At 39.5% G+C, this 288,358-nt stretch overlaps 3 protein-coding genes and 1 long non-coding RNA gene across 4 annotated transcripts; 1 reads left to right on the top strand and 3 right to left on the bottom strand.

Moving 5' to 3' along the window:
• Window positions 1-19,161: 19,161 nt before the first annotated feature.
• LOC137291946 (carcinoembryonic antigen-related cell adhesion molecule 5-like) lies at window positions 19,162-84,378 on the bottom strand. The gene is made up of 12 exons (XM_067823530.1): window positions 84,249-84,378; window positions 83,530-83,793; window positions 68,579-68,848; window positions 64,045-64,323; window positions 39,593-39,874; window positions 38,735-39,040; window positions 23,407-23,715; window positions 22,311-22,332; window positions 22,157-22,200; window positions 21,725-21,823; window positions 20,932-21,027; window positions 19,162-20,122 (listed from the first exon to the last, which is right to left on the bottom strand). The coding sequence occupies exons 1-12, from the start codon at window positions 84,376-84,378 to the stop codon at window positions 20,100-20,102; spliced, it is 2,124 nt and encodes a 707-aa protein (XP_067679631.1). The 3' UTR covers window positions 19,162-20,099.
• Window positions 84,379-148,063: 63,685 nt separating this feature from the next.
• On the bottom strand, window positions 148,064-277,431 carry LOC137287174 (B-cell receptor CD22-like). The gene is made up of 18 exons (XM_067819347.1): window positions 277,322-277,431; window positions 250,088-250,154; window positions 249,324-249,659; window positions 230,463-230,744; window positions 227,612-227,875; window positions 197,115-197,384; window positions 192,238-192,516; window positions 188,661-188,930; window positions 168,563-168,841; window positions 159,612-159,893; window positions 158,752-159,057; window positions 151,970-152,278; window positions 151,156-151,284; window positions 150,896-150,917; window positions 150,742-150,785; window positions 150,310-150,408; window positions 149,517-149,612; window positions 148,064-148,707 (listed from the first exon to the last, which is right to left on the bottom strand). Exons 2-18 carry the CDS (start codon window positions 250,146-250,148, stop codon window positions 148,685-148,687), a joined length of 3,351 nt encoding a protein of 1,116 aa, XP_067675448.1. The 5' UTR covers window positions 250,149-250,154; window positions 277,322-277,431; the 3' UTR covers window positions 148,064-148,684.
• On the top strand, window positions 253,357-255,293 carry LOC137283487 (uncharacterized). The gene is made up of 3 exons (XR_010956859.1): window positions 253,357-253,402; window positions 254,817-254,860; window positions 255,253-255,293. It is a non-coding gene; the product is annotated as an uncharacterized lncRNA (long non-coding RNA).
• LOC137291765 (tigger transposable element-derived protein 4-like) lies at window positions 262,746-263,150 on the bottom strand. Its single transcript, XM_067823321.1, has one exon. It carries the CDS (start codon window positions 263,148-263,150, stop codon window positions 262,746-262,748), a length of 405 nt encoding a protein of 134 aa, XP_067679422.1.
• Window positions 277,432-288,358: the final 10,927 nt, after the last annotated feature.

Here is a 288,358-nt window from a genome sequence, read left to right as displayed (position 1 = left end):
TTTTCTATAGTAAATGTATGGCGCGTCTCCCTGCAGTGAACGCCGCCATGCGGCAGTGGTTGCCTGGGTCAGTGTCGGAGCGTTAGCGCAGGCGCATCAGACCCAGGGAACCAGGCTGATCTACATGCTGGTGATGTGTTAGTAATCGAATGTGGACCAGGCAATACAGCGCTCAACAACATGAGCAACGATGTAAACAATTGGGACATGACGATATGTATTAACCAAGTCAGTCTGACCTTTTTATCCCGTTTGTTGCCTCTTACGGCATGCATGGGTTACGGAAGACTGATTCTAACCCGGCTTATTCACAGGGAGGTGAATAAAGCTACATGTTTACTGCACTTGAAGAAAATGTTGTTATTGGGTCGCTCAGTGCATGTCCGTGCGCGTACGTGCGTGCGTGCGATTGTTTCAGATGATGCTGTCCACAGCTAATTCACTCACAAGTTTCAAGGCAATCCCTAAAGTCTTATCTGTCAGAGGCGGCCATCAGTGTAGTGTCTATAGTGATGACAAGACATGGAGTGGATAGCGAAGAAAGCGTCTCCTGGGGTGAACAATTTGTGGCAAATTCTTTATGTTTATGGAGACCAACATAACACTGGCACCATAACATAGAATCGATTGAGAAATCATAACATATTGATGTATTGATGTTTCTCAAACTTTCCACTTTATTCTGTGAGATAATCTACACGGGCCAGTATTATGTACGTTGGGCTTACTTCCCTCGAAACGAAGCCCTCGTGAGCCAGTCATTGCGGGTTGGCGTGCACTCAAGTGTGACGACGGCTTCCGATTGGCTGGTTCATTTGCTGATACGCTGAAGGCTCATTGTGTGTACAGAGAGATGATCTGTTTGATCAGGAATACTCTGCAACAAGGATAGGTCACTCGCTTGCTTTCTTTACCATTTGTACTAATTAACGTGTGCCTCGTCATGCTCCAACGCACACAGTGACTCGGCTCATTCACAGCGCAACTTCAGAACTTCAGCCAGTTTATTGCATGAGTCAGAATTTTACAATAAATAAATTAATGAATGAATTACAGTAAGAATTAACAGGAAGAATTATGTGAATGAAAGAATGAAGGAAGGAAGGAAGGAAAGGAAAAGAATGAAAGAAAGAAGTGCATATGTGAATGAATGAATGAATAAATGATACACCGCGGCCTTCCCTCCCAAAACATGTTAAAGAACGCAAAAGTATCGCGAGAATGTTAACATCAGCTCTCCTTTTAAGAAATCTACCTTGAGACATTTTTGTTCACAATAATAATTAATTCAGATATCTTATTGCATGTGTGGAATGGAATGAACATTAACAAAACGTTTACTGACACTGTCACACTGCCCTCAAAAATAAAGTGTATAACTGTCACAGAGCGTTCTAAAACACCTTTCCAGTTTCGTCAAATAATAAGATCAACAAGAGTGAGTGAGTTAATATTTAACGTCACATCGGCAATATCTCAGCCATATCGTGACGAGAACTTTAAATACAGAAGTGAAATATATGGATACTATAAAAACCTGTCAACGAAGGACAGTAAAACAACTAGAATATCACAATAAGAAATAAAACTAGCGTGAAAAGTTAAAACTAATATTCCTATTCAGACAAAACAATATAAAAACAGGCTATATAGATCACCAACAACTGAAGGTAGATCACCATACTAGGGGCCATGGGGACTTACAGTACTTCTGCTACCTGCATGGTCCCTAGCTGGATTTACATCATCCCCTCAGCTGCTGGTGATTGTATGCAAGATTAGCCACAAATTAAAATGACACATATTCTACGGCTAAGACAAAATGGAAGATCAAATTTGACTTCAAATGTTTTGGGACTTACGTACCCTCTCAGGAGGACAATAATTTTACAGTGCTTTAACCCCCCTCGAGGATACAGCCACTAACACTCTAAGTTACTAATTCAAACTTCCAAGCATAAAATATTTTTCTATTTACAATTCATTTAGCAAATCTAATTCTTTTAAAAATGCAATAATTAAATGAGATCTAACAGAATTAAAAAGATCCTTCAAAGTTCGTGAATTAAAATATTTATCCCTTGTGATGGAATATTCAACACAGTCAAGCAGGACATGCTTGACTGTGATTCTTTCATCACAAGGGATACAAAACGGAGGATCTTCACCTTTTAATAGATACTCGTGAGTATACCTCGTATGGCCAATGCGACATCGTCGCATAATGACCTCCTCAAATCTGGACTGACAACCCAAGTAAGTATAACCGATATAAGGTTTTATTTCATGTAATTTATTTATACCTACTTGAGTGTCCCACCTCTTCTGCACCAGATCGCGGATATACGTTCTAATGCTAGCTTTGTAATCTGAATATGGAAGAAGAAGTGGTGTCACAGATTTGGTGAGTGCTGCCTTGGCAGCAAGATCGGCCATCACATTCCCAGAAATACCTACGTGACTGGGTAACCAACAAAAGACGATGTCGTATTGGCCAGTAGCAAGAGTATTGTACAGTTCCATAATTTCTATTAAAAGTGGATGTTTACAGGAAATATTTTTAATAGCTTGAAGGCAAGAAAGAGAGTCGGAATATATTATATACTGTTTACGTTTCTTGTGTCTTTGAATATATTTAAGAGCTGTTAATATGGCGTTAGCTTCTGCTGTAAAAATAGAACTATTGTCTGGTAATCTAGAAGATATTGTTCTGGATCCAGTGACAGTGGCACAAGCAACTGCGCCACCGTCCTTGGACCCATCTGTAAATAAGGAGATCAACAAGAAAGAAAGAAGTTATGGACCTATAACCCTCAAGCATCAATGGCAAATCAGATCAGATCGACAATATGTCATATTTTTCACACTCCCTAACATTTTGTTTTAGATTATGAAACCACCACTGTTACTTGCAAACACATGCCACCTGATAGTGTATTCCCCTCATACGAATTAAAGGTGTAAGTGAAAGATGTTTTTGAGGAAGTAATTAGGAATACTCAAACAACGGCGTATGACATTTTAATGGCGGATCAGAACGGATTGGCGAAATGTCATATTTTTCACACAACTTAATTACACACAATTTTTCAAGTCATAAAAGTGTCACTATTACTTGCAAATACCTTTCACCTAAAGGTATGTTTTCCTTCTAAAAATTAAACGAATGTGTTTATCGGTACAATTTAGTCTTACTTCGAGGTGAATCGAGAATAGAAGCCAGTGAGCTATAACATACCGACTTGAAACTTTCTGCAAAAAAAATGTCAAAATACGGATACTAATACCAATGTTTTGACTTAAACTGAAGTGACAAAATAGTTAACCTATCTTCTACATGTAGGCTTTCAGTTGTTACAACACTCAGCGAACTTACTCACCTGTTGAAAATATACTGGGCTCAATCCACCATTTTGATTACACTGGTTACGTAATGACCCGAGACATATGTTCAGCGGCTTATCGAGGAGTTTCTTCTCCCCTTCTGTATAGGTTCCCTGCTACATCGTAAATGGCACATGCTTGCTTATCATGATTTTACCCCTTTTATTCCTTATATTTGCGAAAAGGGAACACTCTCCATACTTATATGTATTTGTAAACAAAGGTAAACAGTGTTAAACGGTGTCAGAATCCACCCTGTAAAACCTCAGATAAAAGTGACAGAAAATTGTTCATCCGTGCTATTTAACACCGTCTTATTACACCTGTAGTATCAGATACCTACAGTACATTTGCTTCCTGCATGGACCCTAGTTGGATTTACATCATCCCTTCAGCTGTTAGCAATTTAGACAAATCTAGCCATAAAGTAAAAACACACTTATTCTACGATTAAAAAGCTGGAAAACTGAAATTTACTTCAAATGTTTTTGGACTTACGTACCCTCTCAGGAGGACAATTATTTTACGGTACTCAAAGGGGGTTGAAGTACCGTAAAATAATTGTCCTCCTGAGAGGGTACGTAAGTCCAAAAACATTTGAAGTAAATTTCAGTTTTCCAGCTTTTTAATCGTAGAATAAGTGTGTTTTTACTTTATGGCTAGATTTGTCTAAATTGCTAACAGCTGAAGGGATGATGTAAATCCAACTAGGGTCCATGCAGGAAGCAAATGTACTGTAGGTATCTGATACTACAGGTGTAATAAGACGGTGTTAAATAGCACGGATGAACAATTTTCTGTCACTTTTATCTGAGGTTTTACAGGGTGGATTCTGACACCGTTTAACACTGTTTACCTTTGTTTACAAATACATATAAGTATGGAGAGTGTTCCCTTTTCGCAAATATAAGGAATAAAAGGGGTAAAATCATGATAAGCAAGCATGTGCCATTTACGATGTAGCAGGGAACCTATATAGAAGGGGAGAAGAAACTCCTCGATAAGCCGCTGAACATATGTCTCGGGTCATTACGTAACCAGTGTAATCAAAATGGTGGATTGAGTCCAGTATATTTTCAACAGGTGAGTAAGTTCGCTGAGTGTTGTAACAACTGAAAGCCTACATGTAGAAGATAGGTTAACTATTTTGTCACTTCAGTTTAAGTCAAAACATTGGTATTAGTATCCGTATTTTGACATTTTTTTTGCAGAAAGTTTCAAGTCGGTATGTTATAGCTCACTGGCTTCTATTCTCGATTCACCTCGAAGTAAGACTAAATTGTACCGATAAACACATTCGTTTAATTTTTAGAAGGAAAACATACCTTTAGGTGAAAGGTATTTGCAAGTAATAGTGACACTTTTATGACTTGAAAAATTGTGTGTAATTAAGTTGTGTGAAAAATATGACATTTCGCCAATCCGTTCTGATCCGCCATTAAAATGTCATACGCCGTTGTTTGAGTATTCCTAATTACTTCCTCAAAAACATCTTTCACTTACACCTTTAATTCGTATGAGGGGAATACACTATCAGGTGGCATGTGTTTGCAAGTAACAGTGGTGGTTTCATAATCTAAAACAAAATGTTAGGGAGTGTGAAAAATATGACATATTGTCGATCTGATCTGATTTGCCATTGATGCTTGAGGGTTATAGGTCCATAACTTCTTTCTTTCTTGTTGATCTTATTATTTGACGAAACTGGAAAGGTGTTTTAGAACGCTCTGTGACAGTTATACACTTTATTTTTTAGGGCAGTGTGACAGTGTCAGTAAACGTTTTGTTAATGTTCATTCCATTCCACACATGCAATAAGATATCTGAATTAATTATCATTGTGAACAAAAATGTCTCAAGGTAGATTTCTTAAAAGGAGAGCTGATGTTAACATTCTCGCGATACTTTTGCGTTCTTTAACATGTTTTGGGAGGGAAGGCCGCGGTGTATCATTTATTCATTCATTCATTCACATATGCACTTCTTTCTTTCATTCTTTTCCTTTCCTTCCTTCCTTCCTTCCTTCATTCATTCTTTCATTCACATAATTCTTCCTGTTAATTCTTACTGTAATTCATTCATTAATTTATTTATTGTAAAATTCTGACTCATGCAATAAACTGGCTGAAGTTCTGAAGTTGCGCTGTGAATGAGCCGAGTCACTGTGTGCGTTGGAGCATGACGAGGCACACGTTAATTAGTACAAATGGTAAAGAAAGCAAGCGAGTGACCTATCCTTGTTGCAGAGTATTCCTGATCAAACAGATCATCTCTCTGTACACACAATGAGCCTTCAGCGTATCAGCAAATGAACCAGCCAATCGGAAGCCGTCGTCACACTTGAGTGCACGCCAACCCGCAATGACTGGCTCACGAGGGCTTCGTTTCGAGGGAAGTAAGCCCAACGTACATAATACTGGCCCGTGTAGATTATCTCACAGAATAAAGTGGAAAGTTTGAGAAACATCAATACATCAATATGTTATGATTTCTCAATCGATTCTATGTTATGGTGCCAGTGTTATGTTGGTCTCCATAAACATAAAGAATTTGCCACAAATTGTTCACCCCAGGAGACGCTTTCTTCGCTATCCACTCCATGTCTTGTCATCACTATAGACACTACACTGATGGCCGCCTCTGACAGATAAGACTTTAGGGATTGCCTTGAAACTTGTGAGTGAATTAGCTGTGGACAGCATCATCTGAAACAATCGCACGCACGCACGTACGCGCACGGACATGCACTGAGCGACCCAATAACAACATTTTCTTCAAGTGCAGTAAACATGTAGCTTTATTCACCTCCCTGTGAATAAGCCGGGTTAGAATCAGTCTTCCGTAACCCATGCATGCCGTAAGAGGCAACAAACGGGATAAAAAGGTCAGACTGACTTGGTTAATACATATCGTCATGTCCCAATTGTTTACATCGTTGCTCATGTTGTTGAGCGCTGTATTGCCTGGTCCACATTCGATTACTAACACATCACCAGCATGTAGATCAGCCTGGTTCCCTGGGTCTGATGCGCCTGCGCTAACGCTCCGACACTGACCCAGGCAACCACTGCCGCATGGCGGCGTTCACTGCAGGGAGACGCGCCATACATTTACTATAGAAAAAACCGAGGACGGGTGGTTAGAAGTTTTTCATAGCATTTTCATCGATACTATGGCAAGGTGTACGTCACCAGAACAACGACCATCTGTACTTTCAGTGTTGGGAAACGTTATTTAAGCAGTTTCGAGACACGAAAATCGTCGTTACATAGGCGATATGTAAACAATGACACACCTCCTACTTTCATCACCGACATGTGCTTTGATATTTCATGTCAGCTCGCTATTACCACGAAATCGTACACCAGAGACCATATATATGGTCTCTGCGTACACATAAAACATAGATCTGAACGACCACACTGATTGGAAATAGTTAGCATCTTCATTTTGGGGAAATTTGATGGCGTGTAATTCGTTGATTTGGCCCTATTTTCTCCTGTTATGTGTGTTGGAAACAAACTGAAATTCCAGTCATTGTAACTAGAAAATGGTTCTTACGTTACATTATTATAAGTAATAATAATTAGATCTAACACTTTTGAAACACATAAATGATGTTTTTGCATTTATTATATGTATCTGTATTTGTATTCATTTGGTATATTGTTGGTATTCATTTGGTATATATCATTTCAATATAACACTGGGCTACATCATAGTTGCATTGATCTTCAAAAGGTTAACAGTACTCATGGTTTGGCAATATCTGGGTGATTCTAGTGGGAAGTTGATTAGATATTGGAGCATTATATATAACGTTGAATAAACCCAGTTCCCCAACCCATATATAGCTGCAGTTTTGTATACAATATGAAAACAGATACATCATGAAATATTCTTAACTGTGTGTGTATTAGATTGTTTTGAAAGAGCCCATTCATAAAAGGAAAGTGTGATTGTCTAAAAGACACTGATACACACCACTCCAAGATGGGGCTCATGTTTGTTGAAGACATGTTAAGTAAAGAAACAGTCATTGATATTTCATAATGTGTCCATTTCCTATTACATAAAACACTGTAGCTATATCTGGGGTTGGAGAGGGGTGGGGAGAGGGATACATTCAATTTTGATACCTCTTGTTATTGAAATCACAATAAACAGTTTAATACAGACAATGCTGGATTGCATGACACAAGCATGTCAGTGAAGCAATCTATTACAATTCCTTTGGCTTTTTAACATAAATATAGACATGAGTTATATACAGCATCAGAGGTCTGTCTGTCAAAGTTTTCAGATAAAAGATGTTGGTTGGTTTGTTGTTTAAGGCTGCACTCAGCTCTAAAAAATGTTATAATGCAGGACTGTACATATCATTGTTTAAGATACATACAAAATTCTAATGGTTGAGTAGTGGTCACATACAAGCAATACATGCATATGAAACTCATATTCAACAAAATATCTTCCCCTTAATATACAAAATTTACAGTCATTAAGCGTTTGGGACATTTGTGTATCTTCCAAAATCGACTGGAAGTTTAAACCTAATACACCTGAAAAGAACTGTGGGTGGTCTAAAGTGTATAGGGATAGGGAATGTAAGATTCCTTTCCACATTTAACAGTGATTTAAAATGCTGTTAATAGAAGGAATCAGACAAACTATTGATAGAACTGCATCGTTGTTGTAGGTTTTAAAATGATCTTTGTTTCGAAAAGTGAATAATTATCTTCACACCTTGTGCCAATCACGTATGTTAACATTCAAATCTAAACAGAATATTTTAATGAGCAGCCCATCCTGGCGAGACAGTTTGCGTTCATCCAGTTACAGTAGTCTCCACCAATACCTTATAGCCCTTGTGGTGTGCACAAGCTTTTTAACTTGAAGAGGGATTCTGCCACATTCTCCTCAAACAATAGCATTGTTTGCAGTTTTGAGAAACCTTTCACACATTGTTGCAGTACATCTTCAATAATTTTACAGCATCTGTACATCTTCAATAATTTTACAGCATGAGGTCCCCTATACTTCTGCACACTTACACACCATAGGAACAATCATAGCATTAAATATCATATGAATCTTGAGGTTATTTTATTTTCAACTTTCTTTTGACATGTGTACAATACCATAATATCCTTTTCACTGTGTGCACCAAGAGTAGTTAGTGCTTTAGTACAAATAAGTTTAGGTTTTAACATACTACGTACATACTACATATCTACATCAAGACATAATTTCTAGATACACACTGTAAAATTAAGATGTAAAAAAATATAATCACAATAATGAACTGGTTAACAAGTACTGAGCAAATTACTCAAAATTCAAAAGCAAAACCACTGATGATGAGTTAATTTATGTATGCATGCACTGATGTAAAGTATAATAAAGTAAAGCAAAAAGTGAAGAGCAGCCTTTAACTTTTTTATTTTATTTATTAAATGATATCTGTCTGAATAATTGCTCATGTCAGATGATTTGTATCAGATGTACTCTGAGAACAGCAGTGTTATCATGCTCAAAATAATCAAAGTACACTGATGCTGGCTTCAAGCCACAAAAAATACAGTTCTCATGACAGGTTTCATAGGTAAAAATCACCCTTAACTCAACAGTTCAGAAACATTGGAATGTTTATCTATCTTATAAGTTCTTAAGAATGAAGATTTTTATGGATATCAACTTCTTTATGAGAGAGCACAACGTTTCGGAGTTAATGCTTACTCCTTCATCAGGTGATTGAGAAAGGGATACAGAGGAGTATTTATATGTACAGGTAAAACAATAACAAAGTAACAAGTGGAATGAGTTAACGAAAGCTAGTATAAACAAGCACTGATAGGAAGCCGATAGTTAAGATAACAATGATGGAAGCCAATGGTAATGCATTACAGTTGATTGGATATGTTTACATAACACAGATACGGGGTAAGGACGATGTACATGACTGGGGATAAGGATGGAAGCCAATGGTGATACATTACGCATGATAGGATGATGTACATAACACACGATAGGGGGTGAGCATGTTTACATGAGGGTTGATGATGTACAAACACAAGTAGGTAAGGATGTACTCGGGTAGATTGGCTATACATGAATTACATAGATAGAATGTACACAGATAGATGAGATTAATTTATCAATAAGTCCCAGGCACTTGGTAGGTACACTCCTTGGTCACGGTTGATGGCTGGTTTCTGTCTCCGGATCTCAATGGCCTCTTGCAGTTTCCTTTGGCGCCAGTTGTTGTTGTTGGTAGATAGTATCCTAGTGTCCTCCCATCGAATTGAGTGTTCAGGGTTCTTGAGAATGTGTTCAGAGATGGCCGATTTCTGGTCGAGTTTCCTGACTGAGGTCTGATGTTCCTTCATTCTGGTGTTGATTGGTCTCAGCGTTTCTCCAATGTATAGGTCGCCACAGTTGCAAGGGATCTGGTAGATGCATCCTCTCGGGTTAGGGTGTTCACAGCTGGGTCCTTTACCGTTGGCTTTTAGGTAGGTCTTGATGGTCTTGCCACTGGAGAAGGTGACATCGATGCTGGCTTTGGTCTTGATTAGGCGTGATATTTGATGACTGATGGGGCCAAGGTAGGGTATGGTTACTCTGACGGGTGATGGAGAAGGTTTGGGGCGGGGTTCTCGGTCCTTGAGGGTCTTGTTGATGGTGGCTGTGACGAGCTGGGGAGGGTAACCGTTGAGTGTGGTGAATGTCTTTCTGAGGTGGTCCAGTTCATTGTTTAGGGCATCGGGGTGGCAGAGGGCTTTGGCACGTCTGGTAAGGGTGGCGATGATAGCTTGCTTGATCTGAGGATGGTGGCAGGAGTTGTAGTAGATGTACTGGTCGGTGTGCGTCGGCTTGCGGTAAATTGAGGTTCTAAGTCCATCGTCTGTGGTGTGGAGGGATACATCGAGGAAGGGCAGGTGTTGGTTGGTCTCAGTCTCCATGGTGAACTTGATTCTTGGATGTTGGTCGTTGAGGTGGTTGAGGAGCTCATTGGGGTCGTTGTCATAGGCGATGGTGGTGAAGGTGTCGTCGACTTTGCGGTACCAACAGTGTGAGTGAGTGAGTGAGTTAATATTTAACGTCACATCGGCAATATCTCAGCCATATCGTGACGAGAACATTCAATACTAAAATGAAATATATGTCTATTATAAAATCTGTCAGCGAAGGACAGTAAAACAACTAGGATATCACAGATTATAATATAAAACTAGTAACTATGGCTAAAACAATTTATCTATACAGGACAATACAATGTAAAAATGGGCTATAGATTGCTAACAACTGAAGGTAGATCACCATACTAGGGACCATGGGGACTTACAGTACCTTTGCTACCTGCATGGACCCTAGCTGGATTTACATCATTCCCTCAGCCGTCAGCAATTTGTGAAATCTAGCCATACAATAAAAAGACATTTATTCTACGATTAAAAACCTGGAAATTTAGAATTTACTTTCACTGTTTGTGGACTTACGTACCCTCTCAGGAGGACAATAATTTTACAATACTTCAACCCCCTTTGAGGGTACAGCCACTAACAATTCTAGTTACAAGTCTAAACAACCAAGAATTAAAATACATCTATTTACAGAACATGTTGTTCAAAATTCAATCAAAAAATCAATTTCTTTTAAAAAACCTATAATTAAATGAGAATTAATGTTTGTAAAAAGATCCTTTACAGTTTTGACATTGAAATATTTATCCCTTGTGATGGAGAATTCAACACAGTCAAGCAGAATATGCTTGACCGTGACTCTCTCATCACAAGGGATACAAAAAGGAGGATCCTCACCTTTTAAAAGATATGACTGAGTATATCTAGTATGGCCAATACGACATCGTCGTAAAATAACCTCTTCAAATCTGGACTGACAACCCAAGTGGGTATAACCAATGTAAGGTTTTATCTCATGTAATTTATTTATACCCACTTGGGTGTCCCACTTCTTCTGCATCAGATCACGGATATAAGATCTAATGCTCGCTTTGTAATCACTGTAAGGAATAAGCAATGCTGTCACAGATTTGTTGAGTGCTGCCTTAGCAGCAAGGTCAGCCAATGTGTTACCAGAGATCCCTACATGGCTGGGTAACCAACAGAAGACGATGTCGTATTGGCCAGTAGCAAGATCATTATGCAATTCAATAATTTCTATTAAAAGTGGATGTTTGCAAGAAATATTTTTAATAGCCTGAAGGCAAGAAAGAGAGTCTGAATAGATTATATATTGTTTACGTTTAGGGTGTCTTTGAATATATTTAAGAGCCGTTAGTATGGCGTTTGCTTCAGCTGTGAAAATAGAACTGTTGTCTGGCAATCTAGAAGATATTGTTCGGGATCCAATGACAGTGGCACAAGCTACTGCGCCACCATCCTTGGACCCATCTGTAAATAAGGGTTTGTAATTGCTATATTTAGTTTTTAATTGGTTATATTCTTGTTTATACTGTAACTCATTAGTTTCTGATTTTTTAAATGTAGTTAATGTTAGGTCGACTTGAGGCCTAACCAACTGCCAGGGAGGAGAAGAAAGAAGACGAGAGGGAGCTATGTTTTTCAGCTCAATGCCGGCCGAAGAAAGAAAGGGTTTAATTCTGTGCCCTAGAGGTGGAACCAGAGAAGACTTCTTGTCATACAAATCCCCATAAAGTGGATTGAACACACAGTTATATGCAGGGTTAGATTCATTAGAGTATAATTTAGTAATGTATTGTAAGGATAATTTTATACGACGTTGTGTAAGAGATGGTTCATCAGCCTCAACGTAGAGACTGTCAATAGGTGAAGTGTTGAAGGACCCAAGACAAAGTCTTAGACCTAGGTGATGAACAGAATCTAATAGTTTCAGGTTGCTTTTGCAGGCTCCACCATATACAATGGAACCATAATCAAGTTTGGATTGCACCAATGATCTGTATAAATGAAGGAGGGTAGTTTGATCCCCTCCCCACTTAGAATTGGAAACAACCTTCAGCAAATCTAGTGCCTTCAGGCATTTAACTTTAAGAGATTTAATGTGTGGTAAGAAGGTTAAATGAGAATCGAAAATTACACCCAAGAATTTAGCCTCCTTTACAACTTTGATTGGAGTGCCATTTAAAGATAGTTCTGGGTCTTTATGCGGTTTATATTTTCTACAAAAGTGTATACAATTAGTTTTTGTTTGAGAAAATTTAAAGCCGTTTTCAAGGCACCATTTATTTATTTTATTTAAACACAACTGTAATTGCCGTTCAATGGTGCGCATATTTTTACCACGACAAGAAATATTAAAATCATCCACAAAAAGTGATCCATCGATTGAATCAGTTAAAACCTTTGAGAGACTGTTGATCTTAATACTAAACAGAGTGACAGACAAAATACTGCCTTGCGGGACACCCTGATCCTGAGTATAATGGTCAGACAGGGTTGAACCCACTCTGACTTGAAATTGCCTGTCATTTAAAAAGTTGGATATAAATTGAGGGAGGCGGCCTCGTAATCCAAAGTCATGTAAATCTTTTAAAATCCCATGTTTCCATGTCGTGTCGTATGCTTTTTCTAGATCGAAAAAGATTGACACAGCGTGTTGTTTATTAATTATGGCATTCTTAACAAAAGATTCTAAACGCACGAGATGATCGATGGTACTTCTGTTTTTACGGAAACCACATTGTATATCTGTTATTAGGTTATTAGTCTCCAAGTACCAAACAAGTCGATTATTTATCATGCGTTCCATGGTTTTGCAAACGCAGCTCGTTAGTGAAATTGGTCTATAATTCGATGGATCAGTATGATCACGTCCAGGTTTAGGGATGGGCACAATTATGGCATCTCGCCACGAGGGAGGAAATTTTGCGGTTGTCCAAATGTCATCAAATATATGTAAAAGTGTCTCTAAACAGGATTCTGGCAAGTGCTTCAGAAGTTGATAATGAATACCATCAGCTCCGGAAGCAGTATCGTGAGCTTGGTCAAGGGCAGTATGAAGTTCATGTATTGAAAAGGTTTCATTGTAGTCTTCCCCATTCTCTGAAGTAAAATTAATATATTGCTTTTCCTGCTGTTTTTGATATTTTTGGAATTCAGGTACATAATTTGATAAGGAAGAATGTTTCGCCAAAGTCTCGCCAAGTTTATTCGCAATATCTGATTTATTAGTCAATAACTGATTCCCATCTTTAAGATGGTGAATACTAGGTTTAGAGCCCTTACCTTTTATTTTCTGGACCATGTTCCATACCTTTGAAATTGGCGTACGTGAATTTATTTTTGAAACGTAATTTTGCCATGACTGGCGTTTATTTTGTTTAAAAGTACGCCTTGCTTTAGCATTTAAAATTTTAAATTTGTTTAAATTATGGCGACGGAAATACTGTTCAGCTTTCTTCCGGGCCTTCCTAGCTTGTTTGCAGTCAGCAGTAAACCATGGTTTACGTATGTGTGGATTTGAAGAGGACTTCGGGATACATTCATCAGCTATTTGAAGAAGTTCTTTAGAGAAGATTTTTATCGGATCAGAAACATCAACAAAAGCATCAGGTGTTAGTTTTGCAGAGCAGCGAATTTCATACAAATCCCAGTCAGCTTAGGCAAAATTCCATCGTGATAATGGAGGGACATCAGAAGGTGTCACAGATTTTAGAATGGTAGGAAAATGATCACTTCCACAGAGGTCATCGTGGACTGACCATTCGAATTCTGTAAGCAAATTAGAATCAACTAGTGATAAGTCAAGGCACGAATACGTGCCAGTGGCAGGATGTAAATACGTGTGAGAACCATCATTAAAAATGCACAAATCATTATTCAAGGAAAACTCTTCAAGTACTTTGCCCTTGGTATTTGTATCATGAGAACCCCAAATTGGGTTATGACCATTTAAATCACCCATGATAACACATGGCTTAGGGAGCTGGTCATATAGAGCCTGGAGTTCAGACTGTTGAAGTGAATAGGAGGGTGGTACATACAAAGAACAAAGAGTAAACACTATGTTTAATGTAACTCGGACTGCAACAGCTTGAAGGGGCGTAGCTAGAGGAACAGGACTGTGAATCACACCCTGTCGCACTAGTACTGATGATCCACCAGTAGCTTTAACTCCCGCGGGAGAATAGTGATGATATGAATTGTAAAGCCGTAAATCAAATTTATCTGTTGTCTTAAGGAAAGTTTCTTGTAAACAAATTACCGATGGTTTGTAATCTTGAATTAATAACTGCAGATCATTGAAATTATTCTGAAGTCCCCTACAATTCCACTGTATAATGTGACTTGCACTCATGGTGGGTTAATGGGTGAACGAGAACGTGAAGGAAGAACATTCCTCTTGGTTTGAAACGGAGTAGTAACCTCCATTTCCAGCGGTTCAAAAGAATTTTGAACCTCTACAGGTGGTTGCGAAGAAGGTGGCGCCTCCAAGTGTTGAAGCACCTTCGTCTTTTTTTTCTTGTGTTTTTTTTCTTTCCTTGTTTGACGAAGAACATTGTTCTCAGTGTCAGAAAGTTCTGGAGATTCTGGCTCTGTGATCTTCAATGGTGGGCTTTCGGTTTGAGAGGCCGAAGTATTTGTCATTTGACTTGATAGGATTCTTTCACTTACAGATATTTGTTTATCTTGAATCCATGAAATTTCAGTCTGGCACGATGTAGTCACTGTAGTAACTTTTTTCATAGGGGCAGGAGAAGATGCTACAGCTGAAAAGGATAATGTACTTGGAACTGAAAACGGATCTGGCACCAACTTTTTGGCTTCAAAATAAGAAAGATTGTTTGTGCATTTCACTTTCATAATTTTTGACTGATAAACGAAGACGGGACAGGACCTGGACGAGGCCAAATGCTCACCATCACAGTTTGCACACTTTATTGCATTGTTGCAATCAGAATTGGCATGAGTACCACCGCAGTGAGAACATATCTGAGTGCGAGTACAAGTTCTGGCACCATGACCAAATTTTTGGCAATGGTAACACCGGAGAGGATTTGGAACATAAACATCAACTCCGATGTTGAAGTATCCGGCTTTTATTGATTTTGGGGTAGTTGGCAGGGCAAACATGAAAAGATAAGTGTTGGTTTTTATCACAGTGTCATTTTGTTTCCTTGTAAATCGCTTAACAGCAATTACTCCTTGGTTTTTGAATTCGACCAGAAGCTCCTCCTCGCTCATGTCAGAAAGACAACGAGCACGATCTCGAATTATTCCACGGCAGGAATTAAGTGTATTGTGTGCTGAGACAACAACCGGGACATTTACAAACTGCTTTAATCCAAGCAGATTGACGGACTGTTGTCTTCGTATACATTCCACAAGAAGTGAGCCAGAGCGGAGTCGAGTGACGTTTTTAACTTCTCCTAAGGCACCTTTGATGCCCAAGGATATGGCAAACGGATTCAACTTGATCGCATTACCATCGGAAGATGAAATGACAATAAATCTCGGCCAGTAATCATTAACTTCAGGTGTAACTTCCTCATCAGATGATACACAATCAACATGACGGCGTTTGTTCTTCGACGAACCAGAGCATTGGTTGAGAGACATGGTGAGAGAATTATATTCGGCAAACTTGCTCCCCACCCGCCATCGAGTGTCAACAAAGGACGATGTTGCAGAGGAATCCAGTCTGCGTCATCAGGGCTACAAGTCTGCTATACTCCAGCAAATGTAACACGAATAGCTATATTTGTCTACCAAAGTGACTGTCCAGCTGGTTCTGCACATGACAGAAATTTGGAGACCTACAGAATTCGGAGGTTGACATTAACCAGATTGGCCCATGAGCCACCGCCTTCTGACGTAGGACTCTAGGCAAAAACTGTAGATATTTTTTACAAATGTGAAGCCCAAGCACAAATGAGTAGGATAGTAGACTCAAAACATGGTATGTCCAACACAGGGCTTGACATGACCAGCCGATTGATAGAATCGGGCCCATTCTACCACCCGTCTAGGTGAAGTCAGGGCCAAAGTGGTGTGTTGAGCAGTAGGAACACGGTTCCAAGAACCCACTGCCCTCAACCACCAGGATCCCCTCCTCCACCGACACAGGGCCGCAACCCACGGCAAACGGGTTGGTGGACCAAATATCCCCCCGGGTCCACTACGGGGGTGTCGGCGAGCTCTTAGCGTTACCCAGCACCCACCACGAGGAGGTGGCTCGCCACGGATGCCGGTACCAACAGAGGGGCTGGAACGGAGCTGTGGAGAGGGCTGCTTCCTCGAAGGAGGTCATGAAGATTTCTGTAATGAGAGGAGAAAGAGGTGAGCCCATGGGGAGACCGTGGATCTGCTTGTATATCTTACCATTGAATGTGAAGTAGGAGGTGTCAAAGCAGCTGCGGGTGAGGTTGGTGATGCTGTCTATGGTGAGCTGGGTGTCCAAGTCTTCTATCCGGTTGGCTAACTTGCTGCGAAGGATGTCCAGGGCTTCTTCTAGTGGGATGTTGGTGAAGAGGTCCACGACGTCGTAGCTGACCATGGTGCCTGTGGGGTTGGATTCTTTCAGCTGGTTAACAAAGGATGAAGAGTCGCTGATGTAGGACTTGCCATCTTTGCCAAGTGGAGCGAGGAGACGTGTGAGGAACTGGGCGGTGTTGTAGAAAACTGAACCTCTTGAGCAGACTAGGATCCGGGCTTTGGGCGGGTTCTTGTGGATCTTGATGGTGGCTCTTCCGTATGGGGCTTGGGAGTTGATAGGGTTCAGCTGGTTGAAGATGATCTCGTTGATTTCTCTCTTTTCATGGAGGTCCTTCAGGGTTTTCTTGTGTTGTCTTTCCAGTCTGGCCGTCGGATCTTTCTTGATGTTGAGGTAGGTGGTGGTGTCTGAGAGGCTGTTGTTGACGAGCTGGAGGAATTCCGGGGTGTCCATGATGACTGTTGCTTTGCCCTTGTCAGCTTCGGTGATGGTGATGCTGTCATCCTTCTTGAGTTCGGTGATGGCCTGTCTCTCTTGGTGCGTGAGGTTGGGGCGGGGCTTGGGAGCTTGCTTGACGGTGTCTATAATGTGGTGTCGGAGGTAGTGCACTCAATTCGATGGGAGGACACTAGGATACTATCTACCAACAACAACAACTGGCGCCAAAGGAAACTGCAAGAGGCCATTGAGATCCGGAGACAGAAACCAGCCATCAACCGTGACCAAGGAGTGTACCTACCAAGTGCCTGGGACTTATTGATAAATTAATCTCATCTATCTGTGTACATTCTATCTATGTAATTCATGTATAGCTAATCTACCCGAGTACATCCTTACCTACTTGTGTTTGTACATCATCAACCCTCATGTAAACATGCTCACCCCCAATCGTGTCTTATGTACATCATCCTATCATGCGTAATGTATCACCATTGGCTTCCATCCTTATCCCCAGTCATGTACATCGTCCTTACCCCGTATCTGTGTTATGTAAACATATCCAATCAACTGTAATGCATTACCATTGGCTTCCATCATTGTTATCTTAACTATCGGCTTCCTATCAGTGCTTGTTTATACTAGCTTTCGTTAACTCATTCCACTTGTTACTTTGTTATTGTCTTACCTGTACATATAAATACTCCTCTGTATCCCTTTCTCAATCACCTGATGAAGGAGTAAGCATTAACTCCGAAACGTTGTGTTCTCTCATAAAGAAGTTGATATCCATAAAAATCTTCATTCTTATGTATTTTCACTTCTAAATGACATTCAAAGACTTATAAGTTCTTCCCTTATATGTATGCCAATGTATTAACATACTAATCATACCATTATTTTTGTGTATTCAGTTTAGGAATATAAAGTACCAAATTCATTTTTTGAGCTGTATATGTGTGTGTATTTTTGTAGATTGATAATTTGATTCACTATGTTTATTATAATCATAAACATTTCTCAATGATACTGGCATATACGTTAACTGTTTCAATTTCTTTTGTAGAGGCTAAATATCAGAATGCCAAACCCTACCTGTCATTAACCTCATTCCTATCAATCTAAGCGCTTTACCTTGTAATTTCGCAAGGCCGTCGAAAAATATATCCGCTAAACCTACCCTGACGCGATGGATGACACGGGACGTAAAAATGGGCGATATTTTCGTTATCAAACGTGCTAAAATGAAGATGCTAACTATTTCCAATCAGTGTGGTCGTTCAGATCTATGTTTTATGTGTACGCAGAGACCATATATATGGTCTCTGGTGTACGATTTCATGGTAATAGCGAGCTGACATGAAATATCAAAGCACATGTCGGTGATGAAAGTAGGAGGTGTGTCATTGTTTACATATCGCCTATGTAACGACGATTTTCGTGTCTCGAAACTGCTTAAATAACGTTTTCCAACACTGAAAGTACAGATGGTCGTTGTTCTGGTGACGTACACCTTGCCATAGTATCGATGAAAATGCTATGAAAAACTTCTAACCACCCGTCCTCGGATTTTTCTATAGTAAATGTATGGCGCGTCTCCCTGCAGTGAACGCCGCCATGCGGCAGTGGTTGCCTGGGTCAGTGTCGGAGCGTTAGCGCAGGCGCATCAGACCCAGGGAACCAGGCTGCATGTAGATGTAATCTATCAGTTCTAAGCCGGGTCTTCTCTGGTTCACACAGATCGAATAAAGATGGGTGCAGTGCCAAACAACAAAAACAAATACGCAGTCAGTACAGTCAAACTTTAATACCATGCAAGTGCAAACACAATCAATTGGTTGTGCACATGTCAAAATATCCATAGACTGGATCTCCATTTTACGAATATTCCAAAATGAGCAATGTCACACATCCACCACCATACGACCCGTGAAGGTCCCGGGGTAGAATAGGCTCATGTTGTTGGTCACTGGATTGTCTGGTCCAGACTCGACTGTTTACAGACCGCCGCCATATAGCTGGGATATTGCTGAGTGTGGCGTAAAACTAAACTCACTCACTCACTCCACCAACACACGGTGGGCGTTGTCCCTATGAAATATTCATGAAATCCCACAGGGTTGTATAGTAATTGTGTCATGTATGATGTGCTAATGTATACTGGGTTTTGCCAAGGTTATGTGCCACATTACAATTAAAGTGCATAAATTAGAGTTAAAACAACTTTAGAAGAAGGAAAGAAAATCTTTAATATAAAAAGCACCCGAATAGCAAAACGCACCTGTTCAGCACTTATGCACTCAGATATAGCAATCAAATGAGCCATATGAGTATATTAGCTATGCTCTGGAAATCTCACTTAGCATCGGAATCAATTGGTTGACTAAAAAATTAAAAGGAAATAAAATTATACAATAGACTATAATGAATACATAATAAAAGTGACCAGCAAAACGTACTAGTATATAGTGTTCAGTGTTATGCAAGCATCTGATGCATGTTGCATAATGAGTGAAGAATCGAATACTAAAGTAGTGATGTTACTGAAAAGTATCTCTCTTTTTACACCACCACCACCAACAACAACAAAATTCTTTTTCAGATCAAACATTACACATAGCACGATTGTAGCAATAATTCTGTGAGCAATACCAGTGTTGACATAAGAATCAGTACAGAAAGGTGTGACTGAAAAAGAGGACATTCGATCATGTTTACAAATGATCACTGATAGGCAAGATCTCATGGTTCAGTTTGATCACAGAAAGCAAGATAAACCATATTTCGACTATTAAAAATATCCATTCTTTGTCAAATACATGGAGTGCTATTGGGCCTGGTCATGTGTTCATGTAGGTAGCATCTGAAACGAAACAGAAACTGGTGATGAATCGTGTCTGAATATATTTAGCAGGTAACAATTATTCTTATCCATTAGATTTCACTGTAAAGTTCAAATCATGATAAAGATGTAGCGTGAGGTAATCACAAGGCCACAAGAAATATATGATCATCGCTTCTTCCAGCTTCTTTTCGTAAACTAAAACATATTTTAAAACTGTTCAAGACAGGACTGCCAGTTGATGTGATTTCAACTTCTCATTCATTGTTAAAGACTCGCACAACATCTGAATAAAGAGACTGGTGATTACGAATTCTGATTATATATACTGTTCTGGAATAATTGATAGTTACGCCAATGGTGGCAAATTTACCTGTGGGTCAGACTGATCTGTTTGAAGATGATTGTCTTCCTTATCAAATTCGAACTTACCTTTACATTCTAGACAGAAAATAACTTCATTTTTCATGCCAAAGGAATTAACCATGTCTCTGGCATTTTAATCTTTTCCCAACCGACCCTATGCTCACTTAAAAGTCCATATATTGAAAACTATTTGATTGAGTTTAGTCAAATTTTGCAAGCATGTAGGTAGCAGTATATGCAATAGCGGTTTCATTTTTTAAATTGGGCCCTTTGGAAGGACTTCGTCCGAAAAACCGCTATTGTATATATTACTACACATGACAAGATTCAACGCCATATTTTGCACAATGTCCGCTTCTGACTCGACTATGTACAGACCATCACCATGAAAGGAGTTTTTGTTAAAATTTAATCTCATCATCATCAGTATATCATATTGTGATCGTGATAATTAGAACATTTACCTTTGCCAGTATTTCCATACATGGCTAATTTGATAGCTTCATAGTGTTGTTGATCTTTCCTTTCAAGACCTTCATACTCATTCGTTGAATCTGTTCCTACAAGAAAATAGCTTAGTCAACACAGAGGCTGGTTTAGGTTGACTGCAGAAATGAGTGAGTTCCAATTCTATCTGACAAAACTATTGGTTTACTGTCCCTCGGCAAATTGAACCTACCTGAACCAATTTTTCTACTGGTCAACACATAATATTTTGTGCATCTTTTATTTCCCATGACCGAACACTTCACTGGAAACATTAAATAGTGAATCAACCAGACAGTGAATTATTGGATCGTGCCTTGACACATCACAACATACATATTTTGGGCAGTTTCAATGTCAGGCATTGTTTGAGGATATGAGAAAGGTACATCAAAAGTGTAAAGACAGAAGCATCATACATTCAGCTGGGTTGTGTTTTGCTAGGGGGCAAAGAGCAGTGCCATTTTCTTATGAGTACTTCTAAAGTGAGGGCACAAAAATTCTGAGTGTTTTTAAATCATCAATGATATATTCTACAAGCATTACATCACACATTTTCGGCATGACTAATTCAATTGATAACTCTCAACTAGCTGCAAAAGCAGTCCAGTGAAAACAGGCTTCAGCATGGAAACCAGGGGTATACATAGTCCACATTGATGTACATGTGATATATAATGACACAGGCAGGACTGTATCCTTGTAAATGTGTGATATATGTGACCAACATATATCAGGCTCGCTAATATTAGTCTTTGTCAGGAAGAATACCTGTTGAGGCAGCAACTCCAGCATTTTCATAAGTCTTCAAATAGGTGTAAGTCTGTTTGTCATTCTCCCTGTCTTGTAGGCCACTGTATAGGTTGACATCTTTGTGAAAAAACACAATGAAAAAGGAGTAACAACTGAGGTAAAATGATATATGATATATGATATGACATTTGAAGGATAAATATAAATCATAATGTAAAACTGATCAAGATGAAAGAGACTGACTGTTTTACCATGTAAATGTTCCCTCTGCCACATGAATGTTATTGTGACAATGCTTTACCTCAACAAAAACTTGATACCATGTTTTATAGCAATATATTACGGTGTTTATTATGAGACGTACTGGCGAGATTTGAAATATGTGTGATCATATCATCTACTTCTACATCATGATACCTGCTTTGAATCAATTGTTGATACATTACTTACCTCCTGCTTCCACATGTTCCCTCTGAGTGGCATGGCCCTCAGGTCTATTAGAAAGATAAATGACGTTTGAATCATAAATATCTGGATGTACTGAACCCCAGTTGTTCTCTTATAATAATAAGCAGTAACATTAAACTAAAGGTGAAACACTTACCTATTCTGTAAAACTTTTGAGCCTGTTGATGGAATGAAGATAACTTGTCAAGACAATACATATTGTATTATATGTTGATATATCATAGAGATTTATTTTGTTTAAAAAAGTTAAGATCAATTAATAGAAATAATCATACGGGACAATTATGGTGAGTTTTCTAATAGAATGCATTTGATTTCAGCTCCCCATTTGCGCAAAATTAACACCCATATACAAATAGAGACATAGAGCAAATAGTCAACCAATTACAATAATAGAAGTGTACATGCCTGGTTTCAGGAGCACACATCTGAATCCTTTTCTATGCATGATGACAACAACAACAACAACAACTGCCAGAACAAGCAGCCCAACAGCAACCCCTGCAATCAGTCCGCCTTGTGGAGAAGTTAAACCACCTGCAGGAAGATAAAGATGGAGTAGTGTCACAACTTCCTATATTAGTGTTGGCTTTACTATGGACCATGCAAGCCTCAAGTAGTTTATGTAATAGATAAAACAAAATCAGGGACACCAGAAACAGAGCTTCACACACTGACCCAAATCTTAAGCATAATGAGTCAATGCTGTAACCATTAGGCTACCCTACAGTTTATCTAATGTTTGAAAATTAGAGCTTTGCGACAGGTCATTTCCACCCCTCATTCAAATTAACAAGACAAAGTGCATAGCTAACTTTAAAAACAGTATTTTGTGAGTGCATGTGTATTTAGGTTGTAAATAACATCAGGGATTAGAAACTGATGTGAGTTTGATTATTTTACATTCATTCCTCAGAACTTTACATATATTTCCTAAAGAAAGGGTGAGGTCCCAGTTGCATTGTTCCAGTTACATTCCACTGTGTCCCTTCTTATTTCAGTTGCAGATTTAATTAAACATTTTGGTGTTATGAATGTGACAGCACCAGGAAGTCAGTATCAAATCAAGATCACATCTACATCTGACAGGTTGGTGTGCAAACACTGAAGCAACAGGTTCAACCAGTACTTTTCAAAATGATCTGCCTTTCATTTTTGACTGAGTGTTCCAGATCCATTCTATTAACATTTCACAAAAGTTGAGCTTTGGAAAAAGCCACAGCGACGCTTACCAGTAGCTTTCACCTCTTTTCTAGTCAGTCCTGCCACACTGTTTGTACCAAAACGTCTTCCATTGACGTTGTCTGCAGTCACTCTGACATAATAAACAGTCTGTGGCTGGAGACCTGTGATATTTGTCTGGTATTCCTCCAGTCCATTCTCTACATACTTTCCAGCTTCTCTCCAAGATGCATCATCTGTGCTGTATTCTACGATGAATGTTTGAGTATCACCGCCATTAAAGCCTTTGATCCAAGACACTTGAAGGGAAGATGGACCAAGAGGAATGACTGTGACCTCTGTAGGTGAACTTGGTGGACCTAAATGTTCAAGCTTTATTTCAGTTGTATGTGGTTGTCCAATATTCAGTTTAAAACAATATTGTTTTCAAACTGTTTCAAATATACAGTTGCATTTGTGAAATGGGTGAGATGAGGTAAGCTGAAATGGTGTTAAATGTCGTGCTTAAGAATATTTCGCATGTGAGTGTATGTGTGGTTGCTTGTACTAACCCTGACTTAACCTGGATAAGTAAGAGCACGAATAGCCTACTCAGGCACATTATACTCACTCCGGGCCGAGCAAGCTTGTTGTGCCTATTAATGTTAAGCGCAAGAAAGGGAACAAAGAGTACGATATTTTATCATGTCTTTTAGTATGATGTGACTGGGGTTCAAACCCGCAATAAAAATGTAATTGCCAAATAGTCAGATCCTCTGACACTGCATCGTCCATTTTCCAAATATATTAAATAGTAATGTTTCCTTTTCTTAAATGTATATCATTTATTTCAACATCACTTACTCTTCATAAAATTCAGACTATCAAAAGTCAAATGTCAAGGAAAAACCGAACGTCACTAATCATACTGGGTACTCATGAATGGATAAACAAATTTGCATAAACTGGTCACTTTCATAACTTGATTGCTATACACTTTTTAAAACTAAGTGTTACTAGAAACAAAATATCACATATGTTGTATCTGTATTGCGGTAACAACAAAACTTTGCCATTATACAACTTGAAAGCAAATCTTGTAATCTACCTTGCCATAATACTACCATATTTACAAAACATACTGGTGAAATGTTGCTATTCTGTGGAAGTGAAGAAGGGCAACCGTCAAAGTTCTTCAACATCTCTCTCCTACGAAGGAGATATTAAGACCTAGGTTCGACAGATTATCTGCTGTGTAGGACTTCCCGTCTCCTATGTAGGACTCGGTATTTCCTATGTACCACTTCCTATCTCCTATGTAGGACTTACTATCTCCTACGCAGGTCATTAAAATTTATAAAATAGATTAACTGTTTCTTCCTTCATTCATTATTATCTCCTACGTAGGAGATACTAAGTCCTACATAGGAAATATTAAGTCCTATGTGGGAGATATTAAGTACTATGTAGGAGTCCTACGTAGGAAAAACTACATCCTACGGTTGATATACGGTTGACCTGCATAGGAGACATTAAGTTCTATGTAGGCGATACTATGTCATTATACTATCTCCTGCTAGCTTCTCTACTATTCTGTTACACAGTTACATTACAAAATACAATATAGATTAACTGTTTCTTCTTTCATTCATATTCAAAGAACAGACAATTCATAAGCACAGTGCAAATTCATCCAAATAGTAATCATGTCACCTGTTTACTTTGATATAGATTATCAAGAATTATAGGTCAATAAAAGTAAATAAGTATGAAAAGTAAATTAAAAGTAATTATTTAAAGTTCAGAAGAGGTCATGTCAGAAAAAAAACTTAAAACAGATCCATAGAACTGTCTTACCTGAGTAGCCCTGATAGAGTAAAGCGTCAAAGGTTAGCTCTAAACTGTCACTAGACAATCGTGTCAGTTTAAATCAATTTACAGAATAAAATGTTCATGATTCAATGTGCGTTTGATGCTTGGATGGCTACTCAGCCAATATTACTACTGGAGCCGCTGGATGGTCATGGCCACTGTGTGCAATCCGAGCAAAAGATGATACCCTTTTGGAAATATGGTCATGTAGATTACACAGACATCCTTCACCATCCACCAAATGTTAAAAAGGTAAAGGAAGAGCATTTCTTTTATGTATTACTACATAATACGTCTGTTCACTTTTAGTAGTAACTGGGTGTACTGTTTTGATGTTATTGTGGTCATGTAGATTACATCCTGAAAAAAATTATTACAAATAAATTACAAATGGGGCACATTTCATGAGAACAGGTTTTTCACAACAACAATCTGTTCCATCCAGTCACATGAAATCACCCATACCTGTTGCACCCGTATCCTGACGGTTTGTCAAACCAGTTGCCAGAGATGAATCAGTGTCAGGGCAATGTGATCACCAGAAATTGTCCATCACTTCATTCACCAGAGATACATGTATGTAGAAAGTATGAGGATCCAGGAGTGCAGACGTTGGTTTTCCGAGTTGCTTCATTACCTTAGGTACACTTTTCAGGCAATGTCGGGACTGAATATGCTGATCATGTATCAAAACTGTTACAGCCAGATTAAGGTGAGATATGCTATGAGTAATGCACTACTTAGTTATCAAAACATTAAGTGATGATGTTCATGAAATGAGGTCATAACAGAAAAAAAGACAGTTCATACTAACAATGTCATAAACTCAAAGAAAATGCAATCATTCATGCTTGTTATGTAAACCTGAAATATTATCAAAACATGTTAGTGATAAAGGGCATGAAATAAGGTCATGAATTCATAAAGAAAATGTCACAAGGTTAAGATAAAATATGATCAAAACGTACTTTACAAATTCTTACACATGAGCATTTATCAAGTAACAGCTACATTTGTACAAACTATCGACTTCAGCGTGAGTCTAAAAACATAAAATAACTCCCCAGAGATTTTAAGCTTTTTGCCAAGAAACTGGCTTCATCTATGTGTCTTAAGGTAATGATAATCGTTTGTGGTAGATCATGTGGTGACATGTTGGTTAATTGGATAAACTCTTTAGACAAGCTCACTGTTTGGACAGTTAGGCGAGTCATCAACAAGTAACTAATTGAAGTCTGGAAAAATGTGCCTAGTAAAGTGTCCAACTCCTATTACATGCTAAACTAGCGTCCAAAAGAAACGCCACCAAATATTTCTTTTCTGGTCTACAACAAAACTTAAGCTAAATATGGTAACGTTAAATGTTTTATTGGAAAGTCAATCATTCAGCAAAAGTTTTTCATGGATAACCAGAAGAAAAATGACGCAGCCCAGGATGTAAGGTCACATGAATGACACTAAGGTGCATTATTCAATATCCAACATTTGATCACCAATGCAGAACCGACTGGGAGCTCTTACAACTTTCTGGATTGCACATATTGGTCAATGCAAGGTGTGCCCATCTCCATCTCTGATGCAGGCCAAAATCCGGCTTTGAACTGAGTAGCTCAGTAGCTCTTCTAAGGTCTTGATTAGGGATCTGACGTCATTCCTGTAGCAGGGCTACCGCCAAGGCATTCCTCGTCTATGGCTGTTTTTGGGCATTTCCAAATACGATGAACTAGTTATTACCAAAGCTGCTCAATTGGGGACAGATATAACCAAGACATTTAGATTGATGGTACCGATAAAGTCTCGGAAAGGGACTAATGAAAGTAACTAATTATTAAGATTGGGTATGAGTCATTTTTGTATGACATAGGACATTATTTTTTGGGGTGGGGAGGAGCCTAAATTGTCACGACTTCTATTTTGTTATTTGTCCGGTGAGTGGTGCATGATTCTGGGCCCCACCGTTGACTTGAGAGGTTCTCTCTGTATATTGACAGAATTGCTCAGATGAACTTATAGTATCAGAAGTTGTGCAAGAAACCAACAAGTTCTTCCAGGACATTGTAAACTAATGCTGTGCTTAGACCAGAAACTAGGAAATATTTGAGGACCTTTGTTTGTGAAAAACTATTCCAAAAATAAAAGGACTTGAACGCCAAACTGGACTTATCCTTGAGTATACCATCTAGCTACATCATCCCCAGTCAAAGAGTGGAGGAAATACAGATTGCCTAGAGAGAAGGGTATAACACCCCGACACCCTCAGGGAACACAGATCTTAAAGAGCTGGAACTTGCTTTTGTCACCAAAGTTCACTCTCTGCCAGTTTTGCTGCTGCAAGCATGGCACAGTCCTGGTACATCTCAATCTGGCACATCAGTGTTGCCTCGTCAACGTCATGCCATTGAAAGGTTAATTGCCAAAGATGCCATGAATACGGAGTCATCTAGTCACACTGTCTGCAGACTGGATGAAGAATATTGTTGGCGGTTGATGGCATCACAGTGACTGATTGGTTCTTCAAGCACAACATCCGCAAGTACCAGTCTTTCTGTTGGGTAGACACCTACAGTCTGTCACTCTTTGGCCTGTCTCCAGTACTGCCAGTCTTTGCAGCACTTCATGGTCCTAGCCACATGCTCTTGTGTCTGTTCCATCTGTAGCATACTGATTGCTCTCTCCCTCTGCTCTGCTGTTAAACGAGGCATGTTCCTGGTTGCCAGTCAATCAAAATGATGTAAGAGAATAAACCTGATGAAGGAATTGTGAGGCTTCAACGCTGTCTGTAACTTTCAAGGGAAGGACATGCCAAATTTGGAAACAGACATAATTGTAAATGTACTGGATTGAGGACATTGAATGAAAGACATAATAAAGTTTGGACCACTGATTTAGCATTTAATGGTTCATAGGGGTCCTTGATTATATATTATGGCCACATGATATGTTCTGTATGTTCCCATATGTTAGGAACTTCGGTCAGTTTTCTGACCATGCTCCAATCTATGTTGAAATGTCAGCATGGTGTCCACAAAATGTTGAAATCAACAACTGTGGGCACCAGAGTGAAGGTCAGACGGACACACAGGCCATGTCTTCATGAAACACAGAATATCTTCAGCAAAGCCATAAAATCACAGCAGTAAATGAACAACCTAATTGATTTACTCACTAATTCGATGACTAATATAATAGCACCATACCTTAAAGTAAAAGGATCAATGAAAGAACCTGTAAACACTGGCACTTACATGCTGAAGGTAAGAACCTTGCTCAACGTAAAAGAAATATCCCTTAACAGTTTTATTCTAAATTTGTAATGTGGTCAACAATAGACATTCTATTGGATGCCTTCTGAGAACATTTATAAGGAGGTGACTTCTTCCGAGCAGGACAATATTTTTCAATCTACAGCCACTTACAGTGACATGATATATGAGGAGCCTGACTCAGCTATACATATAACGGTTACTGTATCAAGAATCAAGAAACAACGCATCAAAAACTGAATCAAGAAAAAACCCATGGACCAGACTCTTGCTTCTACTGTATAAGGTTTGTGTTTGTGTACAAAAGGTGACTCAAACTATTGCAGTATCAGCCTTATGTGTGTGTGTGTGTGTGTGAGTGTTTTGGTTTTGGGGGATTTGTTTTAATTTTGTTTGTTTGTTTGTTTGTTTTTTTTGTTTTCTGGTTTTGTTTTTAACTTTTGTCATGGTAAGTGAAAATAATATATTAACTGACACGCAGTTTGGTCTCTGTTCGGACCTAAGCACAGTTGACCGTCATTTGCTCCTCAGGTTTAAAGGGGCACTGATGCGGAGTGAATAATGTTTCTCGCCAACGGTCTAATTACGAAACCAAACTGCAAATTGGTCAGCGCCCGCTCCTTCGACCGTGACGGACAAAGGAACTGGACTCCTGTCCATATTAGCAGAATTTCTTCACCTAAACAGTCAGGAGGCCGGATGCCCATCATATGCCATTTGTTTAAAAATATCCATGGTATTCGTTGTCTGATCGCAACCAAATATCCCAGCAGTGTAGTTCTTTTCGGATGCTTGGATGGTATAGTTACTGATCCAATTTGATCCTATTTTTGTGTTTCTAACCTCGATGTTTAATCATGTTACATGAAAATCTGATGTCTACAGGCACGTAGCAAGCCATTTGTTTCAGTACGGAAGATTGCAAAGCTTTATTTTTAGGTAGTTTGGAGTGTTGGTTCAGCTGTGATAGCAAATATCATACGTAACGTTTGGTAGCTATGGTAGCTACAATGGTTTATTATATTTGATAATAAAAACGCACAGTTGATTTATTTGAATTCGTAAACAAAAAATGACGGCTTTGCCTTTGGTAGAGAAATCTGAAAATTTTCTGACGTAAAAAAAACCCTTATTTCACCTATTTACCAAAGTACACAGCAAATGCCTGTGTGTATTCCTCATGTAACGAAATTCCGTTGGTATCCTCAAAACAGTTTCTGCCCATAAGTGTTTTCAGGCTGCATGCGACACAGAGATTGCATCTTCCTTTCTGTAACTTGCGTTTGATGGTGTAAACCTACACGTGTTATTTGGCATCATTCTCTGGATGGTCAATTCATGAATTTATAACAGGTATAATTAGTAGTAACACCACTTCGGTTACTCAACAAAGGTTCCCATTTGGCATTTCTCCTGTCTGGAGTAAATACTCAACATTATAAATTAAGGTCTGTAATGGCAAATGTATTGTGTGTTATGTAATATGTGCATGTAAGTGATGCAAGAGTGTTTAACAGCTGTGTTACAAAAACAAACATCGATCAAAGGATTAACCGATAACACACTGATTGATTAATTACTTTTATCTTCTGTCGGATTTGTCAAAAGGCAGTGTGTGTAGATGACTACGCCCTGTCGTAAAGTGTGAGTGCAAAAACAACATCCTCCCTTCAAAGAATTAACCACCCTTGCGTTGATTGATTGATTGCTCATTATTGGTTAACTAAATAACTTAGAATAGTAGACATCATACAATTAGTTGCCAGGTGTGCTATCTTGGGAGACCAATGAGAGGTTTATCTGGTTTTCACCAACGAAAGACGTGAAACGATGTGTTACTTTTTCGCAAATGAGACAGGTGTAAGACACGCGACACTGAGCAGGATTATTTACCAGCTGCAGATGAATGGAATACGATTTCTTTTACGTGGATATTGATGGATACATTCCTGAACAAGGTAGTAGCCTGACATTGTTGCTATACAATTAGTATGTTTTACATTCATTATTTGCATTTTGTTTTAATTTATTTGTTGTAGCATTCAGCAGAATCTGTATGACAGAAAACACACACTAGATCGCGTATGTGTGTGAAATAGGATCCACATTGGCAATCTAGTGTATAAATGTTGCTGTTATGTTAGAAATTTACTACGAGTATAAGCAGATCGTGTGTTCTTTTATTAATTTTCAAAATCATACAAATATGACAATAAACTATTTAGGGTTATGAGACAAAATATAGAGACGTACATTGGCTTCGTTATTTTTCCGTCCTAATAGTTTTTTACCATTTCTACCACTGGCAGATGACTAACCTTCAAAGTGTTTCATTTGTTTTCATAATACATTTGTAATGAAGTAAAAATGACTTCACCTAACTTGATCTGTCTATAATTAAACTATCAGTTGCGCTTACGGACTGCGCAGCAGAGGTCACGAACCAGTCACGAATTCTGGGATATCATCCGGGTACTCACGGGAGAAAAACAATGACAAAAGTTTACACCAGTCCATGGAAATTGCTCTGCATCAGTGCCCTTTTAAATGTTAGGTCATCTATGCCATTGATAGTTAGTATATTAAGAATACGATCGGAGTATTGCAAAGTGAATTGTTATCACCTGTTGTCTTTTCTTTATACACCAATGATTTTGAAGTGTATTTTCAGGATATCCACCCACCACATGAATATAAGCAGGTGGGTCTATTTTCACCTGTGTATGCTGATTATCTTGTAAGATTTTCTGAAAGCAACGATGCACTTGAAATTTTGGTAAACTCTTGATAAGGTTATTCTTTAACGTAAGTGTTGGAAGTTAACACAAAGAAACCTAAGACAGTTGTTGTCGGCTATGGAGGAAACGTTAAAAGTTCTGAAAGCTGGTGCTAGCTTTGTGTATTTGGGAACTGGTTTTAATTACGGTAGAAGGTTTAATGATGCTAAAAAGAAATGATCTGACCAGTGAAGGAAGACTATGTCTGCTTTGTTACAGAATATTAAGGCTTTTTATCTTAATCTTGAAACTACGCTCTCAGTATTTGTTAGCTACACTGGTAGCATTTTATGCCCTGAATTACAAGTACGTGGTTCTCACAATTAAAACAATAATGAAATACTACATTTCGATTTTTCTATCAAGCTTCTGAGTGTAAAACATACAACCTGCAGAGTGATGATTTATGACAAGCACTAAAATGCAAAAGATATTGGTTAAAACTGTTGGGAACTGATGTACCTGTATTCTAACTGGTTGCTGCGAATAGTTTAATAATGTTGTCGAATTGCTTTCTGTAAAATCACTTGGATTATGAGATTAAATCAAGTTTGACAGTGGTTTTGCTAAAATACGGAACGGAATTATGGCATGAAAAACTATATATTAAGCCATATGACATCCATCTATTCTGAAATCAATCTTGTTATTTCATGTAAAGAATGTTAAACAGTTGTGTATAATCTTGGTAGACAGTTCTTTAATTCATGCAATATAAAAATAAATTGTATCTAACATTGTGTGCATTCTCACACTACCATAATCATCAAATCCAGTCTTCTATATCCACGTATTAATTTATAGTATCATGAACGGCTTCCTAAACCCCTCAGTACAACTCTAAGCGCACATTACTCTAGGCGTTTCTGTTAACTTACAACAGGATCATTCTTTTACAGTTAGCATCAAGTATGATAGAATACTCTACTATCTGGTACCTTACAACAGGACACTTCTCTAATCTTTAGGATCAAGAATGATGGAATACACGACTCTCTGATGACTTACAACGGGATAATTCTCTGACCTTCAGGATCAAATGTGATGAAATACTCCACTATCTGATACCTTACAACAGGATAATTCTCTGACCTTCAGGATCAAATGTGATGAAATACTCCACTATCTGATACCTTACAACAGGATAATTCTCTAACTTTTAGGATCAAGTGTGATGGAATACTCAACTGTCTGATAACTTACACACAACAGGATAGGCACCCGTGGCGAGCCACCTCCTCGTGGTGGGTGCTGGGTAACGCCAAGAGCTCGCCGACACCCCCGTTGTGGACCCGGGGGGGATATTTGGTCCACCAACCCGTTTGCCGTGGGTTGCGGCCCGTGTCGGTGGAGGAAGGGATCCTGGTGGTTGAGGGCAATAGGTCCCTGCAACTGTGTTCCTGTTGCCTAATACACCACTTTGGCCCTGACTTCACCTAGACGGGAGGTTGAATAGGCCCGGTTCAACCAATCGGCTGGTCATGCCAAGCCCTGAGCATTGTCATTGTTTTTGCTCAAATTTGACTTTTTCAAATCTTTGTAAATGGGCCTTTGTCATATAGCTTGTAGACCAGTAATATCTATTGATATATTGATGCCACATTAACCAAACCGTTATTACCTAGAGTCTAATGCCCAGAAGGCGATGGCTCATGGGTCAATCTGGTGGATTTATTGATCTTGAATTGATACTTCTGCTGGAGTATATCATCCCAGTATCCTTGGTGCTGTCAGTAGGAAACCCACTGGCATATAGCATTGTCTTTATGATACTCCGTGGTGGGTGTGGAGCTGGGATGATGAAGTTCTATGACTTTACCATGATACCCCCAAAACAACTCAAACGTACTTTAGAGGATAGTTCATCTTCTGATGATGACACAGTCTCCAAAGGCAAATCTGACCATTGGTCTCGTTATTTAGTGATTTCTTCTTCAGATGATGGTCCGTTGAAACTGAATCCGTTTGCCCTGTCAAAAGCGATTTATGGCATTGCTGGTGACGTTGTGTCAATGAAAAAGATGCGATCTGGTCTTATATTACTTGAATGCAAATCAGCGTTTCAGTCATCTACACTCTTAGCTGTTAAGCATCTCGTGTCCGTACCTGTTACTGTGTCTCCACACAAAACTCTCAACAGTTCTAAAGGCATTGTCAGAGACCGAGAACGTTGTCTGCTAGACATGTCTGAAGATGAGATAGCGTTTGAACTAAAAGACCAGGGTGTAACAGGTGTAAAACGTTTTACAAGTCGGCAAAATGGTCAGATTGTAAACTTAAATACGTATCTGCTCAACTTTTCTGTTCCTGTTCCACCGTCATCCATCAAAGCAGGGTACTGCAATATCAATGTTGATAAGTACATACCGAACCCGCTTCGGTGTTACTCATGTCAAAAGTTTGGTCATGGTGCTAAATCTTGTACCAACAGCAAGAAATGTCATCGCTGTGGAGAACTTGCTCATGACACGTTAGATTGTCCAAACAACCCTAAATGCGTTAATTGCTCTGGCGATCATGCTGCCTCATCAAAATCTTGCCCTGTCTGGCAACAACAACATCAGATAGTAAAACTTAAACATGAAAGAAACATTACTTTCGCAGAGGCTAAACGTTTGGTTGCACAAGACAACACTCCAGTTGCAACTGTGTCATACTCTGCAGCTGTTACCCGTCAACGTACTAAGACTGTTAAATCAGTTGAATGCCAGACTGAAATCACTTGGGTGAATACTGAGACGTATTCTACGTGTGAAATGCAAACTGTTGCTTCCACGCAAACAGCATCACAATCCCGTCCACAATCTCGTTCACCATCACCTGTTATCGTGAATGCTAGCAAGACAGTGAACTATTCAAAAAAGTCAGATCGGGTTCCAAAGAGTCAACGGAATCCGGTACAAATATTTAATAGATATCAACTTCTGGAAGATATGGATGTCACTCCTCATCACCGTGTGCGCCAAAAAAGTCATTCGCCACGGTCCAGGAACAGATCGCCTGTGTTACCACCTAATGTAACATGAATAATACACTTATCCAGTGGAACTGCAGGGGCCTTAGGACCAACTTAAATGAAATACAATTATTAGTACAAGATGTTCAACCATCAGTTTTCTGTCTCCAGGAAACATATCTTAAGCAGACTGATAAATTTGACTTACGTCAGTACAGCTCTCACCATTCCTTTTCTCCTCCGGGTGACAAAGCCACTGGAGGCTCCTCTATCCTGGTGAGGCAGGGTATAATACACAGCCCTGTTGATCTCACTACTAACCTTCAAGCTGTTGCAGTTCGGATTTCGTTACACATTGCGTTTACTTTATGCTCTTTGTATATCCCTCCATCTTCAAACCTCCAGAAATCTGACCTTCAAGCTCTGTATGATCAGCTTCCTCATCCCTGCATACTCATGGGTGATTTGAATGGACATAATCCTTTATGGGGGAGTAATGTTATCAATACCAAGGGGAAAATAATAGAAGATTTTATTTCTGACAACAGTCTCTGCATATTTAATGATGGTACACACACATATTTACACCCTGCTACAGGTAGCTACTCTGCCTTGGACGTTACACTCACAGATGCAGATCTTCTGAATGAATTTTCATGGTCAGTTCATGATGATTTATGTGGAAGTGACCATTTCCCAACACTTCTCTCAGTCAATAACCCGTCTGATGTTCCACCCTCATCAAGGTGGAATTTTTCAAAGGCTAACTGGTCTAAATTCACATCATTGTGTACTGAGAAACTCAAACATGAAACGTTCCAAAATATTGCTGACCCCATTCAATTGTTTTCAGATACACTGCATACTATAGCTACCGAAACAATTCCTAAGTCCTCTGTGCATCCACATATTCGTAAGCCATGGTTTGATGGCGATTGCAAACAGGTTAGGAAAAACAGGAAGAAGGCGGAAAAATATTTTCGCAAACATCCAACTGTACATAATTTGAACAATGTTAAAGTAACCAGAGCTAAAGCTCGACGTACATTCAAGCAAAATAAACGGAAGTCATGGAGAGCCTATGTCTCCAAGATTAACTCCCGCACACCTATATCAAAGGTGTGGAATATGGTACAAAGGATCAAGGGCAAGGGTTCCAAAACAAGCGTTAAACACCTTAAAGACGGAGATCACATTTTGGAAGATGCTTCAGATATTGCAAACAAACTTGGTGAAACATTAGCTACACATTCGTCTTCTTTAAACTATCTTCCTGAATTCCAGAGGTACCAGAAGTTAGAAGAAAAGAAAATCATTAATTTCACCTCTGACAATGGTGAAGACTACAACGAAGTATTTTCCTTACATGAACTACAAACTGCTCTAGTGCAAGCTCATGATACAGCAACAGGGGCTGATAATATTCACTATCAGCTCTTGAAGCATTTGCCTGATTCATGTCTTGAGGTACTTTTAGACATATTTGATGAAATTTGGACTTCAGGAACATTCCCTCCCTCTTGGCGGAATGCTATTGTGGTTCCTATACCTAAGCCTGGTAAAGACCATTCAGATGCATCTAATTATCGACCTATATCATTAACTAGCTGCGTTTGCAAGACTATGGAACGAATGGTAAATAATCGTTTAGTGTGGTATTTGGAGACCAATAATCTGATTTCTAACATTCAGTGTGGTTTCCGTAAAAACAGAAGCACTATTGACCATTTGGTTCGATTGGAATCTTTCATTAAGAATTCTATTGTTAATAACCAGCATGCTGTATCTATATTTTTCGACCTTGAAAAGGCTTATGATACTACATGGAAACATGGTATTTTAAAAGATTTACATGAATTTGGTTTACGAGGTCGTTTGCCTCATTTCATATCACAGTTTTTAACGGGCAGACAGTTTCAAGTCCGAGTAGGGTCTACCCTCTCTGATCATTACCAACAGGACCAGGGTGTTCCACAAGGCAGTATTTTGTCTGTGACTTTATTTAGTATTAAAATAAATAGTCTTTCAAAGGTTTTAACAGATTCAATCAATGGTTCTCTTTTCGTGGATGACTTTAATATTTCTTGTCGTGGCAAAAACATGCGAACCATTGAGAGACAGTTACAAATCTGTCTCAACAAAATTCATAAATGGTGCCTTGAGAACGGGTTTAAATTTTCTCAATCTAAAACCAACTGCATTCACTTCTGCAGAAAATACAAACCTCATAAAGACCCTGACTTATTTTTAAATGGTGTACCCATCAAAGTTGTCAAGGAAGCTAAGTTCCTTGGTCTCATCTTTGACTCACACCTATCTTTTCTGCCACATATAAAATACCTAAAAACCAAATGCCTGAAGGCGCTCGATTTGTTGAAAGTCGTTTCAAATACAAAGTGGGGAGGAGACCAAACAACCCTCCTACATTTATACAGGTCACTCATCAGATCTAAACTGGATTACGGCTCCATTGTCTATGGTGGAGCCTGTAAAAGTAACCTCAAAATACTTGATTCTATCCATCACCAAGGTCTAAGACTTTGTCTTGGATCATTCCGAACTTCTCCTGTTGACAGTCTATACGTTGAAGCAGATGAACCTTCTCTTGGCCACCGTCGTATTAAATTATCTTTACAGTATCTCACTAAACTGTATTCAAATAAGTCCAATCCTGCATATAACTGTGTCTTCAATCCCCCGTATGGGGATTTGTACAATAAGATGTCTTCTCTTGTTCCGCCTCTTGGACTGAGAGTTAAACCTTTTCTTTCTGCTGCTGGCATTGAGCTGGATAATATAGCTCCTTCTCGCTTGTTTTCTTCTCCCCCTTGGCAACTGGTTAGGCCACAAGTTGACCTTACATTAAGTAAATATAAAAAATCAGAAACTAATGACTTACAATACAAACAGGAATATAATCAATTAAAAAGTAAGTATAGTACATATAAATCCTTATTTACAGATGGGTCCAAGGATGGTGGCGCAGTTGCTTGTGCTACTGTCATTGGATCCAGAACAATATCTTCTAGATTACCAAATAGCAGTTCCATTTTTACAGCAGAAGCACATGCCATATTAACAGCCCTAAACTATATTAAAAAACACTCTAAATATAAACAATATATCATTTATTCAGACTCTCTTTCATGCCTCCAGGCTATTAAAAATGTATCTTCTCAGCATCCACTTTTAGCTGACATTGTTGAATTGTATAATGAACTTGCTACTGGCCAATATGACATCGTCTTCTGTTGGTTACCCAGCCATGTTGGAATCTCTGGTAACACAATGGCCGATCGTGCTGCCAAGGTAGCACTCAACAAATCTGTGACACCACTTCTCATACCCTATTCTGATTATAAGGCTGTCATAAGATCATATATCCGTGATCTAATGCAAAAGAAGTGGGACACCCAAGTAGGTATCAATAAATTACATGGAATAAAGCCCTATATCGGTTATACCCACTTGGGTTGTCAGTCCAGATTTGAAGAGGTTGTTATACGACGATGTCGCATTGGCCATACGCGATATACTCACGAACACTTGTTAAAAGGTGAGGATCCTCCGTTTTGTATCCCTTGTGATGAGAGAATCACTGTTAAGCATATCCTGCTTGATTGTGTTGATTTTGCCATCACAAGGGATAAATATTTCAATGAGAAAACTGTAAAGGATCTTTTTTATAACGTTAATCATCATTTAATACTTGAATTTTTAAAGGAAATAGAATTGCTACATAAATTCTGAATATGTTTTGTACATAGATAATATATCTTTTATGCATGGTATTGTAAATTAGCAACTGCGATCGTTAGTGGCTGTGCCCTCGAGGGAGGTTGAAGTAGCGTAAAATTATTGTCCTCCCAAGAGGGTACGTAAGTCCCAAAAACTTTCAAAGTCGATTTTGCTCAACCATACTTTTTAGTCGTAGTGTGTTTGTTGTTTTAAATTCTGGCTAAATCGTCCTATCATCGCCAGTGTCTGAAGCGCTGGTGTAAATCCAGCTAGGGTCCATGCAGGTAGCAAAGGTACTGTAAGTCCCCATGGACCCTGGCATGGTGATCTACCTTCAGCTGCTGGTGATGTGTATAGCCCGTGTTTTATCTTGTCTTGTCCAAATAGTTCTATCAGTTTTACCGTTCCACACTAGTTTTATCCGTAGCTGTGATATTCTAGTTCTTTTACTGTCCTTTGAAGACAGTTTTTTTTATATAGTATGCACATTTCCCATTTCAATTTCCAATCTGTTCTCGTCACGATATGGCTGAAATATTGCCGATGTGACGTTAAATATTAACTCACTCACTCACTCACAACAGGATAATTCTCTGACCTTTAAGATCAAGTGTGATGGAATACTTCACTGTCTGATAACTTACAACAGGATAATTCTCTGACCTTTAAGATCAAGTGTGATGGAATACTCCACTGTCTGATAACTTACAACAGGATGCGTCTCTAACCTTTAGGATCAAGAGTGATGGAATACTCCACCATCTGATAACTTACAACAGGATAATTCTCTGACCTTTAGGATCAAGTGTGATGGAATACTCCACTGGCTGTCCCACTCCATTGTTGACATACACATGGTATTCTCCGAAGTCGTCCTGCTGCACGTTTGTCAGGGTCAGACTGGACATCATTGTCAGGTCTGAGATGCGGGTCAAGCTGGTGGAGGAGGTAAGGTTCCTCTGGGAGGTGATGCTGGTGCTGCTCCAGGTGACGTTGGGACTGGGATATGACAGGATATGAACTGACAGACTGACGTCACTGTTGGTGGCTGAAGCATATCTGTCCTGTACAGGGTAGGATTCATCGTATCTTGGTGAACCTGTTATGCAGAATAGCTCAGTAAGTGAATTGGATGAGTTTAGTTTTATGCATATTTATGCAATATTCCATTTGTATGCCGGTGGTCTGTAAATGATCAAGTCTGGACCAGACAATCCAGTGATCAACAGCACGAACAGCAACATTGCTTAGCAAACAGACAGAGATGGATGAAACAATGCAATGAAAGCACTGATGTTTGACACTTCTGGTGGTCGTACATGCTGTTAACTTGAAACAATGTACAGCAAATGTAAGTTGGCATGCTGAACAACGAATCTACAGATTAGAAAAAACAATACTCCATCTTACATATACACTGCCACTGATGTCACTATATCAACATAAGTGGTAGAACTACATTGTCATATGTCTTTAATTAAGTTTTTGATGTTTCATTTTTATTTTTCTAATATTATATTGTGCTATGATTTGAGTGTTGCCGAAGCTTTTCATCTTCATGTTCATCAACATCTTCATTGTCAGCTGCATCCTAGGACAATAAATGGAAGATACAAGACAGACTGAATGACTGACATTGTAAGATTCTTACAGCGAATAAGCAGTTCCACTACTCTCCTCTGTTCACCAGATCCAATGTTGTTGTCAGCAGTACAAGAGTAGTTCCCCCTTTGTCTACATTCTGCATGTGGCCATCCTTTCTGGTCTGACTCAGAGTTGTCTGCCCTTGATATCTCAACACTTCCATTATACAATACGATGGATGACCTTGGATTGCCATCCACCAGACATGTTATGGTCACAGGGTCATGTTCATTGACTGTCACTCTGTTCTGTTTAGAGTTGATGGAGAAAGACGTGATGTTGGCTGAATCTGAAACAGTGGGACAATGAGTGTCAGCTGTTACTCTGTTCTGTTTAGTGTTAAAGGAGAAAAGACGTCTTGTTGGCTGGACACTAAATGCCGGCTGTCACTCCAAACAAATGTATAAACCACAGCATTATTGTGGAAAAGATTCTTCAATAACAGAACAGTATGCATTATAATGGCATCATATCTTGTTTGGGAGGACATATGTACAACAGAAAGTTATATGCCTCAAGCTACTTTAATAAAAAATGCAAAGGAAATTGAGTGAGTGAGTGCTGCACTCAGCAATATTCCAACCATATGGTGGCAGTCTGTAAATAATCGAATCTGGAAACGACAATCCAGTGACCAACAACCTGAGCATAGATCTGCACACTTGGGAACTGATGACATGTGTCAACCAAGTCAGCGAGTCTGACCACCCGATCATGTTAGTTGGCTAAAGAAATGGACTCTCAACAGTGAGCTACCAGAAGATTAGTGTAAAACATAAATGTTTGGGAGATATGGTGGTATTTATTTGATAGCTTGTCATTCTCATGTATACTTATTCATTGGTGTTTGCATACACATTTCATCCAAAGGTTTAGACAAATATATAACATTAGACACATGCTACTGACAACAAAGATATGATTACTGTGTGCAAAGTACAGATCTTCTGACCTACATTGAATTATCCCAGGATCATGGAAACAAACAAGCTATAAAGTTACCGAAGATCTCTTCTAAATCATTCAGTTAAGCTTCATGTTGCTCTAAACAAAACATCAGTTATATCCTGTACATCTCCCATCATGTGGGAAAAACAGGCAGGTCTTTGATATTTAGTATGTCAAATTCAAGGATCAGCATGTGATTTCTAACATTCCATAAGAACTCAACTTGGTTGTGTGAAATGTGTCATTCTGATTCCATTCCTGTAAATGACATGACGATATTTGCGCATAGACGTCATCTCAGTGACCCAGATCATGTTTGACATTATGGGCACATCAAAATATATACTGACAAGCAAAAGAAAGTACACAGGTGTAATTGTTGCTGCAATCCCAAATATGCATTCTAACTAGTAAAACTATTGAAGAACACTGATTGTATAGAACGCAACCATCTTTTGTCAAAATGGAACCAAAAACATTTGAATGTGTTTTGCACGAAGTTTTGAAAAATTGTGATTATTGTTCCATGCAAAAGCAATTTTTGTACAGAGGGCATAAAGACTCGTAAAGACTCAACAATCATTTGACAAAAAATTCATGAGCAAATTCCAATACTGACGTTGACGCCATGAGAATGGACGACAGGAATGTCACAAATGGGGTGATAATTTAATTACTGACAAATCTCAAATTGCAAATAAAATTGGTGAAACACTTGCAAAAAAATTCTTTATTGGCAAATTATGTCCCTGAGTTTCAGAAATATCAAAAAACAACTGGAAAAGAAAAGGACTTTTGAATCAAATAATGGTGAAGATTATAATGAAGTGTTATCATTACCAGAGTTATATTCAGCTTTTGAGCAAGCCCAAGACACTGCAGCAGGTGATGACGATATTCATTATCAGCTACTGAAACATTTGCCTGAACCATATCTGGTCACACTTTTAGATATATTCAACAAAATATGTGCTTCTGGAAAATTTCCTCCTTCGTAGTGTAATGCCATTGCAGCTCCAATAACAAAACCTGGCAGGGATCATACAGATACGTCGAATTACAGACCGATATCTCTCACTAGCTGTATCTGTAAAACAATGGAACGTATGGTGAATAATAGATTAGTTTGGTATCTTGAAACCAATAACCTCATCACAAATATTCAATGTGGTTTCAGCAAAAATCGAAGTACAACTTATCATTTGGTACGTTTAGAATCCATCATTAAAAATGCAATAAAACTAAAAGTGCTTTATGGTTCAACTTCTTTATTATACAAGTTCACAACGTTTCGAGACAGATTCTAGTCTCTTCTTCAGGTGAGGTGAACTAGAATCTGTCTCGAAACGTTGTGACCTTGTATAATAAAGACGTTGAACCATAAAGCACTTTTAGTTTGATTCCTCCAACTTCTAAATGCCTTTGAAACAAAAAATGCAATAGTAAACAAACAACACGCTGTATCAATTCTCTTTGATCTTGAGAAAGCTTATGATATGACCTGGAAGCATGGTATTTGGAAGGATTTACATGACCTTGGATTGAGAGGCCGTTTGCCTCTTTTTATATCAGAGTTTTTGAAAGACAGGCAGTTTCATGTCCGAGTGGATTTAACCCTGTCTGATCACTACAATCAGGATCAGGGTGTCCCTCAAGGTAATATGTTGTCCGTCAAGATCAACAGTTTATCCAACATTTTGAATGATTCAATTGATGGATAATTATTTGTGGATGATTTGAATATTTCTTGTCGTCGTAAAAATATGCACACTATTGAAAGACAACTGCAGTTGTGTTTAAACAAAATCAATAAATGGTGTCTTGAAAACGGCATTAAATTTTCTAAATCCAAAACTAACTGCATACATTTTTGTAGAAAATATATGCCACACAAGGACCCTGAACTATCTTTAAATGGCACTCCCATCAAAGTTGTTAAGGAGGCCAAGTTCTTGGGTTTAATTTTCGATTCTCATTTAACCTACCTACCACACATTTAATCCGTTAAAGCTAAATGAATGAAGGCTCTAGATTTGTTAAAGGTTGTTTCAAATTCAAAGTGGGGAGTGGATCAAGCTACCCTCCATCACTTATACAGATCATACGATACGAACTAACTTGATTCCATTGGTTCCATTGTATATGGTGGAGCCTGTAAAAGCACCCTTAAACTTCTTGATTCTGTCCACCACCAAGGCCTAAGACTTTGTCTTGGGTCCTTCAGAATCTCATCTGTTGCCAGTCTCTATGTTGAGGCCGATGAACCATCCCTTACACAACACCGTATAAAATTGTCTTTACAACACATAACCAAATTATACACTAATTAATCCTACCCTGTCTGCAACTGTGTGTTCAATACCCTTCATGAGGATTCATAGAACAAGAAATCTTCTCTTGTTCTGTCTCTCGAACACAGAAATAAACCACTGATTTCAGCTGTCGGTATTGAGCTGGAAAACATAGCTCATTTCCGTCTTCTTTCCTCTCCCTCTTGGCAGTTGGTTAGGCCACAAGTTGACCTAACATTAACTTCATTTAAAAAAGCAGAAACTAATGAATTTCAATATAATCAAGAATATAATCAATTAAAACATAAATATAGCAATTATAAATCCTTATTTACCGATGGATCCAAGGACGGTGGCGCAGAACAATATCTTCTAGATTACCGGATAACCGCTCTACTTTCACAGCTGAAGCTAACGCCATATTAACGGCTCTTAAATATTTTCAAAGACACCCTAAACATAAGCAGTATATAATCTTTCCACACTGTCTTTCTTGCCTTCAGGCTATAAAGACAGTTCTTGCAAACATCCACTTTTAATTGAAATCACTGAATTGTATAATGATCTTGCTACTAGCCAGTACAACATCATCTTTTCTTTTGTTGGTTACCCAGCCACGTAGGCATTTCTGGTTACACGATGGCTATTCTTGCTGCCAAATCAGCACTCAACAAATCTGTGACTCCACTTCTTATTCCATACTCTGATTACAAAGCTAGCATTAGAAACTACACCCATGATCTGATGCAGAAGAAGTGGGACACCCAAGTAGGTACAAATAAAATTACATCAAATAAAACCGTATATTGGTTACACCTACTTGGGCTTTGAGTTCAGATCTGAAGAGGTCATTTTACGACGATGTCATATTGGCCATACAAGATACAGTGGACTCTGTCAATACCGGCACCACTCAGGACGAAATAAAATGCCCGTTTTGACAAAGTGCCGGTATAGGCAGTTTGCCTCATGACGCCGACACACAACGGAAGTTGTACTATCTCGTTAGCTTTAACACGATGTTTGAATAAGGAACAAGGCAGTGTCAGAATGCAGTCATATTACACATTCAAATAATAACAAGGTTGTTCACACTGTAAAAAAGTCACTGATCTTGCTTTGTATTTTCTGTGCTGATGCCTCGAGAGTAATGTCCTCAGCTGCACTTTACAAGTTCTGCACATGATGTAGAAGTCGTACTTCCTGGCTTGATGCGAAGTGTTTGATCTGAGTGCACATCCTCAAAACATCACTTACAGACTGAAAAACAATGCCGATATCCGGAGTAGACAGAAGCCGATGTTTACAGATGTTTCTACATGATAATTAAGTGCATTTCTGCCGGGACTGAAACTTTGTGCCGTTGTAGACAGCATGCCGATGTTTACAGAGGTCGATATTGCCAGAGTCCACTGTATACTCATACATACCTGTCAGAAGGATCCTCCGTTTTGTATCCCTTGTGATGAGAGAGTCACGATTGAGCATATCCTGCTCGAATGTGTTGAATTCTCCATCACAAGGGATACATATTTCAATGTCAAAACTGTTAAGGATATATTTACCAACGTTAGTTCTCGTTTAATTATTGTTTTTTTAAAAGAAATTGATTTCATAACTGAATTTTGATTATTATGTTCCGCAGATAGTTGCACTTCAATTATTGGTAGTTTAGATTAGTAACTTTTAGTGGATGTACCTTCAAAGGGGGTTAAAGTATCGTAAAATTATTGTCCTCCTAAGAGGGTACGTAGGTCCAAAACCTTTCAAGTCTATGTGAACTTACCAGACTTTTTAAAGATAGTATTCTTGTTGTTTTGGGCTAACTTTTCCTCCAGTCGCCAGCAACTGAAGGGATGGTATAAATCCAACTGGGGTCCATGCAGGTAGCAAAGGTACTGTAAGTCCCAATGGTCCCTAGTATGGTGATCTACCTTCTATTGGTGGCGATCTATAGCCTGTTTTTATATTGTATTGTCTAAATAGTGATATTAGTTTTAACTTTCCATGCTAGTTTTAATTCAAGGCACCCGTGGCGAGCCACCTCCTCGTGGTGGGTGCTGGGTAACGCTAAGTGCTCGCCAACCCCCCGTGTGGATCCGGGGGCATATTTGGTCCACCAACCCGTTTGCCGTGGGTTGCGGCCCTGTGTCGGTGGAGGACGGGAGTCTGGGGGTTGAGGGCACTGGGGGCCTGTGACCGCGTTCCCTTTGCTCAACACACCCCTTCGACCCTTACTTCACCTAGACGGGAGGTTGAATGGGCCCGGTTCAACCAATCGGCTGGTCATGCCAAGCCCTGTGCATAGATTATAAATTTATTTATCATTGCACAAGTGTGATTTGGAACTGATTTTGATTGATTTTGGTCTTGGCTCTAATGTCTAAAACATGTTTGATGTTGAATTATGTTGCTTTGAACTTTGCCTAGAGTCTTATGCCAGAAGGCGATGGCTCATGGGCCAATCTGGTAGACTAATTATTTCTAATTCTTCTACTGGAGTATATCATCCGGGTATCCTTGGTGCTGCAAGCTGGAGGCCGGCTTGCTTTAGCATCGTTCTTGTGATACTCCGTGGTGGGTGGGGAGCTCGGATGATGAAATCTACATAACTAACCATGGCTTACGAAACCCCCACTAAGAAGAGCAAACGTCCTCTCGAAAATGATCCCGTTGACGACCTCAGACCGTCCAAACAAATTGATTATTGGCCACGTTTCCTTGTCATTGAGACCAAAGATAACACACCTTTGAAGCTGAACCCGTTTGCTGTGTCTAAAGGTATCCAAGGCATTGCTGGCAAAGTAAAGAACATTCGACGATTACGTTCTGGTGCGCTGTTGATTGAGTGTGCCAGAAAGCAACAATCAACCAACCTTTTGAATATTGACACTTTTGTTGGTACTCCGGTTACTGTCACGGCCCACAAAACACTCAACACCAGTAAGGGAATAGTGCGAGATCGTGATCGATTGCTTGCAGACATGTCTGACCTAGATATAGTTTCCGAGATGAGAGATCAGGGTGTACTATATGTCAAACGTTTCTCAACCCGTATAAACAACACAACCATAAAAACCAACACATATCTGTTTTCCTTCTCATCGCCTACTGCTCCAAAGTCACTTAAGGCAGGGTACTGTAATCTCAATGTTGATACATACATTCCGAATCCGCTGAGGTGCTTCAAGTGCCAAAAATTCGGCCATGGTGTAAATACGTGCACATTGTCTGTTGTGTGTGCTCATTGTAGTGAAAAAACACACACAACAGAAGATTGTGACAGCCATGTTAAAAAGTGCACAAACTGCGCAGGGGATCACCCATCTTTCTCTAAAGAATGTCCTGTGTGGAAACAACAAATGGCCATTAACAGAATAAAGTTTACACAAAACATCAGTTTTGCAGATGCAAAGAAATTGGTCCAGAGCTCAGTACAAACGGAAAGCTATGCTTCCGTTGCCAGACCAAACCCAGACGCAACATCCACAATTATGAAATTATCTGCAAGCTGTCAGACAAACTTGACTTGGGTGAACACGGATTCCCCTCAACCTTTGTCACCTGCCATATCTACTCAAACTGCAGAATCACTTCCTGGTACATCTCAGATTCAATCAGCAACATCCCCTGATCATAACATATCTTCTCAGTCATCAACAAGGTCTCAACCCAGTAAAACAAAAACTAAGAAGCCTGATTCTTTGAAAAAGCTAAGTGGCAGAACCCCAAAAGGTTCAGAGAATAAAATCCAAATTTACAACAAATATGGATCACTCGAAGACATGGACGTGTCTGAAAACGTCCGCTCTAGGGCACACAGCCTGTCGCCGACCAAAAAGGTGCGGGGTAGATCCCCAGTAAATCCCCCCAAAAGATAGGTTATCAGAATAATATTATTCAGTGGAATTGCAGAGGACTAAGGACTAATTTTAATGAATTGCAGCTTTTAATCCAGGATTTTACACCGTCAGCAATGTGTCTACAGGAAACATATTTAAAACACACTGATACTCTCGACCTCCGTCATTTCAATGCATACCATTATTTTTCACCTCCGGGTGATAGGGCAGTGGGGGATCATCAATCTTGGTACGGCAAAATGTTATACATAGTTCAATAGCGCTTAAAACAAATCTCCAAGCTGTAGCTGTGCGACTTACATTACAAGTTGCATTTACGCTTTGTTCATTGTATATTCCACCTTCATCCACTGTCCAGTTAACTGATCTACAAGCTCTTTATAATGAACTTCCTAAACCCTGTATAATCATGGGCGATTTCAATGGCCATAACCCACTCTGGGGTGGTCCTACTGCGAACACCAAAGGTAAATTACTTGAGGATTTTCTTTCAAATAATGATCTCTGTATTTACAATGACGGATCACATACATATTTACATCCTGGCACAGGGACATATTCAGCTCTTGATTTATCAGTTACTGACTCTAATCTCTTAAATGAATTTGAATGGTCGGTTCACGATGACTTGTGTGGGAGCGACCATTTCCCTACAATACTAAGACCTGTGAGCCCCTCTGATGTACCTCCATCATCACGATGGAATTTTAAAACGACCAACTGGGCTCTATATGAATCTCTCTGTACTGGCAAACTTAATCCCGAACGTTTTATTACTGCTCCTGATGCTATTAAATGTTTTTCAGATGTACTCATTGACATTGCTGATGAGTGTATCCCAAAGTCTTCTGCAGTTCCACATATTCGAAAACCATGGTTCAACGATGAATGCAAACAGGCTAGAAAGGCAAGGAAAAAAGCAGAACATTATTTCCGTCGCCACCCTATGGTGCATAATTTAAATAGATTTAAAATTTTAAATGCTAAAGCACGGCGTACCTTTAAACAGAACAAACGCCAATCTTGGCAAAATTATGTATCTAAAATACATTCTCGGACACCAATGTCCAAGGTATGGAACATGGTCCAGAAAATTAAAGGTAAAGGTACTAAATCTACTGTCCATCATCTTAAACATGGAGATCAATTGCTTACTGATAAATCAGATATTGCTAATAAACTAGGCGAAACCCTTGCTAAACACTCTTCCTCTTCCAATTATGTACCAAAATTCCAGCAATATCAAAAACAAGAAGAAAAGAAAACTATTAATTTCAAATCTGATAATGGGGAAGATTATAATGAACTATTATAATTACTATCTATTCATGAACTCCATACTGCTCTTGATCAAGCTCATGACACTGCTACAGGAGCTGATAACATACATTATCAACTCCTGAAGCACTTACCAGAATCCTGCCTAGAAACTCTTCTCAATATTTTTGATGATATTTGGACATCGGGTAACTTTCCTCCTTCATGGCGTGACGCCATAGTAGTACCAATACCTAAACCTGGACGTGATCATACCGATCCATCCAATTATCGACCTATTTCACTAACTAGCTGTGTTTGCAAGACCATGGAACGCATGATAAATAATCGACTTGTTTGGTACTTGGAAACAAATAACCTTATAACTGATATACAGTGTGGTTTCCGCAAAAACAGAAGTACTGTCGGTCACTTAGTGCGTTTAGAATCATTTGTTAAAAACGCACTAATTAATAAACAACATGCTGCGTCTATCTTTTTTGATCTCGAAAAAGCATATGACACAACCTGGAAATATGGTATTTTACGAGACTTACATGACTTCGGCTTGCGAGGTCGTTTACCTCAATTTATAGCCAACTTTTTAAATGACAGACAGTTTCAAGTTCGAGTGGGTTCTACCCTGTCTGTAAGTTTTAAACGATTCAATTGATGGATCGTTATTTGTGGATGATTTTAATATTTCTTGTCGTGGTAAAAATATGCATACCATTGAACGGCAACTGCAGCTTTGTTTAAACAAAATAAATAAATGGTGTCTTGAAAACGGCTTTAAATTTTCTAAATCCAAAACTAATTGTATACATTTTTGCAGAAAATATAAGCCACATAAGGACCCTGAACTATCTCTAGATGGCACTCCCATCAAAGTTGTTAAGGAGGCCAAGTTCTTGGGCCTAATCTTTGACTCCCACTTAACATTTCTTCCTCATATTAAATCTCTTAAAACTAAATGCCTGAAGGCTCTTGACTTGTTGAAAGTTGTTTCCAACTCAAAGTGGGGAGGGGATCAGGCTACCCTCTTACACCTATATCGATCACTGGTCCGTTCGAAACTCGATTATGGCTCCATCGTATATGGTGGAGCCTGCAAAAGCAACCTTAAACTTCTTGATTCTGTCCACCATCAAGGTCTAAGACTTTGTCTTGGGTCTTTCAGAACGTCACCTATTGATAGTCTTTACGTTGAGGCCGATGAACCATCTCTTACTCAACGTCGTATAAAATTGTCTTTACAATACATTACTAAATTATATTCTAACGAATCTAACCCTGCCTATAACTGTGTGTACAACCCGCTTTATGAGGATTTGTATAACAAGAAGTCGTCTCTTGTCCCCCCTCTTGGGCACAGAATTAAACCATTTATTTCTTCTGCTGGCATTGAGCTGGAAAGTATATCGCCTTCCCGTCTTCTTTCGTCTCCTCCTTGGCAATTGGTTAGGCCACAAGTTGACCTAACCTTAACATCATTTAAAAAATCAGAAACAAATGACTTACAATATAAACAAGAATATCATCAATTAAAACATCAATATAGCAATTACAAACCCTTATTTACAGATGGATCCAAGGACGGTGGCGCAGTGGCTTGTGCCACTGTCATTGGATCCAGAACAATATCTTCTAGATTACCAGATAATAGTTCTATTTTTACTGCTGAAGCTAACGCCATATTAACAGCTCTTAAATATATTCAAAGACACCCGAAACGTAAACTGTATATAATCTATTCCGACTCTCTTTCTTGCCTTCAGGCGATTAAAAATCTTTCTTGTAAACATCCACTTTTAATTGAAATTATTGAATTATATAATGATCTTGCTACTGCCCAGTGCGACATCGTCTTCTGTTGGTTACCCAGCCACGTTGGCATTTCTGGTAACGCAACGGCCGATCTTGCTGCCAAGGCAGCACTCAACAAATCTGTGACACCACTTCTTATTCCCTACACTGATTATAAAGCTACCATTAGATCTTATATCCGTGATCTGATGCAGAAGAAGTGGGACACCCAAGTTGGTATAAATAAATTACATGAGATAAAACCTTACATTGGTTATACCCACTTGGGTTGTCAGTCCAGATTTGAAGAGGTCATACTACGACGATGTCGTATTGGTCATACAAGGTATACCCATGCATACCTGTTAAAAGGTGAGGATCCTCCATTTTGTATCCCTTGTGATGAGAGAGTCACGGTCAAGCATATTCTGCTTGACTGTGTCGAATTCTCCATCACAAGGGATATGTATTTTACAGTTAAAACGATGAAGGATCTTTTTACCAGCGTTAGTTTTCATTTAATTATTGGTTTTTTAAAAGAAATTGATTTTTTGATTGAATTGTGAGCAATATGTTTCTGTAAAAAGATGTATGTTAATAATTGGTAGTTTGGATTCGTAACTAGAATTGTTAGTGGCTGTACCCTCAAAGGGGGTTGAAGTATTGTAAAATTATTGTCCTCCTGAGAGGGTACGTAAGTCCAAAAACATTCATAGTAAATTTAAGTCTACCAGGCTTTTAATCGTAGTATTCCTGTTGTTTTAATTTTGGCTAGCATATTGTACACTCGCCAGCGGCTGAAGGGATGGTGTAAATCCAACTAGGGTCCATGCAGGTAGCAAAGGTACTGTAAGTCCCCATGGTTCCTAGTATGGTGATCTACCTTCTGTTGCTGGCGATCTATAACCTGTTTTTATATTGTATTGTCTGAATATTGATATTAGTTTTAACTTTCCAAGCTAGTTTTAATTCAAATTGTGATACTGTAGTTGTTTTACTGTCCTTTGTCGACAGGTTTTATAACACACATATATTCCTTTTCAGTGGTTTGTTCCCGTCACGATATGGCTGAAATATTGCCGATGTGACGTTAAATATTAACTCACTCACTCACTCATTTAATTCAAATTGTGAAATTCTAGTTGTGTTACTGTCCTTCATTGACAGATTTTTACAATATGCATATACTCCATTTAAATGTTAAACGTGCTCGTCACGACATGGCTGAGATATTGCTGATGTGACGTTAAATATCAACTCACTCCCTCACAAATGGGTACTCCCAACAGCCATATTGCAAGTACATTGGGTTGCACATGACAAACCATAATTTGGCTGTCTCACTGTGTCAGTATGACAGGCCAGACATGTGATCGACCCAGAAGTGGATGTCCCAGAGTCACAACACCCCATTAGAGTCGCTATCCGCGGGCTATTCACCTATGAAATCGGATGGTGATCGACAGCGACGTCATCAGCTGGGTCATCGCGTGAGCCGATTCAGTGACCAGACAACTTTGTGCTACTGGTGTATGGGCGAACCAACCGCTGTGTGGATTGGCCTTGACCTTCCACAATTGTATGTACCGTCCGCAGTGGTTACCACTACGTCACTGTTTATTGTTACAATGTCATTTTGCTCACAAAACACGTGTATTGCAGTCTGCTTCATGATACATTTTCCATTTCATCAAAAGGTTTTGTTATTTATATCTCATTGGAAGAAACTCAACCTGTGTACTTCCTTTTGCTCATCAGTTTACTTGGTGACATCTGACTTTTGCAATAGTACCACTGTGCCAATCTTAACTTGAGCAACTGATTACTCTCTGCAATGTGTACAGCATTATCTGATGATTTAGGTGTTTGTGTCAAGAGATTTGCTTCTGTCAGTTCTTGTTTAGACATGGCGTGTGTATTGAGGTGTCTGTGTTTGTCACCGACAATTCATGTCAAGATTTATACTGTCAACATTTCAATTTAACTTAATTTTTTTTTCTCATGTAATTGAGCCCATAATAACTAGTTTTCAGGCATTATAGTCTAACTTATGTTAACTGGTTTATTTTGGAAGGGATACAGTATTTCTTTCTATAAAACTCAGTGGAAGACTATTGTTATCATCTTTATTTCAACTATATCTTCATTATTAGTTACTCCAGGACAATTAAAATCATAGACGAAGGTAGCCAGTAGTGTCTGCTATCGTCTGTTCAGTTATCAAATCATAAGATTAATTAATAGTTTTACTATGGATTAAAACCTGATGTTTGAGTAACACAATTACTGAGTTTCAAGTACCAGTTTTAATAATTCTTATTTTTTGGTAGATGAAAGGTTTCTAATAGAACAACGGATATGACAGAATTTCATTATCTTACACTTACACTGTACATCCACTGTCATCTCCATTGACTGGGACTGTGGTACAGCTGTCCCCACACAAGGACTGAGGGTGTTGGTAGCTGTACACACATATGTCAAGTATTCTAACAATGATACTTACACTGCACATCCACTGTCATCTCCCTAGATTCAGACTGTGGTAAAGCTGTACCCCCACAAGGACTCAGGGTGTTGGTAGCTGTACAAACATATGTCCCGGTCTGTGATCTCTGTATGTTACTGATGGTCAGAGTAGATCCAGGCTGAGAAGTAAAGCTGCTGTCATCTTTCTTTGTCCATGTGACGGCTGCTGCAGGGTTGGCATCCACAGAGCAGGATATGTGTAGAGTCTGTGACTCCCTGACAGGCGTGGACTGGGGAACTGACAGTGAAGGTTTGTCTGGAATGAATAATCCACTCCATAAATCTGAGGCAATAGTTTGTGTCACTGAGAGAATGGGTAGAGTACAAATTAATGCTATTTGAAAAAGGAAATATACTCCAAGAAGGATGTTTCTTGTCATACTGATATATTTTAACGTCATTTGAACTAATTATTCCAACTTTACAAATATAAGCATTCATCTCTATGTTTACTGTACTCATCTTCCACAACTGCTGGTGAACTTCAGTCACTCCTCTCCTACTCAGTTGTGTCAAACACGAGAGGGAAACTATGGTCTGAAAAAAGTCTAAGTGGCCACAAGTGTAGATGCAGTGCAATTAATGTCATATAAATGACAGCTACAAAGATGGCATCCATCCACTGCCTTAGACATGAAAGTCTATGATGCAAAGACTCTGATCCAGAGAACCTTCCAGTAGGAGAACATGTCCTTTATTTTATAGAAAAGCAGACGTAAGTCACCATGCCACTGTAAAGTCAGTGTTGCCCTTGCCAAAATGGGATTATGTATGCAGTCTTTTCGATAACCCTGATGGGCATCTGTAGTGATGAGGGAATATTCGTAAGTGTTAATGGTCAGGACATATACGTACGAAATCTTAACGCAGTGAGTTTGTTCTTGGCCAAGAATCAGTTCAAGAACATATCATGAAAACCATCCAGTATTTATCACATGTAAGGTTAGAGTATGCCAGGGTGTGCAGACAAGAACCATGTGAAGGTCAAAATATTGATTTCCTGATTTCCATTTATTTCACCTACCTATAATGGTTAAGAAGGAAAAGAAGTTAGTTAAGAATATTTCTACATCTTGACCATTTCATATTGCACCAGTATTCTGTGATAATTATAAGTGGTAATGTTTAAAAAGTTTATTTCTATGTCATAGTTTTGAAAGCTTATTTCATTTTTGAAAGGTGCTCGTGCAACCATACTGAGAAGGCAGATAAATTCGAACTGCGGTGTTCAGTATCACCTTGTGGTTTGAAAGGTGCTCGTGCAACCATACTGAGAAGGCAGATAAATTCGAACTGCGGTGTTCATTATCACCTTGTGGTTTGAAAGGTGCTCGTGCAACCATACTGAGAAGGCAGATAAATTCGAACTGCGGTGTTCAGTATCACCTTGTGGTTTGTGCTGCATGCACATGTTGACTCAGGGATATGGGCCAAATCTACTCACCTTGTTGACAATTCATTTTCAAGAATTTGCTTGTAAATGCATTTGCGTAACTTACATCATACACAGATAATTTTAAGTTTTGTGGCTGTTTTGGACTTGTGGAAATTGGCTTTGACTTCAAATTTGTTCACAAATATTCCTTGGCTTGAAGTTGGTACGAAAGATATTTGAAATATTTAGCTTCATTGAAATTAAATATCACATATACTCTAGGGGGCGCAAATGCATAAATCACTCACTGACATTGTTATAAACGAAACCCTGTCATTAAAACTGCTCATTTCGATCTTTAATTACCTTGAATCAACCTTTTTGAAAACAGTGCACAATTCTCCGCCGCAAACGAAAATTCAACCAATCAGAGCGACGTAATAGTAGGTCTATAAAAGAGGGTCTGTGCAGAATTCATCTACATTTCAGGTGGTAACTTTATGGGTTTGTACAAACCTTAAATCACGACAGCTGTTGTGAAAGTTGAAAGCCATATTGTTCTCACGATCTACTATCATTTAGTTTTGTCTAGTGCTTTGCGTAGTTTCTGAGTTACAACCCTTGTTTTCATAGACGATTCTGTCAAAATCTCGGTGTCGCTTGGTTGTAATCTGAGTTAGGTGGTATATACGAGGGAATATCAAAAGGTTTTGAGCCTTGCTCTGAAAAAGCAAGATTTTGGAATTCATACTGCTTTATTTTTCAACATAGTACCCTTCCAACTTCACACACTTCTCTCATCTGGTTTGCCAATTGCTGATTTCTGATCTGAAGAACTCCACATCTTGTTCCCCTAAAAACCCTCCACAGCAGCAATAAGCTCATCATCATCCTGAAATTTCCGGCCCTGGACATGGTTTTTCAGTCGAGGAAAGAGGTTGAAGTCGCTAGGGTCTAGGTCTGGTGAAAGGGAGGGTAAGGTAAGATTTTGTACCTGCACTCGCGCGTAGTTTAAATTGCAGCTCGAATGGTGTGGACTGGCGCATTGTCCTGGTGAAGAAGAATCCCTCGCCGGATCTTTCCTCACCACTTCTCTTTAATGGACTGGCGTACATGCTTCAGAAGGTTAGCATAGTACTTTCCATCCATTGTCATGCCATGAAGCAAGTAGTCGATGTGGATAACACCTTTACTGTCCCAAAAATAGTTGCCATAACTTTCTTTAGGGACCTGGTCGATTTGAACGTCTTTGTCCTTGGAGAGGTGACATGTTTCCATTCTACTGACTCCTGCTTGCTCTCATGGTTATAATGATGAAGCCAGGTTTCATCACAGGTTACAATTCTCAAGTGAAAATCTTCTGGGTTGGCATGGTAACGAGTCAGCAACGCGCCACAGAAGCATTCTTGGGACCCATCTAGCACACACCTTGGACATGTGGAGATTGTCATGGAGTATGCTGTGAATGGATCCATATGAGAGCCCAGTTGCATCTTCTAACTCGTGATACGACAATTTCCCATCACTAGTTGATGCACAGTGTCAATGTTTGCTTGGGTGGTACTGGTTTAGGGTCGTCCTGGACGGGGGTCATCATCTTCGCTTTCTCTTCCTCGCTGAAACTCTTTCACCCAACGTTTGATGGTTGCAGCAGAAGGGGAAGACTCCTTGTAAACAGCAGTGAGTCGCTCTTCAACCTGCTTGGCCGTGTTGCCCTCCAGGACAGAAACTTTATTACTGCTCTATATTCAACCTTGTCCATTTTTCACATTCACTAGGGGTTTATATCTCCTACTGGGAATATGTAGCTGGGACACTTATGTATGTTAGGTGCCCTGCCCATTACTATTTGCAAAGCTCAAAACTTTTTGATATCCCCTCGTATCTACACGTTATTTGTCATCATTCTCTTGATGCTCAGTTAATGAATTTATAACAGGTATAATTAGTGATAACGCCACTTAGATTACCCGACAAAGGTCCCTATTTGGCATTTCTTGTGTCTGGATCAATCAAAGGATTAAGCGATAAAACGCTGATTGATTAATTACTTTTATGCGGATTTAAATGGGGAGTTGTCAAATGGTAGTGTTTATGTATGTACATTTACTAATCTATACTGAATACACTCTGTCGTGTCTGTGCCCATGTAACAACAACATCCTTCTTCCAAAGGATTAACTGCCAATACAGTGATTAATTGCTCATTATTGGCTAACTAACTTACTTTTTTAAAAGAATGACGAAAATTATGCAATTAGTTGCCAGGTGTGCTATCTTCGGTGACCAATGAGACTATACAGCAATGTGAAAAACCTGAAACGATTCATCACATTTATGTATATTAGACTGTAAAAAGACACATCACTTGGGAAATCTGCAGATGAATTATATATCACTCGTTTTTGTGGATATTGATGGATGCATTCCTCAAACAAGGTAATAGCCTGACATTGCACCTATAACTTAAATTTGTTTTAATTTTAATATTTGCATTTTGTTTTTATTAAGTTCTCTAAGCTTTCAACGGAATCATTGTTTTCATCATGAAGTGTAATGATACAGACAACATACACTAGGGCGAGTGTGCGAATTATGATTCATATAGGCAAACTATAAAATGTGCAGATATTACATTCCTTTTATACATTCGCAGATTGCTTCTTTTTATTAAGTTTCTAAATGCATACAAGTATGATTATAAAGTAATAAGGATTATGAAACCAAGTATAAAGACGTATATTCACAAGTGTCTACATACTGGTGAGAGAACTTTACAAACTAAGTAAATTTAGCAAGTGAAGAAATTTATCGCGCAGTATTTTCATTTCGACCCTGACCTCGCTTAGGTTATGTTACAGGTTGTGTCATGCAAACTCCTTTTGGTCATGATTCAAATGCATATTTAACTACTAGTAGAAAGTAGTTTTGATTTTCTAACTTGATGAAAACAAACCACAATCTCATTAATGCAAATGGACTTTAGATCGTGACTTCACGATTTTCAAAAATGGTGGCGCCCTGTCTGAGGATGAATGCTATTTAAGTTTGTTTTCACAGACTTACAAAAGCAAAATTACTTTCTGTTGGTATTAAAATATGTATTTTATTGATGGACAATAGGATTTTGCATGACATTGCTTATAACATAACAATTTCACTTTTGGAAGCGAGGCCGGGGTCAATATTCTATAATTACTTATGATAATATTGTCACTTCGACCACAACCTCACGTTATAATCATGCAAAATACTTTTGGTCAGGAATGTGTAGTAAGTAGTCTTGATTTTATAAACTTGATGAATCATAAATCTATTTTCTGTCCTGGAACCGTGGTAGCGGGCGAACCATCTGATTTAGTATATACCACAGGTTACCACAGTGCTCGCTTCGCACACACAAACAACCAATTTACGCACAAACTGCGGGGTCCAGTTGAAATCTGAGCATAGTGACACCATCACCCAACCCCATGGAGCAATTGACGGCAACACAACAATTCGGCATGTCTTTGGTGACGTCGAAAATTCAGCAAAATGACGAGCTTCCTACACATTTTCTATACAACTAACTGATTAGTTCCTTCTATGACGGCACTGCAGGACTCTGGCGACAGAGTTACGTAACTGTGGTTTCGTTTGCGGGTGAGAGAGAAGCAGACGGCTTTTTAGCAACTTTAAAGTGCTTGGTATTAATTAACCACAAGGGTTCTATTTTTAAAATATGGTGTTCCGTTTATGATTAACCAGAAGTCTTTCATATGCAGTGGTAGAAAGAGTGCCAAAAATTGAGTTTATTCGTTCTATAAGATAGTAGCAGGTTTTGCACTTAGTATTTGCGACGGTTTTCAAGCTGAAATTTATATTGTCTAGAATGTATGCCACTATGTTTCAAACGTGTAAATTTAGGGAGCATGATATCATGTAGTAAATGTATAGCTTCCCCAACACACACACATCCTTGTCTTTCAGTAGTGTAGTCATGTTACTTACACTGCACCTCCACTGTGACAGCTGATACACTAGATGTCCCCACAGAGTTCCTCCCAGCACATGTATAGCTTCCCCAACACACACACATCCTTGTCTTTCAGTAGCGTAGTCATGTTACTTACACTGCACCTCCACTGTGACAGCTGACACACTAGATGTCCCCACAGAGTTCCTCCCAGCACCTGTATAGCTTCCCCAACACACACACATCCTTGTCTTTCAGTAGTGTAGTCATGTTACTTACACTGCACCTCCACTATGACAGCTGATACACTAGACGTCCCCACGGAGTTCCTCCCAGCACATGTATAGCCTCCCCAACACACACACATCCTTGTCTTTCAGTAGTGTAGTCATGTTACTTACACTGCACCTCCACTATGACAGCTGATACACTAGACGTCCCCACGGAGTTCCTCCCAGCACACGTGTAGCTTCCCCAACACACACACACGTCTTTGTCTTTCAGTAGTGTAGTCATGTTACTTACACTGCACCTCCACTGTGACAGCTGACACACTAGAAGTCCCCACGGAGTTCCTCCCAGCACATGTATAGCTTCCCCAACACACACACACACGTCTTTGTCTTTCAGTAGTGTAGTCATGTTACTTACACTGCACCTCCACTGTGACAGCTGACACACTAGATGTCCCCACAGAGTTCCTCCCAGCACATGTATAGCTCCCCCAACACACACACACATTCTTGTCTTTCAGTAGTGTAGTCATGTTACTTACACTGCACATCCACTGTGACAGCTGACACACTAGATGTCCCCACGGAGTTCCTCCCAGCACATGTATGGCTTCCCCAACACACACACATCCTTGTCTTTCAGTAGTGTAGTCATGTTACTTACACTGCACATCCACTGTGACAGCTGACACACTAGACGTCCCCACGGAGTTCCTCCCAGCACATGTGTAGCTTCCTCCACTGCTCCTGGAGACAGGACTCAGACTGTACTCTCTGCTTGTTGCTGATGAGATAGGAGAACCGTTGTGTGTCCAGATGTAAGATGTCACTGATGGGTTGGCCGCTGTCACTTGACAGATCAGTTGAGCATTGGGCTGCCCTACATAGACTCTGTGTGGTTGACACGTGGGGCTCAGTGTTACCGCGGGTACATCTGAATGGACAAATACAATAGAAATATGATTTTTTTACACAATTGTTGTTATGATTAGAATAATTGCCATGGTTTGGTCATCTAAACAGTATTAATATTAGATTCAAGTATACCTCTTTCAGATTGTCATTGTCAAAAGAAAAACAGTTTATTTTTCAAAATTTACTAAGATGTAACTTGCTTAGATTTAATGAAGGACATCATATGCATGCCAAAATGTTTCGACAAGATTTTACTACATTAAATGCAAGTGATTGTTGGGATGATATAACTTTCGGTTCACCGAATCTGACAGGGTTTGTGAGGGATTACCACTGTGGATGTGTGTGGGAAAAGGGAAACAATGTCTGGGAATTTATATGCTGTTCATATGCAGTACTGTTGTTGAACTGTGTCCTATCCGGCTGAAAGCATTAATTACACAATGCTTTTTAGAAAGTGGTCCAATGTAGCATATGTTATATTTGATCACTTTCTAAACAGTACTGTATAATCATGGCGGTGGGAGCCATGCCACTTTGCACTTTTCTGAATACACAACGACTGCAGTCAGTTGTCCCACTTCCATTTTTATGGAAGTTGCAGTGGCTGAGCTGGTTAGGAGGTTGACTCTTTATGCTGGCAGTTTTGTGCCAGACTCTGAGCATTTGTGTTCTGACTTAACGGAGTGATAAAGCATGTATATCTTCTGATCTTAGAATGGATGTCAGAGGTGGGATATGGAGATGCCTTTTAGACTGTCATGGAAGCAGATCTTTTAGATCTTTTGCCATGACATCTCAACGTAGTCCTAGATGCACTATGTGTAGCAGGGCGTGGAGTCATCCCATAGATGACATCCTTACCTTGTCGGCTTGTTGACGGGGTTAACCTCTTTGGTCATGTGGACAAGGCGTCCGACTTCGGATCGGAAGGTCCGTCCTTCGAAATCCCAGCACGGGACTCGGAAATTTTGTGGCCGCTACATTGGCGCTCAACATGGGACTGAGGACATTCATATCAAATTTGAATAAAATAAGCCTCAGTACCCAACTATGCGGCCCGGGACGTGCCTTCTGTTGACGGGTGAATATGTAGCAGGGCGTGGAGTCATCCCACAGATGACATCCTTACCTTGTCAGCTCATTGGTCATGTGGATAAGGCATCCAACTTCGGATCGGAAGGTCCGTCGTTCGAATAACGGGACTCGGAATTGTTGTGGCCGTAACATATGTGCCAGTTAAGACTTGTTCTATGGTGAAACAGCATTATCAGTGATTCGAGTTGCGAGGGGAGCTAACTCTAAATACATCTTGGAGCTATGACGTTTAGTTTCGTATCTGAGAAAAACATGGCTATGGGAAGCGATGTACGGTATAGCCCGTCAGGTATGATAACACGATGCCATTTAGAAAGTGGTCAAATGCAACATATGTCATGTTTGGGATTTCACTTTCTCAGTAAAGTACAAATTCTAGAGTTCTCTTTTGTTTGAGTCCCATTCGGGATTCGAACCCCTACCCTCAGAGTCAGGCACCTAATCGCTAGCACACAACGTCAGCCGCCTAACCCGCTCAGCCCGCGACTTCATGTATAGATAGAGGTATTTTCTTAGTAATCCTACTCAAAATATAGAATCAAAGAGTACCCCATGAAGTGGAAGTAACTGATGTCTTAGCCAGGAAAGGTAGGCCATTCCATTGTCCTTACTAACAGTTGGATATCAAGCAGTACTACATCGATGTCAACTACAAAACTATGATACTGCATGGACATGAAAACACATATGGGCCCACTTATGTTTTATCCCTATAGAGCAATTAGTGGTGGGCCCACAATTTAAGAAGATAAATAAATCTGTATACTGTGATTATGCACCGAGCCCACCTTCTAAACTGAAGTTCTTAAAGTGGACAGATACACTGGTCAACTTACATGTTTTTCTTCAGAGATTTTTAGGTGGGCCCACATTTTGAAAACCTACTAAATCTACTTACCATTCAGATATTACAAAAATAAATCACTCTCACAATGAAAAAATGACACATTCTGAAGAATCTATATTTTTTCATTGCAGGAACTATATTATACACACATACTTTCAGCACCATATGTTTGAAATATTAATTTATGGGCGTCATGGACATTTAGAAGAGTAACAACATGAATCCTTTAACAAGAACTCATGCTAGCTATAGTCACAAAAATTGGATGGAAACATTTCAGTACTGTCATACAAAATGTGTGAAGCATAACTGATGAATTGATTCACAATGGTGAAAACAACAAACAATATACTATTATCCCTGTCAATGCATTTCATGATAAGGAAGAATGTATCAAATTTCACACTGAATGTGACAAGAAAACTTCAGTCACCAGAACAGATGCTAATTAAATATCTTTGTAGTACTATCCGAGGTAGTTTTGTCAAATTGTTCATAGGAACTATATTATACATACATGCTTTCAGCATCATATGTTTGAAATGTTAAGGTCATCATTTGAGGAGTAACAACATGAACAGTTTAACGAGAACTGATGCTAGCTATAGTCACTATGGTTAATGGAAATCTTTCAGTATTTTCATACAGACTGTATGAAGCATACCCCATGAATTGCTTCACAATGTGTGATATTTGGCAATAAGACGAAGGATGATTGTGAACATAGAGCCATCTTTGTTGTTCCATCTAAACATGAGCTCATGAAGGTGAGCAGCCAGCTGTCTTTTGGGACACCATGGATTGTCTTGAACTTTGCTTTGGCACTGCCCCAAAATCCTTCAATTGAATTGGTGTGGGCCGTAGTATTTTAATCTACATAACCATCTTTGTGTTTAACAGTGTCATGTTCATACCCTGCATTTTGCAGACAAGTATATTTTCGAATTCATCTGTTCAGTTGTTCTGTTATATACATTAAACAGAAGAACCTGTTTACTTTGTCTGTCAATCAGACCAAAGATCCAAAAGTTTTTAATACCTTGACTAGAACCCATGTTGTATTTTCGCTTTCTCCCCATTTGCTCTCATTCATTTCCACCAACTCCACCATGTACAACAGGGTATCAAGGAGAGAACAAGACATTAAATCACGGTATAGATTATACCAGTTATAGGCAGTATTCGCACACATGCTCAACATCTTCACAGTGATGTGACCTGGAATGTCATGGCAAAAAAGGTACAAGATCATTAACAATGTACCAAGTTCCCAGAAACTTCCAAATCTTACAGATTTACATTTCCTACATTTTGTGCAACGCCATACATGACCATCAGATTTGATCTTTCTGTCTTTTTGCCATGACATGGACATTTTACATGTTTCACAGTTCATTGTAGAGGCAAGCAGGTTATATTCTTTCATAAATTTAGGTCTTTTCAGTGTCATTGCATATTACACCCAGCTGAATTAAGTCACATTCACTGTTGTGGCTGTGTGTCAATACATGCAATATCCAGTAAAATACTTAAATGCCTCCAAAGCCAACCAACAAGTGTATGATTTAGCATGAACACCAGTGCACAGTAGTGGCTCTTATAACCCACCAGAACAATCTTCCAACAAAGGTAAGTCCATCAAATCGTCTCATCAGTAGAATTTTAAATCCTCCATGGGATACGATTGCAAAGTCATACATCATATAGGTATCCCCAAAGATACATTGAACTGCCTCATCTTCAAATGTCATAACTTGTAAAGATTCCTGAGTTGAAATATAGTTCACAGCAAGATTGTTCACAATATTGGTGCGATTAAACATGGTAATAAGACTAATGTATGATTGTTTCTTCTTTGACCACCAAACCAGTAACTGTTTTATTCTTCCTTCCTTGGCAGGCAAGCCATAAACAACTCTCCTCAGTTCATTCAAATATCATTTAAATGTCACGAATAACACACACAAAAACAAGCCCCAAGTTCATACTTTTCACGGAAGCCACTGAGATATTTGGTCTGAAGGGTCCTGATGGTATAGTCAGTGGTGTTTTTAATATACCTGAATGTTTGATGTATATACAATTTAAAATCTCAATCTGTTCATAAAAACACTGAATTCATAGTGTTTCCTTTGTACCTTTGGTTGTGGAATGTCGCCTTCTGTCTAAGTCGATATTTGTAGTAACACAACACATCCAAATCATGTTCAGCAAAAGGTGGTTTACATCCATGAGAATATAGATGTTCATTTACCTCCTCTTGAAAATCTTCATTTGGGAAATAGTTGTCTTTGGATGTGAATCCACAGAAGTTACAAAATCTGTTCTTGTCCTCTAAAACATGGTAACTTTCGACAAGGCCAAAACTCTGTTTTGCAAACATGAAGGCTTTTACGGCAGGTTAAATTTACACAGCATTCTCGGAACTCGTCTATGATCCATAATTATGAAGCTATTATATCGTCGTGTAGACCTGTTGTTGTAAACATTCGGCAGACGTAGTAAAGCAATTACCGTATGACCCTTATCTATGACGTCAAAGTTCATAATCTCAACCAATGGCATCCTAGACAGCGTGAGAGCCTTTCCACAAAAGGAAACACCTCATGAACATTAATGAGTCCACGGCCTAGTTTCGCCGGGCGCGCACTAATGTCTTTTGGTGTTGTTTAACTTTATAGGAATTATTTCATACATTGTAAGTCAATACGTCACACTTATATTGAATTTTTGAGCATTTATTTGTGAGACATAATTTATTTGATGTTTACAAGGTACATTAGTTTCGAATGTGGGCCTACATTTGCCTGAACGAGGCAAAGAGAGACTAATCTCCATGAACTACTGGTAATGGGTTTCTCCTGTCCTACTGAAGTTAATGGCCTTATTTTGTGCCATCCTTGCTGTTGGAGCTAATGTCAGAAGAAATGGGATCTTTTGTGTTCTGAAAGTCTTCATGGTGAAGAGATTCATACACCTTGCTGTTAAGATGTTGAAGGACAATGTCTTTCTTCTGTTGATCTGATAAGAACAATGAGCTCTTGAACCTTGGAAGGTTTAACTCAAGACTAAATGTCCAGTATTCTAACAATGATACTTACATTGTACATCCACTGTCATCTCCCTAGATTCAGACTGTGGTAAAGCTGTCCCCACACAAGGACTGAGGGTGTTGGTAGCTGTACACACATATGTCCAGTATTCTAACAATGATACTTACACTGTACAACCACTGTCATCTCCCTAGATTCAGACTGTGGTAAAGCTGTCCCCACACAAGGACTGAGGGTGTTGGTAGCTGTACACACATATGTCCAGTATTCTAACAATGATACTTACACTGTACATCCACTGTCATCTCCCTAGATTCAGACCGTGGTAAAGCTGTCCCCACACAAGGACTGAGAGTGTTGGTAGCTGTACACACATATGTCCCTGCCTGTGATCTCTGTATGTTACTGATGGTCAGAGTAGATCCAGGCTGAGAAGTAAAGCTGTTGTCATCTTTCTTTGTCCATGTCACCGCTGCTGCAGGGTTGGCATCCACAGAGCATGATATGTTGAGAGTCTGTGACTCCCTGACAGGTGTGGACTGGGGAACTGACACTGAAGGTTTGTCTGGAAGGAAACAGTGACATCAATAATCCACAGCACTTGAGGCACTAATGATGATCATTTAAATGTTCTATCATTAATTTAACATTCAGTTGTCTTGAACAAGAATGTGATCACAGAGGTTGAAGGAAGCTTGAGTCGTACAGTTCTTTGGCGGACTACATATGTTGAGACATCGAGTGATGACAGGATTAGTTTTTCTGGCAGTTTTTTACACTGAAGCATTCCTAAATTGTAGCTTGTTAGTTAGCGATTGGTGGAGTACAAGGTACAGGCCTTGTACACTGTCACTAACAAATTAGTGACTTAGAGGATATATGTCCTCTAAACAAAGTACACAGAAACAGTCACAATTCGGGGAAATCATGAATGTACTAATTAAATGTGACGTATTTAAGAATTAGGTACATAACCACAAGGAAATCGTGAGAATGGTTTGCTGCACATCTAGCTAGGTCAGAGGTTGATGCACTCCCTAGACATTCAATTTACTCACAGCACATTTGTTGGGTATGGGATAGTGCATTTCAAACCATCCCAATAATAAAATACCATTAGACGATTTAGAAGTTTCCTTTGTATTTGTTTGTCGCTAGCATGGATTGTCTAAATCAAAGAGCCAGGTAACAGTTGGTTCCAGGAAAGTACACACTTACCCCGGACTATTGTAGTGTATTTGACCAACAGCATATATCTTTTCTAAGATGCTAAATTTAAAGACACTTAATATAAAGCAGAAAACAAACAGACAAACAATGGATAAACAGTTTGAAGAGGATTGACATTCAGGTGAAATATCTTCTCTTTATTAGTTTAGTTAAATTTCAGATTAGAGTAAACCACACGGGGACAGTACAAACATCATGTAGTTATTTAGTGATTGTAAACCAAAAGTCACTGTGTTCTGTAATCTGATTGGTTGAAAAATGTGATTAAATGGTATTAGATTCCCGGAAACTGAAAGACTATTCACCGCGTATTGACATGTAAACAGTTGTTTTGTTGTGTCATCAACAGTGGTGACGTAGAGTTAGAATGACGTCACAAATGAGCAACTCCAGATGCTACCATGAGAATCAGCTGAAACGGCCAGCTGATGACACTTCACTTCTGTGTCCGTATTCGATGTAAACGAGTGCAGACACTAAAACCCCTTTGGTTTACTTTTGTGTTTACAATGTCGATAAACATCATGTGTTGGCCAATTTCCGGGTGTTATTGAGTATTTGAAGCATGGGAATATTTCATTTGAAACCTCTGGCTGACGCCGTCGGTTCCAAATGCATTCCCGTGCTTCAAATACTCAATAACACCCGGAAATTGGCCAACACATGATTTTTATCTCCTAAATGGACATTGTTTGGTTGAAAATACTGCCCACCAAGAAATGTAGCGCTAAGGAGTATGTTATGCTGTATGAGACTTTCAAATGACACCATCTTAGAATTGTCCTTAAGAATATATCTGGGTGCCCAATATCATTACTTAGTGCCTGAGGCTTAGGCTGAACCTGGAGATGAATGTTGTTTTGTGACAGTTCACAAGTTGTATCGTGATTTTTACTGGCGAGACTACTGCAGTTATAATGGTTCATTTTTCTTGATTCAAGCGCATGGTTTGGGATACAACCTAGCAACACTTGATTTACAGACGAGCTTGTAAGCAGAAGCAGGCTGACCTTTTCAAGAAAGAACATGATAATCCTTGAAAAAGAGCAACAGGCATAGGTAGATACCAGCACATAAGGTTATTCAAGTTCCAAGTGATAAGAATATCCTGTCAATGAACAGCATTTTGACCCTCAATGAATCACGCCATCAACCATTTGACAGTTATGTAGCTGAAAAAATCACATTTGAATCCAATCAAACAACATTCCATTAAGAAAGTGTTTTCAGTTTCACAAACTCTTTGGGCTAGTCACTGGAGACTGAAAGAGACAACTTCTCACTGATTGTGATTCTGTGCAGTCTCTGTTATTTAGACAATATAGCAGACTAGCTATGGCTTTGCTGTAATTCCTGCTGTCAGCTGCCATGCTGTCAAGTTAGGTCATTCATTCAAAAGCTGTGATAACACTGTAACTGCAATGACACTTTCTTAGAATGCAATTTGAAAAAGCAAAACAAAAAAAAAACATGACAAGTCTGTCTGTGTGTGTGTCTGATCATGAGTGTGTGTGGGGTGGGGGTGGGGTGGGGGTGGGGTGGTGGTGTCTGTGTGTGTGTGTGTGTGTGTGTGTGTGTGTGTGTGTGTGTGTGTGTGTGTGTGTGTGTGTGTGTGTGTGTGTGTGTGTGTGTGTGTGTGTGTGTGTGTGTGTGTGCTATTGGCAGCGTATGTGTCATGGGGTAGCTATTAATGTGCCAGAAGGAACTCAGGGCCTGGTCAGGACTGTAGGTAACAAAGTGGCCATATCTCAGGCGTAAGTTCAACTCCGGACATAAATGTGAATTGCGCCCAAACGCAAATCTACGCCCTAATGCACATCCTTTGCTTAAGCAGGCGTAGCTGATCAATGGCGGCTGTAGTTTACTGACACCGCAGACGACACTTGAACAGAAAGAGGATATTCAGAGACAGAACAAACCTATCCAGACAAGTGAGGACGACCGGGGCCCGATGATGTCCAGCACCCACGATGTATATGTTGACTCCTTTGGTTGGGGTCCACTCCCAGTAGCCGAGTTCTTCATGGCACTGACGTCCCTCTTAGTCAGTGAAGTTAGGTTTTCGTTGCTTACGGTAGTCTGCCATCATGAATCGCTCAATGAGTGCCGCAAAGTTCTTTGGGGCGAAAGTTCGAAATCTAATTATAGCACACTTACGCCTAGAACCGTTATGCCAAGCCTAGCTACACCGTGATTAAGCCTTGACTGTGCATGCCACTAAAAAGGAAAGCGCCGCTGAGCTTGACGTAGCGCTTTACGCCTGACGTAAGCTACGCCTGAGATATGCATACGACTACACGTGGGCAGACCGCCATCCCTCCCCCCTACAAGTCTTTTTACAGGTTATTTTGTGTACATCAAAGAACTGTCATAACACTCCTTTGAGCATCATATAATCTCACCGCTGCCCAGAAATACATTCCTGAATTAATCATGCTGAGATTGTGATGATCAAAACCAGAATTATACAGTCACATGTAATACTAACAACCATTCATACATAAAATAACGAATACTCAGAACTCTGTAATCTGAAGCCATATCGTGGAATACCTAATGATAATTAACAAAAGATTTAATTTGAAAAAAAATTGGATTCAATCCAGGTAACTCCAAAAGACAGGATAGACAAAATAAACAATAACATACAAAACAATGAGTTCGTATGAGTGAAAATACCTAAATTCAGTAGATGCTGATTCTAAATCAACACTCGTCAGGACTGAAGAAATATTTTGGCGGTATTACAAACACTTTTGCATCCTTGGGGGTACTTGTGCATAGAAGCATATAGCACAAGACTGGATACAGTAAAGTAGACAGTTGTTGGTCCATTAACTAGACAAGGATCACTGATATTACAGTCAAAATTCTATCCTGATTGCCCTGTAACTTCTTCCTGATAATGGGAACATTTGATTCCTCCTCATATGTTCGAATCAGTTATATGCACTCAGTAAGAAAACTCAGAATGTGAATTTGTTTTTCACAGAGTAGATATATTGATACTTAAACTGAATGAAATAGTTGTCTTGCATATATACAGTTAGTAGAGAACATTATAGACAGATGCTACATATTTTTTTAAAATAAAGGCATAAAAAATGGTCAAAAGAAGCAGAAAAAATAGTTTATACAAAATTGGAGATTACATAAATGGAGTCATTTTACCTTCAGAAAGCAGGAAATGGCACTAGGGGGCTCTTAATCTAGAAAATTCCTGGGGGACCATGCCCATGATTCTTAGCGGGCTCGCAGCCGCCAACATGGACGGAGCCCTCACCCCCATTTAGGAAAGTTATCTACACACCTGCTGGTGGGTCAGCTGCCACAGTGGAGGTGCAGTGTAAGTAACCTCCACTGTGACAGCTGACACACTAGACGTCCCCACGGAGTTCCTCCCAGCAAATATATACCTTCCCGAACACACACATCCTTGTCTTTCAGTAGTGTAGTCATGTTACTTACACTGCACCTCCACTGTGACAGCTGACACACTAGACATCCCCATGGAGTTCCTCCCAGCACATGTATAGCTTCCCCAACACACACACATCTTTATCTTTCAGTAGTGTCGTCATGTTACTTACACTGCACATCCACTGTGACAGCTGACACACTAGACGTCCCCACGGAGTTCCTCCCAGCACATGTGTAGATTCCTCCACTGCTCCTGGAGACAGGACTCAGACTGTACTCTCTGCTTGTTGCTGATGAGATAGGAGAACCGTTGTGTGTCCAGATGTAAGACGTCACTGATTGGTTGGCTGCCGTCACTTGACAGATCAGTTGAGCATTGGGCTGCCCTACATAGACTCTGTGTGGTTGACACGTGGGGCTCAGTGTTACCTCGGGGACATCTGAATGGACAAATAAATATTTGATACTATAAACAAACATCTAGTGACATCACTCAATATAGTCTGATGACATCATTTCTGGTTTACAATAAGTATAACAGAGCAGGAATGCCTATGTTGTTAGCAAACACTGTAAGAAACACCTGTTGAAATTATGTGACTTCAAACAGTTTATTCAATACTGAAGGCCATATGACCTGGGGTACAATTACAATTATTTTGTCACATGGATTTGATCTGAATAAACAAAGCTAATAACCTAGCATGGCGTACATTAAATACATACTTCAAATTAAATGATAGTAATTTGATTTCTGTGGATTTAGTGAACAAGTAAGTTACATTTGTATGGCATAACAGAGGCTAACAGATCCATAAAATGTTCACAGTGGATGATAAAGTTGCACTGTTGTTTCTCCTTCCTCTATGCATTTAGATTGTTCCATGCTATTCTGAATTTACAGAATGTGCATACCAAAGACTTGTCTTGGACACAGGTAATTTCTATTTCTGTGTGAAAATCAGTCATTAATCCAAAGTGTAATGACAGATAACTTCAGGTACAAATAGACATATGCTAATCCCGGATAAAGATGTCCTGTAAGTTTTGTTTGAAAGTGCTGGTAAGAAGATAGCTCTGCTTTGGGTATCTAAATGAGTCCATTTGTAATAGTTTTAACCAATATTTGATTACTCTCATTCTGATATACACAAATATAGTGGAGCATCTCGTTTCATGCTGTGTTGCATCGCTATTGCATGCATTGTGACACACAGTGAAGCTGTCATGCCTCTAGCTACTGAATAAGCTGCACGAAGGCAGGTACAATCTCCGAGGCTGTTTATACTTGAAGATGCTCGCACATTGAGTGCTGCTGACAAACAGCTGCAGGTAGCTTGCAAAAGACGAAATTGTATGAAACACAACTTCCACCTAATGCGGAACATGGCAAGACATTGTTACAGCTACATCAAAAAAAATATTATCAACAATTCTGGTTTCATGAAATTACTTCCCACAAGGGGAAAACAAGTGCAAGAAAACTTTAGGACAGAAAGCTGCATTCAACTGCATATTATTTGTACTGGCAGGTGTAATAACTATCCAGGCAATCACTACCTTGAAATACTTAGAACTAGCCCTTGCAAATATATGTTTTTAACATAAAGTTATTGCTGCACCCAGGAACACAAAAATAAAGTTCCCTTCAATATTTCAATAATGATAATGGCACAATACACAAATCAGCTGTTTTGACTCAGAATGATATGAGTTAAAAGTATGAGGGTAGAGCAATGACCTGACTACATGGCATAGATTATGAATAGATGGTACAGGGTATCCTTCTTCAAATAAAGTCCCAAATGTATTCTAGGGGTTCATGTCTGGTCTAAAGGCAGACTGGAGAGAGAGTCACTGTGGAATTCTCAATGAAAACCGCAAGAGAACAATGTCGCCAAGCAATATCAGGTGACACAAATGCTTGTAAGTTACCATGCGTTCGTGAGTTTGATATAGAGATTCGTCATGTGTCCGAGTTAAATATCAAACGAAAACAAAGTTCAAGCATGATATTTAACTGGGACACTTCATAAGTCGTGATATCAAACTCACGAACCTATGGTAACAAATTTATCGTAATGAGCACCCTCACTAAATTCTTCAAATCTGGATTGAGAAAATCAAAAGGGCAGCTGATTGTGTCAGTATAACTTGTTGATATATTACAACTGTTTTTAAGTGATGGCATGAATGTCTGGAGAGTACGGACTCCATCTGGAATGTTGCAATACCAATCTGCGTCATCATTACAAATAATGCAATAATGGATTGCTGTTGGTAAAACGTAAACCTCCGAAAAGTTGACAACTTTGCAAACAGCCACAGTACTGTCAGAAATAGAAAAAAAACTGTCACCACGTTTATCTCTACAATTTAATGTAGTTGATATGTGAACGTGTGAAATATCTGTTAGACCAACTAGGGCGTAACTACAGTTCCAATGGTAGGGAGATAGGAAACGTAATAAAAGGACATTACTGAGGAGAGATTAGTGCAGAAAAGAGCAATGCAGACTTATTTGGAACAGACCATAGCTATATGAAAATTAGTGTGCAATGAAAATGTATAAAAAAAGACACTTTTTTCAAATGCTCATTTTTGTTTTAAACTTACCTTAATTATAACTAACAGCTCACATAAAAAAATAATAACTTTCAAGCTGAAACAATAAAGGATGTAGAGACCATGGAGTCTCACTATCACTATAAAAGAAACAGATAGGAGGGATCATCTTAAAATCAAAACTAGGACTGCAGATAATTGAGGTCGGGCTTGGGGATAGAGATATCAGTTAATACTTTTTACAATTGCTTAGGGGAGTTAAACAATGGAAATACATGGCATGTCATAACAATTTACCAATAATGTCCAGCCCTGTCGGTCTTCGGGTGGTCATGCCACCTATATATTTTGAGACATTTAATACAATGCTTTTCAATGGGTGTCAGGTATTATATTCTTTTACAAATCTGAACAAAAACAGGTTAATCGAGAGATGTGACATATTCAACACACATGAAAAAGAAGAAAGAATCTTTGAGATGGCCCCTTGTGCCAGTAAGCAATGCATGCATTTCATGCGAAGTGAGGTGACAGTCCATTGTCATACCTGGCTGAGCGACCTAATTGCCATCTATAGTCTGATTTATTGTTTTCTGCAGCTAGTCATATTTTATCCAAGTTTTGCCCAATTTTACGAGTAAACATGCTTTTCCGGATATTCTGAATCTATATGGACTGAATGCCCTGTTAGGCCGAAATGAGTTATTTCAACATATGCTATTTGTATTTGTGCAAATTTTAAGGATACTGAATAACAACTCAAAAGATATTTTTTTATATTTCTGACAGACAGTGCCCATAAAGTTTCCCCATATAAAACTTTAAAGGCACCCGTGGCGAGCCACCTCCTCGTGGTGGGTGCTGGGTAACGCCAAGAGCTCGTCGACACCCCCGTAGTGGACCCGGGGGTATAATTGGTCCACCAACCCGTTTACCGTGGGTTGCGGCCCTGTGTCGGTGGAGGAGGGGATCCTGGTGGTTGAGGGCAATGGGAGCAGGACCAGTGTTCCTGTTTTTGAAGGGCATTTAGAAGTGAAATGCATAAGAATGAAGATTTTATGGATATCAACTTCTTTATATGAGAACACAACGTTTCGGAGTTAATGCTTACTCCTTCATCAGGTGACCTCTGAGGGAGTGACCATTTCCCAACATTACTCAAACCTGTGAATCCTTCTGATGTTCCTCCAACATCAAGATGGAACTTCAAAAAGGCTAACTGGCGTTTATATGAAACTCTGTGTGTTGACAGGCTTAAACCTGAACTTTTTAATAATGTTCCTGATGCTATTCAACGTTTTTGTGATGAAATGAATGTTATTGCTCATGAGTGTATACCAAAGTCCTCTGCAGTTCCACATATTCGCAAACCATGGTTCAATGATCAATGTAAACAAGCTAGAAAGGAACGGGAAAATGCTGAACACTATTTCCGTCGACACCCCATGGTGCATAATTTGAATAAATTTAAGATCGTAAATGCTAAAGCACGGCGTACTTTTAAACAAAGCAAACGTCAATCTTGGCAACGATATGTATCAAACATTAATTCACGTACACCAATGTCTAAAGTCTGGAATATGATCCAAAAAATAAAAAAACCTAGTATTCACCACCTTATAGATGGAAACCAGTTACTAACTGATGAAACCGATATTGCTAATAAACTTGGTGAAACTTTGGCAAAACATTCTTCCTCGTCAAATTATGAACCTGAGTTCCAAACATATCAAAAACAGCAAGAAAAGAAAACTATTAACTTTAATTCAGATAATGGGGAAGGATATAATGAAACGTTTTCGTTACATGGGCTTCATACTGCTCTTGATCAGGCTCGTGATACTGCTTCAGGAGCTGATAACACACATTATCAACTCCTGAAGCACTTGCCAGATACATGCTTATAGACGCTGTTACATATTTTTGATAATATTTAGACATCTGGACAATTTCCTTCGTCATGGCGTGATGCTATCGTTGTTCCCCTTCCAAAACCTGGACGTGATCCGACTGATCCTTCCAATTATAGGCCAATTTCACTTACTAGCTGTGTTTGCAAGACCATGGAACGCATGATAAATAATCGACTTGTCTGGTACTTGGAAACAAATAACCTCATAACAGATATGTGGTTTCCGCAAAAACAGAAGTACTGTCGATCATTTAGTACGTTTAGAATCGTTTGTTAAGAATGCCATAATTAATAAACAGCATGCAGTGTCGATCTTTTTCGATCTGGAAAAAGCATATGACACCACTTGGAAACATGGGATTTTAAAAGATTTACATGACTTCGGATTGCGAGGCCGATTGCCTCAATTTATAGCCAACTTTTTAAATAATCGACAATTTCAAGTTCGTGTGGGTTCTACCCTGTCTGATCATTACAGCCAGGATCAGGGTGTACCACAAGGCAGCATTTTGTCTGTTACACTTTTTAGCATCAAGACAAACAGTTTATCAAAGGTTTTAAACGATTCAATTGATGGATCACTTTTTGTGGACTTTCATGTCGGGGTAAAAACATGCATACTATTGAACGGCAACTGCAGTTGTGTCTAAACAAGATAAACAAACGGTGTTTGGAAAACGGCTTTAAATTTTCTACGTCTAACACTAACTGTATACATTTCTGCCGTAAATACAAACCACATAAGGACCCTGAACTGTGTCTAAACGGCAAACCTATTAAAGTTGTAAAGGAGGCCAAGTTTCTGGGTCTTATATTTGACTCCCACTTGACGTTCTTGCCGCATATTAAATCCCTTAAAGTTAAATGTTTGAAGGCACTCGACTTGTTAAAAGTTGTTTCCAATTCAAAATGGGGAGGCGATCAAACCACCCTACTTCACTTATGCAGATCACTCATTCGCTCCAAACTTGACTATGGTTCCATTGTATATGGCGGAGCCTGTAAAAGCAGCCTGAAAATGTTAGATTATATCCATCATCAAGGTCTAAGATTATGTCTTGGATCTTTTAGAACTTCTCCCGTTGACAGTCTCTATGTCGAGGCAGATGAGCCATCTCTCACTCAGCGACGTATAAAATTATCTTTACAATATGCTACAAAGCTATACTCTAACAAATCTAACCCTGCATTTAATTGTGTCTTTAACCCTCTTTATGAGGATTTATATAACAAAAAGTCTTCTCTTATTCCACCTCTAGGGCACAGAATTAAACCCTTTCTTTCTTCGGCCGGCATTCAGCTGGAATACATAGCTCCCTCCCGTCTCCTTTTTCTCCTCCGTGGCAGATACTCAGACCACACGTTGACCTACCATTAACTACATTTTTAAAAATCAGAAACGAATGAATTGCAGTATAAGCAAGAATATCATCAATTGCAACATAAATATAGCAGTTATAAATCCTTATTTACAGATGGGTCCAAGGACGGTGGCGCAGTGGCTTGTGCCACTGTCATTGGATCCAGAACAATATCTTCTAGATTGCCAGATAATAGTTCTATTTTTACAGCTGAAGCTAACGCCATATTAACAGCTCTTAAATATATTCAAAGACACCCGAAACGTAAACAATATATACTCTATTCAGACTCTCTTTCTTGTCTTCAGGCTATTAAAAATTTATTATGTAAACATCAACTTTTAATTGACATTATTGAATTGTATAATAATCTTGCTACTGGCCAATACGACATCGTCTTTTGCTGGGTACCCAGCCACGTGGGCATTTCAGGTAACACAATGGCCGATCTTGCTGCCAAGGCAGCACTCAACAAATCTGTGACACCACTTCTTATTCCATACTCTGATTATAAAGCTTGCATTAGAACTTATATCAGTGACCTGATGCAGAAGAAGTGGTACACCCAAGTAGGTCTAAATAAATTACATGAAATAAAACCGTATATTGGTTACACCTACTTGGGCTGTCTGTCCAGATTTGAAGAGGTTATTTTAAGACGATGTCATATTGGCCATACCAGATATACTCATTCATACCTTTTAAATGGTGAGGATCCTCCATTTTGTATCCCTTGTGATGAGAGAGTCACGGTCAAGCATATTCTGCTTGACTGTGTCGAATTCTCCATCAGAAGGGATAAATATTTCAATGTCGAAACTATCAAGGATCTTTTTACCAGAGTTAGTTCTCATTTAATCATTGGTTTTTTAAAAGAAATTGATTTTTTGGTTGAATTGAGTAATATGTTCTGTAAATAGATGTATTTTAATTATCGGTAGTTTAGATTTGTAACTAGAATTGTTAGTGGCTGTACCCTCAAAGGGGGTTGAAGTATTGTAAAATTATTGTCCTCCTGAGAGGGTACGTAAGTCCAAAAACATTCACAGTAAATTTAAACTTTCCACTGTTCTTAATCGTAGCATACTTTTTATTTTTAATTTTTGGCTCGATATGTCTAAATTGCTAATAGCTGATGGGATGATGTAAATCCAACTAGGGTCCATGCAGGTAGCAAAGGTATTGTAAGTCCTCATGGTCCCTAGTATGGTGATCTACCTTCAGTTGTTGGCAATCTATAGCCTGTTTTTATATTGTCTTGTCCGAATAGTGCTATTAGATTTAACTTTCGACGCTAGTTTTAATCGCATTTGTGATATTCTAGTTGTGTTACTGTCCTTCGCTGACAGGTTTTTATAATGCATCTATGATCTTTTTCACTGTTGAATGTTCTCGTCACGATATGGCTGAGATATTGCCGATGTGACGTTAAATATTAACTCACTCACTCACTAAAACTTTAAATTTCAGCAAAGGCATTGTCGGGACAGGGAATCAGGATGAGACACTTGTCATGATCACGTAAACAAGCGAATAGATGGAGTCATAAAATCAAAATCTGTTGACATTCACCAAACCAAACCAACATCTCCAAAACACATCAATGAATGAGTCTATCATAGTTTCTGTAAGTAGGTCACTGACATATGGTACAAAATTTCATTTAGACAATGCAATCATGTATAAGGTTACAGATTATTTAGAAACATTTGATCTGATCACGAGGGCATGCTTAATGGACTGCATCAATACATTGCATTATGTTTAAAAAAATTAATGATACCCACGTATAATGCAACCATGGATGAAGCACATCACCGGCGCCAATGAAAAAAGTGTTTTGTCATGCGTTGTTGTTTTTGTACAAAGTTTGGTGGAGCATACATATTACTCCGAAACGACCTAGAATGAAGTGCATTACCTACACACATCCAGTAAATTCGTGTTTGTCTTGCGTTGTTGTTTTTTCAACGCAGCCTTGTCGAGTTTATATATAAGTCCAAAACAAGTCGCTATTTTGTGTTCAAACGATGCGACACGAAATTGGCACCGGCAAGATATAACCAAAGTCGAAGCACAACTTACATGTCATTTATTTTGTACAGTTATATGACATTGATTGATTGACATTGAATTACAGGTCAGCTGTCGTGAATCCATCAAATTCAGTGTCGGATTCATTGCCGCTCAAATCACTCCATGCGGCTGAATCCTTCATGTCCCCAATTCATCCTCGAAGTCGTCTGGTATGTTGGATGTGTCATTGTCTTCGGACCTGACCCCGGACTTCTTCACCATATCATCAAATATAATGTCACCTTCAGAGCCAAGTGTTTCCGTTATCCGATAAATACCGGACATAGTCCGATAAAAATTATCATTGTCCGGTATTTGAAAACACTGCCGGACATCATGTCCGATAACATATCAAGTTATCAACTTAAAAAAAAAATACCAAATCCTTAAATTATTAAACTAATGTTTGATCGAAACGATGTGCCGAGCGTAACACTTCTAAAAAAGGTTGGAAAACCCCAGTTTGCTTAAAATAGAATGCAGCGTAACGTTCAGTGCTCGCGAGGCATTAAAGCATTCGGAAATCTGGAACTGGAACCGAGATATGTAAAATCAACCTCAGAGGAATGTCCTCCAAGGATGACTTCGCTTTTCTCCAACTACGCACCAACGATTCGTTAATGGAGAACTCACATGCATCAGCACAGTTATTTCCATTCACAGCAAAGGCAACCACCTTGAGCTTGAAACTAGCGTCGTATGCAATCGTTTTCTCTTTTAATGAGGTATGAAAAGTCAACGAATAACGAATAATTATACCCATTCCTTTTCTAGTCATGCAAATGCTCAGCCATTCTATAATCCCCAGTGTGGAGACAATGGGAGACTATTTCTTGTATTGAATTACCATTTAACTGTAGAAGGGGATGGCTATCAAACGCCGGTTGACATCATCAGTGGAAACTGAAAGTGAAACAGCTGCAAGAAACGTAAGATCTTATACCCCGTGCATAATGCGACCCCTCTTCCTTAACCCCTCATTCGCATTATACGCGGGTATACATGGTAGACATCAGAGACACAAAGAAAATGTATTTCATCCTCCGGGATGTTATTGCTACACATTATTATCCTGAGGCATTAATTTCACCTTTACACCTTGACTTACAAAGAAGGGGTAGGTGATGATGTCTGAATGAACATGAATATTGTCTATATTCTTTAAAATGTACGTTTGAAACATAACACTCAACATCTAGTAAAGACTTAATGGTCTTTTAAGCTAAATGTAGTAGTAAGCCAAATGCAGTGATTCAATAGCTGTACTCAATATGCTTTGCCCCTTTCAATCAATAAGCCCCAGTTTAAACATTGCATTTATAGTGGTTAATAGTGCCAACATCATGACTAAACCACACAAATCAAAATATGTTGATGTATGTAAAAGTTTTTACATACATACATACATACATACATACATACATACATCTACCAGATGATGGATACCTGTCTTCAGACATATGAAGTAATGTACACCAGTAATGTAGATATTTAACATAGAATCATCACGTACACATTATTTACCACAATCTGCTAATATAGCATTGCTAGAAACGTTTACCTATACCATGAACATATTTACAGAAATTTGTATGAAAGTTGTAAATTTGCACAATAACCCCCACTTTTGCACCATAACGTATAACAGGCTTCACTTGGGTATCAAAGAGCTTATCAAGAATGTTAACAGGAATATTTGGACATATGTAGAATAACTTCTTAATAGAAAATAATTCCTTGTTTGATTTGTCTGATAGTGTCTCTGTACATATAGTCCATGACAGACGTGTAGAGAACAATATTGCTAGATAGTTGTATTGAGGAGACGTTTGTAACTGTGCCTCCTCCATTTAGGAAACCAATATTCCTAGTGACGTAATCAGCATCCATTTAAAAACCCAATAGCTCTGATAAGGACAAACTTTATGGATGAGCTTCTTTAATCGGGTGAAGCGACGTTCAAGTATGAGACAGGTTAGAGAGGTGTGTGTGTGTGGGGTGGGGGGGGGGGGATGTTAGTGCCTAACATCGATTTCTGGTATGAACCTACGGGGTACTAGTAAATAATGAATAAATAGTAATGAAAACCCACCATACCTAAAAAACTGTAAAGGGTCCTACTTGAGAGGAAAAATAAATACATGAATGAATAAATAAGTATGGGAGAAGAAAATAGCTGAGTAAATTTAACAATGATTTAGTATTTTAATTTATTAGAGGAGTGTAGGGGTGGGGGTTGTGGGGTGGGAGTGGGGGTTGTGGGAGAGGGAGAGTTGTAAGAGAAATGGTTCAGCATAGGGGGAGGGATTAGTTTTAGTAAGCAGTTAAGCACCAAACGAAGTAGGGGGGCTTCGGAAGTACAGAAAAAGGGGTTAAAGGGTTGGGGGGTACGGAACCGAGAGAGCCGATAGGAGAGCCGTAATATTATGTTATGGGGAGGCTCTGTACAGGAGGCGCTATTGCGTTGGTGACCTTGACCTAGGTAGAGAGACAGATTTGTTTATATGTACGAAGTGAGGTGAAGTGGCGAGGCGAGGGGTAGTTGGCTGTTAGGGAGGCGCTGACGTCGGAGTAGACGACCTGCAGTTATGTGTTGAGTGAATCGAGTTTATAGAGATGTGTTTGTTTTGGTGGTTGTTTAATTATTGTTTAGATTTTTTCAATAAGGTTTCATTGTTGAATAAAAGTGGGGTTAAGAGAATTTAACAGGAGCGTTGTGCTATGGTGTGATTTACTGGGAACAGCCTTGTTTAGGTTTGTAGGCACCCGTGAACGGCCACCTCCTCGTGGTGGGTGCTGGGTAACGCTGTGTAGGTTTGTAATATTTTATAACTAGATGGCAATCAGTAACAATATGGGTAATAGTTTCACGTGATCTGCATTGGGGACAGAACCCGTCAAAGCGTCGATTTCGTTTGTATAGATCATGATTAAGGTTTATGAAGCCTGAAATGAGCCGATAAATGCAGTTATCTATGATTTTTTATTGGAAAAGTTGGGAGTTGATTTAATTGGTGGTATGATTATGGATTATGTCAGAGTTGAGGTTTACTTTGTAATTTTGTTGTTTTGTGAAATTTTTGATGATTTGTTTGAATTCTGCTTTGGAAGTGTGATGGTTTAGGGATTGAGGGATGGATAAGGACGAGTTTTACTGTGGAATAAGCAATGTTGTTGCCTAGGTTTTGTGCATGGTCATGTATCCATAGGAAGGTGATGGCTTTATTGGAGAAGCTTCAGTGGTGGATTTGTAGTACAACATTGTGAATGATATCGTTTTGAAAGTTAGAGTGTTATGTATTGTGTCCATCTTTAACAACATTTAGTGAATCCGTTATTGTTAGGAAGTCTGATTGTTTTAGGTTGGGGATGATGTGTAGGGCAGATAGGACTGCAGTTAGTTCAGTTGTGGTGGTTGTGGTGTAGTTTGTATAGTGAAGGATGGTTGTGATGATGTATAATTGTTGTAAATGAATGCTTAGGCCTGTGGTATTGTTGGTGGTAGCTGCATCTGTGAAAATGTGGGTGTGATGGGGGTAGTTTTGTTTTATGTGGGTATGTATTAAATGTGTTCTGGTGTCTATATCTGTGTTTCTATTAAGTTGTTGGGTGATGGAGGCTAGTGAGCTGTCCATGTTAGCTGTTGGTTTGTCATGGATGTAGGTTGAGATGGGAGGTGAGTTGGGTATGTTATTAAGTTGTTCTGTTTGGAACAGACTGGTCAAATGGGTGATGAAGGGGGCCTTTTCGGGGTTTTGGCGGAATATTTTAATGGTGGATTTTCTGGTATTTTTGTATTTTGTGTTGATCAGTTGGGCTTTGTGTTGGGCCGCAGCCCAATAGTTAAGTGATTGAAGGGATGCGTGGGATAATGAGGAGTGTATTTAAAGAAGTGACAATTGTCACACCAAGGGCCAGTTTAAGAGCTTTGTATTGGTGAGAGTTTAAGTTTTGAAGATTGACGGGTGAGAGTTAGTGGAGGACTGGAGCGGTGTACTCCAGTTTAGACATGATGGAGGCTTTATACATATATTTAAGAGTGTTTGTTTGTCAGCTCCCAATTTTGTGCCAGTGATGGCTCGCTTTATGAAAGGGGTAGGTGGGGGTGGGGGGATATTGGGGTTGGAATGTAAGGTGTTTGTCAAGCTTCACTCCAAGGAATTTTGTTTCTTTTTTAATGCAGTTTCTTATTTAGGTGTAGTTTGGGTGTATAATTTTTCATATATAGGGATATGAATAGAATACCAACTTTTTGTGTTTTTAACTTTAACGTGGAAGGACCATTTTAGGGCCCGCTTTTTGGATATGGTTAAGAATTATTTGTATTCTAGCAGAGACTTGTTTTATTGATGGAGAAGAGGTCCAGAAAGAGATATCGTCAGCAAATTTGGCAGTTGAGATGTTTTCTGTGTTTTGAGGGAAAACATCGTTAATCATGAAGTTGAACAGGGTTGGAGATAAAATGTCTCTCATGGACATGAAACGATGGATTGCCATCGACAGTGTCACCACTTACACGTACGGACACCAGGGAATAATTAATTGAACACTCACGTGCATGCATGTATACATCCATGAAAACAATTATTACAGCCTGCAAGGGTACTGGAAAGGCATCCCAAAGTTCTCCAAAGCCGCACAAGTCTCAGAAAACCAAAGCAGTGCTCGAAAAGCAAGCCATCCCGGCACCTCAGTACATCCCGAGAAGAAGATTCGACGTTTCAACGTAGAATCGCGTTCACCATGCCGAAGTCCTGTTTCTCCCGCATGACAGGGTGAGACGCAAAACCTACTAGTACGCATTGAATATCGTCAGTCCCTACAAAGAAGCCAAACCGATGACGACCAAAGATTCAAACAAAGTTGCCAAAGCCTTGGAACGCATCTACAACTGCAGTCACTTAACCAGGTCCACCGTGTTGAAAGTCGACCCCAGACGCGAATTCATGTGAACCATGCCGCAGCTGCTGCCAAAGCACGACATTGATCAGTGTGAAACGAGGCATGGTGGGAACTCACCGTAGTCAAGTCATTGTCGAGAGATTCAATCACACCAAACGCCTGTTCTTGCATCAGTATTCGATGCAAGAAACAAAAAAGCTGAATGGGTCACACACTTGCCGCGAGTGCCAGACAAGAGACCGGTTGAAGCCATCAAACTGAAATCTGACAAATCGTCACCAACAGAAGTCGCAATAAAATGGAAAGGAAACCATTAGCAGACCATGTCAGCTTTAAGTACTTACACCAGCCGAGCAAATACAAGGGAGGCAGCAGAAACCACCCGAACCGACATGGTCCATGAAAACGTACAATGTCCATCCGGTCAATATCAAAGAAGGCGAACCCAACTTGTACCTCTTGAAAAACAGACCTCCGAGAGCATTCATCAGAGAGGAGTTGATGATCGTACCTCGCGACATGGTCCCTTACACATCACCCACCGTGCAATGCTCGTTCTCTTAGCGGTTCAAGTTAACACTGTCTGTATGTCAAAGCGTGTGACTCACCCTGACACCAATTGCTTCTGTTTTTCTCATTGTCCAGCCAAAAACATTGTCTTCAATTCTAACAACCAAAGAAACTCTCTCGAAAACTATTCGACGATTCTACTCAAATTTTGCATGCACCTCGATAAGTAAGATGCACATCGGGGCCATGGAATAAGTGGCTTTTCAAGGACCCCCAGTAGATGCGTACAGTGTCATGTTATTCCTGATAACTGGTTCTGCTGAATCATATAACATATGCCATCAACATATGACGTCATTCTTCGTGGCATTGGAAAATGTAGCAGTATGTTTGTACGTAGTATACTCTTAAAACTTAAATCATCATCACAGCAACCTTATATGAAGTAAATTAGTAGCCCAAGCCTAAATATGTAATATTAATGTGCCTTAAATACCTGTGTTAACTTCGGCATGTGCACATATCTACTAATTGATGGGTAAGCTTGTATAGTTTTACCTCTTTATTGTATAAAACTTCATGGGTGTTGTAACTTGGGCAGTCATAGGCTTGACCTGTGATTCGGATTTGTATTGTTCTCTAGGATCACATGCTCATTTTAGTCATGTAGGGGTCAAGCTTCAAACTTGTGGCTGATCAGTCAGGCTATTTAGCCTTTCTGCCTGTGAGCACACTTTTTCTCCACAAGGGCAATTTATCCTTAGCTGAAATAGATATCGAGTTCCACTGGCTGCCATGTTACAACTGTGGCCGCTGTAAGGGTGATGCGTCAGTTAAAGCTGCTCTGATACCACTACAAAATCTCCATACTCTGACGATTAGACAGTATCAATGGCAAAATAGATGGAACACTAAGGTTTGATTCTCACTTATCAGGCAATTCACAAAATGGGACCTGTCTTCCAGACCTCATGACACTGAACACTTCCTCCAGAACTCACCGCTCCCATGATCAGTTTCTCCTGTCCGTACCTACTTATAAACTCAAATCGTTGGATGCCAAATCGTTTCAGTATGCAGCTAGTACCCGTTGGAACTATCTGCCTCTTGATCTAAAATTAGTACCATCTCTGCCACAGACTCAAAACACACCTCTTTCAACAATATATTTCATAAATCCATGTCCAGATGACCTTTGACTTGTCAGCACTTTGAGCATTGCTTTGCGTAGTGGAAGTCAGCGCTACATAAATACTCTTATTACTTATTGCTCATACTATTTGATTACATATTGTCTCTCGCGACATGATGAAGTTGTATTGTACGGTGCCACATTGGACACACACATTATACACAGTAATTTTATTAAAAGCCGAGGATGTACCATTTTACCATCTTGTCATAGTCACTTAACAATCAAACCCATTTTGGTTGGTTTTGTACTTGTCATACTTTAGCAGACAGACTTGAAAATGACAATCGGCTGCAAGGTTGAATCACTCTTACTGAATATGCAGATGTAGTACTACATATTGTTGGTGTATATGTGAAATGGAGTATAATGGTTTGTCTGCTATAATTTAAAGGTATCATGTGTCGATGTTACATGCATTGTTGGCGTATAAGTAAAATTGTTATGTCAATGAGAGTATCATGTTTCATGTATCAGGATGTGTAAATGTTGTACTTAAACCCCTGGAACAGCCATGGAGGCTGAGTGGGTTTGATAAGTGATAGGCAATAAGGGGCCTCCCTTAGCTAATACTGGGTATTGCACACAGAGCACTTTACTCACATGTGACATCCACTGAGACACTGGAGCTGTCAACAGTCCCGTGTGTATTGGAAGCCTGACACTTGTAGGATCCTGTCTGTGACCTGTCAGCCACTGGGAGTGTCAGTGTAGCTCCATCACTGTGGGGTGTCCCATCCTTGAACCACTTGTAGGTACACGCTGGTTTGCAGGTGGCTGAACACAGGATACTTGGTACACTCTCTTGCCCTTCCCTCCTGGTGTAGGACAGAGTGGAGGGTTGTAGTGTCACAGCATAGGGTCCATCTGTCGGAAAGATAGAACAGTGAAACAGATTAATCCAATGTATGCACAGTAATTGTGAATGTTTCTTGGTGTCATTAAAACAATGCCGACTTGAAGCCAGAGATTTCGGGCAAGTCACCAAAGAGTCAAAGAAAAGTCCATAGATCATAACATGACTTGTACCCAAGGGCAATGAGGTCTGATGATCATGCGCAGAAAAAAGTAATGGAAACCATCTGCAAGTTCTGAGAAGACTCTAGATAGATGTAGTTGACATTTTCCGCACAGTGATTGTTACGATCTCTTTTAGGGACATTAAAGTCTGGGTAGCAGAAGGTGAATCTTTCAGGCAGCAATTCAGTCGCGGGAACACCTAACGTCACTCGAAGCACCAACATAACTTCTCCATGGTGAACAAGGTAGGCAACTCCGATTGTGATAAGTTTTCTGCGCATCATAACATTGTGGACACACACACTTGTGGACAAGGAACACAATGAACTTGAAGAAGTAACACGCATTCTTGAAGATGTTGGATCGTGTTTCAGAATTCCTCAAAGCAATGACATGGCCTTGATCAAAGCACGAAATTCCAAAGGCTGGCATCACGCTTGAGGACCCATACTATGGTTATTCAATGAGACTAAAAGTAAAGGTGACTGATGAGATATTAAAGAACTAAGAACATTCCTACCCGGCCACCACAGACGGTGAGGAATGAGGGTACAGCTGGAGGGACCGCTGACTCGCGATCGTCGAGAGGTGAGTGAGTGAGTTAATATTTAACGTCACATCGGCAATATCTCAGCCATATTGTGACGAGAACATTTAACAAAGAAAAGGACTATATGTGTATTATAAAATCAGTCTGCGAAGGACAGTAACACAACTAGAATATCACAATTTGAATTAAATCTAGCGTCGAAAGTTAAAACTAATATCACTATTCGGACAATACATACATAAAATCAGGCTATAGATTGCCAACCACTGAAGGTAGATCACCATACTAGGGGCCATGGGGACATACAGTACCTTTGCTACCTGCATGGACCCTAGTTGGATTTACATCATCCCCTCAGCTGTTACCAATTTAGACAAATCTAGCCAAAAATTAAAAATACACATATACAACGACTAAAAACAGTGGAAGTCTAAACGTACAGGAAATATTTTGGGACTTACATACCCTCTCAGAAGGACAATAATTTTACGGTACTTCCACCCCCTTTGAGGGTAGAGTCACTAGCAATTCAAATTACTAGTCTAAACTACCATGAATTAAAATGCAGCTTTCTACAGAACATAATAATCAAAATTCAATGATGAAATCAATTTCTTTTAAAACTCCAAGAATTAAATGAGAACTTACGGTGTTAAAAAGGTCCTTACTTGTTTTTACATTCTGTTATAGAGTAACAATGTGGAATATGTTTTGTACAGTTTTTACATTCTACATTGTTTGAAATAAAGACCATTCATACATTTCATTTACTGTATACTAAATGTTACTGTAGAAAATTCATCTGGCAAAGGTAAACACACCTCAGATAAGCTCCTTTCAATAACCATAAATAAACCCTATCGCTTCCCTCTCGGCTTGTCAAAACAACTACCGCTGCATACCCATCAGTATAGCCTCCGGCCATGACTTCCTGGTCAGTATCCCATTATCTTCTGGCTAAGCTCGTGAGCACGGCTCACTCCATTGTTTAAAGTTTTCTGAATTACCTTTGCCAGTCTCTGTGACATTACACAAGCCTACGGCGTAAATATGCCACACTACTGCATTGTTCATTTAGCTTTAACCAAAAACGTTATTGTGAAACATTGCTGCGGGTCTTACCCCAACAGGTTTGACTGCATGTTCCCTGCACATAAATACAGGGTATCGTCCCCTCATCTTCACTCTTGAACTGCAGTCAGACTTGTTGGTCATATTTTGATATTGTTCAAGTAAGACCTTGCATTCTGTATTTTGTGTATGTATTACTTGACTTACGTTTCATTTATGAAACGTTACTAAGTTGATGTTGGACTTACTATTTTGTACTTGAATTATTTTGAACTTATATCTGATTAAATTTATAAATCTTATTGTATTACTTGAATACGTATGATTAAAACATTCACTGGTAACATTTATGTAACGTGTACGCTTAATAAAGTTATATCTTATTCTATTGTAAGTCATGATATGAAATATTAAACCCTGTATTGTATAGGCACCCGTGAACGGCCACCTCCTCGTGGTGGGTGCTGGGTCACGCCAAGAGCCGTTCAAAGCCCCGTGTGGACCCGGGTCAACTAGGTCCATAGCACTCCATTGCTGGTTGCAAGGAGCAACCGAATTGGGCAACCTGTTTGCCGTGGGTTGCGTCCCGTATCGGTGGAGGACGGTAGTCTGGTGTTTGAGGGCAGCAGGAGCCTGACCCGTGTTCCTGTTGCTCAACACACCACTTCGGCCCTTACTTCACCTAGACGGGTGGTAGAATCGGCCTGATTCTATCAGTCGGCTGGTCACGCCAAGCCCTGTGTGTATGGACTATACTTATTTGTCATCACACAAATTGGATTTGTTAATGTTAATCATTGGGTCTTGGTGAAATTGTTCATAAAAGATGTTTAAACTTTTGAACAATGATGTTTTGCACTTTGCTTAGAGTCCTATGCCAGAAGGCGGTGGCTCATGTGCCAATCTGGTGGATTTGTTATTTGTAACTCTTCTGCTGGAGTATATCATCCCAGTATCCTTGGTGCTGCAAGCTGGAGACCCGCTTGCTCAAGCATTGTCCCTGTGATACTCCATGGTGGGTGGGGAGCTCGGATGATGAAATGAAAAAACAATAACCATGGCGTATGAAACCCCCTACAAAAAACAAAACGCCTCCTTGAAGAAGATCATATATTCCCGTCACCATCACTGCACACAAAACGCTCAACACGAGTAAGGGAATTGTAAGGGACCGCGATAGATTACTCGCTCACATGTCAGAATTAGATATTGCCTCTGAAATGAAAGATCAGGGTGTTCTTTATGTGAAACGATTCTCAATTCGTAAAAATAATGAAACTGTCACAACCAACACTTATCTGTTTTCCTTTTCCCTACCTTCTGCTCCAAGATCACTCAAGGCCGGCTATTGCAATCTAAATGTTGACACATACATTCCGAATCCTCTCAGATGCTTCAAATGCCCAAAATTCGGACATGGTGTAAATTCTTGTACATTATCCGTTGTGTGTGCTCACTGTGGTGAAAAGACACACACAATAGACGATTATGACAGTTCTGTTACAAAATGCACCAACTGCTCAGGGAATCATCCGTCTTATTCTAAAGAGTCTCCTGTTTGGAAACAGCAAATGGTAATAAATAAATTAAAGTTTACACAAAACATCAGCTTTGCTGATGCAAAGAGACAAGTATTAAGCTTAGAACAAACAGAAAGCTATGCTTCCATTGCCAGAAGAGCACCAGAAACAGCATCTAGAGTACCTACAGTATCCACTAGCTGTCAGACAAACTTGACATGGGTCAAAACGGATTCTCCAAACCTTTTCTCACCCGCTACATCTACTCAAACACGAGAATCACTAACTGGTACGTCCCAAATACAATTAGTAACATCCCCTGATCTAGAACCATCTTCTCTGTCATCGACAAAGTCTCAGCAAAGTCTCAGTAAAATTAAAGGTAAACAGCAAGATTCTTCAAAGAAACTGAGTGGGAGAGCCCCGAAAGGGTCACAAAATAAAATTCAGTTATTCAATAAATACGGATCGCTTGAGGATATGGACGTGTGTGAAAACGTCCATTCTAGGGCTCACAGCTTGTCGCCCACCCCAAAAGTGCGGGGTAGATCCCCAATAAACCCCCCCCCCCCCCAAAAAAAAAAAAGATAGGTTATCAGAATAATCTTTTACAGTGGAATTGTAGAGGTCTAAGGACTAATTTTGATGAGTTGCAGCTCTTAGTCCAGGATTTAACACCATCAGCTTTCTGTCTGCAGGAGACCTATTTAAAACAGACAGATACTTTTGACCTGCGTCATTACAAGGCATATCATTGTTTTTCACCTTCAGGTGACAGGGCCACGGGAGGGTGTTCCATCCTAGTCAAACAGAATATTATCCATAGCCCTGTTTCACTTACTACTGATCTTCAGGCCGTTGCAGTGCGACTAACTTTGCATGTTGCGTTTACATTATGCTCTCTCTATATTTATCCGTCATCAACGTTTCACAAAACCGATCTTCAAGTGCTGTATGATCAACTCCCAAAGTCCTGTATTATAATGGGAGATCTGAATGGACACAACCCACTCTGGGGTAGTGTAACTACAAACGCTAAAGGTAAATTACTAGAATAGTTTTGTTCTGATAATGATTTATGTATTTATAATGATGGTTCCAACACATATTTACACCCTGCTACAAGGACTTATTCTTCTCTCGACCTGTCAATCACAAATTCAGAATTACTAAATGAATTTGAATGGTCAGTGCACGATGACCTCTGTGGAAGTGACCATTTTCCTACTATTCTAAAGCCTGTAACTCCATCAGATGTACCTCCATCATCAAGGCGGAATTTTAAAAAGGCTAATTGGGTTTTGTTTGAAACACTGTGTGCTGAAAAACTTAAACCCGAACGTTTTATTGACAATCTCGATGCTATTCAATGTTTTTCGGATGAACTAAATTCCATAGCTGATGAGTGTATACCAAATTCCTCTGCGGTTCCACACATTCGAAAACCATGGTTCAACGATGAAAGCAGAACATTATTTCCGTCGCCATCCTATGGTGCATAATTTAAATAAATTTAAAATTTTAAATGCTAAAGCGCGGTGTAATTTTAAGCAGAACAAACGCCAATCTTGGCAACATTATGTATCCAAAGTAAATTCTCTGACACCCATGTCCAAGGTATGGAACATGGTCCAGAAAATCAAAGGTAAAGGTACTAAATCTGCTGTCCATCATCTTAAACATGGAGATCAATTACTTACTGATAAATCAGATATTGCAAATAAACTGGGAGAAACCCTTGCTAAACGCTCCTCCTCTTCTAATTATGTACCTAAATTTCAGCAGTGTCAAAAACAAGAAGAAAAGAAAACTATTAATTTCAATTCTGATAATGGGGAAGATTATAATGAAACATTTTCTATTCATGAACTCCATACTGCTCTTGATCAAGCTCATGACACTGCTACAGGAGCTGATAACATCCATTATCAACTCCTGAAGCACTTACCAGAATCCTGTTTAGAGACGCTCTTATGTAAATTTGATGATATTTGGACTTCCGGGAAATTTCCGTCTTCATGGCGTGATGCCATAGTAGTACCCATACCTAAACCTGGACGTGATCATACTGATCCATCCAATTATCGGCCGATTTCATTAACTAGCTGTGTTAGCAAGACCATGGAACGAATGATAAATAACCGACTTGTTTGGTACTTGGAAACAAATAATCTCATGACAGATATACAAGGTGGTTTCCATAAAAACAGAAGTACTGTCGATCACTTAGTGCGTTTAGAATCATTTGTGAAAAACGTTCTGATTAATAAACAACATGCTGTGTCTATCCTTTTTGATCTTGAGAAGGCATATGACACAACCTGGAAATATGAGATTTTGAGAGATTTACATAATTTTGGTTTGCGAGGTCGTTTGCCTGAATTCATAGCCAAATTTTTAAACAACAGACAATTTCAAGTCCGAGTGGGTTCTACCCTGTGTGATCATTACAGTCAGGATCAGGGTGTTCCTCAAGGCAGTATTTTGTCAGTCAGACTTTTTAGTATAAAGATAAACAGTTTATCAAAAGTTTTAAACGATTCAATTGATGGATCATTATTTGTGGATGATTTTAATATTTCTTGTCGTGGGAAAAATATGCATACTATTGAACGGCAACTGCAGCTGTGTTTGAACAAAATAGATAAATGGTGTCTTGAAAACGGCTTTAAATTTTCTAAATCGAAAACTAATTGCATACATTTTTGTCGTAAATACAAACCGCATAAAGACCCTGAACTATCTCTAGATGGCACTCCCATTAAAGTTGTCAAGGAGGCCAAATTCTTGGGCCTAATATTTGACTCACACCTAACGTTTCTGCCCCATATTAAATCTCTGAAAACTAAGTGCCTGAAAGCACTTAATTTGTTGAAAGTGGTGTCAAATTCTAAATGGGGAGGTGATCAAGCTACCCTCCTCCACCTATATCGATCACTTGTCCGTTCTAAACTTGATTATGGCTGCATCGTATATGGTGGAGCCTGTAACAGCAACTTAAAGTTATTATATTCTGTTCACCATCAAGCTCTAAGACTTTGTCCTGGGTCCTTTAGAACTTCTCCTATCGACAGTCTATATGTTGAAGCCGATGAACCATCCCTTACACAAAGCCGTATAAAATTATCTTTACAATATATAACAAAGCTATACTCTAACAAATCTAACCCTGCATATAACTGTGTCTTCAATCCTCTTTATGAGGATTTGTATAGCATCTCTCTTCTCTTGTTCCACCTCTTGGGCTCAGAATAAAGCCGTTTATTGCAGCTGCTGGCATTGAGCTGGACAATATAGCTCCTTTCCGTCTTCTTTCTTCTCCCCCTTGGCAGTTGGTTGGGCCACAGGTTGACCTAACATTAACGACATTTAAAAAATCAGAAACGAATGAATTACAGTATAAACAAGAATATAGTCAATTGAAACATACATATAACAATTACAAATCCTTATTTACAAATGGGTCCAAGGACGGTGGCGCAGTAGCAACAGGGGCCTGCAATCGTGTTCCTGTTGCTCAATACACCATTTTGGCCCTGACTTCGCCTAGACGGGTGGTCGAATGGGCCTGGTCATGCCAAGCCCTGTGCATGGATTTTATGAAATTGCACAAAATGGGATTTGAAATTGTCTGTATTTCGGTCTTGGCGCCTTTGGATTATAGTATATGATTTAACTTGAATTTTGTATACATGAACTTTGCCTAGAGTCTTATGCCCAGAAGGCGGTGGCTCATGGGCCAATCTGGTGGAAGAATTAATCTTTTGGTTTTTCTGCTGGAGTATATCATCCGGGTATCCTTGGTGCTGCAAGTTGGAGACCCACTTGTGTTTAGCATCGTCTTCATGATACTCCGTGGTGGGTGGGGAGCTCGGATGATGAATCTTAAAACACTAAACATGGATTACGAAACTCCCCTAAAGAAAACAAAACGTCCTCTCGACACTGATCCTGATCACGATGACCACAGACAGCCAAAATCAATTGACTACTGGCCACGTTTTTAGTAATGGAGACTAAAGATAACACACGATTGAAGTTAAATCCTTTTGCAGTGCAAACAGGCATACAAGGCATAGCTGGTGATGTGAAAAACATTAGACTTCTGCGTTCAGGGTCATTGCTCACTGAATGCAGCAAAAGGCAACAAGCAACTAATTTGATGTCAACTGAAACGTTCGTCGGCATTCCGGTATCAGTCTCTCCTCACAGAACACTTAACACCAGCAAAGGAGTTGTTAGAGACAGAGATCGATTGTTCGCTGACATGTCCGAACTTGATATTGTTTCGGAAATGAAAGACCAAGGAGTCATTTACATGAAGCGTTTTGCAACACGCAAACACCACGAAACCGTTCTGACGAACACTTACCTGTTCACATTTTCTTCTCCCAATGCTCCCAGATCAATAAAGGCAGGATATTGTAACATGACCGTTGACACCTACATACCAAATCCTTTGAGGTGTTTCAAATGCCAGAAATTTGGTCATGGTGTTAGTACTTGTACATTGTCCGTTGTATGTGCTCATTGTGGTGAGAAGACACATACAACAGAAGATTGTGAGAGTACTTTTAAGAAATGTACCAACTGCTCGGGTGCTCACTCATCTTTTTCCAAAGATTGTCCAGTTTGGAAACAGCATATGGACATCAACAAGATCAAATTTACTCAAAACATTAGTTTCTCTGATGCAAAAAAGATTGCCTTAGGTTCTGAGATTAAGGAAACGTATGCTTCCATTGCAAAAACAACGTCTGATAAAACCCCTACAGTAACCACGTCATCTGCAAGCTGTCAAACGAACTTGACTTGGCTTAAAACCGAATCTCCTATGATGTTACCGCCTGTAATATCTACACAAACTGTGGAACCACTTCCTGACAAGCCCCAAACCCAATCAGAACCATCTTCTGCTTGTGATACATCTTCTCAGGCATCTCAAATGACTCTGTCTAACAGAAACGTTCAACCAGTTGTCAAAAGCAAAACCAAACCGAAACCAGATTCTTTCACAAAGCAAAGTGGCAGGGCCCCAAAGGGGTCAGATGATAAGATCAGATTATTTAATAGATACGGATCGCTTGAGGACATGGACGTGTCTGAAAACGTCCATTCTAGGGCACATAGCTTGTCGCCCTCGAAAAAGGTACGGGGTAGATCCCCTATTAATCCACCTAAAAGATAGGTCCATCTCAGCATATCGTGCAGTGGAACTGTAGAGGACTACGAACAAATTTTAATGAAATACAGTTATTAATCCAGGATTTAGCACCATCAGCGTTCTGTCTGCAAGAGACATATCTGAAACAGACAGATAACTTTAGTTTATGTCATTTTGAAGCGTATCATTATTTTTCCCCTCCAGGTGATAGGGCCACTGGAGGTTCCACTATCCTCATACGACGGGATGTTATTCACAGCCCTATTACACTTAAAACTAATCTACAAGCTGTTGCTGTGCGACTGACTGTGGGAGTAGCGTTTACACTATGCTCTCTGTATATTCCGCCTTCTTCAACACTACAACAGACTGATCTTCAATCACTATATGACCAACTCCCGAAGCCATGTATTATTATGGGTGACCTAAACGGTCACAACCCATTATGGGGCAGTACTAACACTAATGCTAAGGGCAAAATACTTGAAGATTTCATTTCAAATAATGATCTGTGCATATTTAATGATGATTCAAGCACCTATCTGCACCCTGCAACTGGCACTTATTCTTCTCTAGACTTATCTCTTGCAGATTCTAACCTCCTCAATGAATTTGAGTGGTCTGTTCATAATGACCTTTGTGGAAGTGACCACTTCCCAACTATCCTCTCACAAAGTACTCCATCTGATTCGCCATCGTTTACAAGATGGAACTTTTCGAAGGCTAACTGCTCTTTATATCAAACTATGTGTGAATCAAAACTGCGACCTGAGTGTTTCACTAATATAACTGATCCCATTGAAACTTTTTCTGACATTTTAAATAAAATAGCTGATGAGTGTATACCAAAGTCCTCTACGACTCCACATGTACGAAAACCATGGTTCAATGCAAATTGCAGACAGGCCAGATAAGCGAGGAAAAAGGCAGAACATTATTTTCGCCCTCACCCAACTGTCCATAACTTAAATAAATTCAAAATACTGAATGCAAAGGCGCGTCGTACGTTTAAACAAAACAAACAACAATCTTGGAGAAATTATGTCTCCAAACTTAATTCACGCACGCCGATGTCCAAGGTCTGGAACATGATTCAAAGAATTAAAGGCAAAGGTTCCAAATCTGCCGTACACCATCTCCAAGATGGTGATAATTTAATTACTGATAAGTCTAAAATTGCAAATAAAATCGGAGAAACTCTTGCCAAAAATTCATCATCAACAAATTATGTTCCTGAGTTTCAGAGATATCAGAAACAACAGGAAAAGACAAAACTTAATTTCGAATCAAATAACGGTGAAGATTACAATGAAGTGTTTTCATTACATGAGCTACAAACTGCTCTTGAGCAAGCTCATGACACTGCTACCGGTGATGATAATATCCATTACCAGCTTCTGAAACACTTACCTGAACCATGCTTGATGACCCTTTTAGATATATTTGATACAATATGGACGTCTGGGGAATTTCCGCCATCATGGCGTAATGCTATTGTAATCCCAATACCAAAGCCTGGCAGGGATCATACAGATCCGTCAAACTACAGACCAATATCTCTCACTAGCTGTGTCTGTAAAACCATGGAACGTATGGTGAATAATAGATTAACGTGGTATCTTGAAACCAATAACCTAATAACCAATATTCAGTGTGGTTTCAGGAAAAATCGTAGTACCATTGACCATTTTGTACGTTTAGAATCCTTCGTTAAAAATGCTATAGTAAATAAACAACATGCTGTATCAATTTTGTTTGATCTTCAGAAAGCTTATGATACAACCTGGAAGCATGGCATTTTGAAAGATTTGCATGATTTTGGTCTGAGGGGCCGTTTGCCTCTTTTTATATCAGAATTTTTAAAAGACAGACAATTTCAAGTTCGAGTGGGTTCAACCCTGTCTGATCAGTACAATCAGGATCAAGGTGTCCCTCAAGGCAGTATTTTGTCTGTCACACTTTTTAGCATCAAGATCAACAGTTTATCCAAGGTTTTAAATGATTCCATTGATGGATCATTATTTGTGGATGATTTTAATATTTCCTGTCGTGGTAAAAATATGCATACAATTGAACGGCAACTGCAGCTATGTTTAAACAAAATAAATAAATGGTGTCTTGAAAACGGCTTTAAATTTTCTAAATCCAAGACGAATTGTATACATTTTTGTAGACAATATAAGCCTCATAAGGACCCAGAATTATCTTTAAATGTCACTCCTTTCAAAGTTGTAAAGGAGGCCAAGTTCCTGGGTTTAATTTTCGACTCTCATTTAACATTCTTACCACACATTAAATCCCGTAAATCTAAATGCCTGAAGGCACTAGATTTGCTAAAAGTTGTTTCAAATTCAAAGTGGGGAGGGGATCAAGCTACCCTCCTTCACTTATACAGATGGTTAGTACGATCTAAACTTGATTATGGCTCCATCGTATATGGTGGAGCATGTAAAAGCAACCTGAAACTTCTTGATTCTATCCACCATCAAGGTCTCAGACTTTGTCTTGGGTCTTTCAGAACCTCACCTGTTGACAGTCTCTATGTTGAGACTGATGAACCTTCTCTTACACAACGCCGTATAAAATTGTCTTTACAATATATCACAAAACTATACTCTAACAAATCTAACCCTGCATATAACTGTGTCTTCAATCTTCTTTATGAGGATTTGTAAAGCAAAAAGTCTTCACTTGTTTCACCTCTTGGGCTCAGAATAAAGCCGTTTATTGCTGCTGCTGGTATTGAGCTGGACAATATAGCTCCTTTCCGTCTTCTTTCTTCTCCCCCTTGGCAGTTGGTTAGGCCACAAGTTGACCTAACTTTAACATCATTTAAAAAATCAGAAACGAATGAATTGCAATATAAACAAGAATATAATAAATTGAAACATACATATAACAATTACAAATCCTTATTTACAGATGGGTCCAAGGATGGTGGCGCAGTGGCTTGTGCTACTATCATTGGATCAAGAACAATATCTTCTAGATTACCAGATAATAGTTCTATTTTTACAGCAGAAGCTAACGCCATATTAACAGCTCTTAAATATATTCAAAGACATCCTAAACATAAACAGTACATAATCTATTCCGACTCTCTTTCTTGTCTTCAGGCTATTAAAAACCTATCATGTAAACATCCACTTTTAACAGAAATTATGGAGTTATATAATGATCTTGCTACTGGCCAATGCGACATCGTCTTTTGTTGGTTACCAAGCCACGTTGGCATTTCTGGCAACACAATGGCCGATCTTGCTGCCAAGGCAGCACTCAACAAATCTGTGACACCACTTCTGATTCCATACTCAGACTATAAAGCTACAATTAGATCTTATATTCGTGATCTAATGCAGAAGAAGTGGGACACCCAAGTGGGTGTTAATAAATTACATGAAATAAAAACGTATATTGGTTACACCTACTTGGGCTGTCAGTCCAGATTTGAAGAGGTCATTATGCGACGATGTCGTATTGGTCACACCAGATATACGCATAAATACCTTTTGAAAGGTGAGGATCCTCCATTTTGTATCCCTTGTGATGAAAGAATCACGGTCAAGCATGTCTTGCTTGACTGCGTGGAATATTCCATCACAAGGGATACCTATTTTGAATCACGTAGTATGAAGGACCTTTTTACTAATAGTTCTCATTTAATTATTGGATTTTTAAAAGAATTAGATTTATTAAATGAATTGTAAATAGATAATTTTTTATTATCGGAAGTTTAAATTGGTAACTGTGCTTGTTGGTGGCTGTATCCTCAAAGGGGGTTGAAGTACCGTAAAACTATTGTCCTCCTGAGAGGGTACGTAAGTCCACAAACATTCAAAGTAAATTAAAACTTTCCATGTTTTTATTCGTAGAATAAGTGTCTTTTTACTGATTGGCTAGATTTCCCGAATTGCTGACTCCTGAGGGGATGATGTAAATCCAGCTAGGGTCCATGCAGGTAGCAAAGGTACTGTAAGTCGCCATGGTCCCTAGTATGGTGATCTACCTTCAGTTGTTAGCAATCTATAGCCCATTTCTATCTTGTATTGTCCTCTATAGATAAATTGTTTTAGGTATAGTTACTAGTTTTATATTCTACTCTGTGATATTCTAGTTGTTTTACTGTCCTTCGTTGACAGGTTTTATAATAGGCATATACTTCATTTCAGAATTAAATGTTCTCGTCACGATATGGCTGAGATACTGCCGATGTGACGTTAAATGTTAACTCACTCACTCACTCACCCTTTTAAACCTACTATTAGATCTTATATCCGTGATCTGATGCAGAAGAAGTGGGACACCCAAGTGGGTATAAATAAATTACATGTAATAAAACCCTACATTGGTTACACCTACTTGGGTTGTCAGTCCAGATTTGAAGAGGTCATTACGTGGCGATGTCGTATTGGCCACACCAGATATACACATGAATACCTTTTGAAAGGTGAGGATCCTCCGTTCTGCATCCCTTGTGATGAAAGAATCACAGTCAAGCATATCTTGCTTGACTTTGTTGAGTATTCCATCACAAGGGAGCATTATTTTAATTCACAAACTATGAAGGGGCTTTTTAACAGTGTTAGTCCTCATTTAATTATTGCATTTTTAAAGGAATTAAATTTGTTAACTGAACTGTAAATAGATAAATATTTTAAAATTGGAAGATTAAATTTGTAACTCAAATCGTTAGTGGCTGTACCCTCAAAGGGGGTTGAAGTACCGTAAAACAATTGTCCTCCTGAGAGGGTACGTAAGTCCAGAAACATTTGAAGTAAATTCAGTTTTCCAGCCTTTTAATCGTAGAATAAGTGTGTTTTTACTTTATGGCTAGATTTGTCTAAATTGCTAACAGCTGAAGGGATGATGTAAATCCAACTAGGGTCCATGCAGGAAGCAAATGTACTGTAAATCCCCATGGTCCTTAGTATGGTGATCTACCTTCAGTTGTTGGCAACCTATAGCTCATTTTCATATTGTACTGTCCTCTATAGATACATTGTTTTAGGTCTATTCACTAGTTTTATATTCTATTCTGTGATATTCTAGTCAGTTTTACTGTCCTTCGCTGACAGGGTTTTGCAATGTCCGTGCTATTAATTCATTTGTATTTTTATAATTAATCTTTCTCGTCACGATATGGCTGCAATATTGCCGATGTGACGTTAAATATTAACTCACTCACTCACTCACTCACTCTAAGCACAAATCTGCATTTATTACTCAAGAAGGTCTCTTTGAGTTTAACAGGCTACCGTTTGGGTTGCAAAATGCACCAATGGCTTTTCAATCAACCTTGGCCAAAGCACTCTAGGAAATGAATTGAAAGTATGTGTTGATATATATCGACGACATCATTATCCACTCCAAGTCTTTTCCTGAACATTTAAAACATCTCAAAGCAGTATTTTCTAAATTACGGGAAGCTGGTTTAACTCTCAAACCATCTAAATGCAGATTTGCAGCCAAAAAGGTTATGTATTTAGGCCATATATTCACCAGGGAAGGCATCCAAGTTGACCCTGACAAAACTGAAGCTGTCAACTCGTTCCCTGTTCCCCAAAATCAACAACAGATTCGACAGTTTCTTTGGCTTGCAAACTATTACCGCAAATTTGTCAATAACTACTCCAAAATTACACTTCCTTTGACAAGACTTCTTCAAAAGGAAGTGAAATGTGACTGGACAACTGTTTGTCAAGACTCATTTGACAACATAAAACAGAAGCTCATCACTGCACCAATTCTGGTGTATCCTGACTTCGACAAGCCATTCATCTTGACAATAGATGCAAGTGGAGGCGCCTTAGGATACATCTTAGGACAACTGGATGACAAGGGGCAAGAACATGTCATCGCCTATAGAGGGAGATCTCTGCAATACTTTGAGAAGAAATGGTCTGTCACCGAACAAGAGGGACTAGCTGTAATTGAAGGTGTGAAGACCTTCCGCCCATACTTGGCTCACAGGCAATTCTCCATCTATACAGATCACAAAGCTCTTGCCTTTCTAAAAACCATCAAGCACAGCGGAACAGGACGTCTTGCTCGTTGGGCACTATTTCTTCAAGAGTATGATTATGAGATGTTCCACAGGGCAGGGAAACTGCATATCAACGCCGATGCTCTGTCCAGGAGGACATATCCAAAATAAAATCACCAACCAGACACTGATGATCTTCCCTCTGTCATTCCGGCCACAACTTCACCCGAAGAGTACCTGCAGACAACTTTCCAGTACAACACCAAACCAGAAGTTCTGCCAGTTCAAGTTCAGGATCCTATCCATAGACCAGGACTTCCTGTTCGAGAGCAGGCTTGTCCAAAGTTAGGAGTCATTTACAACTACGTTTTGAACAAAGACATTCCAGCAGGATACACCAAAATTCGACGACTCCAAGCACATGCTGTGGAGTTTGACATCAAAGACCGAGTACTCTTTCACTTCCCAGACCCAAGCAAGCTTGAGCTACAGTCCCCACAACTGGAAGTTCCGTGTCAAGACAAACAGGGACTCCTCAAGGCTTATCATGATTCCCCAATCGGAGGGTGTCACATGGGAAGAGATGCCACCATTTGCAAAATCCGAAGAAAGTACTACTGGCCACATATATACCAAGATGTTGAAGACTATGTTAAATCCTGTGATGTATGTCAGAAGAGCAAAACACGTCAACATCCTGGTCAGGTGCCAATGGTTCCAATGCCATCAGTCGGTACCTTTGAGAGACTACATGTCAACATCTTGGGACCACTGCCACAGAGCAAGAAAGGACACAAGTACTTGCTTTTGGCCATAGACTCCTTTACAAAATGGACAGAGAGCTTTCCCATGTTAACAATGGAAGCCACTGAAGTTGCTGACATTCTAGTCAAGGAGGTCTTCACAAGGTATGGTGCACCAAGGATCCTTCTCACTGACAGAGGCCGGCAATTTACGTCCAACCTTGTGAATGCCATCTGTGAATTGATGAGCGTAAAGCATCACTACTCAACTCCATACCATCCTCAGACGAATGGTGTGTGTAAAAGAAGAAATAAGGACATTGCTAAAATCATCACAGCTTACTGCAATCCACAACAGGACAATTGGGACAACATCTTACCCTTTGTTATGATGGGACTTAGAACCTCACCATGTCAGACAACCGGATTCTCACCACACTACCTACTATTTGGACGTGAAATGACATTACCATACGACACTTCGATTCTTCCAAAAGACAACCTAGGACACAATGTACATACACATATGACAACACTACTGGGCAACTTAAAGACCGCCAGAACAATTGCAGATGACAATATTACAAGACAGCAGCAGAAGACTAAAGGCACATACGATCAGAAGTTGAATACTAACAACTTCCAGGTTGGAGACCTCGTACTTCTTCACACTACTGTTGTTCAGAAAGGCCTGACGCCAAAACTGACCAAGAAGTACATAGGACCCTTCACCATAGAAGATCTTGGACCAAACTTTACATACAAGATTCGGAATATAGAAACACAGGTTATGAGGAAAAATCTTGTCCATCACAACAGACTGAAACCATGCCATCTCAGACAAGCACCATCCCCTCAAATAACCTTGCCTCAAAACACACAGCAACCCATGAACCAACACAACTCTCCAACACCGGATAACACACAGGACACTTACAACTTTGAGAAAATACTCAAACGAAGAAGACGACAACAGACAACCCAGTACAAGATCAAATGGTCTGATGGCTCCACATCATGGGAACCATCTGATAACATACCAGAACATCATCGTCAAAACTTCAATGCAAACTTCTATGCAAATGGACGCAAGAAGAAAAAGAGATTTTTTAAGCCTTAAGGCACAAAATCTCATATCACTATCACTATCACTTGAACCACTCTCTATTCACTCCTATACTGCACTACTGTTTATCACTCTTCCATCTGCCATCTTTTCCCTCAAAAGTAACATGTCAACAGGATGAGATAAGCCTCTCTACACACTGTGTATTCTTAGTGCTAGAAAGTTGAGTAGGGCCCACTCACTTTCCCCAGACTTATCTTAACCTACAAACATGTTGTTTTCTCCTACCTTACAGGCACCCTCTCGTTCTGGACGTTCTTATTCTCATGGTTCATGCTGATATCCAGTGCACTTGCCTCCTCACTCAATGCTGACGTCATACAACGCATGAACTATGGCGTCATATTCCAGCCTACTGCTATGGTACGCTTCTCAAACGAGTATTGGCTACATACATACCAAATACCAATACCAACTCCTTTCAAGCTGAAAACAGTCTCAGGCTGTCCCAGCAACAATGACTCGTGTCAGCTTGTTAGAATGTTACACACTCAACTCAACTCGTTGAAAACACGAATTCAACAAATACTAAACAACACTGTGGAACAAATCAACAACATGATTCCTACCCAAAGCCCCATTACAGGAAGACGTTCCAAACAGGCACTACTAGGGTTCATTGGCGACTTCTCAAAAAGCTTATTTGGCACAGCTACTACTGAGGATGTCAATGTTCTTGCTAAACACATAAACGCGCTAACAAAGCATGATATTTCTATTGCTAACACGGTAATAGAGCACGAACACAAACTTTCATCTTTCATGAAAAACACTGATACTAGGCTAACAAACGCCATTAAGGGTATCAAACTTAACCATGAAGCAATTAAACAAGCCACATTAAGCATTATATCTAATTTCAAAAGCTTTCAAATGGCATTTGCTTCTTTAACTTCAACTATGTTCAACCAAATAGAACATGCTTCAACTTTGGAACATAAAATTGAAGAATATAGGCTAGGTATTCTGGACATACTGAAGGGTAAACTGTCACCACTTCTTATCCTTTCCCAAATTCTTAGACAAACTATTAACCATATTCAAACTGGTTCTTTGTCTAAGTATCATGGCTTTACTCTCGTCCAAACGGACCCACATTTTTATTAAAGCCATGGCAAATTCATATTTTCAAGAAACTCCAATCATCTATATGTCACAATAAAGTTTCCCATTGCTTCCTCCAAAACCCCCTTTAGCCTTTACAAGATTATTTCATTTCCCGTCCCTATTAACGAAACTGCTACACATGCTACGCATATCCTTACCATTGCGCACTACCTAGCTATACATAACACTACTACTCATTATGTAACTCTCACTTCTCAGCAAATATCTCAATGCTACGGTAACAGCAATTTGCACTGTTATCTGCATCCTACTTTAGCATCTACTGAACTTTCAGCCTGTGAATTGTCTCTCTTTAAGAATAACAAGAACGATATTCTGTCTCACTGTGACTTTCGTGTTTTACTTAAACAAAAATCTCAACTGACTAAACTCTCTCCCCTTAAGGTACTTGTTCACAGCACACCTCTTGTAACACTAAACTGTCCGTCAGGACAAAAGGTAGTAACAGGATGCACATTCACATTCATTCAGGTACCCTGCCTTTGTTCTCTCAGCACTCAAACATTAACAGTACCAGCACACTTAGGCACCTGCCAACGCAACTCTACTGAAAAGGTCACTTATCTCCACCCTGTCAACCTTGCACTTCTACAACACTTCTTTAAAAGTTCTTCCCTAGATGCTATTTCTGGAGACACTCTGTACCAAGAGGCTGTTCGAGTCAGAATTCCAAAGTTTCATGTGTACTCACACCAGTTTCAGGCAATACTTGCTAGTGACCACAATGATCACTTAAGTCTTAAACGCATGGTACAAAGTGTCAGAAATAACAACACTATCTTCAAAACACTAACAGAATCACTCTTAGATGGACAAATAAAGATTAAAACTAATCTTTTTTATGTTAAAACCATTCTTTTAATAGTTTCCTTAACCCCATCTACCCTATCTTTTTTTATCATCATTTGGCTAATCTGTAAACTCAAAACAATAACAGCAGTCCTACTCCTATTTCAAAATCCCGTGAAAGCTGCGACTCTACCACCTTTTGAGTATTATTTCCCCACACCTCCAACTACTACTCCTACTTCAATAAGTACCAATCTTCTAACATATCTTTACGATTATTTCCCAATTATTATGTGGGCAGTGTTTCTCATTTTTTTTCGCCATAATCCTTTTCAAATTGTGTAAATCACCTAGGGCGAACACTGTCATACATTTAGAACTAAGCTCTGGGACAGAATGTCTGCTTGTTCCAGTTTTATGCTTGAATCAGCGTCCATCTTGTTTTCTTATAAAAAGGCCTCAATCAATCAATCAAGTATCTGTTTCTGGGTGGCTATTTCCACGTTTAACGGTTGATTGGACGGATTTCAAAATTATAAGCAAATTCACAGATAAACCCGTTAGAATTCCTAGCACTGTAAACATTTCTCCTATTCCTGTCAAACGCATCACCTCCATAATATCACAACCTTTCAATGCCAATATTGAAATACAGCACCACGATCTGTATCAAATGATTGAGCTTTCTGAAGCCACTATTGTATGAAATGTCCTTATACCTCGATGCCTAGTTACCTTGTATACTGAACCAATATTTCTTTCGAGGACGAAAGATCTTTCTCAAAATGGAGGCTTATTGTTATAGAGTAACAATGTGGAATATGTTTTGTACAGTTTTTACATTCTATATTGTTTGAAATAAAGACCATTCATACATTTCATTTACTGTATACTAAATGTTACTGTAGAAAATTCATCTGGCAAAGGTAAACACTCCTCAGATAAGCTCCTTTCAATAACCATAAATTAAACCCTATCGCTTCCCTCTCGGCTTGTCAAAACAACTACCGCTGCATACCCATCAGTATAGCCTCCGGCCATGACTTCCTGGTCAGTATCCCATTATCTTCTGGCTAAGCTCGTGAGCACGGCTCACTCCATTGTTTAAAGTTTTCTGAATTACCTTTGCCAGTCTCTGTGACATTACACAAGCCTACGGCGTAAATATGCCACACTACTGCATTGTTCATTTAGCTTTAACCAAAAGAGTTATTGTGAAACATTGCTGCGGGTCTTACCCCAACAGGTTTGACTGCATGTTCCCTGCACATAAATACAGGGTATCGTCCCCTCATCTTCACTCTTGAACTGCAGTCAGACTTGTTGGTCATATTTTGATATTGTTCAGGTAAGACCTTGCATTCTGTATTTTGTGTATGTATTACATGACTTACGTTTCATTTATGAAACGTTACTAAGTTGATGTTGGACTTACTATTTTGTACTTGAATTATTTTGAACTTATATCTGATTAAATTTATAAATCTTATTGTATTACTTGAATACGTATGATTAAAACATTCACTGGTAACATTTATGTAACGTGTACGCTTAATAAAGTTATATCCTATTCTATTGTAAGTCATGGTATGAAATATTAGACCCTATATTGTATATGTAACTTACTATCATTTTACTCTTGATGTTATTCAGGTACTTCTATCTATATAATAGTAAAACATACAGAGATAAAAGTAATCTACAACGATGTTATCATTTCTGAAATCTGTTACAGACGATATTAATAATCCGTTGATTATTAATATATATTGACGTTATCAATTCTTGCCGTTTTCAATAAAGACTCTTGAACTGCAGTCAGACTTGTTGGTCATATTTTGATATTGTTCAGTTTTAGATAACTTGTGAGATGCAGGCAAACAGCCCGATCTCAATTCCTTATGATGGAGAATTCAACACAGTCAAGCAGGATATGCTTGACCGTGGTTCTCTCATCACAAGGGATGCAAAACGGAGGATCCTCATTTTTCAATGGGTATGAATGCGTATATCTAGTATTCCCAAAACGGCATCGCCGCATGATTACCTCTTCAAATCTGGACTGACAACCCAAGTAGGAATAATCAATATAGGGTTTTATTTCATGTAATTTATTGATGCCTACCTGAGTGTCTCACTTCTGCATCAGATCACGGATATAACATCTAATGTTAGCTTTAAAATCTGAGTATGGAATAAGAAGTGGTGTCACAGATTTGTTGAGTGCTGCCTTGGCAGCAATATTGCGTTACCAGAAATGCCTACGTGACTTGGTAACCAACAGAAGACGATGTCATATTGGCCAGTAGCAAGATCATTATACAATTCAATAATATCAATTAAAAGTGGATGTTTACATGATAAAGTTTTAATCGCCTGAAGACAAGAAAGAGAATCTGAATAAATTATATATTGTTTACGTTTAGGGTGTCTTTGAATATATCTAAGAGATGTTAATATGGCGTTAGCTTCAGCTGTAAAAATAGAACTATTATCTGTTAATCTAGAAGATATTGTTCTGGATCCAATGCCAGTGGCACAAGCCACTGCGCCACCATCTTTGGACCCATCTGTAAATAAGGATTTATAATTACTATATTTCTGTTTTAGTTGATTATATTCTTGTTTATATTGTAATTTATTAGTTTCTGATGAAATATGGTTAATGTTAGGTCCACTTGGGGCCTAACCAACTGCCAAGAAGGAGAAGAAAGAAGACGGGAGGGAGCTATGTTTTCCAGCTCAATGCCGCCCGAAGAAAGAAATGGTTTAATTCTATGTCCTAGATTGAAAACACAGTTATAGGCAGGGTTAGATTCATTAGAGTATAATATAGTAATGCACTGTAAAGCTAACTTAATACGCCGCTGCTCAAGAGATGGTTCATCAACCTCAACATAGAGACTGTCAATAGGTGAAGTTCTAAAAGAACCAAGACAAAGTCCTTGGTTATAGACAGAATCTAATAGTTTAAGGTTGCTTTTGCAGACTTCACCATATACGATAGCGCCATAATCAAGTTTTGAGCGGATGAGTGGTCTATACACGTGAAGGAGGGTAGACTGATCCCCTCCCCACTTTGAATTAGACACAACCTTTAATAAATCAAGTGCCTTCAACCATTTGGCTCTTAGGGATTTAATATGAGGCAAAAAGGTCAAATGTGAATCGAAAATAAGTCCCAAGAACTTGGCCTCCTTGACAACTTTGATAGGGGTGCCACTTAGAAATAGTTCTGGGTCTTTATGAGGTTTATATGTACGGCAGAAATGTATACAACTGGTTTTTGATTTAGAAAATTTGAAACCATTTTCAAGACACCATTTATCTACTTTGTTCAAACACAGCTGCAGTTGCCGTTCAATAGTATCCATATTTTTCACGACAAGAAATATTAAAATCATCCACAAATAACGATCCATCAAATGAATTGAACTATTTATCTTTATACTAAAAAGTGTGACTGACAAAATACTGCCTTGTGGAACACCATGATCCTGACTGTAATGATCAGACAGGGTAGAACCCACTCGGACTTGAAATTGTCTGTTATTTAAAAATTTGCCTATGACTTGAGGCAAACGACCTCGCAAACCGAAATCATGTAAATCTCTCACAATGCCATATTTCCAGGTTGTGTCATATGCCTTCTCAAGATCAACACAGCGCGTTGTTAATTAATCAGAGCGTTTTTTACAAATGATTCTAAACGTACTAAGTGATCGACAGTACTTTTTTTCCGGAAACCACATTGTATATCTGTTATGAGGTTATTTGTTTCCAAGTACCAAACTAATCGATTATTTATCATGAGTTCCATGGTCTTACAAACACAGTTGGTTAATGAAATCGGACGATAATTTGAGGGATCCGAATGATCACTTCCAGGTTTAGGTATTGGTACTACTATGGCATCACGCCATGACGAAGAAGGAAATTTCCTGGAAATCCAAATATCATCAAAAATTGATAAGAGCGTCTCTAAACAGGATTCTGGTAAGTGCTTCAAGAGTTGATAATGTATGTTATCAGCTCCTGTAGCAGTGTCATGACCTTCATCAAGAGCAGTATAGAGTTCATAAATAGAAAACGTTTCATTATAATCTACCCCATTATCAGAATTAAAATTAATAGTTTTCTTTTCTTTTTGTTTTTGATATTGCTGAAATTTAGGTATATAATTCGAAGAGGAAGAATGTTTAGCGAGAGTTTCGCCCAGTTTATTCGCAATGTCTGATTCATCAGTAAGTAAGTGATCTTACTACCTTTACCATTAATTTTCTGGACCATGTTCCATACCTTGGACATGGGTGTCCGAGAATTGATTTTAGATACCTAATTTTGCCAAGATTGGCGTTCGTTCTGTTTAAAGGTATTCATCTTTGAACCATGATTTTCGAATATGTGGAACTGCAGAAGTATTTGGTATACACTCATCAGCTATGGAGTTCAGTTCATCCGAAAAGCACTTAATAGCATCAGGAACGTCAAGAAAACGTTCAGGTTTAAGCTTTTTAGCACACAGTGTTTCATATAAAGCCCAGTTAGCCTTTTTTAAAATTACGCCTTGATGACGGAGGAACATCAGATAGAGTTACAGGTTTTAATATAGTAAGAAAATGGTCACTTCCACAGAGGTCATCGTGGACTGACCATTCGAATTCATTTAGTAGTTCTGAATTTGTCAGTGATAAGTCCCTGTCCCAGGGTGTAAATATGTGTTGGAACCATCATTATAAATACATAAATCGTTGTCAGAACAAAAGTCCTCCAACAACTTATCTTTAGTGTTTGTAGTTGCACTACCCCAGAGTGAGTTGTGCCCATTTAAATCTCCCATCTTAATAGAGGGCTTCGGGAGTTGGTCATATAGAGCTTGAAGATCAGTTCTGGCAAACGTCGAAAGACAGAGAAATATAGAGTGAGCATAGCGTAAACGCTACATGTAAAGTAATTCTCACAGCAACAGCCTGCATATTAGTATTAAGTGAAACAGGGCTTTGAATAACGTTTTGTCTGACTAGAATGGATGATCCGCCAGTGGCTCTATCAGCCGGAGGTGAAAAACAATGATATGCATTAAAATGACGAAGGTCAGATGTATCTGTGTGTTTTAAATATGTCTCTTGGAGACATAACGCTGAAGGTGTAAAATCTTGGACTAATAGCTGTAATTCATGTAAATTAGTCCTCAATCCTCTGCAGTTCCACTGTACAATATTATTGGAATAAACTATCTTTTGGGGGGATTTATTGGGGATGTACCCCGCACTCTTTTGGAGGGCGACAAGCTATGTGCCCTAGAATGGACGATTTCAGACACGTCCATGTCTTCAAGAGACCCGTATTTATTGAACAACTGAATTTTGCATAACTTTCTGTAAGTTCAGATCTCTTTACCAGTTTTTTGGCCTCCGAAAAGGGGATATTTTGTGTAAATTTTATTTTATTGATCTCCATTTGCTCTTTCCAAATTGGACACTGTTTAGAAAATGAAGAATGGTCGCCTGAGCAATTGGGGCATTTTTTAAAATCACTGTCACAATCTTCTATTGTGTGTGTCTTCTCACCACAGTGAGCACACACAAGAGACAATGTGCAAGTATTTACACCGTGTCCATATTTCTGGCATTTAAAACACCTGAGCGGGTTGGGGATGTAGGTATCAACTTGTATGTTACAATAGCCTGCCTTCACTGATTTTGGAGCATTCGGGCATGAGAAAGTAAACAGATATGTATATATTTGTTTGGAATGTTTCACTGTTTCTTCGAGTTGAAAAGCGCTTGACATACAGCACACCTTGATCTTTCATTTCTGATCCTATGTCAATTTCGGACATATCAGCAAACAATCGATCTCGATCTCTGATGATACCTTTACTAGTGTTGAAGGTCTTGTGAGCAGAGACCGTGACCAGCATGCCCACGAAAGATTTCATGTTCATCAAGTTGGTTGCTTGCTGCTTTTTCCCCGCACCCAACTAGCAGGGCACCCGAACGTAAACGTCTTATATTCTTCACATCCCCAGCAATACCTCGAATACCCTTCGATACTGCAAAGGGGTTCAACTTTAAAGGTGTCTTGTCAGGAGTCTCAATGACAACGAAACGCGGCCAATATTCAATCGATACAGACGGTCTATGGTCTGAACACAAGTAAAGGTATTGTCAGAGATCGTGATCGGTTGTTTGCTGATATGTCAGAACTTGACATAGCATCCGAAATGAAAGATCAGGGTGTGCTTTATGTAAAGCGTTTTTCAACACGGAAAAGTAATGAAACCATCCAAACAAACACCTGTTTTCCTTCTCGTCCCCAAATGCTCCGAAGTCAGTGAAGGCAGGTTACTGTAACATCCAAGTTGAGACATACATCCCCAACCCGCTCAGGTGTTTTAAATGCCAGAAATATGGACACGGTGAATCTACCTGTACATTATCTCTTGTGTGTACTCACTGTGGTGAGAAGACACACACAACAGAAGATTGTGACAGTGATTTTTAAAAATACCCCAATTGCTCAGGCGACCATTCATCTTCATCGAAACCGTGTCCAATCTGGGGAGATCAAATGCAAATAAACAGAATAAAGTATACCCAAAACATATCAATTCTGAAGCAATGCTCTAGAATAACAAAATCATCTACAAGCTGCCAAACTACCTTGACTTGGGTCAACAGCGACTCTCCACAACTTCTATATCCAGCTGTCATCACAAATTGAGGAATCACTTCCTGGAGCATCAAAGTCTTCTTCTGATCATAAATAATCTTCGCAGTCACGCACTGAGTCTCAATCTACAGCTGATAGACAATTAACTGCTAAACATAAATCTAAGAAAAAGCCTGATGCTTCAAAACAACAAAGTGGCAGACCTCCTAAAGGGTCACAAAACAAAATTCAATTGCTCAATAAATACGGGTCTCTTGAAGACATGGACGTTTCTGAAAACGTCCACTCTAGGGCACATAGCTTGTCGCCCTCCAAAAGAGTGCGGGGTACATCCCCAATAAATCCCCCCAAAAGATAGTTTATTCCAATAATATTGTACAGTGGAACTGCAGAGGATTGAGGACTAATTTACATGAATTACAGCTAATAGTCCAAGATTTTACACCTTCAGCGTTATGTCTCCAAGAGACATATTTAAAACAAACAGATACATTTGACCTTCGTCATTTTAATGCATATCATTGTTTTTCATCTCTGGGTGATAGAGCCACTGGCGGGTCATCCGTTCTAGTCAGACAAAACGTTATTCAAAGCCCTGTTTCACTTAATACTAATATGCAGACTGTTGCTGTGAGAATTACTTTACATGTAGCGTTTACACTATGCTCACTCTATATTTCGCCGTCTTCGACGTTTGCCAAAACTGATCTTCAAGACCCGTATAACCAACTCCCGAAGCCCTCTATTAAAATGGGAGATTTAAATGGGCACAACCCACTCTGGGGTAGTGTAACTACAAACACTAAAGCGAAATTGTTGGAGGACTTTTGTTCTGACAATGATTTATGTATTTATAATGATGGTTCCAGCACATATTTACACCCTGGGACAGGGACCTATTCTGCTCTTGACTTGTCACTCGGAACTACTAAATAAATTTGAATGGTCAGTCCATGATGACCTCTGTGGGAGTGACCATTTTCCTACTATTCTAAAATCTGTAACTCCATCTGATGTTCCTCCATCATCAAGGCGTAATTTTAAAAAGGCTAACTGGGCTTTATATGAAAGACTGTGTGCGGAGAAACTTAATCCTGAAAGTTTTCTTGACGTTCCACATGCTATTAAATGTTTTTTTCTGATGAACTGAATTCCATAGCTGATGTGTGTATACCAAAGTCCTCTGCAGTTCCACATATTCGAAAGCCATGGTTCAGGGAAGAATGCAAACAAGCTAGGAAGGCAAGGAAAAAAGCAGAACATTATTTCCGTCGCCATCTCATGGTGCATAATTTAAATAAATTTTAAATTTTAAATGCTAAAGCACGGCGTACCTTTAAACAGAACAAACGCCAATCTTGGCAAAATTATGTATCCAAAATACATTCTCGGACACCCATGTCCAAGGTTTGGAACATGGTCCAGAAACGTAAAGGTAAAAGTATTAAATCTACTGTCCATCATCTCAAACATGGCGATCAATTACTTACTGATAAATCAGATATTGTGAATAAACTTAATTCTGATAATGGGGAAGATTATAATGAAACGTTTTCCATTCGTGAACTCTATTCACACTGCTCTTGATCAAACTGACACTGCTACAGGAGCTGATAACATACATTACCAACTCTTGAAACACTTACCAGAATCCTGTTTAGAGACGCTCTTATCAATTTTTGATGATATTTGGACTTCCAGGAAATTTCCTTCTTCGTGGCATGATGCCATAGTAGTACCAATACCTAAACCTGGACGTGATTACACGGATCCATCAAATTATCGTCCGACTTCATTAACTAGCTGTGTTTGTAAGACCATGGAACGCATGATAAATATTCGACTTGTTTGGTACTTGGAAACAAATAACCTTATCACAGATATATAATGTGGTTTCCGGAAAAACAGAAGTACTGTCGATCACTTAGTGCGTTTAGAATCATTTGTGAAAAACGCTCTGATTAATAAACAACATGCTGTGTCTATCTTTTATGATCATGAGAAGGCATATGACACAACCTTGATGTATGGCATTGTGAGAGATTTACATGATTTCGGTTTGCGAGGTCGTTTGCCTCAAGTCATAGGCAATTTTTTAAATAACAGACAATTTCAAGTCCGAGTGGGTTCTACCCTGTCTGATCATTACAATCAGGATCAGGGTGTTCCACAAGGCATTATCTTGCAGTCACACTTTTTAGTATAAAGATAAACAGTTGATCAAAAGTTTTAAACTATTCATTTGATGGATCGTTATTTGTGGATGATTTTAATATTTCTTGTCGTGGACAAAATATGCATACTATTGAACAGCAACTACAGTTGTGTTTAAACAAGATTAATAAATGGTGTCTTGAAAATGGCTTTAAATTTTCTAAATCGAAAACTAACTGCATACATTTTTGTCGTAAATATAAACCACATAAAGACCATGAACTGTCTCTAGATGGCACGCCAATTAAAGCTGTGAAGGAAGCCAAGTTCTTGGGTCTAATCTTTGATTCACACTTACCGTTTTTACCGCATATCATATCACTTAAAACTAAATGCCTGAAAGCACTTGACTTGTTGAAAGTGGTGTCAAATTTTAAATGGGGAGGTGATCAAGCTACCCTTCTCCATCTATATCGATCACTCGTACGTTTTAAACTTGATTATGGCTCCATCGTATATGGTGGAGCCTGCAAAAGCAGCCTTAAACTTCTTGATTCTGTCCACCACCAAGGTTTAAGACTTTATCGTGGGTCTTTCCGAATTTCACCTATTGACAGATGAACCATCTCTTACACAACGCCGTATCAAATTATCTTTACAATATATCACAAAACTATACTCTAACGAATCTAACCCTGCACATAACTGTGTCTTCAATCCTCTCTATGAGGATTTGTATAGCAAACAATTTTCTCATGTTCCACGTCTTGGGCTCAGAATAAAGCCGTTTATTGCTGCTGCTGGTGTTGAGCTGGACAATATAGCTCCTTTCCGTCTTCTTTCCTCTCCCCCTTGGCAGTTGGTTAGGCCACAACCAGTTGGTTGGTTGCCCTAACTTTAACATCATTCAAAAAATCAGAAACGAATGAATTACAATATAAGCAGGAATATAATCAATTGAAACATACATATAACAATTACAAATCCTTATTTACAGATGGGTCCAAGGACGGTGGTGCAGTGGCTTGTGCCACTGTCACTGGATCCAGAACAATATCTTCTAGATTACCAGATAATAGTTCTATTTTTACAGCTGAAGCTAACTCCATATTAACAGCTCTTAAATATATTCAAAGACACCCTAAACGTAAACAGTATATAATATATTCCGACTCTCTTTCTTGCCTTCAGGCTATTAAAAATTGGCACCCGTGGCAAGCCACCTCCTCGTGGTTGGTGCTGGGTAACGCCAAGAGCTCGCCGACACCCCCGTAGTGGACCCGGGGGCTGGTCAAGTCGAGCCCTGTGTTTAACTTTTTATGCTCTTAACCTTACTTGTGGAATGGTCTCTGTTGACACAGTTTCAGATACTATATACTTACCTAGAGCATATACCCAGAAGGCGGTGGCTCATGGGTCAATCTGGTTGATCTAGATCCGCTGGAGTATAACAAACCTGTATCCCTTTGGTGTTAGTTTGCTGGATTTCCGCTTACGTAAGTAGTATAGGGAATGACAGTTCTAAAACACTTTCAAGAAAAGTCTCTACAAAGCCTTATTTAGTAAATAAGGCTTTGGTTGGGCCCTTAGATCTTGCTACTATTACCCCTACTACTTAACGTGTGTTGGAGGTAACACTGTGCCGTACGGTACGATCAATAATTCTTCTCTTACAAACCCCCTACCCGGCCCATCCCTCAAGTAGTATAAGTATCCACTTTATCTATGTTGTAAGTTTTGACTGACCATATAGGATCGGTGGCCCGCTTACGGCTATCACCCTCGTGTTCCCCAGGCTGGTATAGATACCTCACACTATAAAAAGTTGGCGGCCTATGTCATGTTTATATCGATGAAACAGTTTAACGTGAACCGCCTACGATCTCTTTGGTGTTCATAATAAAGGCTTGCTGGGCTTTTTGTATCCCCTGTTCTATGTACTTTTTTTTCTCGTCCTCGCTGATAGCAGACTTACGAGACTTGGATCGAATATCTTGTTTCATTCCGTTATATTTTTTGAGTTCAGATAGGATTGAACGAAACTCCTCTTCTGAGATCTTACTGTCAGAGAGTGCCGTGGAAATACACTCGCTCACTGTGTTCAGCTTTGCTTCGGCCAGAACCCTGATCTCGTCGTGTTTCAATGCCTTACGATGAAGTCTGCGTGATACTAACTTAAGCGCCAACCCTGCCAACCCTGCCACCCCAGCTGTTATTTCAATACCTAGCACTATAGGTGCAGCCACGATGGTAGCCAACAACCCAACACCTGCCGCCCCTAGTCCCATGCTGGTTGTCATAAGGGTAGTGTCAGCCCCGTCCACGATATTGAAAGCTCTATTATACTTTTTACATAGTGCTTTCCGCGTGTCACGGTCTTGTTCTAGTTGACGTTTCACATCACATAACTGCCTCAAGCGGAACCCATCTACGGTTTCCAGCGTCTTCGCTACTTCCTCTACGACTGGGTACAGACCCATCCTATAATGTATATTTTGAAAGATATTTTAATTGGGTTTCAGTTAATATTCTCTCAATGAATTTGAAGTCTACAAGTTCTAGATTACCCAGGGTAATAGGTGAGAGGCTAATAGACTTTCCTGTTGTAATAAAAACCCCACTGAGGGTTATTAAGCTGGTTATAGGACCCGTGGGGGTATCCTGTTGTATAACAATACGACAATATTGGTCTATGTGTTCGTCATACCAGTGGATTGACACCCCGGGTAAAATTTGGTTTACTGTTGGGGTGTTTTCATTATCTAAAACCCAAAAGAAGACTTCTATGATGAGTGTGTAGGGGGAGTATATTTTATCAAGATCCCACTGGGGTAAAATCTTACTGCTAAATGTTAATTTATTTTTTATTCCAGAACTTAACCTATTTTTTCCTTTACGAAGATTTATTGATGATGTTGCTTTATCCTCAAAAATAAAATCCCCGGGCCAGATACCGTTATTCCTAATCTTAGAGATGGTCCACTCGTCTTTTAATGTGATATAAGGTGAGGTGAGTGTTAAGTTGATCAACCATTTAGGCTCTTTAAAATCTGATAACGACACCCGTCTGTACACATTGTCTTTGAAGTGCAGGATATATAAGGTGTCTTCCTCACCAGGCTGATCGAATCCCTCCGTATCTCCTAGGTCGTTAAGCGTATTGTTGGGACGATGACTGGTCATTATTATACTATTACGATATAATTTCCAACTGGTTTTTTGATAATAATTCAGGGGTTAACTTCATACCCATGAAGTGTATGTTGCCAGGCAGGAAGATCTTGGTTAGTGATATCTTGTTTTCCACGATCACGTTGACCCCCTCCATACTGGTGTCGGCTCCAACACCCACCCGCACGTAAACGTTGCAAACTTGATACTGGTGTTGTTTCACCCACCCGAGTTTGATCCCCTTCACGATCTCGACATCATTCCCCGATGGTTCCCCTAGGTAGACTTTGATGATCAGTGTTGAGTTTGCCGGTAGACTCTCTAGTATCTTAACCACGCCTTCGAATTCAGACACCAACTGCAATGTCACGTTTTGTATGGTCAGTTTACTCGATAGCATGTGGGCTGCCATAGTGTTGACTGGGCTGACGACTATGCTACGTCTCTGAGTTGGGACGTAAGCCACGAGCAGGGTTCCATTGTTCACGACTTTGTTTAGGTGGTTGTCTTTGTTATCAGTGAACACGTAGGGGGAGACGAGTCTAATATTGAGAAACCAGTCGTCGTTATCGGGTAACAACACCCACTTGTCATCTTCGGTGAAGACGAGCATATATGGCTTGTTTCGGGCGACGGTAGTGCTCTCAACATCGTCTAAGTCGAACAGTTTACCCCCGAACGATGGGTATATTATCCAATTATTATCACCGGTGTTGACAAGGGCGTACTTAGTGTTGACTGTTGCTCTTGTGGTATCTACTATATCACTTAGGGTTCCACCGGAGACTTCAACGCGTTTGTAAATGTTGTTTTTCAGTTGCAAGGCATACGATTTACCATCTACTCCGGGAGCGTCGAAACCGCGCGTGTCTCCGAGGTCGGAGAGCCCGATATTGACGCATTGTTTCACTCCGGGCCCTTGTGCGCTGGTCATTTTACATGAAGCGTTAAGCTGAGGTATCCTATATTTACAGGATTATGATTTATATCTAACACCGATATTGTCAGCTCAGGTATGTTGCCCTGGATTAATCTCTTATATTGCCGTGGTGAAAACGACTCGGTTCTACCGTCGTTGTATTTCTCAGTTTTCACCGGCACTGCTCTCAGTATAGTGGAAGGGTGACCTCCTTGAATGTTGTACGTTGTGCTCACCTGACCGAGATGGATGTACAGCTCTCGGTACGGTACTAGATCGGGTAACTTCATGCCTGTGACGGTTGTTGTTGGTTTTATCTCGTCAGGAGACATACCGAGTATCCTCGCTAATGGTCGGCCGAGCCTCAAGGAGGTTCTTCCGTTGTTGATTAACACCACTGTACCGTTTGAGTCGTTCATCTTGAGTTCGGCTCCCAGGGGTTTGAAGACCTCGTCGTTTAGAGAGCACACGCTGTAGTAGCCGTCAGTTATCTGGCTGCGAGTTCCACTGACGAACAGCTTATTGTTGCTGGCGTTGATGTTAGTCCATTGCGGTAGGTAGGTGATATCGCAGAGTGCGACTTCGAGTTGACCTGACGTGTTATCGATCGCGTGCGTCAGCTGAACGGCCTCACCGCTCGTTATTCCTGGAAGTGTTATGTACATGTTAGAGTATATATGCTCATTATATAATAGTTTTAAAATGTATTCCCCTGGTGTGTTTTACCCTAAACTGGACGTAGATTTCTCCACCATGAAGATCGTGGTTGCTCCTGGGTTGTATTTCAATGCCAAGTTTATAGATGTGTTCGATAAGTATAAGCTTTCGGTGACTAACGTCAAGGCAGTCCACGCTTGGTTCAACAACCCTATGCAGTTCTGGCAGAATCAATTCAACTTTGCCGTGTGGTGCGCTACCAGTGACAGTTGGGGGAGCCCCACATTATATAACAAAGGACCTGGACCTCGGCTCCGTGCAGATCGGTGAATACCTGACCACCAAGTACGCCCTATGGTTGGACATGCGATCCACGGATGATGATAAACTGCACGGTAGCGGGCGCCGTATAGATAACGGCAGCGAAGGGATAACCATCCAGATTACTAAGAAGGCTCAACCCGCTGGTAAGTTGAAATTATATCTGTACGTTATTATGGACGCGCAACTTAATATAGACAATGGGAGATTCGTGCAAGCCATCTACTGATGGGGGGTACCCCCCACACCCCCCAACAATAAACAGTCGTGGGGTCCCCCACTGCCCCACCTCCCCACTGACCCACACTGCGCCATAGTGTGCGGGCAGACTGGCTGTGGGAAGACCGTTTTCGTGTTGGATATGTTGGAGGGTTACTACAAGGATGTGTTCGATAACATCGTTATCATGTGCACTACTCTGGGCATGAATAAAACGTACGTGCGACCTTGGGTGATGACGGACCCGGACGTACACAAAATCGACCCTGGAACACGCCTGCAGGACTGGTTGAAAGCTCTTCACGAGAAATTTAAAGGGGAACCGACGCTGTTCATACTGGACGACTGCAGCGCTAATCGCGAGATAACAAAAAAGAGAGACATGCTATCGTACCTGGCCTTCTCCGGCCGGCATGCAAATCACAGCGTCTGGGTGCTAACGCAGAAGTTCAACTCGGTGTTGAAAGACCTCAGGGAGCAGACGCGATGGGTGGCCTTATTTCACTGCAAGGACAGGGATTCGTTCGAGGAGTGTTTGAGAGAGAATGATGTGATGAGTAAATTAGAACGGGAACGGGTGAAGAAACAGCTCGCTGAAACTAAACACGCTAAGCTCGTGCTAAAGACCGACCAACCAGTAGCATATATAGTATGCTAAGCAAAGCTAAGCAAAGCTAAGCAAAGCTAAGCAAAGCTAAGCAAAGCTAAGCAAAGCTAAGCATATAGCTATGATATTTGAAGTATTTGTCGTGTGCAACTTAACCTTCATTTCTCTGTGTTTTGTCTGCATCGGGTATTATATAGTTAAAACTAAATCTTACTTGTTATATTATAAGATGGAGTGTGAGGAATTGCTCGAACAGTTGGTACCTGGGAGTACCTCCACACCGCCGGCAGGCCCCACTGATGACAAGCGAGAGAAACTGGTGGCGTTGGCTGTTGGTGGCAAAGCCAAACATTACTTTGGAGACTACACTCCGGATAAAATTCACAAAATGTCAGCCGAAGAAATCGATAAGCTGTACGCTAGATACGAGTCCCGGCTCGGAGCAGAAATGACAAAGACAATAGGATCGGCTATGACCCAGATATACACCGGTATTGTATCACACTTCCTTCCCATTCCACCAGAGCGCCGACTTTACCTGTGGGAGGACCTCGAGAAAGACCCTTTTATCGAACACGCCATGAGCTCTATCAGCTGCGGGCTGTACCACAAATATGGTATGTTGTTGGCTCCAGTGACGGCGGCGATTATCACGGCAAAACATTGTCAATTTGAGAGAAAGAATAATAATAATAGTATAGATGGATGCTGCACAGGAAACCCCAGTGGAGGTACCCCCAACAGTGATGGAGGAGACCCCACCCCCAACAGTGAGTCCCGAGGTGACGGTGGAAACCCCTTCAGTGGGGGTACCCCCCACAGTAACCAGGCAGAAGAATCCTAAGAGAGTAGCTGCCGGTAAAAAACGGTGGTGTAACCAACATAAAGTGACCAACCCAACCCGACTGTTGTTGGCTGTAGGCGTAACTGCTGCCGTGGTTATAACATGGTTATACGTGGGGGTACCCTCCCACAGGCGCCACTGTCGACCCGCATATCATGTTATAATTTAAAATATTTTATATCATATACATAATGTCTGAGGGGAAAACGTTCGTCAACGACGCATACCACGCCACAGTGGTCGCCAGTCTAGCCGTAGGGTACGCTCGGTTGACTAAAATGGTGCTTAAACAACCAACTATCAAGCTAGATTTCAACCTGCAGGATATGGGTATGCTCATAATGAACCTTGGTATGGCGATGGCCACAAAAGACATCCTAGTAAAACAAGGAATAATACCTGATAATATAATGAAATAAATATAGGATGGCCACGATAGCTATGATGGTCGGTGGGGCGTTAGTGAATGCCCTGGCATTTTCCGGGAGTAATTTCCTCTTCTCGAAACTACGAGATGATCACGCGGCTGAAATACAGGAAGAAAGGAAGCGGCACGATCTCGCTACTGAGAAATTACAAAGAGCACAGGCCGAGTACGCTAAAAAACGTCTCCAGAGGATCGATTTTATTAACGAACAACTCCAGCGTGAAAACCATGCCGTTCAAACATTCAACGATGTTGATGAAGCAATGAAAGAATACTACCTACTAACTGGTAAACAATTGGAACCGCTCAATAAACCCACACTCGCTCAGTACTACACACCATCCAAGGGACAAATGAATCGTGAACTGGGCTTCATAGTGTTGGGTATAGCAGCTACTGCGTTGGTTGCGAAGCAATTAAATTAAAATACCTATATAAGTAAACATGAGACCCGCTCCATACCGATGCGAATACATACTTATGCGGAAGACCGAGGCCTGTGGTAGGAAATGCAGGAATCAGGGGTTCTGTTGTTTCCATATGGGAAGTCCTAACTACACGTGTTCTGTGTGTGGTATCGGGGTTAAAGGACACTACTGTCTATGTAAAGCTCACGGAGCGAACGTAGTCAGACATCAACTCATCTACGAGAATAAAAAAGACTACATAAAAGAACGTAGGCGACTGCTCAAGATAGACTCCAAATAAATGTTTTACTCATATACAGGAATACACGCACAAGGAACACTATATCCAACAGTGCGTGAAACAGCCACATATTTTTTATCAAGGGTTACCTCCCTTTACTGTGACCCAATTAGACATTGGTTCTCTTAGGTGTAAACACTATGACTACTGTGCGCGAGCTCAAGCGGGTCGCAAAACAGAGAGGTGTGATCGGGTATTCTCGAATGCGGAAGTCAGCATTGTTGAGATTACTAGGTTTAGAAGCCCCTCCTACGGTAACACAATTAAAAGCTCAAGCAAAACAGCTTGGATACACGGGTTATTCAAACCTGGGGAGAGCCGGGTTAACAGCATTGTTATCACATGCCCCCGTAGCACGTCCCACTGTAAAACAACTGAAAGCCGAGGCACACGATTTGGGTTTAGGCGGGTATTCCCGTATGAGAAAACCACAGCTTGTAGAATTATTACGACAGAATAGAGCTATTGACCTACAGTTCGTGCGCACTGAGCGCGCTGTAGGCAACTATTTGAGAGGTTGGCGCATGCACGTTGATAGAAACATAGACATTACAGATATCAAGCCTCTGATAGCTGATAAGGTCAACCAGGAACTAAATAACCTAGGAAGTATCAAGTTTCAAATCACAGTGAAAATGTCGCTCGATAAGCAGGTTGGGAGTACCACTGAGTATGTTCAGCCTTACTTCCGAGGTCAACAAGAGGTCGTCACACATACAGAGACCATTGACGCATCAATCGATACCAGTTTTCAGCAGATACGAGAATACCTAGAACGCTACACACACTTGGGGTCCGGGTGGGCTGTAGATAAAATCGATAATGTCTATCTAGACATAGCTAACTACGTGCCGTTCAGAGGCGGGTCATACCTAGCCTTGCCTCCCTACTATAGGAATAAACATGCCATAGTAAACGTTAAGAATAGAGGAAACGATTGCCTGAGGTTAGCTATCAGGTCAGCCTTATTTCCAGCTGACACTAATCCGAACAGGCCTTCTAATTATCCTCAGGATGATGGGCTCAACTGGGATGGTATAGATGAACCCACCCCCATATCCCAGATCACTAAAGTAGAAAAACAGAATAATATGGCTATAAATGTCTTTGGGCACGAAGGTAACAAAACAATAGTACACAGGGTCAGCCAGGTGAAGGATCGCCAAGTTATCAATATATTCATGATCCAACGAGGTGAAAAGTATCACTACACGTGGATAAAACATCTCAGCCGGTTGTTGCACGACCAGTCGAAACACGATGGGGAAAAACACTTTTGTGTACGATGCCTACACGGTTTCAGTCGAGCTGATTTATTAGAATCCCACCGGGAGGATTGCCAAGGTGTGGGGCAGACGGCCATACGAGTCGACATGCCTAAGGAAGGTGATAATATCCTAAAATTCAGTAACCACAAGAACCAAATGTCTGTGCCTTATATCATATACGCCGACTTCGAAGCCTTAGTTGTGGGTGGGGATTCCACCAGTGATACCGCCGGCGAGGCTCCCTTCACCCACAAAACACAAGAGCATAAAGCCTGTTCGTTTGGATACATTGTCGTCCGTTGTGACGGGGAAACGAAAGCTCCGGTAGTGTATAGGGGCCCTGACGCGGCTGAAAGGTTTCTAAAGTGTTTGCAGGAGGAAGAAAAAATTATTAGGAATGCATTGTATAAAATCGCTCCCATGCGTCTGGCCCAAGACGACAAGTTAGCTCACGCTAGTAGCACTAACTGTCACGTGTGTGACTCACCACTTAACGGTGATTCGGTGAGAGATCACTGCCACATAACTGGTAAGTATAGAGGCGCCGCTCACAGCACGTGCAACCTCAAGCTTAAAATCAACCCTAAGACAATAAACATCCCCGTTGTCTTTCACAACTTGAGAGGGTACGACTCACACTTGATCATGCAGGCCATCGCGAAAATCGATGGTAATATAACGTGCATCCCCAACAACATGGAGAGATACATCTCCTTCAGCTTAAACGGACTTAGGTTCATTGACTCGTTTCAGTTCCTCCTGTCGTCACTCGACAGTCTGGTCAAGGCCAACAATACCTTCCCTATCACCGATCGATACACAGACGCCGAGACTAGACCCCTGCTTATGAGGAAGGGTGTGTACCCCTATGAGTACATGGATAGTTGGGTCAAGTTCACCGAGACCAGACTACCCCCTATTGACTGCTTTTATAGCAAGCTGAATGAGGCGTCCGTCTCACGAGATGATTACTCGCACGCGACTAATGTATGGAATAAACTGGGTTGTAAGAACCTGGGTGATTATCACGACCTGTACTTGAGGACAGATGTACTGCTGTTAGCCGACGTGTTTGAAACGTTTAGGCGGACGTGTTTCAAGCAGTATAAACTCGACCCCGCATGGTATTACACCAGCCCAGGTCTGCCGTGCGACGCCTTGCTTAAAAAGACCGGAGTTAATTTGGAATTGCTCACAGATTACGACATACACCTATTCATTGAGAAAGGCTTGCGAGGTGGGATTTCCATGGCATCCAAACGATACGCGAAAGCAAATAATCAATACGTGAAAGGTTACGATCCTAACAAGCCAACCAATCACATTCTCTACCTCGACGCAAACAACCTGTACGGCTGGGCCATGAGCCAGTATCTACCTACAGGGGGATTCGAATGGGTACCCCACGTTGATGTTATGGGGGTTGCACCAGATTCGAACAAAGGGTATATCCTCGAGGTTGACTTAGAGTATACCAAGGAATTACACACATCACACAACAGCTACCCCCTGGCCCCCGAACGTATGAGGGTTAACCCAGACTGGATGTCTGAGTACCAACATAACTTGTTAGGTGGGCGTGTGACAGACGTTGAAAACCTCGTGCCTAACTTAATGAATAAGACCAAGTACATCGTTCACTATCGCAACCTACAGCTGTACCTGTCGTTGGGTATGAGGCTGACCAAAATACACAGGGTGCTCATGTTCGACCAGAGCCCATGGATGGAGCCCTACATCAGAATGAACACAGACTTACGAAAAAAAGCCACCAGTGATTTTGAGAAAAATCTATACAAGCTCATGAACAACTCGGTGTTTGGTAAGACTATGGAGAACCTGAGGAAACGCGTGACCGTGAAGCTGGTTCGGTCGAGTGAGGAAGACAAGCTCAGGAGATTGATAGCCAGTCCGGCATTCAACCGTAGTAAGATATTCACAGACAACCTGGTTGCCCTACACATGAAGAAAAGCAACATAAAATTCAACCGGCCTGTTTACGTGGGGATGAGCATCCTCGATTTATCCAAACACCTGATGTACGACTTTTACTACAACGAGCTCAAGAAACAGTACGGTGACAGGTGTGAAGTGCTGTACACTGACACGGATTCCCTGCTGATGGAGATTCGAACCGAGGACGTGTACGAGGACATGAAAAAACACCTCGATTTATACGACACCAGCGACTACCCTAAGACCCATGCCATACACAGTACGGTAAATAAAAAGGTCCTAGGTAAGATGAAGGACGAGTGTGCTGGCACGCCTATAGCCGAGTACATAGGTTTGAGACCTAAGATGTACTCCATACTGAAAGCCGACAATAGTGAGATCCGGAAGGCTAAGGGGTTTAAGAAGTATGTGGTGAAACAACACATCAAACACGCCAGATTCAAGGAAGCCCTGTTCAAGACCCGTACCTTTAGGCATAAAATGAACACACTTAGAAGTGATGGACATAAGATATACGGACTGACTATAAACAAGACGTCCCTGTCGCCTATGGACACGAAACGTTGGATAGCTATTGATGGGATAAACACATACGCGTATGGACATGAAAAAATTTGAGGCTATTTACTACAGCCCGCGTGGGTACTGGAAAGGAGCTAGCGCAGTAGATAAGCTAGCTAAAATAGCGCGAGTACCCCCGGAGGAAGCCAAAGCGTGGCTTGAAAAACAAGCCCTGTGGCAGATCTATTTGCCGGCACCACGCTACGTGCCTAGAAGGAGGTTCGGTATTAACATACCTAATAGCGTTCACCAGGCAGACCTACTGTTCCTACCCCACGACAAGAGGTACAAGTATGCCTTAACCGTAGTGGACGTAGCCAGTCGTTACAAGGAAGCCGAACCCTTGACCACGAAAGATTCGGCCCAGGTAGCCAGAGGATTCGAACGCATATACAAACGCAGCCCGCTGACGTGGCCAACAGAGCTGCAAGTTGACCCCGGACGGGAGTTCATGGGTGCCGTGTCACAACTGCTAGCCAAACACGATACAAAGGTCAGGCGTGGCACGGCCGGAGCCCATCGCAGCCAAGCCATAGTTGAGAGATTTAATAGGACTTTGGCTGAGCGCTTGTTCGGCCATCAGTATGCTAGGGAGATGACCACCCCTGGAAAACGATCGACTGAATGGGTCACGAGGTTACCCAAGGTGGTGTCGGCAATCAACCATGAAGTCACCCGTCTCACCGGTAAGAAACCGGCAGACGCTATCAAACTAAAATCAATAGTTGCAGAGTCGGCCGCTCCATTGCGTGGGAAGGAGAAACAGATACCAGATAGGGCCCTAGTGAGGTATCTATACCAGCCGGGGGAACACGAGGGTGATAGCCGTAAGCGGGCCACCGATCCTATATGGTCAGTCAAAACTTACAAGATAGATAAAGTGGATATGAAAGCCGACGAACCTAACTTATACTACTTGAGGGATGGGCCGGATAGGGGGTTTGTAAGAGAAGAATTATTGATCGTACCGTACGGCACAGTGTTACCTCCAACACACGTTAAGTAGTAGGGGTAATAGTAGCAAGATCTAAGGGCCCAACCAAAGCCTTATTTACTAAATAAGGCTTTGTAGAGACTTTTCTTGAAAGTGTTTTAGAACTGTCATTCCCTATACTACTACGTATGACATCGCCCTTGTTGGCGCTCCGTGGTGGGCGGGGAGCAGGTTTGCTGAACCATATAACATTTCAATATGGGGAAACAAAATCCAAAAAAACCAAAACGGCAACTTTCAGAATCTGATTCTGAATTAGATTCTTCACAAAACTTCTCTATTCTGAAAGAGATACTTGGCCTCGATACCTTGTCATGGAAGCTAAAGGTGAACGTGCTTTAACTTCATATTCAACATTTCTTTTAGAAAAAGGACTTAAAGGGAAGGCTGGTGAGTTAAAAGATGTTAAAAAATTGCGTTCTGGAGCTCTTCTTATAGAATGTGCTCGAAAAGCCCAAGCTATAAATTTGATGACTTCAACAAAGTTAGCAGATATCCCCGTAACCTGCTCGGCACACAAGACACTTAACTTCAGCAAAGGTATCATCGCAGTCTTGCTGATGAATCCATTGAGGAAATTGTGTCAGAACTCCGAAGTCAAGGTGTTATTGAGGCCACACGATCTACATACCGCAAAGATGGTCGTGTGTATCCATCCAATACCTATCTCTTGACTTTTGATACCACGACTCTACCCAGTTCTATCAAAGTTGGTTGCTTTTCCATGCCTGTAGACCTCTACATCCCACGACCTACTCGTTGCTTTAAGTGTCAAAAATTCGGACATGGTCAGAATTCATGCAAAGGTAGAATCACTTGTGTCAGGTGTGGTGAAATTGATCATGACGGAAATACGTGTACTCGTCCTTTAAAATGCTCTAACTGTGATGGAAACCATATGTCCTCCACAACTGACTGTACTGAATTCAAATATCACTCCCTTGTACTAAAAATTAAATGTGAGCAGAAAGTCAGTTACTTGGATGCAAGGAAACAGGCAAAGTCAGTTACTTCTGCCAACACAGCAGGGCAATCGTATGCGTCAGTCACTAAAACCGTAAGAACTGTCAGCACGACATCTGTAGAGTGTCAAACGGACAATGGACAAATGGTGAAACACCAAAACCAGTTTCTAATCCAGAAAACACAGTTCCGGTTCCAAAATCAAGATCAGAATCTACCTCAACATCTGAAACCTCTGCTAAAGTCGTCGAAAAACATAAAAATGAAACTTCTAAAAAGAAAAATCAAACTGACCGGGTTTCAAAGGCACTCAAACATCCCGTGCAACAGTACAACAAGTATGGGTTGCTCGAGGATATGGATACAGAGGTATCCCCCCATGTGAACATTAATGACAATGCCAGTGGTCACTCGCCCAAAAAGAAAGGAAGAGCATTGTCACCAGTTACTGCCCCTTAAATGACTAATACAGCCTTATTACAGTGGAATTGCAGGGGACTGAGGACCAATTTTACTGATTTACAGCTATTAGTGCAAGAGTTTACACCGTCAGCTATATGTTTACAGGAGACTTACCTAAAAGAAACTGATATTTTTGACTTGCGTCAATTCAATGCATATCACACTTTTTCACCACTGGGAGTGAGGCCAAATGGAGGATCTTCCATCCTTGTTAAACAGAATGTTATTCACAGCCATGTTATGCTCAAAACTAATCTTCAGGCTGTTGCAGTGCGACTTACGTTGCATGTTGCTTTTACAATATGCTCTCTGTATATCCCACCATCTTCAACTCTTCAACTAGCTGATTTACAAGCCCTCTACAATGAACTTCCTAAACCCTGTATTATTATGGGTGATCTAAATGCCCACAGCCCACTCTGGGGTGGTTCAACCACAAACGCCAAAGGTAAATTGCTGGAGGATTTTATTTCAAATAACGATTTATGCATTTTTAATGATGGTTCCAATACATACTTACATCCTGGCACAGGAACATATTCAGCCCTTGACATGTCAATTACTGATTCACACTTACTAAACGAATTTCAATGGTCAGTTCATGATGACCTCTGTAGTAGTGACCATTTCCCAACACTACTGACACCTGTAACCCCATCTGATGTTTCTCCATTATCGAGATGGAATTTCAAAAAGGCAAACTGGTCTTTATACGAAACGCTGTGTGTTGACAAACTTACACCGGAAAATTTCAATAATGTTCCTGATGCCATAAAAAGTTTCTCTGATGAAGTAACTCTCATTGTAGACGAGTGTATACCAAAGTCCTCTTCAATTCCACATATTCGAAAACCATGGTTTAACGATACATGCAAACAAGCTAGAAGAGAACGGAAAAAGGCAGAACACTATTTCCGTAGACACCCCATGGTGCATAATATTTGAATAGATTTAAAATCTTAAATGCCAAAGCACGGCGTACCTTTAAACAAAGTAAACGCCAATCTTGGCAAAATTATGCATCAAACATTAATTCACGTACGCCAATATCTAAGGTCTGGAATATGATCAAAAAAATCCAAGGGAAGGGTTCCAAATGTAGCATTCATCATCTTAAAGACGGAAACCAGTTGTTAACTGGTAGAAACGAAATTGCAAATAAACTTGGTGAAACTTTAGCAAAACATTCTTCTTCGTCCAATTATGACCCTAAATTCCAAAAGTACCAAAAACAGCAAGAAAAGAAATCTGTTAATTTCAATTCAGATAATGCGGAAGATTACAATGAGGTATTTTCTATTGATGAGCTCTATACTGCTTTTGATCAGGCTCACGACATCCATTATCAACTCCTGAAACACTTACCGGAATCATGTTTGGAGACACTCTTACATATTTTTGATGACATTTGGACAACTGGAACTTTCCCTTCGTCATGGCGTGATGCTATAGTTGTTCCCATCCCCAAACCTGGGCGTGATCATACTGATCCGTCCAATTATAGGCCCATTTCATTAACTAGCTGCGTTTGCAAGACCATGGAACGCATGATAAATAATCGACTTGTTTGGTACTTGGAAACCAATAACCTCATAACAGATATACAATGTGGTTTCCGCAAAAACAGAAGTACTATCGATCATCTAGTGCGTTTGGAATCTTTTGTTAAGAATGCCATAATTAATAAGCAACATGCAGTGTCAATCTTTTTTGATTTAGAAAAAGCGTATGACACCACATGGAAACATGGGATTTTGAAAGATTTACATGACCTTGGATTACGAGGCCGTTTGCCGCAATTTATATCCAACTTTTTAAATGACAGGCAATTTCAAGTTAGAGTGGGTTCAACACTGTCTGATCATTACAGTCAGGATCAAGGTGTCCCACAAGGTAGTATTTTGTCTGTCACATTATTTAGTATTAAAATCAACAGTTTATCAAAGGTTTTAAATGATTCAATTGATGGATCACTTTTGTGGATGATTTTAATATTTCTTGTCGTGGGAAAACTATGCATACCATTGAACGTCAACTGCAGTTATGTTTAAACAAAATAGATAAGTGGTGTCTTGAAAACGGTTTTAAATTTTCTAAATCAAAAACTAGTTGCATACATTTTTGTCGTAAATACAAACCACATAAGGACCCTGAACTGTTCTTAAATGGCACTCCCATCAAAGTAGTCAAGGAGGCCAGGTTCTTAGGTCTAATTTTCGACTCGTATTTAACTTTTCTTCCGCATATCAAATCCCTGAAAACTAAATGCCTGAAGGCACTTGATTTATTAAAAGTCGTGTCTAATTCAAAGCGGGGAGGTGACCAGACTACCCTCCTCCATCTATATCGATCACTTGTCCGTTCTAAACTTGATTATGGCTCCATCGTATATGGTGGAGCCTGCAAAAGCAACTTAAAATTATTAGATTCTGTTCATCATCAAGGTCTAAGAATTTGTCTTGGCTCCTTTAGAACCTCTCCTGTTCACAGTCTATATGTTGAAGCCGATGAACCATCTCTTACACAACGCCGTATAAAATTATCTTTACAATATATAACAAAGCTATTCTCTAACGAAACTAACCCTGCATATAACTGTGTTTTTAATCCTCTCTACGAGGACTTGTATAACAAAAAGCCTTCTCTTGTTCCACCGCTCGGGCACAGAATTAAACCCTTTCTTTCTTCGGCCGGCATTGAGCTGGAAAATATAGCTCCCTCCCGTCACCTTTCTTCTCCTCCTTGGCAGTTGGTTAGGCCACAAGTCGACCTAACATTAACGACATTTAAAAAATCAGAAACTAATGAATTACAATACAAACAAGAATATAACCAATTGAAGCATAAATATAGCAATTATAAATCCTTATTTACAGATGGGTCCAAGGATGGTGGCGCAGTGGCTTGTGCTACTATCATTGGATCAAGAACAATATCTTCTAGATTACCAGATAATAGTTCTATTTTTACAGCAGAAGCTAACGCCATATTAACAGCTCTTAAATATATTCAAAGACATCCTAAACATAAACAGTACATAATCTATTCCGACTCTCTTTCTTGTCTTCAGGCTATTAAAAACCTATCATGTAAACATCCACTTTTAACAGAAATTATGGAGTTATATAATGATCTTGCTACTGGCCAATGCGACATCGTCTTTTGTTGGTTACCAAGCCACGTTGGCATTTCTGGCAACACAATGGCCGATCTTGCTGCCAAGGCAGCACTCAACAAATCTGTGACACCACTTCTGATTCCATACTCAGACTATAAAGCTACAATTAGATCTTATATTCGTGATCTAATGCAGAAGAAGTGGGACACCCAAGTGGGTGTTAATAAATTACATGAAATAAAAACGTATATTGGTTACACCTACTTGGGCTGTCAGTCCAGATTTGAAGAGGTCATTATGCGACGATGTCGTATTGGTCACACCAGATATACGCATAAATACCTTTTGAAAGGTGAGGATCCTCCATTTTGTATCCCTTGTGATGAAAGAATCACGGTCAAGCATGTCTTGCTTGACTGCGTGGAATATTCCATCACAAGGGATACCTATTTTGAATCACGTAGTATGAAGGACCTTTTTACTAATAGTTCTCATTTAATTATTGGATTTTTAAAAGAATTAGATTTATTAAATGAATTGTAAATAGATAATTTTTTATTATCGGAAGTTTAAATTGGTAACTGTGCTTGTTGGTGGCTGTATCCTCAAAGGGGGTTGAAGTACCGTAAAACTATTGTCCTCCTGAGAGGGTACGTAAGTCCACAAACATTCAAAGTAAATTAAAACTTTCCATGTTTTTATTCGTAGAATAAGTGTCTTTTTACTGATTGGCTAGATTTCCCGAATTGCTGACTCCTGAGGGGATGATGTAAATCCAGCTAGGGTCCATGCAGGTAGCAAAGGTACTGTAAGTCGCCATGGTCCCTAGTATGGTGATCTACCTTCAGTTGTTAGCAATCTATAGCCCATTTCTATCTTGTATTGTCCTCTATAGATAAATTGTTTTAGGTATAGTTACTAGTTTTATATTCTACTCTGTGATATTCTAGTTGTTTTACTGTCCTTCGTTGACAGGTTTTATAATAGGCATATACTTCATTTCAGAATTAAATGTTCTCGTCACGATATGGCTGAGATACTGCCGATGTGACGTTAAATGTTAACTCACTCACTCACTCACCCTTTTAAACCTACTATTAGATCTTATATCCGTGATCTGATGCAGAAGAAGTGGGACACCCAAGTGGGTATAAATAAATTACATGTAATAAAACCCTACATTGGTTACACCTACTTGGGTTGTCAGTCCAGATTTGAAGAGGTCATTACGTGGCGATGTCGTATTGGCCACACTAGATATACACATGAATACCTTTTGAAAGGTGAGGATCCTCCGTTCTGCATCCCTTGTGATGAAAGAATCACAGTCAAGCATATCTTGCTTGACTTTGTTGAGTATTCCATCACAAGGGAGCATTATTTTAATTCACAAACTATGAAGGGGCTTTTTAACAGTGTTAGTCCTCATTTAATTATTGCATTTTTAAAGGAATTAATTTTGTTAACTGAACTGTAAATAGATAAATATTTTGAAATTGGAAGATTAAATTAGTAACTCAAATCGTTAGTGGCTGTACCCTCAAAGGGGGTTGAAGTAAGTCCAAAAACATTTGAAGTAAATTTCAGTTTTCCAGCTTTTTAATCGTAGAATAAGTGTGTTTTTACTTTATGGCTAGATTTGTCTAAACTTTTAACAGCTGAAGGGATGATGTAAATCCAGCTAGGGTCCATGCAAGAAGGAAATGTACTGTAAGTCCCCATGGTTCTTAGTGTGGTGATCTATCTTCAGTTATTGGCAACCTATAGCTCAGTTTTATATTGTACTGTGTCCTCTATAGATACATTATTTTAGGTCTATTCACTAGTTTTATATTCTATTCTGTGATATTCTAGTCAGTTTTATTGTCCTTCGTTGACAGGGTTTTACAATGCATGTGCCAGTAATTCATTTGTATTTTTATAATTAATCGTCCTCGTCACGATATGGTTACAATATTGCCGATGTGACGTTAAATATCAACTCACTCATTCACCCTAACAATTAGGTGTTTTTTAATAATACAGCTATCACTATAACTTGTAAACACCTTTAAACTAAAGATATATTTCCCTTCTAAATATTAAGCGAACATGGTAAATAAGTTTTTATCGATAGAATCTTTCTTCGCTTATCGACAATGGAAGCCAGTGAGCTACAACATGCTGACTTGCAACGTTAGTACAACTCTCCTGTACTTATAGTGAAACTAATAACAATGATTTTACTTAAAATAAAGAAGGTGACCTGGCTACTACATGTTTGATTTCAGTTGTGACAAGACGCAGCGATTGTACTGAACACTTGAAAATAAATCAGACTCAATCCTGAAAATTGATCTGAATCCATATTGGCTAAACCAACCCCAGCCTCCCCATTCACTCATCCCCGACCTCCCTCACACAGCCACTAGGACCACCCAGCCCCCCCCCCCCAACCCCAACCCCCACCCACCATTTACAGGTCAAATAGATGTGAACTGTTTGCTGAAAGGCAAGGACATCCTGCCCAAATCACCTGTCACGGTCATTTGAACACAACCTGTTACACAGCGGGATTAATCATCTGCGGAGTTGGAGTAATGGTTCCTGAAAACTGATGAACTGGTCGTGAATTTGACCTACACAAGGAACTAAAAGCATCCTCACCTGCTACAAATGAGAAAAGGGTGGAAGATTTGCCAGGAACTAAACGTGTGTGAAGAAATTATTTACGAGCCATTTGCGCTGATTGTCCCATGCTTCCATGGCGAATCTGGGTTTCCAAACCCACCAACAGTCTAACACTACACCATGGAAGTCTTACCGTCAAAGTTTGAGCTACCCATCATTTCCACCATCCTAAACCCAACAAAACGTACGTTTCATGAGCACCCACAACTATACCCTGGTGTATTCCCGTATGACATTTATGTACTGAGTCCGTTTTGGCTATTAGTTCTGTGACGAAGATCTGAATGTGGAAACAGTCCAACAGCACAAAGTGGGTGTTCCGATTGTGTACTTGAACAAGATTTGCCCCTTTCTGATTTGAGTAAAGTTGGAAGATTGTTCGTTTATTGTTGCAGTCTGCAATATTTCAACTAAATGACGGCAGTGTATAAAGAAATTAGTTTAATCTGGACCATGCATGAGCATTGCGCTAGGCAATAGGAATACGATAGCATACACCAACAAAGTTCAGCAAGCTTGGCCACCCGTTAACCGCCTTTGACAATATAATGTTGCAAAACGTGACCAGGACAACGGTGTAGTTGTATCACAAGTAAATAAGACGTTGCCTTATTGCTTCGAAAGCAACATGTTGAAAGAAGCACACTTCATACTCCATCAGTTATATTTCATGCTGAACAGATTCAGCCAGCTTCATCCTCATTACAAATGAAGCAATTTTCTTATGATAAATAGAGGCGTTTGACTGAAATATCTTCTGATGATCCGAAAGTGTTCACTCATACATAGGAAAGGAATAATATCAATACCATGACAATAAGTAATAATTAAAAATCGTAATTAATCATTGGTGATTTGTGAATCTAACTGGCAGATTACAGATGTAGGACTGACAAAAAAATGACTCAAACTTTTCAGTCAGGTGAGAAATATATTTGCTACGAGGCAAACAGAAATGGATATCTTTATCAGGAGCAAACTGAGTACTTCCAGTCAGTTCACAGGTAGTATATCTAAACAATGTTGTGTCTCATCTTTGTTTCAATGTTTCACAATGAAATGATTACTATTTCCAATTGTCAATGTTTGTGACAGTTACTAGTACTTACAAGAACCATTTTCGGTCTGTTGTGTAGCTATCATTCTTGTACATTGTTTTTCTTACCCAGAACAACCAGTTTCTGCCCACATTGAGGTATGATGTAAGTTAGTCCATTCCTGCCACAGATGTAGTCCCCAGCATCAGATCTGACAACATTGCGGAGGTCAAAGGCCATGACCCTGGGGTCAGCGGTTAGGTTCCCGGTGTAGGTGACACGAGCAGTGTAGTTCCCTGTTACCTGGTGGCTATTGACTGCATTGGCCAGTAGTACTGCAGCTCCAGATGGACTGATGACATACAGGGCAGTGAATCCCCCTGGTACAGCAGGTATCTGCCATCTGAAGCTGGCTGTCTCAGACTCCCTCACTAACACAGGACTGGACAGCTGGCACTGTACACCTGTGAGAAACATTGTCTTATGTGATGTACATGTGTGTAAATTACTTATTAATGATTTTTTATCACCGTATTAATTATTTATCACGTGACGCGTCATGATCATATTTGAGACACACAATTACAAGAGGCACTAGACAATCACATTAAAATTTGCAGGACAGATAATGACCAGGGCGAAATATATTTAAATATCCCGTCTTTTTTCATAATTCCCGATTTTGGTAGTGGGTTGCGCTAGGGAGAATCTAAGTGACGACAAGCTATCATTAATCCTCTTAAGGCTTTTAAAGGCATGATCCAAAGATATATTTAGACAAGCAATATATGTCACGGGAGGAAGGTAATAGACACCAAGTTTCATGGAGTAAGAAAGTCGAACAAACCTGTAGAGGTTGCAGATTCTTTGAATAGAGTCCTCCTTGGGGTACTTATAAGCATTTAAATGTTCTTTAAATTCTTGTGACAGTTGTAACTATACTTTTTCAATAAAAATATGTACAAAACATAAACATCATTTTTGTCTTGTGAGACATCACGGACAAGAATAGATAATGTATTGTACCAGCCACATGACATTGTTAGCTGTATCTCTCTGGTAATTTCCAATATACTATAAAATTGTGAATATTCAGTATAACGGTGTCGCAAGTATTAATGTTTTATACCTTTAATGAGATAAATAGTTTAAGAGTGTAACAGTGGCATCTGCCTGACATACGCATTAGTCGTTGAACATTCAGGTAACCATACACCATAACCCAGGTGCCCCGCTGCTGTCATTTCCATTACCACGACTGTATTCAAGACAATCCAGGGTTCGACAAAGCGTCAACATGGCTCAGTCACTTTCAAGTTCGCTGAGAGTGGTCGATAGTTATTTACGGTGATATAGGCACTGTGCATGTATTATACTCGGCGTCATTATTGAAGGATCAAGGTATTGATAACACTGGATTTTTTTACAAACTTCTTAACTACAGTTTCAGTGGTAGGGAGATACAGGAAACTTTAAAAAGGCCGAGGAGAGCTTAATTCAGGACGGGTGCAGTAGATGGTTGGGGTCGTGCTGGGGGATTGAGATACCAGATAAGATATGATCTTTAGGGCAATTAAACTGGGAACGTACACACCATATCATAAAAATTTACAAATAATATCCAGCCCTGATGATCTTTGGGTGGTGATGCCACCTGCATATTTTGAGACATTTAATACGGGTATCAGGTATCATACTCTTTTACACATCACAGCATACACTTTATGAAAGAAAGACACATGAGGTATCAAACAATAGACAAGACATATTCAACACACTTGAAAAAGCACAAAATATCTTTGAGATGGCCCCTTGTGCCAGCAGGCAGTCGTCATACCTGGCTGAGCGACCTAATTTCCATCCATAGTCTGATCTATTGTTTTCAACAGTTTTTCCCGATTTTACTAGTAAACATGCTGTTCTTGATATCCTCTTTCGCATCCAGTTAGTCCGAAGGGGTATTTCCTCATATGCTATTTGTAGTTGTGTAAAATTTAGGGATACGGAGTAATAGCCTAAAAACTGTGTTTGTTTCTTGCTGTTTCTTGTAGTGAGTGAGTGAGTGAGTGAGTGAGTTGAGTTTTAAGATGCACTCAGCAATATTCCAGTTATACGACTGCGGTCTGTAAATAATCGAGTCTGGACCAGGCAATCCAGGGACCAACAGCATGAGCATCTATCTGCGCAATTGGGAACCGATGACAAGTGTCAACCAAGTCAGCGAGCCTGACTGTATCATGGTGCAAAATACTGTATTTTCATGTTAGTATTGTAATGGGTGTTTGTTTTAAAACATTAATGTCAAAATGTTAGGAAGCTCAGGAGCACCCATGGGGAGCCTCGGCACCTGTGTAAGAGTAGGTCACAGTTCATGCCTTGTATAGACTGCACTGGTTGGCTTAAAGTTGATGAAGAACTTCTCATTGGCTGCAAGGTTATGCCAATACTTTTCATGCAAGGCAAGTGTTTCAATATTTTCATTTTGGCTGCCAACTCACGTCAGGAGACACATGGTCTTGAGGAAATGTAAGATTAGTTTTATGTGTTGTATTTTATTAAGAATAAACATGACAAAAATATTTCAGTTGGTTGATGGTATTTTAAAGTGTTGTTAAAGGCTATGGAATGTTTGAGATGAAATACTTTCCAATATGATGCTGTATTCCGTCTGAGGAGCATCCGACAATTAATTCAGCCCATAGCTGGTAATTATGTGTATTTTAATTGTTATATCTGTAATGCTATTTTCCAGTAATTTTAATAGCTGTCACTGGCCATGTGTGTATTCATGTAATTTCCAATAATGTTCTTTAAATGGTTAATTGTATTAATTTCATGTAAGATGTAAACATTTAGTTGTATTTAAATGTAATGTTACAGGATTGATAGCTCTCTCAGCTGTGTCAGCTGTGAAAATAAAGAACTCCAAAGCACGCCCTCCTGTCATGTGTGGGACTAGCCCGGTTACATGACCACCCAATCCCGTAAGTCGCCAAGAAGCATTGTCGCCTTTTTTGGCAAGCATATATGCTGTTGGCTATTCTACTCCGGGACCTTCGAGAGTCGCTGGCAATGATAAGGTGGTTGTGTTTTTTGTATAGTCATGAACTGACACACCCGTGAAGACCTGGCTTAAAGTTGGTCTTGAAAAATCCATGCCTGTCCTTTGATGCGACTAATGTGATCGGGTGGTCAAACTCGCTGATTTGGTAGACACAAGTAATGGCATCCTAATTGCGTCGAGCGATGCTCATGCTGTTGATCACTGGATTGTCTGGTCTAGACACGTTTATTTCCACATAGCTGGAATGCAGCTGAGTGCAGCGTAAAACAGCAAACCATACCAAAACAATCACTTACACGTTTCACGTTCAATTTTGAATTTTACGTAAATGTTAACTGTAAATCATGAAAAACGTTTGCACACAATTTGGATGTATGCACTAAATTCATGAGAAGTTGTGATCATAATCATTTTCTAAATACATATACAATTGCACAAGCTTGTCCCTAAATAATATTATATGGAGTAAGAATATAATAAAGAACACTTAATACTGAGTCATTAAAGCATATTTACAAACATGACACAATAGCAGTGAATAAATTAAACAATGTACAAATTAAAAGTCATCCAGGATGTACATGATCCGGCATAGGATTTCCTCGAACATTTCAAAACACAATACACCTACCGTGAATGACAATTCCGATAACATAAATCATCAAACTCGTCTGCAAAGTGTCCAAGCTATATCTGGTTGGCTTGGTCATGGCTCTGAAATGTAAATATTTTCTTGTTCAATGACTAACGATATATTATGTCTGGTCACACGTCGGTTATTTACAGACGGCTGTTATATAGTAAATGGACTGTATGATGGGCTATTAAAAAATGTTTAGCCTTAAATACATCTGATGTGTGCATTATAAAAAAGTACTGTATGATGTTGAAGAATGGTTTATATCTTTCTGATAGTTTCCGGTCACGTGATATTTAATCCAACGTGCCCCTATTGAAACGGCAGAGATGGGTAAGCTTGAGAACCGAGCAGTCATACAGTTTCAGTCCTCGAGGGCCACCCGGCGAAACATATTGAGTGATTGACAGCAGCACTCTTACTGCATTAGACTCTTAGATTTAGTACTCATTCTTCTGTCAATATCATACAATATATACACTATATATATAATACTTTTGTCATGCACCAATTAGATATTTGTTTTCATAAGGTCTTGATATTTCCTATTAACGGTAGTGTAAAACCTCCCGTTTTATTATCGCCTGGCTATGAACTTCAAAGTGCGAGTGAGATGGAATATATAGTCACTTCGGCAAAATTTCAGCCACACCGTCACTACAACCATAGGACCTGATAGTTCTTGTGTAACCTACATGGTCCTAGATAGATTTACATCAGTCCTTGTTGGAGTGTCCCCTCACTAAGGAAACTAAAGAAATGATATATCTGTTGCAACATAGAGTTTCATCATTGCATTGCCAATGCTAAAAGTGTGAAGAGTGGTCATTGTCAAGAAATCGGTTGCACTTGTTATACGTCTTTACTTGTTCTTTATGAGACAAACCTTAGTTTGGGTAAATAATATATGTGCAGTTGTTGGTTATAGCTACCTGAATTTAGCTGCGTCTGTTTGTCCACCGGCTATCGAAGTGCTCAAACCAAACCAAACTCACTGTAAGATGACACAATAGTTCAAATTATTTTGAAAGTACAGTTTAATCGAACCCAAATCATAACATCCAATTATAAGAGTATGACAGAGTCATCATGACTCAGAGAACCTACAGACACATAGACATTATCCTTGTGACTAGCGTCTGGCCTCCGCACACTAATCAGTTGCCACTGTAAGTGTCTGCGTGATCTGTATCTGGTAAATATTACTATGGGAATACAGTAGTATAGCACAATAATATAGTAGCACAGCACAATAATATGTATAGTACAACTTATCTTTAGGTCGGTAGCTTTTTAAACGCTTGACGGTTTCATCTGGCAAGTCATCTTTCACTCAACAAACACCCTGTATAAGAAGTCAGTGGGCCGCTGTTTACGTTTGAAAGTGGTTGGGTTTTCGCTGGCATTTTGCCAAATTTGTTACAGCTCTATTCCTTAAACATGGGCGAAATGCGGACGACTATATATGTATGTTTTTAAAACACAGAACAAGAAAGATAACACCTGCAACAACCCTTAATTTATCAGTGTATACGAAACATATCGAGCACACCATCCTGCATTGATTGTAAGGGTCACTGACTGTCCCTGTTCACGGCTCTAGTTGGACGGAGCCCGGGGGTACCTAGATAACAGGTTCATGAACACGAAGACATCACTCACCTAGTTCCAACTGGAATAGTCTTCACATACATGCCATATCCAAGACGAATCTATCCTGCGCATGAGGGAAACAGTTTGACATTAACACAGTGCACTAATACAAACACACATTACACTTCCTCATTGCGATATCAGATAGGACAGGCTATGTTTAGACATATTTATGGAAGCCCAGTAGAGGCACATTTGCTTTATGCTGATAGGTCACATCTCTCGTGTTATGCATTGTGTCGACAAATGATAGTGCATCCATGAACTCTTCAGTTTAGACTTATAATCATAATTTCGTTATCATGACATCACACTAACACCGTTCAACGCGTGTCAGGTGAAACGCTGATCAGATACCATTGTGGTTTTATGTATGCATTGCTTTATTCTAAGAAGGAATAAAAAATGTTGGTATGCTAGAATGTTTCTTCGATTATAGGCAGACAGATCCACCTTGACTTTTCAAGACTTTATGTTTATGAACTAATATAAATAAAACACGAGGACACTTTCGTGGAACTCGTTACGGTTTGCAATAGCACATGTGTCCGGAAACGTCGTTTAATTCACAATAATGAAGTTGACATCATTAAATCAGGCTATTCTTATGCCATCGTTCATACGGATATCAAAGAGAGGCGGTGAGAAGAGCAGTGTCAGGTCAGTCCATTTTAATACCAAACTCAGTGGCTGGATCAAGTACAGTCGGCACCCTTCATCATTGACATAGCATCGTTTTATGTGTCTCAAACAGTAATTGACACTGATGTCATATTAATCTGTGGAGAGCGAAATCTTTCGTAGGCATATTTACATCCTGGTATACGAGGATTATGTTTCCTTCAGAGCTGTACAAGTGAGTTAAATAATATTTTCGCCTGTATCGCTGCCTAGATTCTAGATACATGATTATCAGAACATAATCCAAATATGATTTGCTATGAAAAATACTATGTTTCACAGATAAAGATTGAAATGCAGCAGAGAGGGTTTGGGTGATCTTGGCACAGTCAGGATGATAAAGCTCTTCATCAGCTCAGGGTCCTTGCCCCTTCTACACACAGTGAACGGTACTTCTCCCAGGAAACACTGCCTGGTCGAACCCACCAAGAACTTTCCGGAGAACACTTTCACCTACATTTCTATCTTAATCTGTGAAACATAAATATAACATGTGCCAAACTCCACTCACGAGGTGAATGCTCATAGTGTCAAAAGTCAAAGCAGGCATATTATTGCCCTTGATAACCCAGGCTGCCTGTTTGGCGCTAAACGGTTTTAGTCTAACATACATGACTAATCCCAACGGGTAGCCATTTTCTGCTGAGTGAACACAGGCAATTTTGAACAAACACACTCCTCGAAGGTAACACCTCATTTGCCATATGCTTCGTTTTTGGGCAGGACTGAAGTCCTACAAACTCTCAGGAGTCAGGCTATCCGTCAACCATCACTTTATGAAGACTTATGAGGCTATATTTATATTGGATATCGAATTAACAAGTTGTGAAGTGTCTGCTACTTGGGATGTCAACTCCGGGATAGTGTCTAGGCCACTTTGATTTGAATTTAGCAATACTTTCAAGCATTTTCATAGCATCCAGGTTCAGTTATTTAGAGACATTTGCATTTAATTGTTGCTGTTTGCGACGTTAACTCACAAGCGAACAAATATTACGCTGGTGTCAAAGGTGTGTAAATTTCTTGTTTCATACATTATTCAATTCTTGTGTGTAGACATCCTGCAACAGACATGACATCTGCTCACGTTAGTTAGTGTGAGTATTTGTATAAATCATAAATACTCCTCTGATCTTGTTGCTAAATGTATGCCTGAAGGTATCTGATACTACAGGTGTAATAAGACGGAGTTAAATAGCACGGATGAACAATTTTCTGTCACTTTTATCTGAGGTTTTACAGGAAGGATTCTGACACCGTTTAACAGTGTTTACCTTTGTTTACAAATACATATAATTATGGAGAGTGTTCCCTTTTCGCAAATATAAGGAATAAAAGGGGTAAGAATCATGATAAGCAAGCATGTGCCATTTACGATGTAGTAGGGAGCCTATATAGAGGGGGGGAAGAAACTCCTCGATAAGCCCCTGAACGTACGTCTCGGGTCATTACGTAACCAGTGTAATCACAATGGTGGCAGCGTAGTATTTAAGATTGAGCCTGGTATATTTTCAACAGGTGATTAAGTTCGCTGAGTGTTTAAAACACTCAACTGAAAGCCTACATGTAGAAGATAGGTTAACTATTTTGTCACTTCAGTTTAAGTAAAAACATTGGTATTAGTATCCGTATTTGGACAGTAGATTTGCAGAAAGTTTCAAGTCGGTATGTTATAGCTCACTGGCTTCTAGTCTCGATTCACCTCGAAGATAGACTAAATTGTACCGATAAAAACTTCTTTCACACATTCGTTTAATTTTTAGAAGGAAAACATACCTTTAGTTGAAAGGTATTTGCAAGTAATAGTGACAATTTTATGACTTGGAAAATTGTAAGTGTGTAATTGAGTTGTGTGAAAAATATGACATTTCGCCAATCCGTTCTGATCCGCCATTAAAATGTTATACGCCGTTGTTTGAGTATTCCTAATTACTTCCTCAGAAACATCTTTCACTTACACCTTTAATTCATATGAGGGGAATACACTATCAGGTGGCATGGGTTGGCATGTAACAGTGGTGGTTTCATAATCTAAAACAAAATGTTAGGGAGTGTGAAAAATATGACATATTGTCGATCTGATCTGATTTGCCATTGATGCTCGAGGGTTATAGTTCCATAGCTTCTTTCTTTCTTGTTGATCTTATTATTTGACAAAACTGGAAAGGTGTTTTAGAACGCTTTGTGACAGTTATACACTTTATTTTTGAGGGCAGTGTGAAAGTGTCAGTAAACATTTTGTTAATGTCCATTCCATTCCACACATGCAATAAGATATCTGAATTAATTATTATTGTGAACACAAATGTCTCAAAGTAGATTTCTTAAAAGGACAGTTGATGTTAACATGTGTTCTCGCGATACTTTTGCGTTCTTTCACATGTTTTTTAATTCACATAATTCTTCCTGTTAATTCTTACTATAATTCATTCATTAATTTATTTATTGTAAAATTCCGACTCATGCAATAAACTGGCTGAAGTTCTGAAGTTGCGCGGTGAACGAGCCAAGTCACTGTGGGCGTTGGAGCAAGACGAGACACACGTTAATTAGTACAAATGGTAAAGAAAGCAAGCGAGTTACCTATCCTTGTTGTAGAGTATTCCTGATCAAACAGATCATCTTTCTGTACACACAGTGAGCCTTCAGCGTATCAGCAAATGAACCAGCCAGTCGGAAGCCGTCGTCACACTTGAGTGCACGCCAACCCGCAATGACTGGCTCACGAGGGCTTCGTTTCGAGGGAAGTAAGCCCAACGTACATAATATTGGATGTAGATTATCTCATAGAATAAAGTGGAAAGTTTGAGAAACATCAATACATCAGTATGTTATGATTTCTCAATCGATTCTATGTTATGGTGCCAATGTTATGTTGGTCTCCATAAACATAAAGAATTTGCCACAAATTGTTCACCCCAGGAGACGCTTTCTTCGCTATCCACTCTATCTCTTGTCATCACTATAGACACTACACTGATGGCCGCCTCTGACAGATAAGACTTTAGGGATTGCCTTGAAACTTGTGAGTGAATTAGCTGTGAACAGCATCATCTGAAACAATCGCACGCACGCACGTACGCGCACGGACATGCACTGAGCGACCCAATAACAACATTTTCTTCAAGTGCAGTAAACATGTAGCTTTATTCACCTCCCTGTGAATAAGCCGGGTTAGAATCAGTCTTCCGTAACCCATGCATGCCGTAAGAGGCAACAAACGGGATAAAAAGGTCAGACTGACTTGGTTAATACATATCGTCATGTCCCAATTGGTTACATCGTTGCTCATGTTGTTGAGCACTGTATTGCCTGGTCCACATTCGATTACTAACACATCACCAGGATGTAGATCAGCCTGGTTCCCTGGGTCTGACGCGCCTGCGCTAACGCTCCGACACTTCCCCAGGCAACCACTGCCGCATGGCGGCGTTCACTGCAGGGAGACGCGCCATACATTTACTATAGAAAAATCCGAGGACGGGTGGTTAGAAGTTTTTCATAGCATTTTCATCGATACTATGGCAAGGTGTACGTCACCAGAACAACGACCATCTGTACTTTCAGTGTTGGAAAACGTTATTTAAGCAGTTTCGAGACACGAAAATCGTCGTTACATAGGCGATATGTAAACAATGACACACCTCCTACTTTCATCACCGGCATGTGCTTTGATATTTCATGTCAGCTCGCTATTACCATGAAATCGTACACCAGAGACCATATATATGGTCTCTGCGTACACATGAAACATAGATCTGAACGACCACACTGATTGGAAATAGTTAGCATCTTCATTTTGGGGAAATTTGATGGCGTGTAATTCGTTGATTTGGCCCTATTTTCTCCTGTTATGTGTGTTGGAAACAAACTGAAATTCCAGTCATTGTAACTAGAAAATGGTTCTTACGTTACATTATTATAAGTAATAATAATTAGATCTAACACTTTTGAAACACATAAATGATTCACTCAACAATGTTTTTGCATTTATTATTTGTATCTGTATTTGTATTCATTTGGTATATTATTGGTATTTATTTGGTATATATCATTTCAATATAACACTGGGCTACATCATAGTTGCATTGATCTTCAAAAGGTTAACAGTACTCATGGTATGGCAATATCTGGGTGATTCTACTGGGAAGTTGATTAGACATTGGAGCATTATATATAACGTTGAATAAACCCCATTCCCCAACCCATATATAGCTGCAGTTTTGTATACAATATGAAAACAGATACATCATGAAATATTCTTAACTGTGTGTGAATTAGATTGTTTTGAAAGAGCCCATTCACAAAAGGATAGTGTGCTTGTCTAAAAGACACTGATACACACCACTCCAAGATGGGGCTCATGTTTGTTGAAGACATGTTAAGTAAAGAAACAGTCATTGATATTTCATAATGTGTCCATTTCCTATTACATAAAACACTGTAGCTATATCTGGGGTTGGAGAGGGGTGGGGAGAGGGATACATTCAATTTTGATACCTCTTGTTATTGAAATCACAATAAACAGTTTAATACAGACAATGCTGGATTGCATGACACAAGCATGTCAGTGAAGCAATCTATTACAATTCCTTTGGCTTTTTAACATAAATATAGACATGAGTTATATACAGCATCAGAGGTCTGTCTGTCAAAGTTTTCAGATAAAAGATGTTGGTTGGTTTGTTGTTTAAGGCTGCACTCAGCTCTAAAAAATTTTATAATGCAGGACTGTACATATCATTGTTTAAGATACACACAAAATTCTTATGGTTGAGTAGTGGTCACATACAAGCAATACATGCATATGAAACTCATATTCAACAAAATATCTTCCCCTTAATATACAAAATTTACAGTCATTAAGCGTTTGGGACATTTGTGTATCTTCCAAAATCGACTGGAAGTTTAAACCTAATACACCTGAAAAGAACTGTGGGTGGTCTAAAGTGTATAGGGATAGGGAATGTAAGATTCTTTTCCACATTTAACAGTGATTTAAAATGCTGTTAATAGAAGGAATCAGACAAACTATTGATAGAACTGCATCATTGTTGTTGTAGGTTTTAAAATGATCTTTGTTTCGAAAAGTGAATAATTATCTTCACACCTTGTGCCAATCACGTATGTTAAAATTCAAATCTAAACAGAATATTTTAATGAGCAGCCCATCCTGGCGAGACAGTTTGCGTTCATCCAGTTACAGTAGTCTCCACCAATACCTTATAGCCCTTGTGGTGTGCACAAGCTTTTTAACTTGAAGAGGGGTTCTGCCACATTCTCCTCAAACAATAGCATTGTTTGCAGTTTTGAGAAACCTTTCACACATTGTTGCAGTACATCTTCAATAATTTTACAGCATCTGTACATCTTCAATAATTTTACAGCATGAGGTCCCCTATACTTCTGCATACTTACACACCATAGGAACAATCATAGCATTAAATATCATATGAATCTTGAGGTTATTTTATTTTCAACTTTCTTTTGACATGTGTACAATGCCATAATATCCTTTTCACTGTGTGCACCAAGAGTAGTTAGTGCTTTAGTACAAATACGTTTAGGTTTTAACATACTACGTACATACTACATATCTACATCAAGACATAATTTCTAGATACACACTGTAAAATTAAGATGTAAAAAAATATGATCACAATAATGAACTGGTTAACAAGTACTGAGCAAATTACTCAAAATTCAAAAGCAAAACCACTGATGATGAGTTAATTTATGTATGCATGCACTGATGTAAAGTATGATAAAGTAAAGCAAAAAGTGAAGAGCAGCCTTTAACTTTTTTATTTTATTTATTAAATGATATCTGTCTGAATAATTGCTCATGTCAGATGATTTGTATCAGATGTACTCTGAGAACACCAGTGTTATCATGATCAAAATAATCAAAGTACACTGATGCTGGCTTCAAGCCACAAAAAATACAGTTCTCATGACAGGTTTCATAGGTAAAAATCACCCTTAACTCAACAGTTCAGAAACATTGGAATGTTTATCTATCTTATAAGTTCTTAAGAATGAAGATTTTTATGGATATCAACTTCTTTATGAGAGAACACAACGTTTCGGAGTTAATGTTTACTCCTTCATCAGGTGATTGAGAAAGGAATACAGAGGAGTATTTATATGTACAGGTAAAACAATAACAAAGTAACAAGTGGAATGAGTTAACGAAAGCTAGTATAAACAAGCACTGATAGGAAGCCGATAGTTAAGATAACAATGATGGAAGCCAATGGTAATGCATTACAGTTGATTGGATATGTTTACATAACACAGATACGGGGTAAGGACGATGTACATGATTGGGGATAAGGATGGAAGCCAATGGTGATACATTACGCATGATAGGATGATGTACATAACACACGATAGGGGGTGAGCATGTTTACATGAGGGTTGATGATGTACAAACACAAGTAGGTAAGGATGTACTCGGGTAGATTGGCTATACATGAATTACATAGATAGAATGTACACAGATAGATGAGATTAATTTATCAATAAGTCCCAGGCACTTGGTAGGTACACTCCTTGGTCACGGTTGATGGCTGGTTTCTGTCTCCGGATCTCAATGGCCTCTTGCAGTTTCCTTTGGCGCCAGTTGTTGTTGTTGGTAGATAGTATCCTAGTGTCCTCCCATCGAATTGAGTGTTCAGGGTTCTTGAGAATGTGTTCAGAGATGGCCGATTTCTGGTCGAGTTTCCTGACTGAGGTCTGATGTTCCTTCATTCTGGTGTTGATTGGTCTCAGCGTTTCTCCAATGTATAGGTCGCCACAGTTGCAAGGGATCTGGTAGATGCATCCTCTCGGGTTAGGGTGTTCACAGCTGGGTCCTTTACCGTTGGCTTTTAGGTAAGTCTTGATGGTCTTGCCACTGGAGAAGGTGACATCGATGCTGGCTTTGGTCTTGATGAGACGTGATATTTGATGACTGATGGGGCCAAGGTAGGGTATGGTTACTCTGATGGGTGATGGAGAAGGTTTGGGGCGGGGTTCTCGGTCCTTGAGGGTCTTGTTGATGGTGGCTGTGACGAGCTGGGGAGGGTAACCGTTGAGTGTGGTGAATGTCTTTCTGAGGTGGTCCAGTTCATTGTTTAGGGCATCGGGGTGGCAGAGGGCTTTGGCACGTCTGGTAAGGGTGGCGATGATAGCTTGCTTGATCTGAGGATGGTGGCAGGAGTTGTACTGGATGTACTGGTCGGTGTGCGTCGGCTTGCGGTAAACTGAGGTTCTAAGTCCATCGTCTGTGGTGTGGAGGGATACATCGAGGAAGGGCAGGTGTTGGTTGGTCTCAGTCTCCATGGTGAACTTGATTCTTGGATGTTGGTCGTTGAGGTGGTTGAGGAGCTCATTGGGGTCGTTGTCATAGGCGATGGTGGTGAAGGTGTCGTCGACTTTGCGGTACCAACAGAGGGGCTGGAACGGAGCTGTGGAGAGGGCTGCTTCCTCGAAGGAGGTCATGAAGGTTTCTGTAATGAGAGGAGAAAGAGGTGAGCCCATGGGGAGACCGTGGATCTGCTTGTATATCTTACCATTGAATGTGAAGTAGGAGGTGTCAAAGCAGCTGCGGGCGAGGTTGGTGATGCTGTCTATGGTGAGCTGGGTGTCCAAGTCTTCTATCCGGTTGGCTAACTTGCTGCGAAGGATGTCCAGGGCTTCTTCTAGTGTGATGTTGGTGAAGAGGTCCACGACGTCGTAGCTGACCATGGTGCCTGTGGGGTTGGATTCTTTCAGCTGGTTAACAAAGGATGAAGAGTCGCTGATGTAAGACTTGCCATCTTTGCCAAGTGGAGCGAGGAGACGTGTGAGGAACTGGGCGGTGTTGTAGAAAACTGAACCTCTTGAGCAGACTAGGATCCGGGCTTTGGGCGGGTTCTTGTGGATCTTGATGGTGGCTCTTCCGTATGGGGCTTGGGAGTTGATAGGGTTCAGCTGGTTGAAGATGATGTCGTTGATTTCTCTCTTCTCATGGAGGTCCTTCGTGGTTTTCTTGTGTTGTCTTTCCAGTCTGGCCGTCGGATCTTTCTTGATGTTGAGGTAGGTGGTGGTGTCTGAGAGGCTGTTGTTGACGAGCTGGAGGAATTCCGGGGGTGTCCATCATGACTGCTGCTTTGCCCTTGTCAGCTTCGGTGATGGTGATGCTGTCATCCTTCTTGAGTTCGGTGATGGCCTGTCTCTCTTGGTGCGTGAGGTTGGGGCGGGGCTTGGGAGCTTGCTTGACGGTGTCTATAATTTGGTGTCGGAGGTAGTGCACTCAATTCGATGGGAGGACACTAGGATACTATCTACCAACAACAACAACTGGCGCCAAAGGAAACTGCAAGAGGCCATTGAGATCCGGAGACAGAAACCAGCCATCAACCGTGACCAAGGAGTGTACCTACCAAGTGCCTGGGACTTATTGATAAATTAATCTCATCTATCTGTGTACATTCTATCTATGTAATTCATGTATAGCCAATCTACCCGAGTACATCCTTACCTACTTGTGTTTGTACATCATCAACCCTCATGTAAACATGCTCACCCCCTATCGTGTGTTATGTACATCATCCTATCATGCGTAATGTATCACCATTGGCTTCCATCCTTATCCCCAATCATGTACATCGTCCTTACCCCGTATCTGTGTTATGTAAACATATCCAATCAACTGTAATGCATTACCATTGGCTTCCATCATTGTTATCTTAACTATCGGCTTCCTATCAGTGCTTGTTTATACTAGCTTTCGTTAACTCATTCCACTTGTTACTTTGTTATTGTTTTACCTGTACATACAAATACTCCTCTGTATCCCTTTCTCAATCACCTGATGAAGGAGTAAGCATTAACTCCGAAACGTTGTGTTCTCTCATAAAGAAGTTGATATCCATAACAATCTTCATTCTTATGTATTTTCACTTCTAAATGACATTCAAAGACTTATAAGTTCTTCCCTTATATGTATGCCAATGTATTAACATACTAATCATACCATTATTTTTGTGTATTCAGTTTAGGAATATAAAGTACCAAATTCATTTTTTGAGCTGTATATGTGTGTGTATTTTTGTAGATTGATAATTTGATTCACTATGTTTATTATAATCATAAACATTTCTCAATGATACTGGCATATACGTTAACTGTTTCATTTTCTTTTGTAGAGGCTAAATATCAGAATGCCAAACCCTACCTGTCATTAACCTCATTCATATCAATCTAAGCGCTTTACCTTGTAATTTCACAAGGCCGTCGAAAAATATATCCGCTAAACCTACCCTGACGCGATGGATGAGACGGGACGTAAAAATGGGCGATATTTTCGTCATCAAACGTGCTAAAATGAAGATGCTAACTATTTCCAATCAGTGTGGTCGCTCAGATCTATGTTTCATGTGTACGCAGAGACCATATATATGGTCTCTGGTGTACGATTTCATGGTAATAGCGAGCTGACATGAAATATCAAAGCACATGTCGGTGATGAAAGTAGGAGGTGTGTCATTGTTTACATATCGCCTATGTAACGACGATTTTCGTGTCTCGAAACTGCTTAAATAACGTTTTCCAACACTGAAAGTACAGATGGTCGTTGTTCTGGTGACGTACACCTTGCCATAGTATCGATGAAAATGCTATGAAAAACTTCTAACCACCCGTCCTCGGATTTTTCTATAGTAAATGTATGGCGCGTCTCCCTGCAGTGAACGCCGCCATGCGGCAGTGGTTGCCTGGGTCAGTGTCGGAGCGTTAGCGCAGGCGCATCAGACCCAGGGAACCAGGCTGCATGTAGATGTAATCTATCAGTTCTAAGCCGTGTCTTCTCTGGTTCACACAGACGGAATAAAGATGGGTGCAGTGCCAAACAACAAAGTCAATTGGTTGTGCACATGTCAAAATATCCATAGACTGGATCTCCATTTTACGAATATTCCAAAATAAGCAATGTCACACATCCACCACCATACGACCCGTGAAGGTCCCGGGGTAGAATAGGCTCATGTTGTTGGTCACTGGATTGTCTGGTCCAAACTCAACTGTTTACAGACCGCCGCCATATAGCTGGGATATTGCTGAGTGTAGCGTAAAACTAAACTCACTCACTCACTCCACCAACACACAGTGGGCGTTGTCCCTATGAAATATTCCTGAAATCCCACAGGGTTGTATAGTAATTGTGTCATGTATGATGTGCTAATGTATACTGGGTTTTGCCAAGGTTATGTGCCACATTACAATTAAAGTGAATAATTTAGAGTTAAAACAACTTTAGAAGAAGGAAAGAAAATCTTTAATATAAAAAGCACCCGAATAGCAAAACGCACCTGTTCAGCACTTATGCACTCAGATATAACAATCAAATGAGCCATATGAGTATATTAGCTATGCTCTGGAAATCTCACTTAGCATCGGAATCAATTGGTTGACTAAAAAATTAAAAGGAAATAAAATTATACAAAAAACTATAATGAATACATAATAAAAATGACCAGCAAAACGTACTAGTATATAGTGTTCAGTGTTATGCAAGCATCTGATGCATGTTGCATAATGAGTGAAGAATCGAATACTAAAGTAGTGATGTTACCGAAAAGTATCTCTCTTTTTACACCACCACCACCAACAACAACAAAATATGTCTTTTTTTCAGATCAAACATTACACATAGCACGATTGTAGCAATAATTCTGTGAGCAATACCAGTGTTGACATAAGAATCAGTACAGAAAGGTGTGACTGAAAAAGAGGACATTCGATCATGTTTACAAATGATCACTGATAAGCAAGATCTCATGGTTCAGTTTGATCACAGAAAGCAAGATAAACCATAATTCGACTATTAAAAATATCCATTCTTTGTCAAATACATGGAGTGCTATTGGGCCTGGTCATGTGTTCATGTAGGTAGCATCTGAAACGAAACAGAAACTGGTGATGAATCGTGTCTGAATATATTTAGCAGGTAACACTTATTCTTATCCATTAGATTTCACTGTAAAGTTCAAATCATGATAAAGATGTAGCGTGAGGTAATCACAAGGCCACAAGAAATATATGATCATCGCTTCTTCCAGCTTTTTTTCGTAAACTAAAACATATTTTAAAACTGTTCAAGACAGGACTGCCAGTTGATGTGATTTCAACTTCTCATTCATTGTTAAAGACTCGCACAACATCTGAATAAAGAGACTGGTGATTACGAATTCTGATTATATATACTGTTCTGGAATAATTGATAGTTACGCCAATGGTGGCAAATTTACCTGTGGGTCAGACTGATCTGCTTGAAGATGATTGTCTTCCTTATCAAATTCGAACTTACCTTTACATTCTAGACAGAAAATAACTTCATTTTTCATGCCAAAGGAATTAACCATGTCTCTGGCATTTTAATCTTTTCCCAACCGACCCTATGCTCACTTAAAAGTCCATATCTTGAAAACTATTTGATTGAGTTTAGTCAAATTTTGCAAGCATGTAGGTAGCAGTATATGCAATAGCGGTTTTATTTTTTAAATTGGGCCCTTTGGAAGGACTTCGTCCGAAAAACCGCTATTGTATATATTACTACACATGACAAGATTCAAAGCCATATTTTGCACAATGTCCGCTTCTGACTCGACTATGTACAGACCATCACCATGAAAGGAGTTTTTGTTAAAATTTAATCTCATCATCATCAGTATATCATATTGTGATCTTGATAATTAGAACATTTACCTTTGCCAGTATTTCCATACATGGCTAATTTGATAGCTTCATAGTGTTGTTGATCTTTCCTTTCAAGACCTTCATACTCATTCGTTGAATCTGTTCCTACAAGAAAATAGCTTAGTCAACACAGAGGCTGGTTTAGTTTGACTGCAGAAATGAGTGAGTTCCAATTCTATCTGACAAAACTATTGGTTTACTGTCCCTCGGCAAATTGAACCTACCTGAACCAATTTTTCTACTGGTCAACACATAATATTTTGTGCATCTTTTATTTCCCATGACCGAACACTTCATTGGAAACATTAAATAGTGAATCAACCAGACAGTGAATTATTGGATCGTGCCTTCACACATCACAACATACATATTTTGGGCAGTTTCAATGTCAGGCATTGTTTGAGGATATGAGAAAGGTACATCAAAAGTGTAAAGACAGAAGCATCATACATTCAGCTGGGTTGTGTTTTGCTAGGGGGCAAAGAGCAGTGCCATTTTCTTATGAGTACTTCTAAAGTGAGGGCACAAAAATTCTGAGTGTTTTTAAATCATCAATGATATATTCTACAAGCATTACATCACACATTTTGGGCATGACTAATTCAATTGATAACTCTCAACTAGCTGCAAAAGCAGTCCAGTGAAAACAGGTTTCAGCAAGGAAACCAGGGGTATACATAGTCCACATTGATGTACATGTAATATATAATGACACAGGCAGGACTGTATCCCTGTAAATGTGTAATATATGTAACCAAAATATATCAGGCTCGCTAATATTAGTCTTTGTCAGGAAGAATACCTGTTGAGGCAGCAACTCCAGCATTTTCATAAGTCTTCAAATAGGTGTAAGTCTGTTTGTCATTCTCCCTGTCTTGTAGGCCACTGTATAGGTTGACATCTTTGTGAAAAAACACAATGAAAAAGGAGTAACAACTGAGGTAAAATGATATATGATATATGACATGACATTTGAAGGATAAATATAAATCATAATGTAAAACTGATCAAGATGAAAGAGACTGACTGTTTTACCATGTAAATGTTCCTTCTGCCACATGAATGTTATTGTGACAATGCTTTACCTCAACAAAAACTTGATACCATATTTTATAGCAATATATTATGGTGTTTATTATGAGACGTACTGGCGAGATTTGAAATATGTGTGATCATATCATCTACTTCTACATCATGATACCTGCTTTGAATCAATTGTTGGTACATTACTTACCTCCTGCTTCCACATGTTCCCTCTGAGTGGCATGGCCCTTAGGTCTATTAGAAAGATAAATAACGTTTGAATCATAAATATCTGGATGTACTGAACCCCAGTTGTTCTCTTATAATAATAAGCAGTAACATTAAACTAAAGGTGAAACACTTACCTATTCTGTAAAACTTTTGAGCCTGTTGATGGAATGAAGATAACTTGTCAAGACAATACTTATTATATTATATATTGATATGTAATCCAGATATATTTTGTTTAAAAAATTTAAGATCAATTAACAGAAATAATCATACGGGACAATTATGGTGAGTTTTCTAATAGAATGCATTTGATTTCAGCTCCCCATTTGCGCAAAGTTAACACCCATATACAAATAGAGACATAGACCAATTACAATAATAGAAGTGTACATGCCTGGTTTCAGGAGCACACATCTGAATCCTTTTCTATGCATGATGACAACAACAACAACAATAACTGCCAGAACAAGCATCCCAACAGTAACCCCTGCAATCAGTCCGCCTTGTGGAGAAGTTAAACCACCTGCAGGAAGAAAATGATGGAGTAGTGTCACAACTTCCTATGTTAGTGTTGGCTTTACTATGGACTAGGCAATTCTCAAGGAGTTATATTAAAGATAAAACTAAATCAGGGACACCAGAAACAGAGCTTCACACACTGACCCAAATCTTAAGCATGATGAGCCAATGCTTTAACCATTTGGCTACCCTACCGTTTATTTAATGTTTGAAAATTGCGACAGGTCATTTCCACCCCTCATTCAAATTAACAAGAGAAAGTGCATAGCTAACTTTAAAAACAGTATTTTGTGAGTGCATATGTATTTAGGTTGTAAATGACATCAGGGATTAGAAACTGATGCGAGTTTGATTATTTTACATTCATTCCTCAGAACTTTACATATATTTCCTAAAGAAAGGGTGAGGTCCCAGTTGCATTGTTGCATTACATTCCACTGTGTCCCTTCACATTTCAGTTGCAGATTGAATTACAAATTTTGATGTTATGAATGTGACAGCACCAGGAAGTCAGTATCAAATCAAGATCACATCCACATCTGACAAGTTGGTGTGCAAACACTGAAGCAACAGGCTCAACCAGTACTTTTCAAAGTGATCTGCCTTTCATTTTTGACTGAGTGTTCCAGATCCATTCTAGTAACATTTCACAAAAGTTGAGCGTTGGAAAAAGCCACAGCGATGCTTACCAGTAACTTTCACCTCTTTTCCAGTCAGTCCTCGCACACTGTTTGTACCAAAACTTCTTCCATTGACGTTCTCTGCAGTCACTCTGACATAAAAAACAGTCTGTGGCTGGAGACCTGTGATATTTGTCTGGTATTCCTCCAGTCCATTCTCTACATACTTTCCAGCTTCTTTCCAAGATGCATCATCTGTGCTGTATTCTACGATGAATGTTTGAGTATCACCACCATTAAAGCCTTTGATCCAAGACACTTGAAGGGAAGATGGACCAAGAGGAATGACTGTGACATTTGTTGGTGGACCTGGTGGACCTAAATATTTATTATTTATTTCATTTGTATGTGGGTGTCCAATATTCAGTTGAAAAAAATATTGTTTTCAAACTGTTTCAAATATACAGCTGCATTTGTGAAATGGGTGAGATGAGGTAAGCTGAAATGGTGTTAAAAGTCGTGCTTAAGAATATTTCGCATGTGAGTGTATGTGTGGTTGCTTGTACTAACCCTGACTTAAGCTGGTTAAGTTAGGGCACGAATAGCCTACTCAGGCACATTATACTCACTCCGGGCCGAGCAAGCTTGTTGTGGTTATTAATGTTAAGCGCAAGAAAGGGAACAAAGAGTATGATATTTTATCATGTCTTTTAGTATGATGTGACTGGGGTTCAAACCCACAATAAAAATTTGATTGCCAAATAGTCAGATCCTCCGACACTGCATCGTCCATTATTGTCGTAAAATATGCACCATCCCAGAACAAGAAATGACAAAAACGATAAAAAGTAAAGCTTCCTTTTCTTAAACGTATGTCATTTATTTCAACATCACTTACTGTTCATAAAATCCAAACTATCAAAAGTCAAATGTCAAGGAAAAAACGAAGGTCACTAATCATACTGGGTACTCATGAATGGGTAAACAAATTTGCATAAACTGGTCACTTCCATAACTTGATTGCTGTACACTTTTTAAAACTAAGTGTTACTAGAAACAAAATTTCACATATGTTGTATCTGTATTGCGGTAACAACAAAACTTTGCCATTATACAACTTGAAAGCAATTCTTGTAATCTACCTTGCCATAATACTACCATATTTACAAGGAAATATCAAAAACATACTGGTGAAATGTTGCTATCCTGTGGAAGTGAAGAAGGGCAACCGTCAAAGTTATTCAACATACTATCTCCTACGAAGGAGATATTAAGACCCAGGTTGGACACACTATCTGCTGTGTAGGACTTCCGATCTCCTATGTAGGACTTATTATCTCCTACGCAGGACATTAAAAATTATAAAATAAATTAACTGTTTCTTCCTTCTTTCATTATTATCTCCTACATAGGACTTAATATCTCGTATGTAGGAGATACTAAGTTCTACATGGGAAATATAAAGTCCTATGTGGGAGATATTAAGTACTATGTAGGAGTCCTACGTAGGAAAAACTACATCCTACGGTTGATATACCATGACCTGCATAGGAGACATTAAGTCCTATGTAGGCGATACTATGTCATTATACTATCTCCTCCTAGCTTCTGTACTATTCTGTTACACAGTTACATTACAAAATACAATATAGATTAACTGTTTCTTCTTTCATTCATATTCAAAGAACAGACAATTCATAAGCACAGTGCAAATTCATCCAAATAGTAATCATGTCACCTGTTTACTTTGATATAGATTATCAAGAATTATAGGTCAGTAAAAGTAAATAAGTATGAAAAGTAAATTAAAAGTAATTATTTAAAGTTCAGAAGAGGTCATGTCAGAAAAAAAACTTAAAACAGATCCATAGAACTGTCTTACCTGAGTAGCCCTGATAGAGTAAAGTGTCAAAGGTTAGCTCTAAACTGTCACTAGACAATCGTGTCAATTTAAATCATGTTACAGAATAAAATGTTCATGATGCCATGTGCTTTTGGTGCTTGGATGACTATTCTGCCAATATAACTACTGGAGCCGTTGGACGATCATGGCCACTGTGTGCAATCCGAGCAAAAGATGATACCTTTTTGGAAATATGGTCATGTAGATTACACAGACATCCTTCACCACCCACCAAATGTTAAAAAGGTAAAGGAAGAGCATTTCTTTTGCTTAGGTATTACTATATAATATGTCTGTCCACCTTTAATAGACACTGGGTGTACAGTTTTGATGTTATTGTGGTCATGTAGATTACATCCTGAAAAAAATTTATTAAAAATAAACTACAAATGGGGCACATTTCATGAGAACAGGTTTTTCACAACAACAATCTGTTCCATCCAGTCACATGAAATCACCCATACCTGTTGCACCCGTATCCTGACGGTTTGTCAAACCAATTGCCAGATATGAATCAGTGTCAGGGCAATGTGATCACCAGAAAGTTCTGGCAGTGCCCATCACTTCATTTACCTTTTCCAGAGATACATGTATGCACAAAGTATGAGGATCCAGAAGTGCAGACGTTGGTTCTCCGAGTTCCTTCATTACCTTAGGTACACTTTTCAGGCAATGTCGGGACTATATATACCAATCATGTATCAAAACTGTTACAACCAGATTAAGATGAGATATGCTATGAGTTATCAAAACATGTAAGTGATGATGGGCATGAAATGGGGTTATAACACAAAAACAACAGTTCATAATAACAATGTCACAAACTCAAAGAAAATGCAATCATTCATGCTTGTTATGTAAACCTGAAATATTATCAAAACATGTTAGTGATAAAGGGCATGAAATAGAGGTCATGAATTCATAAAGAAAATGTCACAGGTTAAGATAAAATATGATCAAAACGTAAACACTTTACAAATTCTTACACATGAGCATTAATCAAGCAACAGCTACATTTGTACAAACTACAGCGTGAGTCAAAAAACATAAAATAACTCCCCAGAGATTTTAAACTTTTGCTAAGAAACTGGCTTCATCTATGTGTCTTAAGGTAATGATGAGAAGATAACTAATCGTTTGTGGTAGATCATGTGGTGACATGTTGGTTAATTGGATAAACTCTTTAGACAAGCTCACTGTTTGGACTGTTAGGTGAGTCATCAACAAGTAACTAATTAAAGTCCGGAAAAATGCGGCTAGTAAAGTGTCCAACTCCTATTACATGCTAAACTAGCGTCCAACAGAAACGCCAACAAATATTTGTTTTCTGGTCCACATCAAAACTTAAGCTAAAAATGGTAACGTTAAATGTTTTATTGGAAAGTCAATTATTCAGCAAACGTTTTTCATGGATAACCGGAAGAAAAATGATGCAGCCCGGGATGTAAGATCACATGAATGACACTAAGGTGCACTACTAATATCCAATATTTGATCACCAGTGCAGAATCGACTGGGAGCTTTTACAACTTTCTGGGCAGCACATATTGGTCAATGCAAGGTGTGCCCACCTCCACCTCTGATGCAGGCCAAAACCCGGCATTGAACTGAGTAGCTCACTAGCTCTTCTAACGTCTTGATTAGGGATCTGACGTCATTCCTGTAGCAGAGCTACTGCCAAGGCATTCCTCGTCTATGGCTGTTTTGGGCATTTCCAAATACAATGTACTAGTTATTCCCAAAGCTGCTCAGTTGGGGGCAGATCTTAAAGAGCTGGAACTTGCTTTCGTCACCAAAGTTCACTCTCTGCAGGTTTTGCTGCTGCAAGCGTGGCACAGTCCTGGTACATCTCAATCTGGCACATCAGTGTTGGCACGTCGACGACATGCCCTTGAAAGGTTAATTGCCAAAGAGGCCATGAATACGGAGTCGTCTAGTCACACTGTCTGCTGACTGAATGTAGAAAACTGTTGGCGGTTAATGGCATCACAGTGACTGATCGGTTCCTCAAGCACAACATCCGCAAGTACCAGTCTTCCTGTTGGGTAGACACCTTCAGTCTGTCACTCTTTTGGCCTTTCTCCAGTACTGCCAGTCTGTCATAGGCATGTGACAAGTCTTTGCAGCACTTCATGGTCCTAGCCACATGCTCTTGTGTCTGTTCCATCTGTAACATACTGATTGCCCTCTCCTTCTGCTCAGGCGTTAAACGAGGCATGTTCCTGGTTGTCAGTCACTCAAAAAATGTAGGAGAATAAACCTGGTGAAGCAATTGTGAGGCTTTGAAGCTGTCTGTAACTTTCAAGGGAAGGACATGCCAAATTTGGAAACAGACATAATTGTAAATGTACTGGATTGAGGACATTGAATCAAATACATAATAAAGTTTGGGCCAGTGATTTAGCATTTAATGGTTCACAGGGGTCCTTGATTATATATTATGTCCACATGATATGTTCTGTATGTTCTCATATGTTAGTAACTTCGGTCAGTTTTCTGACCATGCTCCAATCTATGTTGAAATGTCAGCATGGTGTCCACAAAATGTTGAAATCAACAACTGTGGGCACCAGAGTAAAGATCAGACGGACACAAGAGCCATGTCTTCATAAAACACAGAATATCTACAGCAAAGCCATAAAATCACAGCAGTGAATGAACAACCAAACTGATTAACTCACTAACTCGATGACTAATATAATAGAACCATACATTGAAGTAAAAGGATCAATGAAAGAACCTGTAAACACTGGTACTTACATGCTGGAGGTAAGAACCTTGCTCAACATATCTAAATTTCTAATGTGGTTAATAATAGACATTCCATTGGATGCCTTCTAAGAACATTTATAAGGAGGTGACTTCTTCCGAGCAGGAGAAAATTTTTCAATCCACAGCTACTGACAGTGACATGATTTATGAGGAGCCTGACTCAGCTATACATAAAACACATGGACCAGACTCTTGCCTCTACTGTATAAAGTTTGTGCTTGTGTATAAAAAGTGTGACTCAAACTATTGCAGTATCAGCCATATGTGTGTGTTTTTGTTTTGGGGGAATCTGTTTTAATTTTGCTTGCTTGTTGGTTTGTTTGTTTTTTTGTTTTCTGGTTTTGGTTTTGATTTTGTTTGTAACTTTTGTCATGGTAAGTGAAAAAAATATTTTAACTGACACGCAGTTTGGTCTTTGTTCGGACCTAATCACAGTTGACCATCATTTGCTCCTCGGGTTTAGACTAATGTTAGGTCTTCTATGCCATTTATAGTTAGTATATTAAGAATACGATCGGAGTATTTCAAAGTGAATTGTTATCATCTGTTGTCTTTTTGAAGTGTATTTTCAGGATATCCATCCACCACATGAATATAAGCAGCTGGGTCTATTTTCACCTGTGTATGCTGATTATCTTGTAATATTTTCTGGAAGCAACGATGCACTTGCTATAAACCTCAGGTATGTGGTTCTCGCAATTTAAATAATATTGAAATACTACATTTCGATGTTTCTATCAAGCTACTAAGTGTAAAACATACAACCTGCACTACCCTCTTAAATGCAAAAGATTTGATGGGATATTGGTTAAAACTGTTGGGAACTGATGTACCTGTATTCTAACAGGTTGCTGTGAATAGTTTAATAATGATGCGGAATTGCGTTCTGTAAAATCACTTGGACTATGAGAATAAATCAAGTTTGACAGTGGTTTTGCTAAAATACGGAACGGAATTATGGCATGAAAAACTGTATATTAAGCCATATGGCATCAATCTGTTCTTAAATCAATCTTGTTATATCATATAAAGAATGTTAAACAGTTGTGTAATCTTGGTAAATAACTCTTTAATACATGCAACATAAAAATAAATTGTATCTAACATTGTGTGCATTCTCACACTACCATAATCATCAAATCCAGTCTTCTATATCCACGTATTAATTTATAGTATCATGAACGGCTTCCTAAACCCCTCAGTACACCTCTAAGCGCACATTACTCTAGGCGTTTGTGTTAACTTACAACAGGATCATTCTCTTACAGTTAGCATCAAATGTGATGGAATACTCCACTATCCGATAACTTACAACAGGATAATTCTCTAACCTTTAGCATCAAGAGTGATGGAATACTCCACTATCTGATGACTTACAACAGGCTAATTCTCTGACCTTTAGGATCAAGTGTGATGGAATACTCCACTATCCGATAACTTACAACAGGCTAATTCTCTGACCTTTAGCATCAAGTGTGATGGAATACTCCACTATCTGATAACTTACAACAGGATAACTCTCTGACCTTTAGCATCAAGAGTGATGGAATACTCCACTATCTGATGACTTACAACAGGATAATTCTCTGACCTTTAGGATCAAGTGTGATGGAATACTCCACTATCCGATAACTTACAACAGGCTAATTCTCTGACCTTTAGCATCAAGTGTGATGGAATACTCCACTATCCGATAACTTACAACAGGATAACTCTCTGACCTTTAGGGTCAAGTGTGATTAAATACTCCACAATCTTATACCTTACAACAAGATAATTCTCTGAACTTTAGGATCAAGTGTGAAGGAATACTCCACTATCTGGTAACTTACAACAGGATTATTCTCTGACCTTTAGCATCAAGTGTGATGGAATACTCCACTATCTGGTAACTTACTGCAGGATAATTCTCTGACCTTTAGGGTCAAGTGTGATGAAATACTCCACAATCTTATACCTTACACCAGGATAGTTCTCTAACCTTTAGCATCACGTGTGATTGAATACTCCACTATCCGATAACTTACAACAGGATAATTTTCTGACCTTTAGGGTCAAGTGTGATAGAATACTCCACAATCTTATACCTTACACCAGGATAGTTCTCTAACCTTTAGGATCAAGAGTGATGGAATAATCCACTATCTGATAACTTACAACAGGATAACTCTCTGACCTTTAGGATCAAGAGTGATGGAATACTCCACTGGCTGCCCCACTCCATTGTTGACATACACATGGTATTCTCCGAAGTCGTCCCGCTGCACGTTTGTCAGGGTCAGAGTGGACATCATTGTCAGGTCTGAGATGCGGGTCAAGCTGGTGGAGGAGGTAAGGTTCCTCTGGGTGGTGATGTTGGTCCTGCTCCAGGTGATGTTGGGACCGGGATATGACAGGATATGAACTGACAGACTGACGTCACTGTTGGTGGCTGAAGCATATCTGTCCTGTACAGGGTAGGATTCATCGTATCTTGGTGAACCTGTAATATAGTATAGCTCAGTAAGTGAATTGGATGAGTTTAGTTTTATGCACATTTATGCAAGATTCCATTTGTATGCCGGTGGTCTGTAAATGATCAAGTCTGGACCAGACAATCCAGTGTTCAACAGCACGAACAGCAACACTGCTTAGCAAACAGACAGAGATGGATTAAACAATACAATGAAAGCACAGCTGTTTGACATTTCTGGTGGTCCTACATGCCGTTAACTTGAAACAATGTACAACAAATGTCAGTTGGCATTCTGATTCTGAACAACGAATCAAAAGAAAGAACAATACTCCAACTTACATATACATTGCCACTGATGTCACTATACCAACATTAAGTGGTAGAACTACATTGTCATATGTCTTGAATTAAGTTTTTGATGTTTCATTTTTATTTTTCTAATATTATTTTGTGCTTTGATTTGAGTGTTGCCAAAGCTTTTCATCTTCATGTTCATCAACATCCTCATTGTCAGCTCCATCCTAGGACAATAAATGGAAGATACAAGACAGACTGAATGACTGACATTGTAAGACTCTCACAGTGAATAAGCAGTTCCACTACTCTCCTCTGTTCACCAGATCCAATGTTGTTGTCAGCTGTACAAGAGTAGTTCCCCCTTTGTCTACATTCTGCATGTGGCCATCCTTTCTGGTCTGACTCAGAGTTGTCTGCCCTTGATATCTCAACACTTCCATTATACAATATGATGGATGACCTTGGATTGCCATCCACCTGGCATGTTATGGTCACAGGGTCACGTTCATTGACTGTCACTCTGTTCTGTTTAGAGTTGATGGAGAAAGACGTGATGTTGGCTGAATCTGAAACAGTGGGACATTGAGTGTCAGCTGTTACTCTGTTCTGTTTAGAGTTAATGGAGAAAAGACGTCTTGTTGGCTGGACCCAAAATGCCGGCTGTCACTCCAAACAAATGTATAAACCACAGCATTATTGTGGAAAAGATTCTTCAATAACAAAACAGTATGCATTATAATGGCATCATATCTTGTTTGGGAGGACATATGTACAACAGAAAGTTATATGCCTCAAGCTACTTTAATACAGAAATGCTAAGGAAATTGAGTGAGTGCTGCACTCAGCAATATTCCAACCATATGGTGGCAGTCTGTATATAATCGAATCTGGACCAGACAATCCAGTGACCAACAACCTGAGTATAGATCTGCACACTTGGGAACCGATGACATGTGTCAACCAAGTCAGCGAGTCTGACCACCTGATCGTGTCAGTTGGCTAAAGAAATTGACTCTCAACAGTGAGCTACCAGCAGATTAGTGTGAAACATAAATGTTTGGGAGATATGGTGGTATTTATTTGAAAACTTGTCTTTCTCATGTATACTTATTCATTGATGTTTGTATACACATTTCATCCAAAGGTTTAGACAAATATATAACATTAGACACATGCTACTGACAACACAGATATGATTACTGTGCGCAAAGTACAGATCTTCTGGCCTACATTGAATTATCCCAGGATCATGGAAACAAACAAGCTATAAGGTTACCGAAGATCTCTTCTAAATGATTCAGTTAAGCTTCATGTTGCTCTAAACAAAACATCAGTTATATCCTGTACATCTCCCATCATGTGGGAAAAACAGGCAGGTCTTTGATATTTAGTATGTCAAATTCAAGGACCAGCATGTGATTTCTAACATTCCATAAGAACTCAACTTGGTAGTGTGAAATGTGTCATTCTGATTCCATTCCTGTAAATGACATGACGATATTTGCGCATAGACGTCATCTCAGTGACCCAGATCATGTTTGACATTATGGGCACATCAAAATATATATTGACAAGCAAAAGAAAGTACACAGCTGTAATTGTTGCTGCAATCCCAAATATGCTTTCTAACTAGTAAAATTATTGAAGAACACTGATTGTATAGAACGCAACCATCATGTGTCTTTTGTCAAACTGGAACCAGAAACATTTGGATGTGTTTCGCACGAAGTTTTGAAAAAGTGTGAGTATTGTTCCATGCACAAGCAATTTTTGTACAAAGGGCATAAAGACTCGTAAAGATCAATCATTTGACAAAAATCTCATGAGAAAATTCCAATACTGACGTCGATGCCACAAGAATGGACGACAGGAATGTCACAAATGGGGTGATAATTTAATTACTGACAAATCTCAAGTTGCAAATAAAATTGGTGAAACACTTGCAGTTGGTTAGGCCACAAGTTGACCTAACATAAAGATATTTCTTGCAAACATCCACTTTTAATTGAAATCACTGAATTGTATAATGATTTTGCTACTAGCCAGTACAACATCATCTTTTCTTTTGTTGGTTACCCAGCCTTGTAGGCATTTCTGGTTACACGATGGCTATTCTTGCTGCCAAAGCAGCACTCAACAAATCTGTGACTCCACTTCTTATTCCATACTCTGCTTACAAAGCTAGCATTAGAAACTACACCCATGATCTGATGCAGAAGAAGTGGGACACCCAAGTAGGTACAAATAAAATCACATCAAATAAAACCGTATATTGGTTACACCTACTTGGGCTGTGAGTCCAGATCTGAAGAGGTCATTTTACGACGATGTCATATTGGCCATACAAGATACAGTGGACTCTGTCAATACCGGCACCACTCGGGAGCAAAGAAAATGCCGGTTAGGCAGTTTGCCTCATGACGCCAACACACAACGGAAGTTGTACTATCTCGTTAGCTTTAACACGATGTTTGAATAAGGAACAAGGCAGTGCCAGAATGCAGTCATATTACACATTCAAATAATATCAAGGTAGTTCACACTGTAAAAAAGTCACTGATCTTGCTTTGTATTTTCGTTGCCGATGCCTCGAGAGCAATGTCCTCAGCTGCACTTTCCAAGTTCTGCACATGATGTAGAAGTCATACTTCCTGGCTGGATGCGAAGGGTTTGATCTGAATACACATCCTCAAAACATCACTTACAGTTTAGGAAACACATATTCGTCTTCATCTTCGACTTCATTCTCTTCTTCATCATGACACTTGTTCTCAGTCTGTTTTACTTGAGTTATCAAGTCTGTTTCAAATTCACTCAAATCGGGGTTTTCACTAGGCAAATCGTCATCACACTCGACATATTCATTGCTTGTAGCTTCCTTGTTTATCATGGCCAATAATGTAGCTAGGGGAATGTCGTCCCTGCAAACAGTTCCACACACACCAAATCCACATGAAGCAAAACACTTGCGAATAGTCAGGGGTGTTGTCTCATTCCATGCTCTTGCGGTCCAGTACACTGCATCTAACACCGTGACTGCTTTGCAAAGTTCTTCAGTGCTGGTACATGTGTCCATTCGAGAGACAAGTGATCTCAACAAGTATCGTCCATAACGCGCTTTAAATGCACGGATTATGCCTTGATGTATGTGACACATACTACTCACTAGTTAAAGGGGCACTGATGCAGAGCGAATAATGTTTCTCGCCAACGGTCTAATTACGAAACCAAACCGCAATTTGGTCAGCACCCGCTCCTTCGACCGTGACGGACAAAGGAACTGGGCTCCTGTCCATATTAGCAGAATATTTTCACCTAAACAGTCAAGAGGCCGGATGCCCATCATATGCCATTTGTTTAAAAATATCCATGATATTCCTTGTCCGATCGTAACCAAATATCCCAGCAGTGTAGTACTTTTCGGATGCTTGGATGGTATAGTTACTGATCCAATTTGATCCTATTTCTGCGTTTTTAACCTCGATATTTAATCATGTTACATGAAAATATGATGTCTACAGGCACGTAGCAAGCCATTTGTTTCAGTACGGAAGATTGCAAAGCTTTATATTTAGGTAGTTTTGAGTGTTGGTTGAGCTGTGATAGCAAATATCATATGTAAATTTTGGTAGCTATGGTAGCTACAATGGTTTCTTATTTATGATAATAAAAACACACAGTTGATTTATTTAAATTCGTAAACATAAAACGATGAATATGCCTTTGGTAGAGAAATCTGAAAATTTTCTTATGTCAAAAACCCCTTATTTCACCTGTTTACCAAAGTACACAGCAAATGCCAGTGTGTATTCCTTATGTAACGAAATTCCGTTGGTATCCTCAAAACAGTTTCAGCCCATAAGTGTTTTCAGGCTGCATGCGACACAGAGATTACATCTTCCTTGCTGTAACTCGCGCTTGATGGTGTAAATACACGTGTTATTTGTCATCATTCCCTGGATGGTCAATTAATGATTTTTTAACAGGTATAATTAGTAGTAACACCACTTCGGTTACTCAACAAAGGTTCCCATTTGGCATATCTCCTGTCTGGAGTAAATACTCAACATTATAAATTAAGGTCTGTAATGGCAAATGTATTGTGTGTTATGTAATATGTGCATGTAAGAGATGCAAGAGGTTTTATCAGCTGAGTTACAAAAGCAAACATCGATCAAAGGATTAACCGATAACACACTGATTGATTAATTACTTTTATCTTCTAGCGGATTTGTCAAAAGGCAGAGTGTGTAGATGACAACACCCTGTCGTAAAGTGTGAGTGCAAAAACAACATCCTCCCTTCAAAGAATTATCCACCCTTCCGTTGATTGACTGATTGCTCATTATTGGTTAACTAAATTACTTAGAATAGTGGACATCATACAATTAGTTGCCAGGTGTGCTATCTTGGGAGACCAATGAGAGGTTTATCTGGTTTTCACCAACAAAAGACGTGAAACGATGTGTTACTTATTCGCAAATAAGACAGTTGTAAGAGACGCGACACAGAGCAGGATTATTTACCAGCTGCAGATGAATGGAATACGATTTCTTTAACGTGGATATTGATGGATACACTCCTGAACAAGGTAGTAGCCTGACATTGTTGCTATAAAATTAGTCTGTTTTACATTCATTATTTGCATTTTGTTTTAATTTATTTGTTGTAGCATTCAGCAGAATCTGTATGACAGAAAACAGACACTAGATCGTGTATGTGTGTGAAATAGGATCCACATTGGCAATCTATACAATGTATAAATGTTGCTGTTATGTTAGAAATTTACTATGAGTATAAGCAGATCGTGTGTTCTTTTATTAATTTTCAGAATCATACAAATATGACAATAAACTAATTAGGGTTATGAGGCAAAATATAGAGACGTACATTGGCTTCGTTATTTTTCCGTCCTAATAGTTGTTTACCATTTCTACCACTGGCAGATGATTAACCTTCAAAGTGTTTCATTTGTTTTCATAATACATTTGTAATGAAGTAAAAAATGACTTCACCTCAGTTGATCTGTCTATAATTAAACTATCAGTTGCGCCTACGGACTGCGCAGCAGAGGTCACGAACCAGTCACGAATTCTGGGATATCATCTGGGTACTCACGGGAGAAAAACAATAACAAAAGTTTACACCAGTCCACGGAAATTGCTCCGCATTAGTGCCCCTTTAACAAGATACTGATTGACACTTCCTGTTTCCGAATAATATCGGGAAATATGTTGTTACAGTGTTTACAGTCAAAATGCCAACTATTCATCACTCTATGTAAGGGACACGTATCACTCACTAATTAACAAGACACTAATTTCTGAAAAATCTCGAGCAGTAACCGTGAATTGTGTTGTTACATCATTTGGACCTAACTGCTTCAAAGGGTTGCGCTGTCTTTCATTTGCCGTTTTTTACGGATTTGTTTTCATAACAAATTGTTCGTTGGGACTGAAAAACAATGCCGATATCCGGAGTAGACAGAAGCCGATGTTTACATATGTTTCTACATGATAATTAAGTGCATTTCTGCCGGGACTGAAACTTTGTGCCGTTGTAGACAGCATGGCGATGTTTACAGAGGTCGACATTGCCAGAGTCCACTGTATACTCATACATACCTGTCAGAAGGATCCTCCGTTTTGTATCCCTTGTGATGAGAGAGTCACGATTGAGCATCTCCTGCTCGAATGTGTTGAATTCTCCATCACATGTGATAAATATTTCAATGTCAAAACTGTTAAGGATATATTTACTAATGTTAGTTCTCATTTAATTATTGGTTTTTTAAAAGAAATTGATTTCATAACTGAATTTTGATTATTATGTTCCGTAGATAGTTGCACTTCAATTATTGGTAGTTTAGATTAGTAACTTGAAGTTTTCAAAGGGGGTTAAAGGGGGTTAAAGTATCATAAAATTATTGTCCTCCTAAGAGGGTACGTTGGTCCAAAACCTTTCAAGTCTATGTGAACTTACCAGGCTTTTTAAATGTAGTATTCTTGTTGTTCTGGGCTAACTTTTCCTACACTCGCCAGCAACTGAAGGGATGGTATAAATCCAACTGGGGTCCATGCAGGTAGCAAAGGTACTGTAAGTCCCCATCGTCCCTAGTATGGTAATCTACTTTCTGTTGGCGATCTATAGCCTGTTTTTACATTGTATTGTCTAAATAGTGATATTACTTTTAACTTTCGATGCTAGTTTTAATTCAAATTGTGAAATTCTAGTTGTGTTACTGTCCTTCGTTGACAGCTTTTTACAATATGCATGTATTTCATTTAAATGTTGTTTTAATTCCCAAACATTGAAGGATATTTTTAATAACACAAGTTCTCATTTAATCATTGCATTTTTAAAAGAATTAGATTCATTAACTCAACTGTAAATAGATAAATATTTTATTATTGGAAGTTTAAATTAGTAACTCTATTTGTTAGTGGGTGTATCCTCGAAGGGAGTCGAAGTACCGTAAAATTATTGTCCTGAGACGGTACCTAAGTCCATAAACATTCAAAGTAAATTCTAAATTTCCCGGTTTTTAATCGTAGATAAAATGTCTTTTCATTGTATGGCTAGATTTTTTTACAAATTGCTGACGGCTGTGGGGATGATGTAAATCCAGCTAGCATCCATGCAGGTAGCAAAAGTACTGTAAGTCCCCATGGTCCCTAGTATGGTGATCTACCTTCAGTTGTTAGCAATCTATAGCCCAGTTTTATATTGTTTTGTCCTGTATACATCAACTGTTTTAGATATAGTTACTAGTTTTACATTCTCCTCTGTGATATTCTAGTTGTTTTACTGTCCTTTGTCGACAGATTTTTATAATAATCATATATTGCATTTCAATGCTATGTTCCCGTCACGATATGGCTGAGACATTGCTGATGTGACGTTAAATATCAACTCACTCACTCACAAATGGGTACTCCCAACAGCCATATTGCAAGGACATTGGGTTGCACATGACAAACCATAATTTGGCGGCTGTCTCACTGTGTCAGTATGACAGGCCAGACATGTGATCGACCCAGAAGTGGATGTCCCAGAGTCACAACACCCCATTAGAGTCGCTATCCACGGGTTATTCACCTATGAAATCGGATGGTGATTGACAGCGACTTCATCAGCTGCAACATCATTGGGTCATCGTGTGAGCCGATTCAGTGACCAGACAACTTTGTGCTACTGGTGTATGGGCGAACCAACCGCAGTGTGGAATGGCCTTGACCTTCCACAATTGTATGTACCATCTGCAGCGGTGACCACTATGTCACTGTTTATTGTTACAATGTCATTTTGCTCTCAAAACACGTGTATTGCAGTCTGCTTCATGGTACATTTTCCATTTCATCAAAAGGTTTTGTTATTTATATCTCATTGGAAGAAACTCATCCTGTGTACTTCCTTTTGCTCATCAGTTTACTTTGTGACATCTGACTTTTGCAATAGTACCACTGTGCCGATCTTAACTTTAGCAACTGATTACTCTCTGCAATGTGTACACCATTATCTGATCATTTAGGTGTTTGTCAAGAGATTTGCTTCTGTCAGTTCTTGTTTAGACATGGCGTGTGTATTGTGATGAAGCGATGTATTGAGGTGTCTGTGTTTGTCACAGACAATTCATGTCAAGATTTATACTGTCAACATTTCAATTTAACTTAATTTTTGTTCTCTTGTAATTGAGCCCATAATAACTAGTTTTCAGGCATTATGGTCTAACTTATGTTAACTGGTTTATTTTGGAAGGGATACAGTATTTCTTTCAAAAAACTCAGTGGAAGACTATTGTTATCATCTTTATTTCAACTATATCTTCAATATATTAGTTACTCCAGGACAATTAAAATCATAGATGAAGGTAGCCAGTAGTGTCTGCTATCATCTGTTCAGTTATCAGATCATAAGATTAATTAATAGTTTTACTATGGATTAAAACCTGATGTTTGAGTAACACAATTACTTAGTTCCAAGTACCAGTTTTAATAATTCTTATTTTTTGGTAGATGAAAGGTTTCCCATCCACTAGAACAACGGATATGACAGAATTTCATTATCTTACACTTACACTGTACATCCACTGTCATCTCCCTAGACTCAGACTGTGGTAAAGCTGTCCCCACACAAGGACTGAGGGTGTTGGTAGCTGTACACACATATGTCCAGTATTCTAATAGTGACACTTACACTGTACATCCACTGTCATCTCCCTAGACTCAGACTGTGGTAAAGCTGTCCCCACACAAGGACTGAGCTGTACACACATATGTCCAGTATTCTAATAGTGACACTTACACTGTACATCCACTGTCATCTCCCTAGACTCAGAATGTGGTAAGCTGTCCCCACACAAGGACTGAGGGTGTTGGTAGCTGTACACACATATGTCCAGTATTCTAATAGTGACACTTACACTGTACATCCACTGTCATCTCTCTAGACTCAGACTGTGGTAAAGCTGTCCCCACACAAGGACTGAGCTGTACACACATATGTCCAGTATTCTAATAGTGACACTTACACTGTACATCCACTGTCATCTCCCTAGACTCAGAATGTGGTAAAGCTGTCCCCACACAAGGACTGAGGGTGTTGGTAGCTGTACACACATATGTCCAGTTTTCTAACAATGATACTTACACTGTACATCCACTGTCATCTCTCTAGACTCAGACTGTGGTAAAGCTGTCCCCACACAAGGACTGAGCTGTACACACATATGTCCAGTATTCTAATAGTGACACTTACACTGTACATCCACTGTCATCTCCCTAGACTCAGAATGTGGTAAAGCTGTCCCCACACAAGGACTGAGGGTGTTGGTAGCTGTACACACATATGTCCAGTATTCTAACAATAATACTTACACTGTACATCCACCGTCATCTCCCTAGACTCAGACTGTGGTAAAGCTGTCCCCACACAAGGACTGAGATTGTTGGTAGCTGTACACACATATATATCCAGTATTCTAACAGTGACACTTACACTGTACATCCACCGTCATCTCCCTAGACTCAGACTGTGGTAAAGCTGTCCCCACACAAGGACTGAGGGTGTTGGTAGCTGTACACACATACGTCCAGTATTCTAACAATGATACTTACACTGTACATCCACTGTCATCTCCCTAGATTCAGACTGTGGTAAAGCTGTCCCCACACAAGGACTGAGGGTGTTGGTAGCTGTACACACATATGTCCAGTATTCTAACAATGATACTTACACTGTACATCCACTGTCATCTCCCTAGATTCAGACTGTGGTAAAGCTGTCCCCACACAAGGACTGAGAGTGTTGGTAGCTGTACACACATATGTCCTGGCCTGTGATCTCTGTATGTTACTGATGGTCAGAGTAGATCCAGACTGAGAAGTAAAGCTGCTGTCATCTTTCTTTGTCCATGTCACGGCTGCTGCAGGGTTGGCATCCACAGAGCAGGATATGTTGAGAGTCTGTGACTCCCTGACAGGTGTGGACTGAGGAACTGACACTGAAGGTTTGTCTGGAATGAATAATCCACTCCATAAATCTGAGGCAATAGTTTGTGTCACTGAGAGAATGGGTAGAGGGTACAAATTAATGCTATTTGAAAAAGGAAATATACTCCAAGAAAGATGTTTCTTGTCATACTGATATATTTTAACGTCATTTGAACTAGTTATTCCAACTTTACAAATATAAGCATTAATCTCTATATTTACTGTACTCATCTTCCACAACTGCTGGTGAACTTCAGTCACTCTTGTCTTACTCAGTTGTGTCAAACACGAGAGGGAAACTATGGTCTGAAAAATGTCTAAGTGGCCACTAGTGTAGATGCAGTGCAATTCTCTATGTCATATAAATGACAGCTACAAAGATGGCATCCATCCACTGCCTTAGACATGAAAGTCTATGATGCAAAGACTCTGATCCAGAGAACCTTCCAGTAGGAAAACATGTCCTTTATTTTATAGAAAAGCAGACGTAAGTCACCATGCCACTGTAAAGTCAGTGTTGCCCTTGCCAAAATGGGATTATGTATGCAGTCTTTTCGATAACCCTGATGGGCATCTGTAGTGATGAGGGAATATTCCTAAGTGTTAATGGTCAGGACATATACGTAAGAAGTGAGTTTGTTCTTGGCCAAGAATCAGTTGAAGAACATATCATGAAAACCATCCAGTATTTATCACATGTAAGGTTAGAGTATGCCAGGGTGTGCAGACAAGAACCACGTGAAGGTCAAAATATTGATTTCCTGATTTCCATTTATTTCACCTGTAATGGTTAAGAAGGAAAAGAAGTTAGTTAAGAATATTTCTACATCTTGACCATTTCATATTGCACCAGTATTCTGTGATAATTATTAGTGGTAATGTTTAAAAAGTTTATTTCTGTGTCATAGTTTTGAAAGCTTATTTCATTTTTGAAAGGTGCTCGTGCAACCATACTGAGAAGACAGACAAAATTCGAACTGGGGTGTTCAGTATCACCTTGTGGTTTGTGCTGCATGCACATGTTGACTCAGGGATATGGGCCAAATCTACTCACCTTGTTGACAATTCATTTTCCAGAATTTGCTTGTAAATGCATTTTCGTAACTTACATCATACAAAGATAATTTTAAGTTTTGTGGCTGTTTTGGACTTGTGGAAATTGGCTTTGACTTCAAATTTGTTCACAAATATTCTTTGGCTTGAAGTTGGTACGAAAGATATTTGAAATATTTAGCTTGTTGTTTATTCATTGTAATTAAATATCACACATACTCTAGGGGGTGCATATGCATAAATCACTCACTGACATTGTTATAAACGAAACCCTGTCATTAAAACTGCTCATTTCGATCTTTAATTACCTTGAATCAACCTTTTTGAAAACAGTGCACAATTCTCCGCCGCAAACGAAATTTCAACCAATCAGAGCAACGTATTAGTACGTAAAAAACCCTCCACAGCAGCAGTAAGCTCATCATCATCCTGAAATTTCCGGCCCTGGACATGGGTTTTCAGTCGAGGAAAGAGGTTGAAGTCGCTAGGGTCTAGGTCCCAGTGAAAAGGGAGGGTAAGGTAAGATTTCGTACCTCCACTCGCGCACAGTTTCCATTGCAGCTCGAATGGTGTGGATTGGCGCATTGTCCTGGTAAAGAAGAATCCCTCGCTGGATGTTTCCTCACCACGTCTCTTTAATGGACTGGCGTACATGCTTCAGAAGGTTAGCATTGTACTTTCCATTCATTGTCATGCCATGAAGCAAGTAGTCGATGTGGATAACACCTTTATTGTCCAAAAAAATAGTTGCCATAACTTTCTTTGGGGACCTGGTCGATTTGAACTTCTTTGTCCTTGGAGAGGTGACATGTTTCCATTCCATTGACTCTGCTCTCAGGGTCATAATGATGAAGCCAGGTTTCATCACAGGTTACAATTCTTAAGTGAAAATCTTCTGGGTTGGCATGGTAACGAGTCAGCAATGCGCCACAGAAGCTGACCGAGAAAGCTTCATGTCATCAAAAAGAATTCTTGGGACCCATCTAGCACACACCTTGGACATGTGGAGATTGTCATGGAGTATGCTGTGAATGGATCCATATGAGAGCCCAGTCGCATCTTCTAACTCGTGATACGACAATTTCCCATCACTAGTTGATGCACAGTGTCAATGTTTGCTTGGGTGGTACTGGTTGAGGGTCGTCCTGGACGGGGGTCATCATCTTCGCTTTCTCTTCCTTGCTGAAACTCTTTCACCCAACGTTTGATGGTGGCAGCAGAAGGGGAAGACTCCTTGTAAACAGCAGTGAGTCGTTCTTCAACCTGCTTGGCCGTGTTGCAGAAACTTTATTACTGCTCTATATTCAACATTGTCCATTTTTCACATTCACTAGGGGTTGATATCTCCTACCGGGAATATGTAAAATAGGACACTTATATATGTTAGGTGCCCTGCCCATTACTATTTGCAAAGCTCAAAACTTTTTGATATCCCCTCGTATCTACACGTTATTTGTCATCATTCTCTTGATGCTCAGTCAATGAATTTATAACAGGTATAATAAGTGATAACGCCACTTAGATTACCCGACAAAGGTCCCTATTCGGCATTTCTTGTGTCTGGATCAATCAAAGGATTAAGCGGTAACACGCTGATTGATTAATTACTTTTATGCGGATTTAAATGGGGAGTTGTCTAAAGGTAGTGTTTATGTATGTACATTTACTAATCTGTACTGAATACACTCTGTCGTGTCTGTGTCTATGTAAAAACAACACCCTTCTTCCAAAGGATTAACTGCCAATACAGTGATTAATTGCTCATTATTGGCTAACTAACTTACTTTTTTAAAAGAATGACGAACATTATGCAATTAGTTGCCAGGTGTGCTATCTTCGGTGACCAATGAGACTATACAGCAATGTGAAAAAGCTGAAACGATTCATCACATTTTCGTATATTAGACTGTTAAAAGACACACCACTTGGGAAATCTGCAGATGAATTATATATCACTCATTTTTGTGGATATTGATGGATGCATTCCTCGAAGAAGGTAATAGCCTGACATAGCCTAGGGCGAGTGTGCGAATTATAATTCATATAGGCAAACTATAAAATGCGCAGATATTAATTCCTTTTATACATTCGCAGACTGCTTCTTTTTATTAAGTTTCGAAATGCGTACAAGTATGATTATAAAGTAATCAGGATTATGAGACCAAGTATAAAGATGTATACTGACAAGTGTCTACATACTGGTGAGTGAACGTTAGAAACTAAGTAAATTTAGCAAGTAAAGAAAGTTATCGCGCAGTATTTTCACTTCGACCCTGACCTCGCTTAGGTTATGTTACAGGTTGTGTCATGCAAACTCCTTTTGGTCATGATTCAAATACATATTTAACTACTAGTAGAAAGTAGTTTTGATTTTCTAACTTGATGAAAACAAACCACAATCTCATTAATTCAAATGAACTTTAGATCGTAACTTCACGATTTTCAAAAATGGTGGCGCCCTGTCTGAGGATGAATGCTATTTAAGTTTGTTTTCACAGACTTACAAAAGCAAAATTACTTTCTGTTGGTATTAAAATATATATTTTATTGATGGACAATAGGATTCTGCATGACATTGCTTATAACATAACAATTTCACTTTTGGAAGCGAGGCGGGGGTCAATATTCTATAATTACTTATGATAATATTGTCACTTCGACCACAACCTCACGTTATATTCATGCAAAATACTTTTGGTCAGGAATGTGTAGTAAGTAGTCTTGATTTTATAAACTTGATGAATCATGAAATCTATTTTCTGTCCTGGAAGCGTGGTAGGGGGCGAACCATCCGATTTAATATATACAACAGGTTACCACAGTGCTCACTTCGCACACACAAACAACCAATTTGCGCACAAACTGCGGGGTCCAGTTGAAATCTGAGCACAGTGACACCATCACCCAATCCCATGGAGCAATTGACGGCAACACAACAATTCGGCATGTCTTTGGTGAAGTCGAGAATTCAGCAAAATGACGAGCTTCCTACACATTTTCTATACAACTAACTGATTAGTTCCAGTAGTATAGGGAATGATAGTCCGAAAACACTTTTCAAAAACCCCTCTAAAAAGCCTCATTTACTAAATGAGGCTTTGGTGGGACCCTTAGCTCTTGCTATTATTGCCCCTACTACAAAGCCACACCATCACGTTTACCGTGACTTGGCAGGCGGTAACACTGTGCCGTACGGTACGATCAATAATTCTTCTCTTACAAACCCCCTACCCGGCCCATCCCTCAAGTAGTACAAGTTAGGTTCGTCGGCTTTCATATCCACTTTATCTATGTTGTAAGTTTTGACTGACCATATAGGATCGGTGGCTCGCTTACGGCTATCACCCTCGTGTTCCCCAGGCTGGTATAGATACCTCACTAGGGCCCTATCTGATATCTGTTTCTCCTTTCCACGCAATGGAGCGGCCGACTCTGCAACTATTGATTTTAGTTTGATAGCGTCTGCCGGTTTCTTACCGGTGAGACGGGTGACTTCATGGTTGATTGCCGACACCACCTTGGGTAACCTCGTGACCCATTCAGTCGATCGTTTTCCAGGGGTGGTCATCTCCCTAGCATACTGATAGCCGAACAAGCGCTCAGCCAAAGTCCTATTAAATCTCTCAACTATGGCTTGGCTGCGATGGGCTCCGGCCGTGCCACGTCTGACCTTTGTATCGTGTTTGGCTAGCAGTTGTGAAACGGCACCCATGAACTCCCGTCCGGGATCAACTTGCAGCTCTGTTGGCCACGTCAGCGGGCTGCGTTTGTATATACGTTCTAATCCTTTGGCTACTTTGGCTGAATCTTTCGTGGTCAAGGGTTCGGCTTCCTTGTAACGACTGGCTACGTCCACTACGGTTAAGGCATACTTGTACCTCTTATCATGAGGTAGGAACAGTAGGTCTGCCTGGTGAATGCTATTAGGTATGTTAATTCCGAAACTCCTTCTAGGTACGTAGCGTGGCGCCGGCAAATAGATCTGCCACAGGGCTTGTTTTTCAAGCCACGCTTTGGCTTTCTCTGGTGATACTCGTGCCATTTTAGATAGCTTATCTACTGCGCTAGCTCCTTTCCAATATCCACGCGGGCTGTAATAAATAGCCTCAAATTTTTTCATGTCCATACGCGTATGTGTTTATACCATCAATAGCTATCCAACGTTTCGTGTCCATAGGCGATAGGGACGTCTTGTTTATAGTCAGTCCGTATATCTTATGCCCATCACTTCTAAGCGTGTTCATCTTATGCCTAAAGGTACGGGTCTTGAACAGGGCCTCCTTGAATCTGGCGTGTTTGATGTGTTGTTTCACCACATACTTCTTAACCCCTTTAGCTTTTCGGATCTCACTATTGTCGGCTTTCAATATGGAGTACATCTTAGGCCTCAAACCTATGTACTCAGCTATTGGCGTGCCAGCACACTCGTCCTTCATCTTACCTAGGACCTTTTTATTTACCGTGCTGTGTATAGTATGGGTCTTAGGATAGTCGCTGGTGTCGTATAAATCGATGTGTTTTTTCATGTCCTCGTACACGTCCTCGGTTCGAATCTCCATCAGCAGGGAATCCGTGTCAGTGTACAACACTTCGCACCTGTCGCCGTACTGTTTCTTGAGCTCGTTGTAGTAAAAGTCGTACATCAGGTGTTTGGATAAATCGAGGATACTCATCCCAACGTAAACAGGTCGGTTGAATTTTATGTGACTTTTCTTCATGTGTATGGCAACTAGGTCATCTGTGAATATTTTATTACGGTTGAATGCCGGACTGGCTATCAATTTCCTGAGCTTGTCTTCCTCACTAGATCTAACCAGTTTCACGGTTACGCGTTTCCTCAGGTTTTCCATAGTCTTACCAAACACCGAGTTGTTCATGAGCTTGTAGAGATTTTTCTCAAAATCACTGGTGGCTTTTTTTCGTAGGTCTGTGTTCATTCTGATGTAGGGCTCCATCCATGGGCTCTGGTCGAACATGAGCACCCTGTGTATTTTGGTCAGCCTCATACCCAATGACAGGTACAGCTGTAGGTTGCGATAGTGAACTATGTACTTGGTCTTATTCATTAAGTTAGGCACGAGTTTCTCAACGTCCGCCACACGACCACCTGACAAGTTATGTTGGTACTCAGACATCCAGTCTGTGTTAACCTTCATACGTTCGGGTGCAAGGGGATAGCTGTTGTGCGATGCGTGTAATGCCTTGGGATACTCTAAGTCAACCTCGAGGATATACCCTTTGTTCGAATCTGGTGCAATGCTCATAACATCAACGTGGGGTACCCATTCGAATCCCCCTGTAGGTAGATACTGGCTCATGGCCCAGCCGTACAGGTTATTTGCGTCGAGGTAGAGAATGTGATTGGTTGGTTTGTTAGGATCGTAACCTTTCACGTATTGATTATTTGCTTTAGCGTATCGTTTGGATGCCATGGAAATCCCACCTCGCAAGCCTTTCTCAATGAATAGGTGCATGTCGTAATCTGTGAGCAATTCCAAATTAACTCCTGTCTTTTTAAGCAAGGCGTCCCACAACAGACCTGGGCTGGTGTAATACCATGCGGGGTCGAGTTTATACTGCTTTAAACAGGTCCGCCTGAACGTTTCAAACACGTCGGCTAACAGCAGTACATCTGTCCTCAAGTACAGGTCGTGATAATCGCCAAGGTTCTTACAACCCAGTTTATTCCATACGTTAATCGCGTGCGAGTAATCGTCTCGTGAGACGGACGCTTCATTCAGCTTGCTATAAAAGCAGTCGATAGGAGGTAGTCTGGTCTCTGTGAACTTAACCCAGCTATCCATGTACTCATATGGGTACACACCCTTCCTCATGAGCAGGTGTCTAGTCTCGGCGTCTGTGTATCGATCTGTGATAGGGAAGGTATTGTTGGCCTTGACCAGACTGTCGAGTGACGACAGGAGGAATTGAAACGAGTCAATGAACCTAAGTCCGTTTAAGCTGAAGGAGATGTATCTCTCCATGTTGTTTGGGATGCACGATATATTACCATCGATTTTCGCGATGGCCTGCATGATCAAGTGAGAGTCGTATCCTCTCAAGTTGTGAAAGACAACGGGAATGTTTATTGTCTTAGGATTGATTTTAAGCTTGAGGTTGCACGCGTTGTGAGCGGCGCCTCTATACTTACCAGTTATGTGGCAGTGATCTCTCACCGAATCACCGTTAAGTGGCGAGTCGCACACGTGACAGTTAGTGCTACTGGCGTGAGCTATCTTGTCGGATCTGGTCATACGCATGGGAGCGATTCTATACAATGCATTCCTAATAATTTTTTCTTCCTCCTGCAAGCACTTTAGAAACCTTTCAGCCGCGTCAGGACCCCTATACACTACCGGAGCTTTCGTTTCCCCGTCACAACGGACGACAATGTATCCAAACGAACAGGCTTTATGCTCTTGTGTTTTGTGTGTGAAACTCCCACTAGTGGATGATTCCCCTACAATTAAGGCTTCGAAGTCGGCGTATATTATATAAGGCACAGACATTTGGTTCTTGTGATTGTCGAATTTTAGGATATTTTCACCTTCCTTAGGCATGTCGACTCGTATGGCCGTCTGCCCAACACCTTGGCAATCCTCCAGGTGGGATTCTAATAAATCGGCCCGACTGAAACAGTGTAGGCATCGTACACAAAAGTGTTTTTCCCCAACGTGTTTCGACTGGTCGTGCAACAACCGGCTGAGATGTTTTATCCACGTGTAGTGATACGTTTCACCTTTTTGAATCATGAATAAATTAATAACTTGACAATCCTTCACCGGGCTGACCCTGTGTATTATTGTTGTATTACCTTCGTGTCCAAAGACATTTATAGCCAGATTATTCTGTTTTTCTACTTTAGTGATCTGGGATATTGGGGTGGGTTCATCTATACCATCCCAGTTGAGCCCATCGTCCTGTGGATAATTAGAAGGCCTGTTCGGATTAGTGGCAGCTGGAAATAAGGCTGACCTGATAGATAACCTCAAGCAATCGTTTCCTCTATTCTTAACGTTTACTATGGCTTGTTTGTTCTTATAGTAGGGAGGCAAGGCTAGGTATGACCCACCTCTGAACGGCACGTATTTAGCTATATCTAGATAGACATTATCGATTTTATCTACAGCCCACCCGGACCCCATGTGTGTGTAGCGTTCTAGGTATTCTCGTATCTGCTGAAAACTATTATCGATTGATGTGTCAATGGTCTCTGCATGTGTGACGACCTCTTGTTTACCTCGGAAGTAAGGTTGAATATACTCAGTGGTACTCCCAACCTGCTTATCGAGCGACATTTTCACTGTGATCTGAAACTTGATACTTCCTAGATTATTTAGTTCCTGGTTGACCTTATCAGCTATCAGAGGCTTAATATCTGTAATGTCTATGTTTCTATCAATGTGCATGCGCCAACCTCTCAAATAATTGCCTACGGCGTGCTCAGTGCGCACGAACTGTAGGTCAATAGCTCTATTCTGTCGTAATAATTCTAAAAGCTGTGGTTTTCTCATACGAGAATACCCACCTAAACCCAAATCGTGTGCCTCGGCTTTCAGTTGTTTTACAGTTGGACGTGCTACTGGGGCATGTGATAACAATGTGGTTAACCCGGCTTTCCCCAGTTTTGAATAACCCGTGTATCCAAGCTGTTTCGCTTGAGCTTTTAACTGTTTTACCGTAGGAGGGACTTCTAAACCTAGTAATCTCAACAATGCTGGCTTCCGCATTCTAGAATACCCGATAACACCTCTCTGCTTTGCGGCCCGCTTGAGCTCGCGCACAGTAGCCATAGTGTTTACACCTAAGAGAATCAATGTCTAATTGGTCGGCAGTAACTCTTAAAAAATATTTTCTGGTGGCCGGGTACAATTCTAGACATTCTGTCAAATCGTCCCACGTACCTGGTAAAATATATAGTGTGGCTGTTTCAATCCAGTACTCGCCTTGGGTATAGTATTCCTTGTATTCACTTATACTCGAAAAACATTCTATATGGTATTGAGACGCGATATCCCGCTCCCATTCGAAGGGGCGAGTATACTTAACACCCTCTTTAATCCATACCACGTCCACTATTATCTTAAATCTGAAGCTGCCCCATAAGGCCAGTTCATATTTGAATATGTTTTCCACAGACATAGCTATACATAGGTGTGTATAATCTCTAATTGGAGTCTATCTTGAGCAGTCGCCTACGTTCTTTTATGTAGCCTTTTTTGTTCTCGTATATGAGTTGATGTCTGACTACGTTCGCTCCGTGAGCTTTACATAGACAGTAGTGCCCTTTAACCTCGATACCACACACAGAACACGTATAGTTAGGACTTCCCATATGGAAACAACAGAACCCCTGATTCCTGCATTTCCTACCACAGGCCTCGGTCTTCCCCATAAGTATATATTCGCATCGGTATGGAGCGGGTCTCATGTTTACTTATATAGGTATTTTAGTTTAATTGCTTAGCAACCAACGCAGTAGCTGCTATTCCCAACACTATGAAGCCCAGTTCACGATTCATTTGTCCCTTGGATGGTGTGTAGTACTGAGCGAGTGTGGGTTTATTGAGCGCTTCCAATCGTTTACCAGTTAGTAGGTAGTATTCTTTCATTGCTTCATCGACATCTTTGAATGTTTGAACGGCATGGTTTTCACGCGTGAGTTGTTCGTTAATAAAATCGATCCTCTGGAGGCGTTTTTTAGCGTACTCAGCCTGTGCTCTTTGTAATTTCTCAGTAGCGAGATCGTGTCGCTTCCTTTCTTCCTGTATTTCAGCCGCGTGATCATCTCGTAGTTTCGAGAAGAGGAAATTACTCCCGGAAAATGCCAGGGCATTCACTAACGCCCCACCGACCATCATAGCTATCGTGGCCATCCCTATATTTATTTCATTATATTATCAGGTATTATTCCTTGTTTTACTAGGATGTCTTTTGTGGCCATCGCCATACCAAGGTTCATTATGAGCATACCCATATCCTGCAGGTTGAAATCTAGCTTGATAGTTGGTTGTTTAAGCACCATTTTAGTTAACCGAGCGTACCCTACTGCTAGACTAGCTACCACTGTGGCGTGGTATGCGTCGTTGACGAACGTTTTCCCCTCAGACATTATGTATATGATATAAAATATTAAAATTATAACATGATATGCGGGTCTACCATGGGGGATACCCCCATACCCCCACTGTTGTGGGTGGGGGGCTCACTGTTGGGTGGTGGCTCACTGTGGGAGGCGTATAACCATGTTATAACCACGGCAGCAGTTACACCTACAGCCAACAACAGTCGGGTTGGATTGGTCACTTTATGTTGGTTACACCACCGTTTTTTACCGGCAGCTACTCTCTTAGGATTCTTCTGTCTGGTTACTGTTGGAGGTACCTCCACTGAAGGGGTCACTGTTGGGGGTGGGGTCTCCTCCATCACTGTTGGGGGTACCTCCACTGGGGTTTCCTGTGCAGCATCCATCTATACTATTATTATTATTCTTTCTCTCAAATTGACAATGCTTTGCCGTGATAATCGCCGCCGTCACTGGAGCCAACAACATACCATATTTGTGGTACAGCCCGCAGCTGATAGAGCTCACGGCGTGTTCGATAAAAGGGTCTTTATCTAGGTCTTCCCACAGGTAAAGTCGGCGCTCTGGTGGAATGGGAAGGAAATGTGACACAATACCGGTGTACATCTGGGTCATAGCCGATCCTATTGTCTTTGTCATTTCTGCTCCGAGCCGGGACTCGTATCTAGCGTACAGCTTATCGATTTCTTCGGCTGACATTTTATTAATTTTATCTGGAGTGTAGTCTCCAAAGTAATGTTTGGCTTTGCCTCCAACAGCCAACGCCACCAGTTTCTCTCGCTTGTCATCAGTGGGGCCTGCGGGCGGCGTGGGGGAACCCTCCACAGACAATTGTTCGAGCAATTCCTCACACTCCATCTTATAATATAACAAGTAAGATTTAGTTTTAACTATATAATACCCGATACAGACAAAACACAGAGAAATGAAGGTTAAGTTGCACACGACAAATACTTCGAATATCATAGCTATATGCTTAGCTTTGCTTAGCTTTAGCTTAGCTTTAGCTTAGCTTTGCTTAGCTTTGCTTAGCTTTGCTTAGCTTTGCTTAGCATACTATATAAGCCACGGGTTGGTCGGTCTTTAGCACGAGCTTAGCGTGTTTAGTTTCAGCGAGCTGTTTCTTCACCCGTTCCCGTTCTAATTTACTCATCACATCGTTCTCTCTCAAACACTCCTCGAACGAATCCCTATCCTTGCAGTGAAATAAGGCCACCCATCGCGTCTGCTCCCTGAGGTCTTTCAACACCGAGTTGAACTTCTGCGTTAGCACCCAGACGCTGTGATTTGCATGCCGGCCGGAGAAGGCCAGGTACGATAGCATGTCTCTCTTTTTTGTTATCTCGCGATTAGCGCTGCAGTCGTCCAGTATAAACAGCGTCGGTTCCCCTTTAAATTTCTCGTGAAGAGCTTTCAACCAGTCCTGCAGGCGTGTTCCAGGGTCGATTTTGTGTACGTCCGGGTCCGTCATCACCCAAGGTCGCGCGTACGTTTTATTCATGCTCAGAGTAGGGCACATGATAACGATGTTATCGAACACATCCTTATAGTAACCCTCCAACATATCCAACACGAAAACGGTCTTCCCACAGCCAGTCTGCCCGCACACTATAGCGCAGTGTGGGTCAGTGGGTAGTGGTGGGTACCCTCGGGGGGTGTGGGGGGGTGTCCCCCCCTCAATAGATGGCTTGCACGAATCTCCCATTGTCTATATTAAGTTGCGCGTCCATAATAACGTACAGATATAATTTCAACTTACCAGCGGTTTGAGCCTTCTTATTAATCTGGATGGTTATCCCTTCGCTGCCGTTATCTATACGGCGCCCGCTACCGTGCAGTTTATCATCATCCGTGGATCGCATGTCCAACCATAGGGCGTACTTGGTGGTCAGGTATTCACCGATCTGCACGGAGCCGAGGTCCAGGTCCTTTGTTATGTAATCCCCCACTGGTAGCTTTTTTATCTCATCCCACTGCTGGTGTGGTCTCATACCATGACTGAACAGCTGGTTGGGCACGCCCTCGATGGTAACTTCCACCTTTTCAATCTCGGGGTTGAAAAACTTCTCGCTGTCCCTCCGGAATGGATCGTAATCCTCCACGGGGACGACCAGGATACCTTTCATCGATCGCGCCGGCACGTTCAGGTTGATATTCCACACAGTGTCGCTCTTATCTCGCACGACTGATCTATGCCTCAGTACACGATCGTATAGGATAGCCATCTTCCCAGAGTACTGACTTCGAACCTGCCTGGCCAGCTCCGGGCTAGTGACCATGTCGAACTCCAGAGAGATGTTGTCTATGGCATAACTGGCCTCATCACCGTTCGGCGTACGCACTACTTTGCTATAGTCGTTAAACGTGAGCTCGTATTCGAGCCTATCACCCAGCGCGGCCTGGTAAAACGGCGCGTGTCCCGTGAGCAACTCGAAGTCGAGCGGCACGCAGAATCGATTCCCGTATGCTAGAGCGATAGCCTTTTCACCGTCCGATAGCTTGTCTTGTTGGTCTTGCGTGAAGACGTATCCTATGCGCGCCCGGGTTGATTTGCTGATACCCTGGTACACATCGTTGACTCGTTCTCTCTCGCTTTTCCAGAGATCCTTGTAGCAGTGAAACACGTCGCTGTCGTCGATGCTCAGTACCTCGTTACCGCTGATCTTGACGGTCGTTTTCTTGATGATAGCTCGACCCACGTTCCGCACTAGCTCGCGTTTGTCGTTGTCGGAGGTCAACGTGATATTGAACGCCAGTCGAACAGTGCCTGGTACAATGAGGTCATTCTCACCAAGGTTTGGAAATCTAACCAGCAGAGTTTGATTCTGGTCTATCTTGCTGGGATTGTTGGTGATGGTCACCGACTGGCGCACGGCTCTGGCACCTAATGGCTCTCTCAATTTTCTGAAAGGATCTAATTTTCTACCGTACATTGTTATATATAAATAAAATATATTTAAATACTAATGGATGAAGACATACCTATGGATGATATGCGGGGCGCTAGTGCCCAGGCATCTGATGAGCAGGAGACCTCATTTACTAGTTTGCCATTGAGCCAACAACTTTTAGAAACAACGGTAAATGATTATTACGAAAGTTTAAAAAGTGATAAAAACTACGTTGAACCCCAGGGTATATACCATAAGAATTTTTTTGTTGATACAAAGGGTGTTCTACGTCTTAAGTCTGCCCCAGGGGTTGACCTCTTTAACAAGATCACTAAAAAACCACTGGCCTTGTCAACTCTAGCCAGCCGCAATGGTGGTGCTAGATTTATCATTGAACATCTAAACATGCGTGATTACGGTGGTGCAATACCTAAGACCGTTAAAGAAGATCTGCAAGCTACCAGATCCCACCTCACCACTATAGATGAAATGACGCCAGAGCGTGCTACAGAAGCCTCGGACAGCATAGAAAAACTGTTGAGCACCTACTGGGACAAACCGTTACCGGGGTTTGACTTTCCGGTAAGGGAACTGTACGGCTTAGACGAAGCCGTGAAACGCGTGCGTGGAGAACTCGTGAACAACATGGGGAAACTGAACGAAATCGACGAGCACATCGCTAGGGAAAAAACCAAACTCACCGAAACTGACGACGATGATATGAAGCGTCGCATCAATGAACGAATACGTGATTTAGAAGACGAGAGACGTACACGATTGGAAGCCGCTTCCTCGAATCGTGAACATCTTCGATCCCAGATCAGTCGCATTCGGGAAACAATCGATAGAATACTGAACGAAGATACAACTTTAGCAAACAGGATTCGGATATTGTTCCGGGAGCAAGGGATCACCATCGCCAGCATTCTGACTGCATTGGGTTTCATTATATCAACCCTGGTGGTGTCACTGGTGGGAGGAACCCCTGTGGGGCCTGCCGGCGGCGGTGGAACTCCAGGCGGTGGTGGTGGTGGTGTTAAAGACTGGATCAAAAAACTCGGGGAAGGCCTAGCTAAACTGGCTGGTAAAGCCGCCGAAGCCCTTCCCGGCATACTGGGTAGCATCGTCTCGTGGTTGTTGAGCGCTCTGTCTAAAACTGCCATGTGGCTCAGTCAAAACCTGTGGGCAGCCATCGTCGCCGTGGCGGGTCTGGTGTACGTAGCGGCTAAGAAATCTTTAACCAAATAAGTCCCAAAGTTACCCCACCAACCACTAAGGCTGTTTTATTATCAATATGCTGCTGATAGGTGGTGGAAACCCCCACACCCCCCGGGGGTACCTCCACATGAACTTTAGGCTCCGGTGGTGGCGCCACTATACCCTTTTCACGTGGTTGGGTGTGTGGGATATGTGGGGTGTTAATATCGGGGTTGATACCCAACTTTTGATCCTTCGTGGCTATGACTATTTCGTTGTTATAACCCACCACTTTTTTTATTCTCAGTTGCATATCACTCGGAGCCATGTACAACCCCACGCCGAACACGTAATTGACTTTCGATCTGGCGTATTCTAACACGTTTTGGTAGCGTTCGATGGCCCTCGGGAGATCAACTGGTGAATTGATAGCATCATCAACGTTGGAAACGAATTGTGTCTGAGCGTCGTAAGCAGTTCCCTTACCGAGGATGTTAGAACGCGTCATCGACTGCGCACCCAACAGCGCCCACACGTACGTTCGAATCGAGTCGTTCAAGCGTATTGTACCAGCACGAGTGAATCCTTTCGATGTTTTTGAGATCATTTTAGTCCAGGCTGTGGCTGCATCAGGACTGGTTTGCTTTATACAGCTGACATGGATCTGTTCATTCGTTGTGGGGCCTGTAAATGTATGCCGGTTTGGGTTGTATGAACCATCTTTAGAACCGGCATAATATTTTCCGGACCTGTAGAAGTACACGAGAACTATACCGAGACCATGGTTCACACCAGGAAGGCGAAAGTCTTTATTCGTTGGAATCTCAAACTCCCCACAAATACGTTCATAAGCGCGTCTATCATAGGGGTTATTCGTCATACTCCACGCTTTATCTTGGGGAAGAGGAGCACTTATTTCCTTCAATATTCGTCTCGTTTGATAATAAATATGAAACAAAACAACCGCCTTACTCAGTTCGTCTATACCATAGTCTGGTGTCACACCCGACCCTGTCGTCGCACACCACACAGCAAAGTTGAGTTGGTTCTGCCAAAACTGCATTGGGTTTTGATTCCAGTTTACCACCGCCTGCGCGTTATTAACGGACACGACATACTTTTCAAAGATATCAATAAAGGTTGTTTTAAACCCCGTACCATCTGCATTCACCACGATTTTCAAGTGTGCTAAATCCATATTATAATTTATAATTCATATATTATAATATGTACATAACACTTCCTGGAATAACGAGCGGTGAGGCCGTTCAGCTGACGCACGCGATCGATAACACGTCAGGTCAACTCGAAGTCGCACTCTGTGATATCACCTACCTACCGCAATGGACTAACATTAATATCAGCAACAATAAGCTGTTCGTCAGTGGAACTCGCAGCCAGATAACTGACGGCTACTACAGCGTGTGCTCTCTAAACGACGAGGTCTTCAAACCCCTGGGAGCCGAACTCAAAATGAACGACTCAAACGGCACAGTGGTGTTAATCAACAACGGAAGAACCTCCTTGAGGCTCGGCCGACCATTAGCGAGGATACTCGGTATGTCTCCTGACGAGATAAAACCAACAACAACCGTCACAGGCACGAAGTTACCCGAACTAGTACCGTACCGAGAGCTATACATTCATCTCGGTCAGGTGAGCACAACGTATAACATTCAAGGAGGCCACCCTTCCACTATACTGAGAGCAGTGCCGGTGAAAACTGAGAAATTCAACGACGGTAGAACCGAGTCGTTTTCACCACGGCAGTATAAGAGATTAACCCAGGGTAACATACCTGAACTGACAATATCGGTGTTAGATATAAATCATAATCCTGTAAATATAGGATACCTCAGCTTAACGCTTCACGTAACATGACCAGCGCACAAGGACCCGGAGTGAAAAAATGCGTCAATATCGGGATCTCCGACCTCGGAGACACACGTGGTTTCGACGCTCCCGGAGTAGATGGTAAAACGTACGCCTTGCAACTGAAAAACAACATTTACAAACGCGTTGAAGTCTCCTCCGGTGGAGCCCTAAGTGATATGATAGATACCACAGGAGCAACAGCCAACACTAAGTACGCCCTCGTCAACACCGGTGATGACAACTGGAGAATATACCCATCATTCGGAGGTAAACTGTTCGACTTAGACGATGTTGAGAGCACTACCGTCGCCAAAAACAAACCATATATGCTCGTCTTCACCGAAGATGACAAGTGGGTGTTGTTACCCGATAACAAATGGTTTCTCAATATTAGACTCGTCTCCCCTTACGTGTTCACGGATAACAAAGACAACCACCTAAACAAAGTCGTGAACAATGGAACCCTGCTCGTGGCTTACGTCCCAACTCAGAGACGTAGCATAGTCGTCAGCCCAGTCAACACTATAGCAGCCCACATGCTATCAAGTAAACCGGCCATGCAAAACGTGAAATTGCAGTTGGTGTCTGAATTCGAAGGCGTGGTTAAGATACTAGAGAGTCTACCGGCAAACTCAACACTGTTCATCAAAGTCTACCTAGGGGAACCATCGGGGAATGATGTCGAGATCGTGAAGGGGATCAAACTCGGGTGGGTGAAACGACACCAGTTTCAAGTTTGCAACGTTTACGTGCGGGTGGGTGTCGACTCCAAGACCAGTCTGCAGGGGGTCAACGTGATCGTAGAAAACAAGATATCACTAATCAATATCTTCCTGCCTGACAACATACACTTCATGGGTATTAAGTTAACCCCTGAATTATTATCAGAAAACCAGTTGGAAATTATATCATAATAGTATAATAATGACTAGTCATCATCCCAACACTACGCTTAATGACCTGGGAGATACGGAGGGATTCGATCAGCCTGGTGAGGAAGATGAATTATACATCCTACACTTCAAAGACAACGTGTACAGACGGGTGCCGTTATCAGATTTTAAAGAGCCTAAATGGTTGATCAACTTAACACTCACCTCACCTTATATCACAATAGAAGGAGATGAAGATGAAGATAAATTAATCTCTAAGATTAGGAACAACGGCATCTGGGTCGGGGATTTCATTCCGGAGAGGGAATTAGTACACTTACCACATGTTGGTGACAAAAAAAAAGGGTTAGGTGCTTATCCACCCACTAAATTAACATTTAGCGAATATCTTCCTAGCATATCATCCCCTTGCACACTCATCATAGAAGTCTTCTTTTATAAAAACACCCCACTAGTACACCAAATTTTACCCGGGGTGTCAATACAATGGTTGGACGAACACCTAGACCAATATTGCCGTATTGTTATACAGTGGGATACCCACGGGGGTACTATAAACCACTTAATAAGCCTCCGTGGGGTTTCTATTACAACAGGAAATTTTATTTACCTCTCACCTATTACCCTGGGTAATCTAGATCTTGTAGACTTCAAATACATTAATAGAGTATTAACTGAAACCCAATTAAAATATCTTTCAAAATATATATTATAGGATGGGTCTGTACCCAGTCGTAGAGGAAGTAGCGAAGACGTTGGAAACCGTAGATGGGTTCCGCTTGAGGCAGTTATGTGATGTAAAACGTCAACTAGAACAAGACCGTGACACGCGGAAAGCACTATGTAAAAAATATAATAGAGCTTTCAATATCGTGGATGGGGCTGACACTACCCTTATGGCAACCAGTATGGGACTAGGGGCGGCAGGCGTTGGATTGTTAACCACCATCGTGGCTGCACCTATAGTGCTAGGTATTGAAATAACGGCTGGGGTGACAGGGTTGGTAGGGTTGGCGCTTAAGTTAGTATCACGCAGACTTAATCGTAAGGTATTGAAACACGACGAGATCAGGGTTCTGGCTGAAGCAAAGCTAAACACAGTGAGTGAGCGTATTTCCACGGCACTCTCTGATAGTAAGATCTCAGAAGAGGAGTTTAGTTCAATCCTCTCTGAACTCAAAAAATATAACGGAATGAAACAAGATATTCGATCCAAGTCTCGTAAGTCTGCTATCAGCGAGGACGAGAAAAAAAAGTACATAGCACAGGGAATACAAAAAGCCCAGCAAGCCTTTATTATGAACACCAAAGAGATCGTAGGCGGTTCACATTAAACTGTTTCATTGATATAAATATAACATAACCGTAAGCGAGCCACCGATCCTATATGGTCAGTCAAAACTTACAACATAGATAAAGTGGATATGTACTACTTGAGGGGTGGGCCGGGTAGGGGATTTGTAAGAGAAGAATTATTGATCGTACCGTACGGCACAGTGTTACCGCCTGCCAAGTCACGGTAAACGTGATGGCGTGGCTTTGTAGTAGGGGCAATATTAGCAAGAGCTAATAGTCCCACCAAAGCCTTATTTAGTAAATGAGGCTTTTTAGAGGGGGTTTTGAAAAGTGTTTTCGGACTATCATTCCCTATACTACTGTTCCTTCTATGACGTCACTGCAGGACTCTGGCGACAGAGTTACGTAACTTGTGTGTGGTTTCGTTTGCGGGTGAGAGAGAAGCAGACGGCTTTTTAGCAACTTTAAAGTGCTTGGTATTAATTAACCACAAGGGTTTAATTTTTAAAATATGGTGTTCCGATTATGACTAACCAGAAGTCTTTCATATGCAGTGGTAGAAAGAGTACCAAAAAATTGAGCTTATTCGTTCTTTAAGATAGTAGCAGGTTTTGCACTTAGTATTTGTGACAGTTTTCAAGCTGAAATTTATATTGTCTAGAATGTATGCCACTATGTTTTACAGGTGTAAATTTGGGGAACATGGTATCATGTAGTAAATAATGTTCTTTCCATTGTGTTACAGTCTATCTAATGTTTGAAACTAAATAAGACTCAGGAATAAGCAATAATTTCATGCTGTCATCAACAAACCTGTCTGCTTTTTTCTAGCTTTGACTTCAAATGCTTCAGAGCAGATAATAAGATCCCACAAAAAAAAAATGAAAGTTTTATACGGCTGCATGGTATTACCGGTATACCAGTGAACCACAACATGAAATTGTAACAATTATGTATTACGCTACATTTATGAACTCATGAATGTTGTCAAATTTACATCGAAGTTACTATTTCCATCTTTTCATGCACGCATGCTATGCAGTCAAGTGACATCACAGCTGTGGTTGCCTCGATCTTCATGCTTGGACACAATGTTTTATACAAAAACAATTTGCACAAAGAATCCTTGTCACAGGTCACCATCAAGCACAATATGTCTAATAAGTTCAATAACTGCACAATGGTTACCGACACATACTGTGATTCAATTTGAAGGTATTAGAATATTGGAACGTGGACAGATCTACACTATCTCTTCTTTCACAACAGATTACAGTATGTATTGTAATACAGGAGTGTGTATCACAATATATGGCAATACAAAATTCAGTGCAATTCACAGCCCTGATGTTTTCCAAGAGGTCATGAGATGGCATGGTTTCCCCAACACACACATCCTTGTCTTTCAGTAGTGTAGTCATGTTACTTACACTGCACCTCCACTGTCACAGCTGACACACTAGACGTCCCCACGGAGCTCCTCCCAACACATGTATAGCTTCCCCAACACACACACATCCTTGTCTTTCAGTAGTGTAGTCATGTTACTTACACTGCACCTCCACTGTGACAGCTGACACACTAGACGTCCCCACAGAGTTCCTCCCAGCACATGTGTAGCTTCCTCCACTGCTCCTGGAGACAGGACTCAGACTGTACTCTCTGCTTGTTGCTGATGAGATAGGAGAACCGTTGTGTGTCCAGATGTAAGATGTCACTGATGGGTTGGCTGCCGTCACTTGACAGATCAGTTGAGCATTGGGCTGCCCTACATAGACTCTGTGTGGTTGACACGTGGGGCTCAGTGTTACCTCGGGGACATCTGAATGAACAGATACAATAGAAATATGATATTTTTACACAATTGTTGTTATGATTAGAATAATTGCCATGGGTTGGTCATCTAAACAGTATTAATATTAGATTCAAGTATACCTCTTTCAGATTGTCATTGTCAAAAGCAAATAGTTTATTTTTAAAAATTTACTAAGATGTAACTTGCTTAGATTTAATGAAGGACATCATATGCATGCCAAAATGTTTCGACAAGATTTTACTACATTAAATGCAAGTGATTGTTGGGATGATATAACTTTCGGTTCACCGAATCTGACAGGGTTTGTGAGGGATTACCACTGTGGATGTGTGTGGGAAAAGGGAAACAATGTCTGGGAATTTATATGTTGTTCATATGCAGTACTGTTGTTGAACTGTGTCCTATCCGGCTGAAAGCATTAATTACACAATGCTTTTTAGAAAGTGGTCCAATGTAGCATATGTTACATTTGATCACTTTCTAAACAGTACTGTATAATCATGGCGGTGGGAGCCATGCCAATTTGCACTTTTCTGAATACACAACGACTGCAGTCAGTTGTCCCACTTCCATTTTTATGGAAGTTGCAGTGGCTGAGCTGGTTAGGAGGTTGACTCTTTATGCTGGCAGTTTTGCGCCAGACTCTAAGCATTTGTGTTCTGACTTAACAGAGTGATAAAGCTTGTATATCTTCTGATCTTAGAATGGATGTCAGAGGTGGGATATGGAGTTGCCTTTTAGACTGTCATGGAATCAGACCTTCACTTTCTCTTTCTCAGAAAAGTACAAATTCTAGAATTCTTTTTTGTTTGAGTCCCATTCGGGATTCGAACCCCTACCCTCAGAGTCAGGCACTTAATCGCTAGCACACAAAGTCAGCCGCCTAACCCGCTCAGCCACCACGACTTCATGTATAGATAGGTATTTTCTTGGTAATCCTACTCGAAATATAGAATCAAAGAGTACCCCATGATGTTGAAGTAACTGATGTCCTAGCCAGGAAAGGTAGGCCATTCCATTGTCCTTACTTAACAGTTGGATATCAAGCAGTACTACATCGATGTCAACTACAAAACTATGATACTGCATGGACATGAAAACGCATGTGGGCCCACTTATGTTTTATCCCTATAGAGCAATTAGTGGTGAAGAACCTGTTTACTTTGTCAATCAGACCAAAGATCCAAAAGTTTTTAATACCTTGACTAGAACCCATGTTGTATTTTCGCTTTCTCCCCCATTTACTCTCATCCATTTCCACCAACTCCACCAAGTACAACAGGGTCATCAAGGAGAGAACAAGACATTAAATCACGGTATAGATTATACCAGTTATAGGCAGTATTCTAACACATGGTCAACATCTTCACAGTGATGTGACCTGGAATGTCATGGCAAAAAAAGGTACAAGATCCTTAACAATGTACCAAGTTCCCAGAAACTTCCAAATCTTACAGATTTACATTTCCTACATTTTGTGCAACGCCATACATGACCATCAGATTTGATCTTTCTGTCTTTTTGCCATGACATGGACATTTTACATGTTTCACAGTTCATCATAGAGGCAAGCAGGTTATTTTCTTTCATAAATTTAGGTCTTTTCAGTGTCATTGCATATTACACCCACCTGAATTAAATAACATTCCATGTTGTGACTGTGTGTCAATACATGCAATATCCAGTAAAATACTTAAATGCCTCCAAAGCCAACCAACAACTGTATGATTTAGCATGAACACCACAGTAGTGAATCCACCCACCAGAACAAGATGCGTTGAACTGCCTCATCTTCAAATGTCATAACTTGTAAAGATTCCTGAGTTGAAATATAATTCACAGCAAGATTGTTCACAATATTGGTGCGATTAAACATGGTAATAAGACTAATGTATGATTGTTTCTTCTTTGACCACCAAACCAGTAACTGTTTTATTCTTCCTTCCTTGGCAGGCAAGCCATAAACAACTCTCCTCAGTTCATTCAAATATCATTCAAATGTCACGCATAACACACACAAAAACAAGCCCCAAGTTCATACTTTTCACGGAAGCCACTGAGATATTTGGTCAGAAGGGTCCTGATGGTATAGTCAGTGGTGTTTTTAATATACCTGAATGTTTGATGTATATACAATTTAAAATCTCAATCTGTTCATAAAAACACTGAATTCATAGTGTTTCCTTTGTACCTTTGGTTGTGGAATGTCGCCTTCTGTCTAAGTTGATATTTGTAGTAACACAAAACATCCAAATCATGTTCAGCAAAAGGTGGTTTACATCCATGAGAATATAGATGTTCATTTACCTCCTCCTCTTGAAAATCTTCATTTGGGAAATAGTTGTCTTTGGATGTGAATCCACAGAAGTTACAAAATCTGTTCTTGTCCTTTAAAACATGGTAACTTTCGACTAGGCCAAAACTCTGTTTTGCAAACATGAAGGCTTTTACGGCAGGTTAAATTTACAGAGCATTCTCGGAACTCATCTATGATCCATAATTATGAAGCTATTATATCGTCGTGTAGACCTGTTGTAAACATTCGGCAGACGTAGTAAAGCAATTACCATATGACCCTTATCTATGACGTCAAAGTTCATAATCTCAACCAATGGCATCCTAGACAGCGTGAGAGCCTTTCCACAAAAGGAAACAACTCATGAACATTAATGAGTCAACGGCCTAGTTTCGCGGGGTGCGCCCTAATGTCTTTTGGTGTTGTTTAACTTTATAGGAATTATTTCATACATTGTAAGTCAATACGTCACACTTATATTGAATTTTTGAGCATTTATTTGTGAGACATAATTTATTTGATGTTTACAAGGTACATTAGTTTCGAATGTGGGCGTACATTTGCCTGAACGAGGTAGAGAGAGAGTTATCTCCATGAACTACTGGTAATGGGTTTCTCCTGTCCCACTGAAGTTAATGGCCTTATTTTGTGCCATCCTTGCTGTTGGAGCTAATGCCAGAAGAAATGGGATCTTTTGTGTTCTGAAAGTCTTCATGGTGAAGAGGTTCATACACCTTGCTGTTAAGATGTTGAAGGACAATGTCTTTCTTCTGTTGATCTGATAACAACTAAGAACATTGTATTTCTTCTGTTGATGTGATAAGAACAATGAGCTCTTCAACCTTGGAAGGTTTAACTCAAGACTAAATGTCCAGTATTCTAACAATGATACTTACATTGTACATCCACCGTCATCTCCCTAGTTTCAGACTGTGGTAAAGCTGTCCCCACACAAGGACTGAGGGTGTTGGTAGCTGTACACACATATATGTCCAGTATTCTAACAATAATACTTACACTGTACATCCACTGTCATCTCCCTAGACTCAGACTGTGGTAAAGCTGTCCCCACACAAGGACTGAGAGTGTTGGTAGCTGTACACACATATGTCCCTGCCTGTGATCTCTGTATGTTACTGATGGTCAGAGTAGATCCAGACTGAGAAGTAAAGCTGCTGTCATCTTTCTTTGTCCATGTCACGGCTGCTGCAGGGTTGGCATCCACAGAGCAGGATATGTTGAGAGTCTGTGACTCCCTGACAGGTATGGACTGAGGAACTGACACTGAAGGTTTGTCTGGAAGGAAACAGTGACATCAAATATCCACAGCACTTGAGGCAATAATGAAGATCATTTAAATGTTCCATCATTAATTAGTTGTCTTGAACAAGAATATGATCACAGACGTTCAAGGAAGCTTGAGTCGTACAGTTCTTTGGCAGACTACATATGTTGAGACATCGAGTGATGACAGGATTAGTTTTTCTGGCAGTTTTGGACACCTAAGCATTCGTAAATTGTAGCTTGTAAGTTAAAGACTGGTGGAGTACAAGGCACAGGCCTTGTACACTGTTAGTAACAAATTAGTGACTTAGAGGATTTATGTCCTCTAAAGAAAGTACACAGAAACAGTCACAATTCAGGGAAATCATGAATGTACTAATTAAATGTGACGTATTTAAGAATTGGGTACATAACCACAAGGAAATCATGAGAATGGTTTGCTGCACATCTAGCTAGGTCAGAGGTTGATGCACTCCCCAGACATTCAATTTACTCACAGCACATTTATTGGGTATGGGATTATGCATTTCAAACCATCCCAATAATAAAATACCATTAGACGATTTAGAAGTTTCCTTTGTATTTGTTTGTCGCTAGCATGGATGGTCTAAATAAAAGAGCCAGGTAACAGTTGGTTCCAGGAAAGTACACACTTACCCCGGACTATTGTAGTGTATTTGACCAACAGCATATATCTTTTCTAAGATGCTAAATTTAAAGACACTTAATATAAAGCAGAAAACAAACAGACAAACAATGGATAAACAGTTTGAAGAGGGTTGACATTCAGGTGAAATATCTTCTCTTTATTAGTTTAGTTAAATTTCAGATTAGAGTAAACCACACGGGGACAGTACAAACATCATGTAGTTATTTACTTGTGATTGTAAACCAAAAGTTACTGTGTTCTGTAATCTGATTGGTTGAAAAACATGATCAAATGGTATTAGATTCCCGGATACTGCAAGACTATTCACTGCGTATTGACACGTAAACAATTGTTTTGTTGTGTCATCAACAGTGGTGACGTCATTCAAATCATATTGTGACGTAAAGTTAGAATGACGTCACAAATGAGCAACTCCAGATGCTACCATGAGAACCAGCTGAAACGGCCAGCTGATGACACTTCACTGCTGTGTCCGTATTCGATGTAAACGAGTGCAGACACTAAAACCCCTTTGGTTTACTTTTGTGTTTACAATGTCGATAAACATCATGTGTTGGCCAATTTCCAGGTGTTATTGAGTATTTGAAGCATGGGAATATTTCATTTGAAACCTCTGGCTGACACCGTCGGTTCCAAATGCATTCCCGTGCTTCAAATACTCAATAACACCTGGAAATTGGCCAACACATGATGTTTATCTCCTAAATTAACATTTTTTGGTTGAAAATACTGCCCACCAAGAAATGTAGCGGTAAGGAGGGTTATGTTGTATGAGACTTTCAAATGACACCATCTTAGAATTGTCCTTAAGAATATATCTGGGTGCCCAGTATCATTACTTAGTGCCTGAGGCTTAGGCTGAACCTGGAGATGAATGTTGTTTTGTGACAATTCACAAGTTGTATCGTGATTTTTAATGGCGAGACTACTGCAGTTATAATGGTTTATTTTTCTTGCTTCAAGCACATGGTTTGGGATACAACCAAGCAACACTTGATTTACAGACCAGCTTGTAAGCAGAAGCAGGCTGACCTTTTCAAGAAAGAACATGATAATCCTTGAAAAAGAGCAACAGGCATAGATAGATACCAGCACATAAGGTTATTCAAGTTCCAAGTGATAAGAATATCCTGTCAATGAACAGCATTTTGACCCTCAATGAATCACGCCATCAACCATTTCACAGTTATGTAGCTGAAAAAATCACATTTGAATCCAATCAAACAACATTCCATTAAGAAAGTGTTTTCAGTTTCACAAACTCTTCGGGCTAGTCACTGGAGACTGAAAAAGACAACTTCTCACTGATTGTGATTCTGTGCAGTCTCTGTTATTTAGACAATATAGCAGACTAGCTTTGCTGTAATTCCTGCTGTCAGCTGCCATGCTGTCAAGTTAGGTCATTCATTCAAAAGCAGTGATAACACTGTAACTGCAATGACACTTTCTTAGAATGCAATTTGAAAAAAAAACAAAAAAAACATGAGAAGTCTGTGTGTGTGTGTGTGTGTGTGTGTGTGTGTGTGCTATTGACAGTGTGTGTGTCATGGGGTAGCTATTAATGTGCCAGAAGGAACTCAGTGCCTGGTCAGGGCTGTACGTAGCAAAGTGGCCATATCTCAAGCGTAAATCCAACTCCGGACATAAATGTGAATTGCGCCCAAACGCAAATCTACACCCAAATGCACATCCTTTGCTTAAGCAGGCATAGCTGATCAATGGCGGCTGTAGTTTACTGACACCGCAGACGACACTTGAACAGAAAGAGGATATTCAGAGACAGAACGAACCTATCCCGACAAGTGAGGACGACTGGGGCCCGATGATGTCCAGCACCCACGATGTATATGTTGACTCCTTTGGTTGGGGTCCACTCCCAGTAGCCGAGTTCTTCATGGCACTGACGTCCCTCTTAGTCAGTGAAGTTAGGTTTTCGTTGCTTACGGTAGTCTGCCATCATGAATCGCTCAATGAGTGCCGCAAAGTTCTTTGGGGCGAAAGTTCGAAATCTAATTATAGCACACTTACGCCTAGAACCGTTATACCAAGCCTAGCTACACCGTGATTAAGCCTTGATTATGCATGCCACTAAAAAGGAAGGCGCCGCTGAGCTTGACGTAGCGCTTTACGCCTGACGTAAGCTACGCCTGAGATATGCATACGACTACACGTGGTCAGACCGCCATCCCTCCCCCTACAAGTCTTTTTACAGGTTATTTTGTGTACATCAAAGAACTGTCATAACACTCTTTTGAGCATCATATAATCTCACCGCTGCCCAGAAATACATGCCTGAATTAATCATGCTGAGATTGTGATGATCAAAACCAGAATTATACAGTCACATGTAATACTAACAACCATTCATACATAAAATAACGAATACTCAGAACTCTGTAATCTGAAGCCATATCGTGGAATACCTAATGATAATTAACAAAAGATTTAATTTGAAAAAAAATTTGATTCAATCCAGGTAAATCCAAAAGACAGGATAGACAAAATAAACAATAACATACAAAACAGTGAGTTCGTATGAGTGAAAATGCCTACATTCAGTAGAAGCTGATTCTAAATCAACACTCGTCAGGACTGAAGAAATAATTTGGCGGTATTACAAACACTTTTGCATCCTTGGGGGTACTTGTGCGTAGAAGCATACAGCACAAGACTGGATACAGTGAAGTAGACAGTTGTTGGTCCATTAACTAGACAAGGATCACTGATATTACAGTCAAAATTTTATCCTGATTGCCCTGTAACTTCTTCCTGATAATGGGAACATTTGATTCCTCCTCATATGTTCGAATCAGTTATATGCACTCAGTAAGAAAACTCCAAATCAGAATGTGAATTTTGTTTTTCACAGAGTAGATATACTGATACTTAAACTGAATGAAATAGTTGTCTTGCATATATACAGTTATGTATACACATACTTTCAAAAGTTATAGACAGAACATTATAGACAGATGCTACGTATTTTTTAAAAATAAAGGCATAAAAAATGGTCAAAAGAAGCAGAAGAAATAATTTATACCAAATTGGAGATTACATAAATGGAGTCATTTTACCTTCAGAAAGCAGGAAATTGCACTAGGGGGCTCTTAATCTAAAAAATTCCTGGGGGACCATGCCCATGATTCTTAGCGGGCTCGCAGCCGCCAACATGGATGGAGCCCTCACCCCCATTTAGGAAAGTTAACTACACACCTGCTGGTGGGTCAGCTGCCACAGTAGAGGTGCAGTGTGAGTAACCTCCACTGTGACAGCTGACACACTAGACGTCCCCACTGAGTTCCTCCCAGCAAATATATAGCTTCCCCAACACACACACATCCTTGTCTTTCAGTAGTGTAGTCATGTTACTTACACTGCACCTCCACTGTGACAGCTCACACTCTAGACGTCCCCACTGAGTTCCTCCCGGCACATGTATACCTTCCCCAACACACACACATCCTTGTCTTTCAGTAGTGTAGTCATGTTACTTACTCTGCACCTCCACTGTGACAGCTGACACCCTAGACGTCCCCCTGGAGTTCCTCCCAGCACATGTATAGCTTCCCCAACACACACACATCCTTGTCTTTCAGTAGTGTAGTCATAGACGTCCCCCTGGAGTTCTTCCCAGCACATGTAAAGCTTCCCCAACACACACACATCATCTTTCAGTAGTGTAGTCATGTTACTTACACTGCACATCCACTGTGACAGCTGACACACTAGACGTCCCCACTGAGTTCCTCCCAGCACATGTATGGCTTCCCCAACACACACATCCTTGTCTTTCAGTAGTGTAGTCATGTTACTTACACTGCACCTCCACTGTGACAGCTGACACACTAGATGTCCCCACAGAGTTCCTCCCGGCACATGTATAGCTTCCCCAACACACTCACACATCCTTGTCTTTCAGTAGTGTAGTCATGTTACTTACACTGCACCTCCACTGTGACAGCTGACACACTAGATGTCCCCACGGAGTTCCTCCCAGCACATGTGTAGCTTCCTCCACTGCTCCTGGAGACAGGACTCAGACTGTACTCTCTGCTTGTTGCTGATGAGATAGGAGAACCGTTGTGTGTCCAGATGTAAGACGTCACTGATGGGTTGGCTGCCGTCACTTGACAGATCAGTTGAGCATTGGGCTGCCCTACATAGACTCTGTGTGGTTGACACGTTGGGCTCAGTGTTACCTCGGGTACATCTGAATGGACAAATAAATATTTGATACTATAAACAAACATCTAGTGACATCACTCAATATAGTCTGATGACATCATTTCTGGTTTACAATAAGTATAACAGAGCAGGAATGCCTATGTTGTTAACAAACACTGTAAGAAACACCTGTCGAAATTATGTGACTTCAAACAGTTTATTCAATACTACAGGCCATATGACCTAGGGTACAATTGCAATTATTTTCTCACGTGGATTTATCTTTCATGTGGATTTAGTGAACAAGTAAGTTACATTTGTATGGCATACCAGAGGCTAACAGATCCATAAAATGTTCACAGTGGATGATAAAGTTGCACTGTTCTCCTTCCTCTATACATTTAGATTGTTCCATGCTATTCTGAATTTACAGAATGTGCATACCAAAGCCTTGTCTTGGACACAGGTAATATCTATTTCTGTGTGAAAATCAGTTATTAATCCAGAGTGTAATGACAGATAACTTCAGGTACAAATAGACAAATGCCAATCCCGGATAAAGATGTTCTGTAAGTTTTGTTTGAAAGTGCTGGTAAGAAGATAGCTCTGCTTTGGGTATCTAAATGAGTCCATTTGTAATAGTTTTAACCAATATCTGATTACTCTCATTCTGATATACACAAATATCGTGCAGCATCTCGTTTCACCCTGTGTTGCACTGCTATTGCATGCATTGTGACACACAGTGAGGCCGTCATGCCTCTAGCTACTGAATAAGCTGCACAAAGGCAGGTAGAATCTCCGAGGCTGTTTATACTTGAAGAAGCTTGCACATTGAGTGCTGCTGACAAACAGCTGCAGGTAGCTTGCAAAAGACGAAATTGTATAAAACACAACTTCCACCTAATGCAGAACATGGCAAGACACTGTTACAGCTGCATCAAAAGAAATATCAACAATTCTGGTTTTATGAAATTACTTCCAACAAGGGGAAAACAAGTGCAAAAAGACTTTAGGACAGAAGTTCTCATGCATAAAGCTGCATACAACTGCATATTATTTGTACTGGCAGGTGTAATAACTATCAATTCCAGCCAATCACTACCTTGAACATACTTAGAACTAGCTCTTGCAAATATATTTTTTTAACATAAAGTTTTTGCTGCACCCAAGAACACACACAAAAATAAAGTTCCCTTCAATATTTCAATAATGATAATGGCACAATACACAAATCATCTGTTTTGACTCCGAATGATATGTGTTTAAAGTATGAGGGTAGAGCAATGACCTGACTACATGGCATAGATTATGAATAGATTGTACAGGGTATCCTTCTTCAAATAAAGTCCCAAATGTATTCTAGGGGTTCATGTCTGGTCTCAAGGCAGACTGGAGAGAGAGTCACTGTGGTATTCTCAATGAAAACTGCATGAGAACAATGTCGCCAAGCAATGTCAGGTGATACAAATGCTTGTAAGTTACCATGTGTTCGTGAGTTTGATATAGAGATTCATCATGTGTCTGAGTTAAATATCAAACGAGAACAAAGTTCAAGCATGATATTTAACTGGGACACTTCATAAGTCGCTATATCAAACTCACGAACCTATGGTAACAAATTTATCTTAATGAGCACTCTCACTAAATTCTTCAAATCTGGATTGAGAAAATCAAAAGGACAGCCAATTGTGTCAGTATAACTTGTGGATATATTGCAACCGTTGTTAAGTGATGGCATGAATGTCTGGAGAGTACTGACTTCATCTGGAATGTTGCAATACCAATCTGCGTCATCACTACAAATAATGCAATAATGGATTGCTGCTGGTAAAACGTAAACCTCCGAAAAGTCGACAACTTTGCAAGCTGCGAAACAGCCACAGTACTGTCAGAAATAGAAAAAAAACTGTCACCACATTTATTTCTAAAATTTTATGTAGTTGATATGTGAAAGTGTGAAATACCTGTTAAACCAACTAGGGCTTAACTACAGTTCCAATGGTAGGGAGATAGGAAACGTAATAAAAGGACATTACTGAGGAGAGATTAGTGCAGAAATGAGCAATGCAGACTTATTTGGAACAGACCATAGCTATATGAATCCGTCATGTCACCGTAAAAGTTTCCCAATTCATCCTTGAATTCGTCTGGTATGTTGCATTGTCTTTGGACCTGACCCAGTACGACTTCACCATATCATCAAAAAGAATGTCGTCTTCAGAGAGCCACCCATGGCATTAGAAATACTGCTCTATAAGAACCTACGGTTCACCACTGCAGTTGGGATAGCTTCTCATGTAGTCTTGACCAACTCTGCGACAACTGGTAGCAGGGCCTTGCGCTGCTGGTTGGTTTTGGTAAAGGTGTGTTTATCTTGCATTGTTGTTTTTTCTACAAAGCATTGTCGAGTATATAACTCCAAAACAAGTCACCATTTTGTGTTCAAATGTTGCGATATGAAATTAACACCTATAAAATATAAGCAAAGTCCAAGTACAATTTATAAGTCACTTTTTGTACAGTTATGTGACACTGAATTACAGGTCAGCTGCAGTGAATCCATCAAATCAGTGTCGGATTCATCGCAGCACAAATCAGAAAATAACGGTGTGTTCCCCGTTCACCATCCATGAGTTCCATTCCGTTTGGATGTTAGCCTTGAACGGCTAGTTGAGGCACACGTCCAGTGGCTATAGCAGGAATGTACATCCACCTGGGATAGCTGCCTGTCTCATCTTGCTCTCTGCCAACTTCTTTTTAACACACTACACAAGTAGGGATTTGTAACGTCTGATACCCTCAGTCCTCTTCATCAAAACATGTTCAAGCCACTAGTGCATTAGTGCCTTGCCTATCCACCCTTTCTCCTGAACAGTGACAAACACACCACTGGGGAACTTTTCTTTTGGCATTGTCTTCCGCTTGAAGATAATCATAGGCCTCAGTTTTGTTCCATCTACCACACACACCCAAACCACTGTGAAATGTTGCTTTTCCGCTCCACATGTTCAAACTTACACCGTTGCACTCCCCTTCGTTTCAATGGTCCTTGAACCTGGCATGTTGAAGTTAAGGGGAGTTTCATCCTTGTTGATGACCTGGCTCAATTCGTAGCCAATCTTCATCCTCTTGCAGAGAACGAACTGGTGAAAAAATTCAACCTTAATCTCCACTTCAGCAGGAAGGTTCTGGGCGATGTGCATCTTCTGCCTAAGTGTCATGTTGAATCTTCTAAAAAAAACGAGAGCACCAGTCTCCGAAGGCTTTAAATGTCATTGTTATATCCAGATCTTTCCTCGTCCAGTGAAGCTACAGAGAATGAACGCTGTCTTATGAGCATGCGTGTCATAATACATGCTGAATACCGCATGTCACTGATCCACTGGAAAAGAATGTCTTGTAGGGGCTTCAATGCACTCTCAAATCCCTGTCTTTGGCATGTCCTCCAAGGATGACTTCGCTTTTCTCCAACTACGCACCAATGTTTTGTTAATGGAAAACTTGCATGCAGCAGCAAAGTTGTTTCCATTCTCAGCAAAGGCAACCACCTTGAGCTTGAAACTAGCGTCATATGTTAATCGATTTCTCTTTGAACTCATGATGAGGAAAAGTTAACGAATCATGAATTATTTATACCCATCCCTTTCCTACTCATGCAAATACTCAGCCATTCTATAATCTGCAATTTGGAGACACTGTGAGACTATTTCCTGTATTTAATTACCACTTAACTGTAGCCAGGATGGCTATCGCATGCCGGTTGACATCATCAGTGGAAACTAAAAGTGAAACAGCTGGAGACAAGAGTCATCAGAAGATGACATATCCCCTTGGCAACCACATTATTGAAAGGACAAATCATCTCACAGTTACTCACTGTTTTTTTCAGACTAAGTTTGAATTGTTTCCATGGAATTCATGAAAATTATAAATACCATCAGCAAAGCCACAATCTCAAGATCTGTCTCATATATCTGCCAAGATATGTTGAAAGATACTAAAAGATTGTCGAGTTGTGCTCTGGGAACAAAGCCCATCCCTCCATTTTGAAGACTAAGTCCAAAACGTTTCCATGGAAACAAAAGAAAATAATACATCACAAAAACCTTTAAAAACCAAAAGGCACCAGTCTGGGGTCTGCCACACATATCTGCCAAGTTTTACTGACAGATATTAAGAAGTTATTGAGTTCTGCTCTGGAAACGAAAAACACCTCTCACTTTTCAGACTCAGTCCAAAACGTTTCCATAGAAACCAAGAAAATAATAAATCACAAGATCCTGTACATAGCAAGAGGCACTACTATAGGTTCTGATTGATATATCTGTAGCAGGGTCACAATGACAACAGCAAAGTGAATGCAGGGTGCAAGTTCAAGTTTATTCCCAAGTCGATGAAAGTGGCCAGGAATACACAATAAGCCCCTGTGTATGGACGATGGATTTATGTAGGTATATACTGATGACGATTTAGTACATATCTAGGCTTTGCCTTGTTTTGTCGGTCCTGTCAGGTGTGAGATGTTCATGCATAGAAAAAGCATGCAGGCTTGAATGGACCAATCATATCGTGTTGTCATGGTTGAGTAAACACTATTGATTTTATTATAGACTCTAAGCGATTAAACTTTATGAACTATTCTGGTGCTGATATGATCTGAAATTAAGAACTTGTTTAAAATACATAAATTATTATATATTTTATTTCAGTCTTTGTAGTAACCTGAAACTAAAGTAATATTTTAAGACTTATAATTCCATTGCATGTTTCAGTGTCTGTTAGATGCTGAAATAAATATAGAGAATTAGTGGTTATTTATGATGATTAAAACTAACTAGAAAAGCTAATTATATGTACACACATACAAATGCACAGGCATACAAAGTAGCGGCCACAAAATTTCCTATGCTTGGATTTGAACGACAGACCTTCTGATCTGAAGTCGGACGCCTCGTCCACATGACCAAAGAGGTTAGCTGACAAGGTAAGGATGTCATCTTAGGGAGACATATCTACCAAGTTTTGCAGAAAAATACATTTCATGCATCCTTACGATTACGTATGTTCACAATACACAAACGTTTTCATGATAGCTAGAGTTGATAAAACTGAAATCCAGCATATCAATTGGTCAACAATCTAGCCAATAATCAATCTGTATCCAAGCTGTCTAGTGACCAAACATGCTCTTCAGGAATTTAGCCCACGCCCCATCACCTCTCATTTCCTCTGTGACAGGTTTATCATGATACGAATGGTCATATGTAACAAGTCAGCCACTGTACTGAACAGTTGAGGTACAAAACTTCCTATTTGGGAACTTTGATGATGCCCATCCCATGACCCTTTGTCTCATGTATGTGCAAGGAATATAGTATTATACAATATGCATACTTGTATGTTTGTATGATAATGTATATTTTCTGCGTTAAATGTTGATGAACCAAAGTGACAAACTGTGAATCTGCTCCATGTAAGACACAGATTAACTTACTAGTAATTTCCTTAAAATATCAGTATACACTAGCAATGTATCAACGAAAACACTTCTTTCATAGAAGATTCTTAAGCATGTGCTTTGCTACTGCCACTGACATAGACATTTTGAACAATTTAACCTCACATTTTTTGTTAAAGGATGTCTTACATACAAACAATACAAACATGTGTTAAGAAAATACATATGTACACATCACCAAAAGTCTTCAAGAGAAAGCACAATAAAATTAGGTAAAACGTTACATATATGACATGTATTGACACCTGCTTTCTTTCAACATATATCTTTACAATGCAATTGAACAATTAAAACAATCATTACTTGCTCGTATGACAAGACAGTTTCCTGTAATCTTCGAAACCTGCAAGGGATATCAGGCGTGATTAGCCCTAATTAGCCTCGCCACAGCCAGCCAGACAATCAGCACTGGGCTCCAGGTCTTGAGCAGTGAAGTGGCTCTCAGTCTTGAGTTGATTGGTGATGTGATTATGGATATATAACCCTAAAGTGTGCTTCTCACTATATATTAGGTCATCTCTTGTTTTCCCAGAATAACCACATTTGAGGTTTTTGTTTTGGCAGGACAGGGTTTACTTTTCGTTATTAAGACCGCTTCCCAGGTTTTACTTTTCGTCAGTAAGACTGCTTCCAAGGGTTTACTTTTCCTAACTTTATATGAACATCAACATTCTAATGATACATGAGTGTTTGAAATCAATTGAAAAATATCGTTGAAGATTAAACTCACAATACAAAGGTTTTCCGAAGCGTGATTGGAACATCAATCCTCTCATCTGTAGGTAGACACTCTACCGCACGACCAACAGGCCAACGAAGATGGAAGGGTTAATTTATATTATAATCTACATATAGTTACTGTCATTAAATTGATTTTACGCATGCTTCAGTTATTGTTATGTACCTTCATTAAATGATCATCTACATTGTAGTTACCCATCATTGACAGCATGTCTATATTTGAGAAAACACTTCTCCTCGATTTTGGGGTTGAGAAATCCCTCCCCCTCCAGTTTTACATTGTCTACCAAAACCTCAGAGGCGTGTTTTCTCCCACACTTAACCCAGCTTGATTTGCTAGAGTTGAAGTTTGCTTCATAATTTCGTTGTATCGTGATATTTTTGATGATTTGTTTGAATTCTGCTTTGGAAGTGTGATGGTTTAGGGGGGCTGAGGGATGGGTAAGGGCGAGTTTTGCTGCAGAATCGGCAATGTTGTTGCCTAGGTTTTGTGTGTGGCCAGGTATCCATAGGAAGGTGATGGATTTATTGGAGAGGCTTAGTCGATTTGTAGTATAATATTGTAAATGATATCATTTTGAGAGTAAGAGTGTTTAGTGTGTGTATGTTTGATAGTATTTAGTGAATTGGCTATTATTATGAAGTCTGATTGTTTGAGGTTGGGGATGATAAGCATGGTAGATAGAACTGCAGTTAGTTCAGCTGTGGTGGTTGTGGTATAATTTGTATTGTGAAGTTTTTGCTGGAGGCTGTTATGCCAAACCATGTCGAAAGCCTTACTGAAATCAATAAAAATGGCCATAGTGTATTGTTTCTGTGATTGTGCTACCTTGATATCTTGTTCCAAATGTAAAATATAGTCTAAACATTGTCGGTTCAGAATGAAGCCGCTCTGGTCCTCCTTTATGAGATTATTCAGTTACAATTTTGTGTTTGAGGATATTGTTGATGATGGATTCCATAGTTTTGCAAAGATGGGATGTGAGGGATGTGGGGGGACTCGTTTTGGGGTTTGTGAGGCATGTTAAGACAGGATGGTGCATATGTATAGATACACAGTAACTAATTGACAAAACACAGGAACTTAACTGGGCAGCACAGCATTTACATGTGGAAGCCAGTAACAAGTGACTGCATGCATAAGCCAATGGGATGTACAGGACAGGAGAGTACTGAATCCTATTAGGTTTTCTTAGACAGTGCAGGAGTGTAATGAATAACACGGGGGCTAGGTTTACTAAGACAGCTACTGCCACAGTTGCAATTTAGCCGGGGTTTGAGCGCAGTCCGTGAAATAGATGGTTCCCCGATTGTTGATGATTTTAAGGTATCATGCCATGAATACCCTTGAGAGACAATCACAATGTGCCTAAATAAAATACGTTAATTTTCTATGATAAACAGTTCTTGGTTTTCCAAAACTAGAACCTGCCGTATTCACTTCTGCAGCAAATGTAGGTTACAATGAGATCCCTGTCTTAGTTTGAGATGAATTCATGAAATGGACTGGCTCTACAATATATCATTTAACATCGCTCCAACACTGCTAATCCAGCATGCACAGTTGTATTTCATCCTCGATATCAGCATTTATGTGACTGAAAGCCAAACACAATTCCATCATTTTGAATTCACAAGCAATCTTATATGACCAATGACTGTTTAATTTTTTCTGCTATTGATGAATATGAACTATCAGCAACTATCCCACATGGCAAAAGCAGTACAACCTGAGTTTAAGTTGGAACTGATGTAGCAGTATGTTTGTAAATAGTATTCTGTTACATTTTAAATCATCATAGTGAACTTATAGGAAGTAAATTAGTAACCTAAACCTAAATATGTAACATTAATTTGCCTTAAATACTTGTGTTAATGACATTTAGAAATATTTAGCTAAATGGTGTTATGGGCTGCATTACCATTTTGTTATGTTTTCTCCCACTACATTGTTTACATTTCATCCACCAGCTAATTCCTGCGCTTGAAGTCACTTCCGCTTACATCTCATGCAGCTAAGCTTAGAGCCACGTAATATCTGCTGGCATTACATCACATCTTTCAATAGCATAGCTTCACATGCTCTGTCAATCACTACATGAAAGTCATAATGTTTCTTAATGTGCTTTGCTTGTAGTGCGGTGCCCCTCAAACAATAAGGCGGTAATCACCTGGTAAGACTATGCGCGGTAAGATTTAGTCTTGTCGGTTATTTTGTAATTTTCCATTGTTGTGAATAAACTGGTGCCGGGTGGCATGGTACCGACGGGACTCCGCACCTCTTCATTACACCTTGCTTGCTTGATCTACCTGGATTCTAGGTACCCGCTGTTACAGCGGGAGCCCAAAACTCCCACCTGCTGCTTCCGCAATGGAGTGTGTTGAGTTTTTCCAGCATTGGGCTGCCAATTGCCACAGCTGTCTAACTTGAGTACACCAGTGCGGGTCTGTAAATGCTTTGCTAGCCTGTGCGGGCGTTACATGCTTCAGTGCGGTGTTCCGGCCTCGCCATCCACACTGCGCCCATTTAACTCCACACTGGCTTTTGTCTTCATTTACTGTGTTGGTGTATTTAGGTTTACTTAACAGTCAGCTCATAACTTCCGCACATGCACAAATCAAATAATTCATAGGTAAGCTTGGATAGTTTAGCCACTTTATTGCATATAAGTTCCCGGGTATTGTCACTTGAGCAGTTCCTTTTGGTATTAATCTTTAGTATTGTTTGCACTACAGTAGATATTGTGTTAGGTAGTGTTATTACTTAGTCTTTGGCAAACTTGGCATATACCACAAAAGAGTATATGGTTAAGTTACTGTTCGGTTGTGCTGTCTCTTAGAAGTATATAACATTGATCACTAGGATATACAGATACATTCGGTAGGTTGGCACTTCACTTCTTTTTGCGCACTTATCCTATCCACAGGGTTGTTGTCTTGGTTTGAGGTCATGTGTGTTAGTTTTTATCAGCATATTATGGCTTAGAGTACAGTAGTCAGGTGAAGGTTACAAACCCACAACTTGTGTTAGCTAACTGATGTTTCTTAAAGAAAACTTAAAAACCATAACTTACAAAAACGTGATAGTTGATAAAGGAAACCTAAACCTTTAGTTGTATATTACATTTGTTCAATGATAATTATGCATCGTTTCTCCGTGTGTAAGACGGAGCACCTTGCTTTTCATGTTTTTCTAGTGACCCAACAGCTAAGGGTGGTATTTCATTTGATGTGTGGTACTATGAGGTAGATAGCTTTATTTGTAGTAAGATTCATGCTGAAGGTGAGATCTTGCAGGTGCTTAGGAGAGTACTCGGGTGAAGATACACATGTCATGATGAGGTTAAGCCACACTGCATCACACATCTCCGTCCTTAACAAACTGAAAACTTCAGTTCATCAGTCCTGGAACAAGTTGAAGTTGTTATTGCATAATTTTATTGTGCTCATTAAGAGGAAAAGGATGCTGCTGCTGCTGGACTGAGGCTTGTCTCACAAGGTTTCATACAGCAAGACAGATCAAGTTCTGTACTCAGGACAGTCTGCTGGTCAGGACTCCGACAGGAGCTGAAGGACTCAACAGGACAGAAATTTGACAGCAAACAGGATTTGGACCAGCTTTGAGTTACTATAATGAGGATAAAATATGTCCAGGAACAAAGGGGACAGGAATTACAGAAGAAACCTGTACCAGCAAAAGTTATGACTCCAGTTCAACCACCATCTGAAGTACCACTGTTGTGGGAGTTTCTGACAAGTTGTCATCCAAGACAAGTTGTCATCCGATGGAAAGGATGAGCTCACTCCTACCATTTCCCAGGCACAGAAGAAAGGACAATATCGTCTGCATGATAATGAAGCACACCTACCTCAGGATTCTGAAATACAGTCTGATGTCTAGTACCATAGATGTGGACAACATGGTCACCTTATGAGAGGATGCTGTGTCAACAAAAGCCAAATGGGGCATGGACCTTTAAATGGCAGAAGACCAATATCAAGGGGCAGACATTAGGTTTTTTCACACAGAGTCGTCCATTCAGATATACCAACAGGATTGATTGGAGAAGCTAACAAGTCAACTGTCATTCATTATAAAGGGTATTTCAAATAGGGCCCTATTTAGATACAGGATCATCAGTGTCAACTATCCCGGAAAGTTTTCACAAGGAATTCTCATCATCTTCTGAGATTGAGGCCTTAGGGGATTTCATTTGTATAGTATTCCCAGAAATTATTGAGAATCATGTTGCGTCATGTAACTCATTACGTTTATTAACTTCTGGCGTTTTACTTACATAAACATGTTAAAAAATCATCCTTTTACAGTCTCAGTCTTGTTTTAGTACTTTGTTAGACCTCCTCGCTCAGCAATGCATGCCTGAATACGCCTAGGCACACTACCCATCAAAGTTTGTAGGTAATCGTGTGACAGGGTATCCCAATATTGGACCACCTCGGCCTTCATATCTTCAATATTTCTCAGTTCCTTTTGGTTTATTCTGTCCTTCATGACTCCCCACACATTCTCAATTGGGTTTTGGTCTGGGCTGTAACTGGGCCAGTCTAAAACTGGAACATTTTCGCCCGACAACCACTGTTTGGTGTAGCGCGCAGTGTGTTTTGGGTCATTATCATGCTGGAAAATCCAATCATCTTCATATAATGTTTGTGCTGTCGGAAGAAGGTGACCATTTAGAATGTCAACGTATCTTTCTTTTGTCAAGTTTCCCGTGAAAACACACAATGGCGTCACTCCACGAGCCGATATGACACCCCACATGTGAAACTTCGGGCTATGTTTTGGTCGCTGGTAGATAGGTTTGACAGTATCTTTGGTCCAAATTTTCACACAATTAGGGAAAAGCCAAACAGAACTTTCATCCGAAAAGAAAACATTATCCCAATCTTGCTTTTCATGAGCCCGACACCAGTTTAAACGTTTTTCCTTTTGTGCATCTTTCATCAACGGCGAGGGAATTCCACGTTTTTTCACCCAATTAAGTCTCTGTAATTCCTGCCTAACTGTTTCATTGCATACCTGAGGACTTCCTCTGCTAATCATTTCATTTCTGATGTTCTCAACACTTTTCAATTTGCCCCTACTCACAATCTGCCCAAGTCTTCGGCGATCCACAACACTGAATTTCCTAGGCCGACCTGCCCCTGCTTTGTGCTCTATCCCGGTTCCTGTTTGAATATTCTTCAAAGTTCTGTATACTGTAGACAGAGGAATACCATGTCTACAAGCTAACACTTTAGCATCAGCCTCACCCCTTTCAAAATCATCTAGAATGAGCTTTCTTTTCTCTCTTGCTGTAAATTCTTCCATGTCAACACAGGAAGCCGTCTGCTCAGACAAGGGAGATAACTCTTGACGTAATGAGCTGCCTTCTAAGCCTTCAAGAGTTGTCTCCCTTATTTAGTATGCATAGTGCATAGTGAAAGCCCTTTTTCCAATATTAGCATCATTAGAAAAAAAACAAAGATTTTCTCAATAATGTAATGTGCTGATGGTGAGGCATTGTCTTATAAAGGATGCGTGGAAGGTCCAGTTGAAACCAGTGGGATATCTCCCTGTCTAAAAAGTATTTGTTTATTATTAGGTGTTCCATACAGTGAGTACAACAAGTATGTACCATTTTCACAAGGGACTGATTACCTTTTTCCAGCTCTTGAGAGTTGTAGGGAGGCAACTGGACCTTACTTTCTTGAAGTAGGTACCTTGCATTTAGGAACATCATTTTGCAGGACAAGGAACTTATGGCACCCTGGGACTTATGCATAGTTCTGGGGCATCGAAAGTATTTGTACCTCCCAACAGAACTGTACCAGTCAAGTGCTCACGCTACAAGGACCTGCCTTACAGAGAAACTTGTGTTATGCTACATCCAGCAAAGAAGCCAGAGAGACCTCCTGCATTTTTTCCATACTAGTACAAGAGATCACTACAAGTTCCTGTTCACTTGTCAAAGCTTACCAATCAGATCACAATCGTTTACCCTAGGATAGTCATCTGTGAGATACAGCATGCCCAGATTGAAAAAGTTGCACACACCAACTTGGAAGTAAAACAGCACCCACTGGACAAGGTGAACATATCTCCAAGGGTTAATGAGGAACAGAAGAAGCTAGGTGAAAAGCTCATTCAGAAATACAGTGAAGTGTCTTCTACGGGAGATTTAGATGTTGGCCAGTACACTGATGTGAAACATCAGATTGAACTGACAGACCCTACTTCCAGGAAATGAAGGATCATCTCCAACAGTTACATGCGTGTGAAATCATAAGACACTCTCATAGTCAACAGGCTTCTATGGTAGTCCTTGTGAGCAAATCTTTATGCCTATGTACTGATTTCCGATCGCTGAACCATCACACCTATGCCTTGCCACGTGTAGAAGATATCTTTGCTAGACTGGCAGGATCCAAATTTTTCACAGTTATGGACATGAAGTTGGGTTACCATCAAACAGAAATAGAAGAAGACCATAAAGCAAGAACCCCCTTTACTGCTGGACCTATTCATTTGCCTTTTGTGTCTGTAAATGCTCCAGCTACATATCAAGGCCAGATGGAACATATGTGACAGGGACATACTTTGCATGTCTGTTCATTTGTATGTCTGTACATACAATTAGTTTGCTTTAGTTTTTAGTATTGTAAATAACCCTTAATTCTCTGTAGTAATCGCCACACTGGTATGCGCAAAGTTCCTATTTTATTGTGTGCCATAGGTTCCCTTTGAAACATATATCACAGTAAATAACAGCAAAATGAGGCATTGTGAGTATCCTTTGAGTATAAATGTTGTTCAAGTATTTTTGCACAAGTAATGGCAATCTCAATCTAAGGTTTTATAATGTATGGAATATCTTTCAATGCTCATTATGGCTGTATGGATAGTTATACCCAGTTGGTTCGTTTCTTTTTACAATCTATCTTATTTCCAATATACACCATGCATTATAAAGTCCATCGACAGCCAGGCATGAACACAAACCTTTGAGCATTACATAGGGTATGTAATGTTCCATGCTGTACTGTTTACATCATGTGTATATATATCTAACATGGAATCATCATCTCGTGTTAACGTTCTAAGGTAAATGGTGTATGTCAAGTGTCCCCTGTTATCATTTATGACATTGTTTAAGCCATGTCATGAGTTATTGCCCCTGATATTGACAAAGTTAAATCTTTGCTATCATTATGTTTCGGTAGTGTTTTAATGCCCACAAAATGTTGTGGGCGCCTAAGCTGTATTAACATTCATTTTATGTTATGCTTATAAGATGATCTATAGCAAGCATAACAATAAATAAATCAAAGACATTGCAAAGTCTTTCGTGGGTGTTTATGTTTGTTTAAGCTTTCTCGTCACATACATCACATCACATCAATAAATTTTCCAAGTGACATCTCATTGTCTGAAATACATGTACATATACATGTGCATGTACATCACAGACATGAGAATGACAAATTGTTAAAGACACTGAAAAATCAAGCCGGGGGTCAAGGGGGCCACTTAGGCCATTCCCAACAAAATTTGTTCTTTATAGACGAGTCAATGTGTTTTAGACGATCATCATTTTTACCTCACTTGACAATGGTAGTCATTTTCCCACAAAATGCTGTTTACCACAGATGCAAAGGTACGGCAATTCATTCCTCATACATTACCACTAGAATGGGTTACTGCCTGATACTAAGAGCTAAGGTTCAGAAACTCAACACTCGTGTAGGTTTTGCTGGTTCACTGTCCACGTTAGAAATATAAACACAGTCAGCAAACCGGGAGGTGCTGTTACCGTTTGTGGACATGATTTACAGAGTCCGGGCAGTGAAGCAGTTTACTGTTTATTTTACTGATTGGTTACAGCTATTTAGTGTCCGGTGCCAGAAACTGAATTTCCGGACTATCGAGGCAAATTATATAGGCATTGATTGGTAACAAGCTGAAATTGCCCGGGAGGCAAGACATGTGAATTATTGGCATCCAGACTAACGAGGCTTCACTGCATATTGTTATTATAGTGTTGCCATAATTATTTCAGGGTTTACTGTGTATTCCTGGCCATCTCAATCCACTTGGAAATAAACTTGATTTAAACCTGTATCCACTTAGTGTGTCATCATTGTGACCCTGCTACACATATATTAGGAGAGCTTCACTTAGAAATCAGAATGATTAACCTGGATGATGTCATTGTATTTTCTGATTCTTTTGAAGCGCATCTCATTCGGTTAAGAGTGGATTTTCCAACATTTGAGATGAAATGGAATCAAGTTGGCTCCCAAGAAGCTATTTCATGCGTTCCCTTATGTTAAGAACTTCTCCCATAGCGAAGAAGAAAATTCCCTTCAAGACAAGCCACCAACAAGTCAAATGGGAGTCAAGATCATGAATCAGCCTTCCAGCAACTAAAGGATGCTTTGTCAACACCACCTGTACTCATCTATGCAAAAAATGTTCTTCGTTTTGTTACAAGAGTGTATTTTCTGTAAATTGTATTATTGATTAATTAATAATTATTATTGGGCCACAACATTTAGTGTTTTGAATGATAATTATTATGGATCACATTCCGTATCATAATTGATGAGTACTTTTAGCATTTTGGCAGCAGACTTTCAGGAAGTGCTCCACAGTTACCTCCCCTTGACTTAGTGTCCGGGAGGCTGGTCGAGAAGATTCCATGTTAGTGGCGATGGAAGTGCTAGAAAGTTCTTGAATTGATGACTGAATTCATACATAAAGGCTAGTTGTCGACACGGAAATACACAGATTAACAGGAGTACATAACTCTGAATCTCCATCAACGCTTAATCTACATAACCGCTGCCTGACCGCTCACTGTATTCTATTCTGCATGAGTGTTTCTCACTCTCACATCAAGACTTCAGTGAGTTGACATTATACAGTCATCCCTCTCAAAAATGCACTTCACAATACCGTGGATTCGGATAAACCATGGGGTGATCCGTGGCTCCCATAAAAAAAGTTTAACTGCAATCACACCCCTTCACGAAGTCGAAAATAGCTCTACAACAAATATGCTGTTGCACTTCATGGGAAATAACAAACTAGTGAAATTCAGAGCAGATGACACCTGACAATGTTTATCGTACATATCCATTGTGTATCACATGCTTAAAACATGCCAGGTTTTCTCAATAATTATTCACATTATTCTTGGCAACTACGAAAATATTACAACCTAAAGATCCATGGATTCCGATAACTGCATAATTGACTCACTGAAGTTATTTTTAACAATTAAATGGCCAACATTTTGTTTTTTATAATCAAAGTTGCAAGTACCGCGGAAAGTCAGAAGTGTCCTACGTAAAATGTATCCAACAGGTAACAGCCTGAGTTCATTGTCATGTTAAATATGTTTGCAGAAAAACATGCATTATATACTAACCCGATAGCAATATATAACATATCTGTGACAATAACTGCTTAATATACAAAATATTCTGATAATGGAATAGAAATTCTTTGATGAAATATCATTGGATCGCTTTTACCTGTATCACCGTACATTGGACGAAAACATCTTTGTACAGCTGATTGCTATTTCTGGCTCAATTGAATAGCAGGTAGCATAACCGGAACAACATTTAAATTATGTCTAGTGATTTTTTATTGTAAGTTTCCCATTTCCACCTTCAGCGATACGATATAGTTTTGACTGGGTACAATACACAAAATGGCAGTTTTGTTATGTCTTTGGAAAATATGATTTTATTTGGCCTTTGTTCTACATGATCTAATAGATACTATAATGCATCCGATGTCTAGTAACATGAAGGGCTCATCCATGGACCCCAAGACCCGCGTTGACTGTTTTGTGACCCATTAGGCATTACTTTGAATTTGACTCATTTGTATTGTACATGAAACCTCTCATGTGGATGTGTAAATTGTTGCCTTTGCTTTGCTCAATATAAAGAATTGTTGAAAATTTCAAACTTCTCAGTGTTATATATTTTGCCAGTTCTAGGGGGATTTATTACACCTTTCGTCACGGCAATTTTTAACCGTAAAAAAATTGGGGGCTCATCCAGGAAAGTTGGAGGATGAATTTCTGGGTATTTTCCCTCTTGTACACTGACTCGTTCAACGTCGAAAGGTATTTCTTCCATGACTTCTTCGCTGAATGATTCCATTTATGATTTGTCAGGTAGATTCATTTTGTGTGAGGTAGAGACTGATGACTTATCTTCAAAGAGTAGTAGCTCTTCAGGTCTGATAAGTCAGATAGTTTGTCAGGTGGTGATCACATTCTTTCTGGACAGCAGCTTATTAGTGCACAGGGTGATGATGTTGAAGTGCAGAAGTTGGCTAGTAAAGCTGTTTCTTTTGAGGAGGTTAGCAAGGTTCCAGTTTGTTATTACTACAAGGATGATGGTCTGAAGAGGAAATATGGGTCGCTGGATGTTCCTACGGAGGATGAATGGAAATTGTACCATCACAGTGTGGTACCGAAGGTATTTCGAAAGCATGTACTTTCACTGGCACACGAAAGTCCCATGGCAGGTCATTTGGGTGTAAACAAGACTTGTAGGAACATATTGGCACATTTCTTTTGGCCCAGTTTGAGACAAGATGTGGCTGAATTTTGTAAGACCTGTCATGCATGCCAAATTGTTGGAAAACTAAATCAGAAAGTTCCTTCATCTCCCTTGAAACCTATACAGGCTTTTGAGGAACCTTTCAGCAGAGTTATCTGGCTCACATTCGTCACATGTCCCTGTGCCATTATGCACTTTCCTGTCTGTGCCAACCATAACAATCGTACTATAAATTACAACATACAGCAATGAAAATATCGACTTGAAGTCTAAGTTATTGATCACTGAAAACAATGGTGGCTGGTAGTATGAGCAAAGGTCAAGGTTGAATGTCGTCACTCTCAATAGTGACATCATCTGTGCTGTTCTATGACGTGACTATATTTGTAAAATGTGTGTCAGTGACCTCCGTGGTTTTGTTGATGGCAGTAAATGCTTCTAAACCGATGCCGCTGTTTTTATTCTTATTTTATTAAAAATTCTATTCATTATAGCTATAATAGCGGTAACGCTATTTTTTCAGGGCATTATCATTTGCAGAAGTCCTCGGTCTTTTCAACTGCCCTCCTTCGTCGGGCAGTTAATGACAGACCTCGGGCTTCTGCAAATGATAGTGCCCTGAAAAATAGTGTTACCCTTATATTGTGTTGGTCCACTACCTATAAGACTAAGTCTGGAAATCAGTATTTGTCACTATCATGTGAGCTTCTACCAGATTTCCTGAAGCAATTCCACTTCGTAAGATTGTTGCTCCTGTGATTGTCAAGGCTTTGATCAAGTTTTTTACCTTAGTTAGTTTGCCAGATGTTGTTCACTCTGATCAGGGCTCAAATATTATGTCAAAGATGTTTCAGCAAGCTATTTACCACTTAGGTGCTTTTCATCCAGAGTCACAGGGAGCTTTAGAAAGGTTTCATCAAACTTTGAAGAATATGATCAAGACTTATTGTTTTGAGACAGAGAAAGACTGGAATGAGGGTGTGCATTTGTTGTTGTTTGCTGTTGGGGGGTCAGGTTCAGGAAAGTTTAAGGTTTAGCCCCTTTGTATTTGGTCACAGTGTGCACGGGCCACTGAAACATTTAAAAGAACAATGGCTCAATGACAGTCCCGAGATCAATCTCATACACTATGTGTCTACCTTTCAAGACAGACTTTCAACAGAAAGTGAGTTGGCAAGACAAAACTTGAAAGTTTCACAAGCAAACTTGAAGCAAAACTATGACAGGAAGTCAAAAGAGAGAAATTTTACTTGTGGTGAGGATGTATTAGTTGCAAAATTACAATGACAAATTGCAGATACATACATACAGCATCATCAGGTCATCAAACATTTATACCCTGGAAAGTGCATCAGCACAAACATTGTCTTTGCCTTTAATGTGTTTGATCACAAGATTGAACCCTTGCAAGGTCAAACTCCACCTCATAAGTCTCTGATTTTTGTTCTTCATTTTGTGAAGAAAAGTCAAGGGATTGTGATCAGAAAAAACTTCAATTGGCAAAGTGGTGGTACCACAATTTGGTGGAACAATTTCCATTCATCCTCCGCAGGAACATCCGGCGACCTATATTTTCTCATCAAAACACCATCCTTGTAGTAATAACAAACTGGAACCTTGATAACCTCCGCAAAAGAAACTGCCTTACTAGCCAGCTTCTGCACTTCAACATCCTCATCATGTGCACTAATAAGCTGCTCTCTGGAAAGAACATGTTCACCACCTGACAAACTATCTGACTTATCAACAAGTCCTGAAGAGCTACTACTCTCTGAGGATAAGTCGTCTGTCTCCACCTCACACAAAGAATGATCCATAAAAGTATCTGACAAATCATACATGGTATCATTCTGCAAATAAGTCTTGGAAGAAATGCCTTTCGACATTGAACGAGTCACTGCACAAGAGGGAAAAATACCCGGAAATTCATCCTCCAACTTTTCAGTACTAACTGAACTCTCTGGCAAAACAGTGACAATTGGATCAGCGAAACTTTAGCCCCCATAAGATCATTACCAATCAACAAATCGACACCTGGGAGAGAGTCAAGAACACCAACTTTCACCTCACCTGAAATCAGATCTGAGGTCAAATTGACAAAATGGAGAGGAGCAGAAGAATTGCCACCTATACCCTGAAGCAAAACATCTGAGTTAGCTGAAGACTCATCACAAAAAGGCAAAATATCCTTCAAAATCAGAGATTGAAGAGCTCCAGTGTGGTGTTTTGGTCATTCACATTCCAAATTCCGCTTTGAAATTGCACTTTTACATGTAACCAGTATACGCATTTCGTTTCTGAGCTGGAGGGTTTGTTTTTGGGTGAAAGCTGAATAAAAGGGAACCACGTGTGTGGTCCAACGGACTGAGAAGGTGTTAGTCCTTTTCTTCTACATACATAACATATTTGGCGACGAGGATGGCGGCGTTCAGTTTGTCGGAACCTCCGCCGTTTCTTGCAACCCCAGGTGAGCCGCCTATACCTTGGACTCGGTGGATAGAGATGTTTGATAACTTTGCGGTGGCCAGTGGTATACCGGGGGACAAAGGGAAGCAAGCCCGTAAACGTGCTATATTGATACACTGTCTGGGAACTGAGGGGCAGCGTATCTTTAGAACTCTTGGTGAAACTTACACTTACGACGATACTGTAACTGTGTTACACAACCACTTTGTCCACCAACGTAGTGTTATGATGGAGAGGTGGCATTTTCGTCATCGTGACCAGAGGCCGGTTGAGAGTATTCGTCAGTTTGTCTTGGCTCTCACTGAACTCGCGTCTACATGTAAGTTCGGTTTCTTGACTAATGAACTAATTCGTGACGAACTGATTGAAAAGACCACTTTCCAAAGAATTAGGGAGCGTTTATTAATGGAACCAGACACGTTGACACTTGATAGGGATGTTACGTTGTCCGTGCAGATTGAGGAGGCCATTGCGGAGGCGAAGGTGATTGAAAACCGGACACCATCTTTGATCGAAAACAAAACAAGTGTACAGGTTGTAAAGAAACAATCTAGAAATCACGATAAGAATAAAGTGAGGCAATCAACTGTTACATCTGGACATTGCTATTGTTGTGGTTCTTCATCTCACTATGCTAAGGATAAAAACTGTCCCGCTATGGGAAAGAAGTGTAGAATCTGTGGTAAAGTTGGACATTTTGCTAGAATGTGTAAATCAAAAAGTTTAGTCAAGATGGTGTCTTCAAATAGTGATTCTATGGACAAGGATTATCCTCACACTGAAGTGTATTCTGTGAACGCCGAAGCAGGACAATTTAAAACTTGTCAAGTGAACATTGACAGTAAGCCAGTGACATTGCTGATTGATCTTGGATCCAAAGTGTCTATTTTGAATGCAGCTCTTTATAAATCAATGTTTCCTCAGCACGTGCTGCAGCCTGCCAACCAAACTTTACTTGGATATGACGACTCCGTTTTGCCCATACTGGGTATGACTTACCTGGACGTGGTCTTCGAAGGTCAAGTTGTGCGGGGTCATTGCTTCTAATAATTGTGTCAAGGAAAGGATCCTGTTTACTAGGGGTTGATCTCTTTGACAAACTCCAGTTCGAAATCGACAAGGGATGAAAATTCAAACAGTGGGAAATGTGCCAAGTGGCATTTACGAGAAATATCCATCAGTCTTCTCCGGATTTGGACTTATAGAGGGGTATGTGCATAAGCCTAGTGTGAATCCAAATGTTGCTCCGGTGTCACAAAAGCTGCGCCGAATTCCTCTCTCTGTACGGGATGAAGTTGTTACTGAACTTAGAAGGCTAGAAAGCCAAGGAATCATCGAAAAGATAAATTCTTCACCCTGGATCTCCAACCTGGTAATTGCTAGACGTAAAACTGGCGAGATACGTCTGTGTGTTGACTTAAAGGAGGTTAATAAATGTGTGTTTCCGGATAAATTCCCATTACTGTCCATGGAAGAACTTGCTTCTGAATTTCATGGATCTACAGTTTTCTCAAAACTTGATCTCCGCCGTAGCTATCTCCAAGTGAAATTGAAGGAAGAATGCCGCTACCTGACTGCATTCATCACTCATGAGGGTGTGTACCAATACTGCTGTATGCCCTATGGACTCTCCTCAAGTCCTAGTGCTTTTCAGAAGATTTTGTCAAGCATTCTATCAGGCATTAAAGGTGCACCAAACCAAATTGATGACATTGTGGTACATGGTAAAGATCAACAGGAGTATGATTATAGACTAGACATGGTGCTTCAGAGACTTGATCAACATAACGTCACTGTGAACGCAGATAAATTCACATTTTCTGCTAGTGAAATTGACTTTTTTGGATACCGGGTATCAGCAAGCGGTATCCTGCCTACAGTCTTGAACGTGAAGGCAATTGTTGACTTGAAGAAACCTGAGACCCGTGCAGAGCTTTTGTCGTTTCTTGGGGCTGCAAACTTCTACCTCAAGTTTGTCCCAAACTTTGCTGACAAAGCCGAACCACTTCGTAAACTGCTGCGGAGGGATGTCCCATGGGAATGGGGTGACTCTCAAGCAGTGTCATTTGAAGGTCTCAAACATGACATTGCATCCCCGCCAATTCTTGCTCATTTTGACCTGACGGCGGACACATTTGTGTCTGCGGATGCTTCTGGTATCGCTGTTGGAGCGGTGCTGAGTCAAATGATCCATGGGGAAGAACGACCAGTCGCCTTTTGGTCTAGGACTCTGACTGAAACAGAAAGGAAGTACTCGACAGGGGAGCGTGAATCCCTTGCTTGCATATATGCTTGTGAACACTGGCATATCTACCTGTTTGGTAGGAAGTTTGTCAGGCACTGACCACTCTACTAGCGACATCGGGATCAGGTCATCGGCCATTGACAATATACAGGTGGTCGGATCGTCTTCACCAGTACAACTTTGATGTGCAGTATGTCACTGGGAAGAACAATCAGGTACCTGATATGCTAAGTAGGCTCGTCAGGGACGAGATTTCACCGGCGGCGGAGGATCTTTCTCAGGAGGAGGAGAACAGAGTTTTATCAGTTCTGTTAGATTCTCTTGACCAGCTCGTTACTCCTGCAGAGCTCAAGGAGTGCTCAAAGTCTGATGACACCCTGTGCTCACTGCGGGTATTCATTGAACAGGGTTGGCCAAGTAGGTGTCCTGAGAAGTTTGCTGTATATTACAAGATGAAGGATGAACTATTTATTTTTGACTCCTACTGCGTCGGACGGGGATATCGAGCTGTTATCCCCGAGTCTCTTAGACAGAGAGTCTTGAATATGGCCCATCAGGGTCACCCAGGCATTGTGCGTACAAAACAGAGGTGTAGAGAATCTCTTTGGTGGCCTGGCATTGACCGCCAAATAGAACAGTTTGTGAGGGATTGTGAGCCTTGTGTACTCAGTGAAAAGTCCTTGAAGCCAGCGACTCCGCCAGCACTGTCCATTCCGTGGCCTAAACAGCCATGGCAACAGTTGCAGATCGACATCTTTGGCGAAGTCCAAATTGCTCCTCAGAACAAGAGATTTTTAGTCGTGGTGCATGACTTACACTCCAAGTGGCCAGAAATCGCTGCTACTGGCACCGTCACGTCGGAAGTTGTGATAGACATTCTCACTAATCTCTTCACTCGTTGGGGTGTACCAGAAGTCATTATTTCGGACAATGGTCCACAGTTCACTTCGCACGTTTTCAAGGAATTTCTGGACAATTTGGGCATTGAACATCGTTTGACGTCACGATATAACCCTCAAAGTAATGGTGGAGTAGAGAGATTCAGCAGAGTGATTAAGGAAGGCCTGAAATCAAATATGGTGGCTGGAAAATCCTTCAGTCAAGCAATCCAATCAATTCTGTTAAACTACAGAGCAACAGCTCATGGCCTAACACACAGAACCCCCTCGGAGCTGATGTTGGGGTGAAACATTAAGTTGCCACTTGACAGACTTCACCCTAGCAAGTCGTCAAACAATCCTGACGTTCTGGCTAGAGATATTGACAACAGACAGAAGAAGTCTGAAAGTTACACTGACATTGCATGTAAACCTACAACCCCGAAGTTCCAACCAGGTGATTGGGTTCGAACATCAAGACCAGTTCGAAGTCACAAGCTGAGCTCAAGTCTGTCCCAGCCTAGACAGATAAAACGCCGGTTAGGGAAGTATTCCTATCAGCTACACGATGGTACCTGTTGGAATGCCCGACATCTCATTCCTGCTAGCGGCCAGCCATCATCACTTGATTCAGTTGTCGATGTGCTTCCTGCTGATGAGACTCGACCCCAGAGAACTCGCAGACCTCCGGTCTACTTGTCTGCGTATGATTGCACTTGAACTTTTGAAAGAGGGGAAATATGTGGTGTTTTGGTCATTCATATTCCAAATTCCGCTTTGAAATTGCACTTTTACATGTAACCAGTATACGCATTTCGTTTCTGAGCTGGAGGGTTTGTTTTTGGGTGAAAGCTGAATAAAAGGGAACCACGTGTGTGGTCCAACGGACTGAGAAGGTGTTAGTCCTTTTCTTCTACATACATAACATCCAGTATCCCTCAAGATAATAACGGGCCGTGGGGTAGAATTATCTCCCATAAGTGACACAGAACCCTTATACACAAAGGGCAAAAACTCCTTCCTAACTACAGAATCTGGAGACTTACTCTCACAGACAAAACTCTCCTCAGAACCACCTGGAAAGAAAGGCTTAGGTGCAATGGACACAAAAGCATTTGGGGAACCTGTAGCCTTATTTTTAAACTGGAGTTTGTAACATGCAGACACCAAATGACCTGGCTTCTTACAATACGCACAAACAGGATCACAACCACTGGTAGTCTTAGGCTTAGACTGAAAAGTATGTGACTGCTTGCCACTAGAATTTGAACCTGTTCTAACACCACTGAAACCTGCATGTCCTGAAGTGTTAACCGGGGAAAAGCCCTTTTGGCCAGAAAACTTTGTATTACCCGAAGACTTAAAAGAACTCTTGTGAGTCAAACAATAATCATCTGCCAACATTGCTGCCTTATGTAAGTCATCAACCTTTTGTTCATCCAAATAAGTCTTAAGGTCAGCATGAACACTCTGCTTGAAATCTTCCATCAACACTAACTGTCTCAAACCATCAAAATCTGTGACTTCCTTAGACCCACACCACCTGTCAAACAATGTTTCTTTTTCTCTAGCAAACTCTACAAAAGTCTCATTGTCCCTTTTGTGAGCATTTCTGAATTTCTGACGATAAGCCTCAGGTACTAACTCATAAGCTTTCAAAATTGTTTTCTTGACAAGATCATAATCTGAGCTTTGTTGTACTGACAAGGCTGAATAAGCATCCTGAGCTTTACCCTTCAAAACAGTTTGCAACAGCATAGTCCACGACTCCCTAGGCCACTTAAGATTTTCAGCAAATTTCTCAAAATGTAGAAAATATTTGTCCACTTCCTTCTCATTAAAAGGAGGTACAAGCCTAGCATGCCTTGCAATGTCAAAAGTGGAAGAATCTGAGGACTGAGAAGGGTTTTCAAGTTTTTTCAAGGCAATTTCTTTGTCAATTTCTAATTTCTTCAATTCTAATTCCTTTCTGTTTCTGTCTCTTTCTATTTCCTTTTCTATTTCCTTCTCCATCGCTAACTTTTTCAATGCCCTTTCCTCTTTTTCTCTTTCCTTCTCCATCTCAAACTTTTTCATTTTCATTCTTTTTCTTTTTCTATTTCCATCCTTTTGAGTTCTTCCTGTTTTCTATTTTCTTCCTTTTGAATTTGTAATTGGATCTCAAGTTTCTTTATTTCTAATTGATCTGAACCTTCCTCTGGCACCATTTCCAAAACATCATCTTAAAAAATTCCTTCATAAACATAGTGGTTCCAAACAATTTTCAAAATTTGAAATTTCCTCATAGCAGGTTTGGCTTCAAGTTTGTGATGTGAAGAAATCTGCAATAAATCTGATTTCCTCAACTGACTAATTGTCTCAGAGTCAGGGGACAATACAAACTTCTCAAGTTCAAACACCATTTTGCTGGTTCAACAATTAACTTGTGCAAAATTGCAGAAATTTGGAATATATTTCACAAAAGGTCTCAAATGTCAAATGAATTCTATCCCGGACGAGCCCCCAGTATTGTTACGGTTAAGAATTTACCGTGACAAACTATTTACGAAATCCCCTTGTAAACAAGCAAAACAGAACAAAGACAAGTTGTTTACGTTTAAATAATATATTGTTAAACCACGAGAGCGAGATATACAGAGTCACAAGTCAATATATATCAATGCTGATTACAAATACATTTCAAGAGAGACAAAATCTAAGTCAGTGGGTCAATACAATATATCAAACTCACCAAAGTCTTGATGTGAGAGGGAACAGCTACGGCAAAATGTAAACAAAGCGATCGGTGCGGAATTATTACATTATACAATAGCTGCTACATCTGTAAAGCCGATCTGCACTGGATGTCAGATACCCAACTGCACTGACAGTTTATGCTGTGCAGCTGAAGTTATCGCAGATGATGATGTTGAACACCAGTACAACATAGCTAGTTCCACTCTACAGGATTGGAGGAAGGCGCAAGGAAGGGATCCAGTACACATCGCCGGAATATATCACCAGAAGATACCAGAGGATATCCCTGCAGGTCTGGTCAGATAGTTCAGTCACCTTCAGATACAACAGGGAGTGTTATACAGAATTACTATGATGGATGCTTATGGAGAAGAGAAGAAGTTCTTCCTGAAGAATTTATCAAGAGAGCAGTATGTGGATTCCATGATGAGATGAGACATCTTGGCTGAGATGGGACTTTATCTCTCAGCAGGGATATTTAATGGCCTGGTATGGTGATCAGCGGATTAAAAAATGTAACAAATGCCTCAGAAAAACACCAGCAGAGAGCAGAGCCAGTCTTCAAGATCACATATATTCAAGGGGGTGTATTGCTGTAGTATTCATCTACATTTCCCAGTGTAGATTGTCTTGTTTATAGGTTTGTCTAAACCAGCAATTACAACAATTGTTTTGAAAAATGAAAACTCTATGTTTCCACAATCCATCTCCTGGCACCTCAGTACATCCAGAAAAGACAATTTGATGTTTCATTGCCAAATTTGATTCACCAAGCCGATATCCTGTTTCTCCTGCATGACAGGCTGAGACACAAAACCTACAAGTATTCCTTGAATATCCTTGATGTCGCCAGTAGCTACAAAGAAGCCAAACTGCAGGCGACCAAAGATTTGAACGCAGTTGCCAGAGCTTGGGAACGCATCTACATATGTAGTCGCTTGACCTGGTCCGTCATGTTGAAAGTCGATCCCAGACACAAATTCATGGGAACCATGCCGCAGCTGCTGTCCAAGCAATGACATCAGTGTGAGACGAGGTATGGCGAGAACTCACTGTAGTCAAGCCATCGTCGAGAGATTCAATCGCAGCAAACGCCTGTTCTTGCATCAGTATTCACAGGATTTAATCAATCCGAGAAACAAAAGCATGGAATGGGTCACATACTTGCCGCGAGTAGTGGATGCCACCAACCATAAAATCACCAGACTCTTGGGCAAGAGACCCGTCGAAGCCATCAAAATTAAATCTGTCGATTTGTCACCAACAGCAGTCACAATAAAATGGAAGAGAAACCATTAGCAGACCATGACAGCTTTAAGTACTTACAGCAGCCGAGCAAATACAAGCCGAGCAGAAACCGCACCACCGAACCGATATGCTCCATGAAAATGCACAATGTACACCTGGTTAACATCAAAGATGGCCTCTTGTATCTCTTGAAAAACAGACCTCCAAGAGCATTCATCAGAGATGTATTGATGATTGTACCTCGCAACATGGTCCCTTACACATCACTCACGTTGCAATGATCGTTCTCTTAGCCGTTTATGTTGACAATGTCTCAGTATGTCAAAGTGTGCAACTCACCCTGAAATTGATTGTTTCTCTTTATTTTTCAAAGTCTAGTCAAAAACATCAATTCTAACAACCAAAAAAATCATCCCTAGACCGACCCCATGCTCGCTTTGAGGTGTGTATCTTGAAAACTATCCCATGATTTTACTCACATTTTTGCATGCACCTCGATAAGTAGTATACACAAGGGGGCCAGGGGATAAGGCGCTTCTCAATACTCATACTTGTGTTAACTTCAGCACGTGCACAAATCTACTAATTTATGGGTAAGCTTGTATAGTTTAGCCTCTTCATTCTTTAAAACTTCATGGGTTTTCTCACTTGGGCAGTCATAGGCTTGGCCTGTGATTTGGACTTTTATTGTTCTCTAGGGTCAAATGGTCATTTTAGTCATGTGGGGTCAAGCTTTGAGCTTTTGGCTGATCAGTCAGGCTATTTCTCCGTTCTGCCAAGGAGCATACTTTTTCTGCACTAGAGCACATAGAGTAAGTTCACTTATTACTTTATCTGGAATCTTAGCTTCAGGTCATAATGTATTTTAATCATTGTTATATGTTGTATTTTACATAGTAGTTTATTATGTTGTAAGGTACTTAGTACTCAACTTACTTGGGTACGTGCACAGGTATATACCAAGTGTATTCCACATGATATGCATATGTAAATTTTGTATGTGTAAACGGGTTAGAAGTACCCCATGTACCATGTATGTATATACATTATTTCTGGAAATATATAGTGTAATCTGCACATGCTAGTGTAAGAGTACCAATACCATTATACTATATTTATACAAAGGGCTTATTTACTGTACAGCTGAGATAATCCAGCCTTTGTCCCTGAGATGCGGTAATGTATTCATGCGCATGGTCTTTATATAAACCTGATGCGAGCTTCTAACTATATATTAAGTAATCTCTTGTTTTCGCGAAATAACCACATTTGAGGTTTTCCTTTTGGAGGGACAGGTTTTACTTTTAACGAGAATGACCTCTTCCCAGGGTTTACTTTCCATTAGTAAGACCACTTCTTTACTTCTCCTAACTTTATATGAACATCAACATTCAAATGAAACAGTGTTTGAAATTAATTGAAAAATATCGTTCAAGATTAAACTTACAATACAAAGGTTTTGAAAGTACAAATGTTTTCCAATGTGAGATTGGAACCGCAAGTCTCAAATTTGTAGGAAGAAGCTCTGCCCTACAGCTGACAAAAGTGCTGTGGTTAAATTATCTACTTATAGTCACTATAATTTTAATTGGTTTTACGCACGCTTCAGTTATTGTTATGTAGCTTCATTAAATGATCATCTACATTGTAATTATCCATCACTGACGGTATATATGTTAGAGAAAACACTTCTCCGGTTTTACATTGTCTACCAAAACATCAGAGGTGTGTTTTCTTCTGTATGTAAAGGGTAATATGTTTTATCTAAAGGGATTTGTAATGCAGAAATGAATTGTAAATCTTGAAAGTATCATAAATGATATAATTATACATGTATTGTGTTTAAGTACTGTCATGTTTATGATTGAATTATGTGTTTTCAGGGCAGATCTGAGGACCAAATAAATCCCTCAGACCATAGAAGTACTCCCTTGTCTTTCTGACAGCATGAGTACTCTGGTTACACTGACAAGTGTTTCACTAGCAAAAACTGACAGAACTGAAGAACCAATGTCCATCATATACTACTATATGCACAAATAGATCAAATGATATAACTGAGGAAGCTCGATTTTTACGGCTGAATCTCAGGCTACACTATTAGCCTTAGAGTTTGTTGAAGCATCATCCAATAGCAGCGTCATCATATTTTCTGATAGTCTATTGTGCTTACAGGCAATACAAAATAGAAAACTGGATCATCCATTACCCAAAGCATTTAAGAAACACCTCAATTTATCTTTAGCTAAGATAGATATAGAGTTTCAGTGGCTGCCAAGTCACGTTGGGATCAGTGGCAACTGTGAGACTGATGCGTCAGTAAAAAGCTGCTCTGGTGCCACTACAAAATCTCCATATTCTGACCATCAGCCCTCCATTGGACAGAATCGCTGGATGCCAAATCCTTTCAGTATGCAGCTGCTACCCGTTGGAACTCTCTGCCGCTTGATCTAAAACTAGTACCAACTCTGCTACACTTCAAAAAGAGACTCAAAACACACCTTTTTCAAAAATATGTTTCATAAATCCATGTATTATCTTGCACATATGACCTGTGACTTGTCAACGCTTTGAGCATTGCCTTTGTGCAGTGGAAGTCATTGCTACATAAATACTCTTATTATTCTGGTCTCTCTCGACATGATGAAGTTGTACTGCACGGTGCCACATTGGACATACTCATTATACACATTCATTTTATTAAAAGGTGAACAGTCACCATTTTACCATCTTGCCATAGTCACATAACAATCAAACCCACATTGCTTGAAAGCATTGATTTTGTAGTTGTCATGCCTGAGCAGACAGACTTGAAAATGACAATCGGCTGTAAGGTTGAATCACTCTTACTGAATATGCAGATGTAGTATCACATATTGTTGGTGTATATGTGAAATGGAGTATAATGGTTTATGTGCTATAATGTAAAGGTATCATGTGTCGATGTTATATGCATTGTTGGTGTATAAGTGAAATCGTTATGTCAGTGCAAGTATCATGTTTCATGTATCATGATGTGTGAATGTTATATGTTGTGGTACAATAAATTTCAGAACAAGCTGCACTTAATCCCTTGTAAATTGCCCCCATTGTTAGCTTGTTAACCACAAGTGATGGCTTCACACCTTGAAACAAAAGGTAGGGGCCACTGTCAGGACAATCAGTTCTGATTAGTTAAGATGTTATTGTGTCTTGACATAATGGTAACTTACATAGACAACATTTTTACTATCAAATCATAATTCCATGCAATACAGCAACTAATATCTCTTATTTTTTGTGGATTACATGACTGCACATACTGGTATGCATCACATTTATCTAGAAATATAAGTTTTACAGCCGACAATAAGATCCTAACGATGCATTATGCAGCTGACCTTACCAGCGACATCCCTTTACTGTTCATTAATGCAGCGCAACAACTGATGTGCATAACATTTGACGAAAGGATGAGTGTTTCATATTAAACCCAATTATGAATAATGAATAAAAAGGTCTAAAAGTCTGATGAAAATGAATTTTCATAAAACTGTCAAACAATAACTATTTGCATTTAATTACTTACCTTTAGTTACAAAGAACGATTTGCGTGTAGAAATGCCCTGATTTCAAGCAAAAATGTGGTAGCAGATGATGTTATTCCTATTGCAGCTGAATTACCAGGTGCGGAATTACTGCACTTGATGGTAGCATTTGTTACATTTCATCCCTTTCTAATAAATCGTGTGTATTTATTGTGCTGTCCTTGGGAACTGTGCTATGAAGGCTGAGCGGGTGAGATCACTGACAGGCAATAAGGGGCCTTCCTTGGCTAATACTGGGTATTGCATACAGAGCACTTTACTCACATGTGACATCCACTGAGACACTGGAGCTGTCAACAGTCCCGTGTGTATTGGAAGCCTGACACTTGTAGGATCCTGTCTGTGACCTGTCAGCCACTGGTAGTGTCAGTGTAGCTCCATCACTGTGGGGTGTCCCATCCTTGAACCACTTGTAAATACACGCAGGTTTGCAGGTGGCTGAACACAGGATACTTGGTACACTCTCTTGACCTTCCCTCCTGGTGTAGGACAGAGTGGAGGGTTGTACTGTCACAGCATAGGGACCATCTGTCAGAAAGGAAGAACAGTGTAAGAGATTAAACCAAAGTATGTACACACAGGTGGTGGAACACAGGATACCTGGTGCACTTTCAGATACACATAATAAGATTTTAAGATTTCAACACATTTTTAGTTTCAAATTTTGATGTCCATAAAATACTCTACTTATTTCTTGAATACTTTTAAGCTTAGATATCAAGGTCAAGACAAGCGCCATAGTGAATACATTTAAGACAAACTTCGGGCCAAGTCTGATAACACAGCCCACCCCACTACTTCCCCTCTCAACTGTTTATACATGGCAGTCACTTCAGGAGGACAGGCCTTGATTAATGTGGAAGGTCTTCAATATAGAATTTTACTGTGTATCTTTGCACATATTTATTTTTCGGTTGATCTTCTGGTGATGCATGTCATGACTGAATGATGAATGCAAGGAATTCCACAGCTATTTTAAGCGTGCCAAGGTTGTTGGACACAATCTGATATTTGAGGTTGAATTTGTTGATGGTGATGTACTGCTGGATGGTACAGCAATGGGAATTAACCAGGTGAAGTCCTTTACCAAGTCTGCTCAGAGTTTCTGAGAAGCCATTCCATTGTGTGTACATGCGGTGTGTGGAACAGAATAGCAATCCAACCGACTCCTGACATGGAAGAAGATGTGGTCTAACAGCCTGACATTGGGGCCGAAGATTTCTCTCCCTCAGATGGTTCCTGATGGTCTGGTCACTGACGTTAGTGCCAGTTGTTGTTACACAAGGACATCCTGACCTTAGCCTCTCACATACTGTCTGGGTCTTTTGGAAGCATTGCTGTAACCTACAGATGACGGATGGACTCACATCGAGCAGCTTCATGCTGTGAAACCCCCTCATTTTGCCAGCAATGGCTCGGTCTCCAATATTGAGAAGTCGATGTTGTGGCACATTGAAAAAGTTTATCCAGTTTCATTACAATGGGCCTTTTTAAAGCCAAATGTTGCACACAAATTTGGCACGTGCATATTGAGGACAAGTGAGCAAATGCATGTTCTTCATTTTTAAGACTGCTGTGAGGCGTAGATCACAAGCAAAAATTCCATGAAACTTAAGTGATTCAAACAGGAGATTTCATAAGTCCAAAATTATTCAAATCCTTTGTTTTGTTTAGCAAAGGCTACATTAAGAAGTGTAGTCTCTGAATTCAGTGTACCAAACTACCACAAGTTCCAGCTTTTCAATGAATCAAACTAACACTGCCATGAAATGCCAGTGTTCCCTAAATTTTTTTGATGAGTTTATTTACATCATTGAATTTTCTGTCCCTCTTGAGTGCAACAAGATTGGCAGGAGTCAAGAAAAGCATGCAGATAAACATGCAGACCTCGCCTTTGAAATGTCGCGAGTGCACTCCAAGTACAGTACACCGTCATCAGACTCCCAATTGTTCTCAGTGCCCTTGGTTTGTTAAATCCTGATCTCTTGGCGCAGATGAGGAGAGTGCCCAGCTTCTCCACCAGAAGCACAACCCTTCAGGACTGGTGGAAAGAGTCATTTGAGTTTGCAGATCTGACTTCAAGAGATTTCTGAGATTGGATTTCAGATACTTGCCCATTTATTTCGTAAATTCTTGAATCGCTGGATTCTGTTTTGCAACAACAAGATGAAGACATCCCTAAGTTAATAACAGTTTATTTCCATTGGCTGATGAAACTTAACCAAAACTCAGTTGGAATGAAACTGATCAGATCAGAGTTATTTCAATTCTCAGTTGTATAAAAAATCCAGTATACTTTTGATAGTCATACACCTTTTTGTGTTCATATGTTAAACTGTCAAAAATTCTAATCAGCTACCAATAACATGATCACTAACATTCGATTCTTTTGGGGATGACATATTTATCTTTCTGCCAAACTTAAAACGAAAAATACAAATAAAAAAATCACGTAGAGCAAAACTGCAGCAATTGACAACCTGTTTATTGTTTGTGCAGTTTCCAGAAAGAATACCAGAGATACCAGCCCAGTACTCTTTCAAGTATGGTCCAGAGAGACACAATACTATATGAACGGTCTAGCCAAAGTTGTTGCCATAGAAAAAGGAAACAAATTCATTATCTATAAAATCCCTAAATAGCAAGAGGCAACGCTTCAGCCTTTGATTAATAAATGTACCCAGTTTAGATGAAATGTATTTCTTATGTGATACGTGATGCATAGCGGCATGCTTAACAAATACAAATAAGCTGTTTGTCAGGGGAATACAATATTTTTACATTTCACTGACAAAACAACCATCAACATCATTTGAGCAGCATTAATGCCAAAGTTCAGATTCTTGAGTCTCACAATTTCACAATAATCCTTTACAGGGAAAAAGATTCATTTTTGTAAAGACAAAGTGAAAATTTCAGATATTGGTGAAAATGTATTTAAGCATGCTCATACATAAGCAACATTTCACCTATTTTAGACTATCTGAAATAATGGATAACATAGGAGGACTACATTCTACACCAAAACCACGAAGATTCAGTTGTATCAGTAAACTTGTATGGAGGATGAGCTTCATCTTCTGTTTCATTCACAAGGAAGAACTCTTAAACTTACACTGTGGCTCCATGTTGTACAGCTGGCTCCACTCTGACTCCAGGCCCTGAGTTTCTCTCGCTCTACATCTGTAGCTGTGACTGTCCCGGGAATTCACTGTAAAGGCGTAGGGGGAACCAGGGGAGGTAACTGTGATGCCAGCATTGTCACGCTGCCAGGTGTAAGTCAAGGTCAGACCATGGTCAGCTGGGACAGTGGTAGAAGTGGAGTTGCAGGACAAGGTGACCTGTCTTCCAAACACAGGGGCAGATGGTCCATTAACAGTTGGTTTGGTGGGCTGACCTACAAACAGATTATTGTGATTAGGCCTAGTATAGTACTGCTTGCAACTTTAAATGCATATAGTGATGTCCCACGAATGAAGCATGTGAATAAATTTGAAAAGAGTTGAAGTACTGGATAAATTTGGTAATGAAACTTCTGTCAATAAATGATAATCAATTCAATTCAGTATTAATCTTGCAACTTGAGGCAAAGGAAATGGCCAGTCATAAAGAGAACAAAACTCAGGAAACATGCACTAAAATTATAATGTTATGATGCATTATAAAAAACAGTTTGTTTTAAACACCAAATTAAACAGTCTAATTACAACTTTAATCCACATGCTTTAAAAGCAATCATTTAGTCCATAAATTCAAGCTGGACAGCAAAAAGATCAGATTTCTCCTGAAAAACTAATATAATGACAGTTTCTTTGCATTTGTAACAATCAGTCTTTAACAACTCACACAACTACTATTACAACTACTGTATGTAGTTTTATGCGTCTCTCAACAGTAATTTGGTCTGATGTACACTTCTTTGTAGCAGTGTTAACCATACAGGGGTATTTTATTTTGGAGGTTGCTAAATTACTGCCATATTAATTTTCAAAATATCATTTTATTTTATTGAATTTGCTACTGACTATGTAAGTTGTTCACTGGTCACGAGGAGGGTATGGGTTGATGTACCCTTGATGTTTTTTTCAAACACTGAGGGTACATCAATCCATGGGCCCTGATGGAGCAGTGAAGAGTGTATTTATCTTACTGAACACCTCCAATGTTAATTTTGAACTGCTTGAAGCATGGGTATCGGATAATACACTTCATCCAACCTGTGTGAATCAAACGATTCAGATAGTGCATCTTGCTGTTTTTCCTGCAGGTATTGTCTTTGTAAAATTGCCATGGTGTAATTCCCCTTCTTAATATTCACAGGGACTACATTTGAATGTTTAGTCAAAATGCATTTCATTGGATTGCAAAGCAAATGTTTTTGTAGTCATCGCCAGATTTTGGAGACGCATGGCAGGTCTTACAAAATTCAGCCAGATCTTGTCTCAAACTGGGCCAAAAGAAAAGTACTTTCAGTACTACAACTTGATGATACAATTTCCATTTGTCCTCCGCACGAACATCGGGCGACCTATACTTCCTCATCAGAACACCATCCTTGTAGTAATAATATACACCTGGAAATTAATCAAGCAACACCCCAATTTTTTCTATTGGAGCAACTTTGAAGTGTTCTGACAATCAAAATATGCCGGGTTGATATAGTTTGACACTTTTTTATTCAACAGACGATCTCTGACAAACAACTTAAAGGGAAAAAGTATCAAGACTTTGCTTTATTGCAACGAAATCCAAATTCTTAAAACTGTCTTAAATTCATGAAAAAATGGACACAATTTACTATTCATCCACAGACGTTGTTGTCAGGTGTATTAACACAAATGTCACATGGAAAGAAAGAACAGTCATCTGAGAGTCTGCACACCGACTTTCATCAATATCTAGTGTGTCCTCCCTGCGCACGCACCACCGATTCCAGACGCCTCCTCATTCCTTGGATGAGTCTCCGGATCTGATTCTGGGGGATCCTGTTCCACTCCTCATGCAGGGCAGCCGTCAATTCGTTGAGATTATGGACTGGTGGGTCTCTCTGCCTCACACGACGGCCAATAAAGTCCCACAAATGTTCAATGGGGTTGAGGTCAGGGCTCATGGCAGGCCATGGAATTCTGTCAATTGCATTTTGCCGCAAAAAATCATTTACAGCATGCGCCCTGTGAGGTCTAGCATTGTCGTCCATAAATATGGGTCTCGTTGCCAGAGGATGGTTCTCAAAATGAGGTACCACAGCCCTGTCAAGAACCTCCTGTTGGTAACGAACACCGTTAAGGTTGCCACGGATGGTAATGATATCCAACTTGCAGTTCATGGAAATGCACCCCCATACCATAACGGAACCTCCCCCAAAGGCCACAGTCTCCTGGATGTTCCGTGGAGCCATTGCTGTGTTCCTCTGCCTCCAGACCCGAGTACGACCGTCCACCATGTGCAGCAAGAACCGGCTCTCATCTGAGAAATGGACCTTCCTCCAAGAGGCAATGTTCCAGTGCAAACGGTCATTACACCAGGCCAGTCGGGCTGCCTTATGGGCTGGAGACAGTCTGGGTCGCTTGATTGGCCTCCTTGCCCGGTATCCTGCAGCTTTCAGACGATTCCGAACAGTCCTGTTCGAGATGGGTCTCCCTGGAAGCCACTCCTGTCTCAACCGAGAGCTCGAGTCGAAGGACCTGCGCCGTACAAGTCTCAGTAAAGCTCTGTCCTCCCGGACTGTGGTCTTCCTGGGTCTTCCTGGTCTAGGCAGGCCTTTAACTTCATTAGTGGCCCGGTATTTTTTCAAAAGTTTTGAAATTATGGAATGATGTCGTCCGATTTGAGTCCCGATTTGTCTTAGAGACATACCAGCATTCCTCATGCCGATTATTTGCCAACGAGTGGCCTCTGATAATTTCCTACGTGCCATGACATTGAAATGAATGAAAAACCGAATGCAATCGACAACCTGCGCTTGTAAACACCCCAGGGAAAAAGTGCATTTTTCGAAAGTTGAGGTTAAAGCAATGCACGTGCGCTGTGCAAGCTTCACGCGCGTCATATCAACCCATGAAAAGCTCATGCTGTATGTCAATACATCAAAATTGAATAATCAATCATCAAAATTACTTCGTTAAACTTTGTTAAGTTTTTATGTGTCTTTGAATTTGGTGTTGCTTAATTAATTTCCATATGTATAGACTGGAACCTTGCTAACCTCCTCAAAAGAAACAGCCTTACTAGCCTTAAGTTGCGTGCTGATTGCACTGGAACTCAGGTTTGAATCCACTTCCGACTGACACTACAAGTAGCACCACATGCATAAACATGCATCATGAACATGCATTGTAGGCTATAACAACTGATGGTGAACATGAACCTCTCTCTATCACTTGCAAAAATGCCACCTCGACAGTACCTGCGGAAGGAACAGAAATGGCAGGCCACTGTAATGCTAGAGGATGGACAATTACAGGAAGCTTTGCCAGGTTCTTCAGAAAGTCCAAAAGCATTATTTCACGTCTAGTCAACCTTTGTCGTCAGACAGGGGGACATTAAAATGATGACTGGTAGAGAAAGACGCCCTAAAACCACCCCCAGACAATAGACCTTCCTGAGAATGATAGCTTTGAGGAATCGGTTTGTCACTGCCCCAGATTTGACAAAGGGATTCTTCAGAGCTTCAGGGATATTTCAAATTCTGCTGTAAGAAACAGGCTCAGAAGCAGAGTTCTGAAGTCAAGGCATCCATTCAAAGGTGTAACCATGACAGCTAACCACAGACGTCTATGTTATCAGTTGGCTCAGCAACGCCAGAACTGCTGGAACAGGCAATGGCGAAGTGTGATGTTAAGTGATGAATCCCTCTTTTGTTAGCACTTCATGGATGATCGATCATGTGTATAATGACACTACAAGTAGAACCATCATTATCGAGTCGATATCATAGAGTAAAATTCTCACCTGATTCAGAGTTGGAAGAAGTATTAACAACATTCCTTTGTGATACTCAAGGAAAGGATAGTAACAAAAGGTGTCTGCATGCGATTAGCAGTGGCCATGACCTTTTCAATAACTCAAGGGCAGCTAATCTTGGTTTTTACGCAAGATGGGAGTGGTTTCCCTTTGCATATTATGCTGTTGCCGTAAAAACTGCCCTGCCCAAATACAATGCATGTTCTGTTGTGACAGCACAGATCTCCACATATATTTCTTTTCGGTCAATGATTTTGTCTTAGCTTATCATTAAATTAATCTACATAACATTTGGATAACGTACACAATTATGTATTTTTTTCCTCTAATTCTAAAATCTAAAATTAAATCTGACGAGAGACAAGAGTTTTAGTCTATGCACTTTAAATATAATACAAGTATTCTCCAAACAGGAAAAATACACTTGCTGAAGTATGTGAAATTTGCGTAAAAAGTTTTTTAACAAAAAGAAAAAATAATCATAAACAAAATATCGTAAAGTAATTAACATACTGTAGATAAGCATTTAACAACACACACAGAATAATATCGTTTTCATATTCCCTCGTCTCGCAATTTCCACAACACTTCCGCAGTCATGTCACCCTTTCATATCTTAACAAATCTAATCATTGTGTGATATATTTGGGATTAACTCCAAATAACACCAACCAGATGCCAAACTATGTTTCATTGACAGCCACTGACAAATCATGGTTCATTTAGGTGTTATATCATAAGGAGATTTTATTTATTTGTTATCTGTTAATTTCTATGATTATTAGGTCAATAACTCAAGACCCAAATTTGTTAATGTATTTATTTGAATTTCAATATTTTCATAAAACATGACTTTTCTGTGGTTGTAGTATCACTTCCTTAGTTCATAAATCATGTTAGAATGTAGAAAAATTAGAGAATAACCCACGAGGTACGAGTGATTATTATATCATTTACCTCTTCCATGTTATCAGTTCCTTCTTCCAGGTTATCTCATTTCCTTCAAAGATTTGTGTGTTTCTTGGTTTTGTTTTTGTTTCGATGAAAATTCTGCAAGGTGCAATTAAGGAAGGAATGTCAGTAATGTGCAGTAACCAGTTCCACGTTTTATTTGCGCAGCATGCTATGCACATTTGCAGAAAACTGTAGACAGGAGTCGAGTTTAAGAAATTTCTATTTCCAACGTTGGAGAGTTCGATCTTAGTTAAGATCGCAATCTTAAATCCATGCTATCTTAAGATTGTCTTTGTGCAAGTGGATTAGGACAATTGTATGGTGATTGTAAAGTTGATTGTAGGGGCCTCAGATTGACTGTAACTAAGACTGCTCTGTGCAAGCGGGCCCTGATCCAGTGTAATTATCACATGTATCAGATCCATCGTCAATAAAAGGAGGATTATATATAAAAATACGCAATTGATACACATACGTTTAATCATTCAATCAGACAATAGTAATGAGATCTTTCAACCTCGAAATAACACCTCTGGCAGAATGCATGTCCAGTTAAAGTTTTGTCCTGTGACAAGTGTAAAACAAACAAATGCACTGTTATATCACTGGACACGTCACGTCCATTATCAATGCCCATCTTCATAAATATTTGGGGGATTCACCTCATTTGTATACATTATAAAAAATCAGTAGTGTGTCACTTTTTGAATTCTGATATTGATTTGTAACAATGTCCAGATTATATTGAAATGTTCAGCAAGCCATTATGTTTGATGTACTAGTAGGGTGAACAAAATGTATATGCAAATAAATACTCTCTCTACTCAATGTTGGATTGGGTTATCCAGGGTAATAATGTAGTGTATTGTAGCACTCCGAGTGCTTTAAGGAAAAATAAACTCGCCATAGAACTTGTTAGTCCTGTGTGTACATTTCATGCATCCTTACGATTATGTCATTCACGATACCTAATCCAGCATATGGATTGGGCAACGATCTAGTCAATAATCAGTCTAGTGACCAAACATGCTCTTCAGAAGTTTAGCCCACACCCCATCACCTGTCATTTCCTCTGTGACAGGTATCTCATGATACGATTGGTCATAGATAACAAATCAGCCACTATATTGAACAGTTGAGATGCCAAACGTTCTATTCGGTAATTTTGATTATGGGATTATGCCCATCCCATGACCCTTTGTCTTACATGTGCAAGGAATAGAATTATACAATATGTATACATGCATGTAGATTTTTCTGTATTAAGTCTAGATGAACCAAACAGACAAAATGTGAATCTGTTCCATGTAAGTCACAAACTAGCTTATTAGTACTTCCCTTAAAATATTCAGTATACACTAGCAATGTATCAGTGAAAATGCATCTTTCATAGAAGATTATTAAGCATGTGCGTAAATTCTTCTTTACTGCCATTGGCATAGATGCCTTGTACAATCTTACCTCACACAATGATATGAGAGGGACAATTGTTTGTATAATGTCTTACATACAAAGAGTACATACATATATATGTTAAGGAAAAACATATGTACATGCAACCAAAGGTATACAAAGTCTATAAGCAATAAAATTACGCAAAAAGTTATGATAAGTATTCACACCTGTTTTCTTTGAACACATATCTTTACAACACAATTAAACAATTAAACAATCAGGACTTGCTCGTATGATGAGACAGTTTCCGTAATCTTCGAAACCTGCCAGGGAAATCAGGTGTGAATGGCACTAATTAGTCTCGCCAAAGCTAGCCAGGCAATCAGCACGGGGTTCCAGGTGTTGAGCAGTGGAGTGGCTCTCTGGCTTAATGAGCTAAATCAAAGATATCATCAGATTGAAAATTTTGAGTAGAGCCAAAATGGATAAAATGTATTCGGCCAGCATTGAGACACTTTGATTCAATCCATTGTGAAATTTTTTCCAAAATATTCTGCTTGCCGTACAGTCGCAAAAGAGATGTTGGATAGATTCTGGTTCAGCCTTGCAAAAAATGCACAAACAGTTGTCAACAATGTGCATCCTGTGTAAACAGGTATTGTCAGGTAGAATTTGGTGGAGTAGTCCGAGCTTGAACGATCTAAGCTTAGGGTCTGGAGCAGTTTTGTGAGCTCTTGTAAATAGGCTAGGCCAGTTCATGTTGATTAGAAGTTCTTCTTCCCACTTTTCAGTGACTTTTAAAGTATCTTCAGCCTGAATTATTACAGAGTAGTTTTTCTTTGAGCCTTTATTACATGAAAAATTATTGTTTATGTATATACGAGGGGATGTCAATAAGTTTTGAGCCTTGAGCATTTTTCAGACCCAGGTGTCACAGCCTATGGTACGACATTGAACCTTGGGGTGTAGCTGATGTGATATATTTTGGTATCCTACTCTCAGAAGTTATTGAACAGCTCACATTGACAGAAAGAGACTAAAATTGAGTACAGAGCAGTAATTAAGTTTTCAGTTCTTGAAGGAAACTTGGCAAAGAACATTGAAGAAAGGCTTTCAGCAGTTTATGGGAAGTCTTCCCCTTCATCTGCTACCATCAAACAATGGGTCAATGAATTTAAGTATGGAAGAGACAGTCTTGAAGATGACCCCTGTCCAGGTCGCCCAACAACAAGCACTAGTCAGGAAAACATTGACAAAGTGCATAGACTTGTGCTGGAAAATCGTCAAATCACACCCCACGAGTTAGAGGAGACCACAGGCATTTCACACGGATCCATCGAGACAATTCTTCATGAACATCTCGTCATGTCTAAGGTGTGCGCAAGATGGGTGCCAAGAATGCTTACAGATGAAATGAAGCAAACAAGTATCACCATAAGCTCTATGATAACCAGATACAACAAGAATCCAGAAGATTTTCACTTTAGGCTTGTAACCTGTGATGAAACCTGGATCCACCACTATGATTCTGAGAGCAAACAAGAATCCATGGAATGGAAATATGTCACTTCTCCCAGGACCAAAAAGTTCAAAGCCTCCAGATCAGTGCAGAAGGTAATGGCGACAGTCTTCTGGGATAGCATAGGCGTCATCCACATAGATTACTTACCAAAAGGAAGAACAATGAATGGGGAATATTACGCTAAATTGTTGAGGCAAGTGCGACAGTCAATCAAGGAGAAGCGCCGGGGCAAGATCAGATGTGGTATTCTTCTACATCAAGACAATGCTGCAGTACACATCTCTCGTGTTGCAGCCGCTGGTGTCCTGGAATGTGGGTACGAAATCTTGCCGCATCCCACCTACTCTCCAGACCTGGCACCAAGTGATTACCATCTGTTCCCAAATCTCAAGAAACACTTGCTTGGTCATAGATTTCAGGATGATAATGAGCTTATTGCTGCTACTGAGGCTTGGTTTGAGGACCAAAATGGCACCTTCTACAGAGATGGCATCAGCGATTGGCAGAAAAGATGGAACAAGTGTCTTGACTCACAAGGGGACTATGTTGAAAAATAAATGTGGTTCACACCAATATTTTGTGTTTTTCTATGCAAGGCTCAAAACATCCCCTCGTATTTGTATTGTTTGTTATTTCAAGTCAGGGACATTTTTAATGCTTAAGTGTTTGAGGTATTTGCTAACTACCCTTATAATGCTTTAAAAATCAAGGAATTGATTGGGAAGTAGTTGTTACGGCATTGTTGCAATGTCATAAAGATGCCCTCAGTATTGAGCAGGCAATAAATACTGCATATATACTTAACATAGAAGTTTTAATTATTAATTCATTTGCTATTTATAGTAATATTTGGGATGTATAGCAGGGGATCTCTTACAAACTCTTCATAGTTATTTGGTTTTATCTTGTTGCTGTACTTGGAAAAGGCAATGCGACAATCGTTTCAGAAGTGCTTTTGAGTTTTTCTAGCAAGCGTTAAGGGAAAGTCACTTCGAAGAAGGCGTATATCAGAAAAGTCACGATTCACATTAATCAAGAAAGTTTTTCATTTCTTTTCAGAGTCAACAATTAGTAGTTTCTTCATCCAGATAATTTTCAAAGAGTCAACATATGCAAATATATCTATCATACCAAGTCCCCCTTGGGATATAGGTTTACAAACAACTGTTCTCTATATTCTGTCTGGTTTATTACCCCAAATGAACCTGAAAAGAATATTATTCAACTTTCTAAGGAATCTGTCAGGTGGATTTGGGAGTGTAATGAAAAGGAAGTTGATTTTTAAATGAGCATTAATTTCATTACAGCAGTCTTGCTTAATAGTGTTATTCTTCTTTTCATCCATCTTTTAATATACTGAAAGGCAAAAAGAAACATCGTAGTTTTCAGTTCATGAAATTTATATCAATGACATAGCAAGGTCAACTGTTTTTCACTTGATAATATCAACCAACATTTATGAAACATTATGTAAAGTGAAAAAGGTAAAGTTTTGTCCAAAAACATTTCCCTTGAAAATTTGATTACTTTTCACTGTTTTTGGACAAGGATCATTTCACCCAAACTCAACATTGAAAGTGCATCCCATGTGCATCCAGGGTATAAATTGCCACCCTGATTGCTCACACATCAGTAGTTTCCTGACTACAGCAGCTAGGCCACGGTTAACAAGAGATCAACGTCAACAGGCCATCGGACGTCTTCATGCTGGGCAACACGCTTCTGTCATCGCCATTGATTCCAACTATTCTGTTAGAATGACTGAACATCTCAGAGAGCAATTCCACGCCACTAACAGCACAGATGACCTTCCACACAGTGGTCATCCCCAGGTAACCACATAACGACAAGACTGTCAAATTGTCCGTCCACACGTGCAAGATCACTTCAGTAGGGCAACAGACACAGCTCTTAGTAAGGCACCATCGGCATCCATCAAAGAGCAATCAGCGACCGTACAATTTGGCGATGTCTTGAAGCCAGCCAGCTGTTTTGTAGACGTCCTGCCCATGGTTCAGTTCTTACACAACGTCACCAACATGAACTTCTAAACTGGGCACTACTGCATCAACACTGGCATCAGAAATGTTGGAGAAGAGTGATCTTCTCGGATGAAAGTCGATATTGTGTGTCCGTAGCCGATGGGAGGATTAGGGTTTGGCGAAACCCTATTGAGCATTTGTGGGATGAGATCCAAAGACGCCTCAATGACGTCAGACCACGTCCGACAACTGGAAACCAACTACTGGCAGAGTTCCTGAGAGTGTGGGCACAAATTCCTAAGGCCTTTGTGAATCTTCTCATCCACTCCATGGTCAGGAGGTGCGCTGCAGTTGTCACTGCCAATGGTGGTCACATACGGTATAGACTCTCACTCCCTTCAGTGATGTCATCGATGATTACGATGTTTCAAGTAACCAGAAATGCAATATTAAACTATAGATTATCCAATAACAGTTTGTTGTCTTTTCATTTAGCCTTGGTCCTCATAAATATGGTGTGTAAAATTATCCCAGTTAGCACCACGTTTACTAACGACGTTTCTTGTGCCTTTCAGTGTAGTTTGTTTGATTTTGAAGATTTTGCTTTCAAAGTTTAGTCTAATCATTCTATCACAATATTAGTTGAAAAGACTATGCCTAGAATTTTAAAGGTTTCTGGGTTCCATTCAAGGTTTAGGTCTGGTCTAAATTTGACGTTGCCAGCTCTCCATTTTGATCCTATCCATATAACTTGTGACTTTCCAAAATTTATTCGTAATCCAGAAATATTCACAAAATGTCAAGAGTGTCTATGGAAACCTTGAAGGACCTCTGTATCATCTCCATATTAAGCAATTAAGTAGTCTCTATCAACAGTAGATTGGTATGAAAAACGGGGAATTTCAACCAACAATTTTATCATTGAAACCTTGCGGACTGAACATGTGGCGCTAAAAAATCCACTTAAGTTCCATAGAGTGCCGGAGTTTAGTGGTGGTCTCCCGCTCAGGGTGTGCCTTGAGTTGAGTGATAATAGTGTATCGTAAGTCACGCTTGTGGTGGTTTGGGAGATTGAAATGGTGAACTACGCGTTTGTCTTCCTTGTGTGTGATGTCTGCAAAGTGTTCAGACAGTCACCAACATATTGTTTCTTGCATGAATTGCAAGTGAGTAAGTACACCACATTGTGACTTTGGCAGTGGTGCTTACAGGTCCTGTACCCCCAAGCCCGTGTGGGTACTATAAAAGTACCTGCTAGACTTGATATTTGTGCAGACTTTGCACGAATGATCATGACATGGATCATCAATGAACTGGACCGATTTGCCCGCAACCTGAGGAGGTGGAAGTGGGTAGGTGATGGCGGCTCTGACTAGGATGTCTTTCAGACATTTGTTGCGTCGAGAGGCCGTGATTGGTAGAGAGGGGAAAATTTGATTGCAGGTTTCCAAACCGCAGAGTAGATGCCAGCGTTTCTGGATAATCCTTTTAAGCTCTAGGTTCATAGGGTTGTAGTTGCAAACTAGCACTGGTTTCGGGTGTGAAGCTGGTGCCTTGGTCCCAGTGTGGAGATGATCTCTCCTAGATTTCGAATCCAACTTAAGTTTGTTTTGCTGTATGACAAAGTGGGGATATCCATGTTTAAGGTAGTACCTAATGTGATTAAGACTGTGTTTCTCATATCCCGCCTGAGTGGAGCAGATTCTCCGGAGGTGGAGGAATTGGCTGTAAGGGCCTTTAGTTTTCACATGTCTGGGGTGGCATGAGGTGTACAGCGAATAAGAGTGAGTGTCTGTGGGTTTGCAATAAAGAGAGAACTCCAAGGTTCGGAGTTTGTTCTCATTTGAGGCCCAGGTGTCTAGAAAAGTGACCTTTTGGCGTGAAAATTCAGCAGTGAATTTAATGGAAGGGTGCACAGAATTGAGGTAGTCGAGAAATTTCTCGAGTCTGTCAGTGCCCAGTGTCCAGATGAATTTGACGTACAAGTCCAGTTTGTCTGGATAGTTAGCTAGAAGTGTTTCTTCTAGTTCACCCATATAGATGTTAGCATTAGACGGGGCTAGTTTGGTCCCTATTGCGGTACCACCTACTTGCAGGTAATGAGTGCCGTTGAATATGAAATTGTTCCTGAGTAGAACTAGTTTGAGGAGATTGAGCAGACTCACCAGGTTGGTTGTATTAACCAGTCAGGTTGATGTCTCCTGATTGCTTTCGCAACTGATCTGAGACCTTCCCCGTTGAGGATATTGGTGTAGAGTGATGTGACATCCATTGTAACTAGGAGGGAGTCCTTATTGTTATCAACTGTGTAGGACTCCAGCCTTTGAATAAAGTGTAGCTAGGGTATTTGGTGACGAACTGTTTAATTGGTTCGTCTACGAAGCTGCTGATTTTCTCGGTGACCGTGTTGTTGCCACTGATGAAGGGGCGTCCTTAGGTAGGAGACCTGTAAGGCATTTTTGGCTAATTTCTTCTTTAAGGAAGATATTAGTTAGTTCTTTAGACACTTCATTACAGAAGGACTGTGTGGGATCTTCTTGTAGTTTGGTGTAGAAGCGTTCATCAGACAGTTGTCTGAGTGCTTTGGTAATGTAGTCACCAGTATTTTGAAGGACTACAGCTGAGCCCTTATCAGCTTTTTCAATAACTATGTCGTTGTTGTTTTTAAGCTGTTGTGCAGAGAGTTCAAGTTTGGTAACATTCCATCGGTGGAATCTGGTGTTTCACTAGGAAATCACTCGTGACTGCCTTGAAGAAAGACTCAGGGCTGGGGTCGTAACTGTAGGGCGGTTTCCATTTGCTTTTGGGACCAAATTTAATGTCAAGTTCTGATCTATCGTGTGAAGGAATGTCATGAAAATAGTGTGCAATTTTCATGCGTCTGATGAGTACCTTTAAGTCCGAATAGGACTGACTTTTATCACATCTAGCTGGTGTGGGGCTGAAGGTTAAGCCCTTGTTGAGAATACTAATTTGTTGATCACTTAGTTGGTAATCCGATAGATTAAAATCAAAATTCTGATAATTTTCCAAATTTTTATTGGTATTATTGTTAATGTTAATGAAAGCAATATCACAGGCAAGGTCTGAAGAATTATTCAGATCAAGGTTCCTCTGTAAGATGGCAAGGGCTAAAAGGACGTCCGAGCTGGATTTGAGCCTCTAGGGATTGCGGTGTCCTTTGTCGATGGGTCGGTGATGGGGTGGTTGCCATGATTGGGGTGGGTGGTTCTTGTTTTGGCAACGGCGGGAGTTTTGCTTCTGGAGCATGACCGCGATTGGCTACGTGATGCGCCTTGGATAAAGTTTTGCAAGGCAAATGGGTCCTGGTTGTCACAGCTCTTTTCAAGTTCCGTGAGGCGGGTGTTGAGGCGGGCGTGAGTGCTCGTTTCCTCCCTGGAGATAATGGCAGAGATGGCAGTGTTGATGGTCTGGTGATGAGTTTCATCCATTTACAATATCGATGGGAAGTCTTCGAGCTGCTTGATGCGATCGTCAGTGGACGCTTGCTGTCGTTGTAGCAGCTGTCGCTTGTAGCAGCTGTAAATGTATGTTCATTAGGCTGAGTGAACAGTTTTTGACGGCTTGGGCAAGTGTCTCCGGGAAGGTGGCTGGCTTGTGCACAGGTTTCGAGTGAGCATTGCATAGTGTCTGATACATGGGCATGATATGTACCAGTAACTGTACCGCTTTGGTCTCGGTGGGCGATTTACCGGTGGAGATCACCAGGTCGAAAGTGAGTTTTTGTCTTTTGGAGCTGGGTTTGGTGTGGGTTTCCACTTCAATAGCACCACCAAAGCTAATGGTTGATGCTGCTGGGTTACACCTGTGGACTACCTGATCCAAGCCGGTAGAGGAAGCTAACAGGTGAAGAGATAGAGACCGGAGTGGACGAGGAGGGGCTTAGATGCTAGCACTAGGTCACCACTCATCTCTTCTCCTGTCTATCATCGATAGTTAAACCTTGAATATCTTTATTTTTACTGACAAGGATGGCAAGAATTTCAGCACACAGGAGAAAAATATACGGGGAAATGGAATGACCGACTGGTATCCAGGGTGACATACTTCCATTTGTGATTAGGCTCTACTTGATATCTTTATAGAGTATAGAAATCCATTTACAGACGCTTTCATCAAATCTGAAAAAAAATCAAAGTTTTGGAAATTAAAGACCAAGAGACAGAGTCGAAAGCTTTATTGAAGCAACTAAAAGAAGCATACTTGGAATTTGGTTAGATTCTGCATATAAAAGTAGCCCATATCAAGCATACGTTATCACCAATGTATCTTCCAGACATGAAACCAGTTTGGTCTTAACTAATGATGTGAGGCAATACTTTTTTTAAATCTATCTGCTATCACTGAGGATAGTAGCTTATATAGAGAATTTAATAGGGTAATAGGATGCCAATTTTTAATGAATTGCGTAGGTTTTTTATTTTTGGGAATACAAGTGATAATGCCTTGTTTCTAGGTGATTGACAAATTTCCAGTTTCATAACTATGGTTAATTGATCGAAGTCGCCCAGATAAATCTAAAGCATTTTTAAAAATTCACTGGAAAAACCATCTAACCTGGACTTTTATTATACTTATATCTTTTAAGAATTATTAACAACTCATTCTTCGGAAAAAGACCTTCAATAAGATCAGAGTCAGTTTGCTTACATATAGGAGCGTCATGTTATGTGCATGTTCTGTGAGTAGTTCATCAAGATTAATATCCTTGATAAGATGATCTTTGGAAGAATACAGATTTTGGTATCATTTAGTACAGTCCCATCTCTTGTTTTGATTTCTTTCATATTTTTGCTAATATAGTTTCTATTGTAATTGTTGTAATTCATTTTTCTTAGTTTCTAAATCAGTAGCAGTATTTTCATCATAATTGTTCAATTTCTGCAGTTAAATGATTTCCTTTCCTAGTCATACGCTTTTTTGTAAATGAAGAGTATGCTATAGATTTGCCCCTAATTTTCATTTTCATTTTCATGCCCCTTTTTCTAACCAAACGTTGATCAGGTTTAGTTCTCCTATGAATTCTAGTAGTTGTTCTCTGACATTGGGGTTGTGTATATTTTGGTAATTGTTAGTATCTTTATCAGGATCAAGCACCAGATTAAAGTCTCCACCTAATGCATTACAGACATTTCCCTATCCCTTGAATTTTGTCAATATCATTTTGTAGGTGTATCACTGTTTGGGCCACTAACAGTTCCAACAGATGTTATGTCAATCAGTAAAAAATTGCCAATCATCTTATACATTATGAATCTTGAATACTTTGTTACTATTCAATAGTAGAGCTACACCTCTTGATTGCCTAGAATAACAGTTAAGACTAATGTCAGAGCTCCACATAGATCTTATTTATTTTTTCTCCTCAAAAGTTAAGTGTGTACCTTTGCAAAAAGCATAAGGAACATTTTTTTAATGTAGGAAGTTAAATATGTCCCTCCTCTTCTTTAAATCCCCAAGCCCTCGACAGTTTAAGGATCAAGAATGTAAGTTATTAGCGATTATCTAAACTCAAGTAGAGAAAATCAAAAGCTTCTAGCAACACATACACATACTTTTCGTGCACCACACATAGCTGAAAAATAGAAAAAAGAGTAATTACATCCTGTTGGTGCTCTTGTCCAAGTAAAACTGCCTTTGGTATTCTCATTTAAATGGATTAATATTAAATGCCAAGTCTAAGGCAAGGAGTGCAAGTCAAAATGAGATTCAGATGTAAACAACACGGGGAAACTCAATACCGCGCAGCGTTCTGCTGCAAGTCATCTTAGCTCTGTACATTGCTTGCATAAACAGAAGGGGCAAATCCTCCCAAACAGCTGATTTCAAGAAAAAATGCTCTGGTCATTTAACTACTATTTGTAACATGAGTGAATAATTCGAGCATGGAATGTTTCTATGGCATTAGCAAGTCAATTCTAGTATTTGCCACACAGATTGCTTGTGACTGCAGTTGCATGGGGAAACCAGCACAGTTCTAGTCTTTAAAGAACTGCAGAGGGTAGCATGTTAAAGGGGGAATGGTTCCTCCAACTTGATATCTTCCCACAGAGAGTCCTTGTCATGTCGGTACTGTAACACAACTTCAATACCTCTCTCACGAATACGGGTTTGGACCTTGTGACTTGCACACAGATTTTTTCCTTTTGAGACATGTTTGCTCCTAAATTTTTAAGTTTTACCGGGAGATCAGTTCGAACAGATTTCTTCTGATTTTTAGCACCATGAATTTCTTGAGACTTGCACTGAATATGTTTTGTCTGTCCGTCATTCTGACAAACTTCACAATCATGGGTCCCGGCCCAGAGGATGGCCATGTTGGGTATGCACCATGCCTTGGCAGCCTATGCACATTCACTAGCAGCATATCCTGTGCGTTGTCAATGCATATGTCTGTGAACATTTTTACTGGCGGCTAATATTTTTAAATTCTTGGGTTCCTTCATTTCAATATCAATCACTTTGGGGGCCTTTTCCTTTGGTGGTGAGGTTGACTCCATCGTTTCCCATCTTGTATATCATTAGTTGGATATTTATGTTTAAACTGACAATACTTTACTTGACAGGAGCTAAGAACATACTGTATTGATAACCTCGCAACTGAGGGTGTTCAACTCATGACCAATAAACAGATCCACATTGAGATCTTCACACAAATGAAGTCGACATTCCGATGAAACGGGAAACAGAGACGAATCTATAACAGTGTACAATTGCGTTATAGCGATCACTATGGTTTTCGTCATTTCAGTAGAAAATCAGGATCTGAATCTTGTGTACATTTTATATATTTTCACCCAAGTATTGCTTCTCCTTCCCATCCACAGTAAGGGCCATGAATCTTCTTGTTTATCCACGACATATGGAGACACACCTCCCTCCTCATCTGATATCATCTGTTGAAGCATGTTGTCCAACTGCATAATATATCTATCAGTTTCAGGATACTAAAAATCTGGCATAACCCAAACAGAATGATATGAATGTCAGGTAAAGCAGAACTAGAATTTCAAAAACTGTTATGGTTTTTATATATAAAGGTTAGCAGATTAAATGCATAAGCTTGATTTTGCTGAGCAGTCATCTGGTCTTTCTCAATGTCCAACAACGCGTATTTGGCTGTTAGGTAATGGGGAGACTGAGATCCTTGACGGTCACATTGATTTCCGGTCGGTGTTTGATTGCCTGTAATTTTTTTTATCTCCTCCAATAGTTGATGGGCGCTAATGCCATGGCTAAAAAAATGATTGGGCACATCCTCAATGGTCGCTTCCACCTTGATAATCTTGGGGTTCCAATATTTTTTGTTTACTCTTTGAAACAATGAAAATTCTTCCACTGGAATAATCAAAGCACCCTTAATCAATCATGCGGATACATTCAGACTAATCTTCCGATGAGTGGTTGTGAATTTGTCTACAAATTTCTGAATTCATTACTTCGTCAAACTCCACTGAAATATTGTCGATTGTATAACTGCTGTGAGAGTGGCAGAGTTCATATTCCAGCCTATTGTCCAGGGTAGCTTGGTGAAATGGCATGTGACCCTCTAGGAGTTCGAAGTTGAGTGGAATGCAAAATCGGTGCTCAAATGCCTCAGCTATAGCCTTATGCATTTCATCCTAGCAGTCAGATCGGCTTGTTGAAAAGCATAACCCATCATCCCAATGTGCACAACTCAAAATGACTGGCAAGCTCACAACAGCACTCACTGCCACATGAGAGATCAATGTCATGTCATGGGTCAATACCAAGGCAGCGCTCACAATACATGTCACTTGAAGCTTAGAGTCAATCCCAAAATGACACAAGTTGCTGTGGCATTTCATAAGTTTCGTGTTACACTGCCCACCTCAACATGCAGGCTATTTAACAAGTTAACTCACCACATCAACTCAACTATTGTTAAATAAGGGCATGAACCCTCCATGAATACATGGATGATTGGACCAGATTCACAGAAACGAAATTACCTCCCATCGAATCATTTTATAGTAGCTTAGCCAAGTAGAACATATCATAAGATGATTAGGAGCATGCCTGCAACGTGTGGGACAGAATTTTCAAGATATCTACTTGAAAACTGACATACTGTTGGTGGCCGATGTATTTCAGATTTTCAGAAAAACATGTTTGAAACAGAATGGCTTAGACCCAACTTGGTATTTCTCAAGCGCAAGTCTTTCATGGGATGCCTTGTTAAAAATGATCAATGTACTGTTGAAAGTGTTCACGGATTACAATATGCACCTGTTTATCAAGAAAGCTCTTTGAGGTGGAATTTCAATGGCTGCTAAACGAAACACAAAAGCCAACTATAAATATGTGGTAGGCTATGACTCGAATAAACCAGCAAATCATACACCCTACTAGCATCGAGATATTATCTATATGGCTGGGCTATGAGTCAACCTTTTCACACTGGGAGGTTTGAATGGACTTTTCCCAGCATGGTTGTCAATAGTATTACTGACAAAGGCTACATACTTAAGTAGATGACCTGGAATACCCCAAAGAATTGTCATGTTTGCTCAAATCTTGTGATTACACATAACTATCAGGTGATCACAATTAGGTGGGTGCACATTCACCGTATAAATGGTCAGTTTGTCAACAGAGAGACAAGCATAAAATCTGAAATGGTTTGATTATGTATTTTCTTGCACATACCAGTCTGAAGTAAAAGTTAGATATGTCAATGGTTGATTGATGGAAGGCTTAAATCTATATAATGAAGTTCTTTTATACTGGAAGAATTTGATGGTACCAAAACAAGTTATGGAAAGGGACTAATGAAGGAAACTAATTATTAAGATATTATATGAGTCATTTTTGTATGAAGTAGGACATTGTTTAGTGGGGGGAGTAGCCAAAACGGTCAAGAGTTCTATTTTGTTAGTTGTCCATTGAGTAGTGCACAATTCTGGGCCCCACTGTTGACTTGAGACATTCTCTCTGTATACTAAGCGAATGGCTTATGGGAAGACAGATTACCTAGGGAGTAACACCCTCAGGTAACAATTTGAATGATGCTGTTGCAAATATTTCTACAAAAAATGCTTACCTACAAAGAACATCTTTTGTTATGTAAATAGTACATGATCTAATTTGTTTTTCTTAGTACGGATATAACACTTACCTAGAACAACCAGCTTCTGTCCACACTGAGGTATGATGTCAGTTATTCCATTCTTCCCACAGGTGTAGTTCCCAGCATCAGACCTGACAACACTGCGGAGGTCAAAGGCCATGACCTTGGGGTCAGCAGTTAGGTTCCCGGTGTACGTGACACGAGTTGTGTAGTTCCCCACTACCTGGTGGTAATTGGCTATGTTGGCCTGCAGTACCGCAGCTCCAGCTGGACTGATGACATACACAGCAGTGAAACTCCCTGATGCAGCAGGTAGTCGCCACCTGAAGCTGGCTGTCTCAGACTCCCTCACTAACACAGGACTGGCCAACTGGGACTGTACATCTGTAGAAAAAGGTTTTAGGAACTTAGTTTGCTTGGAAACAATACACAGACATAAACTCCTCTATGCCTCAGTTTTTTCAAATATCTGGATAATTGATGTAAGTAGGCCTAAGGTTTGTCATGGGAGCTAATGAAAATTTATTCTTATTACATATTTTTTCATAGCAACTGATCATACATGATATTCATCAAACAAAATTACACAGCTACTAACCACTGTATTAGCCTACCTCTTGGACTTTAACAAAAATTCCCTATGATCTAACAAAAACCAAAAGACATAATCATCAACATCCCCCTCCACTGTTCCTATCTGGTTTCTTTACGTCCACAATGACATTTGTCCTGAAAACACATGTATACCACATTTGGTGGCCCTGTGTACAATGTTTACTAAGAAATGATAACAAAATAAACATGTCACTTACCAATGATTCCCAAAACACCAACAATCAGTTTGATGCAGTTTTGTTCCATAGTGAGGTGCATTTATCTCTGAAAGTGACAAAATGAAAAATGTACTTTCATATAGGCGAGAAAGTAAGAAAATCAATAGAGATTTGAATGTCAAGTACATGAGAAGTACAGAAATGAAAGTTTTTTGTGTAAAGGTTTCACAACGTAAATGACTCATCTGTCATAGTCAAAAACATGATTACAGAGCGTGCTTGCATTCTCTGCCCAATTTGACTTTCAGAAACTTCTAAAGCAGGGTGATATACCAGATTCAGAAGACAGGGATGCCAGAGAGCACCAGATAGTTAAACTGACTCTGTTATTGTAAAAATGTATTCACAACAGGGGAACAAGACCATGTGCCTTACAAGTGATATTTCTACAATCAAATACCCCTGTGGGAGTAAAAATATATTGTTGGAATGATGATAGATCATCATTCGATGTATGTGCAAAATTTCACAAATATCGTCAAATAGTTTAGAAATCATTCACTCTTTATGGCTAAGGGCTAAATATTAAATGTATTGCCACACTTGCTAATAATAGTCTTAAGCTAAACAGATAGCTACACACTGAAACATTTTGGCAAAATGCCCGCTGCTGTCACAACCCCAATGAGGGAGAAAGAGGCTGCTAATAGATGCAGTGTGCAAGCTTCCTCCTTTGTGGGATCGCAACTGCTCTCACACAAAACGAGTTCCCTGTTCTTGATAACTCTGCCAGGTGGGATACAAAACTCACCGTGTCGTGAAGTACAATCATCACCTCATCTCTGACGAATCCTTATTGGAGCTTATTGGATCAGTGGCATGTTTTCTGCTAACTCTATCTCATATTCACCTGAATCACGGGTATTAGTATCATGAAATAATAATTCATACCAAAATTCATTATTAATTATAACGGGTACAACCAATACATTACCATTCAGATAGTAGGAAAATATAAAATAGAATATTACTTTACCATGTATTAGTAGTCGAAAGAAGTAAACCTCATCTCAGACATACTACTGAAAAAGGTATAAGTTAAAACTACACAATTTCACAGATGTTCTAGACATATCCTAGCCTGAGGTAATCAGAACTCCACTGCAAGACAAAGCATTCAGTAAGACTGTCTTGGAACAGACATCCACAGTCACAGTTCTCATTGCAACTGTCTCTTACCATGACAACAGTCTCTTCTATGATTTATGTAAACTGTTATTTTACAGTCACTATATCACATCACTGTAGTCTTAAAATTTCACATACTGTTTAGAAAACAGTGTCACAGTTTCTTCACAGCCTCTATGTCATTTGTTGACATAGCAATGTTGCAAAAGCCGGACTGGTGAAGCTCCTCCTTTGACATACAGTCAGCAAACTGTTCAGATAGATTTATCCATTTAATCTAAACCATCCCCCATCATGAAGTTCCTTGATGCCAGCTATTTCCACTCTTAATCTCTTCTCAGTCACACATGTATTGGAATGAACAGCTTCCCACACTGACTTACAGTCAAATATAGAATTGACAATATCTTTTATTGCTCACAAGTTCATACATACTGCTGCTGCTAATGTTGACATTCATCTGCTAACATTTGTCTGTCTTTATTCATCAAAATGATCCCTGACTCCCTCCATTTTGTAGAGTTGACTCAGAGTTAGCAGTTTCAGATTTCACTCCAGCTTCCTATAGTCTGGTTCATAATTATTGAGAATTTTTCTTCTTACTTTGAGCTATCCTAACACCTCAACTGATTCACTGGTACTTAAAACTAAGTAATGGTATAAGGGAGGTAACTCATCTTGGCCTACTGAGTATAGTACAATTAGAGTTACCTCCCCTGAATTTGTAGTAGACGTCATTTTCCTCAGCACTGTCAACAATGTCTGCTGAAGATAAAAGAAGGTTGATTTTTGAGTTGTGTAATCAAGGAATTGATGATGTAAATACATTGGCAGAGAGAACAGGAACTCCTCTTTCTACTGTGTATAGGATTAGGAAGAATTTTAAAGAGGGAAAGGATTTGGGGCACCAGAAAGGAGCAGGGAGACCCAGAAAATTGGACTTCTCAGATCGCGTCCGGCTGGGAATTTTAGCGTCTAAAAAGCAAAGGGCAAGCATCTCCAACATCAGGTATGAAATAATAGAAAGGGGATCAACAGTTGTATCAAAATCTACAGTTAGAAGAAATTTGATTGATCTTGGATGGGAGAAAAAGACTGGAATTCCTTCTCCTCTCATGAAACAAGAACATAAAGACAGGCGTGTTGAGTGGTGTTTGGCACATGAAAACTTTGACTGGGAAAATGTGATTTTTACTGATGAAAGCTCAATATGGGTATATCCCAATAATGTGAAAATATGGACAAAGTCTGCATCAGCACCGTTGTATCAACGACCTAAATACAGCCCAAAGTTTCATGTATGGGGAGGGATATCCTTATTAGGAACGACCCCGCTGTGTGTGTTTGAGGGAAATCTGACAAGTCAACGCTACACTGACATATTAGATAATTTTCTCCTTCCAAGTGCACATGTGTTTTATGGAAATGACTGGATTTTGCAGCAAGATAATGATCCTAAACACTTCGCAAAACATGCCAAGCAGTGGTTTCAGGAGAAAAATGTGACTGCATTACCATTTCCTGCATATAGTCCTGACTTAATCCCATTGAGAACATTTGGGGGATGATGAAGGAATGTGTGAATCAAAAGGGGTTGACAGAAATTGAAGACATGAAGAGAGAAGTGGTCCGATACTGTGACAGCATAACTCACGAAACACTAACCTCTCTGATAGGAAGTATGCCTACCCATCTTAGACTGTGCCGTGAAGCTCAAGGAGACTTGATAAAATATTAAATTGTTACCTAAACAACATGAAAAGGTCAGTTCACTTTCACAATACATTCAATTTTATCTGATTTGTTCTCGTTTAATAATATGAAATGCTTTAGCTATTCTCAATAATTTTGAACCATACTGTATGTCTCAAACCAACACTCTCACTTTTTAATCTTTTTTATGACCTTGTTCACTTCAAGGTGATTGGCCACAACTGCAGAATTTATACAACTTGATAAATGACGTGTTTCAAACAAAATATCTGGAAGAGTATGATGAGCCAACCAGAGTATTTGCCCTAACCAGAGACCATATAATAGAGGGACGGCCCTCAAGCCAATGCGCAAAACCATCCGCGCTACGGCTTGTACTGCGCAGCCTATCCGGAAGCTTCAAGGAACGTGTGTTCACCTCAGTCATAGATTTTGCGTATTTTCATAACAAAGGTAAGATTTAGTTTTTCTCATTTATTCTCATGTACATACATATATTTGTAAGAGTGCATCTGAGGTTTTTAGTGGTGCTAAAGCGTATACAAGTCTTTGTATTTGATGAATGCTGTCATGTGTGATCGTTGCTCTGTGAGGACAATGGCGGCGGTGAAAAATCGGCGAAAGTCCCGATTTTGATTTTCAAGAACAGCTACATATTTTCAATACCAATCCTTAGTTACCGGGGTGTAATAAAAGCAGATTAGATAAAGTTTGGTTTAGTGGTATTTATAAATCTGTGGAGGACGTGTAATTCCTTATTTTGACTCCTGCAATACGACGAAATGTGAATGTTTTCTGAAAAATTTACTCCACAACACTTGATTTCCGCACGCTTTCACAATAACAGCTTACTACTAGCATTTTTAAAATAAGTATGTGAACATTTATGGCGAAGGCTAGAGTGCAGTTTACCGGGCGCGCGACCCGGGACTGCTCAGCGCTCGCTAATGAGCGCGCTATAGTGATAGCGCGCTGTAGAGCTACTGAACTGTCTCACTTTAACGCGCTGATGTATCCTTAGGGTTAGTGACCCCCTCTTCTAGATCCTTAGGGTTAGTGAGTAAAGGTTAGGGTTGGCTTACCTTAGATGCGATTATATCCATATATCCATCCACGAATCGAATATATCATATCATTGGCTGCACAACACCTTGAAAACAATGCCTAGGTGTGGCTTCTCGCTTTGATGAATGGGTAGGCGGGGCCTAGCTCTGCGCATGCGCAGTAAATGAAAACAAATCATAATAGTTTGTTTTCATTCACTGCGCATGCGCAGAGCTGGTGGGGTAATGACCCGTTAAACGAGCACTAACTACCTGTGATCGCTTCGGTGGTCCCGAGGTAGCGTGTGCGCTAATTAGTCTAATTAGCCAGTTGGAATCCCACGACCCCTGCTGAGAGCGTTCGAGCCCCGCCAGCACAGCGAAAAAAATCTGAAAAAGCGCGCCCGGTAAAGTGCACTACTCCCATGGCGAATTCCTCTTTTGCTTGGTACTAAATTTATATGGCTATGATCGGTAGTTTATTTTTTATGATTTTTTACGTAAACCCCCATTTGCATCATGTACTGCACATTTCAGATACCATGTAGCAGACGACACAACATTAATTTTGTTTGTTAATATGACCCGAATATATGTTTAATCCATTCTTCAAAAGTCTCATGCACTTATGGGTTGTAAATAATTGTACATTGTGATGATTATGCTTGTAGCAAATATCCTTATTTTTCATGAAATAATACATTTTTCTGTTTTGATCATTTTTCTTCTTAATGAAGTTTAATTATGATTTAAAGTACCTTATTCAACTTTATACTTATATCATTACACCAATCATAGCATAAACTTATTATTTTGTCTTGTAGATGCCCAGGAAAAAGAAAGTTCAATGAACAGTTCTTGATTGCAGGTAAGTAATAATGGAAGTAATATTCAAAATGGTGTCTCTGTTAACTAAGGGTGCACACCGAAGAAATCATTTCATTGGATGAAAAATTGTTGATAAAAAGTTGATAATTTGTAATTATTGGTATTTATTTATTCTATAGGTGTATATCTGCAGAAAAAAAGTTTGAAATATCAAAACGTTTGCATAGTCAAGAATTAATTTTGCTTCTTTTCTTATGTAAGGAAAGATACAGTGTTAATTAAGTGCAATATTCCCATCTTGAGAGTAAGTAAACAGATTTTGTTTGAAAGAGCATTGACAACCAGCTATCATATAATTTCAACAAGTATTTAGAGCACTGAATTCATGTTATTATTTCTTTAATATCAAAATTGTTCCTCTCCTTTTTTCAGTTCAATAGATGTACTGTGTGACAAACAGTGGAAGTCATTCTTCATTGACCTCACTGATGAACGCACAGACACCCCATGCCAGCAGGAACAGACAGATTATGATGGCTGTTCTGCCATTAATTCTGCGGTTTAGCAAAAACTGGGTGAAGATGTGAATAAGTCTGTGATGGCTGCTGACTTTTTCTATACAGGTGTGCATACTCTAAATAAAATCTTCCTGTATGCACATCTGATCATATATGATCCAAAGTACCTCTCGAGAGCTTGATAAAGAGCTTCAATGGCAAAACCATACAGTGTAACTGTATTGTCACAATAACTATGAAATAAAGAAATTGACTGTCCAGATAACTTGGTTTTGTCTTCAACTATAAAATTGTTTGTGACATGGGAATCTCTACTAAGGGCTTTTACAGTTTGAATCAGATCATGACCAAGTATTGAACCTGGCTATGATGCATCCATCATAGGGTTGCAAATACACTATCTTTCAGGCATCCATCATTTGAACATCACTTACAAGACGCAAGACCTTTGAACTGTGTTTTTCATCAGGTTTGAAACTGTGGTTTGATTGATATTCTCTTAAAGATATCCGTGGACGAAGTTGTGTACAGATTTGATATTTTTCATTTACAATATCATGTTTCAATATTTTAAAAAATTAGTGTATTCTTTAGTGTTAGTCTCAATTTCAAACAGTTGACATTCATATTTGTTTTTAATGAAAGCTTGAAAGAATATTATCTAAATAGTTGTATTTAGCAATACATATACATTTATTGTTCTTTTATAAAACATATAACATAACATCACAATCACACCTGCACAGTCCCAGTCAGTTGCAATTCCGGTATTTTCGGAAAGGTATGTGACAAAGTTTTCATGGTAAGTGTCATGATAAAATTAAAGTTATGAACCCTATGAAAATAATTAATTTCATTGGGTGGTGTGTTTGGGGGGATGCCTCACGATCTTTATATCATGACAAGTTCAAGTTCTCAAGTCATTGCTTCATTCCCTCTCCATCTACCGTGAAAGAAACGGTCAAATGGTCACAAAATCAACTATACACGGTTACTGTATGTAATGTTGTACATTGACGTTTGTGAAAATGGTCCTCGTGGTTTTTGTAGTTCTGAGTAGCTTTCCTTTGCAAAAAAAACATATTATAATGTGCCTCTGTCTCCGTACGGCTCTGAAAGCGTTATCACTGTCAGCCCCACACTGGCATTCAAACAAACATTACTATGACGTTAGTGGATAACGTGTAATCGTGTTTCGTTTCGACTATCAGCTTCATAAAGTTACGCAAATTAATATGAAATCAAAATCAGAGACTAATAGCGTCATTTAGTGAACCACCAACCAGCGGCAACGGATACTTAAAACAAAATATAGAGGTTACGTGATGAAGTTCAGCGAACATCGGGGATATTCACAACAGTACTGTTACGTGACTGGCCTAAAACGGCACGGATTTCGCGAACGATACACATTTTCAGCGATTTTGTCAGTTGACATGTGCGACAGTTGAAAAGTTGACATCTTCTGAGAGACAAGATAGAGATTACGATTATTGTAATCAGTTTATTGGAGCTGTTCATGTAATCTTTGACTGTCAGTCGCAGCCGGTGAAATCCAGCTAAGGAATTAACTCTCAGTCCGGATATTACGCAATATTGTTTACATGGTTACCAGAGTGTTCATTTGGGAATGTCTGCGCATCTGCTGCGCATGTGTTCCGGTAACCGGAAGTTAGCAGCAGGGTGTCGATGTGTATCAGTTACATGCCAGACCGTAGCGCTGATGTTTAATGATGAACTGTTGGAGAGGGCCGTCCCTCTATTATATGGTCTCTGCCCTAACTGACAATTCTTAATCTTTCTTTTTTCAGCAGAAACTGGTTGTTGCTTGTCAGTTGCTCTATTGATAAAAGCAAGTTTGTCACTGTAATCACTCAGTTGTAGCAAGACTTGATCTTCATCCAAATACCTGAAAGCTTTAATCTCCTCCTTCCCAACATCAAGAATTGTCCTCTAATTTCTGTGAACCTGTTAATGTTTCCACCCCATGAAGTCATCAACATGTGATGTAAGCACACCTTCAATTCCATCATTGCACGATATGAACACTGCTGGGTCAACCTTTGACACAACTGCACTAAGCTCCTTCATCATTTCTCTCACATGGAAATACCAGTCCACTGAAGCATCATACATTCCATATAAATCCAATATATAATATCCAATCTTTTTTCTTGTATTTCATCATTCACATTCAAGTCTGTGTCTCAACTAAGATCTAGAGATTGCTGATCTCCTAAATATTCTTTTGGATAATTACACTCAACATTAAACCAAAATCTATTCTTTCCTGTGGCTTTCCCAGCCTTGCTGATAATTTCAGCTGTCATGACTTCCCTTGTTTCATCATTCTTGCAGCTGATCAAATCTCCTAAACTAAAAATCAGTTTGGTTTTATTTAAAACTTGTTGTTTTGTCACTCTGTCTCTCTCATCTTTCATTGTCTCTAGACCTCTGAGGTCAATTTCTTCCCAGCTTGACTGTTTCTTATCATCAAAGCAAACTTCCTTTTCATCACATCTGTGGATGCAAGACACAAAAATCCTCAACTCGCACCAAAAGTTTATTCTATGGTCACAGTCATCATTTCTTTCCTTTGGCTTGGTGAAGTTCAGAAAACTACAAGCAAAAATACTTACTTGCTAAGTAAATGATTCCTAACATCACTTCATGAAAATTCTAAGTAAATTACTTCAACCTTTACAGTTACAAAATATATCAATAAAATGTACAATTAACAAACCCTTCAAACATTATCTCCATATTATGCATTGAAATGTCTTATAATAACAAACAATGCTACTCACATTTGTGTCCATGCCCACTACCACATCTTGGTACAACATGGGAGGCAGTGACAAGCCATGTGCTTTGAGGAGCAACACTAACAATCAAGGGAAGTAATCTCTATTACAATCATAATACTTTTAGGAAAACTAATAAGAGTTATAGCCTAGCTAGACTTTCTGAACCTCATCTGAACTAAATTTTACATTGAAAATTACCACACTATTTTAATACTTTGTACTTTGCAACATTAAAAGTATATCCATTTGACAACAATTATCTTTAATGTATGAAATTATAAATTAATAGAAGAAAAATGTTTTCTGCATCAACAACATCTTTCTGGCATCTTTTCTTTCCTCTTCCTCTCCCTCTCTAATGTCAAGAGTTTCAACTTCATTAAATTGACTTTTCTCATTCTACTCCTGTGAACTCTTATGAATCATCATCCCACCTTGTCAGAGATAAAACACAATTCCATCCAACAAATGAGACTGTTCTGTATCCCCTGCAACACAATTGTTCTGAAGGGTTTGTAACGATGTTCTCGGACACCATGGTTTGATAGCATAAACACCGCCACTTCATGGCCATGCCATTATCTTTTCATGCTGCACGAGATTATGTGCAACATTCAACTGTGCATCTAACATGTGTTAGATTTTGATTTTTAGGCACTAGTGACAGGATGGATGAGTAGCTCTCTCAGTAGGTTTCTTTTTCAATTAGAATAGAATAGATTAGAACAGAAATAGAAACAGGCATACTTGAGAGAGCTACACATTAGCATTTAGCATTTACTAATTAGAGACCTTTTTTCAAATTTAAGCTTAAATTTCACTGCTTATAGCTATATTTTACATTTCATTATATTAAAAGGGGATTTCACGTTTAGTTGCTTGAAAGGTAAGTCAAAACTTATGAATGAGTAATATGATTCATTATGAATTATGAACTTCCACTGTATTTTAGTCTAATTTCCACTGTGTACCAACAATAATGTCCTCTTGACATCGATTCTAAACTGACTGCTTCATTGTCTATGTCAATAATGGCTCTGGCTTTCTTAAGGGCTTGGTTTGCCAAGCAATATTGGCATCCACAATCTCTGCTTCAATCTGACACTCAGTTGTCCCAATCACTGTTGGTAACACAGCTCTACATGACAATAGATGCCTCGGTCTACCTCCAAACATGAAGCTCTTAGTCGATTCTTTCCCTTGAACCAGTTTTCTTACTTTCATACGGTGAGATAACATAATGTTCATACCATTTCTTACCACAAACTGATATTGCACATGCAGTGTCAATAACTGCACAATCCTGTGCTTCACCATCAAGACACTATCATCCCTTGTGATCAGTGCCATATTTTCCTCCAATTCAGTGAAGTTCACATTCTCTTTACCTTTATCTGGACAATTTCTAACCCTGTGGAATGTAGTTAAACAGTGTGGACATCTGGTCCTCCTTCCAAATTTGTTACATGTATTTGTTCCTCTTTAGCTATAGAACTTTTGCCCAGACCCTGGTTTCTGTTGCTTGTTGAAAAATCTGGGACGTCTTATCACTTTATTTCTGTGGAGTCCATAGTTTCAGTATGTTAGGGTTAATAATTTGCTGTGACAAAAGGCATAGGAAATCACCTCAGAACGAGCAAAACAAGTTAAGCAAAATAAAATATTCAATGTTATGTATTGAGCAGACAAGAGCAAGATATAAGTCACACTAAAGGTTTCTAATACCATGCAGCCTTATACATACACAGTCACTAATTCTGGGGCATTCTGGTGAAGTATCAAAGCTTTGCAATCGGGATTCTTTACAAACAGTATAAACACAGCAAAGGGAGGCAACTCTAAAGGCACTTGCTTAAAGGTGTGCCACTAAAACACTATTGCCGATAATATGAAATGTAACCCATAATATCCATCACTCAAAACTCTAAGCACTGCAGCCCATTAATAACTATAACTTAATAATAATAATACAAATTACAGAAAATACACCCTCGTAACAAGTACCAAAAATCTGTCTCAAGGATGATTTCATTGTTTCAAATCTTTTAAACAGTATGAGAGATTGGTGGAGGACAAATACCATGCAGGATCTTGGCTGTAATGTTTCAAGCATGTTTTTTCTGAATATATGGAACATGTTGGTGAGCAGGAACAGGTCGGTTTTCAAGTACAGGTTGTGGTAATATCCCAAATTCTTGCAGCCCAGTTTATCCCAAAGTTTGACGAAGGATGCTGGTAATCATCCAGGGTGATGGCCTAGTTGTTCAAGTTGATGTGCAAGTAGTCAATGGGAAGTAATCGTATCTCGTCAAACCTGGACCAGCCATCCACTGACTCATAGGCATAGACACCATATCTCAGCCGGGTCTCTCCTTCAGTGTATCGATTGGTGATGTGGAAGTGGTCTAGGTCGTTGGCATTGACTATACTGTCTATGCTGTCAATGAATTTCAGGAGATGTTTTTTTCCATGTTGTTGTGGCTGCACATTACTGTTGACAGTTGACCGATGGCCTCCATGATCTAGGAAGAATGGATTAACAGTGTTTTTGAAGAGGGCTGCAAAGTCAGAGTTGATGGAGAAAGGCATGGGTATTTTATTTTTATGGTACAGTCATGCCCCATTTATCTGAACACTTGCGTTTTCATTGAAATTGTCCGGATAAGTGAATTTTCAGATATCTACATCACGGGCCATATATATAAGAAATGTACAAAGAAACGAACATAGTAGGCATCAGACACAATCTTTATTGATTACGGTACATATACACAAATATCAGTGCATACAGTGTCTCATACCTGTTCATGCAGTTATGCTCGCTTGAAAAAATCAATCATAGCCTTTTGTACTGGCTGTGTAGAAAAGCGAGAGGACTTTGTCAGTCAGTTCGTCACTGTCGACATTCACAACATCATCGGCAGTAACAGTCACAGTTGCAACTTGTGCACAGGATTGTAGTACATCGCGAAGTTCTGACAAGGCCATGTCTACTTGTGGGTCCTCATTTGATTGGATAATATCCAACTATAATTAATAATTATAGTGACCAACAAACTCACAAGCCTCAAAATTAACTCAGTGTCACCTTGCTACTCAGAGGTAATTAATCTTCTCACGCTTCAAAGACTGCAGACTTCTTAGTTTCGGCACGCGAGGCCTCGGTGATCGCGTGTGTAAACATACAGGTGCTCAGCCATCCGGATATACGAGACAAAAATGCACATAATTCAGTGTTTTGTCTGTGAAAATGACCTACGGTTACGGAACCGGATTTACAGATATGTGAGTAATTTTACAACATTGTGAATTCTTTTTAAGGAATTTTCGTTTGGAAGGCGAGTTTTCCGGATATCTGAGGTTCGGATAAATGGGACATGACTGTATCCGAAGTTTAAGACACATTTATCTGGCATCTCGATTCTGGTGGCCATCAGTCCCATGCTGTGACATTCCTCCCAGTGTGTGATTCCAGCTTGCATTAAACTGTGTTGGGCCATTCGAAAAAGTGGCTTTTTTTTCACGGCATTTCAATTGCTTGTGCAAATGTCTGCTAATTTCTTTTTTATCCCAGTGTAATGATACTTCACACTTTGCTGTATCATGAATATATTGATCGTCTTTCTTCCGTTCTAGGAGCTGATCCTGTGCACAGTCGTATTGCTCCCTTCTTGAAAGAGAATATTCCAGTGAAGATGAAGAAGAAGAATCAAGCAAAATTGAGGCACTGCTTGATATCAAAATAGTTTTAATCAGGAATACCATTTCTAAGTAAAACGTGATAGTCCAACTATCACACCACCCCTATAAATAAATGACCAGTCCCTAAGACAATATTTTTTTAAATATCATTGCAGTTCCTTTTGTGCCACATGGGTGACTGCAGGGTGTCTGGGTCTAAAAACATTTATTAAACTTAAGACTTGAGAAAATAGACATTATGTAGTACAAAATTTACACTGGAATTATTTTGCTGAAAAGAAGGATCCATGTTCTCATTATTAACAAAACAAATAACATTAGTATCAAGCCTGGTCAAGCAGAGATAATATATGCAACGCAGATAAGGTATTCCTCCAAAACTCACGAATTACAAAATACTATTGAGGCCAATATATATTTCCCTAGTGTTTGCTTATGTAAATAGTTGTGGTGGTTGCTGTAGAATGACATCACTCCATCCAAGGAAAATACATAACAACTTTCCTGGGATGCACAACAATCGTCAGCAAGATGACTGATGTTTATCGTGCCTCAACTGTGCTCAGTGCAATGACCAATGATCAGTCCTATATCAAAACCGAAGGTCTGTTGTCTGGGAGGTATCAAAACAAGTACAGTAAAATACCTTATAACGAACACCAAGGGACCACTGAAATTAGTTTGTTATATCTGCAGTTCATTATTCACAAAAGCCATCAAAAGAACAATAAAAACACACTACAATATATCTAGTACGATACAACTATAATGTACTCAGTTTATTCATGTATTCATTCATTCATACGACAATTAGATACGTTTCACTGCAAAGTCAGTTATCTTACTTTGTCCACCATCTGTCCGACTGAATGCGTGCCAAAGCCTTGTTCAAATTCGCTCATGAATCAAACAAAGACACGTCAGTTGTCTTTTGAGAAACCAGAAAGTTCTTCAATGTTTGAAGCACCATATTGGCATCAGCAAACGAAGGAGGGGCCTGATCCAGTTCATCATTGTTCGTTTCATCATGGTCACATTCTGAATCAGCTCGGTCAGGGGTGACTGATGAATTTAGCAATGATACCTTGTTAATCCAGGCCGTGTGACATGAGAAATCTGGATGACCTAACTTTGCACCAAGTTCTTCAGCTTTTGCCTGGAGCATGGGGCCACTCAACGGAATGTTCTCACTTCTGACAGCTTGGGACCACTTGAAAAGTGCGTCTTCAACATCTTGATGGATGGCGGCGTGCATCTTCTTTCGATCTGGACTGAAGTCAGTGGACACAGACACGGATTCCATTGAAGATGGAATCACGATTCTTTATTATCGTACCAAGTGTTGCCTTAGTGTTACTGCACAAAATATGTGATTATGTAGTGTAATTTAATGCAAACATTCATGTTGCTGTGCAATAGCCATTACATCAACATGAACTATCACACAATATTATTCTGGACTTATTCTCATGGTTTTCTCACAAAAAGTTTATTGAAGGAAAAAGACAACACCCTTGCAGTTGTATAGCGATTTTTTTTATTTCTCAGAAGACTGATTATACAGCTTCATTTTTAACTCTGCATGTTAACTACACAACATTAGTTTGTACTCAGAAATCCTGTATTTATACAAAACATAAAATACAGTAATTGTAACATGATATACATTATATCATATAAAGGCTGAAGGGAACATAATTGGAAGTTATTACCCAATGAATAGACAAATCAAACAATCTAATGTTCAACAAAAACAAGTTCCAAAATGTATATAGTTTGTATAAAGTTAAATATGTACATTCATAAACATGTAAGAAATTGAAATGAGGGCATGAAGCTTAAAAGTAAAGGGTAAAGTAAACTTGATGTAAAAATATCTCTTACATCAATAAATACTGGCTCACACTCACACAGAGATTGAGACACAACTGTCCCAGATGCAGCTTGATAAGGTGACCTATATGACCTATATGAAGGTGACCCAAATATAGATTTTAGTACAAGGTATCTCTGACAGTGTCTTGACCAGATCCAGTCTGCATACTGGAATGCCACTATGGTAACACTTCAAGTTATTGTACCTTCATAAACAACAGAGACTTCAATCACCAAAGCTTCATCTCCATCTCTGATACTATGACCCATAGTTTTGGCACTATATACACCATTCTGCAGTCACTGCTTCCAGAAGTTAAACAACTGCTTCTACCTCTGTCGTATGTTCATTACTGGACAAACTCACCATCAAGTCAATAGAGAAACATTTAAACAGCTTTCAACAATGTCCTACATCATGCTGACAAATTTGGTGTTCAGGCTTTGTAGCATCACAGTTGAACATTGTTGTGTTGAATTTGATGAGTCGATATCTCAGCTCTCTCGATTTAATTTCTCAGCCCCGGCAAAATCCTTCTCTATTTATCATTATTTAAAACCTTTAAACTCGATGCAGATATTTCTACATTTCAGACATCTTGATATGATTTCATGGTCCTGACAAGCAAATTTACAGTTTTAACATGTTATTTGCACATTAAGTCGGTATACACCTACTTCTCTCAGACGTGTCCACATGAACTGTGACAACTGTCAACACGTGTGTACACACACGCTGTGGCATGAATCAAAGGTAGCAATGGTGAAAGCTAATGGGCAATCTTTTTGAATTTATCTTCCCTTCACTAATCCACTAGGTGCGCGGACTGTCCAACCTTAAACTGACAGTGCATGTTGCATGCACATGGGAGCCGTACATGTTAACATTACACTTAGACAGTTAACCAGTATAGCCTTCACCTTCATCGGTAACGTTCAGGCCAGTGCATGGACAGAATATCTTTTCCCTTTTACGATGATATATCAAGTGTTATGTCCTAAAATATTTATTCTATGATTCTATGATACACCTGGGATAGGCATGACTGCTTACATTGCAAGAATGAATCAAGAAATGGCAGTTCAAAGCGAGGCGGTGGAATCAGCTGATCGTTTTCAGGTCATGTTTTGTCGTGTTGTTGACGTTTTGCAATCGTTTTGTTTAAGTCTGGCAGTAGATGTCTCAGTATCACACATTTAAAACTGCAGTATATTTTCAGTGTATATGTACTCAAATCATTTGAGTACTACGGTCGACATGGCTGCATTCATGCAATTTACAACGATGCGGTGCGCGAAATGTGAAACACTGAAAGTCTTTTCATGTAAATTTCATCGGGTCGTTTATGGTGGGATTAAGATTTTGGACAACACAGATATTTAGCAGGTACAGAGGAAAGAGAGAATCAATGGTCAAGTAATTGTAAAATAACAGCAGCGGACGAATTATGTCAATCGTCGCCTACATGTAGCCAACTTTCCAATGTGATAAACATGGGAATAACTAAAATCTACTTTTTTATGTCTATAACGGTTTGTGATGCATGAAATATAAATTCACTGTATAGGCAAATAATACATAAAGATATTGCAAATTTCTACAATGACTGCATTTTAATTATCATCAATTAAGGGTATAAATTAACATGTTTTAATAAAGGAAATAATATTAAAATGTCAATTTATTAAATATACTATTTTAGACACAGAAGAAGCAAACCTACCATTAGGTTAAGTACATATTCAAGGGCACTTTCCAAAATCTATTTTCATTACACAACTAAACAATACATGCATTCATATTGATAATACACTTCAATATCCAGCATAATAAATGCTTCTGTTAAGTGCTGTCAGCATCAAATGGTTTACATTTTCCTGTAGTGTCTACATACATCCTGTCTTCACAATGATCAGATTATTAAAATAGTCAAGAAAAAGCTCATATTTTATTTTTAGAGCTCAATCTTTTGTTTTGGTGCATTAGACTGATTTTTCAAATTCTATCACAAATATGTCAATAAAGTCAATATCTGTTCCCACTTTATGTTGTATCTGAACTGTACAATGTTGTAATTCCATCTGATTCTTTGTATGCTGGTGCGTGTGCACTTTTATATTACATTACACATGTATGACTTTATTCAGTCATTGTACATTGTACTGTTAAATATGTAATAATATATATAAATGCATATACATATCTTCACATAATAATTGTGGGGTTAAATTTGATTTTATATCATCTAAAACATAAATTTGATAATAAACACATTTTCTGTGTTAATCCCTAACAAACAGACTTAGCCTGAAATTTCTTTAAGAACTGTTGAATGAAAATCAGAAAGTTAGATAGTTAAAGTTAGATAGTAAATTGTCTGTCATGGGAAATATTTTGTCAACTTAATGTTACCAAAACAAGAAACACATGAAATATATTTCTATCATACACATCCGTTTGGTTGGTCAGAATTATATGTTGTTCGTTGAGAGAAATCTCTGTAAATGACTAGTCATATTAAGAGCCTTAAGTGGTGTTAATTTTTTTATAAGAAATGAATCAATAAATTCACATATATAACATGACTCACAATACTGACTGGTGGACATATTATTCAAGGAGGAGTGAGTGAGTTAGTGAGTTAGTATTTAACGTCACATCAGCAATGTCTCAGCCATATCGTGACGAGAACATTTAATACTGAAATGAAATACATGTATTGTATAAAAACCTGTCAGCGAAGGACAGTAAAACAACTAGAATATCACAAATGAGATTAAAACTAGTGTGGAAAGTTTAAAACTAATATTACTATTCGGACAATACAGTATAAAATCAGGCTATAGGTTACCAGCAACTGAAGGTAGATCACCATACTAGGGACCATGGGGACTTACAGTGCCTTTGCTACCTGCATGGAGCCTAGTCGGATTTACATCATCCCCTCAGCTGTTAGCAATTTAGACATATCTAGCCCAAAATTAAAAATACAGATATACTACGACTAAGAACAGTGGAAAGTTTAAATTTACTGTGAATGTTTTTGGACTTACGTACCCTCTCAGGAGGACAATAATTTTACAATACTTCAACCCCCTTTGAGGGTACAGCCACCAACAATTCAAGTTACTAATCCAAACTTCCAATAATTAAAATACATCTATTTACACAACATAATTTCAAAATTCAACCAAAAAATCATTTTCTTTTAAAAAATCAATAATTAAATGAGACCTAACGCTGGCAAAAAGATCCCTTATTGTTTTAACTGTAAAATACTTATCCCTTGTGATGGAGAATTCAACACAGTCAAGCAGGATATGCTTGACTGTAACTCTCTCATCACAAGGGATACAAAATGGAGGATCCTCACCTTTTAAAAGGTATGAATGAGTATATCTAGTATGGCCAATACGACATCATCTTAAAATAACCTCTTCAAATCTGGACTGACAACCCAAGTAGGTGTAACCAATATACGGTTTTATTTCATGTAATTTATTGATACCTACTTGGGTGTCCCACTTCTTTTGCATCAGACCATGGATATAAGATCTAATGGTGGCTTTGTAATCACTGTAAGGAATAAGAAGTGGTGTCACAGATTTGTTGAGTGCTGCCTTGGCAGCAAGATCAGCCATTGCGTTACCAGAAATGCCTACGTGGCTTGGTAACCAACAGAAGACGATGTCGTACTGGCCAGTAGCAAGGTTATTATACAATTCAATTATTTCAATTAAAAGTGGATGTTTACATGATAAATTTTTAATAGCTTGAAGGCAAGAAAGAGATTCAGAATAGATTATATATTGTTTACGTTTAGGGTGTCTTTGAATATATTTTAGAGCTGTTAATATGGCGTTAGCTTCAGCTGTAAAAATAGAACTATTATCTGGTAACCTAGAAGATATTGTTCTGGATCCAGTGACAGTGGCACAAGCGACTGCGCCACCGTCCTTGGACCCATCTGTAAATAAATGTAATAATGTTTCAGTTGATTATATTCTTGTTTATACTGTAATTCATTCGTTTCTCATTTTTTAAGTGATGTTAATGTTAGGTCAACATGTGGCCTAACCAACTGCCAAGGAGGAGAAGAAAGAAGACGGGAAGGAGCTATATGGTTCAGCTCAATGCTGGAAGCAGCAAGAAATGGCTTAATTCTGAGCCCAAGAGGCGGAACAAGGGAAGACTTTTTGTTGTACAAATCCTCATAGAGAGGATTAAAAACACAATTAAATGCGGGGTTAGACTCATTAGAAGCTAATTTTGTAATGTATTGTAAAGATAGTTTGATACGACGTAAGTTGAGAGAAGGCTCATCAGCTTCGACGTAGTAGACTGTCGATAGGAGAGGTTCTAAAAGAACCAAGACAAAGTCTTAGGCCTTGGTGGTGAACAGGATCAAGTAGTTTTAGGTTGCTTTGACAAGCGCCACCATATACGATGGAGCCGTAATCAAGTTTAGATCGGATCAGTGATCTATATAAGTGAAGAAGGGTAGATTGATCCCCTCCCCATTTTGAATTTGAAACAACCTTTAATAAATCGAGTGCCTTCAGGCATTTGGCTTTAAGGGATTTAATATGTGGCAAAAAGGTCAAATGTGAGTCGAAAATAAGTCCCAAGAACTTGGCCTCCTTGATGACTTTGATGGGGGTACCACTGAGAAATAACTCTGGTTCTTTATGGGGTTTGTATTTACGACAGAAGTGTATACAATTGGTTTTTGATTTAGAAAATTTAAAACCGTTTTCAAGACACCATTTATCAATTTTGTTTAAACACAGCTGCAGTTGCCGTTCAATAGTATGCATATTCTTACCGCGGCAAGAAATATTAAAATCATCCACAAATAAATATCCATCGATTAAATCGTTTAAAACTTTAGATAAACTGTTGATCTTGACGCTAAAAAGAGTGACAGACAAAATACTGCCTTGTGGAACACCCTGATCCTGATTATAATGATCAGACAGGGTAGAATCCACACGGACTTGAAATTGCCTGTTATTTAAAAATTTAGCAATGAATTCAGGCAAACGACCTCGCAAACCGAAATCATGTAAATCTCTCAGTATGCCATATTTCCATGTTGTGTCATATGCCTTCTCAAGATCAAAAAAGATAAACACAGCATGTTGTTTATTAATGAGTGCGTTTTTCACAAATGATTCCAGTCGCACTAAGTGATCGACAGTACTTCTGTTTTTACGGAAACCACATTGTATATCTGTGATAAGATTATTTGTTTCCAAGTACCAAACAAGTCGATTATTTATCATGCGTTCCATGGTCTTGCAAACACAGCTAGTTAGTGAAATAGGTCGATAATTGGACGGATCCGTATGATCACGTCCAGGTTTAGGTATTGGTACTACTATGGCATCACGCCATGAAGAAGGAAATTTCCCGGAAGTCCAAATATCATCAAATATTGATAAGAGTGTCTCTAAACAGGATTCTGGTAAGTGCTTCAGGAGTTGATAATGTATGTTATCAGCTCCTGTAGCAGTATCATGAGCTTGATCAAGAGCAGTATGGAGTTCATGAATAGAAAATGTTTCATTATAATCTTCCCCATTATCAGAATTGAAATTAATAGTTTTCTTTTCTTGTTGTTTTTGATATTGCTGAAATTTAGGTAAATAATTAGAAGAGGAAGAGTGTTTAGCGAGGGTTTCGCCCAGTTTATCTGCGATATCTGATTTATCAGTAAGTAACTGATCTCCATGTTTAAGATGATGGACAGTAGACTTTGCCTTTAATTTTTTGGACCATGTTCCATACCTTGGAAATGGGTGTCCGAGAATTTATTTTGGATACATAATTTTGCCAAGATTGGCATTTGTTCTGTTTAAAAGTACGCCGTGCTTTAGCATTTAAAATTTTAAATTTATTTAAATTATGCACCATAGGATGGCGACGGAAATAATGTTCTGCTTTTTTCCTTGCCTTCCTAGCTTGTTTGCATTCATCGCTGAACCATGGTTTTCGAATATGTGGAACTACAGATGATTTTGGTATACACTCATCAGCTATGGAATTCAATTCATCAGAAAAACATTTGATGGCATCAGGAACGTCAATAAAACGTTCAGGTTTAAGTTTTTCAGCACACAGTGTTTCATATAAAGCCCAGTTAGCCTTTTTAAAATTTCGTCTTGATGATGGAGGAACATCAGATGGAGTTACAGCTTTTAATATAGTAGGAAAATGGTCACTTCCACAGAGGTCATCGTGGACTAACCATTCGAATTCATTTAGTAGTTCTGAATTTGTGAGTGACAAGTCGAGAGCAGAATAGGTCCCTGTCCCAGGGTGTAAATATGTGTTGGAACCATCATTATAAATACATAAATCATTGTCAGAACAAAACTCCTCCAACAGTTTACCTTTAGTGTTTGTATTTACACTACCCCAGAGTGGGTTGTGCCCATTTAAATCTCCCATTATAATACAGGGCTTCGGGAGCTGATCATATAGAGGTTGAAGATCGGTTTTAGCAAACGCCGAAGACGGTGAAATATATAGAGAGCATAGCGTAAACGCTACATGTAAAGTAATTCTCACTGCAACAGCCTGCATATTAGTAATAAGTGGAACAGGGCTTTGAATAACGTTTTGTCTGACTAGAATGGATGATCCTCCGGTGGCTCTATCACCTGGACGTGAAAAACAGTGATATGCATTAAAATAACGAAGGTCAAATGTATCTGTTTGTTTTAAATATGTCTCTTGGAGACATATCGCTGAAGGTGTAAAATCTTGGACTAATAGCTGTAATTCATGTAAATTAGTCCTCAATCCTCTGCAGTTCCACTGTACAATATTATTGGAATACACTATCTCTTTGGTGGGTTAATAGGGGATCTACCCCTCACCTTTTTCGAGGGCGACAAGCCATGTGCCCTGGGATGAAAGTTTTCTGACACTTCCATGGCCTCAAGCGATCCGTATTTATTAAATAATTTTACAGGATTTTCTGAACCCTTCTGGGGTCTGCCACTCTTTTTTGAAGATTCTGTTCTTGAGTCAGTTTTACTTTGAACAATATTCTTAGAGCTTGTTTTTGATCGTGATTTGTGAGTTGACTGAGACAATGATTTTTCTCCAGATACAGATGAAGTCTGACTACAGGACTGTGACCCGCCTTTAGATACCACCTGAGTGTTGACAGAAGATGTCAAGGTTTGAGTAGACTGTTCGGGTGCAACGAACTGAGCATTATTTGTTTTAACCCACGTCAAATCTGTCTGGCAATGTATCGACGAGGTAGTTACTTTTGAGGTATATTCAGGAGTTCTTAAAACTGATGCAAATGGTTCAGTATGTGCTGCAGATTCCACAAGTTTTTTGGCGTCAGAAAAGCTGACGTTCTGGGTGAATTTAATCTTATTGATTTCCATTTGTTTTTTCCAGACTGGACACTCTTTGGCGAAAGACGAATGATTTCCCGAACAATTTGTACACTTTTTATGGTCACTGTTACAGTCTTCTGTGACATGAGTATTCTCACTACAGTGGGTGCATGTTATGGGCTTGGTACAAGTGTTAACACCGTGCCCATACCTTTGACATCTAAAACATCTCAAAGGATTTGGGATGTACACGTCAACTGAAAGACTACAATAACCTGCTTTAACAGACTTCGGAGGATTTGGCGATGAGAAGGAGAACAGATAAGTATTTGTTTGGACCGTTTCATTGTTTCTGCGGATCGTGAATCTTTTAACATAAATCACTCCCTGATCTTTCATCTCAGAAGCAATATCTAACTCTGACATATCAGCAAACAATCCATCTCTATCTCTGATTATGCCTTTACTGGTATTCAGAGTCCTGTGGGCAGTGATAGAGACGGGAATTCCAACAAATACTTCTGTTGACATGAGGTTCTTTTCTTGCTGTTTTCTGTTGCATTCAACCAGCAGAGAGCCTGAACGCAAGCGTCTAACGTTTTTCACCTCACCTGCAATGCCATGTATACCCTTGGAAATGGCGAAAGGGTTAAGTTTCAGCGGCGTCTTGTGTACAGTTTCTAGAACTAAAAATCGTGGCCAATAGTTGATTGAGTTGGAAGGTCGTTGGTCGTCATCATCGTTGTCAAGTTGACGTTTATTGCGTTTTTGGGGGGTTTGGTATTCCATAGGTAGTATATATGTTTCATCATCCGAGCTCCCCACCCACCACGGAGTATCACAAAGGACAATGCTAAACACAAGCGGGTCTCCAACCTGCAGCACCAAGGATACTCAGATGATATACTCCAGCAGAAAAACCAAAAGATTAATTCTTCCACCAGATTGGCCCATGAGCCACCGCCTTCTGGGCATAAGACTCTAGGCAGAATTCATGTAAACAAAATTCAAGTCAAATAATATTCTGAACAAAGGGTGCCAAGACTAAAGTTTTAACAATTCAAAATCAAATTTTGTGCAATTACATATTATCTATGCACAGGGCTTGGCATGACCAGCCGATTGGTTGAACCAGGCCCATTCAACCACCCGTCTAGGTGAAGTCAGGGCCAAAGTGGTGTATTGGGCATTAGGAACACTGGTCCTGCTCCCATGCCCTCAACCACCAGGATCCCCTCCTCCACCGACACAGGGCCGCAACCCACGGCAAACGGGTTGGTGGACCAAATATCCCCCCGGGTCCACTACGGGGATGTTGGCGAGCTCTCGGCGTTACCCAGCACCCACCATGAGGAGGTGGCTCGCCACGGGTGCCGGTTGTATAAGAACTCTTTGTAAGATTTTAATGTGGCAATAGTTAAAGAATTACCATTGGGAACAACATGAGTCCTGACAACATAAAAAAAAAATTTCATTACTTCACAGATGCTACGACACCCGAGACTTGCTCTGTCTCATGTTCTGTCGCAGGAAATGCCGTGACATGGCATTTTTCCTGTGATCTTCTATCGTGTCAAGTTGTACTGCATTTGGAAATTAAACAACGGATGCCTTTCTAAACTAAGATTAAAACAATACATGTGTCAGTTAATGGCTTTTCGTCGTAAACGATATTTCTTTCAGCTAATATGAACACGGCAACGCGTAAGCTGGGTTCTGTCTTCACATGTAGCAAGTTGTCGCTGCGCACATTGACTCGGAAACCAGACCAGAAGCGAGAAGTTGGACCCTCGCTTATATCATTTTAAAAGGAGAGTTATCGCCCCTCGAAACAAAAAGATTGCCCATTAAGGCTGAGTTCTGGGTGTCACTTGTTTGTTCATCTAATTAGGATGTACTCCCAATTTAAACATAACACTCCTGCTAACGAATTAAAGTATTGAATCAAACCATAGTGAGAATCTAATCAGGGACTTGAATAATCATGTGACAAGCAATTCATTGCTGAGTAAACTGATGAACTCCTCACCTGTTATCTAGTCGGTCAGTTAAAACTTTCTGATTTCATCACTTCGTTTGTGGAGTAAATAAAACTTTCGTATTTTTCAAAATGGACACTATGACAAGATTGCCATGTGTATTTGCAACTTCTGTGAGGACAAATAGATTAGACAATAGATAATAGACAAGCAGTCTACTGTTTTCTTTTCTTTTCATTTCATTCATGTTGGTACTTGATGATATGCCGATATTCAGATAAGTAAATATTTTTTCCTGGTCCCGTAAATATCGAGACAACAGCGTTCAACTGTATTTTGAATGTTGTCACAGCAAAGGGCCCTGTGACGGCCTTGTAAGTAGTGCCAAATGAATGGCTGAATCAGATGTGAAACAGGAATTTCAACATACAAAGTGTGCACACAGGACATTTTGTTACACAACACACAGCTGCATGTTATGTTACCTAAAATTAAAGTTTCAGTTTGTAATTGTGCACAATTTTGAGAATGGGCGTTTGTCTTTCACCCACCAAATTATAGCAATTGCCCAGTATTCTCCTGTGAACAGCATGTTGGTTGGTTGGTTGGATGGCTGGTTGTACCAAAGGGACATATACATTATGTCCTTCTTCAACAATCATTTTGAAGCCCAATGCGATTGTAAATATATCATACAAAAACAAATATAATTTATAGTTTTGAATTCTGCAGGATTTTCCAGTTCCTTGATACATTCACTGTTATTCAAGACAAAGTTGAAGTGCTCAAAATAACCTTTCAAAATATGATTCACTGTAAGTGTTGCCTTCTTTGACACAATACGAAATTGTATTTCACAGTTTGATATTTGCTGTATGCTTGAAATATGAAAATCAGATAATTACTGGGAGTAATTAATTATTACTTTATTATTAATTTCATAAATAGCATACAGTCAGGCCGCGTTAATCCGAACACATCCGTTTTTCATCAAAAACGTTCGGATAGTGAAACGTACGGACTACTGAAACGAACTTTTATGAACACAACTACAGTAGGGTTACTTCCCTTTGACATAGCAATACAAAAACATACGAACGTATACAAGTTGGCTGAATGTGCGATGTGGTGTTTGGGGGCAAGAAATCAACTTTCACGTTGGTCAGTTTGACATTAGCATACTTGTGACTAGCAGCATTGTTACGAAGTGAGATCACGTGTCGACCACGTGATTGCATCTGTCTGTCAAACGATCATACCAATCACAAAACATATCCGATGTCCGAAATTGTGCTCTTGCCGATAGACTGTCCGAATTCTTGACCAAAATGTTTACACATAATATCAAAGTTGGTTTTAAGGTTTTCTCTTTTTCTTTGTGCGGCAGTAATTTCACATCTTTTACGCCTAGGGGCGGGACTTTTCCATTATGACTGACAAGCGTCAGCTGATCTCATTTTGACACGATCAGTGTTTTATACAGGAAGTAAGCATGACAGGTATTACTCCAACTAACCAAAAGTGAGACCTACTAATTGATCAAAATCACAAACTAACGACATCTTCAACTCGCAAGTGTCACTTAACAATTACCACTGAATGGGGCTCATGGTGTGAAGGGATTATCCCAACCTTTTTGATGTACCGCCGGATTAATGAAGCAAAACTATGTGTAATTAGCTAATCTGTTACCGCTGATTAATGTTCGGATACGGAGAGTGAAGCACCGGATTACTGAATCAACAGGTGATGAGTTTACATAGTAAACAAGATTGGTTACAGTTAGCTATCGTTCGGATATCGCGGGAATCGGATTGTCAGGGTCCGGACTAACGCGGCCTGACTGTATTAATGATCAGTGGTATCAGTTTTTCTGACACATTCCCGATTAATCTAGAATCAATGGGGATGTTTTTGAAAATATTGTAATCACAAAGGTGTATACTGAGATGCCAATTACATCACATATATTTCATAGCCAGCTGCCAAAATTGCATCAATGAATTCACCACACATTTTAGAATCAAATTCCAGGTCTTTGCCTCCAATACCAACTGTCTAGATAAAATGAAACAAAAGATACTGAGTGTGAAAATGAATGTTTTACTTAAAAGACTATGTTTGTATGACATGTAAACAAAGAAAAATTCCAAGTTATTCCAATACACTTAGTAGCATTTTCAGATATTTTCTGACATCCAGCCATCTCTTCAGTAATTGCAGTAGCTCAATACCTTCAAAATATCCATGGAAAGTGTATCATACCAAGAGAAATTAAAAACAGATAAAATGCAGTAATTGGATAATTCATAAGAATTTGTTAAAGTTTCACGGTTACACTTTCAGTATTATTGCGTATATTTGCGTATCATTCAGATATTTTTTTCATAAAAATAATTTCAGTGACTACATTTAGGTTTGCTTAAAATCAGATCATGCATGGACATGAGGTATCCATTCTTTATTCTTTGAACGTTTTTGATTGTTTGAATGATACTTACTATCAAAACATGGTAAATACTGCATACAACTTTTCCCTGATTCGCTTCTACTTCTCATGTTTGCAGGTGATGTACTTGTATCGGATACTGGATCACAAAACCAACTCGTCATATTATGTTATTTTTACAGAACACTCCAGTTTAATAGGGAGTCTTGATAGAACCAATATGTTTTCGAAGGGGAGGACGCATAGCTAAGCATGAACAGTGGCTTTTAAATAAAAAAGTAGTCATAAATACCTCCCTATATTATATTCCCCAAATCATAAAATGGGAAGCTGCAATGCTGATTTAGCAATATAAGTAAAGTGAGAATGGTACATTGTAATGTCTTCTTCAAAATATTCGACACACAAATACAACCACTCCTATTATATGGCGCAGAAACTGTAAAACTGATTTTTAAATGCTAGCCACCACACCCTGATTGCAATGGGAGAATGTGGCAGGTATCTGCTTTACATTGGCGCAATGTGTATAAAGTTAACATTAAGATATTGGCTTTGAGTTTTAGGCAGGCATGAAAACTGGATACCACTTAAGGTACATAAAAAGCAATTACATAATTTCAACTCATGCATTGTATATTTGTAATACTTTATTCTCACATAGTTTTGTTCATATATGGTGGTTTCAATCTGCAAACATCCTCTAACATATACTCTTTTATTAATAAGTTTTAAAATGTTACAGTTAATTTATTCTTCCTGTCTTGGACTTGTACTCTGAATAATAGCTCCAGATATTGTATTTATCATGAATATTAAAGTATTTTAGCCCCTGAGAAATAATTACAGTAGATTGCATCATTGACATTGGACTTTAGAATATATTTGTTAAGTTCAGATGTGGTTTATTAAGATTAAAACACAATATAGGGAGACAGTTAGGAATAGATAAATCTCCATGTTTATGTCCATGATGTAAATTAGCTACTGAAGACAAGTATCATTTATCTGCACATTATATAGCATGCTACAAAATAAATGCTTTCCTGCTTTGAATACGCATCAAGGTCCCACATTTCTAAAAGTGTGTTCATATCACCAGTAGTTTTAAAAGGCTTAAGTAAATTCTTATGGCATGCATATACATGTAAATTAAGAGACAGTACATGTTTATCTTGAGATGAATTGAGATGACACATACCACATACACAATATTTGATCACCATAATACATGTGTTTTGTAAACTAAAATGATACTCCAGTCTATCTATTGTATGTACAACTGTATATGAGTTCTACTTTGTAGTACTGATCCATGCAACTGGGATACAATGACATGTCTCAACTATGTCAGTGAGTATGACCACCTGATCCCGTAAGCTCGCTGTGGAAAACTTAATCCAACCCAGATCTTCACTGATGGCACCAAACAGGACACATGCCGAAGTTGAGCTGAACTCCAATAACCTCATTTATGTCCATAAATCAATCTTCATTCTGAGCAAGATACCCTGTTGACAATTTAGTACCCTGTTGACAATTTAGTACCCTGTTGACAATTTAGTACCCTGCTGTGTGGCATCCCCCAAACATACGTGTTTGAATTGCAAGTAAGAAACCTAATTAACGGCGATACACGTTATTGGATACCACTGTCCATATATCGATGCAACTAGTCCAAACTCAATTATTTATAGACAACCATCATATATAGCTGAAACACTGTTGTGTACAACTTTCACAATGCAGTAAAACATCATATGAATAATCAAAATATGCACTACTTATTGTCTTACTGAATGTACCTACCTACATGAATGTTCAGCAACGCATATACTAAACGTATGACGTGATAAACTTCCAGCCTGACAAGTATGAATTTTCCAGTGATCTTACTTCCTGGTTGATACAACTACCCTGGTGTTGTATGATAATACACAACCTGCTTGCTATTAATAGCTCTAACAACAATTCATGACACACGTCTATATATACATCATTTGGGCATCAGCGTGACACACAAACCATCCTCAGTCTGAAATGTATTTCTTAAATGAACAACAGTTGGTGCATTACCCCCGTTGTGAGCACATTTCAATACACTGATTGGGTGTGTTAAGAGTTCTCAAATGATTTATATGTTTTTCTTTATTTTGTCAGCAGAATCTTTGCACTTGCACAAAGAAGAATTCATTAAAATATTTACTTTTAGAAAAATAGTAAGATCCTGGATTGTTTCATTCACTATTAAAAAAAAAAGTAATTATTTTTCACAAGTGTCAAGTACAAATTGATAGTGCATCACTAATGTCAGGGTGTATTTCAACAGAGTAGAGGAAACACAAAAACATTTGCAACCGAGTTGTAAGACATAGGACTTGTCCTAATTCATGTTACAAGTCACCAGCTCTCAACAAATCAAATCACTGAGATCTGTGTCCACTTCAGAGTAATGTCCCCTTTGTTTATATTGACATTATGTCAGAGCAAAGATTGATCGCACCAGGGAAGAGTGAGTGAGTGAGTTTACTTTTACGCCGCACTCAACAATATTCCAGCTATATGGCAGTGGTCTGTAAATAATCGCGTGTGGACCAGACAATCCAGTAATCAACAACATGAGCATCGATCTGCGCAATTGGAACCAATGACATGTGTCAACCAAGTCAGTCAACCTGACCACAGGATCCCGTTAGTCGCCTCTTATGACAAGCATAGTCGCCTTTTATGGCAAGCATGGGTTGCTGAAGGCCTATATCACGGGTCCCAGGAAAGAAACTGAATGGGTTACTAGATACTGCTTGTCCCAGGAATGTCTCTGGAATGTGTAGCATGTCACATATTCCAAGAAGGACAGCAGAATCGCTGCTCAGCCAATGATTGCGGAATAGATGTACTGCCAAGGGAGAGAAATGACAGGCGAGTTCCACTTTGGTCATTTTTGTAGCAGACAACACTAGTTTATTATATAAATGCTAGTCATACGTTTTCTCTGCCACTAAAGACATTATTAATAGTAGTAAGTTATGGCATCAGTTTTCACCTGCTTGATCTCTGCTATTGTGTGATTCAGTGGAACAAGTTGCGGCAAAAATCACAGGACTGCAGACTTTTGGCCAGGAAATTAAAAATATCACACAGTCAGAGAAAAGTGGTGCAGGGGTGGGTGATGTGTACCGCTCATTGAGGGAGTTTTTTGCAGTCCTGGACCCCTTTTTGAGGTTCCATTTACAGCAGAGACCTTAGGTAACAATCTGGTAATTGTCAGTAAAGATGCAATCTGTGTTAGTTATTATGGAATAAGAGATGCATGCAGAAAGGGTTTCATCAGAGTTTTCACATTAAAGGACCACTAAACTCAATTTTTTGGTACTCTTTTTATCACTGCATATGAAAGACGTTTGGTTAGTCATAAACGAAACACCTTTTTTTTTTCAAAAAAAATTGTGCTTAATTAATATCAAGCGCTTAAAAGTTGCTAAAAAGCTGTCTGCTTTTCTCTCGCCCGCAAATGAAACCGCAGACAGGTTACGTAACTCTGTCACCAGAGCCCTACAGTGACGTCATAGAAGGAACGATTTCTCGATTGCTTCCAAGGAAGCAAGGTGGGGATCGAAGTCACATTTATATTGCAAGCAATGTTTTACTGACCTCCACCTCACTTCCAACAGTGAAATTGTTATGTTATAAGCAATGTCATGTAAAATCCTATTGTCCGTCAATAAAATACATATTTTACTACCAGTAGAAAGTAATTGTCCCTTTGTAGGTGGGTGAAAACAAACTTAAATAGCATTCATCCCAAGACAGGGCGCCGCCATTTTGGAAAATCGTGAAGTCAAATCCATTTGAATTAATGAGATTATGTATGGTTTGTTCTCATCAAGTTAGAAAATCAAAACTACAGAAATATATATGTATTTAAATCATTACCAAAAAGAGTTTGCACGACACAACTTGTAACATAACCTAAGCGAGGTCGGGGACGAAGTGAAAATATTGCGCGATAAATTTCTTCACTTACTAAATTTACTTGGTTTGTAACGTTCACTCAGCAGTATGTAGACACTTGTCAATATACGTCTTTATACTTGGTCTCATAATCCTAATTACTTTATAATCATACTTGCAAGCATTTTGAAACTTAATAAAAGAAGCGATCTGCGAATGTATAACAGGAATGTAATATCTATACATTTCATAGTTTTCCTATATGAATCATAACTCATCCGCACGCCCTAGTATGTCGTCTGCATCATTACACTTAACGACGAAAACAATGATTCTACTGAAAGTTACTACAACTTATTAAAAACAAAAATGCAAATATTAGAATTAAAGTTATATGAGCAATGTCAGGCTATTACCTTCTTCGAGGAATGTATCCATCAATATCCACAAAAACAAGTGATATATAATTCATCTGCAGATTTCCCAAGTGATGTGTCTTTTAACAGTCTAATATATGAAAAAGTGATGTATTGTTTCAGGTTTTTCACATTGCTGTATAGCTTCACTGGTCACCCAAGATAGCACACCTGGCAACTAATTGCATAATGTGCGTCATTCTTTTTAAACCGTTATTAAGTTAGCCAATAATGAGCAATCAATCAATGTATTGGCGGTTAATCCTTTGAAAGAAGGGTGTTGTTTTACATAGGCACAGATACGACAGAGTGTATTCAGTATAGATGAGTAAATGTACATACATAAACACTACCTTTTGACAAATCCCTCATTTAAATCCACATAAAACTAATTAATCAATCAGCGTGTTATCGGTTAATCCTTTGATCGATCCAGACAAAAGAAATGCCTAATGGGGGCCTTTGTCGGGTAATCTAAGTGGCGTTACCACTAATTATACCTGTTATAAATTCATTAACTGAGCATCAAGTGAATAATGACAAATAACGTGTAGGTTTAGACCACCTAACACGGATTACAACCTAGCGACACCAAGTGATTTTGACAGAATCGTCTATGAAAACAAGGGTTGTAATATAACACCCTCAGGTAACAGTAACTCAAAAACTAGGCAAAGCAGGAGACAAAACTAAATGATAGTAGATTGTGAGAGCATATAGTTTTCATTTTTCTCAACAGCTTTCACGATTTCAGGTTTGTACAAACCTGTAAACGAAATAGTTTAACCCCTGAAATGTAGATGAATACTGCACAGACCCTCATTTCTATACCCACTATTACGTCACGGAGACGCGCCGCTCTGGTTGAAATTTCGTTTACGGCTGAGAATTGTGCACTGTTGACAAAAAGGTTGATTTAAGGTAATTAAAGATCGAAATGAGCAGTTTTAATGACGGGGTTTCATTTATAACGTGGTCAGCAACTGATTCTGCATTTGTACCCTATTAGAGTATATGTGACCTTTAATAGTGTGAATCTGTCCACTAAAACATTAAGAAATTGCCATATAAAATTATGGTGCTTTTGAATTTTTGTTTCTAATGTTTGATTTATTTAATTTGGATTTAAGGTAGCAATTATTGCATTATCTGATTTTGTGAAAAAAGGATGCTGGTATATTTCTTTTATTGATTCATGTGGTGATTCTCCTGATGAGAACATTTATCATCATGTTGCCAACAGACTGATCCATTCCGTCAATCAAAATTGGCACACGCGTCAATTTTGGTCAATCAGCAGGCCTGGCGCGCATCGTGGATGTGTCAGATTTATTTTCTGGGTCAAACAATGCTTCTGAAGCGATGTGCTAGGAGTTATGCCATTCACACTTGCTATATCTATTATACATTGCTGCGATTTGATGAGTACCTTCAACTAAACCATTTTGTTGAACACAAAAACATTATGGCGGATCAAGGAATGCGATCGGCCTCACGATCAGTTAGCTGTCGGCATCATCGTTCACAAAACGTACATCTGCTCGAAGTTCAGAATTTGGATGAATTTTCACCCTTTCGCACACATGTAAATAGATGACAACAACTAGTAGTTTAAGACTTCGCAAGTGTTATAAACATGGACAATTTTTGTTACTATAAAAATTGTTTTTGTTTATCATGTTTCATCAATACTGGACATTGAGTTGGTAGACCATAAAGCTGAAACGTGACAGGCGAGAAGGCCGTGACACAATGCAAACAAATCTAACAGCGATCCGATTTCTGTTAGGGACGATCAAAACAGCAAAACTTCTTACACTGAAGAACAATGTGGGGAATATTGTTGCCTTTGATCTTACATATTCTTAAATTTGTAACACATTTTAGGAAGTTGCTAAGTTTCAAAAGCATAATCTGAAGGGCCTCTGTGCAGAGCAGTATCTGTTATAATTATACAAAATATTTGAGGAGTAAAATTTTTTTCATTCAAAGGGACAGTGTCAGCAGACGCCTATCACACAATATCCAAAATATGATATATCAAATGAGTGTCTATTTCAATAAAGAGATGTGGATCAACATAAAAACTGTGCGAGAATTGTGACTTTGTGGGATATTAGACGGAATAAAATAAAATTGTATTTCTTAGCTAAGAGAACATTATTTGTCTTTAGTTTTGTTACAACATAGGAACAATGCAGTCATTAAAACTGGTTTTTTATTTGCTACACTTGAAATGATAGCAAGATAACTTTTAAGAATGGTTCATCCTTTAGTACACATAGAAAGGTAATAAAATAAATAATAATCTAATCAGTTATGAATATTTATACCTATCTGACTGACATTAGATTCATGTAGCTTGAAAGCAGAACCAGGCATTCAAACACTATAGACATATCATCGGAGAGCAATCACTTGGTACCAACTTAGTTTCTTGGTTCCTGCTTTAAGATATTTTTTTAAAATAATGTTTTCACTAATAAGATTATTCTGAAAGTGATTACTGGTATCATGTTCATATTAAAGTTATTTCAACATCCAAAGAGTTTTAAAAACAAGAGTCATCAGAAGATGACATATCCCCCCGGCCCCCACATATTTGAAAGGACAAATCATCTGACAGTTACTTTTTGTGTTTTTAGACCAAGTTTGAATTGTTTCCATGGAATTCATGAAAAATATAAATGCCATATATCTGTAATCAGAAAAAGTCACCATTTCAAGATCTGTCTCGTATATATGCCAAGATCTATTGAAGATACGAAATGGCTTTCAACTTGCACCCTCAGAGTCAGGCACCTAATCGCCTAGCCGGCTCAGCCAAAAAAAAGTACTAGAATTTGTACTTTACTAAGACAGTGAAATCCCAAATATCACATATGTTGCATTTGACCACTTTCTAAATGGCATCGTGTAATCATAGCTTTCGGCCGTGGGAGCCGTGCCAATGTACACTTATCAGAGGGGTACACAAAGTACGCAGTCTAGACTACCAGTTGTCCGACTTTCATTTGGAAGTCACGGTGGCTGAGTGGGCTAGACGGCTGACTTTGTGTGCTGACTCTGAGGGTGCGAGTTCGAATCCCAGATGGGACTCAACCAAAAACAGTACTAGAATTTGTACATTACTAAGAAAGTGAAGTCCCAAATATGACATGTGAATGAAGAGTAATAGTGGATGTTTTACATCCTTATTGTAATATGAACCTGTGCCGACAATCTAATTTCATCCACAGTGGACCCCATCTAGGGTCAAGACCTGTGAATTTGCAAGAATGCTTGTAAATACTAACTTTTAACACTTACATGGTATTAAAGTGAAACTGTGCCAAGAATGTAATACTACTCAAAATGGACCTCTTTGAGGTCAAGACTTGTGATTTTTACCACATCATGTGATATCAAGTTGTGAATGAGATGTTTACTGTACATTTGCAAAATGGTTGAGAATACTGTCTTTCAGCTCTAACATGGTGTTATAATGAAACTGTGCCAAGAATGTATTTTCACCCAAAATGGCCCCATTCGAGGTCACTGTAAGTATGGAATAATTAAGAAGTTTAAACCCACTTGGATGCTTCTGAGTCACTGATTGGCTAACACCAGTCACTTGACACACATGACGTCACCAACCCCATAGGTGGGTCTGAGTCACTGACAGTCACATGACACGATGACGTCACAATCCACAATCTAATGATAGCATCATTAATAGCTACCACCTGTGTCTACAAGGTGTGTCATGAATGGGAAATGGGTATTGTCTTTATGTCAAAAATGAATGGAAATTCCACCGTGACTACTTCTAGTACTTAAGTATGGCAGCCTCTCTCAAGCAAACTTCGACTGAAGTCCTAGATGACGCCAGTGACAAGAAAATGTACAAGCTTAGGGTTGTCAACTTGTCTGAAAAAGATCTAACGAAGAGTGTTGACCAAGATGGTCATTTTAAGGAACATTCTACCGGGTGTAAGGTGAGCGACCTACCCAAGAATCTGTTGCTCCACATGAAATGAAATTTACTGCATGCATATCATAGGTACATCGCATATTGTTTATAATCACAGAATAACATTACTTGTGTTGCTCTCACACTGTCCACGATTAAAGATGTAAAACGACAAACACAAAAATGAAATGGTACTGTAATCAATAAACATTTTTTTTTTCATAAAATGCAATTGTGTCATATTCTACTTCGATTAAACTAGTTAAGACCTAAGAATCCAAGGGTGGTATATTTCATACACCGATAACGTGCGAATTACTCTTCGAATAAACAGTAGACGCATGCGTTGACACATAATTATCATCTGCATGTACTTTATTTTCACCTTCACACGGCTGGCCATTGACTGTGACCCTCCCACACGTCTAATTGAAAGTCCTGACATCGTGCACCTTCCCCTTGAATGTGCTGAAATATTGTCAATTTTTATTTCTAATATGAAGTTGATCATTTCATTATTTTTCCCATTATTTTTCACATGACTTGGTATTACTTAACACGTCACAATTTAATTCTGGACTCACAAAACTCCAGAAACTCTCAGCACTGTGGCGACTCTCTCACAAGGGATTTGGCAAAATTAAACCTGCAGCTGTTATGTATATATGCTAAGGATGAAAAAATGAAAATTTTTTTTTTTTGAAAACTCAAAAATTAAACTCGCTCGCCCATGGGCGAATAGTGGCCAGTGGGCAGGCCCATGGGCGAGAGTGTTTAATATCGCCCAGAATAAATGTTTTGGAGGTTGTAAATGAATGAAAAAATGTTAATAAGTATCATGACACAAATTTCAGCTTGTTGTGACTTGACTTTGCTAACTGACAGCGATTTTAAAAAATCTCGCCCATGGGTGAAAAACACATTGGCCCATGGACGAGAATAATTACTGAATATATATGTATTTTCCATGCTTTGCAGTTTTTAAATAAATGAACGTGTATTTATTAGTGTCGTGAAACGAAATTAAGCTTATTTTGACCTAATTCAGCTAATTTAGAGTGATTTTTTAAGAAGTCTCGCCCATGGGCCAACTTACTTTTACTCAAAATACATCTTTTCCAATGTTTTGGAGGTTGTGAATGAATGAAAGTACATTTATGAATATCATGACAGAAATTTCAACTCATTTTGACTTAATTCCTCTAAATGAGAGCGATTTTAAAAACTCTCGCCTATGGGAAGAAAGACATTTTGGCCCATGGGCGAGAATATTTGCCTTCTCTCCAAATACATCTTTTCCTGTGTTTGGGAAGTTGTAATTGAATCAGGATATATTTATGAGTATCATGGCACAAAATCCAACTCATTTTGACTTAATTCCGCTAATTTGTAACAAGTACAAGAATCGGGACTTCCACTTAATTTACATAGTTTTTTTATTGTCTTGGAGGTTGTAAATTTATGAATGAAAGTGTGTTTATAAGTATCATGACAAAATAAAATGAAATTCCGGTCTTAATTTGACTAATCTCGCTCGTGGACAAAAATATTTTTGTTTGCTTGTTTTCTTTATTTTGCAAACATATGGTTTTAAAATAGATGAAATAGAGTTTTATGTCGCACTCGGTAATATCCCAGCAATATGGCGGCGGTTTGTAGATAATCGAGTTTGGCCCAGACAATCCAGTGATCAACAGCATGAGCATCGACATGCACAATTGGGAACTGATGACATGTGTCAACCAAGTCAGCGAGCCAGACCACCAGATCCTGTTAGTCGCCTCTTATGACAAGCATAGTCGCCTTTTATGGCAAGCATGGGTTGCTGAAGCCCTCTTCTACTCCAGATCTTCACGGGTCCCGAACACAGAGCTTTACTTCCAGCAACATATACAGTACACTTAGAATACTAAGCCTTGAGATTCTTTTGAATTTAGGTATTCTATAAATATAACAAAATTCAAGCAATATCTATGAAGTTGAAGTTATTTGTGAAAGCCCTAATCAAGAGTGACCGAACTTCAGTGACTATGCTGGGACACATTAATAAACAGTGTTGTGAGATCTTTAAACTGTATTGAAATATGTCTTGTCAATCCCGCTGACATTCGCCAAATGTACCTACCTAGTAGTTTTAAGTGTACCTACCCAGTTTAGCACGTTTCATTTTAATATTGTGGTCTTCATTTTTAGCAATTCCCGTTTGCCCGTCCCGGCTTTTCTTCGTCCGAGGTTTTATGGGGTATTCTCCTATTTGTCAGACCAGAAATAATCTACAACAGGGATAGGCCACTCACTTGTTTTCTTCACCATTTGTACTAATTAGTATGCACCTCGTCATGCTCCAATGCACACAGTGACCTGATTCGTTTCCATCGCAACTTAGGCTGCGTTTAACAGTACTTCAGCCAGTTTACTGTATCAGTCGAAATCTTACAATGAATGAATGAATGAAGAGCAAGAAGTATATGTGAATGAATGAAAGAAATAATAAAAGAAAGAAGTGCATATGGGAATGAATGAGAAAGATATAATAAAAGAAAGAAGTACATATGTGAATGAATGAAAGAATAAATGATACACCACGGCCATCCCTTCCAAAACATGCTAAAGAACACAAAACTATCGTTAGATCACATGTGTTAACGTCAGCTTGTTATTGTCTCCCTGGTCAGACATAACAATTGTCAGACATGTTAAAACAACAAACTATCTGGTTGACTGCACAGCTGCCTGTTGACGTAGTATACCCACATCACCTACTTTTCCTGCGTAACCTTCATCTACATCAACATCCTTAATATTGAGCAGAGAGCACAGAAGGCCGTATAGCTGTAACCACTGAACCGTGGCATCTCTCTGCTCCCAAGTTCCCAAGTGGGGGTGTCCTTCTCTATCTCTTCCATTAATCTTTAAAACACCTAACAAGCTCGACGCATGCATCTGTTTACTAAAATGTGATGTTATACATAATCATAAGAGTATTTTTATGTATTATTCAGTTGATAAATTATTATTTTATGATACATATATGCATGACATGCTGGACAGGTATAGGGCATTTTGTGTTAATTTACCATTCCCATTTTCATAATGCATAAAAAAGACACTCATCAATCTATCACCGAGTTTTGTCATTCTTTCACTCCAGCATGTTTGCTAAATCCCCTCTGATCCCCTCTGATCTCCCATACCCAATTCACCTAATCCTGAGAAATTAACCAGGCATGACATACCCACATCACCTAATTAATTTTCGGTACTTATAGAGTAAAGAATACATAAAATGGGACGATACCCGTTTAAGTAATGGGAGTGAGCCTTGTAGGGAGTACCCTCACTCTCACAAACCCACAGATTGAGGAGAAGTGGCCGTGTTTGTCGGGGATTCTTCTGGCTTTGCTAAATAAATCGTACATAAACATGTAAAATATTTTGCTTTGATTCTGTAACTACCCACATTATGACAATGAGACCATTCTGAGTTATCGAGTAAAATACGATTGTATAGTTTTGAGTTTGAATCTTGGCATATTTTACCGGTTTGCCACTTAAGCACTCTACTTTTTTAAATGGGGCGTGCATATTTTGGTGGTTTTTAGTATTCCATCTATTCATTTAGATTTATTGATTTATTTGTTTTTGTTTTGCTTTTACTGCTAGTGGCCCTGCTAGTCTGCTTTGATACCTGTAAATTTATTCTGACGTTTGACGAGCGGAACATGAAGTGTTGTTATCATGTATGTTATGTAATTATATTATTGGTATGGAGCGGCATTGATATGCATGTCTATGCTTGCCAATCCAGTCACGATTACTTGAGGAGATTAGTTCAAACTGTAGATTAAAGTATCCATACAATTAATGTGCAATCTTTATATTGAGCTATGAGGAATACGTAATATAATCAAGATCGATTTTGCTTTTACTTTTCTATTTTTTTAATAAATTTTCACTATTTTTCTACAGTCGAAAAGATTTACTTTGGCTTTCATAGATTGTGGTCTCTAAGTATTTTAGAAATTATGTTGTTGAGACATCTGGAACTGTTGATCTGCAGTCTTTCAAAATTCATTTTCACGAGATACATTCTCCCTTTTTACCTTTTCTCAAAATGAACATATAACCATTTACTCAAAGGTATCTTCAATAAAATAAGTAGGAGGATACGTGAAGTATAGCAGCACATTTGCCATAACTGAAGTTGTTAAAATGATAATGAAAACTGTCATTTCCAACATTCACCTTGCAAGCAATTTTACCAAAAAACTAAATAACTCATTACTAATGGAAGGAGTGAACTGAAAATCCATTTTATTAACTGCAGTCACTGGTTGAACTCGCCAACATCGATTCACTTACATTCTGGTACACGTGTCTTATTTCGTTTCCTGAGGATACACATTTTTCTTTCATTTTTAGAAAACCCGTGTCTAATCCCTTAAAACAACACCGTTGTCACCACACCAAACGATTTTGACCTTGACCCAAAACAAAGGTTTAACTTACAGGATTACCCCGTAGACA

The sequence above is a fragment of the Haliotis asinina genome, chromosome 1 (genome assembly GCF_037392515.1).
Source record: "Haliotis asinina isolate JCU_RB_2024 chromosome 1, JCU_Hal_asi_v2, whole genome shotgun sequence".
In the NCBI taxonomy this organism is placed as follows: domain Eukaryota; kingdom Metazoa; phylum Mollusca; class Gastropoda; order Lepetellida; family Haliotidae; genus Haliotis; species Haliotis asinina.
The sequence above is the reverse complement of the archived record's forward strand: the minus strand, read 5'-3'. Positions and strand labels throughout refer to the sequence as shown.

Excerpts from the sequence above, each read along its gene's own strand:
- LOC137287174 (XM_067819347.1), bottom strand. The coding sequence starts at position 250,148 with ATGCACCTCACTATGGAACAAAACTGCATCAAACTGATTGTTGGTGTT. Across the intron at positions 168,842-188,660 it reads TGTCACAGTGGAGGTGCAGT|ACAAACCTTCAGTGTCAGTT; the intron begins GTAAGTAACATG and ends TATTCATTCCAG. Across the intron at positions 159,894-168,562 it reads GATGACAGTGGATGTACAGT|ATTCAGCCAACATCACGTCT; the intron begins GTAAGTATCATT and ends CCACTGTTTCAG.
- LOC137291946 (XM_067823530.1), bottom strand. The coding sequence starts at position 84,378 with ATGCCAGCCTTTGGAATTTCGTGCTTTGATCAAGGCCATGTCATTGCT. Across the intron at positions 83,794-84,248 it reads TGTGTTCCTTGTCCACAAGT|ATGGACCCTATGCTGTGACA; the intron begins GTGTGTGTCCAC and ends TCTTTCCGACAG. Across the intron at positions 21,028-21,724 it reads TGGAGTTGCTGCCTCAACAG|GAACAGATTCAACGAATGAG; the intron begins GTATTCTTCCTG and ends ATTTTCTTGTAG.
- LOC137291765 (XM_067823321.1), bottom strand. The coding sequence starts at position 263,150 with ATGGAATCCGTGTCTGTGTCCACTGACTTCAGTCCAGATCGAAAGAAG.